This window comes from Cynocephalus volans, chromosome 7, assembly GCF_027409185.1.
Source record: "Cynocephalus volans isolate mCynVol1 chromosome 7, mCynVol1.pri, whole genome shotgun sequence".
Lineage (NCBI taxonomy): Eukaryota > Metazoa > Chordata > Mammalia > Dermoptera > Cynocephalidae > Cynocephalus > Cynocephalus volans.
Genome location: NC_084466.1, coordinates 132,094,723 through 132,370,414, shown reverse-complemented (window position 1 = coordinate 132,370,414; position 275,692 = coordinate 132,094,723). Strand labels below are relative to the sequence as shown.

The window sequence follows — 275,692 nt, the reverse complement described above, 5'->3', positions numbered from 1 at the left end:
GTTAGCCATTTAAGTTTAAATTGGTTTCTGTTGCATGCAGTCAGGGAACTGTAACTGACATGTCAGAAAATAGCTGTCTGGACTCTGCATTTTCTCCCCATACAATAACAACAAGCTAGAGCCTCTGTATTTCATCTTCAAATTCCTGGCAGAAGCAGTCTGATTGGCCAGCCTGAGTTAGATATCCGCTCCTGGCTCAATGATGCTAATAAAGCTGATGGGGAGGCTGGCAGGACATATATTCACACATGGTTATGCAGACTGTGCAGTGTCTAACTCCAAGGGGGCCCATTCTCATTATAGACATTATAAATACCTGTATTCATACAGAAACCATTTTAGCAGATGGCAATAAAGTGTGTTGAGAAAGGGGCACTTTTTTCTAATTCTTTTATAAGCGTTCTGTGAGATAGTGTCGAACCCAGTTAGTGCCCACTCGTCAGCGGAGAGGGGTTTTGTAGGCAGTTCTTAGAGAAGACAGCATGAGCTGGGTATGCCCCAATGTTGTGTTCTACATGTCACGCATAGCGAGGTGGGTCTGATGGCCCTGATGTTTGGAGCACATTTACCATCTCCTCTTAATGTTCGGTAACTGCCTGTGAAGCACCTAATGGTTAGAAAGTAGTTCAAGGCTTTGGAATGCAAGAGAGCAAGGGGGAGAATATCTGGGCTGCAAATGCTGACAAGACAGGCTTCACCCAAGGGACTCAGAGCTGCTGCACAGGCCACTCCCAGCCAAACCCACCAAAAGATTTCTCCTCTCTGTAGCTATCTTGGAAAAGATTCACTCATTTAGCCGATGGCTGTGTGTCAGTTCTGTCTTATGGGCTGGGAGAAGAGCAGGAATAAGAGAGACAAGGTCTAATCTAGCAGAGGAAACAGTCATGGAACAAATATTTATTAAGAGATGGGTGTTCTATGAAAGGGGAAGCTCAGGGAATTGGGAGAATGCTCTTACAAGGAAATCAGACTTATCCAGGACTCAGGAAAATCTGAAGGGGTAAGTAGGATTCAGCCAGATGAAAAGTGAGGTAGGATAGATGAGAGGAGATTTATTTAAGCTATAAGCCAATTTCCTATTAGAAAGAAACTAAAGATGCTATGTGTCAATTAAGATAGTTCTTTCTCTCTCTTATAATAGTCTAGAGGAAGGCAAGGGTCCAAAACCAGTAGGTGGATTGGCTTCACGAAGCCAGACCAAAATAACAGTAGGTTAAACGAGAGAGAAATATACTTCTCACTCTCATGTAAAGGCCCAGGGGTAAAGAGGGCAGGTTTGGTGCAGAAACTCTGCTTGATGAAGTCTTCAGGGACTGTACCTACCAGAGTTGAATCAAAGAAGTGGTTCTTACTGTGAATGTCATGGAATAAATAATTTATTATAGGAATTAGACTTCACACAGTTGTTGTAGGAGATAGAGAAGGAAAGGTCTCGAAAGGGAGTTGAAGGATCATGGAAAAATCACTACTCAGCCCTCTGAAAGCACTGGTTGGTGGGTGGAGGGGAGACAAGCTGGAGCTTGTAGGTAAATCAGGAATCTTGCTTCCTGGAGTGGAGAGAGAAGGGAGGCTACTGTAGAAGTCTATGAAAGATAGTTGCCTCTTCGGAGATACTTCTGTGAGTTTTCACCCAGTGTCTAGTGGTGGTTTCTGCTGTGATCAGGGCTGGCAATGAGGAAGAAGAGCTAGACACAGAGTCAGGAGGAAGAGGAGGCACAATTTGGAATTCTCTGGCACCTTTGCATCTGTCTCTCTCTGCCTCTAACCATGACAAACTGCAGAAGCAAAAAAACCTTCAAAATATTTCCACCTTCCAAATCTTGAGCAAATTTCCTTAGGTCAACTTCAACCCAGATCCATACAGGGAAGGGTATTCTGGGAAATGTATTCCCGGCTTAACCAAAGTGACACAGTACAAAATCACCACAGAGACCCAGGCTCCTTGTAGCTCACTATTAGGCATTCTCTCCTCCTGCTAATCCCTCCACCTTGAACCTCCAGAGGGAGGGGTCAGTTTGGGGAATGCATTCCAGGAGCAGCAGAACCCAGATTAAAGCACACAGGCTCATCCAAAGGCACACATTACCTCTTGCCTAAACAAACTGGGGGTTGGGGAGGGGGTGGGACAGGAAGTTGGGGGGGTGGCAGAATTAAGGACCCAGATACATACCACAAGCCAAGGGAATGATACCCCCAGGGGAATATGAGCTCATAAAAAAATAAGACATCTGGGTAGTGCAATTCCTATAAAAGAAACTCCAAAAATGAACAACCCATATGAGATGAAGCAGAATTAATGGACCAGAGAGAACAAGAATTTAAAATAATCATAATAAAAATCCTTTAAGAGATAATGGAGAATATTATAAATTTGCAATAGGAATGAGAATGTATAAATAAGTTATCAAGTATTGAAAATATAATAGCTGAAATAAAGAACTCAAGATAAGTTCTCTCAAAATAGATTCAGACTAAGAATAAATTCATAAACTAGAAGATAAGGATGGCAAACTCTCCCAGAAAGTATCAGGAAGAAATAGGTAAAAAATATAAGGGTAAGGTTAATAAATATAGAAGATAGATATATCTTTAAAATGGGAGTTCTAGAAGAGAAAAAGGGAAAAAAACTGGCAGAAAGGAAATACTTGAAATATATAAAAGAATTCCCAGACATCCTAGAATTTTTTAGAATTAGAGAGAAGTCTAAGATTTCAGATAGAACACCAACGAGAGATAAGAAAAAAAAAATAACATGAACACATCATAGTAACATTTAATAAAGTGAAAGACAAAAATTCTAAAAGCTTCCAGAGAATTAAGATAAAAAAGCAAGAAAACAAACATAAGAAACAATCCTCACACACTACCCAGTAAATGCACATATCATACTGACAATTGTTTTCTTAATAGCAATACCGGATGCAAGAAAAAATCTTTAGAATTAGAATTTTTATATATAGTTCAACTATAATTCTATTTTTAAAATTTGTTTATTTATTTTTGGTGGCTGGCTGGCAAAGGGAACCAAACCCTTGACTTTGGTGTTGCAAGGCAGTGCTCTAACCAGCTGAGCTAACTGGCTAGCCCTTAACTATAATTTTAGTACAAAACTGAAATAAAGATATTCTCAAGCTTTCAAGATCTCAGAAGATTTACTACCTAAAGATCTGCTTTGAAAGCACTTTTGGAGGAAGTATACTAACAAGAAGAGAATTAAATATCAGAGGACACTAAAAGATATGGGAATGAAGGGTGACTAAAGTACTTAGTAATGTATATGGTATTCTAATAAATAAGGCTAAAAACTTTTTAAAGCCCTAAAACTATGTCATCATTAAGCACGAAAATTCTAGATGATACAACATGACAGGATGTGTGTGTGGAAGAGAGTGGAGTGAGGTCTAGAAAGAGGTGAGCACTCACTTTTTGGAGGGAAAGATATAGCTATCGATAAGCTCAAAATTGATAGGGATAAATACACATAACCATGGGTTATAATAAGCTAGGATGACACCAGAAGAATGAAAATATTATGTATAACTTTCAAACCAACTAAAGATAATTCTATCTATCAAATAAAAGTTATGTAAGGAGAAAATAAAGGAAAAATAGTTTATTTTTCTGGTGACTGGCTAGTACAGGGGTCTGAACCCTTGACCTTGGTGTTATAACACTGCACTCTAACCAACTGAGCTAACGGGCCAATAAATCTGAATATAACAGCAAATAAAATAAATGCGAATGGGTTAAATTTATAAATCAAAAGACAAAGAGTCTCATATTAGATTGAAAATAATGTATTGAATTAAAATATGTTATCATTTTAAAAGGCAATGTAGAAAGGTTGAAAATGAGGAGACAAAAAAAAAAAAAAAAGATAAACCAAAATATTAACCAAAAGAAATCCCCTGTTGCAGTTTTCCTGTCAGACCAAAAAGATTTTAAGGTAAACATATCATAAAGGACAAAAAGAGATGTTATGTATTGGTAAAAGAACAAATCAAGGAGATATAATAACTATGAGCACATATGCACCTAGTGATATAGATTTAAAATATATAAATAACAAATGATAAAATTTGGGAGGTGGGATAGATAATTCAACAATGGTAGTTAGAGATGTTTAACAGACACTTCTCAGAACAGATAGTTCAGGCAGATTAAACAAAGTCATAGGTTGCTTAAATATTAGAATTAATAAGCTTAAATTAATAGAGAGAGAACTTTATACCTTCAGGGCCGGCCTATGGCTCACTCGGGAGAGTGCAGTGCTGATAACACCAAGGCCACAGGTTCAGATCCCATATAGGGATGGCCGGTTAGCTCACCGGGTGAGCGTGGTGCTGACAACACCAAGTCAAGGGTTAAGATCCCCTTACCGGTTGTCTTTAAAAAAAAAAAAAAGAACTTTATACCTTCAAATTGAGTATATTTATGAAACATTAGTAAAATTTGACCATGTCGTAGATCACAAAAGAAGCTTCAATTAATTTCAAAGAATGAGTATCATTAAAAATAGTTCTCAGAACACAGGACAATAAAATTAGAAAATAATAACAAAATGATGGCTTTAAAAATCCCTATGTCTGTAAACAAACAAAAAACACTTCCAAATAATTCTTGGGTTAAAGAGGAAGTTAAAAAATACTTGAAAGTAAACAATAAAAGTATCGCATGTCAAAACTTGTGGGACAAAATTAAAACAGTACTTAGTGGAAAATTTATAGCTTCAAGTATTTTTTCAGAACATAACAAAGAAAAACAAGTGAGCTAAACATTTAATGCAAGAAGCTAAAATAGCAGCAGAAACATACAAAAATGAAGAAAATAATAAAGATAAAGAAAAGTCAATCAAACTGGCAATTACAACAAAAAATTTAAAAGATTGATAAAACCAACACCTGGTTCTTTGACTAGATTGGCAAGACATGGGAATGTCTGAAAGATTGATCAAGAAAAAGAAAGAAGATGCAAATAAACTAGATAAAGAACAAAGTAGGGGAAAATAGGTATAGTCACAACAAAGATTATAAAAATAGTAAAAGCAATTAATACAATGTGGTTCTAGAGATGCACATAATCTAGTGGAACAAAATAAAGAGCACAGAAAAAAGACCTATTTGTAAGTGAATACATACTAAATAACAAAGGTGGTAAAAAAAAAAAAAAAAAGAAAGAAAAGAAAAGAGAAAAAAAAACACTACTCAACTAATTTTATGATGTAAGTATAACCTTGATTTTAAAACTGATAAGGCTTTTCAGTATAAGATAAAGAAAACACAGGCTTATTTCATAAACAGAGATGCAAAAACTGTAATTGCAAACCAAATCCAACATTGCATTTAAAAATACATCATGATTGGGGCTGACCGGTTAGCTCACTTGGTTAGAGCATGGTGTTGTAACAACAAGGTCAACAGTTTGGATCCCTGTACATACCAGCTGCAAAAAAAAAAAAAAAAAAAAAAAAAAAAAAATTATGATCAAATAGGGTTAATCCCACAAATGCAAGGCTGTTTTAACATTAGAAAATCTCTAAATTTAATCTGTTCTATTAATGGAAGGGGGAAAAAAATAACATGATTATATCAGTAGATACAGGAAAAGTATCTGATAAAATTTAAAGTATATTTATGATAAAAACTCTAAGGCAAATAGAAATAGAAGAAAATGTCTTTAAACTGACAAAAGCCATTTGCCAAAACCAATATCAAACACTACATTTACAGAAATAAATTAGACACATTCCTTTTATTTTTTTTATTTTTATTTTTAAGACACATTCCCTTTAAGAATGGAACAAGGCAGCAGTTGTCCATTATCATCATGTTTAACTTAGTATTAGAGGCCATGGCCAACACAATAACACAAGAAAAAGAAATACGTGGTATAAGGATGCACGAGAAGAGACAAACTTTCATTATTTTCAGAAGATGATCATCTACATAAAAATTCAAGAGAATTAACAAACTATTAAAACAGATAAGAAGTCAGCATTTGGCAACCCCTAATGTAATAACTGGTTTAGGCAAAGAACATCAGCGGATGCTCAAAACACTAAGTGAAAATTTGTTGGGGAACAGGACACTCATATGATGCCAAAGTATCATTCCATAGATGACTTATTAAATACAAAGGAAAATTGTACAGTGGAGAGATTTGTGAGTCATTGCTTTAATCATGGGATCAAATTTAGCATGACTGATAGTGGAGTAACCTGACAATAAAGGTCTCCTAACGTGATGCTGATAGGGCTTGGATGTATTGTCCACCCCAAACTCATGGAAATCTGATCCCCAACGTGGCAGTGTTGGGAGCTATTTGAGTCATGGGGACCATCCCTCATGAATGGATTAATGCTCTCCCTGGGAGGTAGGGGTAGTGAGTGAGTTCTCGCTCTATTAGTTCCCATGAGAGCTGGTTGTTTAAAAGACCCTGGCACCTCCCTTCTTTCTCTTTTGCTTCCTCTCACCGTGTGATCTGCTTGTACCCTCAGTCTGCCTGCTGCTTTCTGCCATGAGCAGAAGTAGCCAGGGGCCTGCACCAGATGCAGCTGTCCCAGAATTGTGAGCCAAATAAACCTCTTTTCTTTATAAATTACCCAGTCTCTGGTATTCTGTTATAGCAACACAAAATGGACAAATACAGATGCACTGTGAAGTCCACAACATCACTTATGAAATTTTTATGCCAAAAATGTGTCACCTGAATTTAATTAAGCCTTTATACATAATTTTTAGTTTCTACTACAGGATATACAGAGGATAAAAGAACAAGTTAAACGTCATCATGAGGAAACAATTGTATAAATCTAAATTATAAGAGTTATCAAAAAAAAAAGAAAGAAAGAAAAAAGAAAAGTCTAACCTGGATGGTCAAAAAGTCATTGTTATAGAAAAAAACAATTTCAAGTACAGACTGTTGAGAGTGAAGTCCTAACAAGCAAATACAATGCACAAACTTTGACTGGATCCACTTATGAAAAACAAACTGTAAAAGACATTTTTTGGGACAACTGAAGAAAATAGAAAATGAACTAGATATTAGATAACACTATGGAATTATTGTTAATTTTTTTAGGTGTAATAATGGCATTGTGGCTATGTAAGAGAAGGTCCGTATTCTTAAGAGGTGCATATTGAAGTATTTGGGGGTGAAATGTCATGATTCTAAACTTACTTTATATATGAGTGTGTGTATATGGAGGGAAGAATGCAGCAGAATGTTGTTGGATATAGGTGGAGGCTAAACAGGTGTTTATTGTATTATTCTTTCAATTTTTCTGTATGTTTGAAGTTTTTCAAAATAAGTACTGGGAGGAAAAAAACTAAGAAGCAAAGTCAATAAGGTTGCCAAATTCAAGATTAGCTTACAAAATTAACAGTGGTTGTTACCCCAGTATTCATCAGCCATAAAATAAGATACCTCCATGAAAACAAGAGAAAGTGTAAAGTATTTAGAGTTGATTTAGAAAAGAATGCATAAGTCCTTTATTGAGGAAAAATATTTTAATCTCTTAATGACTTAATGAAAGACTCAAACAAATAGATGTGGATGGGACAACTTAACATTGTAAAGTTGACAATTCTCCTCAAATAAACCAATTTGATTAAGTGCATTTCAATCAAATTCCAGAAGGATTTTTTTTAGGAATTCAGCAAACTTATTCTAAAATGTAAATTGAAGAATAAGTGTTCATGAATAGTTATTTTATTTTATTTTGTGGCTGGCCAGTATGGGGATCTGAACCTGTGACCCTGGGGTGATAAGGCTGTGCTCTAACCAGCCAGCCATGAATAGTTATTTTTAAAGTGAATTTTTTTTTTTTTTTTTTTTTTTAAAGATGACCGGTAAGGGGATCTCAACCCTTGGCTTGGTGTTGTCAGCACCACGCTCAGCCAGTGAGCAAACCGGCCATCCCTATATAGGATCCGAACCCGTGGCCTTGGTGTTATCAGCACCTCACTCTACCGAGTGAGCCACGGGCCGGCCTTAAAGTGAATTTTGAAAAAGAAGAGAAAGAGCAAAAGGGAGGATATGTCCTACCAGAGATGAAGATATACTACAAAGAGTAATAAATAACTGTGTCGTTCCAGTGCAACAAAAGGAAAATAAGCAAATGGAATAAACTAGAAAGCTCAGAAACAAACCTTATATATAGATAGGAATTTTATATACAATAAATGTTGCATCATTAATTAATGGGCTGGCTGGTTAGCTCAGTTGGTTAGAGCACAGCCTTGTAATACCAAGGTCAAGTGTTCAGATCCCCTCACCAGCCAGCCACCGAGAAAAACAAAAAACAAAGATGGTATTTAGAAAATGACTTACTATATGGCAAAAAAAAAAAAAATTAAAAAAATACAGTTGCATCTTTAGTTTTCTCTCCATTGTATGATAAACTGGAGAAGTATTAAAGACTTTAACATTAAAACAAGATATGGGGCTGGCCAATTAGCTCAGTTGGTTAGAGCATGATGCTGATAACACCAAGGTCCAGAGTTTGAGACCTGTACCAGCCAGCTGTCAAAAAAATAAATAAATAAATAAATAAAAACAAGACTATGAATTAAATAGAAGGAAATGTCCAGAAATAACGTTGTGATTCAGGGGGCAGGGAAGGATTTCTAAAATAAGACCCCAGAAGTACAAACATAAATTTTAATGAATGGATGGATTTGACTACATCAAATGTAAGGATTTTGTTCCTGAAGGGAACCATACATAATTAACGGATGGATAATAGATACAGATTGGGAGAAGATATTTGCAATGTCTAAAACTGACAAGGGACTGATATCTAGACTATACAGGAAGCTCCTGCAAATCAACAACAAAAAAAGACAGGAAACACAAAAGAAAAATGTGGAAAGGAAATGAACCAACAACTCACCGAAGGGAAACCCAAAAGACTAACACATGAAGTGATGCTCGAGCTCACCAATCAGAAAAAGTCAAATTTGAACAGTACCATAGCACTCTGCATTCATGAGATTAGCAAAAGTTCTAAGATTGAATAGGGGGCCTGAGCTTTCTCCCTTGTTGACAAGAATGCCCACCCCCTTGGAATGTCCATTAACCTCTCTCTCCAACTCCTTCTTTACATCTGCCCCCACCCTCAAGTATGACTTTTTATTGCAGTTTAAAAGTATTGAGAACCGTTTCACACTGGCAGCCAATAAGATACACACAGCAAGAGGAACAGGAGGTCTCTGAGATCTCCCCCGTTCCCACCCATCCACCCCTATTTCAGTTCAGGACCAAGGGCCCATCCAGCCTTGGTGGCTTCATGGAGAGGGATCTGGCCACAGGGATCCCGGCAAGAGGGATAACCCAGATGTTGCTTGCTGCAGTGTAAGGGCAGCATCTCCAACAGCAGCACGTTCTTGGCACTCGGCAGTGGCAGAGGCCACTCTTAGAGCCCAAGCCTGACCTATCAGCACTCAATCTTCTGGCTCATTGAAAACACCTTACCAGAGAAGATTACTGGCTTCAAGGGTAGAGCAAGTTCTGGCTTCACCTTCCGGTGTACTCCATCCAGAATTTTTGTATACTTTTGTGTACTTAGCACTCTTTTAGTTGCAAGAGAGAGAAAACCAACTCAAACTGGCTTAAATGAAAGTGAGAAGTGATTGGTTCATATGATTCCAAAGTCCAGAGATGGAGCTGGCCTCCGAAACTCCAGGGCCAATTAACCTATGAAAAGCTACTCAATCTTTTTTAAGTAAAAAGGAAGTATGATATAAAGTCATGATCACATACCACTATACACCACCAGTATGGCTAATATTAAAAACCCCAATATGATTAATGTTATACTAATGTATTAAAAAGTATGGTAATACCAAGTGTTGGCAAGGATGTGAAGCAACTGGAACTGTCATTCATTGCTTTGGAAAATAATCTGGCGTCAGCTTAAAGTATCTGAAGATATTCACTTTATGATCCTGCATTACATATCCTAGAGAAAGGTGTGCTTGTGTTTATTAGGACTCATGAACAAGCTGTGTTCATAATAACCCCAAACTGGAAGCCACCCAAATGTTCATCAACAGTGAAATGGACAAATAAATTATGTTCAGTGGAATATTATGCAATTAATGAAAATGAATGAATGACAACTATATACAATTTAGGAGAATATTAAAACACAATGTTGGCCACTTCACACCCATTAGGATGGCTATTATATTTTTAAACAAAACAAGACAGAAAATAACAAGCATTGGTGAGGACAGGCATTGCTGGTGGAAATGTAAAATGGTACAGCTTCTTTGGAAAAGTTAGGCAGTTCCTCAAAAAGTTAAACATAGAATTACCATTTGATCCAGGAATTCCACTTCTGGGTGTATACCCCAAAGAATTGAAAGCAAGAATTCAGACAGATATGTATACTTCAGTGTTCACAGCAGTGTTATTCACATAGCCCAAAGGTAAAAACAGCTCAAATGTTCATCAACAGATGAAAGGACAAATGAAATGTGGTATATACTACAACGGAATATTTATCCAGCCTTGAAAAGGAAGGAATTCTGGGCCAGCCCCGTGGCGCACTTGGGAGAGCGCAGCGCTTGGGAATGCAGTGGCGCTCCTGCCGCGGGTTCGGATCCTGTATAGGAATGGCGGGTGCGCTCACTGGCTGAGCACGGTGCGGATGACACCAGGCCAAGGGTTGCGATCCCCTTACCGGTCAGAAAAAGACAAAAAAAAAAAAAAAAAAAAAAAAAAAGGAAGGAATTCTTATCCATGCTACAACATGGATGAACCTTGAAAACACTATGCTAAATGAAATAAGCCTCCACAAAACCACAAAAGGACAAATATTGTATGATTCCACTTATATGAGGTACCTAGAACAGGCAAATTCATAGAGATGGAAAGTAGAATGGAGGTTACTAGGGGTGAGGGGTGAAGGTGGAGGGGAATGGGGAATTACTGCTTAATTGGTACAGAGCTTCTGTTTGGCATGATGAAAATTTCTGGAAATGGATAGTGGTGATGGTTGCACAACATTGTGAATGTACTTAATTCCACTAGGGTATACAGTTAAAAACGATCCAGATGGGATAAAGAAAATGTGGTGTGTGTATATATATATAATGCAATTGTTATTCAGCTTTTAAAAAGGAGATCTTGTCATTTGTGACAACATGGATGAACCTAGAGGACATATGTTAAGTGAAATAAGCTGGACATAGAAAAAATATTTCATGATCTTATGGATATGTGGAATCTAAAATAATCAAACTCATGGGAGCAGACAGTAGAATGGTGGTTACCAGGGGCTGGGGGTTAAGGGAAATGGGGAGATGTTTGTCAAGAGGCACAAAGTTTCAGTTTTGCAAGATGAATAAGTTCTGGACATCTAATGTGACTATAGTTAACAATATTGTATTGCATACTTGAGATGTGCTAAGAGGGTAGATCTTAAATGTCCTCACCACACACACACACACACACACACACACACACACACACACACACACACACACAAATGGTAACTATGTAAGGTGATGGATGTTAATTAACTTGATTGTGATGATTATTTCACAATGTATACTTATATTAAAGCATTGTATACCTTAAATATATACAATTTTTGCTTGTCCATTATACCTCAATAAAGCTGGGAGACAAAGTTCACATGGTAAGTTTATGTTATGTATAATTTATTACAATTTAAAAAATCTAAAAAACCAGGCCGGCCAGTGGCTCACTCGGTAGAGTGCGGTGCTGATAACACCAAGGCCACGGGTTCGGATCCTATATAGGGATGGCCGGTTTGCTCACTGGCTGAGCGTGGTGCTGACAACACCAAGCCAAGGGTTGAGATCCCCTTACCGGTCATCTTTAAAAAAAAAAAAAAAAAAAAAATCTAAAAAAACCCACAGCATTAAAAGAAAGGAGCAAGTCATAAAAAAATACGTAGTATAATTTCTCTTATATAAATTTCAAAAACATGCAAACCCACAATATTGAAAAGGGATGCATCCATAGACAGTAAAACTAAAGAAAAGCAAGGAAAACTTCGCCATAAGTGAAGATCCTTGTTGTATCTAGGGAGAAAGGAAGGGCTGATTGGGAAAGGATATATAGGGGGATCCTGGGGCACAGAAAATGTTCTATTTCTTGACCTGAATAATAGCACATTCATTTTATAACTAATTGTTAGACAGCACAAATAAATTGTATGGACTTTTCTTTATTGCCCTTTACTTCTCATTTGTATTTATTTATTTAAGTTTATTTATTAATATTATTTTTTTACATTCTATGATGTTGCTGCAGAGCAGTTGGGGGGACGGGGGAAAGGAAAAGGAGGAAGGAAATAGGGTTGGAGAAGGAGGAAGGAGGAGTGGCAGGGTTGAGGCCTATGGCACGCCCCTCATTCCTGCAGAGGAGACCAGGGGGCTTCCAGGGGTGTCTTGGTCATTGCTGGGCTGGGTGCAGATGTCAGGGGGGTGTGGCTGAAGCCCTCACCCACCACCACCCCAGCACAGGAGCCCAGGGTGCTTCTTGTGGGGGGTCAGTGGTTGTCACTGGGCTGGTTGCAGGTGTCAGGGGGGCGTGGCCAAGTCCCTTTGTCCCCACTGCCCCAGCTCAAGTGAGCCTGGGGTGCTTCCTGCGTCAGCTCAGTGGTCATCACTGGACTTCTCATTTTTTAACATGACCTCTTTTGTAGCTTCTCTTGTGAAGTGGAGACAGGGGACTTTCAGCATTTGTTGCCCATATTGTCACCTCCCCCTCCCTACCTCCTTGTCTCTGTGGAGTTTCAAGGAACACACAGTTTCAAAACATTCAATTTGGTCCAACTCTTGTTTCACTGAGGAACTAACTGCAGTTCTTATGGGGCACCTTTGGTATGCCCTGTCACCTTCAAGAGGTGGCTAAATCATCAATTGGGTGCAATGGGTCCTGCTGGAACCAATGCCAAGAGATGAATGCCCGGTCACTCTTGGCCCAGGAGGCTGCCCTCTGTGTGCCAGGTATTGAGGGGCATACGGGGTTGAGATCTCATCCCTGCTGCTGGAGGGGCAGGCAGTAGCTGAGGAACTGACCTGTGACAGCACATTGCTGTCTGCACTTCCTCTACTGGAAATCCTTCCCCTGTCCCTTTTCTGACCTTGTCAGGGTCTGTGCCTGTCAGTTCTCAACCCCAGCCAGACTCCTCTGGGGAGAAAGTTAGGAAGGGAGTGCCTGACTTCCTGCCAGCCCCCGCCTGAACCCAGGTCATATCTTCGCCTTGAAGCCATCTGTCAGGAAACGGCCCTCTCGCCTTTTCGGGAGTTAGCTGTATGTCAGTCTCCATGTGCATTTCAAGATCCTCCATGAGTGAGGGGAGAAAAGGAACAACGTGGCTTATGAGTATTCTTTTTTCCTGGGACACCTGGTTCTTTCAACCATCCCATTAAGTAAGATGTTAGATCTCTATTCTGTGGATGACAATCATGGAGGTGATGTGACTTGCCCCAGACCACCAACAGAGTGAGGACTGGACAACAGGTCTGTCTCACTCTAAAGCACGTGGCCATTAAATCCTCTCTGGGAGCCATTAGAGCAGAGACCCTGGGGTTCAAAACAACAGGAGTACATTCCTACGGTGGGAAGGATATTTGTGGGAGAATACCCCTTTATCCCCTCTTGGGAGGGACTGGGGGCTTGGCTGGGGGGTGGCAAGCACAGAGAAGCGAAGCCCTCCCGACCTACACAGACCAGAGGTGTGAGTGGCCAGAGCTCCACCCCCATAGGTGCTGCTGGGGATGGGCCCTGTGGGTGGGAAGAACCAGGAAGAATGAAAAGGACATAACTGGTGGCTATTTTGGGTAATTGGAGCTATTCTGGGGTGGTGAAAGTTTGGAGGAAAGAATCCTGGGCTTTACAGAAAAACTCTAGGACAAGGCTGTCAGGAGTCACTTAGGCTCTGTCACACACCAGATTTATCAGGGGCTGCAGATGTCTGGGGGCACTTTGTAACAGCTTTGAAAGGTGTAAATAACCAGCTCCTAGTGGAGAGAGCCAGTACGTGGCAGGAGCAGGACAGATGCTGGAACACCCCAAAACAGAGGACGAGCTCCCCCTGTGGCATTTCAGGGTGATGGCAGCCCTGATCTCTGGCATCTGGGAAAATTCCCTCCTGTGCACTGAGGGAGAGCTTACCATGTGTTGGGCCCTGCTCTAAGCCATTTACATCCACTGTCCCACCTTCACAATAGCTGCTGAAAAACTGCTCCTCTTCACGAGCCTTTGCCTTCCACCCTCTGCCCTGAGGTGCCAGCTGAAGCTACTGCCTCCCAGAGGCACTGCTGACCAGCCTCTGGGTCCTCCGGCTGTGTCGCTCACACCTGCTGGGCTTTACTCTGATTATCTAATTGTCTTCACTGATGGACTGTAACTTCCTCAGGCAGCTTGCTCTCCTACCTCCCTGGCAGAGAAGGGACTGAATTAATGTTTGTCGAATGAAGAACTGATGAATGCGAGAGTATTCCTGGCACGCGTAGCTTGGACACAGGGCAGCCGTCACAGCCGACATGAACAGCCTGGAGTTAAGCAGTGCCCCAAGCTGACGTTCACTTTAGGGAGAGTGTTTCCACAGACTGTCAACCTCGAAATCTCGAACACTTCCCCTTGGAAAACCCCAAATGACTGCACATTATATTCCTTAACATATCCACCATTCCCTCACTGGCAGGATATAGGGAGAGAGGAAATAACAGAGGAATTTTATGACATAACTGTCTTGTGCTGGGATACAGTCCCTGTAGGCTTGGTCCTGGTGTGGTGGCTCGAGTAGGACAAGAGGGCCCATCCAGTTACATCACCCAGCAAGTGAACCCCAAGAGGGCATTTAAGCTGGCTCTCTGAACTTGGGGCCAAGACCAGTCAGTCAGAGATCACATCATCAATCTCTCAGCAAATTACCTTTCGTGAGATTTTAATAAGTAACCTGGGCCTCTCCCCGTCAGGGTTTTCCCCTCACTCGTCATCTGTATGTAACTGTGGAAATGGTGACAGTGCTGGCAGACCCCCAGGCTCCCCAAGTGTGCTGCAGAAACACCTTCACACACTGTCAGGGCACTGGGAAGATTTCTAGTAGTCTGTTTTTACAGATGAAGAAATTGAGACTTAGAGAAACTCATAACTTGCTTATGACAGTCCAGGTCTGTGCTTCCAAATGTGTGTTTTAAATTTTTCTGAATGAGTCATATACTCACACAATTCAAAATTCAAACAGTTCAAAACAGCAATAAGTAAGCCTTTCTTCCGCGCTGTGTCTCAGGCACCCTATTGCCCTTCCCGGAGGACCAGTGCTATCGTTTTCCTGTTATCCATCAAGAGATTTTCCACACAAATGCAGACACACACGTTCTCCCCCATTCCAATGCACAAATCTCCTGCCCCTCCCCCCAACAGGCTAATACGCACCCTCTTCTGCATCTCGTCCTTTACTCATAACAACATATCTTAGAGTTTGTTCTGCATCATTGTATTTAGAATCGTGTCGTTCTTGCACACTATTACACTGATGGGTATATCATAATTTACTTTTCCAGTCCTCCACTGATGGACATTTAAGTTGTTTCCAATCTTTAGGGATTACAAGTGATGCTCCGAATGAATATATCTGTACCCACATCATTTCCCACACGTGCATGTACATCTGGACCAAAGTCTCTTAAGTGCTATACCTTGTTCACCTTTTCAGTCATTCATTCGTGCAGGCCCTGAGGACCGAGAGGTGAATAGTACCCAATCTCCTCCCTGGAGGCGTGTGTGCACTAGGGGCATGGAAGCAGCTCCCGGGTGGGTTCTGAGACTCATGTCAACCATGCTCTTTTAAAACCTGCACTGTACCCTTCCCAAGCCTTTCTGCGTGTGGCAGTTTTCTGCTGTATTTGTCAGCCTTCATTTCGGGAGCCTCTAGAAGGCCCCTTTGGGGAGATGCTAGGAACAGGTGCCGCACAGGAGAGCACCCTCTTGTGGATCTCTGCGCCCACAGTGTGGGGAGGCCCAGGACCACCTACCTCTCCTGGCTCTGCTGGTGCTGAGGGCAGCCTCAAGACCTTCCTTTTCCTAAGGTGCTCAAGGCAGAGGTGGAAAGTCCTCCCAAATCCTGCTGCCCCCTACTAGAGAGTGGAAGCCCAATTTGGGGGTATACTGTGCCCTTGGCATTAGGGTGTGAAATCAAGAGTAGAGATATGGAGTCAGAGAAATGGGAATCTGGATACCAAAAACAAAAATGAAGGGAGGATTAGAGATGGAGAAATGGGTGCATCAAAATGTGGTGAGACCACCCATGGAGGGAAGTTACAAAGACCATTCTTTCGGCATTCTCCAGGCTCACAGATGTCTGTATGTTCCCAGACCCCTCCCTGCAACTTTGCAACTAAGACAGTGATGCTCAAATCAGCACCAAGGCAAGTGGGGTTTAAACCCAGCCAAGTTGGGCAGGGTCAGCCCTTGAGTAGAAACAGTCTTACAGCTTCTCTCCACTTGGGAAAGACCAAGAGTTGGACTCATGGCCTGATGTGGCCCTGTGCTTCTGACCAGCCTCAGGACAGACAGTGTCCCCAGGCTCCAGTCTGGCCCCTGGTTCTTCTCCATACTAGCCTTTCTGCTAGCCAATGTCAATGGCCATACCAGATACATCTATCTGTTCCATGAGTGAGGGCTCTTGAGTTCTGGGTCCCTGTCTTCTGAGACCTATGTGCTTCTGAGGCTGTCCTGGATCCTCATTTGGGAAAGGCAGCCAGAGTCATAGGGGAGAGAGTGGGAGTGCAGATGGGGAGAGAAAGGGGTTAGCCCTGGTACTGGGTGCTTTTATAAGTGAGGGGTGTTGTAGGCAGTCTCTGAGATGGCCCCCTGTGACCCCTGCTTCTTGTGTAGTCCCCAACTCATAAGGAATCTCCCCTTGAGTGTAGGCTGTACCTAGGGACTTGCTGCTAATGAATAGAATATGGCAAAAGTGATGGGATGTCACTTCAGAGTCTAGGTTACAAAAAGACATGACTTCTATCTTGCTTGCTCTCTCAGGCTCGCTGAGTACTTGCTCTGGTAATGCCAACTGCCATGTGTGAGCTGCCCAGGGAGAGGCTCATGTGGCAAGGAACCGAGGGAGGCTGTCAGCACACACAGCCAGGGAGAAACTAAAGCCCTCAGTCCAATAACCCACAAGAAACTCAAAAACCACGTAGATGCACTTGGAAGGGACCATTCCCTAGTGAAGCCTCAGATGAGATTGCAGCCCCAGGTGATACCTTGTTTGAATCCTTGTGAGAGATCTTGAGGCAAAGGCACCCAGCTAAGCTACCCCAAGATTCCCAACCCACAGAAATCATGAGAAAATAAATGTTTCTTGTTTTAAGCTGGTACGTTTTAGAATTATTTGCTATGCAGCAGTAGATAATTAACACAAGGGTGTTCCTTTCCTAAATTCTCAGAAGGCTGAGGCAAAATCTTATTCATTACTAATGGCCTTCCCCAGTTGCTTAGGAGAATCCTTATTCTGGCTTCGCTCATGCTTGATACATAGAATTGCTCTTCAAAAGCTGCTAGATAGCAAATCTGCCCCTGCAAAACAGAGCATTTCCCCTTACAAGTTTTGGTTTGGGGGCTGCTTGTTAAGCCACTGTTGTTTTCTCTGCCTACTGCACCTCTGTAGGTGAGACATACATAACATGCTCATTGGTGGTCACACAGACATGCTGTGTATCAGTTTGGGTCGCTCTGGAGGATAATTTCCCATTTCTTTAAGGGATCTCCCCATGGACTCCCAGAAGGAGTTTCATTCATGCCGTATAACCTGTGTTTTCAGTTAGATCATCCCAACATACCCTCCAAATCCATGAAATCCTTCTAGCATCTTCATGTAATATGATGGCTGACAAGTGGACAAAAGTATCATTTTATTAATTTAGGTCATATTTTGGTACTCAGTACAATACCTGGCATATAGTGGGCATTCAGGAAGTATTTATTAAATCATCAGTTTGCTTAAAATATTCTTGACAAGGAAAATCTGAATGCGTGGAAAAGAAAGGGGAAAAGAAGGTTAACTAATTACATGGGAGGCCTGGGAACCTGCTAATCCCACCCCAGGAGCAGGAACTGGGGGAAATCCTGAGAAATTCCCTCACCAGACCCCTCTAAGTCTGTGGCTACCTTGGTAGTTAGAAGCTATGGGTTTTTCTACATGTGACACTAACTTTAACAACAATTGGCATCATTTTATTATGATTAGCTATTTATACTGTTATCTCATTATATTAATATTATTTGTGATCACCATTTTACTGATGGGAAAACTGAGGCTCAGAAAGATAAGTAACTTGCCCAAGGCCAGTCAACCACTAGACAGCAGAAGTAGGAGCTGAACCTAGGCCCATTGATTAAAGTCTGCTGATCTCACCCACCACCCTGGCTCATAGAACTTACCAAAAATACTTCCTTCACAGTTTCCCCAAATGGGCCCAGACCTACAAGGACTGGGCATCCCTCAGCCAAAGAGATCCCAGTGACCAGATGTGCACAGCTTGGAACTTGGCAGTAATGAAGGTGGACATGAAATGCAGGAGCCACAAGGATGGCTGAGCCAGACAAAGCCCAAACTCAGCTTCTCCCACCCTGAGAGGAGAGAACTCTCCACACTCAAGAGCAACAGAAAGAAACCACTGCAGACAAACCTGGAAAACATCCAGTGAATGGGGGTGGAGGTGGCCAAGGAGCTACCCCACATATCAGTTAGGGTTTAATTGCAGACAACAGACACCATCTAGCTAAACAGAAAGAGCTTTGCTAACATGCATTAAGTGATGATTCGTACTCTTCTTCTCTTCCCAGTTAACTGAACTCTGAATCTAAGCTTTGCATGAGTATATCATATTAGTGTAACCTAAAAGTCACATCTGGCACCCTAGCTACAAGGAAGCATGGGAAATGTAGCTTTAAGCTTTCTAGCACCTGTAGCACAGGAATGCACATTAGAAGAAGGTTGGATGAATGTTGAATGGGCTAATTCACAGTACTCACTACACCTCCCTATCCTCCTTCCCAGAAATTCCATGAACTCAACCCGGCTAACCCATACCCACCCCCCACACCCATCTTTCCCATCCCCAGCCTGACTGTGTCAGGGAGGAAGGACCCTCACTAACCCATGCATTGTAGATATGTCTTATCTGTTTTGATCAAATATAGCCTTGTTCTCCAGGTAAAACCAGTGTTCAGTTATACTCACTCTGCCTGCCCCTGAAATGCCAAGGTCAGGCTGGTGGGTCTGGAGTCATTGTTACCCATGTCATCAACTATTCTAATCAAAATTTCTGCCATCACCCAACAGGGCCCAGTTGGGAGGGCCCCAAAAGGGCCCCACAGGGGAGAGTCTTGGCTCAGTTTTTCTCAGAGGACCCCCCTTAATGCCAACCAGCTTTGGAGAATGTCAGTCTTTGGTCTCCTCCAAGTCTTGTCTCCTGCTATCCTGCTGACTAAATGATGTGACAAGGGCCATGTCCTTGCATTTCTATGGCCACAAGATAACCTTGATCTCTGTGGATATGGTAGAAGGAGCCCACTAACAACCATTTATTAAGCACACTCTGACTCAGCCCTGAGACAGGCACTAGGACAAAGTTGGTTATGACTCAGAGGGTGGCCTTAAAAAGCTCAGGGTCTAGTGGGAGAAGAAGACAAGGAAATGAGCACTCATTAAACACCAGGATGAGTGTGATGAGAAGAGAACATCCAGGACATTTTGGGAGCTGGGAAGAAAGCCTAATTCTGCCCTGAGGATGAGTAAGAGTTTATTGGGCCCCATGAAAGAGGAGGAGGCAGACAGAGGAAATGACATGTACATGGCCAAGGAGTTATGAGAGAGCACGGTGCACTCAGGGAACTTCATGCTGTTTGTAGAGATGGAACTCTGGGAGAGAGGGAGAGACAGGGACCACTGAAAGATTTTTATCTTTACTAACATGGGAAGATGTTCAAGATAGGTCATCAAATGAATGAGAGTGTGTATGATGTGATTCCTTTGTATTCTGTGTTAAGGATAGACCTACATATGCACATGCCTGCACGTGAATGTCTGGAAACTGACTAAAAGTAAACACATGAAATCAACGATGGTACTTCCGGGGAGGCAGACTGGACTAGAAAGGAGAAGGGAGAAGGGAAGAGAGAGGGGTAGATGGGGTGCTCATGCCACTCTGACTCCATGCCACTTTGCACTGTTTGCATTTGCATATTTTGCAGTATTGATATATTAAAATAGTTTAATGAAGGATGTCATATAATCATATTTGCCTTCAGCAAGATCTCCTTTACAAGATTTGGGGAATGGTTTGAGTGGATATTAGCTGGGCATTAGATGCTGTTAAAGAATTATTGTTCATTTTAACCAGGTATTAAGAGATTCTTGGTTTTTAGAGGTAAAGTATTATGGTATTCGACATAAAAGGGTTTTTAATCTCTGATGAGATTCAACAAAGTCTGGGCCCCATGAATTGACCTGTCCTGCAGCTGTGCAAGTTTCTCCAGCAATGCTCTGTGGCTTGGTGAAGAGAGAAAGCATGAGGCAGTGATGTAGCTCCAGGCCTAGGGTCTGGGGGTGGGGGGTGTGGGTTAGACAAAAGGACAAGGCTGTGGGTGGTGAGGGGGTCTAGGCTCTATGGAGAAGGAAAGGAAAGCCAGGAAGTTCCCAGCTGTAGTGAACAGCTGTGTGTGTGTGTGTGTGTGTGTGTGTGTGTGTGTGTGTGTGTGTGTGTGTGTGTGTGTGTGTGTGTGTAGCTTCTCAACATCTGAACACTCTTCCTATCTGAGAGGAACCCCCTATTGTGTGTGTGTCGGAGGGAGGCAGAATCTCACCTGCAACTCCAGAAGCAAACAGCCTGTGGGCATATGACTCACGTGGAGCCAATTAATGCTCCTACCCAGGATGACCGAAAGATATAGGGACAGCTGAAACAATTAGTCAAAGTGGGGGAAATGGGGCTGGGGACACAGTGCCAGCAGCATTGAGTGCCTCAGTGGCAGAGACACCAGTGGTGACTCCTGGCCAGAATATTCTTGTGGTTTGACCTTGGCTGCATTAGCCACCTTCCTAGTTCTGCACACTGCTTCTTTGGCATTTATGTGGATTCTATGAGCTACCCAAAACCTTTCAAAAACAAACAAACAAACAAACAAAACTCCCTTTCCTCTTTTATCTTTAGGGCAGCCAATGTTAATTTTTGTGCTTACTGCCAAAAACCCTAACTGGTATATAAATTGTACCAGACAAATGATAGCAGGTGAAAGATTATCAGAGAAATGGGGGAAATTGGGAACAGTTCTTTGGCTTGGTTAGGGCTGTAGGTCTATTGGGACTCAAGAATGAGAATTTGGTAGCCTATGCCATATGATACAAACCAGCTAGTTAAATTATTGCCTGTGGTAAGTGAGAATGATGTGTCCATAGACGACAAGGCTTTGGGAGACCAAATGAGATGCAGTGCCTGCTTCTAAATTACAAGACAGCTTATAGAAATTAGATAACTAGCTCAAGCCCTAAATTCTCATCTCAAAGGAGCAAACTAAACCTGTGGACTTTCTATTATTGCAGAAAATATACTTTATCTCTTGTAGCACAGGGGCCAACATAAATAAAACTGGCCCTGAAATTTGATCCTAATGGTTCTTGAACTATAATGTTAGGCAAATCATAGTCCCATCAAATTAGGACATTTATTGGGAAAAAGCAGAACCCCAAGAATTGGAATAGGGATGTGTAAGGGGCATTCAGAAGATTGAGGCTACCTCTAATCCCCAACTGTCACTGAGCCTCCCTTACAAGCTGAAGCAACTCCTCCCCATTGTCTGATAATGCTCCTCCCTTGTCTGATGATGCTGTGACTTTTTCTGGAGATACTTTGCAGGAGCACACCATTTATCCTCGTGTTTCACACTCCTACCCAACATTTCTCCTAGATTTATCAGATCCCAGCATGCCAATTGAAAAAGCAAACCTAGGAGGAAAAGTCTTCCATCTCAAAACAATTCAGGACTTTAAATCTAGGGAACATGAGAGTGCTCCAGCAAGGAAAGAGTGATAAATTTTAGTTTTGGCTGAATTTTGTATGTAGGAGCACTTACTGAAGATAATGAAGTTAGTGTTTGTAGTGGATTGAATTGACCCCCCAAAACTCACGGAAGCTTGAATTGTGTCCTCCAAGTTTTATGTATTAGAAACTTAGCCTCCACTGTGACTGTAAAGAGGGTGGGAAATCCTATTATGGTAATTGAAAGGTGGAACTTTGAGGAGGTGATTGGATTATAGGACCGTGCCATAGTGAATGGATTAAAAATGGTGGTGAGAGGTGTGGTTTGTAGGGCTTTAAAAAGAGCGTGAATGAGAAGCTCTTTCTCTGCTCTGTCTCTGCTATGTGAGACCTCTGGGTCACTGTCACCACCATCAGATGGACTTTGGACTTCCCAGCCTCAGAAACTGTAAGCAATAAATTTCATTTTCTTTATAAATCACCCAGTTCCAAGTATTTTGTTATAAGCAACCGAAATGGATTAATTCAGTGTTCTAGCTTGAGCATCTGGGGGTGGTTCTGTTTTAAGGAGCAGATAGACAGGAAAATGGACTCCCAGCTGCTCAAACTAGAACACCAACTTCAGAACCTTTGATAAGTGCTCTGACATCATTAAATTCAGCCTGATCTAAAGTTACATCAGAAAGAGCATAACCTGAAGGGGATGTGAAGACTTCTAAAGATAGGAACACTGAAGAGGATTCATCATGTGTCCCTTGACCACCCAGTCATTATATCCTGGGAAGGGTCCCAGAAGATGTTTCCTTCTCAAAAAATTTGAAAAATTCTTTGTCAAGGCAATGACAGAATCACTAGAAAGTGCTTTAGTAGACTGTTCTCTGTAGGCTGGGGATTTGGGGTGAGTAAGTGGAAGGAAAAAGGATAAAGAGGAATCTTTTGAGATAGACAGAGTATGAAAATATTTGTGTTTTATGAAAATGAACATCCAAAGTCTCCATTTAAGAGGTTCTTAATCGTCTGGTGAACAAGATAACCCACTCAGGATCTCAGTCAGTCTCCATCCCAGGCACTGCAGGGCCTGCTCAATGTACTGAACAAATGGCCCCAAGATCAAGATTAAAGCTTAGCATAAACTCAACATCTCACCAAGGCTAACCTATCTGGATACCATTACTGTAAGTGCCCAGTTTGCCAGCAACAGCAATCAACCCCAAGTCTGCTACACTAAACTGTTCTATAACCCCAGGGTGACCAGTGATGTATCTGCTGATAGCTTTGCATATGCTTTTTCTGAGCACCAAGCTTATGCCAATACATTTATCCACAGACTTATTCTATGCCTTTTAATTGTCTGGTTTCCCGTACAACATTGCCATGAATAAGAATTCATTTTGCAGTTTAAAAACCTGGCTAATGTCCTCAAGATTGACCTAGAGACTACATTTCCCAGCCTCCCTTATCACTAGTTCTTCTCAATGAAATGTGAGTGAAATTGATACGTACAACTTTCAAGTCATCTTCTTAAAGTGCTTGCCTTGGAATTGCTGCCCCCTTTCCTTCCTGCTGGCAAGGGCTCACACAAGTTTGGAAGGTACCTTTTGAGGATGTCAGAGATTCTTCCTTAGCCTGGGTCTCCAGGTGTGTTCACAGAGCAGAGCTATCTCTCTTCCCTGGATGTAAGAGAAAAATAAACTTCTATCTTACTTGAGCCACAGCATTTTTAGACTGTTAGAACAGCTTAGTCTGTACTTCATGGTAGTGTGGTGCAGTACTGCTGGATGAGGTATATGCTGTGAGCTAGTGCTTAATGTCAGGTGCTGTGTTTCCCATAAACCAATTATACGGGCCCAGAAAAAGGTGCTGGCATCTCCTACAAGTCCTCAGTGACCCCTCCCCCCAACCACTTTCTGTGACTCTTGTTTCTGCTAGATTTGGGTAACAGTCCCTAAGAGAAGAAAGTTCCCACCAAGAGAAACAATGTTTTTACTAAATTGGAAGCAGAAATTGTTACCTGGTCACTCTGGTTGCTCATGCCAATGGATGAACAGGTTAGAGGGGTTATGGGATTGGCCAGAATGATTAATTCTGAATACCAAGATCAAATAGAATTTTTTTTCTCAACACAGAGGGGCAAAAAGAAGCATTAAAGGCTCCCCTGGGATGTCTTCAAGTACTCTAATGTCCACTGGGAAAAGTTAATGGAAGACCACTACAGTCCTTAGAAGATAGGACCATCAAGTGCTCAGATCCCTCAAGAATAAAGGTTTGTTCTTACCTGGGTTCTTATCTGGGTAGAGTTCAGGCATTGGCTGAAGACAAAAGAAACATCTAATGGAAAAAGGAAGAGGCATGTCATAAATACAAAATAGGGTCTCATATTACAGGAAAAAGAAGTATGGCTTTTACTTCCTGACCTACTGTCAGGCTAGACATTTGCATATTTCAACTTATTTGCATTTTCTTCCAGTTCTTGTTTCCTTACTATTGTATTATGTGTGATGATAATTAACTTGCAGGATCCTGAGACAGGATTCCAACAGAACTGGAGAAGGAATAGAACAAAGACCCTAGACTTAGGGCTTGGAGCCTTTGGATCATCTCTCTTTGAGGCAAGCTGGACATATTTTCTGTCGTATGAGTGACAGTAGCATAACGTTGTGGGGGAAAGGCTGTAAACTTAAGAAGAAAGGCATATGTGGATGTTGGGCAGCCAAAGGTGTGGACCATAGTGAGCATTTAACATTTCCCTTTTTTAAAAAAACCTAATATCTAAACACTCTTCCTGATTGGGGAGACTTTCCCCAAACAGGGTGAATATTGGTGGAACAACTTTAGCTTTAGCATTTACTATATACGTCTAAGGGACGATGTTTTTCTCTCTCGTCTCCAACAGCTAGTGCCTGGACATGTGTCCTAGGCATAGCCAATCAAATAATCCCTCAGGAGTTTTGAATCTTGAGGGTATGAAGGAAAGATGGAGGAAAGGTTGAGAAACTTGTAGTGATGTTGATGCCAAGAGTCTAGTAACTAGGGTGCTAGCAGCAGTGCCCTAACCAGGCTTTCCTGTGGTGTGGCCTTGGCAGTGTTTCCTGAAACTCAATTTCCTTAATTCCTCAGCCTTCCTATTGATCTTGTAAACTACCTAATATCCCTGTAAGCAGTTAATTTTTCTTCTTGGGTTAGCTGAACCCAGACTTACACACTGATGTACATGGAGACAAGCAGGGATTCAAGGAAGAGGAATTCTCTGCAGTCCAGGACTGAGAAGTACTCTCTAAACCTTATGTAGATGAGATGGGCTTCTGTCCCTGAAGAAGGATACTGTTTCCTACAGGTCCCTTTTATGGACTATGGTCACTAAGAAGACCTGTTTGTCAGAACTGGGATGGCTATTGACAGTTGCCAGATCTGTGGCCCAGAGATTCAAAGGACTCAGCACACCTAACCCCTACCCTAAGTCCAAGGACCATAAAGGCAGAGATATAGAGAAGGTTCAGCTCTCTGGGGAGGAGCAGAGAGGTTGGGTTAGCTCTTCTTTTCCTGGAATCCTGGCTGTTCCAAGGAATATGAAGAGGAGACAGCAGGGCTTATTGTGATGGAGCTCACAGCACAGCTACAGGGAGCTAACTGGTGACAAGGAGCCAAGGGTGCTTCCTCTTCAACAGAAAGTAACAGCACCTGAGCAATCTCGCAGCCTTGCCCTTGCCCTGATCCTTCAGGGATGCTGCGGGCTCAGCCAAGTGAGGGGAGAACTCGATGGGGGAGGTCGTGGCGGGAGAGGGGTAGGAGGGGTGGGGGTAAAGCCGGCTGATTCCCTCGGGGGCCTCTTGGGGGCTGTCAAGGCCTCCCTAGGTCCTCCTAGAGCCGCACATGGCCCAGGACGCGGGTAGGGCTAGAGAGAAGGAGGCTCGGGTGGCTTACTTGCGGCGGGAAAGTGTGCGATTCTCCTTCCAGTTTCTCGCCTTGGAAGTTTTCCCCTTGGAACCCTGCGCCCTTCGCCTGGGCGCCACAGGGCGAACCCCGATCCAAAGGGCCCCGCCTCTTCCAGGGGCTTCCAAGCGCTTACCTGGCGGCTGCTGGGCGGGACAGGATCCCGGGGCCGCGCACGGAGGGTCGCAGGGTGGCAGGGTCGGCGCCTGCCCAGCGCTGCACGCCAGTCTCCGCCGCGCAGCCCGCAGGAGCGACTCCACCGCCGCGGCGGACAAGGGTTGAGCCCCGGGAGCCCTAGGGCTGCCTCTGCACAGTCACGCGTCCCCACAATTTATAGAGGCGGGAGAGTCCAAGAGTTCGCAGAAAAAGCGGGGGTGCCCGACACAGACAAACCACATGGCACACCTTGGCGAGGCCCGAAAGGCCTGGCACTTGTGTCCCCGGAGCGCAGGAATAAGCAGGCCGCGCTCGTCTGCCGTGGACGAGGTCGCCACCTCTCAGACCGTCCTCCCCCGCCCGGGAGAGCGCAGCGCGGCCGAGCTGAGCGACTCGCCCTTGCAGCAAGCGCCAGGTTTGGCCAAATTCTCCAGCCTCCGCGGAGACTGTACAGTTAGTGTCGCACCACACCCGGTCCTCCGTGTCCGAGCTCGGTGGAGGTTCGAGTCTGGGGACTGGTCGGATTGAAGCACGCTGCGTTTTCTTCCGACCGACCGCCCCTCGGCATCCCCAGAGGACCAGAACTGGGGAGCGGCGGTGCAAGATGTCCCTTCCCTCCGGAATCGATTTATATTCCGCCTCCCGGATGCCGGCGGGGCGGGGCTTCAAAAATGAGAGCCGGTTTCTCACCCTCTTCGCATTTCTGGTGAATTACAACCTGGCATCCAGTGCTTCTTAGTGTCCCCTGCTGTCTGGGGCCCCAACAGCCCCCGTGGCAGGGTGGGGCGCTTCTGGGTCTTGCACTAACTGTCCCTCCCGAGCTTTCCGCCCTGCTTTTGGGAGGCTCGGGCCCACACGCGGGAAGCAGAACTTTAATCACGCCCTGGGCTGTCTCCAGCGCACCGTGGGGCACCTCCACGCAGGTGTCCCTTTGCAGCTCAGGAGCTCACTGGGGCCCAACGAGCTCCTGTGCTCTGCTCTATCTGGCGGCGATGCCCTGTGGCAAGAGAGGAAGTGGGTTGCTGTGTGGAGAAGACAGTAGAATCCACCCTGGGGGTGGGGATGGGGTGGGGGGAGACTCGGAATTACTGGGAACATCGCCCCAGAACTGGGAGTTCTGTTCAGTTTGTGCAACTAAAGACCCCAGGTCTTCTGAACATCTGCTTCTTCGGCCGACCTCCTACCGAGACACCCACCACTTCCTCCATCTCCACTTTCTCTAGGCTAGACAGGAGCCGCTCCCACGGAGTCTAGGCTGGCTGGTGTCCTACCGCACTGGAAACCTTGAGGACACAGCACTGACATGGGGCTTCTGTGGGGTTGATAAACCGGACCCTACATTTTCTCCTGCCCAACTCCCTGCAGAATTCGCCCCAGGACAGTAACCACACTGCCCCTGCGCTGACCAGGAAGCCCCTAATTTCTGGCCTGAGACGGGAAGGGAGAGAAGTCGAAGCCTGTGGATGCGAAGCTGCCTATTCCCAAAGTGGGTACAAGGATACAGTTGTTTGTAAGCTCGCGTGGCTGGGCTTGTGAGCAGGTGTCAACTTGCAGGAGTTGGTTTTCCATTGGCAGCAAGTAAACGGGGAAAGCATGGGAGCAAAGGTCCCTAAACATTTTCCTATGAACCTGTGACACCGGCCTCTGAGTCTGTGTGCAGTCAGGTGTGGCCTTGTGGCCACCACAGGTGGGTAAATGCATGCGATCCCGCATTTCCCTGGACCGGAGGTAAACATATGGGTGACAGCTGGGGACAGCAGCTCTTACCCACATGTGGAGTGCATAACCAAGGGTTCTTGGAGGGAATAAGGGGGTAAATGTATAGACATATGAGGACTCCAAGAGGCTGGGCGGCTCTTTGCCAAGGCCCCTTCCCTCAGGTCTCCACCGAGCCCCTCTGATCCTACACCAGCTCTCACTCCGCCCGTCCACCCCAAGGACAATTGGGCCCCTGTGAATGCAGCAACTCATTAATCTGCTCCCTGCTCACAGGAGGGGGGAAGCTGGGCACCTAAATACGCAATATCCTACCTTCGTTTTTTGTTTTGTTTTGTTTTGGGGGTATTTTTGTATTCCTCACCCCCCACCCCCGCAATAGCCTACCTTTGAATCCTTGCGGAGGGAAAGCACCCATTGAGGAAAGCAGCCAGGAAATCGGAGGTCAGGAAATCGAGGGTCTGAGAATGAGGTGAGGAAGGTGAAGCCCTTGAGGATTGTAGGATTCTCTCCTCCCGCCCCACCCAGCCCAGAGCGTGGAAAACTCAGGTCACGCTACCCTGGGGCACTCTGTGCCATTCCTGGAGTGCCTGCAAAGAGCCACGCGTTTTCACCTGAGTGATCTCCTTAATCTACTCTATAATCCGGAGAAAGGTTGGCCTTAAAAATTACAGGCTCCTAAGATATAATTAACTTGCCAGAGTTTGGACAGCGGGGAAGCCAGGCTCAACATCTAAGCCAATCTCTGAAGACACTTCAACAGTTACCAGGGAGTGAGAGCTTCAGAAAGAGTGTAGGTGCAGGAGAGGGAACCCCAAATAAGAGGGACCATGCAGGTAACAGGGAAAGTAGTGAACATACTACAACAGGCAGTGGCGAGGCCTGTGGCATGCTGTAGAGCGCATTTTAAAACATTCTATTAGAAGGGGGTATAAAATTGCATCTCTATTTTTCATTTCGTTAGATAAAATGGAAAAAACCTACACTTGAGCAAATAAAACAAGACTGCAGGCCGTATTTGGCAGGCAAGTTTTGAGACCCTAAGGTTAGATATCAGACAAGGGGTGATAGTTTAAGACCTTGATGCCCAAAGGAGCATCAGCGTCACCAGAGGTTTATTTTAAATGTAGAATCTCAGCCCCCCACTCCAATCTAATAAGTGAGAATCTGTGTTCTAACAAGATCTTCAGGTGATTCTTGCACACGTTAAAGTTTAAGAAACTGGCAGGGGCTATTTGTGAATAAGTGAATACACCTTATATTGTATAGAAAAGAGCCTCCTAGGGACCTCTCCTACCTCCACCTCTACCACCTCGGAGAAGAGGAGGGAAGGAGGGAAGATTGTTCTCTTTTCTTTCTATATTTTGACTGACTCTTACTGATGAAAAGGTCACCATAGAAACTTCCAACAACTCCATGATCTTCAAGTCTTACCCTCCTACCCACCCCATCACATGCCCCAGCATCCTCCAGCCCAGACCGGCCCCTCCCCCGCCCCCCCCCCCCCGACCTTGCACAGAGTAGATGGAAAAGGAGAGGAAGGATTTTCCTTCCTGGTTCTCCATTCCTTTGTCTAATAAAGTGTGATTCATGCGCTTCTATTTTTAACTTTCTGCTTGTTTGAGTCCTCCCATCCCACTAACCCAGAGCAGGGAGGGGAAGGGGTAGAAGTACGCAGAACCCCCTTCCAATCCCAAAGGCTCCTGGAAGGAGGCAAGCCTGGCAGGAAAGAGCCAGAAGGTGAGCTTGCAGTAGGTGTGGGGGAGAAGGAGGTGGCCTCAGAGGCCTGGCACAGTGGGTCTGGGAGGCCAGGGGAAGGAAGGGGCTCAGCAGACTGGATTGGACTGGAGGCAGTTTTCCCAGAGCTCTAGAGGGCAAGCACCCAGCCCACATCTGGGCTTCAAGATCTCCCTCCACAAAGTCAAGGCTTCAAAGGAGGTTAGTTGGTCTCACCTCCAATTCCCCCCAAATCCACCCTAAACTCGCCCATCCCTCGCAAAGGCCCTGGCTCCAGCGTTAGACCGCTGGGCTGGAATGCTGGTTCCACCGTTTACCAGCCGCGTGCTCTTAGGCAAGTTGCTTAACTTCTCGGAACTTCAGTTTTCCTTGTCCACAAAGTGGGGATAAAAATACTAACTACCTCACAGGGTGGTTGTTAGGAATGAATTACTACTTTTAAAGCCTGGTGCAGTGCCTGGCACACAGAAAGCTCTCAACACTGTTGCTTAGTTATCTTATCGTTATTATCCCTCACCGCCCCGCAGGTAGCATCCGCCCCTGCGCTCCCAAGGGTGGCTCAGATAATCCAAGCTCCCGGAGCCTTGACTTAAGGCGCCTCTCCCCGCGCGGCCCCTAGAGGGCGCCCGGAACTCACTCGTCCTGAGTGCGGCTCCCACTTCTGGGTGGCTGCTGATCGCCGCCGCCGCCTCCAGCTTTTGGGTCTTGCGTCGCCTCCCGCAGCAACCGAAGAAATGTGGGCTCTGGGACCACAGGGCGGAAAACGGGAGGGGCAGGAGCAGCTCCCACCAAAGGCTTCCCTTCGGGAGGCACAAAGAGGCGGGGCCTTGCACCCCCACCCCCCAAACATCCCTCACGACCTCCTCACACACACAAGGAGGCCGGATTTCCGCAGGCTTCGGGGAGGCAGCGGCTGCCGCTGGATCTTCTGAGCCTTGCTAGGGTCCTCGGCCGGATTCCGGGGCGATCCGCCGTCCCCAAGCCCAGCCTCATGTGCATGGGGTCCAGTCGCTGCCTGAGCTGCAAGTCTGGAAGCCTATGCGCGGGCCCGAGGAAATCCCCACCTTCAGGTTGGCGGAATGGAATTAGACCCTCCCCCGTCTGGGCTGGGGAGGAGAGGAGGGAAATGGGAGGAGGGGTGCCCACAGGGTAACCTCCTACAGGAGCTGGCCGGGCAGTGACAGGCTGAGCTTGAGAGAGCTACAGCAGGCGCCAGCAGGGAAGGTTGTGTGTGTACATGTGTGCCTGGCACCGCACACCTGTAGGTCCTCTAGAGTAACATTGTACACCCAGGTTGTTGCACAGTTGGAGAGGGTAGGAGAGGCTGTACATAGCAATGCAGGCTCTGAGGGGGGGGGATGTGAGTTTGTTCCCACCCTTCAACATAACATGGGCACCCATAGCTCTCTCACACTCCCTTGGCCTTCCCCCACCGCAACCCCATCTTCTGAGTCTGCTCTGAGCTCCTTGAAAAACCCGGCCTGGCTCCAGCCTTTGCTCAGCCTGATCCTATCAGATTCCCCAGGATAAGAAACCCAGGGAAGGGTGCAGGTGAGGGATACTGGGGGCCTCCCTGGGCCAATCATGCCAGGGCTGAATGGGGGGGGGGGGCAGGGAGCACTGGATCGGCTATTTTGAGCCATGCAGGAAGAGAGGTGGCAGCTCCTACCAGATGTCTAGGCAGCAGTGGGGCTGTGAGACTCCAAACCCTGGGCTGCACAGGAGTTGGGAGAGAGCAGGACTGGAGAGCTGTGTAGGAGTGACAAGTGTGGAAGTGGGTATGAGGGGAGCAGGAGGAGCAAAGCATGAAGGAGGGGTCTCCTCCTGCATCTGAGCTGAGGTGCCCTCAGGGCAGCCCTGGGGCCACATTCTCCCAGCTGTCCTGCAGCATGGCTGCTGAGTCCCAGCTGCTTCAGCTTTGCCAAGACCAGAGGGAGTTCCCTGCTTTGTTGTCTCTTGCACCTGGAATCTACCTTGCCCACCTGCAGGTCACTCACACCACAAACAGGGTACCCATCTGAGTCGTGGGCCTGGGACAAATCCCACACCTGCCACTGCAGTGGGGGCGCCACAAGGCATTCAGTGCTCAGGCAATGCCCACACAGACCCCAAGTACAGATCCGGCCACACAAAGCTGCTATTATAGTTAACAGGTTGAGCCAGATTGTGTGTGCCACCCACCTCACAGCACGGGGCCTCTGGGACCCCATCCCCGGCTTGGTTCCTGGGGCCCGCAGGCCACCACTCACTCAGCCACCGCGCTGGGCCGCGCCGGGTCTGAGCAGGCGCTCAGGGCTCGCTGGCCGCGGGAATTTGGTCCGTGCAGCCGGCTCACTCGAGCCAAGGAAGGAAGCGGGCCTTTCTGCTCGGACAGGTTTGTTAATTCCTCTTCTCTCCCAGCACCTCTACACACAATTATTCGGATACGTTCCTTTTCTATTTTTGAGCAGAGACCGGTCTTTTCCGGCAGGCGCGGGGACGGCCGGGAGTGTTGAGCTTTCTGTTGCGAGTCCTAGTTGGCGGTGACCGTGACCCTCGCAGGCCCTGCCCTCCAGCCTCCGCTCCTCTCCGCACCGAGTGTGTCGGTCCAGCCGCTCGGCCTTTCTCCGCTGCCGCGGCGCTCGGCGGACGCGGGATTTGCTGAGATTCGGTCCCAACGAATTCTGGGCGGCCATGGAGGAGTCCCGCACGGCCCCTCAGTGCCAAGGTTCCCAGCGCCTCTGGAAGTCTGGCACCCCGCGGAGGCCTCGCCCAGGGTCTGGGGCATCGAAGGGGCCCCGGGAGAGCGCGCGACCCGGGAAGCCGAGCGAGCGCCGGAGCAGAGCGCGGTATCGGGGCGTCCGGGACCCGGTGCTGGGGAAGATCCCGGCGTGCGGAATGCCCGCTTCTGCGCAAGGCTGGAGAGCAGCGGGGCCGAGGCCCCGGGCCTGCATCTGCCACGCACGGAGGGTGCGAGCGCCAGGCCGTCCAGTGAGGATGGAGAGGTGGAGGTGTCTGAGGGGCGTCATGCCCCACTTGGCTTGCGTTGTCTCTCAACAGGGGGTAGAGAGCGGTGGTGAAGGGCCGGGCTTCGGAGCCGGTGTCGGGCTGTGCTGTTCCGCCGGCAGCCGGCAGCCGCTTCCCACCCCTAATCCTTGATGGGACAGTCTGTGGCCAGAAGACATCCAGGGTCCTCCACGCTCAGCAGCCTGTTAAGGCGGTCTGGGGGATTGGAAGGCGGGAGGAAGGCCCTGGTCTCTCCCGGGGCTCAGCGGCTCGTGTGGCCCGAGGCATCGATGGTGCGTTTAAAAGACTCGAGTGGCGGAGAGAAACCGCACCCCACGAAGAAGGCAAGGGCTCTAGGCAGCTCCCCGCGGCTCCAGTCCCGGAAGGAGCGGAGGGGACAGCCAGACCCGCCCAGGTAGAAGGAGAGGAATTCTGTGGATCTGGGAGGCCGTTTCTGGATTTCTCTCTTCCTGTTGTTGGGCGCTGCGGCCGGTGAATGCGAGGGACCCACTGCAGACCCGGCGCTGCTGCCAGAATCTCTGCCCATGCCCAACACACAGCTCGTCAGGGCTGGGCCTGAACACTCGGTGGGCCTGCGAACCAGGGCAGGGCGGCCGGCCACGTCCTTAGGACCCAGAACCCTCTTCTCTTGCCGAGATCCAAGAGGGCCACGGAAGAAGGGATGAATGAGCAACCCCCCCCCCCCAGCAGAATTTCCCCTTGGGCTTCTGCAGGTGGGAGGTTGCTGTGCTCTTTGTCTATATATCTCAACTCCTGAAGACTGCTGGGGCCAGATGAAGGACAGTAACCCTGCTGGTTTTGGTGGCCCCCCCCCCCCTTGGTCTAGGTGCACACAACTCTGCAGACCTGTGTACAACCACACCCCACTGACTTCTAGTTCTTAGCCTTAAAGTTCTCTCACTCTCCCATTCCCAAGAAAAATCCATCCCTCTACTTCAGCTCACCCCGAGGACAGTGAGTTCCCCAGCTTTTTCCAGAAAAGCAGGTCCAAGTTAGTTCTGTTGTTCTGGGATCAGTCTAGCAGGTGGAGGACTAGGTGTTACGGGGTGTGTGTGTACAGTGACTGCTGTTCTGTCCAGAGCAGTCTGGGCACTCTATGGAGGTCCCTGGAAAGTCACTTCTTTAGATTCCTCCGAGGCCAGGCTAGTGACACTTAGAGCACCAGAAAGGATCATGGCCCTAATTCCTGATTCAATGTGCCCCAACTTGTGCAGTTTGATGGGTAAGAGCCTAAAATCCCAGAACTCCTAGCAGATACTGATCCCCCCATAATGTATCTGCAAATTCCACTTTAGACTTCCACCACCTCATATACCATCAGCCCACAATTACACCTACTCATTTAACCACACACTCACCCACAGAGACAGTTTCTGCAATGATGCATACTCCCAACTACATTCATTCCCCCAAGTACATACTGTCACACACAAATACATACAGCTAAAATACACAGCTCACACAGGATTACATCTCACAATTACACTCATCTGATTAAAGATGATACACAATCACAAACATTCACATATTTAACATAAAAATGGATTCAGAGAGAGAAACTAATATGTACTCTCACAGCATTAACATGATTCATACACAATCACAAAATGGGTGATTACACAATTACCCAAAAAGACACAGTCACACTCACACATGGTTACACACACTGAGAAGCCCGTGCACACAATGATAGTTTCGATTTGCAACTTAAGCAGAAACAAATATTTACACACAAGAATTGCAAACACAATTACACACTGCAACACCATTACATTCACTGTCGGCAACATCCTGATTGCCCACAACATCACAAACACACAATGCACACACACACAACACTCACACACAAAGAAATCTACATCTTCTCAAGCACTAGCAATCCCAGGAGAGCCTGGCTCTCTCTCCTCTCCTTTGCTTTCTATTCATCTGTCCTCGTCCTTCTTTCCTCTCTCTAGAGCCTGAGGGTCCTGCTCTCCCATATGTCCCCCAAGCACAGGTACCAGTGGCTGCCCTTCAAACACCAGCTCACACCAAACCCAAATAGCTGCAAGATACTGGGCTCAGCAAGGAGTGGGCAGCCCTGACTCCGGATCCGGAGGGTTTTATTATTTTTTCCACATAAATTACACAAGCACTTTATAAAATGGTTACACAGAAAACACCTTATAAGTGCATAACTTAAACCCCCCCTACAAACAGGATCTGGAGAAATGGGCTTGAGTTTGTGAAAACCTGTCTGTGCGTACCTGGGTGCAGGTGGGATGTGTGGTGGGGGCCTGGCAGGCCAAGTGAGGCTGTTGTGGCTGGTGTGTGTGGGGTGGTGTGTCACAGTGTGGCTACGGCCTTGTGTTTGGGGGTGGGGGGAAGTGCCATGCTGCTTGGAATGAGTCTGGGTCACCCTTGGCCTGTGCCTGATAATGAGGGTCAAGAGTGTGAAGGTTATGATCCTGTGTGTGCATGATACTCTGCCATAGGTCACCCATGTGTGGCTCTGAGGTGAGACCACGAGGAACAGTGACATCGCCTCTATGTGGGCCTATGAGTCCCCATGTGTGTGATGAGGAGTGGGACACAGAGAGGGAGTTTCCCAGGGCAAGTTCAAGATGGCAGCCCTGGGGATCCCCAAAACTCTTCCTCCCCCCACCTCCCTTGCCTCTCTCTCGGTTCCACGTTAAATATCAGAATAAAACGAAATAGACGCAAACTGAGAGGACTTTAAAAGTTCCGGCGAGTGTGGGACCGCATTGACATCTGGGAGGAGATCGCCGTCCCTGTCCTGCGCGCTCAAACAACGAAGAGAAAACAGTGTCGGCCGGAGTGCGCGGGCCGGTGCAAGGGACACGGCGTCCCCCTCCAGCGTGCAGTCTGTCCGCGGCTGGGAAGGGTGGAGGAGAGTCCTGGCTCTCAGGCCTGGATGACCCCAGACTGAGCCTGGGGTCCTGCAGGGCGGAGCGGACAGGCTCACTCGCAGGCCGACGCCACGGACGTGACGCTAGTGATCTTGGTCGAGTCGTCAGACCACGGCTGCAGGTTCTGCAGAGCGAAGAGCGATGAGTTGTGCACGCACAGTGGGTCTGCAGGCAGCGGCTGAGCCAGGCTCTTCTGGAAGGCTTCCTGCTGCAGCTGCAGGAGGATGCGGTTCGCCTGCTGCCTCTCAGCCTCACGCTCCTCCGCGGTCTGCCGTCTGCATCGGGAACAAGCCGTTACCTGCCAGGGCACTGACCCGGCTCCTGCGCGTGCCCCAGCTCCCGGTAGGCTCCCAGAAGATTACCTGAGCGAGTCAGGACCCTCAAGAGAAGGGAATGCATTAAAGGGGCCCAAACGGGAGGTGGGGGCTCCAAAGAGGAGCACTGCGCTCTCAGGTTATCTGAGCACCGACTGGTTATCTGACTGGGAACCCCAAAAGTGGATAGAACTGAGATATCCCAGAGGAGCATTGGGAAAGTCCGCCAGGCTCAAATAGCTGGGACTCCCCATCTACCCGCAGCGCCCACCCTCCCACTGGCCTTGCACAGTGCAGCCAGGAGCAGGATAGCATCTGGCCTCTCCCCAGCCCCGAGGGAGACCAAGCTTCGGCCCAAGTCCTGGGGGCCCGCCTCACCCTTCCCACTGAAATGCAGGACAGAGAGGCAAGGGCCAGCAGACATGCCAGCCCTGCCGATCTGCCCTGCCGGACCTCTCTTCTTCTCTCTGAGAACGTCTCCCACGCCTCGGGCCTCCTGTGCCGAGCCCTGTGCCCTGCCGGGGGCTCCAGGACAGACCGGCTTCCTCCCAGACGGCCCAGGGACGCGATGACTCACTTATTCCATTTAATGCCGCCCCTCCACCCTGTCAACTGAGATCAAACGTCTGTCTCTAAGGTGGACAGATCTAATGGGAGTCCCCGGGGCCTCCAGAAGCAATTTGTAGGCGATCGATGAAGCCGCGCAAGGCCTGCGAGGGCCTCTTCCAGCGGCGGCCGCCGGCCTTCTCCGCGCCGCCCCTTCTTGACTTTTCACTCGGTGTCTTTCTGTCTCTCATCTGTCCCTTCTTCCCTGCATTTCAAGCTGCCCCAGTGTTTCTCTTCCTTTATGCTTTGTGTCCTCTCTCTCTCTCTCTTTCTCTCTCTCTCCCCCCCTACTCCTACCCACTTCCTTCTTTCTGAATTAAGGGAATTTGTTTGAAACGAAAATGGCTGTGTTAGTCATCCACTGCTTTATTATAAATAAGGCTTCTTCAGGCTGTCTGTCATTCTTTTTTTCTTGGGATGGGGTGTCTCTCTTTGACCTCCCTCCCCTTTGTGTTTCACTTTCTCTTTGCCTGCAGCCGGCTTTCTCTGTGCCTCCCCCAGGCCTGCCGCCTTCCCCCCTCGCCTAGGCCGCGTCCTCAGCAGGCCTCGGGACCACCAGCCCTCCCCTCCCCCTCCAGCTAGCCCCTCTCCCTCTTTAGCTTTCCAGAGGTCTGAAGCCCCGTCCCCCACCCCTTCCCCAGCGACAGGAATGCTGGTAGACTCTCGGGGCCATGGCTTCCTTTGTGGCCCCGAAGGCGGAATCCCGGGCAGATTCCTCGCCCTCATTCAGGAAAAGAGGAAACTCCAATTCCTTCCTCCCGCCCCGAGGCCCGCCCGGCCCGGCGCCGCCGACTTTGCCCAGACTCTTGCGCTCACCCCTGGGGCCTGAACTAAGGAGACACTCCCGGCGTGCGTGGAACCGAGTATGCGGGCCAGATGTGCGGAGGGTTCAGGGGTGCAAGAGGGTGCAGCCGGAGACAGCGTCAGAGTGTGCGGAGAAAAAAGCGACTTAGGAGTGTGTGGGGAGCTTCGTGTCCCTGAGGGTAAGGGAGAGAGTCGGGTAAAAACGACAGAGGGCGAGGTACGTGCGTGTGAAAAAAATAAGTGTGTAGTAACTGTAGTTGTGGCTATGTGACGGGAGAAGGGGCAATGTCTCTCTTTCTCACACACACCCATCTGCTCCTAATTGATCCCCCTTTCAGCGGGACCCGCGAAACCCCACCGCAGCCGGCGCGGATTGATTTTCCCCCTCCAGGGTGGGGGGCCTGCTGCGCCCAAGCCGGGCGTCTGGGGAGGAGGCGGCGAGCGGGAGCCAGCCCACGGTCTGGGGCCCCAGACGCTCTGCCGGGAGCCCGGCGGGGCCGAGACAAGGCGCAGGCCTTTCTGCCTCCAGTCTCCGCGACAGAGGAGGCCCTTCGGTAATTGCGGGTTTGCGCAAACAAAAAGCCCCCCAGACTCACTGAGCCCAGAAGGTCACACTGCACAGAGCGCTCTAACCCTCCTGCTTGTCCAAGCGGCGGCGGAGGCCAGCCGCGTCTGCACGGGCACAGGATGTGCCGGACAGAAAGCCCCGAAGCCTCTGGTAAAACCGAGCCGAGGCTCTCCAGCCCCAGGCCGGCTATCAGCCTCGGTTGCTTCCAGCTCCCCGCGTGCCTAGCAGGAGCCCGCTCCTCCGAACCGATCGGAAACCCGCGAGCGGAGGAGCGTGTGCGCCGCAAGAGAGGACGCGAGCGGGCCGAGAGCTGCCCGACTGCGCCCCGCGTACTCACCTCCACTTCGTCCGTCGGTTCTGGAACCAGGTTTTGACCTGCGCGTCGGTCATTTTGAGCGCCTTGGCCAGGGCGGCGCGCTCGGCCGAGGCCAGGTACTTCTGGCGGTGGAAGCGCTTCTCCAGCTCGCAGATCTGCAGGCGCGTGAAGGACGTGCGCGGCTTCTTCTTCTTGGGGGGCGTCCGGTTCTGATAGGGGTGACCTATACGGCGTGTTACAGTGAAGGGTGAGAGGGCCACTGGAGCGGGAGACAGACAGACGGCAGAGGCAAGCGGCAGAGCGTCAGGAGGCGTCCCAGGCCCGACACCCCGCGAGTCAGCGAGCGCAGCGGCGGGACCCCTACGAGAAGCGCTGTGGTCCTCCCGTCAACCCGCAGCAGGAAACGGCCCCGTCCCGCCCTCCAGGTCAACGCCGCTGCTGCCACCACGGAGGCCTCCCTAGCCCCAGGCTCCCGCGACCCCAATCGCCACCCCGCTCCCCCCACCACCCTTGGGGCAATCTAAGGCGAGCTATAAGTCGCACACTGCCCCCCGCCCCTGCAGCTCCAGGGCTCCAGGTTCAGAAAGACTTCCAACAGTAAGAAGCCAAGCTGTTCAAGGCCCCGACTCTGAGTCCCTCCCGACCTGAGCTCCATCACACAGCCACACATACAGGCACAAACTTCCAAATTTTACACGCAAACAGGCCGACACGCACTTAGACAAGCACAGGCACAAGCACACAGGACACAGGACAACACAAAGCCACAGCCATATACTCCCTCAGGACCTTGCTCATGCCTAAAACAGGATTAGGACCTGGGGTGGCTCCCTGAGGCAGGCCTTCTGTGGAGCACCTTTCTCCAGGGACCCAGGGCCAATAAGCTCCCGCCAGCAGGGCCCTTCAAGACTGGCCCGGCCTGGGTGGTGGAGTAGGATGGGGACCAGGCTCTGCATCCCCAGGCCTGAGAGGACTCTGGTTGGGGCACAGGAGCCCTTTGACTGAGGGTCTTTCCTGGAGGCCTGGAGCCAGCAGCTGTTCTGCCTGTCACTGCCCGCCCCCACTTCTGCCATGGCCCCAGAGTCTGGTGAGAGGTTCCAGGAGCAGTCTCCCTGCCTATGCTGCCTGGAACAGGAGCAGGGGGCCTGGGACACCTTGGGCTATCCTTGCCCAGTGGCTAGCTCTAAGCTGCTTCTCCCACGGTGATTATGCACAAATACCCTCCTTCCACTGTTGAGCCCTGGAGTCCAGGGTGCCCAAGAGTCCCAGTGGCGACCAGTAGTGGCCTGTGCCTCCTGCCTCCCCTCTCTAAGGCCCAGCCAGCGGCGAACCCGGGTTCAATTTGTGGCTGCTTCCCAGTGGGACTTGGGGGTCTGTCACGGCCGGAGGATCGTCGTCTCTGATCCAGAGAACGCTAAAGAGAGCGGGAAGTGAAGACTGCAGGAAAGGGCCAGCAGGAGAGCTGAGTGCCGAGAGGAAGCGGGAGCGGAGGGAGCAGGGACGAGCGGAGGCAGGCGCGGAGCAGGCAGCGGAGAGGGCAGCAGCCAGCCACCACCTAGTGCGGAATCGTTCCGGGAGTCGTCCTCCCGCCACCGATTGATCGCCAGCCGGGCAGTGCATTATTAACGCCGGGCACAACAGGGCTGGGTCCATGGGAGGACGCCAAGCCGAGACAGAACGAAAATGAGGAGCCAACTGTCCCGGGTGGCTCAGCCCTGCGCTGCCACCGATCCGGACGAAGCCCTCGGTCCGGGAAGAGGAAAGAAGGGCCCTTCAGCTCTGGGGCTTTATCCAGACTTGGGGCCTCTGCCACGACGGGCACCGGAGTTTGGAGCAAGAAGTGCGTGCGTGTGTGTAGGGGACGGGAGGTGGGGGAACCTGTTCTTTTCTTGTGTCTGATTCTGGGGCTCGCCGCCTTGGTCTAAGAAAGGCAGCTGGGTCGGAAGAAACAGTTTGTTCACATCTCACCCCTTTATCTGAGATTCCTCAGCCCCAAATGCCGGGGGAAGGTAATTCTGAATCTACAGCCCCCTTCCCTCTGCCTCATCGGGCCCAGGGATCCCAAGAGGGAACCAGGGAGAGCTTCTCCCAGCAGGGGTCCTGCGAGAGAGACAGCAGGGCCCAGGCTGGGAGAATTCTTCAAGCATGGCGATTCTTCGATCATAGAATCTGGCGGGCGGCTGAACTTGGGGGAAGCGCCTAGAGAAGCTGGACGACCTGGTGAGCAGAGGGGGCTGGGGGAGCTCCTGGGCGAGGGAGGGGTAGCGCAGAGCCCGGGCCGCGGCCAGGAGGGGCGCGCGCGGGCCGGACTCACCTGTGAACCTGTCCTTTGTGTATCTGCGGTTACTCTCCATCCAGGGGAAGGTGAGGCCGGTGAGGTTGTTGACGCCCGGCACGGCAGGCACAGAGGGCACGGTGGGCAAGCCAGCGGCCAGGGGCTGGGAGTGGGCCACGGCTCCAGCCAGTGGCCTGTGCGCGGGGACCCGGATCACTCCCGCAGCGCTCAGCGCACCCCCGCCACCGCCGCCACCCCCGCCGCCGCCGCCGCCGCCCGGACCGGGACCGCCTGCCAAGGCCATGTTCACGTTGTAGGAACCGGCAAGCGGACCCATGCTGCAGGCGCCGCCGCCGCCACCCGCCGGGCCACCGGGGCCGCCGGGGCCGCCAGCGCCATAGGCTCCCGCGCCCCCGGACCCCGCTCCGACCGCGGAGCCCCCGCCGTAGGTGTAGGCTCCTCCGACCAAACAGCCAAGGCCATATTCTCCGTCCTGAAGGCGCGAAGCAGGCCCCATGCAGCCACCCTGGTCCGGGCTGTTGAGGATCTGGTCGATGCCGAAGCTGATGGGCTCCGCGTGGCCCGGGTGGAGGTGGTGCGGACCTAGGTGCTCCATGCTGGCCCGGGCCCTGGCCCCACTGTGGGGTAGGGGGCCCCGGGCGGCGACGCTCGCCGCCCTTGGCTCCGGGCGCAGCGAGCAGGGGCGCAGAGGCAACAGCGGCTCCTGGATGCGCTGAGACTTGGAGGCGAAGTGCGCAGAAGGGCTAAAGTAGGGGGGAGGGGAGGGAGAGCGGGCGCCGTACTCTTTCCCTCTCTGGCTTCTCCTTCCCTTCTCCGGCTGCTCGCTGGCTGTTGACTCTGGGACATCAATCACCGGGCGAAAAAGCCCGGTGCGAGCGAGCCTCGCCGTTTCGGCCGGGTCTCTCCATTGGCTGTGCGCGGAGAGGAGCTGGGTGAATGACAGCGCGGGGGAGGGGAGGAGAGGGGGAGAGAGGCCAAGAGCCGAGACAGACGCAGGAGCCTGAGACAGAGGGACGGAGACCAGGGCTCAGAGTAATTCATGAAGATAGAGAAGAGGAGAACGACGAGGAGAGGCTTAAAAGGAAAAAGAAAAAGAACAGGAAGCGGCCATTCACAGAGATGGACAGACAGACGGACCCAAGGAGGGGGAAGTCACAGCCTTCCTTCCCGCCTGGCGAAAACCACCCCCTCACTTTGAATTGGGCAAAAGGAGCTGAACCCACCAGGCCTCTGGGGAAGGGGTGTCCCTGCCCAACTGGAGAATCTCCCCAAGGGCTCAGCTGGGAAACACCTGTCACTCAACCAGGCGATTTATTCCAAACTTCAAGTCCGGCTTGTTAGAAAGTAGAAGACTGTCTATTCCTTAGGTATGGAGCCCAGGCCCTGAGGCAGGACGATTAGTTCAGGCTTGTCCTTCTTTAAAACATGGGCCTATGAACAGCTGGCTATATGTTGTTATAAAAATCAGCAACTATGCCAACTCAGCCTTTTTGGGGAAATTAAGGAAGGGAAGATTTCCTGAAAGACAGGCACAAATCAAGGGAATTGGATTGGGGCCTACTGTCAGGGTTCTCATGCCTCAGATACCCCTTTCTTTTTAAATAAACAGATGCCTCGAGAAGCAACTCCTACAGTTTGAATAAATTCAACCAGATTGCTTTCCACCTAGCACCTCCCCAGGGCTGGCTATTCCAAGCAAGAAGCCTTTGGACTGAGGTGAGGGGAAGGAGTTATTTTCCTACTTTTGGAATCTTAGGATGGAGGGCCTCGAGGCTTAAGGCAGTGGGTGGGCTGGGGCTGGTGGGACGAGGATATGAGAAGTGTATTCAGGATAAATTTAGGCCTTTTCGAAGTTTTGCCTGTGGATGCCTGGCCGAGAGCCCAAGAGAGAAGGAGGAAACTCCCTTTTTCTGCTTCCTCTTTCCCTTCTCCAGTAGAGAACTGTTCTGCTACCTCCTAGGAGTCAAGCTCTGGGAAAGACACAGGTTATATCACTTGGAATCTATTTCTGGTCTATTTCAGGTCACTTTCAGATTCAACCTTCAGGGAGGGCCTGTCTCTATCAGGCAAGATGCTAGACAGCCAGGAAGGCTCACATTCTACTTATCAAGTCTCACTGTAATCTATTTGCTTTGGCCATGTCTGTCACCTCTACTTGAAGAGATGTCCTCAGAGGCAGGGAGTGGCTTGCTCATCTCTGTTCCCCTCTTTGGAAGACAGCCCCAAGCAAATATGCTCATCTTGGGTGAAGAATGAATGAATGAATCTCTTTATTCAACATATGTTTATTGAATACTTACTATGTATCAGGCATTATTTTAAGGTACTGGGGGCACAGCAGTGAACAAAACAAAGTTTCTGACCTCATGCAGCTTACATTCCATAGAGGGGTCAGACAACAAACAAAGAAGTAAATACAATAAGCCAGATGTTGATAGGTATTATAGAGAACAATATGAACTCTACACCAACACTTTGAGATGTATTATCCCTGTTTTATGGACATGAGGAAACCAAATTTCAGAGAGGCTATGGTGGGCATAGATCAAGATGGAGAACCTAGATTTGACTTGCTTTTGTGAGTTAGCCTGGAAATCCGCTGCTGGTTGGAAGCTCACCTGTATGGGGAAAACCTTGTCTGAGCTCCAGCCAGGTGGACAAGGCCCACTCAAGACAAAGCCAGATGTGAAGTTGATAGTTGTTTGTAAACACTAAGCAGAAACATAAGGAGAGGTCTCCACTCCCCACCCACCCAAAACAGATACTACATCCCTACCCAGGAGATTCCATAACTCACTTTGGAAGTTGTTTGAACACGAATAAGTCTCTTTTCTGCTTCTTATCTTGAGGGAACTAAAGCAGAAATAAACATAAGTGTTTACTGAGAAACTGCTATGTGCCAGGTACCACATCACACTTATCTCATTTAAGACTCACAACAACCCTGTGTAACTAATAGGAATGATCCAATTTTTTTATAGTTAGGAAAATTGAATAAGTGTTCATGGCAGTATTATTCGTAATAGCCAAAAAGTGAAAACAATTTAAATGTTCATCTGCTGATGAATGGATAAACAAAATGTGGTATATCTATATGACAGAATATTATTCAGCCATAAAAAGAATAAAGAGGAAGTGCTGGTCCACGGTACAATATGGATGAACCTAGAAAACATGCTAAGTAAAAAAGCCAGATACAAAAGGCCACATATTATATAATTCCATTTATATGAAATGTCCAAAATAGGCAAATCCATCGAGGCAGAACATAGAGATTAGTGGTTGCCAGGGGCTGGGGCGTGGGGAATGGAAATTTACTGCTAAAGGATACAGAGGTTTTTTTGTTTTGTTTTGTTTTGTTTTTGAGTGATGAAAATATTCTGGAATTAGATAGTGGTGATGACTACACAACTTTGTGAAAATACTAAAAATCACTGAATTGTACATTTTAAAGAGCTGAATATCGTGGTGTGTGAACTATATCTCATTTTTAAAAAGAAAAGATGAAAACTGAGATGCAGCGAGGTGATCAAACTTGCCCAAAGTCCCTTAGACAGAAGACGATTGATCTAGGATCCCAAAACCTGGACTATTTTCCCTGTATGAGGCTAAAAACTACAGGGAGGGGCAGTACATCTTCCTTGGAGGCTGGGTCCCAGTGGCCTTGCTCCCTTTAGTCGAACCACAATTCTGACTGCTGCAGTTAAAACACTGTCTTTCTAGGTTATCCTCAGAACAACTTCTCTTTGCCACTCTCTGGCCCACTCAAGAAACCACTCAAGAGCTCCTAACACACTCCTCTTTCCTCTCTTCTTCCCCCTCCAGACACATCTTTCCAGCTCCTTCCAACCTGCCTGTTCCAACCCCTTAGAAATCTGCCTGACCTACCTCTTGAACTCTTCAGATCTGGCACCGGTTGTCCAGGATACCTGGGAGGAGACTTCACCCTTGCTGGCCCAGTCTAAGGTTAGCAAAAGTCACAGCTGCCTAGTGGCTCACTAAGACTGTCGAACTCTTCTCATCAAAATCCAGCAACCCAGGAATATCCTGACTTTCCCCTTCCCTCACAGCTGCTCACCTGACTGATCTCTCCCTTACTTTCCCCTCACCTCTCCTGCTTATCAGAGGCAACTTCTATCCCAATCCAGTTCCAAGGTGCTGGGTTCTGTGAGTCTACTTGGCCTCAGCCTTTGACTTCCCATGGGGTAGTTGCCGAGGGCCAGGGCTGTCCTCTCATTTCCTTCCTTGCCTGGAAAGATTAGACCAGAGGGTCAGGATTTGTTGGGCTCTGGCCCCCACCCGCTCTCCCTGAAGCAGTGTAACCTGCAGGTTGAAAAGTTTTCAGAAACAGGGGAAGAGACTCACACAGTGCAGCTTCTGTGTTTCCACAGCACTTTTGCATGCTTTGCAGAGTAACCCTCTTAGGAAGGAGGAGGGAGGGAAAGAAAGCAGGACTTGCAGAGCACCTGCAATGTCTTAGAAGTCTTCAATCCCAGTAGCTATCTCTTCTCTCAGTTTCCAATAATCCTGTGATGTTGATTTTGTTATCTCCATTTAACAGATAAGAAAACCAAGGCACTGAAAGCTGGGAAGGGCAGAGACTGGACTCAAATACTGCTTTCCTGACTCCACTCATTGCAAGCTGCTTCCTCAACCCTAAACTTGGCTCTTGTATTGCAGGTGTATCTTGCACATGCCTAGGTGAGTTGTAGACCCTTCTCTCCAGTCCTGAGGCCACCTCATAACACCCTCCCCTCCAGCACCATCTTCCCCTTGCCTGCAGAATAAAGAAGTGCCTCCAATTAAAAGAGGAGCAGCTGGGGCTGGGGCTGGGGCTGGGAGGGGAGAAAAGGAAGAGCTTGGCCCCAGGAGGGAGGCCCCATTGGATCCCACACTGCTCTCTCCCCTCTCTGGGAGAGACCCCTGGGCCAGGGGCTGTCCTTTTGCTTAGGGGTATGTGTGGGAACTTAATTACTTTGTGTTTGTGGGACTGTGCATCCACGAACAGAAAGCTGGATGTGAAAGTGCGTGGCAGTGAGGGGTGAGAGGGCTGTGTAGATGTCCCAAGCATGTCTTTAAGGAATAATTTTTAAATTATTCAATGAATATTATTGAGTGTCTAGTATGTATCAGGCACTGTATTAGGCTGTTGTTATACAACTACAAGCAAAACGCATATTGGTAAGAGGGGTAGGAGAGAGGAAGGGAGTCTGGGTTGTTTTTCCAACTGATTTGCGGTGTGAGAATGTGCATGCCAGTGAAGACACAAGTGCATATATGTGTTTTCTGCAACAGGAATTAGAGTGTGTGTCTCTGTAACGTGAAGATAGAACTCCACTCCTTTACCAGTTCTCTCCTCCCCACCCACCCAATCTCTCTGCAAGAAGAGCATGTGATAGAGTGAGGGTGTCCCTCTGCCACTGAGCGAAAGTGAGTGTATGAGTGATGCATGCTGCTGGTGTTGTGTGTATCTGCGGGAGGGGTGTCATATTCCAATGTGGTTGTCAGGGAAATGGATGTATGTGGGCCTGTGGGTGTGAGGAGGGGGAGACTCAGTGTGCCCTTTCCCTGCTAAATACCCAGCATGGGAAAAGGTGGAACTAGCTGAGAAATATGTAAAGGGATGTGTAACATGAAGTGTCCATGGTGGGGCCATTGGGGTGTATATTCCCAATACCAAAGGTGTCCCCTCTGCCTTGCCCACCTGTCTCAGTAAAAGGAGCCAAAAACTTTCCCTTCTGTGGGGGAAGCAGGAGCAGCTGGTGACTTAGGGACTCAAAGACCCAGTAAAGGGCACTCTAACCTGGAAGAGCCCTGGGTGGGGGTGGGGAATCTCTAGCAGCCTAGATTGGAGAAGAAGGGAGTGAGTAGGTCAGACTGCTCCAGCCACAGAATTCAATGATTCTTCAGGACTAGGGGTGGGGGGAGGTTCAGTGCCAGCCCCATGTGCCCCCACCCAATCCTTACAGTAAAAAACCCAGGACCTCTCCAACCCGGAAGGACAGGCACACATTTTCCCACCCATGAAGAGACGCCTAATGCGTAGGGGACAGAGGGACAGGGGACAGACATTTCATTGCTATAGGCCACATCTCAGCTGTCACCTGGTGTAGGGGCCAGGCAACTTTCTCTTTTCCCCACCCCCATGCCCGACCACACTCAGACCTCCTATCAGAGCCCAGTAGGTGGATGCTATAAGGTCCTTCTGTTGGTCCTTCCCTCCAATGTCTCCTGTCCCCCCTTGGCTTCTGATCCTAAAGTAAGTCGTTGGCCCCATCAGCCCTGGGCATGGGGCTAGGTAGGGCCTCAGCCCTCTCTTTGACCAACTCCCCCACCAACGGAGGCCCAAAGACCCTCAGGTCCCAACTTTCAGCACTATCTCTGGACTGTCCTGCCCTTGACTAGGGTACCTTTGATGCTAGGAAAGGGTTGGAAAGGATCGGGCAGGAAGTGGGCTGAGAGAACGCTCAGGGCAGGACAGACCCCATGCCCCTCCCCTCCCCAGACATCTCCTAGAAGGCTCCCAGGCACAGAGTTCTGTTTCCCACCAGTGGGCCCCAGTAGGGCAGCTCAGCCTAGGACCCAGAGCCAAGGGCCAGCCCCACCTCTCCCATCCGTGGGGTCTATCTACCCTGAGCTCTACTCTGCCAGCCAGCCCAGGGCAGATCTGTGCCCGGCAGCAGGATACCCCCAGGAACCAAGCCCTCAGCTGAAGTGTGGGGGAGGGAGAGGAAGCCAGAGCTGAAAGAGGCCAGCCAGCTATCGGCCTCCTAGGGTCACCATCGCTTTCTAGGACCCACCCTACTCCCTGCAGCACTTGGGGGCTGGCAAGCCCCCTTCGTGGTCCGCGGGCTGGATCTCTGCGTGTGTGCAGGCTCCCCCACTTCGCCTGAGCAGTAAAACCTAGCAATGAGGCAAGCTGCTGCGACCTTACAGTGTCCGGATCTACCCAGATTTCTCGTCTCAATTCCTCATCCACTCTGGGAGGTAGATTTGGCTTCAGAGGAAGGGCGGATGGAGACCTCCAAGTCCGGAAACCAAGACTCCTAGGGGCTCAGTCCTAGGATGTGGCCGGGGAGGCCATTGTGGGCGTCTTACGGTCGCTCCTAGGTGCTCAGGCTACATTGGCATAGGTAGGGCCGGTTTTTCAGGATGCTCAGGACTCCGTTTGCACGTCGGAAGCCGCGGGCGCCCCCTGAGCCTGGGCTGGGCTGTGCTGGGAGTGAAAACCAAGATGGCTTGGACCTGCCGCAGGACAAGAGGGCCTGGCCACCCGGGCCTCTGCCTCCGCCGGGAGGCTGGTGTATCCAGGAAGAGTCCTTCGAAGAAATGAGTTGAACTGGCGTTCGGGTATGAAATTAACTCGCCAAGCTCCTCCTCCATCAGAAAAGTGCGGGGCGGGGTGAGGGGTGAACGGACTCAGCCGGGAGACCCAGCTGGTGCTGGTGGTGGCGGCGGGATGGTGGGAGCCCGTGTTGGGGGTAATGTGTTCCACACAGTGGCCTGGCTGCACACCGAAGCACAGCATATACACAAATGGCGACATACAGGCGCATCCGAACACTCCAAGCATTCCAGATGCAGCGCTGGCACGGAGAGGCCCTCTCACACGCAGGCACACAGACCCGCACTCGCCCTTGCACACAAATACGCACACACTCCCTAGTGCGCAATCCCCGCAGATGCTCACAAAGCCTCCTTCACGCATCCATGCCCAAGGGCCTACAGACACACCCGACCGCACGCACAGACTTCAGCACAGATTCAGACCAAACCAAACCCTCACCCTTCATGCACGCAACGCGACGGGTCCCCGGTACCCTGGCGCACGCAGACGCCCCCAGCCGCGCCCCTACAGACCTATAGGTGCACCCGCTTCCGCCCAGAACTTCCTGCTCAGATTTAGAAAACACCCCCTTCCCTCCCGCGCACACACTCCGGTGGCCACATTGGGCCCACAAGCAACCACACAGTTTCCCAACTTTCTGGGGGAGACCAGGGTCGCATTCTTTCTCAGCGGGGGCGGGGCGAGCCGCAGGTGCCAGAAACGTCTGTGTGTGTGGGGGGGGGGGGTGCGGCAAAGCGGGAGGGACTGTATCCATATGCATGGGCTCCGCGCACAAAGAGCAGCTGCCCAGAGCCCCGGCGGGCCCAGAGTTGCGCGGAGGCGGCGGCGGCCCAGATAATTGAATTAGGTCGGCCAGGCCCTGCCACCCGCGCGCCACCCGCGTCCGCTCTGCCCCTCGTCCCGGGCCGCCGCAGGCGCTCCTTGTGGGTGCCGAGGGACAGATTGAGAGAAGGAGGCGCCGCCGCCTGAGCCCCGGCCCGAGGCAGCTTCTCCCCCCGGAAATAATCCCATTGTCCCGCGGGCTGCGCGCGGCACTGGGCACCCGGGATCCCCAACTGGACTGCGACTCTGTGATTAATGGGACGGCGGCGAGGGAGCTGACACGGGGAGGGGCCGCGGCCCTCCTCCACCCACCTTCTCCCTGGTTCTCAGCTGCCCTGGGTTCCGGTGCCCCTTCCTCACCCAAGTCTCGAGAAGTTAGGGCGGGAGGGGTAGGGAGGGGAAGACCGCTGCTGAGAATCAGGCCAGTTGGGTGCCTTTCTGAGTGTGGCGTGTGTGCGTGTGGGGTGAACAGGTGGGTCTGGGTGTGCGGCCGTGTGCATGAGTGTGCAAGAGCATCCAGAGCTGTAAGTCCCTGCACGTTGAGTGGGGGGCTGGGGAGTGTGCGTGTGTGTGTGTGTGTGTGTGTGTGTGAATGTGGTGAGTGTAGAGTGTGCAGAGCAGGAATGCAGGGCTATGTGTAGTGACGCATGAATGGGCTATGTAAGGAGATCAAGCTCCCACCTCTGGGGCCACACGAGCCTCAGGATCAGTGAGCTGCACCTGAGCCCAGACACTGCCCTGGGTCCCACAGGAAGTCCTTGCCTGACCTCTGATCTCCCGTCAGCCCAAATTTCTGCAGCCACCTCACCCTACCACCAACAACTGAAAGTGGGGTTCCTGGCCACTCACTTCTCCCATCTATGCCCCCATCCCCCCACATGGACTCTTCCTTCCTAGACAGAGGTGAAGCACTGGCAGTTTCTGCTCAGCTCTTTTCCTGCTCTTGACATCCTCTGCATCCGGGCTGTTCCAGTACTAATGGCCCTTTGAGGTTGGGCTCATAGAGCCCTAACCCTCAACACACAGGAAGCTCCCATATGGGGCTGTGAAAGAACGCCTCAGTCCTAGGTAGCCTGGGACTCCTGGGGCAGAGAGCATGTCTGTGTGTCTGTCATACTCTTAAACTGCAAGTGCCTGTGGGCAGACCAGAGTCCCAGCTTGTCCCTCAACACTGACATCCACAGGTGATCTGGACACCAGCAAAACGTCCCTGGCTATTGAAGTCCACCCAAGAGCAGTGGAGACCAGGGTATTCAGGCAGGATGGGCACATGGCCATTCTCCCAAACCCCATGCTCCCCAGTCCCAAGTCCCAACATTGCACCACTGCCTCCTCTAAAGAAAGCAAGAGACCTAGTTCTGCCTAGACTGTGCATGTGAGGTGTGCTAGGGACCCAGCCTTGGGGAATCCCAGGAGGGTGGAAGAGAGCTAACACTCCAGGAACCTAGGGCCGCAGTGGGATTTGGGGATCATCCCAGTGGCAGGCACAGCTCCTGAGGCCTGGCTGTCTCCCTCCACCATCCCGTTTCACCAAATCACCCAAGCTATGCAGAGAAGTCAACATCCCCCTTGTTCAGCTCTGGAGTATGTTTGCCTCCTGGCAAAAAGAAATCCCAATTAGGGTGTGGGAGTGAGCCAAAGCCCAGAGCCTGGTGCCCACCGGGAGGATTCTGCATCTGAGATCTTTGCACTGTATCTGCCAGGGATCAGGACCTGGGAGGAGTAATGCCAAAGGGAGAAGTGGCCACTGCCTCTGCCCACACCCCGTCACTGCTGCCCAAGGCTCCCACGGGGTTGAAGGGGGAGCTCTGGGCTGGGGGCCACCAGTGGGGCCACTCAGAGGGCACAAGGCACCAACACTGCCCACTTTGGCAGGCCTGTAGCCTCAGCGGCCTGCACAGTATTTCCCGGGACTTTTACTGCAGCGCTGAGATGAGCAGTGACATTCCCCTCGCTCCTTTCATAAATATTGCATCTTCCCAATGCAATTACAGGAGATGGAACGGCATGAGCATTTACTAAATAAGATTATGGGGTAATGCTAATGCAGTTTATGTCTATGCTCTGACACCAGACAAACTCCCTATTAATAACCTCTCAATGAGGTGCGAGGCGGAATGCAGAGCTGGTGGATGACCGGTGACACACTTGGTAATTGTCACGGTGTGGCCATCTTGCACTCGGTGCCTTGACCCATGACCTCTCCCTAGGTTGCCAGGGTCACCTGCCTCTTGAGACCTTTTGGTTGGGAGCCCCTTCTCCCAGCCCCTTCTCCAGAAGCAGCCTCACACTTTTCCAGAAGCTGGGAGCCTTGTGGACACCCTCATTTCTCCATTTATTGTCTGTTTCTGTGAGTTTAGTCTCAGCTGGTGTGCCACCCCTCCCTTCCAAATCCACACTGCTGGGAGGGGCCCAATTTTCCTTCCCTTAAAGGGCATGCAGGGGACATGCTTGCCTGGCTTAGAAACCTCTCAGGGCTCTGCATTGTCTACAGGTTAAGATCTGAACCCCTGCCCCCCTCCATTTGAGGCCCACACCTTACTTCCCGCCTCATCTGTGCTACCCTCCCCCATGGCTGGCTACCATCGGCCATGTGCCAACTGATGGAAACACTCTCACACCTTCCCCCTTCCTTCATCCCTGGGTGCAAAGCTCTGACAATCCCTACCCCCACCCTCACCCCACAAAAAGCAAAGAAAATTTCTACTCCTCTTTCAAAAACTAGCTCAAACTTCTGCCTCCCCTAACAATTCATGAGTCCCTCCTCAAGTGGCCAATAGCACACAAGTTTTTAAAAATTACTTTTTTGTGTGTGTGTCGTAGATTTGGAGTCACTGTGACATGGATTAAAGTCCTGGTCATGCTGCTTTTATAAGTGTGAATGTGAACAGATCAATTAACTTCTCTGACTCTTACTCTTTGTGTTTATAAAGAGGCATCGTTGGATTCTGCCTTGTCATTCGTCAAGCCGTCGTCAGGATCAACATAAAGATTAAACAATGTAAAAGCTTCCTAATTCACTGGATGTATCTCTGTTTTACTCCCTTTCTTATTATTGTATTGACATTTATGTAAAATATTTGTCATCCCTAGTGGGCTGGGAGTCATTGAAACTGCATGCTGTCCAGCCCTGCTCCGTTTTCCAGATTCAGTTGCTGAGCTTCTGAGACATATGAGGTTCCTGTACCTTCCCTGCCTCCCTAACTCCCTTTTCCTGATGGCTCTTTAGGGTCCAATTGAGAGGGTAGAGCTGAGGCAGTAGAGACAGGATCTGGAAAAATAGGGCATCAGTGCAGCAGAAAAGTACAGACAGGACGTCAAGGTCAAGAGAGCCAGCCCCCTGCCGCAGGACTTGCCCTGGTGCTGGCTGGTCATTAATGCAGCCCTGGATTCTTCTTGGCCTTCAAAGAAAATGATATTTCACACCCAAGGACCTCAGTAATGAGGAACCGGGGCGGGGGGTGCTGGGGAGCGTGCAGTCTCAGCAAAAGCTTCCCCACCTCGGAGGCCTCCCTGCCTTCTTCCCTCCTCCTCCATCCCTCTGAAGTCAGCGAAACCATTGAGCAGCTTCTGGAAGAAGGAGGCTCCTTTGCCTTAGGAGCAGACAGAAGGGTGAGAGGCACTGGTAAGGCCTCTTTACACACCTCCTGGAGCCTCTCTCCAGCTGTGCCCACCTTTCTACTAAGACCAAACTGTCCTGGCCTTAGAGAGGCCATAGGGTCTGTGGGGACAGGCTGGGACCCAGGGCCCATTGGACGGGAGGACAGAGATTGCCTTACCACATTCTCCAATCCCTTGCCCCTTAAAACTGGGGCTACATCTGGTCAGGTCAGCACACACTTACCCCTACTCCTACCTGGTGTTCTTGCCCTGGGCTACAAGTGACTTTGCCGAATGCTGCAAACCTGTCTGAAGCTGTCTGGGGGCATTTCTGACTCACACAACATCCCTTTGCTTATTTGTAAAGCGTTAGACTTGACTCTGTTTTCTGCTTTCCCTTTCACTTCACCCAAACTGTCCTGTCCAGTCTCCCTTCCAAGTTTTTACTTAGTGCTCTGGGTATGGGGAACCTTCCTAACCAGCCCCTTTATACAACTTGTACATTGTGTGTACAAAAACACACTCACACACAAACTTAGATATACAGACATCTCACTTTCAAAAATATACCTACAAACTCCTGAACATAATGCATCAGTCCATCAAAGTCATGGTCCACTCATGCAGACACACACTTGTACCATCTCCCACTGAAAAGCAGGCACTCAGAGATGCACACAGCCAGACAGGTGTGCATGTTTACACAGGAGGACACACAAACACAAATATGCAACCAATCAACATGCCAAACACAGTTCCTGAAGTTGATGCTGCCATCGAATATCCCAGAGTTTGCCAGGGATCAGAAAAGTGGCTTCTCTTATCCTTGGTGGGAATTCTGTGTATATATTATAATGTGTGCTCAGGGTATTTAGAGCTTATACAATTGTTTGACAGGATTGGGAAAAACCACTCCCCGGAAGGTACCTGAGCTATGAGTCATTCCAGAGGACCTGGAGAAGTAGGAAGAGCAAAAATATGAGCTGAGGGGTGTGGTTTGTTCATAGGAATCAGAACCTGCCCATCATCTGCACCCTGTAAACCAACTAACGAGCTTAAGACAGGAAGTGGGAACCTAGTGGGCAGGCTCCAAAGGGCGTGGACTTTGAAACAGGAAAGGAAGGAGCTATTTGGGCCTCTCGCAGGGAGTGCCCCTCAGTTCCGAAAATGGGAAGGTAAAGATGGCACTTTCCTTGGGGATAGCCACTTGGGCCCTGGTGAAGGCCAGGCCTGACTATGGCCAGGAAGAGCAGCTGAGCTACACCAAGTGGGTTTGTATCCACCTCTGTGTACTTCAAGAAAACCAATCAGGGCAAAGAGAAATGGACTAGGGTAAGGCATGGAGCTTTAGGGGACCAGACAGGAGCTAAGTACAATGGAAAGACCAAAGGCATGGATGTTTGACCAACTGGATTCAAATTCTACCTCTGCCATTCCACTAGCTGTGTGGTCTTGAGCAACACACTTAACCCCTCTGATCCTGTTTCGTCCTCCATAAAATGAAGATGTGTACCTACCTCGGATGATTGTGGTGAAAATGAAAGGAGATGAAAAGACATAAAAGTGCTTAGCCCAGTGGTTGACACGTGGCAGGATCCCAGATGGTGGCTGTATATGAGGAAGCAGTAACTAGAAGACGAGTGTAAGAACAGCTGAAAACCGGGACAAGACAGGACAGGAAGACTTAGACCCCTCCTTAGGATTGGGGCTGCTGGGACCGAGGCAGGACCAAGAAAAAGAAGGGCAGCTACAAACTGAAGTGCCTGCTTCTAGTCAAGGGAGTGTGCACCATGGTTAGTAATCTGATGCCAGCCTGCATGAATTTGAGTCCTATTAGCGATGTAACCTACAGTAAATTTCTCTATGACTTGGTTTCCTCACCTGTAAAATGGGGATGATCATGATAATAGGATCTACCTTATGAGCATTATGAGAAGTAAATGAGTTAATATTTGTAAAGTGCTTAGAATAGTAGCTGATATATAATAATAATAATAATAATAATAATAATAATAATAATAATAATAATAATAATAATAAACCCATGCAAGTGTAGGCTAAATAAGCAAGAATAAACCAGGCTCCCACACTGAGATGGGATCGGTTCCGAGAGGGACACAGGGATGGCAGGGCAGCCTCGGGCAGGGAGGGAGGCAGGCTGCCTGCCACTCGGGCTGTGAGGTCCACACTCTTTAGAAGCCTGTGCTCTCAAACTCCCTCTTTTGTCCTCTGGTAGCTGTGGTTTGTTTAACTTAGGAACAAGTTACCCTTTTAAGTCTTCAAGCTGCTCAAGGGTTTGTTAAAGAAAAAGTGGATGTTTCTTCAGATGTTGCTGGTGGCACTGCAAATTGGTCTCACCTTTCCTAGGCTATGTAACAAAAACCATGATACTGTTCATATCCTTTGATCACATAATCCCACTTTTGCAACCATATCCCAAGGAAATAAAAAGCGCAATTTGTACGAAGATGTTTATAGCAGCCCTATTCGTAATAGCTCACCTTTGCAAGCAACCCGCATACACAAAACTAAGGAAATGGTTAAGCACAGAGGAATAGTACAAGCCATGCTGAATACGACACAGAGAAGTGGTGAGACACACCATATTCTTAGGTCAAGATGCCAAGCATTGTAAAACTGTCAATATTCCCCAAGACCATTTATAGACTTAATGCTCTACTAAATCAAGGTCATACGAGAAATTTTCTTTGGACTTAGAAAAAAAATGATTCTAAGTTTCACATGAAAGATTAAAAAGGTGAACATATTAAATAATTTTCTAAAAGAGAGCAAGTTTGGCCAGATGTTAAAACATCTTGTTATAGTACAATTAAAGAAAACCATGTGGTGTAGACATCAAAATCGACATTTAAATCAGGAGAGAGCCTAAATAGACATAATCACACCTAAGAATTTAATATAGGTATTAGAAAACAAGGGAGGAAGGAATATTTCTCAATAAATGGTGTTGAGAAAAGCTTTCCTACTTAAAAATAAATTTAAGTTATTTGATATCATATGAAAATAAATGCGAGGTGGATTAAAGAATTAAAATGATGACTACGAGGATGTGTAGATATAAGCAAGTATAGGTACAAAGCCACGTTACATTTAAAAAATTCAAAGAAGATTGCATATTCTTTCTGACTGCAACTTAGAAAAAGCACAAGTTTTAACCTTGATAACCATCAAGGGATAAAACATTATGATTGAATTGAATAGTTGGCATTTCAAATTGATTGAATTTTTTGCTGTTGAAAAGGTAGGAATTCAATAAAATGGGGAAAGGTGAGGGTTGCAAGTGCTTCCACCTTCCTGTCACCACAGATGAGATATTTGTGCTATTAGTGAAAGGGCTGGGACTATGCCTGCTCTGGGTCAGACAGGGGACCCTGGCAGTAGACCTCCAGGACAGCTAGCTGTGGATACTCACCCACCTTCTTATCTGATTCCTGAACCTGGGCTTTCCTGCCCCCAAACCAGACTTAGACACCTGTCAGCCTCCTAGAAGCCAGACTGGCTGGCTTCCAATTCCAGTCCTCCACTTAAAAGTGGCTGACGTTGGACCAGTAACTTAACCTCTCTGGGTCTCAGTTTTCTCATCTGTAAAATGGGGATAATCATAGCACCTATTCATAGAGTTATTGTGAGGATTAAGTCAGTTAATTCATATAAAGCCCACAGAATAGTGTCTGCTCCAGAGTAACTTCTCAGTAAAATTTGGTTATGATTTGGGTTAAGGTTGAGGGAACACTGAGGAGGCGGAAAAGCAATGTTTGATTTTTGTGATGCCTGTGTCTTCTAGGTCTCTGGCTGGTTTTGAAGCTGAGCCCACCTGCCTTTCTCCCTCATCTCAGCTGATGAAGCAAGAGAAATTTGGCCAAGAGGGGACTTTGGTGCAGACCAACAGGGTTCAGCTGCCTTGGATTCCTCCATCCCCAGGGACAAAGCCCAAGCCAAGTCACCATCAGGGATTCAGGGGGAAATATGCTTTGTGCCTGGGGAATAAAGAGGGACCAGATTCTGGGCACTTGGCTCCAAGCCACGTCTCACTGGACAGAGGCGGTGCCCCAGCTGGGGACTGGCCCCTGCTTGGAGTGTTCTTGTGCTGGGCTTCCTCCAGCAATCACACCCTCCAATTCAATACAGCGGCCCCAGCCTCAAGTCTCCAGGCTTACAGGAAGATAGGGGTGTGTTTCTTGAAGTCTTTCGCTATTCCTCTTCCTAAGCCAGGGACAGATAGGGTGGCAGAGGCAGGAGGTTTTTCTTGTCACCTTCCCCCATGTGTCTGTCATGTATAAACCTGGGAGTCTCCTTATCTTTTGGTAAAAACTTTGTGTTTATTGCTATATTTTATTAGTATGTCACTCTTATTATAACTCGTAAGGTAGGACTTGCCAGGACCTACTTGGTGGCCACCTGGTGGCCTTTGTGAAGAGCAAAGAAAGTGGCTGCTGGGTCCACCGAGAATGGAGAGACACACAGGACAAGGCTCTTTGGGAGCCAGATTGCAAAGAGCTTTCTTCTCCTGGGGACTGGACCAGGTGAACCTTTAAGAGCCCAGATGGCTACAGAATAAAGTGAACTTCAGCCTGGGGGAGAGGGGGCCCAGAGGTCAGCTGCAGAGAGAAGGCGAGAAGGTGAAGGAGGCCTGAGAAGGTCTGAGGATCCTGCCTGACTCCACGGTGAGGCCAGCCCCCATATATGCCCGAAGAAGTTTGAACCCAGACAGAGTAGGGGAATTTGATTACCAAGAACCTTCTTTTGTTCATCCACCCATGCATTTATTCACTTCTTTATCTATGCAGCAACTTTACTGAGCTTTGCTCCAAGCCAAGGACTGTGCCCAGTGCCGAGCTGGACAGATCCCTTAGGAAAGCGGTTCAGGACAGACCCACAGGACATAAGCCCAGCAAGAGTCTCATTTCTGAATCAAAGACAGAATCAACCACTTCTCAGTCTTTCTGGCATTCCTGGTGACTTTGTAGTTTGCCCTGTGTTTGTTATTTTTGCTAACCCCTGTGGTTCCTGGCGATTAGAAAAACAAGCACACCAAGCCTTAAACACAAGGAGGGAGATGTCGGCTTGTCTCAGAGCCCAGGAGCGGAAGAGAGGAGCCCAGGGAGGGGAACCTAGAAGTCAGGCTGTCCTGCTTGTCCCCACCCCTCCCCTGTGACCACCACCTTCTCTCTAATGTTCCCAACCCCCTTCCCACATTCCCTACTCCTTTCTCCACCTCTTACTCTCTTTATATGTCTTCTACCATCATAAAGGGGTTCTCATATCCTCCCTCCCTCCCAGAGTCTAGCCTTGGGCCTCGGCTGCTGGCAAATCTGGGCTGGGCCTGAGCACCCCCTCTCTAATGAGCATTCGTACTGGGATGAGCTCTGGCCTTCAAGGGTCAAAGGTGGCAGCTTTATTTACTCACAACCATGCTCTCCCTGCCCCGGTCCTTTCATCATTTTTTATAATGGAAGCAGCCCAGTGGCCACAGGCACCCTGGGAGACCACCCCCCCACCTCCCCTCTTCCCCAGCCTCCAGACACAGACACTTGTATTCCCCCAATAAGGGCTCAGATTTCTCAACAAAGTACAGCTTTGCTCTCAGGACAGTTTTCAGCTGTCGAGTTTATCACATTCTCCTGTCTGTTCAGAGCCTGAGCCAGAGAAGCTGGGAGGCGGCCAGCATGAGAGAGGGGCACGTGCACGTGAGAAACGGGGCCAGTGTGGACGGCTGAGGTGCGTGGTGGAGAGTGGGCATTTGTGGGTGAAAACCGAGGTACGTATGATGTGTCTATTTTGTGTGAGAACCTGCATGTGTGTATAAGAATGAGTATTTGGATGCAAGTATTTACATATATGTAGATGCAGGTGATCCCCAGCTTATGATGGCCCAAGTTATGGTTTTTCAAATTATGATGGTGCAAAAGTGATCCACACTCAGGAGAAACTGTACTTCGAGTGCCCATTCACCCATCCTGTTTTTCACTTCCACTGCAGTATTCAATAAATTACACGAGACAGTCAACACTTTATTATAAAATAGGTTTTGTGTTAGATATATTAAATGTATTTTTGGCTTAAGACATTTTCAACTTATGGTGGGTTTATCAGATGTACCCCTGTCGTAAGTCAAGGAGCAGCTGTATGTGTAAATCTGTGTGTGTGTGTGATGTACACACATATGAGTGTAATGAGAGTGGGCAAGTGTGTGTGTGCCTGTGTGTGAGCAGGCTGAGCATGCTTGCTTGTGACAGAACCATAGCTACGGAAGCCTGCCTGGTGTGATCTCTTTTAAGTGTGTGTACATCCTGATTTATAAACATTGTTGAAGAAAGCATACCCAAACAACGGCATGAATAGATCTCAGAACTATAATGTTGAGTGACAGAAGCCAGACACAAAAGTTAACATATGTATGATTCCATTTATATGAAGTATTAAAATAGGCAAAACTAATTTATGGTGTAGGAAGTCAGAATAGGGTCACCCTTGGGTGTGCCTGGAAGGGGGCATGAAAGAGTTCCTGGGTCACCATTAATGTTCTATTTTTGTCTGTTTACATGGGTATGTCTACTTTGTGAAAATTCATTAAATGCTATACTCTTATATAGTAACAAATCATAAAGTAAATATATAAGGGTACTTCAAAAAGTTTGTGGAAAAATAAAGTTAAAAGATAATTTAAGGGGCTGGTCTGACAGCTCCGTTGGTTAGAGCGCAGTGTTAGAACACTAAGGTCAAGGGTTCGGATCCCTGCAGCAGCCAGCTGTAAAAAAAGAAAAAAAAAGACAATATATACCTTTCCAGGACTTTCTGAAATATCTTTATACTTTTAATGTACTGTCTGAATACATGTTATAGTTCAATAAAAACATTTACCCGAAGAATAGACCGTGAAGACTGTCCCCTGGGCCTTCCCCCATGCCCTTCGCACGTGCGCACATTGTTCACCACTATGCCCTGCACTCTATTTCTCCTGCTGCTCCTCACACCCCCCGGAGGTGAGTGTGTCTGGCTATGCAAGAGGCTCATGAATCTGGGTCATTGATGCCTGCCCAAATGCAGGTTCTCCTCCCCCCACAGCCCTCCTGCTCGCCTCCATCTCAACTTTCTCGGCGTCCCCCTGGAACTCATTGGCTGCCTTCTAAGGCAGTGTCCCTGGGGCAGAGCTCTGCTGGAGAAAGACTTGGTCCCACCCTCTGGGATCTCCCAAGCTGAGGCCCCAGAAGGGGTCAGACCTCAGGTGTGCACACAAATGTGGCAGTACTTGAAGTCCAGCCACTCTACGGAGGGATGAAACACACACAGAGGGAGAAGGTGGCTGTCAGACATTAGTCAAGGATGGCTTCTTAGGAGAGAGAAACCTCGAGAGAGCCTCTCTTGGAGACCCTCTAAGGGTGGACCTTGGTCACAATAGTTAAGCTTCCATGATCTGGTGTCTTAATCTATAAAGTGAGACAAAGCACTCTGGGTTCTGGCACTGTCCCTGCGTGATTGTCTGTGCCCGTGTGTATCTGCGTGATTGTGTACATGTGCCCGCAGGTGATGTGTGTGCTGGTGCCTGTGTGATCAAATATGCACATGCCCACATGTGAGATTTCATGGGTACATGTGCTCATGCTCCATGGAGGAGGTAGAGTAAGTATATCCCACTTCAAATGACCTCATCCTATGATTCCCGCAAACACTTGCCTAGCCATATGTCCCAGTATGGGGTTCAGAATCTCTGATTTCTGCAGGTTCTCTGAGATATAGGGTCTACACCAGAAGGGGTATACACTTCCGAGGGGTGAGGGTCAGCCTGTCTCAGCTCTCCCATCTCCCTCCAGGCTGGGCTCTGACTCTGAACACAACAATCACTCCCCTTCTCTGGCTGGCACGTGCCTTGGCACCCTGAGGAGCCCAGCTCTGTCAGCTCCATCCCAGGCCCACTTCCCTCCCTCCCACCTTCTCCCAAACCTGCTCAACCTGCCTGGCAACCAACATCTCCCAAACATACCTCCCAGAGGTGGGATGGATGGGAACAGCCATCCCACCAGAATCAGAGGTAGCAAGAGCTGGGTGTGGGGTAGGTGGGGGCAGGCTGGCTCCTTCATAAAGGGAAGGAGAAATTCGGCTGGCTGCTGCCAGAAGTTGCCTTGATACTTCCCTCCCAGCTTCACTTGCAGAGTCCCCTCCCCCCTGCCCCATGGTCTCTCTTTCCTGCAGGGCTGAACTCAGAGTGACCTAATTCTCCCCATCCCCACCCACAATGGATCCCTCCTGGCTCAGCTGATATTTTATCTGACCGACCCAGGGGGATGACGGGAGTATTGCCACCCCGAGGAGGGTTCTGGAAGCATGAAAGGGATGAGAACTAGATGTGAGTCACCCCTCTCCTCCCCAGGAATCCCTGTGAGGATGGGGCCCTGACTCTGGACCATCAACAAAGAGCAACCCCAGTCTCCTCAAGCTCTCTGGATCCCCGCGGGTAGGTGTCTAAAGACAGACCCAGAGGAATGACAGACTGACACAGCCATATCACCCTCCTTTATGGAAGAAAGGCGAAGAGAATGTTACTCCTTTAAAAGGAGTCAGAAACATTAACATGTGTACACAGATACACCAAATAAAAACCATTTGTTGAATACTTAATATGTGCTGCGGGCTGTTCTAAGAGTTTTACATAACTTAGTTCATTTTAACCTCCACAGCAATCCTATGGAGTAGGTACACACATTATCCCCATTTTAAAGAAAGGAAGACTGAGGCACAGAAAGGTTAAGTAATTTGGCCAAGGTCATATCTCCAGCAAATAGCGGATTCAGGATTCAAACCCAGACAACATGGCTACCAAGCTGATGCTCTTAACCACTGCTCTAAACATTTGCATAATTGCCCTTAAGGATATAACACCTACCCATATTTAGGACAAGCCATCTCACATACATAATTGTGCACAGAAATACATCATTACCCAGTTGTTAATCATAACTAACATCTATACAGCAATTTATTTACAAATTACTTTCACACGTAGGTAACGCCAGTGCAGGAGGGATTGGTTACTATCCATTTAACAGGTAACAATTAGGCTACCATTTACTGACTCAGCTGAGGCTCTGCTGTTTGGCTGGGGGTGGTTCATCTTTTCTTCTTTCCTTCCTTTCTTTAAATAAAACCATGCTTAGGAGAAAAATTAAAAGGGTACAAAAGGGAATAAAGTGAAAAGTAAAAGTCTCCTTTCTTCCTCCTGTTATTCCCGCTTCCAGAGGTAACCATTGTTAGCAGTTTCTTTGTATACCCTTCTGAAAACTGCCGCTGCGCACATAAGCAAATAGTGGTAGAGATCATACATGGCTTCTCTGCTTTTTTTTTTTCATGGCTGGCCTGATTGAACCCTGAGCCTTGGTGTTGTCAGCACCACGTTCTCACCAACTGAGCTAACCAACCAGTCCCCATACACGGCGTCTAACCCTTGCAACAAAGTCCTTGTAAAGAAGCTCTTGTTTTCCTCATTTTACAGATTAAGAAACCTCTTTTTTTTTTTTTAAATTTTATTTTGTCGATATACATTGTAGCTGATTATTGCTCCCCATCACCAAAACCTCCCTCCCTTCTCCCTCCCCCCCACCCCCCCAACAATGTCCTTTCTGTTTGCTTGTCGTATCAACTTCAAATAATTGTGGTTGTTAAGAAACCTCTTAAAAGTGGGGTAGCTCTCCAAGGTCACTCAGGTACTAGGTGGGGAAGTCAGGACTCCAGTGTGGGTCTTCCTGACCTAGAACCTGTGTCCCCCACTTCCTCTGCCCCAGGACCTATTGCCTCCTCCATCCCATGTTGGCACCACAATGACCCAAGTAAGGGACTCCATCATCCCCAGAGCCAGGACTCTGCTGCTCTGTGACTTCTAGGGTAAGGTGAAGGCTGTACTGGCTTCGGGGGGTGCTATGGTTTGAATGTGTCCCCAGATTTCATGTGTTGAAAACTTAATGCCCAATATCACATGTTGATTGGAAGTGGGGACTTTGGGAAGTACTTAGGATTAGATAAGGTCATCAGGGTGGGGCACCCATGATGTGACTGGTGGCCTTATAAGAAGAGAAGGAGAGACCTGGGTTGACACACGCTCTTGCTCTCCCACCATGTGATGCTCCCACCATGTTATGACTCAGCAAGAAGGCCCTCACCAGATGCCAGCCCCTTGACCTTGGACTTCCCAGCCTCTAGAACTGTAAGAAACAAATTTCTTTTCTTTACACATTACCCAGTGTGTGGTATTCTGTTATAGCAATGCAAAACGGACTAAGACAAGGATTATTCTGGGAATCCATTTCTTGGCTGATGTGGATCCTGCAGCAGTCTCAGTCAAGTTCCCAGGCCCATCCCTGCCTGCCCTCAGCAGGGCTCAGAGCAACATTCTTCCCCTAGACTCAGTTTCCCAGCTTGGCTTCTAACCCATTGAAGGATCTTGGACACATCATTTCACCACTCCAAGCCTCAGTTTGCCCATCTGTAAAATATGAGAGTTGGCCTCCATGTGGAATTATGGAAATCTGGGAGTGAGCTGGGGTGTGTGGTGTGTTTTGTTTGGTGAGCAGAGCAGGAGCTCTCTCTAGGGGCCTGAGATATCCTCCAAAGGACATTATTGGTCAAGAGGAGAGGATGCATGTGTGCTTGTTGTGTATTTATGAATGTGTATGTGATGAGTGCTATGTACTTGGCACTATGAATGTGTGTGTGTGTGTGTGTTTGTGTCTGTGTGTGTACAGCAGCAGCTAATTGATCCCTCCCTCCCAGTTGGGATGGGGGAAGGGGCCAAGAAGGCAGTCACCCATTAGGAAGCAGCTAATGGACCCAAATGGCCATGTCAGCAAAGGCTGAGCTCAGATGAGCTTCCTCCCGAAGGAGGGAAGGGGAGAGATGAGGAAGAGGAAGAGGAGGGGAGAAGGGAGAAAAGGGGAGGGGAAGAATAGGGCTCCCCTGGGAGAAACCATGAGGCTTGCAGTGTCCTGACATCGTCCCCATTAAGAAATACTCCTATTTGCCAGGAGAAAAAGCTCTGGGACCTGAGGAAGTGGAGGGTGGAAAACTGGGGAGAACAGAAGGAAAGGGCGCCTGTGTTCTTGTGCCACACATGCAGGTACACATGCCCACACCTTCTGAGCCATGAGGACATGGACTGTGTATGCATCTGTGGACACGTGCACTCTCAACACGTGTTAAGCACATGCTCACCCAGAGACCTGCTCCTCACACCCCACCATGAACACACAGAAGTGGGCACATGCCCGCCTGAGAAGGTGCATAGATTCACCCAAGCATGCCGACTCTGTCAGGTGCTGGGGAGACAAAGATGAAGAGAACACAGTCCCTGCCCCCCAGGGACTGTGTACTGTACTGAAAGGATGTCTTATATACCAGGTGGCCTCTCAGGGTCATATGGTGATCACCTGCCATTCTCTTTGACTGAGACTATTTTTCATACTGAGGGGTGGGAAAAGGAGAGCCACAGCCAGCACCCCAGACTTCTGTTCACTCAGCTAAGCCCACCGAAGGATCCCCTTAGGTCACTCCTGTTCCACCCCCACTCTTCCCTCACCTCACTTGATACCTGCTATTGCTCACATGTTCTCTCACTCCTAAATTATAAAAACACTAATGGTGTGCTTTGTTAGTATATCAGAGTCCAGATACCCATGGTGGTGGTGTGGTCTCCAAACTTTACTTTACAAAAGGATTATTTCTATCTCATACCATTTAAAAGGTAGATTCCAGAGGAAATAAAGAGCTGACTTACCACTAGCACCTTGGGGTCTGCCAGGGGGCCTGAGGCATGGAGCCAGAGCCTGGGCCCCCCCCCCCACAACCAGGCACACTGCCAGTGCCAAGGAGCATGCCAAAAACATCACCTCCATGTGGGTGGCCCACCACAGCCACCACAGTAACCACAGATGCCCCCAAAGTGGCTAGACATCACAACCACCATGCAGATGGTCCACCAGCCACTGGAGTACATTGACACAAGGAGAGTCACGAGCAGAGGCCAAAGAAAAGAAGAGGATGTCTCTCTTCACAAAGCCCATTTCAGAGTGACAGAAGAAGCATCTGCTCTATGATAATATTGGGGGACCTGAACAGACCTCTCAGCATTGGACAGATCATCTAGGCAACAAACCAACAGTTAACTATTACTGTTTCAGAGGGAGAGAAGAAATCTAGGGTTATCAGTGGTGGGAGAGGGAAGGGAGAGGGGGATGGGGAGAGATTGGACAAGGGGCATAAAGAATAAGTACAATTTGTAACAATATATATACTAGTAATATTGATTTGATCAACATATGTCAACACTGAACCCCCAAAATAGGTATAATCAATTATGATTCAATAAAAATTTAAAATAAAGAAAAAAATAAAGAGCTGACTCTAAAAATGTTAGAAGAAAATGTAAGTTAAAATTAAATAATTTCAGATTAAAGAAGGCTGTTTCAAATAAGACAGAAACTATAAAAGCCATAAAGAAAAACATTGACAAATAGACTACATCTAAATTTAAAACTGCTGTATGATAAAAGATCATAAATAACATTGAAAGACAAGCAACTAAAATATAACAAATATTGACATCCAGAATTAAGATTTCCAATACACCAATAAAAAAAAAGACTTTTTAAAAACCCAATAGAAAAATGGGCAAAGTATATGACGAGAATTTACAGAAACAGAAATACAAAATGTCCAATGAACTTAGAAAAATATACTAGACATGAGAAAAATGCAATCGTAATTAGAGAAATATAAATTAAAACTAACATGAGATTTGTTTTGCTTGATCCATTAGATTAGCAAAAATTCAAAACGTTGACAGTATTCAATATTGGAAAGAGTATATGTACATAAGTGGGCTGTCGCTCTTGGAAGCAAAATAAATTGGTTGTCTTCTTGGAAGGTATTTTGGCAGTTTCTATTAAAATCAACAATGCCCATCTTTGTCCTAGCAAGTCTATTTCTAGATATTCATTATGTTAACAAAATAGCCATGTCTACCCACAGAACCACAAACCAGAGAGTTCACTAAGCATTGTTTATAACAATGAAAAATTAGAGGGAACCAAACAGTCCATTGGTGGGAACGGCTAAATAAACAATGACACTCCCATGCTATGGAATACTTAATATGCAGTAGTTCAGAATAATGAGGTAGATTTATATGTATTGATACAGGAAAATATCCAAGACATATATATATACACACACACACATACACATGGACACACACACACACACATTTTTTTGAGGGGGGCAACTGGCCATTGCAGGTATCCAAACCCTTGACCTTTGGTGTTACCAACACCACACTCTGACCAATGAGCTAACTGGCCAGACTCCAAGCCATATTTTTATTTCAAGACATTTTTAATTGGAAAAGCAAAATCGCGGAAAAACAAAAATACTCATGTGCAAAGATAAAAACCCACCAAAAAAACGCTGTGTTTCTTTATGTGTAACATATATTTGTATGTTATAATCTAGAAGGAAGTGTAGTAAATTGACCACAGCAGTGACCTCTAGGGAGGATTCTGGAAGTGGCAGAAGGGCTTCAACTGTATTTCTTACAGCAAGAATGCATTCATGGCTTACTTTCGAAATTTAACAAATTTTCATAAATGTATGTGTTGAATGAATTAAAGGCTCAGCAGGTAGAACTGACATGCACAAACACACGGCACCAAGATTTGTATCCATTGCCAGAAGAAAGGGGCCCCTCTTTGGCAGCAATTCTGCTGTGGCAAAGGTCACAAGGACTTGCCTTCCATTCCACGCCTGGAATGTTAAAATCGGGGGGTTGTGACCAAGGCCTATGTCATAGCTGCAGAAAGATCACAAAAGTTTAGTGAAAGGTAGAGAGTGACAAGTTGACTGTACTCTTGTTTGTCTTGTAATGTGTCATCTTAGGGACAAGTTCAAGCCCAGGGCTCTGGGTGCAGCCAGGATTTGGTCCCAGCAATTCATGATAAACATTGAGCGACTGCTGGCACTAGCAGTCACTTGCATCAGGAAGCCCTTTGCAGTTGATAAATCCCTGCCTTGCACACTTCCTCATTTGCTCCTCAGGCAGGGCACTTAACTGAGGCTTCGGGTTGGTGATGAGGACCCTGACAGACAGTACAGTTCAGAAGTGAAGGGCACACGCTGTGGCATCAGATGCACCAGGGCTCTGGTCCCAATTCCTTGCCTAATGACCTTGCACAAGTCAACATCTTCACCTCTGTTTCTTCATCCGAATAATAAGAGAATCTATCTCTTGGAGATGTGGCGAACATAGGCTGAGATTATACATGTAAAGCCCTTAGTTTGGTGCCCAGCATATTATTAGCTGAAGATGATGGTGGCAAATACTGACGATGGAATGGCCCTCCCACCCTGGTAAGCATGACTTGAATCTTGGATTTACTGCACACTGAATGAGCTGTATCGGAGAAGGTTGTGGCAGAGCAGCCTGAGAACTGCAGAAGAGCAACTGGGTTAGGGGATGCTGAGCCAGCATCCAGCTGCAAACAAGGAGAAATGAGGCCCCCGAACAGGAAAACAGGCTGAGTGGCCCTGGAGTGGATGGTGTGGGAGGTAGTCAGAGCTCAATGTGGGGAGGGAGGCTGTGGTCAAGGGCAGGATGGGGCCGGTGTGCCAAGCAGAGAGGCCAGGGGGAATGGCCTGGGGGAAGTTTCTGGGGGGTATTTAGGGTTTACACTGAGACTTAGCCAGATGGGGTCTGTAGTGGATTGAATTATGTCCCCCAAAACCCACTGAAGCTTGAATTGTGTCCCCCAAGTTTTATGTATTAGAAACAGCCCCCACTGTAACTGTTAAGAGGGTGGGAAATCCTATTATGGTAATTGAAAGGTGAAGCCTTGAAGAGGTGATTGGCTTGTAGGACCATGCAGTAGTGAATGGATTAAAAATGGTGGTCAGGGGCATTGTTTTGAAGGCTTTAAAAGAAGAGGAGAGTTTGTCTCTCTCTCTTGCTCTCTGCTTCCACCATCGTGCAATGTGAGACCCCTGGGTCACCATCGCCACCACTGGATGGACTTTGGACTTCCCAGCCTTAGAAACTGTATGCAATAAATTTCATTTTCTTTATAAATACCCAGTTCCACATATTTTGTTATAAGCAACAAAAACTGACTAATACAGGGTCCAAGAGCAAGGGTGCTTTTCCTTTACCTGGGCTTCCTCATCTGGAAGGGAGCCAGAGAGGGATAAAGCACAGAGCCAAGGTGTTCAGAAGACCAACCCCCTAAAGCAGCCTCCAAATGTTGGTGACTGCTGAGAGGGACCTCCAGAGTTACCCAGGTCAAGGAGAGGGGCTCTGTAAGACATCAGTTCCATAACATATTCCAAGTTGCTTCCTGTTTTCCCCCTCTCCCCTCAGTCCCACAGAGCCTAAACCAAACAATTACCAGGTCAAGCGTCCTAACCAGCCAAGGGACCAGCCACTCCTCTTCACCAGTTGCCAAGTCAGCAGCCAACTCAGGGGTCACTCTGGAGCCCCCCTCACCCTACACTACACCTCAGCCCACATCCAACGGATCACTAAGCCTTCTCCAGGATTACTAACTTCTGTCTCCTTTTTCAACTCATAGCTCAGGCCACCACCTTTCACGTGGATGTTGGCAACAGACTGCTGACTGGTGTCTGATCCTCTGATCCACCCCCCACGTGGCCACAGAATAGTCTTTCTAAAGTATTATCTGAACATGCTTCCCTTCTATTTAAAACCCTTCAATGACTTCTCATTGCCCAGGGATCAAGCTCAAGCTCCCTGTCATGGTTTATAAGGTCCCTGCTTTCCTCTCTGGCCTCATCTCTTATCATTTACCATCTCTTAATTTATGGTCCAGCAACTGTAAGAACTTACAGTTCCCCAGCCTCTCACCTCAGAACTACTGCACCAGAATCTGCATTTAGATACCCTGGTGATTCTCACACACATTAAAGTTTGAGGAGCACAGGTATAGGCTAGTATCCCTAAATTCCTTGATATACCAATCATCTGAGATACTTATTAAAAATGCAAATTCCTGGGCCGCATAGTAGACCCACCAAATCAAAACTTCCAGGGGAAGGGAAGGAAAGCTGTATTTAGCAAGCATCCCAGGTGATCCTTATCACCGGGGACGTTTAGGAAATATTGTCAGTGGTTCTCAAGCATGGCTGCACATTAGAATCACCTGGGGGAGTTTTAGACCTATATTAGTGCCTGATTTCCAGCCCAGAGATTCTTGTCTGCAGTGCAACCTGGTCATCAGGATCTTCTCCAGGTGATTCCTGTCTGATGTGCAGCCAGACAGATTAGAGAAGGCTGTTTAAGACAAGAACTAAGTAGATGATTTGTAAATATAGGTGCATGGACTATATTAGGACTATATAGGGCACCAGAATCACACAAGAAGCTCAGGAAGGCTGGGAAAGGGTGGGGAACAGGGACTAGAACCCTGGAATCTTAACAGCAAGTGGTCTTCAGAAGGTCGGAAGGGGAGCCTGGCATGAGAGCCTCCTACCTAGTGGGCCTTCACCTCCTTAGAAGGAGGAGGCAGCAGCATCCAGTGTGCTGGTCTGGGCTGAGGTGGAGGGGAATCCCTCAGATCTGGAGCAGAGCAGTGGGTGCAGATGGGCTGGTGTTGGTGGGGGGTTGGGGAGGTGGAGGAGCAGCCTTGGGTCAGACCTGTGGCCCTGCAGTGGACAGGAGTGGGAACTACACCTGCTTACTTTCTCCCTCCCTCACCAGTCCTCCTGAGCCAGGGACCCTGAGCCTTGCTGTATGGGCTGTGGCTCTGGGAGGCCACCCCATCCCATCCTGGCACCTGGCTGGGGCATGAGTATGTTTGGGGGTGGGAGTGAGGGAGAGTGGCAGGGGAGGGAGAGAATCACTGACTTTCTCAAGGACCTGCACTGCACACCTGCACCTGGTCCTCGTGTAACTCCATGGGGTGGGTTTCTTCCCATTTGCAGGTACGGACACTTACAGAAGTAACAAATCCAAAGCCACAGATCTGGGCAATAGCAGAGCAGAGACTGGGTCTGGATCTTGTGGATTTTTCCTCTAAGATACACAGACAGCAACTGCCTTTCATACTCATGTTTGTGCTCTCACACCCAAGCACAATCACTTACACTCATAAGCACCCATAACCCACATGGTTACACTAGCACACCTGCTTATTCACACTCATTCTTTCAAAAACTCACATGTTCACACTCTCCCACTGGTACACACTCAGCCTGGCTCACACATTGTGGGTACACACCTACACACAGTCACAGACAACACGCTCCCAGTCTCCAGTGGGCATGCTCATTCACATAGGCACAAATGTACCTGTACTCCCCCTCATGAGCCCCTGGTGGTGCTCCCTCCTTCCCAGAGGCTACTCACCCTGCCCCTTCCTGTCTGAAAGTGCACATATGCATGGTGGGGGGGGGGTTGCTGGGGAGCAGATGTCTAACAGCACATATCTCCCATCCCTCAGCCTGCCACATTGTGGTTCCATCCCAGGGCTGAGGCTGCCTGTATTTGGGCAGCAGCCAGTGTTGGACGAGCAAGGGAGGCCAGATCAGAGATCAGAATAGAAACCTCTCCCTCATCTAAATTCTCCTTGAAGGGGGCAGAGACCTGGGGACCTCCATGCCCTGCAGCAGAGTTAGAGCTGAGCTCTGTGAAAGCTTGCACTTAGCTTGTGGAGCAGAAGCTGACTCTCCTGGTCCAGGTTCAATAAGGACATAGTCAGCTTCCCTGGGTGTCCAGTGGGATTCTGGGGCCTGATCCCTGAGTGGCCAAAGGGTCTCCTCAACCCTGACTATCAGAACTAAAGACAGAGAGGCCCCCACAGAAGCCATGACCTTGAACTTTCAAGAGGCTTGTGCAGCAAACACAGAGCAAGCACCACTCTGTACAGGATGCCTGGAGCAAAAAGTCCTGGGCTCAGAAATCAGAACTAATTGGGTTTGAATCCAATTCTACCACTTCCTAGTGGTGTGGGTTTGGACAACTTACCTAGCCTTTCTAAGTCTCAGCTTCCTCATCTAAAGTGGGGTACACACTGCCTGCCTTGCAGGACTGACAGGAAGATTCAATTGCAAAAGCGTCTGGCACAACACATGGGACGTGTTCACCAAATGGGGGCTGTTTGTGGTTATCCTTGCTATTATCATTATTATTAAAGATGTTCCCACGTGTAGCCCATTGCAAAGATCAGTCAATGGGCAGATGGGCTGAGGTGGCCCTTTCAGGACAGCAGAAGGCCAAGGGTGGGGTAGAAGCCGGTATTGGGGTAAGGAACCAGAGAGGGCAGCAGTGAGTGAGGGTCTCCTCCCAGCTGGGGACAAGCGCAGCTGGAGGGGGTACTGAGCATGGCCTCTGCTTGGTTCCTGCCACACAGGCAGATGGGAGCTGGGGCTTCTTCCCCAGTCTTACATGCCTGGCATCCCATTATCTGAAACTCCAGATGGAAATCAGGGCCCACCCATCAGCAGTGCCCCCCATTCTCCTCCTTATCTCTGTCACCAGCACCCCCAGAAGGCACCACATCCTGCTTCCCACTGCTCCCTGAGAAGCTTCATTTCATTCTCCAGGCACCCCATGGTGTTTGGAGGATCAGGATTTTTCTTCCTTCCATATATATGGTCAACTGGGAAGCATTTTCTGCTAATTTTGACCTAGAGATGGGAAATGAAAGCACAGAGTGCACAGAGTGGATCACAATCCAAATCACAGGGATAGTCCATCAGTGCTGGGGCTAGAATCCCTGACTTTTACTTCCATCCCCAGATACTGACCACAAGGTCTGAGAGGGGTTAAAAAGGTCTCTGTCCATGGGCCGGCCTGGGATGAGGAGTCAAGATCTTCATCCTCTGGAGGTGAGGCTAGACTCAGCAGCTGGGGGGAAGCAAGACTTTTCCAGAACACCTCCCCACCACCCCAGGCTTCTGTTAGATGAGACCAAGGAAAGCTGGGAGATGGAAGAGAAAGCACCGAGACTGAGAAAGTGTTCCCTCTGCGGCCCAGGCCTAGCTGAGGAGACCAATTACCCACAATCCCTGCTCCCTGGGGCCCCATCACTAGGAGCAGCTCTCATCACCTCCAGGCCCAAGCGGATCCCCCTTTATCAGGACCTTGGCACCAGCCTGTCTGAACCTCCCCCACCTCTGACGCCCAGGACGTTTGTTTTGGTATCTGTGGTGGCTGTGGTCAGAGCATAATTGGGGTTGAAACACCCACTTGGACCCCCTGAAGGATAAACACACTGGGCTGGGGCAGCCCTGGAACAGAAGCGAAGACAGACATGAAGACAGCGGGTCCGGGGAAGCCAGGCAAGCTGGGTGTGGAAGGGCCAGGGGCTGGAGGGGAAGGGAGGGGACCAGGTGGAAGGACAGTGAGGAGGCCAGTGGTGTGCCCGCTTTCAGGGCAGCTGCTGCAGGGAAGTCAGTACTCTGATGCCAGCGAGGAAAACCTCCCCACTCACCCATCCTGGTCTGCGGCTGCCCTCAGGAAGCTTCAGGTCTAGTGAGGGCTTGAGCCTGGCTGTGAGGAAGTCTCTTGTGCAGTCGTTCTCAGACATGAGGAAGCTTGGTAACAATCCAGTTTCCAATCCATCCCCACAGCCTCCAGCTCAGTAGGTCTGAAGTAGGTGAAGGAGTAGCGTTTGGAGAAACACAGGGCTTCATTGATGGGGACGTCCTGACATTGCCTTCAAGGAGCCTGAGAGCAGGAGATAGAACCCTGCCTGGGGCTGGGAGGTCTCATTAGGACCAAAAAGCCCTGTGGGGATCCAGGAAGGGCATTCCGGAACCCTAGCTAATATCTCCAGAGAGCTTAGGGGCGGGGTTTACAGCAAGGATACCTAGACAAGAACTGCCAAAGAGACATGACATTCTAGATATTTTCCTAGGACTCCAATTATGGCAGCTGGGGCTAAAGGAAGCCTGGCTGCCCTTCAGAGCCTGGTTCAGCCAGCTCCACTCTCAGGGCTCAAGGTATTTAAAGGGCCAGAGCCCTGCATCTTGGGTGGAAGCTGCCTGTTGGCTGGGTGGCCAAGCAGTGCTACGCATCCTCTTTCTGCAGTGCCTGGCCTCAGTGGAGGTGCATGTGGGGGATGAGGGGCTTGGAGAAGTGTCAGGTTGGGGACCCTCTGGAAAGCCCAGTGTTGAAGCCAGAAGCCTCCTGCACCTGAGGACCCATTTGTGTGGCTGGGCAGCTCACCACTCTACGTGTGGGGGAGGGAGGAAGGGTCTGTGAGGGGACAGGGGTCCTTAAGTCTACTGGGTCCAAGCAACTCATAGTATTGCAACAAAACAGCAAAGGCTCCAGATCCTGAGGGCTGTGATGGGCTGGACCCCACTGACCATATTACACCAAACTCCTGTTTTGGCTGCTTCTCAGGGTCTCCCAGCCAAGAAAGAGGAATTGGGAAGCGATGGATTTGAGCCTGGGAAGGAGAGCTCTGACTGGCTGGCTGGTTCTTAGGGGAGTTGGACCAAGGCCAGAGGAGTCCAGCTGGCTGCAGCTTCCCCCTCCCTGGTCCCATTGTCTACATCCCAGAAAGTTCTGCGCCCACAATTCTTCTCCTGAGACGATCCTATTTGACGATGGCACTGTGTGGTTTGATGTGTGAAATGGGTCCTGTCCTCTGGTCCCACCGAGGCTAAGGGCTCCCCCAATCCGCAAGACCCCATCCCATATCCGCCAACTGCCTATCACCCTTCCCTGGCAGAGCCCACCTTTGCAGAGGCATTTCCTCACCTAAGTGCTGCCTCTTGCCTTTCCAAACTGCCGTCCTGGGTTTTAGGTCTGCCATCTGGTGGACATCGCCATAACTACTGCCGCCACCTTCTCCCGAGGCCCGAGAAGGCGTGGCCGGAGAGAGCAGCCCAGGCCCTGGGGCAGGACGGCGCTGGGGGAGGCAGGTCTCCTAACCCCGCGGACCCGCCCACATCCTGCTTCCCGGGACCGGGAACTCCCCGAAGCTGGGCTTGATTGGCCGGAGAGTCAGGTGGTGAGCAGGAACCTCCAGGTTAAGGCTCCCCCAGCTCTACACGCCCAGAGCCTCCGGAAGCTCAGAGGCCACCCAACAGCCTCCCCCACCTTCCGTCCTGTCTCTCCTGTCCCGCCCTGGAACGGCTGCTGGAGCTGAAGAGCTCCTTTACGTGCTCTGGAGCCGGACCCGCTCTCCCTACCATCCCTCAATCCCCTTGCCTGTGGGTCCGTGCCTTGCCCACCCGTGAACACCTGCAGCTGGGTGCACCCGAGGCCTGAGGATCCACCTCGGAGATGGGAGGATGGAAGCCTCATTGCAGGATTCCTGCGCACGACCTGGCAATAGTGAATAATTTATGTACAAGGCGGAGAAGACAATAAATCAGCGGCAATGATTAACATGAGCTATTTTATGTGTAAGAAAGATCTATGGCAGGAGGTTGCCAGGTTGCTGGTGATTAATGCTGCAGTTTGGTCTGGCTTCTGGGCCTTTATATTCAATTATGGGTCTGGAGTGTGTGGGGGGTCCTGGGATGGCATGGGGAAGACTGGGGGTCCAGGAAGGGAATGCTTGATGCCTAGGACCAAGGATGAGTGACAACAGGTGGCAGCCTGGCTTTGTGGGCAGTGTTACTGATGAGGTTAGGCTAGTGGGATGGAGTAGTGGTTATTTCTGTGATGGGAGTCACCTTGCCCCTGGGGTCACCTCTAAAAACTAGCCAAGGGAATGCCTTGGAAGGGGGGGCATGGATGGAAGGAGGCATCCTTGGGAAAATCTGACTCTTCCAGACCAAATGTTAGGCTTCTGAGCTCCCTACCTGCCTGCCCAGTGCTGCCAACTCCACTCTGCTAGGATTGGATGATCAGCCAGCGTGGGGTGGGGGTGAGTGGCTAATGGTGGAAAAAGTTCCCCATTAGCAACAGAGCCAGGGAACCAGGTCCTGTCTCCAGACCTTAGGGAGGGCTGGTGGCAGTGGGGCAGGCTGGAGAAGGAGGCTGCGGGTGCTGTCCTCCCAGCTGACCCAGGAAGCCCTGGGAGGCCCCCTCCCCAGATTCCCACACTGGGGCCTCTTGTCCTCAGCCAGCTCCAGCTGGTCCCCATCAGTGCCCAGGGTTCCAAAGACCAGTGGCGGCTTTGGGGTTAAGTGATTTCCCCCTGCCCCTCCCAGCCCTGGCTCCTGTCAGCTCCTTCCTCCTCTTCCTCCTCCTCCTCCTCTTTGGTGACCTCCGTGCAGTGTGGCCCTGCCTCCCCTCAGAACCCAAGGGTTGTCATGAGGCAGGGGGAGGGGGGTTGTGTTCTTCTGGGAGCTGGGCTGACAGCTGGGCTCAGGGACCCTCTGGGCCAGGCTGGACTGGGGGATGTGAAGGAACAACCCCTCCTTCCCCCAGGCTGGTGGGGAGCCTGCCCTCAGTCACTGTACCCACAGGCAGGCCGAAACTTCAGGATTCCAGTTCTGGGGTGGGAGGAGGTGCTGAAAGAAAAGAAGGGAACAGCATGGACGTGGCCGGATAGGACAGGCACAGGAGGAGGTTGGAAGGGCAGCCAGTTTCTGGCTGGAGAGAGTCTCTGTTTCATCCCCCACAAGTCCCCACTCCTTGCACACCCTGAGGTTTTGTGGGAAGCAGTTCTAAGTCCTCGGGGTGTGTGTCTCTGTGTAGGAGCCTGTGTGCACATGAAATTCCATGTGTGTCTCTGGTGAGTGGGCCCGCGGCTGTGTCTGTGTGTCCAAGCGCCTGTGTGGGTGAGCGTGTGAGCTGACCCCACCTCGGGCCTGGCTCGCAGCCCTGTCTACCCAGCCTTCCCCCACAATGGTCTTCCTCAGCTCCTAATCCCCTGTTTGCCCGGCTCATCCCTTGGACTCCTTGGGACTCCATTAATGAGCCCTGACCACCCCAGGACAAGCCCCAAATTAACCTCACTGCTGACCCCGACATGGACACCTGTAATTAGGCCAGGAGTGGCTGAGGCAGAGAAGCCCCTGGGGCCCAGTAGGGTGAGGGCAAGGCTGGGCTGGGACCAGGAGCCTAATGCCCAGGAATGCTCTAAAAGCTGTGCCTGGCTCCAGGGCCCGCCGCCTGGCTCACCTCTAATACCTCACAAAGCCTCCCAGACGGGGCTCCGGGGAGGATTACCTGTGGAGGGGCCCTGGAGGTAGGCAGGGCTGCAGCAGGCCCACCCTGCCAGCTGGGGCTGGGGAGGCCTTAGGAAGGGGAAAGCTGCCCCCCTACCCTGCCCCGGCCTGGGACAAGGTCCCCAGCAGCCCGGAACCTGTGCCCATGATGCCCGGGGAAGAGCCAAGTCCAGGCTGGCTGGTGCATCCCCCTCCAGCCCCCAGAGGGCTGGCCCCTCCCCTCCCCCAACTTGTTTTGTTTGCTCTGCAGCGTGTTTCAGTAGCTCCATCCGCATTAACCCCTGACCCTGCCTGTACTCTCCCACCCCTCTGACAACTGTGTTTACCCAGTGGCTTTCTCAGGCACAGAAGGGAGGGCTCCTCCTTTCCCCTCCCGCCCAGCCTCTTCCAGGGGAAGCAGCACTCCCTGTCCTGTGCACTCTCCTTGGGACTCTTGTATCCCAGGAGCTGCCAGAAAAATCCACAAGTGTGCCTGGGAGCAACTGACTCGGCTACAGCTAAGCAGCTGGAGGTGGCACCTACAGCGGTTTGCAGTGAGCGTAGACTGGTGCAATCCCCTTGATGTGCGATCTGGCAGTATCTATCACAATTTTCAGTGAACATGTCATTTGACCCAGCAATTCCACTTCTAAGAGTTTGTCTATGTATGTGCTGCACTTGTGTTCAAAGAAATATATCAAGGGTATTTATTGCAGCAAAAATAAATTGTTTCCAGAGCTAAAAACTAGACACAATTGAGGTTTCCATCCAGGGACTAACTAAATAATTAAAACATAAGCATACAACAGAAGACTATGCAGCCATTCAAAAAACAATGTGCATCTCCTAATCTAGAATGATCTTCAAGATATAAGGATAGCAAGGTGCAGAAAAGAGGGTAGAATATGCAAACATTTGGGGAGGAGAAAGAAAAAAGTATGCAAATAAACAGTCATATATCTTTGAAAATATCTTGGAAAAAATCTTCTAGAGGTTATCAATGGTAGCCTGTGAGAAGAGGAACTGAGGGCCTGGAGTGGGAGGGAGACAAAATTTTACTGTTATACTCTTTTGTGTTTTTTGAATATTTAAACTTTGTACATATTTTACCTTTCAAAAACAAACTTATTACACATACAAAAATAAATAAAATGCATATACCCTTGGACCCAACTATTCAATTTCCAGAAATCTAGCTTGCAGAAATACACAAGTACACAAAGATAATACAAACACGGTCTATTGTTTAGATGACAAAATACTGGAAACATCTAAATGCTCATCAGTTGGTAATTGTTTAAATAAACGATGGTACATCCATACTGCAGAATACAAAGAACGAAGCGACCTGTGTGTACTGGCATGAAAAGACCACAAAGATGAAGGTAAGAGAAAAAAGCAAATTGCAAAACAATACAAAAATACCATTCCATTTATGTTAAAAAGAAAAATAACTATGCTTCTCCATGTACATATATATTACATAAATGTATCCCCAAAACTCTGGAAAAACAACCATGAGGGAGAAGTGGGATGGGGGGTCAAGCTACATGCTTCTGTACATACCGGAAGACTTCACCAAGCATTCCGTGTATCATCACACAGTAACATAAATAAAAGCTCATAAGAGCAACAGCACCAGTCACTCACCTAGTTTCCTCCCAGCACATAGCTTCTGGAACCCTCATGACCATGCAATTATTATCCTTATATCACAGAAGGGAAACCAAAGCTGAGAGAGGTTATGTAACTTCCCCAGGGTCACACGGCAAACACAAGCCAGAGTCATGCCCTGAAGCTTATAGCTTGTCCATGGCGGCTCTCCTCAGGGTCGACATTTCTCCTCTGTTCTGAGCCTCTTCGAGGGTGTGGGCATCTGGGCTGGAGTTGATCATTTCCCCCCTGGACTCCTAAGAACAGCACATGGAGACCCCCCCCTTCCTTTCCTGTCCATCTTACCCCATCCACCCCCAGAGGACCGCCAGGGAACCCAGCCAGGGGCGGGCTCCAGAAGCCAGTGCAGCTCCCGGCCTTGGCATGGCTGCCAGCTTCCCTGTCACCTGCTCCTGTCCTGGTGCCTTCTTGCCAGTGAGAGCCCAGTACCCATTTCCTGCTAACACGCCCCTCCTCACCACAGAGCACCCCCTTAATTACACTTAATGGCAAAGACCATAAGAGCTTTATTAACTTTATTATGGACCCAATTAGCAGCTAATGCTCCATGACTACTGTCCCCCCCAATAATCCCATTAGATGTAATGAAGCAGCCTTCCCCTTCCCTACTGGGTAAGGGCCGAGGGGACAGGGAAATCCATCTTCCTGGCCTGATTCTGCCCCCTCAGGCCCATTGGACACCAGCTCAGGCCCTGGAACTTCCTGGGGACCAGGGCTGGGCACGTGGAAGACAAAGATTAATCAGCAAGTATTTCAGTGCCAGCCATTGAGCCCACACACACATGTGTGTGTGCACACTCATGTACACACAGCCTGTCTGATGTCCAAATAGCTCTTTTCTCAAAACAGGAATGTGGAAACACACACATTCCTCAAGCACAACCCCATCCAGCACACCAACATTCTCCAGCCTTGTCCAGGAGTTCTTCAGAGCTGGGGATGTTCCAGTCGAGGGCCTCTGGCTGGGCTTGTTACAGAGCAAGGGATCGAGGGATCGGAGAGCTGGGAAGTGGGGAAGGCTGAGACTGAGGAAGGAGAGTCTCTCCTTTGAAGCCACACTCTCAACACCCCCCAGGTTCTTCCCTGCTTTGGCTGATCGTTTCCAATATTTATTGAACACTCACAATGGGCCAGACACAGTGCTAAGCCCTCTCTGCCATTGCACTTGGGCATCACCACACCTGAGGAAGTGGGTGTTATTTCTCCCACTTCACACATGAAGAAATTGAGGCACAGAGAGATGACAGGTTTTTGAAACAGGTGTTCTATGTGATTTACCTTAAAAGGTTCTCCTCCCTTCTTCCCCAGCAACCCGCCTTCCCCATCCTAAGGCAGAAGAGGCAGAGATCATGGAGAGAATTCTGTTCACTGCCTGTAGATGGAAAACTAAGGCACAGAGAAGGTACAAAGGACAATTGTCGTGATCGTGATAAGACAGCCCTTGGGGTGTGATTCCACATCAACATTGACAGGGTGAGAGGACTAGAAACCAGACAGCACTGTTCCTGCTTCCATAATAGGCCCTGATGCAGGATCCTGTGTGAATGAGCGGCTGGTGGGATGGGGCATGGGCTGAGCAGAAAGCAGCCACAACAGGCTAAATCTCCCAGCCACCCCAGTGATCCAAACCTTAAGACCTGGGGATTCTGGTCCCTGAGGGTATGTTCTTGGGATCTCCGTCCATCCCCACTTTGAGCACAAGAGCTGCCTCAAGATGGGGCAGGGGCAGCACACAAATTCTCCTGGGACTTGGGTCCCTCCACCCGGCTGTGGTCCCGGATAAGGAGTGAACACCAAGACTGACAGGATGGGATCAGTGGCTGCCCTGAGCAAAGGGGCAGGGCTCAGAAAAGGGGACCCTTGAACCTTTGCTTGGAAACAGGCTCCCTCTTCCTGCTCCCCTCCCCCAGGCTGGCCCAGCCTGGAAGCAGCCACTTGAAATGGGTCCCAGGGAGCCTGGGAGAGGGTCTGGCCTGGCTCCAGCCTCCAACTCCTGACGCTCCAGCTGGGCCCACTTCGCCAATGCTCCCTCCAGCCCAGCCCCAGCTGGGGTCAGGGGGTGAGAGGGAGAGTTTTCTCTCTAGGCCCAGCCAAGTCAGGATCCTCCCCCAGCCCCAGCACACACCCAGCATCCCTCCAACATCTCCATCCTGGGGAGGCGGGTGGTGTGGGCAAGCCAGCAACCTCTCCTTTCCCAAGAGGCCATAGGGCCTGGGGAGGGGACAAATCCTACTGCCTGGGGTAACTCTGAGACAGAATACTGGGGAGCCTCCCCAGTTGGGACCCCCATTCTTCCCTTTGCCCTGGATGAGTGTGCTCTGACACCAGCTCCCTCCCCCCGCCTGCTCCCAACCCCCTCACCCCCCCACCCCAAAACAAACGGTTGCACCAACTTCCCCACTCTCCTTACACCTAGAGGGATCTGGTGCCCAGGTAATTTCAGCTGGAGAGATCCATCAGCCAACAGTGGACACTGTGGAACCTTGGTGGAGGATGGGCCAGGGTAGGAGAAGTGAAATTTGGGGTCCTTGGGGAAAAGTTAGCCTCTGCTGAGGCTCTGTCTAGGGAGCAAGTATTGGCTTTACTGTTTTCTGGCTGTGTGAACTTGAGCGAGCCTCCCAACCTCTCTGAACCTCAGTTTATCATCTGTAAAATGGGGCTGAAAATAGAACTTGCTTCATAGGGCTTTTTGTGAATATGAAAGTAGCAATGTATATAAAACCCTCAGCAAATCTCTGGCACTTAGAACACAGTAAATGAGAGTTATAGTATTGCTGTCTGTAGGGGTGGGGTGGTCCCTAGATTGGTAATGATGATTGTAATGATAATGACAATAATAATAGGTAACATTGTTAGTATATACAAGGACCAAAACCCCCTCAACTAACCCTGTGCCTGGCTCTTACTGAGAAAGGAGGAAATGACTCACATCTGCTCACCTCAGCCCTTCAAGGCCTCCACTACCTGTAGCCTACCCTGGCATGATGATTTCAGAGGACTGACCAGGTCCTGGCTCACTCCCAGTACACACTAAAGGTGCCCCAGCACATCTTCTTACCTACCTCCCCTTCCCCCTCATGCACACCCGGGCACATGCACAATGTGCCTTCTCCTCCTTGCATTCCCTGGAGCAAGGAGAGGGACAGAGATATCAGGTTTGAAGGATGTGAAAATTAGCTAAAGCTGAGAGAGGTGTCAATTTCAAGGCAGCGCCCCCACCCCTACCCCTTCTCTGCCCGAAGGATGGTGTTTCCACAAGTCTCTGCAGGGAACACCCCATCACCCCCACCCCAGGTGTGGACTGACATTGTCAGGTGGGGAGGAGGGGGTTGCCAGCAAAAGCAGCTGCCCCAGCCCAGGGGTTGACACCAGGGATAGGGTCCCCAACCAACACCCCAGGGCTCAGGTTTGTGGCCAGGGGGTAAGAGCCCAGAGAAGATCAGTCTGACCTTCTTGATCCCAATTTCCTTGGCAAGAGGTGAATGTGTTGGGGGCTGAGCCAGCTGGTTGGGGGAGCAACTCTTCCTGAGAGGAGAGAGGAATCTAGGACACTGTCCCTTATCTCACAGTATCTTCCCAGCTCCACCTCTGGCCTGTCTAAAGGTCTTGTTGAAGTCTCTGCCTCATTTTCTCCACCTCTCAAAGAGGGCCAAGAGCTGGTACTTTCTCTACCTCCTGGCAGTGATCAAACAGCAGGGGGTGGAGCTCCAGGAGAGGAGGCCCTGGCAGAGGAGCCGGTCCCCTCATCCTGCCTCTGTCATCGTTAACAGCCACAATTATTGTTATTTGGAGAGACGGGCCAGAGGTGGTTGGGGACGTAGTTGGGGTGAATGAAATGAAAAACTCCCTGGTACGTGCCATCTCGCCAGGTTAATACTCCTGCCTGTCGGCCTGACAGCTGCAAGATTGATTACCCAGGCCTCCCGCTCTTTATAACTCGATCAGTCGAATTAATCTCTGGCTGTCGGCCCATCTGATGCCCGAATCACAAATTTAATTTGGAGGTGTGCAGCTCCTCCCCCATCCCTTCTCGTCCCCCTTCCTCCTGGTCCATCCCATCTTCCTCCTTCCTTTTCCTCTCCCCTTTCCTCCTCTTTCTCCTGCCCCCTTGCTCCCAGCTTTCCTATTCCTCCAGTTCTTCCTCCCCTCTGCAGACTCTCAGGCCCCTCAACGAGGCAGCGGGTGGAGGAGGAGGAGGTAGGGGGCGGTGGGCAGCCCTGAGTCAGCAGCAGCCTCTCTGCCTGGGCCAGCGGAGGGGTCGTGTTCACCCACCCACCGGGCAAGGCGCTCACCCCACCATGCTCCACCCCAAATGGAGAAAGAGGCCTAGCTGACACTAAGTAAGACATATTAATGTACTAAAGACTTAATGAAGTTGGGGGGGGTGAGGGGTGGAAAGTGCTTGCTTTATTAGTTTATGGCCGATTAATGGGGACGCCATTACTGTGATGGAGATGGATTGCTGCTGTCAGCAGCCTGGGCTGAGGGCTGGCCGCCGCTCCTTTCCTCGGGTGGTGGGTGCCCCGAACAGAGTCAGAGAGAACTTCATTAGAAGCATCTACAGGATCCCACCTGGGGAGGGCCCGAGGCCAAGCTGGGTGGGTAGGGGCAGAGGCTGAGCTCTGGCTTTGGTGGGGAATTTCAAGGGGTCAGGGGCTGGGAGCTGATATCAGCTGGAACTCACCCAAAGGCAGCCGGCTTATCCAGCTCTGGACCTGCACACAGCAGGGCTCGATAGTCACCTGAGGAAAGGGAGGGAAGAAGATCATAGGACAGAGTAACTGGCACCCACTTGATCTGCCTGAGACCCTTCCCAGGATGACAGGAGTGGAGAGTGAGGGAGCTGTGCCCTGTCCTTCTATCCTCCCTGATAGGGGGACAGTGCACAAAGACTCCAGGTCCACTGGCCCAGAAGACTGTGCAACCCACTGGGCAGCAAATCTGCCCCTAATGCTAGAATCCCCAGCACCAAGGCCAGGGGCTTCACCTCACACTCTCCAAACGAAATGGAGATGAAAGCCACATTACCTCAACTCCCTCTGAGCACGGACCCCCAGACAGCCAGTAGGAAGGGGCAGGGTGGACTTACGGCAGAGTAATGGGGGACAGTGGGGCAGACACTTCCCAGCCTCCAGCCTAGGAGACAGGTGGTCCCAGTCATGAGCGAGCTACCCAGACACACCCCTGGTGGCCTCCCCATCCCCTCAGCTCCTTCTTACTTCCCTGACCCCTTCCATGACCTTTTTTCCAGGAAGAGTGATAAGTAACGGCTAGATCTGACACATCTCTGCTCCAAGGGGCTACTTTCTATTTGGAAGCCTCCAGATGCCCTCAGACCTCGGAGTCTTCTATGAGCTCACATTTCCCAGGAGCATATGACAATTTGGCATGGGCATTTTATTGCAGGAACATTAAAATTTTTCAGTATTTTTTTATCAAGTGATGTCCAAAGCAAATACTCCTCAGCCCTCCCTAACCCCCACTCTATCCTGAGCCCCTCCCAGCCTAAACCCCATCATGAGAGGAATCAGGGATGAAAAGAGATTCTAAGAGAAGCTCAGAATCACAGCCTGCAGACCAAAGTACATGGTACTAAAAATACATTTGTACATTTTGACACGTTAGGCAAAATAGTGGTGGCAAACTGATGGAGCCAAAATACCCTATTTTATCTTCTTGTCTTTTTCCTCACAATGTGCACCCCCCATAAAATGCATGTCCGAGTGCCAGCCCATGGTTCAGGGCCAGCTCCTGGCGCTGTGTGTCTGCTTGTTCCATGAAGGCCTGAGTCTGTGTGTGCTCAGGTGTCATCTGCACCACAGAGTGGGCACTCCCTGCTGGGCACCGAGGTTGCCGCTCCATGCCTGCTCAGGCCAAGGACCACCATCAGTCCAGGGGTCACCACCCAGGCACACTCCCCAAGGTAGGAGCTACCTGCTCAGGCTAACTGGGAAATAAATACCCTGTTTCTGAGAATAATTTAATTATTGGCTCCTGCGGACTAGTGGGTAATTAAATTCCGTAGCTCCCAAAGTAATTAATTGCTATGCAAATAGTAATGCCCTCTGCTTTGGAGAGGAGGATCCTGGCCTGGGTTTGCCCTGCAATTAGAAGCTAATAATTACCCTGTCAGTTCCCAGCTTCTGCCTGGTAATCACCTGCTGAAGCCCACCGGTCACTGAGGGCTGTTCCCATCACCTGCTGCTGTAGCTCTGGTTTGGGTGGTCCCAACAGCCAGGGCAGGGATCCCCAGAGTGCTAGTTAAACTTGAGGTCGTCCTCATCTCACATCATGTCCACAAACCCCAGGAACCCTGCAGAGACATCCTAACTTCTGACCAAGGAGAACTAAGGCCAGGACTTCCCTAGCTCCCTTAGCTCAGGGAAGCGGTGTCCCAGCTTCTCAGTGGCTAGAATTCCTGTCAGGTAGTTTTGACCTACAGTGAGTGAATCCTATGTATCAGGAACTTTCCCCAAAAGAATCTAACTGTTAATTGTCATAAAAATTATTTTCCCCATGTGGCATTTTTTGTGTATGTTTGTCAACTAGGCTAGGCTAAGCTACGAGAAGAACTGAGGGGAGGCTGCATTTTGTACATCGCACATATCTTCTCCCAGTTATTCAAACTAATGCTATCCCAGATCCCGCAATAAAGAGATTTTGAAGATATTATCAAAGGTCCTTAAACAGTTGACTTTAAACTAGGGAGAGTATTCTCCATGGGCCTGACCTAACAAGGTGAGCCCTTAAAAGGGCCTAGACTTTTCCTGATGAAGGAGACTCCAAGCAGCAGCTGGGTCTACAACTGCTCTTCACTTGTTAGATCTTCCCATCCCAGCTGCCTGTGGACAGCAGATTTGCTAGTGCCCAGGGACTCCCAGCTTGTTCTTGATCTTTACTTCCTGACTGTCTGCCCTACAGATTTTAGACTTCCTTGGCCAAAGCTCACAATTGCATAAGCCAATGTCCTTGGTACCAAGCACATATGTACACACACACACACACACACACACACACACACACACACACACACACACACACACACACATTCATATATATAGGCTCTGCCCCTTCTCAGGCCCACCTCCTTAGGAAGGAGTCAGAGCATCAAGAACTCAGGATGCCAAGCCTTGCAATCACCTCAGCCAAACCCTTGTAATAAATCTCTGTTCTGGGTTCTTAGCCTGACTGATCCATTCCTCTTTAGAGATGAGGAAACTGGACTCGGATACAAAACAGTGGCTGATCAAAGATTCCATAGCCATGGGCCGGCCCATGGCTCACTCGGGATGGTGTGGTGCTGATAACAACAAGGCCATGGGTGGATCCTATACAGAGATGGCCAGTTGGCTCACTGGCTGAGCGTGGTGCTGACAGCACCAAGCTGAGGGTTGAGATCCCCTTACCGGTCATCTTAAAAAAAAAAAAAGATTGCATAGCTAGTATGTGGGAAGACAGGTTTGAAGCCAGAGCCTAATTATATTATCACTGTCCATCCAGTGGCATGACCTGGCTCCAGGTCCCAAGTCCAAGGTAGGTTATACCTGTGCTGAAGTGGGAAGGTATTTGTGGCTCTTCCTCACCAACTCATAACTCTCAAGTACCAAGAAATGAAATCTCAGCTGAGTTTTCATTTCTTATCTGGAGCTTGTCCCTTCCATCAGGCTCCCAGCCCTCTCTCCTGCTCTCTCTGATTCCTTCCTAAAGACATGAGCGTGAGAGTGGCAGAGCCTATGTGCCTTCTAGGCACTGGTTGTTCCCCTTGAAGACTATTTAGACCCCACCATCTAGGTCCAAAGTCTTCCAATTGAATCCCTGTGGGATATTGTCTTGGTGTAGTCTCAGAGCTGAGGGATACCTAGGGAAGCTGGATGCTGGGCAGGGTGTGGTTAGAGAGGGAGGACTCATGGAGACTGGACTGAAGGGTGCTAAGCCAAGAATGGATCCCAGGAGTCTGGGAAAGGGGTCTAGGGAGCAGAAGGTGTCACTGAAGGTGAGAATCCTCCCCTGACCATTACTTGGATAACTCCCACCTATCTTTCAGGGCTCAGCTCCAATGTGCTTCCTTCAGGAATCTCTCCTCACCCTCAGGACCATGTCTCTAATTGAAGCCTAGGAACATGGGTGTCAGGAAGCACGCTTAGATTTGAGGCCAAAGTTCGGTTCTGTGAATGCTTTGCCCTTGGTCCAGACATGCCGCAGGATGTCTACCTAAGGAAAGACCTCCACACCACCACTGCCAGACAGGACAAGAGAAAACTGGCAGGCAGAGGGTGGCACCAGGAAAGCCAGAGGTGATAAGCAAACAAGCTTCCCAAACTTCAGCTGGTTATGTGGGCAGAACTACACACAGGGGAATGTTCAAGATTCTCAATACCAGGAGGTGAAAATCACTTGCTATTAGTGATATCTCATCTACTTGGAAAAATCCAACCTTGGAGAGGTCTCTTACCTCCACGCCCTGGCTTCATCTGGCCCAGCTCCCCATGGCAGAAGGGAAGTCATGATGTCCCATGGCCTGAAGTCTTTACCCTGCCTTCTATTCCCAACTTCTCATGATTGGCTGCAGAAACTGGTAGGAGTCATGCTCCTACCTGTCCCTTCATGAGAAGGCAATTTCTCACCTCTTGCCAAGATTCTAGGACAAAGATGTCTGATCACATATAAGTCAGTACTCTTCAGAGAGTTCAGAGAACAGTCTAGATGGTGGGAGCCATGTCTCTCCATCAGGCTGGAGGCTCCCTTAAAGCAGGGGCAGTGTAACTCCCTTCTAAACAGACTCCAAAGACAGTTGATATTTCTTTTCTATGTTTCCCCTCAAAGACTCACTCTGAGGCCTGCAAAGAATGATTCTCAAAAAAAAAAAAAAAAAGTGCCTATGAAGTAGGGGCAGGGGTTTTAGAGCTGCCAGGTGCCCTCACATGGTATGGTTTTCTGCACAGGCTGGTGCAGTTACTACCTCACTGACAGCTCTTTAGAATCCGTTCAGAGTTTTGGCCCCGCTGTAATCTCTGGGTGATGAATACTTCCCATAATGAACTGATGAGAATTGGATTAGGCTGGAATACCCATGTGCTTAGACTCTAGTTGATTAAACCCCCATCTGTGCAGGGTCTGCCTGTGAACAGCTCGTTACATATAATTTTTTAAAGGAGGGAAAATGATGTTGGTATTTGAGTTCTGCAAAGGAGCAGGAGGAAAAGTGAAAGCAAAATGTCTGTCCAGACTTTTGGCAGGGTCTGGTTGCTTTTAATCTGACCAAGCTAGCATTCCCCACCCTAGTGTACTCCCACTTTCCAGCCAACTTATCTCACAAGACAGGACTCTGGCCAACGGTCTTCCAGGGCTCAGGTACCTGCACTCTTCCCCAGGAGCCCTGTACAGATTACCTCTGATCCTACACTTGTCTGCCTCCTGCAAGGAGCATTGACTGAACAGGAAGTTGCTTTGGAGAAAGGCAGAAGAAGGAGATGGCGTAAGAGCAGGAGAAGTTAGACCTGTTCCCATCAGATGTGGTTCTAGCTCTTTGCTCTTCCTCCAAAATCATCCAGTTACCTTAACAGGAAATTGCAGAGAGTTGGGGGCCCCATCCAGGGCAGGCACTCTGGGCTATTTCTGGGCATTGTGTCAATCAGGACCAAGGACAGCACCCCCCCCATGTCAAGGATCTCCAAACTTCCAAGTCCCTCCCTGCACCCATTCCTCTTTCTTCCCTGCCACACATATTTCCCCACTCTTCAACACTTTTTCCTTTTCTTTCTCCTCCCCTTCCTCTTATCCCTCCCTCTCTTCTCCTCCTCCTCTTTTCAATCCTTGTCCTTAATCTCAGAGACAGAGCCTGGCTTCTAGTTCTTCACCACCAGGTATTTCACTGCAGGAATTCCTCAAGAAAAGTTCTATAAGCACCTCAAGAAGCCTATCCTACCTAACCTCTGTTAAAAGCCTTATTCCTGTGACTGACTCCTACCCCACCATACACGAACATACACACATTGAGATCCGGTGTTTAGCAGGAAGGAAGGTCAGGGTGACTGTTTTTGAAAGACTGGCCTACTCTCCCCCTCTTCAGTGAGGCCCAGGATCAGCCCACCAGATTTAAATACTCCCACCCTCAGTATGGCTCTGTCTCCACAGCCCTCCCCTCACCTCCTCTCTCCTCCCACCCTTTCCTTCCTCCCCCCTTCCCCTTCTTTCCTCGCCTCTGTGCCTCTATGAAAAGTGGCAGCAGCTGCTGGAGAAGGCATATCCTTCAATGAGCATCAGCAATTGCAGTGACTGAGTGTCCCAGCCTTCTTTCCCGGTTAATCTAACTTGGGAAGAGTTGAAGTGTGCTCTGGCTCTGCTGCTCATGAAAGGCAGAGAATAAATAACAAGCCAGAGGCATAAACAGATGTGCAGATAAGTGCAGCTGGCACTTCCCTGACAAATTACCATAGATGGAATGCTGGCAGGGGGCCACAATGCCTCCCCCTCTGTTTGGAGTTTGGCCACCAGAACCCATCCAAGCTCACCATCCATTTGGCAACAACTGAGTGACGGGAGGGGATGCCAGAGAAGGGAGTAGAGAGGCTGCAGGTGCCCTTATATTTGGTGAAGAGCTCCAGAGGTTTATCCTAAAGACTCAGGTAGTTGGGGGTATACACGGTGGGAGAAGGATAAGGATTTCTGACCAGGCTCCTCCTGAAGTTTCCCTGGCATAGTCTCCCCCTCCCCCAGGGTGTAGAAGTGGTTTGAGGGTCAATTCTTATGATGCTACCTGGCTCTATGTTACTACCCTCTTTCTCCCTCAAGGATTGGGTGTTCCTTGATCTTTGATCAAATCTGGGATTGCTCAGAGTTGGCATGGAGTGCATGGGGCAGGTGGCAGCTGGATGGGAGCCAATCAGAAACTTCCTAGCATGAAAAGATGTCTCTGGAGACTCCAGACCTGGGACAGTGATGGGGTAAAAATTGACTGGAATTGTTGTAGAATCAGAGTCAAAGCAGTGACAGGAGTGTTGCCTAAGGGGGCCTCTCTCTATGGACACCCCTAGATCTGCATTCAGAGGGACACCAGTCCACCTTCTGGGCTTCATTCACATCACAAAGAGTCTTTTCTCTTCATCAGTTATAATTTATCTTTCTCATGCCTGGCCATCTCATGCAGATTTTGGTGGCATGAAAGAGTTTTTCTAGTTCCTGATTACTGCCACTTCTCCAGATAAGGTGATTCATATTCCTGACCCATGGGGATGGGAGATATCTACTGTGGTGAACCATACATAGCATTATGATGGGTTGGGAATGAACTCAATTCTGTAGGAAATGGGGAGCAAGAGAGTTATATGATAAAAGCAGTCACCCCAAAATACAACGCTGGCGGTGGAGTGGAAGGGGGGGTTGAAGGAATGAGAGATGCAAAATGGGGAGGCTAGTTAAGAGCCTGTTGTTGTCACTCCAGCCTGATGATGGGACCCTGAGACATGCAATGGGGAAGAAACAGAAGGAAGAATGAAGAAAGGATTGGTGGGACTTGGTGATGGATTGAACAGGAATCAGGGATGAAGACAGATAGCATGGCCATGTACTTTAGTGTCCAATCCAGAACAGTTTTGAGCATGAATGGAGTCCTAGCAGTAAGTTTACCAAGGCAAGTGACATAAACTGGACAATCCTGGCAAATGTGGACCCACAGACACCTTGGTCAAAGATGATCCAAAGTATGGTGCTTGGGTGTGAGCATGTATGGGGCCGATGCTGACCAAAGCAAGGAGGCTGGGAGGCAGAGTGGCAGGATAGGAGAAGAGGGAATAATGAATTTGGTATTGGACTTGTTGAGTTTGAAGTGTTTTAGGAAATTCACCTGGAAATAACCAGCAGGCCATCCTCTTCTGAGCATCCCAGGGTGCTTGCTTGGAAATGTGTTTCAAGCTTGAATGAGAAGTCAGGGTTAGATATATGGCGTATATCTTTTGGCCCAGTAATGCTACTTCTAGAAATCTGAATCTCAGAAATATTCATTCTTGTGCAAAACAGCATATGTTTAAGGAGGCTCACCATGGCATTGTTTGTAAAACTTGGAAACAATCTAAAGGTCCATCAGTAAGGAATTTGTTCAATCTAATATGGAGTGCCATGTGAAGTATATCCACATATACTTAGGTATATCCATATGTGGTGACCTGGAAAATAGCTCTAATATTTTTCAATAGGGCTGGCCCGTGGCTCACTCGGTAGAGTGCGGTGCTGATAACACCAAGGCCACGGGTTCGGATCCTATATAGGGATGGCCGGTTTGCTCACTGGGTGAGCGTGGTGCTGACAACACCAAGCCAAGGGTTGAGATCCCCTTACCGGTCATCTTTTAAAAAAAAAAAAAAAATTTTTTTCAATAAAAGAGGCAAATTTCAAAATGAAAGTATGACATGAATCCATATAATAATTGTTTTAAAACTGTGTGTGTGTGGGGCCGAGCCCGTGGCGCACTTGGTAGAGTGCTGCGCTGGCAGCGAGCAGCGCGGCCACGCTCCCGCCGCGGGTTCGGATCCTATATAGGACTGACCAGTGCACTCACTGGCTGAGTGCCGGTCACGAAAAAACGACAAAAAAAAAAAAAAAAAAAAAAAAAAATGCATAAAAAAAAAACAAAAAAAAAAAAAAAAAAAAGAACTGTGTGTGTGTATGTGTGTGTTAAATATGTACATAAGAGACTTAGAAGAATACACACTGAATTGTTATCAGCAGTTACTTATGGAGAAGGGAGTAGGATTAGCGGGAAGGAGGGAAGACTTCCACTTCTTTACACACTTCTGAATTGTTTGAAACTTAAATGTTTATAAGCATGTATTCATATACTACATTTTTAAAGTAAAGGACAATAAAAAGGATTTTTAACAGACAGACTAAGGAATTATCCTGCTGAGGGGATGCGTGAAGCTCTGACAGTGGGTGAAAGCAGAGACTGGGGCTGAAGCTGAGACCTATTCCCATGGAAGGGGAAGCTTAGGAGAAACAAGGCAGGGCCAGAGAAGAAACCCCAGAGAGTGGCCAAAGAGGGCGGAAATCATTTGTGACTCCCAAGGCTAGGGGAGATAGAATCTCCGCCCCACCAATGAAGCCATCTGAACCATTCCCTCCAGACTCCAGCCCTGCCCTCATGAAAGCCCAGCTTTGTTCCAGGGTCCCCAATATGTCCTTGGTGACCCACAACTGTTCCAGTCTCTGTGCTGTTAGAGAAAAGCCTACCTCTACCTTAAGTGCCAGGCTGGCCTAGAAGACCAGCTCGACCCAGACACCACATTACTTCGGGTGACCCAGCACCAGACCAGGCGGCCCCATCCCAGGTAGTCCTGATTTCTTCCTGCTTCTCTCCTCTCCCCTGACTCCATCAAAACTCCAGCACTTCTTCAGGCAAAGAAAATAATAGCCAGAAATCAATTCCATCTTCCAGAGGAGGGTTGTGTGTGTACATGTGCATGAATGTGTGTATGTTGGAGGGGGGATAGGGGGACAGAGAGCAGCGTGACTCACAGGGGCTCCTCCCCTGGGGAGATGGAACCTGACAGACCGGGGTGTGGGATACATCGAGTGACTTCCTGACAGGGCTGTCAACACGTTTCACTCTTCACTCTCAGCAGTGAGTCCCCTGCAGCTGAGCTGAGGCTTCCCGTTCCTTCTCTCTACACCTCTCTAAGCCTGGCTCTCTCCCTTTCCCAGTCCCCCTTCTCCTCATTTGGCAGGCCCCTTCCAGTGCTAACTTCCTGGGTTGGTGTTCACTTTCCAGCTCTGGTAGGCTGTTTTTTTTTAAATAAGATGACTGGTAAGGGGATCTTAACCCTTGACTTGGTGTTGTCAGCACCACGCTCAACCAGTGAGCTAACCGGCCATCCCTATATAGGATCCAAACCCGGGGCCTTGGTGTTCTCAGCACCGCACTCTCCCGAGTGAGCCACGGGCCAGCCCTTCTGGTAGGCTTTTGATTCCTTCTTCTTCTTTTAACAGAAACACACAGAGTCAGCTTTTCTGTTGGGGTGCCCTGGCCCCTGGCTCCTTCCCTACCACAGCAAGTTTTACAGATGATTGGGAGTCCAGGGACACACACAGTACATAGGGCAAGGAGACTGTGTGTGTTTGTGTGTGTGTGTGTGTGTGTGTGTGAGAGAGAGAGAGAGAGAGAGAGAGAGTTCCTCAGGTTTTAGAAGTTATAGGACATCAGTGTCAGCAGTTATCTATAGAGTTTATCTCATAAGCACACCCCCACCCCCATTTATAAATGAATAAGCTTGCACCCAGCAAGGTTAGGTGACTTATCTTCCATCATACAGCTAGCTAGTGGCAGAACCAGGATTAGAACCTAGGGATCCTGACTCACGGGTAACGCTGTGTTCACAACTCTATCAGAGACCTTAGCAAAAAGATCCTGTTTCTCAGACATAATAAAGAAGACAGATTTAACTAATGATTTCTCAAAGTTGTGGAAAAAAGCTAGAATCTCCTGGTGCTCAGGCTGCCCAGAGGACAGGTAGGGCCCTGTGTCTCTGTGTCCCCACCAGCCCCAGCAGTGACAGCAACACCTCTCCTCACCATCATGGCTGCTTCTCTCCTGCTGAGGAGACCCTAGGACCAGCTCCTTTCTGGGCCCACCTCAGGCTCAGGGAGCAGTCTGGCTGGGAATACTCTGTTTCTGAGTACCTCTCCTTGGCTGGGTGTTTCTTACCCGATCCTGAGTCCCACCCGCTTCATCCAAGGACCTAGCACCTTGATCTCCTTATCCAAACTCTGATCACACACACACACACACACACACACACACACACACACACACACACACACACACACACACACACACACACACAACACACACACGGGCTTATTTATTTTTTCAAAGTGTCCTCTGTCTCCCACACTGTGTCCCTTTAATCCACAGTCCCTTGGCACCAGAGTACTTGTCTTCCCCAGGAATATCCCAACCACCCTCCTCCTTCACTGATAGGAAGAAAAACTGGTCCTTAACACATGCTGTAGTCATTAGCCGTCGACAGGGCACTCCAGCAGGGTGCCCCACCCCTCCACACCTGCCGATGTGTGCAGAGCCTCCCTCGCCACCCCTGCCCCCATCAGCTCCCAGGCCTACACGAGGGGCCAGAACGCCTGGGGTATGAGGGGAGAGTGGGGAATTTGGGTGAGCAAGGGGCTTTCTCCGATCCCTCCCATCACCTCTGCTGTCCGCCCGCCCTTCCCAGGAGGAGGAGCGGAAGGAATAACAATGTCAGGCCTCTCTCTCTCCCCACCTCTCGCGCAGACCCTGCAGCTGACGGCAACGGCAACGGCGGCGTTTGGGGATGAGGCGGGAGAGGCTAATTATTGCTCCCCCGCCCTGCCCTTCCCACCCCCCCACAAGATGTATCTGACTGTCAGAAGGGGTGACAGATGAAGACAAAGTACAGGTACAGGCCCGGCCCTCGGTGTACCAGCGGGGGTGGGGTGGGGGGCGCCACCGAGGTTTAACCCCTCCGACGCCGGCGCACACAGCGGGGGAGGGCGGGGAGTCGGGATGCCGGAGTTAGAACCCGGGTCCCAGCCAGGGCCTTCTCCTCCCTGCGCTAGTGATCTGGGCTGCAGGGCTGGTGGGAGGCAGGGAGCGACTCTGTCCCAGAGGCTGCAGAATCAAGGTCGCGAGCAATCCTGCAGGGAACCTAACAGGTACCCAGTGGAGTAGCCCGGATAGATTTGGGGGCTCAGGAACCCCCATGAGAGGGACAGTTCCACCATTCTTCCACCTCCATGACAACGCCGCCCTCAGACAAGTCTGTCCCCAAGGGTGCTTGTCAGGGTGTGCTTGTGTATTTGAGAATAAGCATGTGTAGTTGTGTGCCTGAACCTGTGTGTGCTTCTGATGATGTAACTCAATAGGCTTGAGAGTACTTGAATGTGCCGGGCGTGTGCGCGCGCTGGGAAGCGGGGGTCTGAGGGCACCTGTGAGTGTGCTGCGTCGTGAGCTCAGTGTGCTGGGAGTGTGGGTGCAGGGGCGAGAGCCAGCTCCTGCCTACACGTACGGCTGTGGTAAGGAAGCGCGTCTCCGGGAGAACGCCGTTGCATGCTTGCAAGTACTGAGGTGTCTATATTTGGGGGTGTGTGGGCAAGGTGTATCTTTCTGTGGGCACATGATGCGTGCCAGTGTGAGGGGACGTGGACGTTGGTTCTGTTGTGTGTGTGCGTGCCCCGCGTGTGTGCAGCAGCCAGAGGCTGCAGCCTCTCCCTCTCACTGGCATCCCTCCCTTTCCCTACTCTCCTCGCTCCATAAGCAAACAAGGTAAAACAATTACTTTCCCATTTAAATGCCCCATGTTCAAACCAGAATGAAAACAAAGTGATTTAATACAATTGTCTTTAAAAAGAAAAAGAGGAAAATAAACGTCTGCTGTGCTCCCCTCCCTGGCAGTCAGGGAGGCCCTGAGCCCTTCAAAGTTAATTAAAACAGGAACTAAAATCGCAGAGTTGCATACCAACCTTTTTCCCATCTCTGCCTTAAAGGTAAGGCAGCTCCCTGAACCCCTGCCTCAGGCCTGCATCTTGAGAGTCCCCCCACCCCCCCATCCACCGTTCTAAGTCTCAACTTCTCCCTGGGGCCAATCCTCATTCCTGGCAGGCACCCTGGACTTCCTATACCCACATCTGGGAGGAGGAAAACTCTGCACCTTCCCCCATCATGAAGCGTCATTAAAGGCCTTGTCTAGCCATATGAAGTCCTTGATGGCCACTGGTCCCTATCAGAAGCTTCCGGCCCTGCCTCCTCCCAAGGCACAGCCAGCTCTCAGCCCCTGCTGCCCCTCCCCATAGGTCCCCTGAGCCCCCAGCTGCTCTGAGCTTTATCTGTCTTCACTGACCCTCTGGCCCGGTCCTCAGCTCCAGCTCAGAACAGTTCCGGCTGCTTCCGCCTGGTCTGTATCTGTTCCCCATCAGAGGCCCCATTGGAGCTCCAGCCCTTCAGCAGCCCAGATAAAAGAGATGGATGGAGGTAAGTTTGCAGGACGCCCCTCCCCAAAATCCCAGAGCCAGAGCCCTGGGTTCTGACAGGGGCTCCCTGAGGAGAGCTGGAGGTGGGGGTGAAGACTGCCAACATCCCTGGAAGTCCAGTCTCTGCCCATTCCCATCCTGCCTCAGCCCTTCCCCTCTTCCCAATGCCCAATTTCTAAGGCCTCCTCCAGGCGGGCGCCAAGGCTACGATCACCCCATTCTCAATATGCATACTTTAGCAGGAAGCTCTGCATGGGGCACCCTGGCCCCATCTCCATGCAGTTCATCTGCCCAGAAATAGTAATAGTAAAATTGAACATTTGTTGAACACCTGTTGTGATCCAAACACATTATAAGATCTCTAATATTCCTCAGAATCCCTATGGGGTAAATTTTATCACTATTTTACAGAGGAGGACATAGAAGAAGGGAGATTAAGAAACTTGTCCTCCAAGATATGCACTTAAAAAGCCGTAGCTCAGTTGGTTAGGCATGGTGCTGATAACACCAAGGTCCAGGATTTGATCACAAAAAAAAAAAAAAAAAAAGAAAAGAAAAGAAAAGAAAGAAAAGGCAGTAGAACTGAGATTCACATTCATACTGCAAAACCTTGTGTCCCCTCGCCAGCTTATCCTTGACCTCAGAGCCCCCAGTTCTCCCAAAGAGCCATTATTACCCTTCAGACACCACTGCCTCCAGAGAACCCCACTACTGCCCCCCCAATTTAACCCTTCTGACATCGAAGATTTGAGCCCAGGAGAACTGTGGAGCCTTCTCCAGCCCTGCTCTGATCACCCAGGGTGGGGGTCAGGTGGGAGGCAGGAAGTTACTGTCCCTAGAGTCCTCAACCCTTATCCTGGGAGACTACACCCCTTTCCTCAGGCTCTCACCACTTCTCTCAGGGGACTCCAGACCTCATTTTAGTACCCTCCAATCCAACCTGCCTTCTGAGGTGCTCCCCATCAAGGGGATCGGATGAGATTTGATTGCGGAGCAACTCTTGTCATCAAAACTGTACTTTTTTTGGAGGGTGGTCAGTACAGGGATGCAAACCCTTGACCTTGGTGCCTTGGTGTTATCAGCACCATGCTCTAACCAAGTGAGCTAACCACCAACCCAAAAACTGGACTTTTATAAGTGCTCACCCTGTCCAGAGAGCCTTCAGTTGCCCAGATGGCAGAGAAAATGTCAAAATAAATCCAGGCCAGGAACCAGCCTGTGTCTTCAGCTCCTCCCCTTCCCCCCTCCCTGGCCAGTGAACACAGAGTTCAGGGATGCAAAATCTCAACCCCTGGAAGAAAAGAGGGACTGAAGGAAGGGCAGAGAGGCAATACAGGAACAGAAATGTCAGGGCCAGGAACCCTGGTTTCAGGATGAAGTAGTCCAGCAAGGGAGGGTGAGAAGGAAGGGGATGGTTATGAAGTATTGCTACAGACCAAGAATTAGGATGGAACCTGAAGACTCCTGGCCTTGACTGCATGTGGAAAACATCTAGCAAAAGGAGGGAAAGAAGGAAGAAATGATTCAGAGACACCTTTTCAAATTCAACCTAGGAGTGTGTGTGTGTTGGGGGTGGGGAGTGGATATTCTGTGACTTTTCCAGGTCCATGCCTCACCCTTGTTTTAACCCCTGGGCTGAACCCAAACTGGAAGCTGATAATGGCAATGAGCCATTGGGTAGGCAATGAGCCAGTTGGCTGGGATGAGGCTTCATGGGACACTGGGATTGTGAGCCCTGCCCCACCTCGCCCACCACTTAGATGAGTCACCTAAGCCAGGCCTAACCCTGGAGCCTTAGCTCTCCTCCTGTGCCTGCAGCACAGCTGGGACCCAGCTTGAGCAGAAAGGGCTAGAGAATGTTAGGGGCCCCAGCATGGGGAAGGGAGGGGGTGGGAAAAAGGGAAGGGTGACTCTGTCTGAACTGGCTTCCAGGTTCCACCCAGAGGAACCTGGTGTATCCCTGCCATCAGAGCCTCTATCTCTGCCCCCACCCCCAATCCTGACCTCATTACTCCACTCAGACCCCTTCTCTACACCACCCCATCCCTCCCCAAGTGCCTTAAGCCACCCCTCATTATCTGCAACTGACTCCCAGAGCTCACTATCTCCCAGACCTGATGCCTCCCAGTTTCTAAGTGCCCCCATCACTGCCCTCAGTGAAACTATTCCTACCTCTAGACCCCAGACCCCACCCATTTGCAGACCATTATCCTTCCTCCAGAGATGCTCTGCATTGAGCAAAGGTGAGAGGATCTTCCTTAACATTTTACTACCATAAGTGGACTTACATAGCTGTTCCCTGCTTAGAAAGAATGTAGTCATTCAGAGGGCTGAGGAAATAACCAAAATCTATCCTAGGAAGTAATCAGCCTATGTCTCCAGCCTCTTTCTCTCTGTCCTCTGCTGCCTGCACACTCAGAATAGAGTTCTAGGTGACAGGACCTGCATTTTTGAGTAAAAAAGCAGGGAATCTCTAGGCCCACCAGAATTTAAGCCTTTCTACCCCTCACATACACATATAGACAGTTACATATACATGTGCACATAATCCTGTAAATACAGACATACACAATTAATATAAGTATATGTACATTCACACATACAGACTGTAAGCTCCATGAAGAAAGGGACAATTTTTATCCATGATGTAGCCCCAAGCACTACCATAGTGCTGGTATATAATAAATATTTGTAGAAAGAAAGATACATAATGGAACATATACTTGCAAATAAATGTATATACATACACATATAACAATATGTCCATATACACAATGCCCATGTACACACATGCATATACACACCTACATGTATATCCACATATATGCATTTAATCTCCACACACATTGTGACATTCATATATGCATGTATACATACACCTCACATGCAGTGCATATAAACACATACACAAATTACTATGACTATTATATATTACATATAGATATCACACAGGTGTCACATACAAATATCACATATATACTATACATGTGCATGTTCACATACTCAATACTCAAAGCACCTTTTTACTCAGATTTTTTCAGAGTCCAGTAAACTTGTCTCAAGGCCCATAGCCCAGGTCTGGCTGCCACTACCAGAAACATCCACCAGATGGCACCCCTTCGCCACTTCCTGTACTCCGGAGCGTTGCCAGAGCTGTCGCCTCTTTCCACCAAGGCACAAAACTTGTGGAGCCGGGTGTACCCCTGGCGCTCTTCCCACCACTACCAGCGCGGCGAGCGTGTCCTAGGCCCCAGAATCTGCAATCTCGGTCCTCTCCAAGTCGGGTTCATCTTCTTGGGCCTCCAGGCTAATGCTGGAGGTGCGGTCTCCCCCCTGGGGCTCCAGTTCTGCTCAGTACTCAAATCGACCCCCGTGTACCAGCGAGCCAGCGGTTGGGCTTCGCCCGGACACCCTCGGTTCAGACCAGCGCGGCCGAAGGATCCTTCTTCGAAGGCTTCGCAGTGACGAACAGCCAGACGCAGCGGCCCCACGATCGCCAACCACGGCCCGAGGAGGGAGTCAGAGTCAGGGTTATCTGCACACACGCGGCACCCACACACTTGGGCACACAACTCGCTTTGGCTTACTCCTCACACCCTGCCCGGGATGGTGGCGAGAAGGACACCCAGCTAAAAGCAGGGAGGACAATGGCTCGGCCCTGAGGCCTGGGCCCTTCGGCTTGGGAGGGGCTGGTCTCGATTAACCTTTCCTGCCCCTTCCGGTTCTTGACGCTCTCCGGGTCGGAGCCGGAAGGAAGCACTTTCACTACGTCTTACGCAAACTACTTAAAATCCTGGAGTTGGGGGTAGGGTGGGACAGAGCCTCTCCCGCCTCCCAGGCCGGCGCTGCTCCTGGCCGGCTCTCCTGGAACCTCACATCTCGGTTGTGAGCGACCTAGGACGAAAAACGCGGGGAGGGGCAGGCCTGTGGCTCACTCGGGAGAGTGTGGTGCTTATAACACTAAGGCCACGGGTTCGGATCCCTATATAGGGCTGGCCCGTGGCTCACTCTGGAGAGTGCGGTGCTGATAACACCAAGGCCACGGGTTCGGATCCTATATAGGGATGGCCGGTTAAGCTCACTGGGTGAGCGTGGTGCTGACAACACCAAGTCAGGGGTTAAGATCCTCTTACCGGTCGTCTTAAAAAAAAAAAAAAAAAAAGAAAGTAAGAAAGAAACACGCGGGGAAAGCCTGGAAGGCCGTGGAGAGGCAAAGCCGAAAGTTCCGTCAGCGGCTCCGCGTCCCCTCCCCCTCCCTTCTCCTCCCCCCTCCCCCGGGAGCAGCGGGAAATTATTTATTAAAACGCAGCCCGCGCTCTCTCATTTATTTGCGGTGAATAATCCTCGGCATCCCAGCGCGTTTATTAAACTTTTCCCGTCCCCGCGCCCGCATTACTTTAATAATAAATCGCGTGTCACTTTCTAGCGACGTTATTAAAGCCGGTCCGCTGCAGCAGAGGAAGGGTAAGGGGAGGGTGGGGGGCGGTGGGCAGCGGGGGTTCCTCTCATTCCAGGCTGTGAGGCCTGAACCAGCAGGGCGGCGGACGGGGAAACTGAGGCTGCAAGGAGGCTGCTCCCGAACATCCTACAAAGTCTGCAAACGCGATTAAGGAGTAGGGATTCCCTGGAACCCTGGTGACCCTCTCCGGGTGGGTGGGGCTTTGGGCGTGGAGCCTTTGCTCCTCAGCGGGCATGGTAGCATCGATGCGCTCGCAGGGGGCGCCCTCGACCGGGCTCTCTTTCAGCGCGGATCCGACCTTCCTCTGGTCCCGATGCAGAACAGCACGTCCCCCTCCAGCCCATACCCCTGCTCCTGCTTCCGCAGTCGCTTTGGAGTTTGCTTTGTATCCAACCCGCCAGCGCTGTTGTGCGCGGCTCCGGGGCCACCGGCTCAAGCCAGGCTTCGGCAATGAGAATCGTCCTGTGGCTTAGGGGCCCGGGGCAAGGCGGCAGCAGATGGAGTAGTGCGTGGCCGCGGGAGGGGCGGCCAAGCCCCGGGGTTAGGGTTCAGGACCACGCCCCTCCCAGGAGGCCAGGCTCCGCGCATTGGGCCCCAGAGGACAAACTCAGACGCCGAACCAAGAGCAGTCCCTCCTGCAGTGGCGCCAACCTCCGGGCGGAGCCCAGGCGCGTAGGAAGCCGTCGCCGTCCACACACAGCGTTTTGGCCTCGCTGACTTATGCTTTCATTCTCTCCTTTAATCATTCAAATAAACAGTGCGCCTCACCAGTGTCCCCGGGCTAGGTAAGGAGAATGTGAGGAGAGATTCGGGCAGCCAAAGAGTGAGGTTCTGTGAAGGACCCAAGCCAGATAGAACAGGTCACAATTGGGGCAGACAGGAAACAGGCTTACCATGGCTTTTTTCAGCTGGGAAATGGGTAGATTCCTATGGAAGCTGGGGAAGAGTGTGGCCCACACAGGTAGTCAAACTTCTCTCCTCCTCTATCCAGTTTATGATTTCATATTGAGGTCCTATCCACATAGACCTGGTTTCCCACCCTGCCTGGGGAGGAGACCAGAGCAAGATGAACAGAGGGACAGATAATCTCTCTCTATAGCAGCTCCAATGGAGAGCAGACTAGGAGGACAGTCCCTACAACCAGACAGCTCCAGCCTCCCTCCCTAGAGGGCAGTGTAGGCCAGAGCCAAGGCCTTCTCTCTGTACACATGGCAGGCATGTGCTTGAGAGCAGGACCCGTGGCTTCCGGAAGTCAGAGTCCTATTAGTGCGGGAGGCCTCTCTGGGACATCCAGTCTTCATGTGCACATATGCATAAAATGTCCGTGCATCTGTGTGGCTCAGTTTGTTTATAAATCTTTATTGGTGCCTAGTGTGCCTAGTCCTGTGCTAGGCTTTGTCCAATACAAGGTGGTATAAGACACAGAGCTCGCCTCACCAATCTTACTGCACTGAACTAAGCCATGCTCTACTGTGCCCCCCTGTACAAAAGACAGCAAACAGCAAAGATGACTGCAGTTAATAAGTGCAACTGGGACTTAGGAGAGAGGGAAAACTTCTGGAAGATAAGTTTTGAGGAAGGGTGAACAGGCTAGGCAAAGGTTGGGGACCAGAAAAATAATAGCAGAAACCAGGGTTTGTGGGGAAGGGCAGTTAAGAGAGAGTGGCTGAGCAGGGCCAGAGGGAGGGCTGCCAGAAAGAAGAAGATCCTGGTGTCTGCACATCTTTGTGTATGCTTCAGCCCCCACCCCAGCCCCCATGTTGCCTTCTGCCTGGCTGGTCTAGGTTGCAGATATTACTGGCCAGAGCAGTTCCTGAACAGGCCCCTTTGCATCCTACCTCTCCTAGTCTCTGCCTCTCTCTATGCTCCGCCAACTTTCATCTGTCCCCTACCTCCACCATCATGAGTAGCCCCTAGTGAAAGCATTAAAGTGATCCATGAAGGGACCCTGCTCTCCCTTCCCAGGCTTTCTCAAGAGCAGGGATGAGCACTATACCCATTCACCCACCCACCCACCCCCATGAGCCAGAGCTCTGGACCTAGTAGTAATCACTCTCTTCACTCTCAGTCTCTTCCTCAGGAACCAGGTTCAGTGATTGCAGCTGGGGGATGCCTGTGGAGTTCAGCTGGTCTGCAAACACACATGGGCAAAGGAGAAAGAACAAGAGAGAGGGGCTGTCGGTGCCCACATGTCCCAGTCTGTGGGAAGGCTATGCTTGTGTGTGCACACCCACATGCACATACACATGTGGACTGTTTCTTACACATACACTCAAGGACCTAATCCAATACTATCTTCCCAGCCCCCCAGAGCTCAGGGCTCCTTCTTACCTGGTGTGAGCACAGTCAGACTAGCAGTGGCCTCGACCTGCCCCAGGGCATTGCGGGCAAGGCAGCGGTAGGTGCCCTCATCACTGGGACGCACAGCCTGTATCTGCAGCCAGCCGGTCACCTCAAACCTCTGGGGTCCACCCCTAAACTGGAGCCACATGAGGAGTCAGCAGGGTCCTTCTGGGGGTCCCTGGGCTGCCTGAGGGAAGCCTCTGCTCTGTCTCTACCTGCACAGAGATGTGGGGGTCATCCCCTGGCAGCTGGATGTCCAAACCATCCTTCCTCCACTCAATGGAAGCCATGGGGTAGGCGAACACCTCACAGCCAAAGATCACATCCTGCCCTGTCACATTCCAAATGTCGTATGGGTGCGACACGATCTGGGGCTCTGGGGGTGGAGGTGGAAGGCCTGAGAAAAGGATGGCATATCCAGCCCAGCAAGGACATGATATATACAAATTATCGTAGACATGTTTGTGGCAGAACCCAATATGCTGAGGTAAATACATATACATAAGCAAAACATGACATGTACACAGACACATACAAATGTAGATGCAGGTGCACACGGTACAAACTCGGATACGGGGATGTACATGCACACAGAGCACCGTGCAGACACGATGCACAGACAAGCACACAGACCCAACCTTAGCTTGGCAGTGACACTCTGTCCCTGACTGCTCCCCTGTCCTCATCGCACCCTTCCAGGCCCTTTTCCTGTTGTGCTTGTAACCAACACCTCCCTCCCACCTTCCTTCTTTTCTAAACAGGCCCAGTTCCCAAAGGACCAAAGAGCAGCCCTTCCTCCACCCGACCCCTTGGGGGGTCCAGAGGCAAAGGCGGAGAACCTGAAACCAAACCAGACCTGGGTGGCAGGCAGGAATCCTGGAGAAGTAGGCAAATTGTTGGGACCCCTGCAGGGTGTGTTTTCCTAGCCACCCCAGCCAAGCCAGACCCCGAGCAGGGGGACAGGAAATGAAAGTGACTAAACCTGCCAAAGAAAACTCGAGGCTTGAATGGCCCCAGTCCCCAAGGATGTGGGGAGGGAGAGCTAGAAGAACACTTCGCCCCCCCTCCGCTTTTTTACTAATCCCTAAACGCAGGAGAAAGGAGAGAGGCCAGGAGACTGGGTTAACAGACTGCTCAAAGAATATGCCCAGATGAAACCTGATTGCATTTCACAAGAACCCGTCTCGCTGCCTGGCCTCCAGCGGTTTGGGCAAAGTTTGGGGTTTTCTTGATTCTTTCAATTTTGAGCCAACCATTGGCTATGTGCCTGCTGTCTGAGAGGTCGGTCCCTGCCAGCAGGGTCTGGAGCTTTCACGCGGCTCAGCGCACGCAGTTTACGACAAAGCTCGGGACCCGCATCTTCAGGAGGCGGCCTCTAATGACCAGCAGCGACAGCAGGGTCAGGGTCTTAAACTGGACTCGAGACCTCCCTGGCTTCATCTTTTTTGCTTCGCTGGCCAGAAACCAACGCCCTCGGGGAAGCCCAAGTGCTGGGAGTAGGGGCCCCGGACCGTGCATACCCGCTTCGCAGGGCCCTGGGTGCGCCACAGTGAGGTTGGCGTCGGGCCGAGCGCGGGCTGCCTCCTGCAGGCGGCAGATCTGGGCGTAGGTGCGGCCATTGGAACCGCAGAGCGGGCGCTGCGAGCGGCAGGCACACAGAGGCTCCGGCACCTCTCCCCGGCTCAGGTCACCGCCTGCGTCCAACCTGCATTCAAGCTGCTCGCCGCAGCGCCCGTAGAAATGAGCACTGGGGTCCAGGTCGCAGAGCTGGCCCTCAAGGTTGGCGCATTCCCAGCAGCAGCCGCACGCGTCGTGCACCCAGCCCGCCAGGCAGCCCCGCGGCGCGGCGCACTCTTCTGGCCGGCAGGGAGCGCAGCCTTCGCCCTCCGCTAGCAGCCGCAGCCAGCCGCGCCGCAGGTAGTCGGGACCTGGGGACGGCCTTGCGCTGGTCAGGGGCGGCGTCTGCACCACCAGCAGCAGCACTAGCAGGGGCCGCGCCAGTGCGGTTGAGAGCGGCTGCGGCATGGTTAGCTGGAGGCCCTGCGAGCGCTCGGGGCATCAGCGCGTTCGTGGCACCCTGCCAGGGAGGGAAGCCAGGTCAGCAGGTCAGAACAATGCCTATGCTGAGAGACCAACATCACTGCTCTTTGTACCAAAGCTTGACCCCTAGCATTGCCTTCTCCCTTGCTACCTCGGAGACACGTAGACACCTCCAGCTACACCCAAAGAGGTCTAGTGACCCTCTAGCGGTTATCCAGTCATGCCGGTTAGCAATGATGGAGCTGTTCTTGGGTTGGGGAGTGAGAAGAGGTTAGAGGAAGGGGCGATAAGCTAAAGTGCGCCCCTCACAAACCAACTCCACCAGCAGCCCCTCCACACACCATCCAGCTCTAATGCTCCAACCCGAGATGGATGGGAACGGAAGGCTCCGGAAGAAGTTGTTAATGGGGGGGGCAAGGGTCGGGGGGTCGGGGGGTCGGGGGGTCGGGGGGTCGGGGGGCGGTCAGCGGGGGGCCCCCAGGGCGCTCACCTAGTGTCCGGAACTAGGCCATGAGGAACAGCTGTAGCTCCAGTCCGAAACAGCAGGCAGGGGAAAGCAAGCAGAAGCTCACAGTCGGCTGGGCCCGTCGGCCCCCTCTGCGGCCTGGGGATCTCGTGGAGTGCCCACGGATTTAGATTCAGAGAACAGCTCCTCCGTCCCCTCTCCCCGCCCGTCGACGTTGCACACCCGCCTTCCCCCTAGTTCTGAGGCTGCCAATTTTATGCGGCCGCACGGGACCCTCCCAGGCCATTTCCCCCAAGCCTGGCCCAAAGTCACAATGAGAGCAGAGAGGCCGTAACCAGACACCGAAGCTGGGAGAGGAGGAGGGGTGTGAGGACGGGGAAAGAGAGTGGGGGTAGGGGTGTTTGGAAAGCTCAGTGTTGGCTGAACGGCGAGGCCCTGTGCCATCTGACTTCACAGACCCTGGGGTCGGCTAGAGCAGCTGCTTAATGTAGAGGCGGTAGAAACCGGTGCAAAGTTATTTTATGTCGATGTCTGGATGCTCCTGGAGGGCAGGGCCAACCAACGTCGTCTCCCCGAAGCCTACAGCCGGCTTCCCGGGGGCAACTGCAGGCTTGCCCAGCCGGTGTCCCCACCGAGGCGCGGACCAGAGACTCGGCGCTTACATCTGCCTTCCCACACCTGGCCTCTTTCTCCCTCCCCACATCCGGCAGGTGCTTCAACCCGCGGATGAGCCGGGTGATTAGAGGTCGGAGCCGACTAGCGGCCGCAGGAAGGGGCAGGCGGAGCGCCTCCCGGACGGGCGTCGCTCCAGGTCGGGATTACAGGTTATGCTTGCGAGGCTGGCAGGGCCGGAGGCATTCAGTCTCGCGGCCGCCACCAGCGCCACCGTGGCACTTTGGGCTGGGGGCGGGGACGAGAGCATTCCTGGGGGCCCGCCCGCCAAACCCGGGTCCGCCAGGCCCCACCCCAGCTTGCTCAGAGTGGCTTACCGAAGTGGAAGCATTGTACTCAAGTTTACAGGGAGCGCAAACCGTGGTTTGCAATCAGGGAGGGGGCGGTACTTGGGCTCCGCCCAGAAGGCGTGAACCGCCCAGCGGGGTCGGCTCCGCATGCGCACTGGAGCCCCGGAGACTCAAGCTCCGGGGGGCGGCTGGGGCCGTTCCCGCAGGAGCGCACCTGAACTTGGCCAAGCCCTCTCACCTAGGGGTTCCCGAGCCGTGCAGAAGCCGCTCTCGGCCAGAGAGGTTACGATGAGGTGAGCGAGGGCAGATACACCGTTACCCAGGTCTCGAACTTAAGGGGGACGTGGAGCTAATTTCACGCGAGGTCTCGCAACTGTCGCGAGATTTAGAACAGGAAATCTAGGAATTCAGAACAGGAAAAGCCCGCGGGTTTTAAACTGGAAAAAGAATGGGCGGAGCCAGCTTTGGCTGATACAGTAATTGTGAGCAATCCCTTGTCCTTGGCCTTGAGGGCAACTGAAATGTCGGCCTGGGGCAGAAGTGAACTGTCGGAGAACCGCAAGAAGCCCTGGAAAAGGCTGTCAAGGAGGACTTGGCGGAGCTGATGAATGGAGGCACCCAAGGGGAGGTCCCTGGCTCTGACAAAACACTTTGGGGACGGAGATCGTTGTACGGGATACCGAAAGGAAGCAGGCCCGGATCTCTTAATGAATTGCTACGGGCTTCTAAAACCTGGGGCCGGTATTTCGGTATTTCGACAACAAACTCCACGGAACCAGAAACTTCTCTTATCCCGCTTTATTGTAGCGTGTTGTTTACGTTCAGTCTTTGCTACGCTCTGAGCCTCTGGTGGTAGGACTCGTGCCTAACTCATCACTTTATCTTGTGAACCTAGTTCCGCACCTGGCGGCACAGTAAATTGTTGGTAAATATTGTGGATTGAATGTGAAAGACTTTTTCTGAGTCGCTGATGGAGATTAGATAGACAGGGAACGAGTGCCCTCTGGTGGGCTTGCATCTGGTGACGACAACATGACCGTGCATACAGTAGGCACCAAAGTTGTTGGCTATACTTTTGGGTAGAGATTTTGTTCCAGGAAAACGCCATATATTGTAAAAAAAAAAAAATTTTTTTTTCTAAAAAGGGAGTTGTTTATGTAAGATACAATTTGAAAGTCTAGATATGTTCCCAGATCCTCATCATCTGATGCTCTATCCATTAAGACTGCAAGACACGTTCAGTAACATCTATGTTTATCACAAGTAGTAAAGAAATAGCAAAAGATTTTGCATATTTATTCTTCGAAAATGCTGACTCGGTTTGATCGGATTCGTGCAAAACTGTTGGGCCAAAGGAAAAGAATTCTCCAGTCCATACGGTGTGAATACTGCATGGAGAGAAGCCAGGTGGCAGCATCCTTTGTATCTATAGGAGGGAAACTCGATTCAGATGAAGAAAGTGAAGTTAAATTTGTTGAAGAATAAATGGTTCCACCACTTTTTCCCCCTTTACTGCAGATGCTTATACTGAAGAAGGAATGAGGTACAGAATGTGGTTTGCTTTCCCCTCTGAATCATAGCCTGGAGTTCACAAATTATATTTTCACTTTCTTTCAGTTACTGACCCGTGAAATAACTGTGAAATATAATGACAATGAAAAGGTCCCTATACGAATGAACAACATAAGATGAAACAAGGCATAAAGAGTCAGTCTGTAACTTGGTAAAAAAAATCACACGGGAGGACCCACATATTCTAACCTGTCACCTCATGAAACCTGTTTGACTTAGCTGATGAAAATAGTGGGATTGTAACTTCAAGGAAGAAGCAGAAGTAAAACAGGTGGTCCATATTGGCCTATTAGAGATGGATACACAGAGGCATAGATTCCTGTGCATATTAGAATCAGTTAAATAAAAAAAAGGCTCAACATAGATAATTGAGATGGAATACTTTGCAGCTACCTGCTATGAAAAATAGGTGAACTCAGTCAAAGTGAAAAATATGTATAGGAAACAGTGAAAAATGCATGTAGGAAAATAAGGTTAAAAGAAGAGAAATACGAGGGTACTTTAAAAAGTTCATGGAAAAATGGAATTAAAAGGTAAAACAAATCTTTCCATGAACTTTTTGAAGTACCCTTGAATATGGATACTGATCACAACTGTGTAAATATTTATCATATATATCATGAATAAACACCCTCAGAGAATTTGGAGTGAGACTGTGTAGTGGCTGAGTATAATGATCACTATTTATTTTGTAAAATTATTTTTCATAATTATAAAGTAGAGGCCATTTTTATAGATAAAATATCGAGATAAAGTAGTAAGTTGGGACAGCCAGGTAGGAAGATAAACATTGTAATACAGCTACAAGTAATGTTACAAAACTAAGGAACTGGCTCTCTGGAATAACTAGGCATTAAGGCAAGCCGAATGAGCTTTAAGACGTATATAAAGAAATCAGGTCAAAGATTTCCCCAGTTTACCTGTCTTCCTATATCTCAGGAGAAAACTCCCCCGACCTGCAGTATCCCATCCACCTTTGAGATGGAGACTGAAGCTCCATCTAACCTGATGACTTGGCCAAATTTTGTATAATAGATGTTTACATCACTCTATATGTAGACTTTCTACATTTCTTATTCTTCTTGCTTTTAGCTTTTTTTCATTATGAGGTATAACAGACAAGCAGAAAAGTGCACAAAATAGATATATAGCTCAGTTAATTATTACAAAATGAACACTCATGATCATCATGTAGGTCAAGAAATAGGAAGTTGCTAACACCCCCAGAATCCCCCATCAAGCCCCCCAATCATCATTTCTTCTCTTCTCCTACATAACCACTTTTTTTTCCTACATAACCACTTCTAACTCTATACTTTAATTGTACCTGGTTTTGACATTTATATAAATTGAGACATGCCTAGGAGGGGAATTACTGCTTCTTGTGATATGCATACATTAAATATTGGTAGATATTACCAAATCTTTTTTCCAAAGTGACTGTATCACTTTACGTAGTCACCAGTATTTTATGAGAATTTGCATTATGCCACATTCTTGTCAACACTTGGTATTGTCAGTCTTTAATTTCAGTCATTAGGTAAAAATTTTAGAGTCTAAGATTTTAAGATGGCCAGTTCTGCAAGGGTTTTCTCCTTTAGATTAAAAACACACGGGCCAGCCCATGGCTCACTCGGGAGAGTGTGGTGCTGATAACACCAAGGCCACGGGTTCGGGTCCCATATAGGGATGGCCGGTTAGCTCACTGGGAGAGTGTGGTGCTGACAACACCAAGTCAAGGGTTAAGATCCCCTTACTGGTCATCTTTAAAAAAAAAAAAAACACACACATCTTTTATTTTGAAATAAGGTTAGAGTTTCAGAGTTGCAAAAATAGCACAGAAAGTTCTGACATACTTCACCCAGCCTTCCCCACTGATAACATCATATAAAACCGTAGTATAATTATCAAAACCAGGAAGTTGGCATTATTTCAGTACTATTAACTAAACGGTGGAACTTATTCGTATTTCACAGGCTTTTACATAACTCGTGTGTGTGTGCATAATTGAAATTTTATCACATGTATAGGTTTATATAACCATGAGGTGAGTAAATGGGTTTTCTGGGGTATGACAAACTAGAGCTAGTAGAATCTATAATACTAGACAAAATGTCATTTAATGTATATGTTGCTTTTAAATTAGTATTATTAAAAGTCAGTGATGGGAAAGGCAGCTAATTGTTGTAGCTAAACACTCACACATTTACACACTCCACATCTACCTGTTAGGGAAGCTGTGGGCATGGGTAGCATCCCAGGGTCACTGTTTGAAGTCCACGTTTCATTATAGCACACTCAAAAGGAAAAATTTGGTCTCATCCACATCCACTTTTTACTTGGAGACAATTTTCTGTGAGGCCAATGAGCTAACTTTCTGCTGGCAACTCTACAGTGATTCCTCATTCTTTCCACCAGATTCCCACATTTCTATCTCTGTCTCAGATCTTTCTCCTTAGCCTCACTCCAGCATATCCAAACTGCTTAATCCACTTCTAGTATTTTATTTCAAGCAGCCAGGGGAGAAAGCCATAGACAGCTCCAGCCTGCATCATACTTATGGTTCCCAGAAAAAGCATCAGTATATCCAATCTCAGGGAAATCTTTTACTGATTCTGCTTGGGTGATGTGTTCAACAAGAATTAATCAAATTGCCAAGGAGTGGACACCCTGGGCCATGAATCTCCCCTAGCAGATACAATCAATGCCCCACTCATTTCCCTTCAGCTCACCAAAGGTTACCTACAGACCGTTCCTGTACAATCTCAAGGATCTCTCTGCCTGAAGGAGTTCTCTGGCCCCCAGAGTGAGCTTGGCTGGCCTACAAGGCGGACTAGAAATGCCACGGAGTTAGCAACTCAGGAGCAAAGCACAGCCAATGAGTGACAAAGTTGGAGGAAAAATACCCCTGTTTCCATTCCTTTCAGTGGGATAATTCTGAGGTATATTCTGTACAGTTTTGCAGAAGGTCTCCAGTGAGATTGAGCACCATTGCCCTCATGGTAACCCACCTATTAATGCACACTTTGTTTAGCTTTCCTCCCCTATCTCACTTCCCTTCTCTCTCACGGTATTTTCTGGGATAATCTCCCAAATATACTACTTGTACCCAAATCTTTGCCTCAGGATCTGCTTTCTGAGGAACCAAAACTAAGACAACCCCCGTAAAGAGAAGGCCATCTTCCTGAGAGCCTGTCCAGACCATATGGACCAGGAAGAGATCTTGGGCCCCAAAACCACATTTGTTTGTAACAATATCCTTGCTCACATCCAACTTGCAACTTTTGCTCTTAGGACATAACAGAGTCTACTGCTGGCTTCTGTGGAGAGTAGGAAAATAGGTTGACATTCAAGACTCCCCTGAGCTGACCAATTCGCTGAAACCAAGGAAGAACCTGGTAAAGGTATGCTCAGAACTCCAGCAAAAAACAGTAGATGCTTTCTCAAGGGCTGATAGGAAATAAAGAGGACTAATTAGTCAACCAGGAACTACTTGGCTGTTAGGCAACCAAACCACATGGAGAATCTCAGGTCCCAGTAGAGCATCAGAATATGATTAGTAGAATGCTGAGCATGTTCCAAAGTTCATAAGCCTTACATGTTAACGTACTCAGCCTCGCAAAACCCCAGATTCCTTTGTGCCTTTTCTGTTACTTTCCTCAAGGGTAAGGTACAGAGAGAGAGGTAATGAACTACGCCTGGCAAACCTCCTGCTGGCTCTGTCCCCTTGATTAGGGGGATGCAAGTGGGGAATTTACTGAGTAGAATCACACTGAAGTTGATGAGCTCAAGAAGTGTGTTGAAATATGGGGCTCTAAATTGGGCTTGAGATCTCCTGGGCCTGAGGACTCGACTTGTTGTCAAGCTCCTCTCTACAACATTTTAAAAGAATTTGGATGTGTCACAAGAGACAAGGCTGCTGTGTGACCCAGGTCTTGTGCCTTCTGGAGCCGCCAAGTGCTAACACTGGCCCACCCACCAGGCACTATCTGCAAAGGGGATGGGATCTGCAGTGGGTGGCAGCTAAAGAGGGCCTCCTAGGAGAAGTTTTTATTTGACCTAGAATCCAGGCTTCCAGCTTTGTCAGCACTTATGACCCACCTGAACCTCTTTCTTCTGAGAAATTAGGGTGAATTCAGCCTTCAGACATGTTGTATTTGGCACAGTGTTTTTAATTTTTTACTGAATTGCCAATATTTAAACATTGAGAAATTTTATATAAAAATCTAGAAGTTTGGGACCAGAATTGTCAGGCCAGGATATTCAGAGAGGCCTTCAGGAGAATCCCCAGCTGCTCCTAGTGCTAAGATAGGGAGTGGGAGGTAAGAAAAGTTAAAGCTAATATCTGAGCTGCTGATGCTGCCAGATTGTTGTGAAAACAAACAACAAACAAAAATGAGGAATCTGGTCCACCCAGCAATAATTGAAAGTGAGTGCTGGCTGCTATTTTAGAAAGAGCTGGCTCTCTCCAGCTCACCACAGCCCTGTCCTGGCCTGCTTCCCTCATTTAAGATTCCTGCCTGCCCCTATAGCCTTTGAGTTTATGTTCCTTGAACTAGATGGTTTCTTCAGCTCTAACGTGGAGCAATAATAATGTTGGAGTGAGCAGGACTGAAGCCATGTTGGGACCTAAAACTGCTTGAGCTGCAAAAGGGGGGAGGGGATTTTTAAAAGGACAGTTTTTTTCCCTCTACAGTCTTTCTTCTCATCCCCTGACTTTCTTATCTTGCTTGCTATATAGGAGAACAAGGCTGAGAAGCTAATCAGTACTTTGCAAAGCTAACAGTTCTTTCTTTGAGGCTCAGAGTTTTGAGAAGTGATTAAGGTCAAATGACTGGAAGCTGACCTTGGGCACCAGCCAAGTCAACCAGAGCTCTGCAAAGCAAAACCACACAAAAGACTGCAGAAAAGATGATTCTGCACTGGAGCAAATCAAAATCTTGCAGGGCTCTGAGATAACAGCGAAGATGAGAACAGAAACCAGATGAAGCCTTGGCGAGACCTTGTACCTGACTCATAGACACGGACCCCTTGTAGCTCATGTTTCCTTCTCTCCTGCTTTTCACCTCCCATGTTGCATTCCCTCAACCCTTCCTTTAAAACCCCACAGTAAATCTAAATCTTTGAGATGGGATAGCCTACCATCTCCTTCAGCTGAATACATCTGCTTTTCTAACGCCAACCAATCGACTTCTGGTCTTTTTTTTTCTTCTCAAGGGGATGGGCAGCTGGACCTGAGTTTGGTAACAGTAATAACGATGTCAAATGGTTACAGTGTGCCAGGCAGTGTGTCAAGCAATTTACATACATCAGCTTGTTTCAAACTTACAAAACCTTGTAAGGTAGGATTATTAATCTTATCTTTTAGATGAGAAAGCTGAGGTTCAAACCTGTAGGTAAGCTTGCTCAGTGTCACACTGGCCAGTAAGCAGCAGAGCTAAAACTTGAATCTGGGGCTGCCCAGGTCCAAGGCATGATTCTAACCAACATACTACCCTCACATTGTTACTGTATCTTTTGCCAGCCTGACGTTGTTGCAGCTGGAGCAAGAACTACAGCAGGTGTTTTATAAATGTAAATACCCCTTATTCAGGAGCCAAGCTATAGCAATGCAGGTGAGTTTGTGCCCAGACAGCAGAAGATCAGGAAGTGGGGAAGTGACGGGATACATTACAGGTCACAGCATCTGGGCATCTGAGGCCAAAGTGCTTCAGGGTTGGCATCAAGAAAGACCAGAGAGATAAGCTGAACGGGTGGGAAGGTGAAGGAAGGCTGGTCCCCTGTGAGTCCAGTACGTTTGAGAGGCCTTGGGGAGAACCTCCAGCTGCTCCTAGTGCTTACACAGGCAAGTGGGAGGTGAGAGAAGTTAGAGCTAATGTCTGAGCTGCAGATGTTGGCAGGTACCTTACTGGCTATGGGGCGCGGTGGGGTGGGGTGGGGTGGGGGGTGCTGGTTAGGAATCAGGTGGCCCTCCGAGCTCGGGGGCAGTATGAGTCTCTGAGCCACCGGGCCTAGCCCTCCTCATATTGCTCCCATCCCCACCTTGCCTAAGTGGCCTGCGGTGACCAGCTAGGTTCCTTTGCAAAAAGCAGCCAAGCTACCTCACAAAGAAAAACATGGTCGGAGCCCTCTCTAGGTGCAGAAACACAGCATCTTACCTAAGACATCGGTGCCACCGCCCTGTATAGTGGGAAGGGGAAAAGAGGAAAGGGCTTGTCAAGAGGCGCGGGGTTCCACGGCCGATCGGGTGTTGGCCCCGAGCCCGAAACAGAAGGCTTGGCCAGGATCCCGCATCAAAGGCCTGGAGCGCCCCCCGCTGGGGGCCAAGAGCACCGCAGGCAGGTGGCGGCGCGGAGCAGGGAGGCCCGCGGAGCGAGCTCCATCGCGCCGGCGAGCGCGTGCGTCCCCTTCCCACCTGCGCGAGAGCACCCCGCCCGGGGGAGGAGAGGCGGGAGTCCGGGGCGGTTCGGATTCCCAGCCAGCTCCCTCCTCACAGGAGGCGGCCCATTATCCGGCGTCGTTAAAGAGCAATTAGATGGAAATTAAGCCGAGAACAAGTATTGATTATCTCATTAAGGCCGGGGGAGCCCGCTCTGTCAGGGAGAGTTTACCGCCGCTCACCCCATTATCTGCAAGGTGAAAGTCTGCGGTCATCAAAACCCAGTGACGTATCGATCTTGCCCCCACCCCCAAACCCATTCCGGCCTCCTCCCCCCTAGAGTAAGTGGGTTCTAGAGAGGTGACACCAGGGGTGTGAGGAGGTGGAGGAAGAGCTCAGGCCCCCCACTCTGCCTTAGCACCTTCTCTCTACTTCCCTTCATTCTTCAGTTTCTGGTCCCAAATCAGTATTCTTCCCTAATGCTCGGGTGGGGGGTGGGGGTGTGTGACCAGAGACAGTCAACATCCCTCCAGGGTTGGAGTGAGGGCGCTCCCCTAGTTTTACACTCAAGGAAGAGAAACCAGAGTTGATACTTAATGGAAAGAATTTGCCCCTGTTGACACAGAGTATGTAGCATCCCTGAGCTCCTGTCCCCTTACCCAGGAGAGGGAAAAGGCTTAGTTCCGTGTCATCACCATGGCGAAAGGAAGAGATACCTCCGACCACCCACAAGCTCACCAAAGGAAACTTTAGAAGTCATAAGGGGCTTCCTAGGAGTCCCAAGTGTTGTGACCTTTGGAGAAAAATCAGTGTGTGGGAGAGAACAGTCGTTTTCATCCTGACTTTGCTTCTAGCTGGCTGTGTGACCTCAGACAAGTCACTTTGCCTCTCCAGGCCACAAAGTCTTCAAAAGAATGTGGTTGGAACAGCCCTAAGGCTCCTGGGCCCTCAGACACCATAATCTGTCGGAGTGTCCAGCCCCCTGCTGGCAGGTATTGGGAATGTAGCTTTGCCTGCCCTCCAGGAGCTTATGGTCTTGGAAGGGGGCGGGATTGAATTTATAATCACGAAATAATAAGTTACAATTATGAGTTAGAAGAAAGAATGCAGGTGCTATGAGAGTGTTTAAGAAGGCTTGCACAGGAAGCAGATGTTCAGTGAAAACACAGGGAACAAGCCTGTTGCCCATTCAATTATTCAATACACCATTACTGAACACTCACCAGAGCCCGTGGTGAGCAAAACCATAGTCCCTTTCCCTGGAATCCACAGTCCAGTGGGCGACACAGACGTCAATGATATGATCGCACAAATATAACACATACGCTGAAAAATATGTCGGTGCAATGAGCAGAAATAAGAAAAGGAATTGGCTTGGGGAGGGCGGGAGTCAAAGAAGCCTCTCGGAGAAAGCAATGGTCAGTCCACCGTTTAAGGTTGGAGGTCCCTAAATCGCAGGAAAGCTGGGGGACTTCCCTGGAGAGGGCGCGCCTTCCTTCCCCACGAGCCAAGACCCTGCCTTGCCTTGGGGCTCGCCCAGATCGGAGACGCAGCAGGGAACACTGACACTTGCGACCCCATTGCCGGACTCACCCGAGGTCCTCAGGTGCGCCTAGGGGGCGGCAAAGGAGGCGGAGTGGAGGGGTAGCGGCGGCAGGTTCGCTCGCATCGGGTTGGCCCACGCGGAGCTAGCGGCGCCGCCGTGGTATCTGGGCTCATCTCCCTGCCCCGGAGCCGGGCAACTATTAATCTTGGTTGACGGTTTCTAATGTCCTAATTGGGAGGTGGGGAGAGCGGCCCAGTCCGCCCTAAAGGTGGAAGCGGCTAATGGGCCTCTTCATCACCGCCAGGAGCCGGTCCCTGGCGGAGCGCGAGGGGCGCTGCAGCAGGTGAGACGCGGCGCTGGCGGCGGCCTTTAATGAAGCTGCCCGGCCGGGGCGGAGAGGCGAGCTCAGGGAGGGAGGCGCTTCCAGGGTGAGAGGGAGGTTCGCCCACCCCCGGGCCGGGGCTCACCTGGGCGCCTTTTACCTGGGGAGGGGGCGCGGTGCTGGGGCGGGGAGTGGGGCGGCTGCGGGTTAGGCCTGCGTAGATACGCACCTGCTCAGAGGTGACCGGAGGTAGGCGGGATTTGGGGAGGGGGGTCTGAGAGCCCGAGTCACTCTGCAGTAAGCGAGGACCCGGCACAAAGCGGGCGCTCCGAAATGTCTGCCGGCCTACAAGGCCTTTGGCCAACGTTTGCAGGGGAGAAATGTTAGGAGCAAGTATGAATCCCTGGGCCTCTGACTCCACTGATCCTGCGCGTCCAGGCTTTTCCTAGCCGCACCTCTTCCCCTTCTGTGACTCAGTTTCCCTTCTGAGGCGGGTTTGTGAGCTCCCCAGCCCTTCAGCTTCCAAGCCCTTTCCCTTCTCTCCAGCATATGCTAGCGGTACCTGTCGCTAACCCTGTCCTCTCAATACAGTCACCACCACCTCCGCCCCCGTCCTGGCCCTAACTGCCGGGGATGGGAGGGGGGAAGCTGGGTCCGCCGAGCCGGGTCGGCGCGGCTCCTTTGCTTCCCCTGGGACCGGCTGCTTCCGGGATCCCCAGCTTCTCTGAGGGATTCTCTGTGTCTCGCTGGCTGTCAGCCTCTCTCCCGCCCCCTCCCGCCTCCTGCCTCTAGCCGCTTCAGACATATATTGTATTTTCACCTAATACTGTTCAAGTACAGCATAATAAAACACATAATAAAAACCTAATTCATTTTTTCTCCCGCGCTCCCCATTTCCTGGCATCTTCTCGCTCGTGATAAAAAATTTGTCTTCATGTTTGTTGCACCGCAGTCCCGGCGCCTTCGCATCTTTAATGTATGAGCCAGGGAGCTAGGGACACGCGGGTTCTGCTGTCTTCGCGCCGGGATGGCGCCTGCCAGTCATCTGAGGATGCCGGCTGGGAAGGAGGGAGGGGCGCGGACCTGCATGGAGTCCCAGGGGTGCCCACTCCCTTCCTTCACCGGGCTGGGGACGCTCAAAGGCCCCGAGTTTCCCAGTGGCCAGGAGATAACACGTCCGTCCCGTCCAACAGACAGTGTGGCCTCCAGGGGGCGCAGCGTGCAGCGGGTCTCTGGGGATCGAGTTTGCCAAGAGCAGTCAGGAGGGGAGGGGCCCCTCTATCCTCAGCCGTCTTTCTCTCCTTTGTTTCTGACCTTCTGTTCACGGGGGCCTGGCCAGTGAAGCTCTGATATCCAAGCTTGACCATAACCCCCAACCACCATGCCCAGTCTCTATGGACTCCCCAACACCCTGTGATCACATCGTAAACAACTCTGGATCACTGAAATAAGGTTAGAACTTCCCATAAGGAATTACTAAGAATCCAATAAGAGAAATTTTCCTATAAAGGCATAGTACAGAGGGCAGGTCTGAGACCCAAATACAACCCCAATGATATTCCTTCATTCCCCCATTTCTTCCATTCATTGAGAACAGATGTTCCCAAACTTTCTACATTTGTGGAATCTGTAGTTTTTCAGTATTTTTTTCATAGCACCCTAGGTCCAAAAAAATATATAGCTAACAGTTTCCTTTAAGTGTTTAGGTCCAAACAACTTAAATATTTACCTCCTAATAACTTTGTAGCTATTTGAAAAACTAATACACATAAATTGAAAGAAGAATGAACATTTTTATTTCATTCTTAACTCCAGTTACTTACTAATGGGATGTGTGGGCCTGTTGGGCTTTGCATAACTTCTAAAAACATGGAATCCCCTTGGACACTGCCACACTCATTTCCTATTTCACACTGATTTTTGTGTAGTTCTTGCTTTTATCACAGCAAATATCAAAAACTCAGTTATACAAAGACATCATTAAAGGTGATACAGCACTATCTAATGTTGAAACTCGGAATCACTTCATGCAGTGTCCAACAAATGTCAAGTACTGCTGTATTTCCCTTGAAAATTCAAAATGTCTTTCAGCTGTCCTGTGAGTTCATTGAAATACTCTGGGGCACTTCAGTACACAGTTTAGAAACTGTAGATTTAGGGTGCCTGCCTTTTGGCAACAAGCCTCCTTAAGTGGTCTTGGAAAGTTTGAGACAACTGAACAGTGGTCATCTGATTTAGCTAGAGGAAAAGAACCTAAATTGTACTCACAATTGGGGGATCATATATATGCAGAGCAGTCTACAGCTGAGGGGTTCAGGTGCTGGAAGTCAGGTTGCAGAAATGGTGCCTAAAATCACTAGCAGTGGCGAGCAAGTCTAGCAGTATGGACCAGACTAGCAGAAGGCTTGGGTATTGTAGGAAGCAATGGTTCCAGGCACATTGTAGGTGGTGTTTTATCTTACACCACCACTACCCAGCACCACCACCCCACCCCACTGTGCCTTGGTTCCCTAGAAAGAGAGCCATGAAAATGAAACTACAACACCAAGGCCCAAGCAACTAGGCTGGTGGTGGGACCACACTATATAAACTGGACAAGAACAAAGGGAAGGTGTTTCCCTACCAGCATGCCTTAAGTAACAGCAGCTTGGTGCCAGCCCCAAGAAGCTGCAGAGGTGGAGGGTAGGTAAGTCCCACAGGGAATTGCCAAAGGAAATAGGCATTGGCTTATGCAGGGAAAGATAAACAACAGATTTGGAGAAAGTGGCTCAGATTATATTTGAGGCACTTTCTCCCCCACCCCCTCCCCTGCATTTGGGACTCCTAGAGAGACTCAAGAAGAGGGAGGGCTGAGCTTGGCCTCTTGCTTGCTATCATATCTAGAGACAAGCTTCATTTTGTCCAGGAGACTTTTTAAGCCACACTACCCACCAAATTGTGATATGGCTCCCTGGGAGGACATGTTCCCCCATCCTCCAGGCTGAAAATCACTGAACTGGTGAGCTATTGTTTCTACTGTAAATGTGTTACATTTTTTAGGTTTGTCAAGGTGTAAAACAAATTGAGAACCACTGTGTTTGTGACCTTACCTAGGATCAACAGATGAATGGGATTTAGGGCACTTTTGGATTCCACATTCGTTTATTCAGCAAACAAGTATTAAGTACCTACTGAGGATCAGGCATTACTATAGCTGCTGAGGACATTTAAAGTGAAGATATGAGTTGTTTAATGGGTAGTGAGTTCCATACTTACAACATAAGTCTTGCAATGGAGTCTGTTCCACAACAATGTGAACATACTTAACACTACTGAACTATACACTTAAAAATGGTTAAGATGGTAAATTTTATGTGTTTTTTTACCACCACCACAACAACAACCAAAAAGGGAAGATACGGTGCCTGCCCTCAGGGGATTTTTCATTTTACCTGGAGAGAAACACCTGTATAGTACCAATAATAATACATGTTATAATAAATATTTGCTATGGGTTGAATGTCCCCCCAAAATTCATGAATTGGAAGCTTGATCCCTATTGTCACAGTATGAAGAAGGTGGGAAATCTTACTATGGAATTTGAAAGATGGGGCCTTTAAGAGGTGATTGGATTGTGAGAACTGGAATTAACCCTCATGAATGGGTTAATCCATTTGCGGAGTAATGGGTTAATGGCTTAATGTGTTATTATGAAGTGGTTCTGATGGCTTTATAGGAAGAGCAAGTGAGCAAGTTAGCTCTCTTGCTTATGTAGTTCTCACCATATGATACCCTGCATTGCCATGGGACTATGCACAGAGTCTCCACCAAGAAGAAGGCCTTCACCAAATACACCCCTTGGACTGTGGACTTCCCAACCTCCAAAACTGTAAGAAATACATTTCATTTCTTTGGGTTTTGTTTTAGTTTTTTTTTTTAAAAAAAAAGATGACCGGTAAGGGGATCTCAACCCTTGGCTTGGTGTTGTCAGCACCACGCTCAGCCAGTGAGCAAACCGGCCATCCCTATATAGGATCTGAACCCGTGGCCTTGGTGTTATCAGCACCGCACACTACCGAGTGAGGCACGGGCCGGCCTTAGTTTTGGTTTTTTGGGGGGTTTTTTGTTTGTTTGTTTGTTTGTTTGGGGTTTTTTTTGTTTTGTTTTGTTTTTTGTTTTTTGGTGGCTGGCCAATATGAACACTTGACTTTCGTGTTATAATACCACTCTCTAACCAACTGAACTAACTGGCCAGCCCATTTCTTTATAAATTACCCAAGTTCAGGTATTCTGTTATAAGCAACAGAAAATGGACTAACACAATACCAATAAGGGTGATTCCAGTTCACAATTGCCCTTCTTTGGGAATAGCCCCAACCTCAGAGGTGAACCTGAAGTAATGATGTCCAATGTCCATGCAACTTGACCCTGACAACTGGCCATCTCCTAGGGTAGACAACCGATCTAAGCTAAACCTATTTTTGAAACTTGAATGGAGAGAGCAGAGAGGGGGACCTGTTAAACCTGTTACCTAATGGCAGTGCCCATGAACTCCAGCTGCTGAGGTCCTCAGAGCTGCCCAACTTCTTGCTCTTTCCAAGGCCCTGTTGGGTAGCTCCATCTCTGGTTCTGAGAGCTATGGCAGAATTCTTCCAAAATATCCCCTTATTTATTGAAGCTAGCCACATCATTCTCTGTTGCTTTCCACAAAATAACTTCAATTAAAACCCAAAGCAGAAGTGCCCCTTCTGGGAAACAAAAATTGTCAATTAACTGAGGACTTGCTGGTGATGGCAGGGGGTTGGGGGGAGGTCTTCAGTCAGAAGGAAAACAACAGGTGGTTAATTGGTCAATTTATAGATTAACATAGCAAACTCTGAACCCCATAAGCAAGAACTTTACTCTAAAGGAGCTTCTTGTTGCTTGTTGGAGGCATGGGGTTATTTTTCCACTGGATGTGCTGGGGTTGGGATGGGGTTGTGTGTGTAGCCCAAGCTATGCAGGGGTCCTCCCACATTCTCCTGGTCGTTATTCAAAATTTCTCTGGTCTGAGAAGATTGGAAAGAGGGAGCTAGAGGAGGCTGTAGCCTGGAGCTGGGGCTGCCATTGTCACTCTGGCAGCTTAGGTTGGGACTGCAGCTGAGGGTACCCCAGTGAGGAAAAAGATGTGTATAAAAGAGGGAGTATCCCAAGAAGCTCCCTTTTGGGGAATAATCCAGCTGTGTCAAGATTCCTCCACAATTGCTAGCAAAAGGTTGTCCCCGTATCAGGACCCAAGATCACTGCAAAGTGAGGGGAGATTAACGAAGAAGGGACGAGGAAAGGCGCCTTCATGCCTATCGGGCACGGGCTGTGTCCCTGCAGGTGAGAAGGTAGCTTCTCACCTCAGTAACCGTTTGCTGCACTGTTGGAAGCAAGGGCGGAGAGAGGGAGAGTGAGAGGGAGCGGCCGGGGCGGGACGAAGGGCCGATAGCCCCGGAGGCTGCTCCACAGCTCCGGGCTTGGGACCCAGGAGGAGAGGCCTCGCGTGATTTCCCCCAAATCTCACGGATTTCCGGGCAGGAAGTCAAAGGGCGGGCGCTGAGGAGCCCGTGGGTTTCGAAACTTGGAAGGAGGTAGGGGACTTAGCGGTCCAGGACCGAGATCAGCGGGAAAGAGGATTTGAGACGTAGGTTCCAAGCTCAGACAAGGAAGAGGAGCGGGACTCCTGACCTGAGCCTTTAAAGCCGTCGTCCGGGAAACGGTAAGGAGGCGGAGCCGAGCGTTGACTGACAGGGGCCCCAGGAGGGGCGGGACTCTGCTTCTGATTGGCTATGTCCAGGGGAGCGCGGCTTATCTGTGACTGATAGGCACCAGGCTGGGACTTGAAACCCACAGGCTTGAGTGGGAGGAAATGGGGCTCGGCTTGGTAGGGAACCGGACCCGCCAGGACTAGGCTAGAGGCTGACTGTCATTAACCCCATAGTGTCGGAGCTGAAGCTGGTCCTAACCACCTGTCCTTAGGATGCCGGCCCCGTAAAGAGGGAAAAGAGCAGGATATGCCTACTTGGTCCCCTTCCTGTGGCCAGACTAAGCCAGGGCTCTTGAACCCAAGCCATATTTTTCCCTTAGAACGTGGGCAGGGAGAGAGGGAGGACTGTGGTCATTCTGGTCTTAATAGGCAGGATAGGGGAAGAAGACTGGGGTGGGAAGGCCAAGAACACCAATGCAGGCTCCCAGAGAAGGTTCCTGGAGTCTGAACTCCGGTAGGAACAGGGGAGGCCCACCCAAGAATGGGCTAGAGTACTGTCCCCTCCCAAATGCTGATATCCAAGGAAAATTCCAAGTATGTGGAGGAAGTTTGGAAAGTGTACCTGGCTAGGATTTGTCTGGAGAGAGATTGTGAAGTGCCCTGTAGCTAACTCCTTTGCTGTGTTTGAGAAACTAGTGTGGAATTAGGAAGGAAAAATGATGGGAAAGCACCCCTACCTAATTGGCATGCAGGTGCCCTGGCCAATCTTCTGACATGATTCAGTGTTATCTGCAGGGCACGGATAATTCTGTTATACAGTGTTCTTAATGGTTTTGTTTTGCAGAGATTCCTGCATCTCACTCCCCAGATGTGTTTATCTTACATAGATTATCCAGAAAAGGTACAAGGCCTCTTTTCAAGGGGATTACCAAAGGCCAAAGCTGTAACTGCAAAAAGAGGCTTCAAGAGTTGACCCAGAGCTCCAGTGGGCTTGGTGGGAGGTGCTGGTCTGATTAGCAGGACAGGTTATCAGAAATTGAAACTTGATTATCTAAATGTCTCATATTTATTATTACTATTATTTTTATTTTTTATTTTTTAAATGACCGGTAAGGGGATCTTAACCCTTGACTTGGTGTTGTCAGCACCACGCTCTCCCAAGTGAGCTTACTGGCCATTCCTATATGGGGATCCGAACCCGTGGCCTTGGTGTTATCAGCACCACACTCTCCCAAGTGAGCCATGGGCTGGCCCCTAAATATCTCATATTTAATCAATAATGAGAATCTTTGCTTATACTCCAGCTATAAAACTCCAACTTTGGAAACTCCTCAGTGGCTTTAGTGAAAGGTTTGTGTATACTTGTGGGCCTGTCAGTTTTGCTGGTCTGTAAAAAAAAAACTGGGCCCAGGGAGGAGATGCCCTGGAATGTCAAAGGAACCAAGAAAGTGACCTCAAGTTTGGCCGGTAGCTGTCGGGTTAAGGAAGCATGACACAGTGGCCTTGGAGTCACACAGATCTCAGCTTGAAATCTGGCTCCACCACCTCCTACTTGTGTAGCTGTGGGCAACTTTCTTCATGTCTCTAAGCCTGTGGCTTTGCTAAGAATGGGGATAACACGTCTGGCCTTACAGGGGGTGGTGGTAAAGATCAAAAGAGATAATGGACTTAAAGCCCTTGGCTCCATTGAGCCTGGCATCACAAGCAGGACTCAGTGAACAGTAGCTTCCCAGACAAGTAAACTTTTATTTACCCCAAGAGGAGCGAGGACCCCAGGCCATGGTTCACTTCAGGCTGCTGTGGGACCATTTAGCCCAAAAGATTTCTCCCCACCACCTAGTATCAGAGCCTTAGGCTGAAAAAAGGGAGATGAGGAGTATTTCCTTGAAGGGAGTAGAGAATGGACTTTATCATAGACTCATTCATGTTTATTCTCTTGAATCTACTGAAGCTAAGACAGGGTAAGAGAGGTAACTATAAACTATTTAATAGTAGCTCTTACCAGCCGTCCACAGGCATCAACTTTTGACTGCATTTTTTCCCAAGGATAAAAAAGACCACAATGGGGTTAGATAAGCAGGGAGGGAGTGGAGAGCCCTAGGGTGGTAGGAGGAGGTGTTGACCGGCATGTGGTCCCTGCCAGGCGCGTTCCCGTGGTAAATTGATGGGAGCATGGAGGGGTGTGGAGGGTGTGCTGGTGCCCCAACAGCTTCTCTCTGATGGAGTTGGGCAGTCCCTAGCCTTACTTGACCCCCCCCCCCCACTCTCCAGAGACCTCCCTGGGGATCAGAGGTTACAACCCCATGCCAAATGCCTGAAGGAAAACAAGAAGCCCAGAGCCTGAGTTGGTATGTAGGTATGTTGATCATTCTCCCAGGGAAGAGCAAAATGAAGGCAGGACTCTATCTGCTGAGGGAATAGAAGGTGGAGGCATCCACATCCACCTCTACTTTCGTGCTCAGAGTGCTAATGGGAGGAGGATTTTCTAATCTCAGAGCACCCTCTGCTGGGAGATGAGGCTCCCTACAGAAGGAGAGGGAAGAGACTAAGAAATAAACTTTGTGGGGAGAGAAGGGAAGGCTGCAGGCAGGTACTCAGGACATGGAATCAAGTGAAGACAGGAAGTAGACAGGTTTGCAGTTTATTGAGTAACAATGGCATTATTAGCTGTTATCATGGGGGGCAGTTGATTGGGGGGAGCAGGGAAGTGGTCTCGGAGGATCCCACTGGGGCCCTTGCATCTGTCCCACCCACTGCTTCAACCAGATGTCATGGGAGTTAGAGTCAAGGTCTAACTCTACACTCTGTGAATGTACCACTGCCCAGTCCACGCCCAAGTCCATCTTCCATTTGGACCAGCCATTGATGCCTGGCCCCTTCCTCTTCTTGGAATTGGAGGCGGAGGTAGGGGCAGGACCAAGCCTCAAGAAAGAGAAGGTGTAGGGCTAGCTGGTTAGCTCAGTTGGTTAGAGCGTGGTGTGGATAACACTAAGGTCCAGGGTTCGATCTCTGTACCAGCCAGCCACAAAAAACAAAGCAAAAACAGGGGAACTAAGGTGGGGGTTTTGCTGAACGTCTAATAGGGTCAATGGAACAACCAAATTCCCTGTCTGAAGATTGTACACTCCAGGCCTAGCTGCCCTTCAGGGTGTCCTAGTTACACCCACTGAGATACCTGTGAAGTTTAAGCACCATCCCCACAGCAGTGTCCCTCTGTGAGAGGGTGCGGTGGGAGCTCTTAAAGGGGAATGCTTTGTCTGCCTTTGTGGCTTTTTGGTTGGGGGAGGGGATTGGGATTGTGGGATTTAGTTTGAGGTTGTAAGGTCAGAGTAGACCAAGAACTCCTAAGATGGTGCCTAAAGATGCCCACATTGCAATGTGGGGGAGGTGAGGGAGACGGCAAGGTCAGCACAGGATATTGGCACTCCTTTGCTCTGGTAGACGAGAGGAAATGGAGCTACTCCAGGATGTGCTGGTGGCACTGAGAGATGCATGAGCCCCCTGCCTCCTTTATCCCAACATGTCTTCCTCTGCCAGCCCAGTTCCCGAGTCAGCTTTGGGAGCCAGGTGTCAGAAACCTGAAGGATTCACCCCAGTCTGGCCTGTTAGTGTCTCTCAGTCTCTATCCTGAGATCCTGGGGCTCCTCCTATGTCCAGAAGGGGTGAGGTGCTGTCAGATATGACTAGTGGAATGGTTTAGGGAAGGAAGTCACACCTGTACCCTGGCTAGCTGGCAGGTGGGCGGGAAGCTGGATATCAGAATATCCCAGGACAGCATGTCTGCTCCTAGCTCTCAGGACCAAATGCTCACATACATGCATGTATTATGTATGTATATGTGCAGACACACAAGCACAGGAGGGAGGGGTATGTGACCCTACTCTCTGAAACCAGGGAGGAGAGAAAAAGGCTTATGGGGGTACCTCCCCCAGCCTAATGGATTGCTGGTCTCTATGGCTGCTTTCCCACCAAGCCCCCTGCCCAGTGCCAGGCAAATGGGCAAGTAGCAGGGATGGCAAGGCTCCACCAAAGCAGAAAGGTGAGGGAGGGGACTGGCTGATCTTCCCTCAAAGCCCCTTGTTGTAGTACACCACTTCGATGCTGGGGTTTTGCTCATGGATTTGAGCTCTCAGCTCTGGCTCCAGCCTGCTCACATATATGGAGCTGCAACAGAACAGCACAGAACAGCTGAATGTCCCCTGAACCCAACATCCAACAGGCCCAGGGATCACCATCCCTCCTCCTCCCAGGCTGAAGAATCCTCTCCTTCTACTGCCAGAAGGGCTGGCTCACTGTCATTCCCCCACCTCCAAAATCAATTGAGTGCCTGCCAGGCCTCCTCCCAGAGCACACTGAAGAACCCTAGGGTCAGTTGGTCCAGAGATGTGGAGACCTGTGCAGAGCCCTCAGTGGAGCCCGGGGGCAGCTCTTACCTCCTCTGGGGGAATAGGGCACAGCACAGTGGGGTGGCAAATACCAGGCTGGGGGAGAAGAGCATTGGAAAGGTTTGTGAAGCTTTGGCCTGAGGGTATTCCCTCCCTGCACCCCACCTCATCCCTGGAGATAGTCCGTAGAGATGGAGATTGATTAAAGCCCAAAGGACCTTTTAGGAGCATTAAACCCAACCCTGACATTAGGTTCTGACTGAGGAAAGAGCCTCCAAGGCAGTGATCCAAAAGCCTATAGCCAGTAAGTGGCAGAAGCAGGAATTGAATGGGCGTGAAACTCTTGGTTGATACCAAAAGGTATATTTCCATGGTTTCCCCATGTCTACAAGATGAAGACTGGAACCTCCTCAACTAAACTCTTGACCTTCAAGGACAGGGACCACCCCCTAACACACACAGAATGCTGTACAGGTGACAAAGATATATAACAGCTGAAGTATGTATGAATGATGCATATAAACATCTTAAAGACAGTGAATACCCACCCACATCCGTTACGGAAAAGGTGCTCCCACACCCCCTACCTAACTCCCTGCACACTTACCAGAAACCCACCAGTCCCACCTGCAGGGGTGCCCCCAGCCAGGGGCGGCGCTGTAGGGAGACAGAGAGACAATGGATGGCTTGTGTCCCCTGCCCCCCAATCCCTGTCCCATTTCACCCACCATGGCTCTATCCCATCAGCCCTGCCTTTGAGCCCTTGGATATGTGGCCCTTTTCTTTGTCCCAAGCCTGTGACAGGACAGCCTTCCACTCCAGCCAGGCCTGTTCGCTGACCACCCTCCCTGGCATCCCATCACCCCTGCTTGCCTCTCCAGATTGGTTCCCGTGGCATTCTTCCCTCACTTCCTCCAGGAGCTGCTTTCCTCAGGAAGCCTCCTCTGAACCTCCACTCACTTTCTCCCATCTCAGTAACATGCATCTGTCCCTTTTAAAACACATCTTCTGCTTGGCGCATCCTTCTCAATTTGCTCTGGACACAGGGACCACCATTCTGTTCCTCAGATGTGCAAGCCTGTTCCTACCTTTGCACTGGCTGTTCTCTCCACCCCAAACACTCTTCTCTGTGCTCTTTGCCCATCTGTCTCCTTCTCATCTTTTGGGACTTCAGAGAGCCCTCTCTGGCCACCCTATCTAAACAGCTCTCCCCAATTAGTCTCAGCTACCCCGCCCCACTGGTTTCCTATAAATCACCTATTGCAACTTATGATGATATATTTTTTGGTTGCCTCCTTATTTATTGGTGTTTGCACTATGAACTTCATGAGGACGGGGACTATGACTTTTGTTTAGTGCTGTCTCCTTAGCCCTAAAATATGCCTGGTACATAGTTGGTGCTTAATAAATATTTGTGAATAAATGATTCAGTGAACCAGCCAGAGCTTATATTCCTGTGCCTTGCTTCCCTATCCTTTTTGTGCATGCGTGTTTATGTGTGCTCCTATGAGTGCTTCTGTGTGTTTATGGCTGTTAGGGGGTGACAGCATGAATATGATATCAAGCGTGACTATGATAGTCCATCCCTGTGTGTGTGTCAGAGGCCTCTGTGTTGACACCAGTTTCCTTCAGGACAGAAATCATTTCCTTCCTCCCCTGGTCTTCTCCTCCTGCTCCCTCCATGTTCCTTCACCCCAACCCAATTCATTCTTGCTGAATGAATGAAGGTGGAGGGTATGGCACAGGGGTCAGGAGAACAGGTGGCAAGTGTTAGACTCAGGCCAGGCTGGGGAGAGGGTCAGGGACTGGTCTTCTTCCAGCCACCCCGACTTCCAGGATAGGAGAGGTGAGTGTCGCCTACCTTCAGGAAGTCTTTCTTTTCCAGAATGTCCATGATCACTGGGGGAATGGCTGAGGGGAGAGCAGGGCAGGCAGAGAGGGAGTTAGTGGAGTCAAAGTTGGGAACCCTAAGGAAGGGAACCCCTTCACATCTTCTCCCACTCTCCCCAGAGTCTTACTGTCCCCAGAGTCCTCAAAAGCCCCTGACAACACCACCCTTCTCCCAGAGCCTCCCATACCCCCACCACTCCTGCCTCACCCATGGCAGGAATCGCCATGCAGATTCTTGATATCACCACCTGGAAGATGCCCTGCTTGGCTGCGGTCACCGAGTGGCCAAGCCTCTGACCTGCCTCATCAGTCACTGGGATGCCCACCTTCAGCTCCCTAGGAAGGGAAGGGATTGGGGTCAGATTAGAGCCCCAAATCTCCCATGCAATGCCCTAATGGGCAGCTACTCCCCAGAGTCCCCTCACACATCCTAGATTCAAAGGCTGGTTCTTCCACCCAAGGATCCCAGGGTCAGTCTGAGATGAGTTCCAGCAGCTTATGTTCAGGGAGGGAAAGGAGCATCCCCATTCTGGGCTGGTCCACATGGCTGAATGGCATACCACATGCACACTGGGCGTGCATGTGCTAGCAGCTGGGTCCACTCACCTCTGCCTCATCAGGGGGATGTTGATGCAGTTGGCAGCTGCCACAGCTGCAAAGGGCACGAATCTGCCAACCAAGGGCGGCAGGTGCTAGGGGAGGAAAGGTGTTGTTCAGTGGCCCTGAGGGCCATGGGGTGGTAAGGGACTCGGGAAAGATAAGGGGGAGCATGTAGGTCAGGACTGTAGTGGTGGTAGGAAAGAAGGAGGCAGAGAGAGAATGAATGGGGGCCACTGGAGTGAGGGTCTTTACCTTGGTGAGGGATTTGAGTCCCAAAGCTGTGGCCACAGCCCCGGTGGTGGCACTCACATAGGCTGTTCCCAGTTGTCTGTGGGTGGAAGAGCCTGGTCACAAGGGAACAGTGAAGAGTCCAGCATGTGGCTCTTTCCTTTAGGGACATGCCAAACCCTCAATACATGAAGTGTAGGAGGGTAGCCTCATTGCAGAGAAAGCCTCACCCACTCCCCCGCTCCAGTGTAAACTTGTCTGGAAAACTCAATCCCTCGCTTTGGAGAGGGTGGGTCCCCCAAACCACACAGAGAGGACCTCACACCCTCAGGGGAAGTGGGGTTGGGGGGGGGGCAGGATGAGAGGAGAGAGCCAAGTCCCTGGCCTCACAGGCCCATATGTAACAGGAGCAAAAAGGAGAGGGCAATAGTGGGCTGGGAGAAGAGGGTCCCACAGGGCACTACAGCAATTCCGGGGACGAACTCTCACCCCACAGTGATGGGCGCATCGCCACTGCGGTTGGAGTAGTTAACGACAGCATTGAAGGACTGATTCACCCACTGCCAGAACACCACAGTTGGGGTCTTCCTGAGGGAACAAAGACACTTACTTCTGCCCCTTCTACTGTGTCCCTCATCCTTGGACCCCTAGAATGAAATCCCAAAGATTATTGCCAAATCCTCAGAAGGAACCCAGTTGATGACTCTAGAACCTACTCTGGTAACCCCTGCATGTTCCTTCCATAAACACATCCATTGTCTCTGGGGTGTGAGGACCAGTTCTGACGAGTGGAAGTGATTCTAACAGAAGCACTCACCCACCCACTGTTCTCTGTCCAAATTGGCCCAGAGAGAAAGCACCAAGTCTCCAAGACATGTTCTACCTTAGAGTACTCAGGAAAGGGACATGGGACAAGACCTACTTGTAGAAGGTGAGCATGCAACCGGTGATGGTCATGTTCATGGGCACCTGGGCTGACATGCGGCCAATCAGGACCACCTTCTCTCCGGTGTCTGGATGGAAAGCAGAGTCGTACACATACTTGGCCCTCCACAGCTGGTCCTCAGTGAGCCCTGGGGCCACCACGCCGGCCCTGCAGAAATTGGCAAGGAGCAGACAGGCTATCCTAGAGGCAGATTTGCCTTCCCAGGCCCCACCTGCCCAGGTCCGGGGTACTCTGGACAGAGAATCAGGAACTTTCCCCCAGTCTCAAAATAAAGGAGGTCCTTGTCTGTGGGGGAGAGCCAAAGCTTCCCAGAAGTGGAGGCTGCTATTTCTATTTCCCTTCTAGCCACACAAAGGTGGGGTGCCCTTCTGTTTCTGAGAAAATGCTGTGTGCTGTGGATTGAATGTCCTCCAAAAGCTCACTGAAACTTAATCACCACTGTAACCGTGTTGAGGGTGGGAAATCCTATTATGGTAATTGAAAGGTAGGGCCTTTAAGAGGAGATTAAATTGTGAGGACCATGCCCTAGTGAGTGGATTAATCCATTGATGGTTTAATGGTGGTCATGGGTGTGATTATGATGGCTTTATAAGAAGAGGAAGTGAGGAGTTACTCTCTCTTGGTCAAGCCATTTGCTGTGTGATACTCTACATCTCTGTGGAGCCACCTCCAAGAACAAGGCCCTCACCAGATGCGTTCCCTGGACTTTAGACTTCCCAGCCTCTCAAACTGTAAGCAGTAAATATTGTTTCTTTGCAAATTACCTAGTTTCAGGTATTTCCATTACAAGCAACAGAAATGGACTAATACAGAAAATTGGTACCAAGAAGTGGGGTGTTGCTTATAACAAATACTTGAAAATGTGGAAGTGGCTTTATAACACAGTGTTGGGCAGAGGCTGGAAGAATTTGAAAGAGCAGAAAAAGTCTAGATTCTGGTGGGAATTTAGAAGACAAGAAAGTCAAGGAAAGTTGGGAACATCTTAGAGACTGGTTAAGTGGTGGTGACCAGAATGCCAACAGATATATGGACAACAAAGGCCATGCAGAGGAGGTCACAGATGGAAATGAGGAAGAGTTTATTGGAAACTGGAGCAAGAGTCACCCTTGTTATAAAGTTGCAAGAAACGTGGCTGCATTCTGTTTATGCCCCAAAGTGTTATGGAATGTGGCACTTAAATGTGCTGACCCAGGGTATTTGGCAGGAGAAATTTATAAACAGCAAAGTATTCAGTCATCTGTATGGCTACTTGCAACAGACTATGCTGAATTATCGCAGAAAAGGCATGAAGTAAAGCTGAAATTTATAGGTAAAAAAGAAGCACAGGGTAAAAAATTGTAGAACTCTCAGCTTGGCCACATAAAGAGTGAGAAAGTCTGTTTGAAAGAGGAAATGAGGGTGTAGCCCAGTGACCCTTTGCTAAGGTTAGTATGGAAGGAAGAGATTATCAAGAGAAAGGAAAAAAGACTTTGAAGGCATTTCAGAGATCTTCAGGCTGCTGTTCCCATCACTGGTCCAGGGGCCTAGGGAGAGAGAATGGTCTCAGGGAATAGTCTCAAGGTGCCCTCCATGGGCTTGCTGCTCAGGTTCACCTCAGGATGCTTTTCGCATACCCTGGCTGCTCTGGCTGCTCCAGCTGTGGCTAAATTGGCCCGAGGAGTGGCTGGACCTGAAGCTTTGGAAGATACAAGCCAGAAGCCTTGGCAGTGTCCATGTGGTGTTAAGTCTGCAGGTTCCCAGAATGCCAGAGCTGTGCTACCCAGATTTCAAAGGATATATGGAAAAGCCTAGGGGCCCAGGAAGAGACCTGTTTCAGGGGCAGAGTTACCACATAGGGCCTTCACTATAGCAATGCCAAGCAGGAACGTGGGATCAGAGTTGCAGCAGAGAATCCCATGTCTAGTGGAAACATGACAGCAGGACTTCCATAGACACCCCAGCAATGCCAGCCTGGGAGAGATAAAGCATGGCTGGGAGACCAAGAAAGCCATAGGAGTGGGGCTGCCCAAAGACTTGGAGGCCCAATCCCTGTACCAGTGTGCAGAGAATGCTGAACAAGGAGTCTAGGTATATGATTTGCCAGCTTTAAGATTTGACGCCTGCCCTGCTGTGTTTCAGTCTTTTGTAGGACCTGTTATTCCTTTCTTCTGGCCTATTTCTCCCTTTCTGAATGGGAATATGTGCCCTATGCTTGTTCCCCCATTGTATCTGGGTAATAGATAACTTGTTTTGATTTTACAGATAGGACTTTGAATTAAAACAAGTTAAAACTTCGGGAATGAAGTTATGTATTTGTATGTGAAAAGAACATGAGTTTTGGGGGACCAGGAGCAGAATGCTATGGATTGAATGTCCCCCTAAAGCTCATTGAAACTTAATCACTGCTGTAACAGTGTTGAGGGTAAGAAATCTTTTTATGGCAATTGAAAGGTGAGGCCTTTAAGAGGTGATTAGATTATGAGACTATGCCCTTATGAATGGGTTAATCTATTGATGGTTTAGCAGTGGTCATGGGTGTGGTTATGATGGCTTTATAAGAAGAGGAAGTGAGGAGTTACTCTCTCTTGGTCAAGCCCCTTGCCATGTGATACTCTACATCTCTGTAGAGCCACCTCCAAGAACAAGGCCCTCACCAGATGTGTTCCCTGGACTTGAGACTTCCCAGCCTCTGAAACTGTAAGCTATAAATACTGTTTCTTTACAAATTACCCAGTTTCAGGTATTTCCACTATAAGAAAGAGAAACAGACTAATAGGTTGGGCCATAGGTGATGGTGGTTACCAATGAATCAAAAATGGCTGGGAGCATTTCAAGAGTTTTTCCTCCTGAAGACAAGGGGGGGTGCCCCCTACCTCCTTGGGACTCTACTTTGAGTCTCTTTGTCCTTGCAGAGGGTGGTCCAGCAGTGGGCTAGGATGTAGAGGATCTGTGAGGCACAGAGTAGCTCCCACCCTGGTAAATATCAATGCCTCATCCTCAACCCAAACACCCTAAAATCCTGTGGGTTAAAGCTCTGTACCATAGTTGTCTGTGATGTCAGCAGATGGGGCCAGAGTGAGGGTGTTGAGGAGTGGGACAGGATCACTCTGAAGCTTGAGAAAGCAAGTACAAAACATACTATATTTATGGCAGGGAATGAGACCCTGGGGAACAGATGGGGGGAGGGTCACCTGTAGTTCTGCACGATGTTCCGGGAAGCTTCCAGCTGTACCCCAGACAGCAGCAGATTTCGGGGATCAGTAACAGTGAAGAAGTGCCGAGCTCTGCCCCGGAAAGTGCTTTGGTCCCAGCGAGGTTCTTGGATGTTGATATTTAAGGGCAATTCACCCATTTTCTGCAGGGCAGGGAGAAAGGTCAGACGGCTCCAAGGAGGGGATCAAAGGGCTCTACCTGGGGGAAACATTGGTGGTCCTGATCTCGTCCCTGAGCCTATCACCAGTCCCTTCAGGAGCTCAAGATGACTCCAGGTAGGTAAGCAAGGGTTGGGGGAGATCTGTTTCCTAGGCAATGTCCTAGCCCAGGGACCTGCAGCCACTGGAGGAGGGGGAGGGAAAGACTAGGACCAGGAAAACAGATTTCCTTGTGCTCTAGCCTGATGCAGATTTTCGTGAGTGAGGATTTACGTGTGTGTGGATGATGCATGAGTAGCAACTAACTCCCATGCAGCTACTTATGGCTCTGGAAGCACAAAAATGTAGAATGTACACATTATGCTCCTGTCAGCTTTAGGCCCCAGCTGCCCTGAGACCTAGATGCACACCTCCAACGCTGTTTGGAAAGCTAGCATAAGACATCCCACACTCCACCCCCTGATTAATGGAGAGTCATTGACCACCCAGGGCTTATCTGCTCCAGATCTCAAACAGGGACTGTGATGTAGCCATGTGTGTGCACAAGGCCTTCTCCAGACACATCTTCCCCAACCCACACTGAATGACCCAAGGCTCTTTCTGTTCCTTGGCTGGGCAGGGCTGGCACAGACACCCTCCTCCTCTCTCTGAGCCACCTACCTCTGGAAAAGAGCAGGATTCGGTGGATACCCCCTCCACTCAGCACAGAGAGGAACGCCTGGAGCAGCCATCTGGCTGTATTAGGCAAAATCCTACAGAATGACTAATCTGCTCCAACCACACTTCCTCCCTCACAGGCAGACACACCCTGCTCTCTCTCACACACACTCACATACCCACACACAAAGACACCATCACGCATGCCCTAAGCAGACATACAAACAGGGTGGACACGCCCTGTATGCACCGGCCCACGAAGACCATGACACACACTCTACCCATATCCATCAGTTGTGGACACTTGAATGTGTAACTGCACACAACCCCACCCTGACATTCCTCCCCCAGCCAACCTCCCCCTGCACCCCATGGACCTCTTTAGAGCCGAAGATATTGAATCAGACGGGACAGAGAGCGCATTTCAAGGCAGACCTCCTTCCCTTGCCCCCAGCCCTTAACCCTGGACTCCCCAGACTCTCCCCGAACCTACCCGGACAGCAGAGCGAGCACTCACGCTTTCTGGGCTCCTGGCTTCTGCAGCTCTCAGACCCGCCTTCCTCTCTGCTCGTCGCCGCGGCACCCCCAGCCATCACATGGGACGTCACGTGTTATGCTGACCAGCAGGGAGGGGCGGGGGCTCCCGGGACTGATCCGATCTGTGGGTACGGAGATTGGCAGAGCCTGGGGGCGGTGGGTGTCATTTTGGGGCGATACCCCTGGCTTGGGCCACCGGTACCAGGCCCTACGCTGCCTTCCAGAGCCAGTCGTATCGCGGGCATCAGTTCTGGACCCCTCCCCAGACAGAGAGAGGAGGGGAGGAGCCTCGGGCGCTGTCCGCGTTGCTTGCAGTCCCCTGGCAGGCCTCAGGAGGCACCCGGTCCCTGTAGTAAGGGGTTTAGGTGCCCGGGGAGAAAGCTCACGGTACGCAGGACACAGGTGGGCACCGTGGAGGGGCGGTCCTCTGATGGTGTGCATGAGGGACTCGGGTTACCGCTGGTTTGTTTACTTGATGGCTGCCTTGGCAATGGCCTCGGCCTGCTTGTCCCCCTGGGCTCCTACTCCAGTATCCACAAGCTCTTCTCTCAGTACCTCGGCATTCGCATCCCTTCACAGCCCCGTTTCTATCGTGCCTGTGCCCCTTCTATGTCCCCAGCCCTCTCCTTGCTCCCTCTCTGAAACCCTTAGCTCCACTGTGTCCCCGTCTGCTTGTGCCCGCAACCCCCACAGACCGTAGCCCCAGTCCCTGGGTTGTGAGGGGCAGAAGGCTCAAGGAACTCTGTCTCATCCCACCGAGTGCATCAGAAGGATTCTTCCTCTCCCTAGTGTCCTGGGACCAGATGCCCCGTCCTGCGACCTTTCCAGAACTGGGTGGCCAGTAAGACACCTATTGACACAGAAGGAGGATGCAAGCGAGGACGGCACCCTCGGCCACACGCACTCTCAGCTCACCCAGTCACCACACATAGCCCGCCTGCCGCACGCACAGCGCCAGCCCGCGCTCCCGCTCATCGCAGGCTCACGGCCCGCCCTGGTGACATTCCCCTACTGAGGCTTCAGGGGTGACCTCGAGGGGGTGGCAATTCCAAGAGCCCCCGTTGCTGGCTTGGCCGGGAGAAGACGCGGTTCTAGTGGGAGGGGGCAGGCTGAGACCCAAGCCCTAAGCTGGAGAGGCGGGATGGGCTCCAGAACTGGAACGGGTAGAACCCAGCGGCCCCAGGCCAGGTGACTAGCGGCTGTCCCGGGCGCCCCAGCGAGGTGCCGGAAGGGAGTGACTGGCGGCCCCACCAGCCAATGGGAGGCCGGGGCTGCGCGGGCCCGCCCTCTTCCCGCAGCCCGGCGGGGCGTGGGCGGGGCCCCGGCTGCTGCAGTCGCTGGCGCCCGAGGGCAGGCGAGGCCGGTGAGCGGGGGCCCAGCCCGAGAGGCGGGGGGCCGGGAGGGCCGGGCTGTGGGTGGGTGCTGCGTTCTGGCTCCCAGAGCTGCTCTGGGGGAGTTTGCCCCGGGTTCTGTGCGGGATGTTGCGTGGCCCTCGCCAGTAGATCCTCCCCGCAAACCCGAAAGAGGTTCACGCAACCTCTTTATACCGGGAACCGCAGCCTGGGGGCCGGGGAACCTCCGGGTGCTTCGGCCGCAGCTGTCCCAGGTCCTGAAGCCCTGCCCTCGAGGCGCAGACCGCGGAGGCTGGCCCGTACCGCACACACAGGAGAGTTGGTGAACTGTCCTGATCCCTCATTGCTTCACACCGCTTGGAGCCCCAGGCCCGCAGGAATCCCATCCCCACTCGGAGTGAGGGGTCAGAGAGGTTTCCTCCGCCTTGTATAAACGACTCCAAAAGTCCGCGATGGCGCCTGGACCAGGCAGTTCTCCAGCTGGGGGTGGGAGAGGTGGGGAGACTAAGGCATGCGAGGGCAAGATGCTCAAACCAGTGGGAGGGTGGCAGGAGGTGCAGCATTCACACCCCACCCTCAATCCCTGCTCTCCCTGCCCAGGCCTGGAGCACACACCCCTGAGAGGAAGCGCAAGTGAGGGGCTCCGCGTCACTGAGACCCCAGCCCCGCACAGAAGGCTCATGCAGCTCGGAGCACGCGGGGCTGGCCTCGAGGGCTAGCGGATTCCTCCCGGACCTGTAGGGCGCCCCCGCCCAGCCCAGCTGCCATGGCGCACGGTCGCTCAATGGGCTTCGACCCACTGGGCCTAGGGGATCTAAGCCCCGGCTCTCTGAGCTCCCTCTCCTCCCGAGGCCACCTGGGCAGCGACTCGGGCTCCACCGCAACGCGATACCTGTTGAGGAAGCAGCGGCGGCTGCAGAATGGGCCCCCCCGCGGAATCCGAGCCTCGTCGCCCATGGGCCGCGTCATCCTCATCAACTCCCCCATCGAAGGTGGGGGCGGGGCCCAGCCGCTGGCCTGGAATGGGGAGGCTGGGGGTAGGGGACAGCGGGAACTAAGTGAGAGGAGGCAGAGCAGGTATGGGTGGGGGAACTCAAGAGACCGGAGTCCTGGGGGAGTGGGGTGGTCCTCGGGGAGCCCATACACTCTTCCTCACCTACCCTGCCTCTCCTCCAGGCCAATCCCTCAGAGCTCCAGGGTTATAGAAGCGTCAGAGGTGGGAGATAGGGACATGGTGGCCGGGAAAGTCATTTGTATGCTGTGCTAGCCCCCAAGTCAGCCGGGCAGGCTACCCAACGGGCCCCTCCCTCCCATGGCCTCTGCCTTTCTCCAGATCCGTTTGCGTATGCCCGTGGGGGTGGGGCAGGATGCACGACCACTGCGTGACCAGCTCCATGCTAGGCTGAGAGGAGTCAGCACACCGATGGACAGACAGAATTAAAGCCTTCTGGAGCAGAAGGAGGGGAATGAAGGCAGAGCGCCAATGTTCTGAAGATGGGAGAGAATGAAAGGGTTGAGTGTCAGGGAGGGAGCTCCAGGGCCAGGCCCTGGGGAGAGGGAAGCTTAGGCAGGGGCTTCACCCGCTTCATCGCACACCAGTTCTACACCAGCCCTGCTCACGTCCCGCAGGAGACCTAGAGGAAAGTGAGGCTCGATCTTCACCTTCCAGTGTCGCAGGATTTAGTGACAGAGCAACAAAAACAGCTGGTGGTGGGGTGGGGCCATCACGACAAAGGTTGGAAGTGGAAAGCATGAAGCATAGTGGAGAGAGCACTTAGGAGACAGCCTGGCTGCAGTGACAGATGTGAGGCGACAGAGCTGGAGAGTAAGAGAGGACCTTGAGTGCCAGGGAGGAAGTGGGGTCTCCTGGGCCTGGGCTTTCTGTGGGCAGGACCAGATGAATATCTCCAGCTCCTCTCTTCTTTCTCAGCCAGCAGAGTTCCTCTGGCTGGATCCTAGAATGGGCTTTTCAGGCCCTGCTCCTCCCCTCTGACCCAGTTGGGCATCTCTGTCCCCCTCCCCAGGTTGCTGGGGCAGGGGTGAGGCAAGTTGCTCAAGGAGCAGACTTTCCTCTACTAAGTGGCCCAGCACGCTCATCCTCGTCATCCACCACTTTGTGCCTCACCCTCAGGTGAGCAGCAGGACACTGCTGATGGTCACCACTGTCATTCTGGTCAGGGAGCAGAGGAGCTAGGAGACATGGCGGGGTGGGGGGCACTGCAACTACTGCCTGTGTTAGTCCCATTCTATTAAAAGAGCTATCCTATATGCACTCCCCCCACACACACCATGCCCATCTATGATGCTAGGGCTGTTTATACTGTCCCTCTAAAGATCCTTTTCTAGAAGTTCCATTATTGCTTTCTCCGTCTGACTCACCCTAGTGCCACCATCCAGCCAGGGGACCAGCATCTGCTAGCAATTGAAGGACTTGGGCATTGCTCTGACCACCTGCTCCTACTCTGACTGGGATGGGAGCCTCTGAGCTCAAAATCCTCCCCTCTGCCTGAGGAAAAACATCTCTCAACTCACAGCAACCTGGAACCCGTGTCCCATTAAACCACTCCAGGAGAATAAAGTAGTGGGAAGGGGGACACTGCCACCCATTTCACCCCTATGTGGTCCCACTAGCTCCTGAAACTCAACTGGTCCCAAGAAAATGCATTATCTTTACTCCAAACTAGCCCTTTCTCCTCACTGTCCTACTTCATTCATTCATCCATCCATTTATTCTTTCATTTATTCAAAAATTATCAAATGTCAAGCACTGTGCAACATATTGGGGAAATACTGATGGAAAAGAATTACAAATCCCTACCATGAAAGGGTGTACAGTCTAGTGAAAGGAGATAGATACACACAAATAAGCAAATAATGACAAAGGATGGGAAGAATCTGAAGGAAATAATTGGGATGATAATGATAGAATAGTAGTTTGCAAAATTTGGATGCCTCAGAACTGCCTGGAGGGCTTAAAAGATAGGTTGCTGGGCTCACTACCACGGCTTTTTTTTTTTTTTTCTTTTTTTTAAGATGACTGGTAAGGGGATCTTACCCCTTGACTTGGTGTTGTCAGCACCACGCTCTCCGAAGTGAGCCAACCAGCCATCCCTATATGGTATCAGAACCCGTGGCCTTGGTGTTATCAGCAGCACACTCTCCTGAGTGAGCCACGGGCCGGCCTAACCCCAGCACTTCTGATTCAGCGAGTCTGTGGTAGAGCCCAGGAATTATTAACTTCTTTCTCTCTCTCTCTCTCTCTCTCTCTTTCTCTGTTTCTCTGTTTCTCTGTTTCTCTCTTTCTTGTGTGTGGCTGGCCGGGATGGGAACCTGAAGACTTGACACTGCTCTAACCAAGGAATTCACATTTTTAACAAGTCCTCGAGTGATGCTGCTGCCGGTGTGGGCACCACACTCTGAGCACCACTGCCACAGGGACTGACTGGAGGAGGGGAGGGTAGTCCAGGAAGGCTTCTCTGAGTACACGGTGTCTGAGCCAGGAGGGGAACGAGGAAAGGCGCTGGCCTTATCAAGGTCTGGGCAAGAGCATTGTGGGCAGGGGGGGACACTGAAAGGGCCTGGCCTGTATAAGGAACAGGAAGGAGGGGTGTGGCCAAGGCTCAGTGAGGGAGGGGAGAGTGGCCGGGGTGAGGACAAAGAGGTGGGCAGAGGAGCCCACAGAGGGCCTTGCAGGGCATGGGAGGAGCTTGGAGTTCCTCTAGAAGCAGGGGCAGGTGCTGAAGTTTGTTATAAGGGGAAGGCATGATCTAATATAAAAGTTGACCCTGGCTACTATGTAGAGAGTGGATAAAGGGAGGCAAGAATGGAAGCAGGGAGATAGTTGGGAGGCCACTGTGGAGTCCCTGGAGGGAGAGGCCTATGGCCCGGGCTAAGGCAGTGAAGGTAGAGAAGGTTCCATCCTCAGAAGACCCAAGCTCCCAGGCTCAAAGCCTTGGATTTGACAGCCGCATGGCTCAGGACCCTAGGGAGGCCCCAGAGAGGGACCAAGGAGAAAGAAGGTTGGGGGGCAAGGGAACAAAAGTCTCCTTGGCTGAGAATGAAATGGTCCTGAGATCTGTGTGATATAATTGGCTGGGAATCCCCAGGATCTTCCAAGTCACTGTTCTGCCCCATCCTTGCCCATAGACTGCCCTTGGGGATTTCTTTCTGAACTTCCTTGTCCATGAGCTGTAACCTGATTTCTCTGAGGTCAAGTTGAAGTGTGTGTCTGTGTGTCTGCGTGTGTGTGTGATTTCTCCCTCTCAAACACCTCTAGAGGAAAGCCTTGTCTAAGAAGAAATCTCAATTTCTCACCAAGGACCCAATCTACCCCTACAGTCTTCTCACTTTTCTCTAACCAGAAGGCCACCTCAAAAGCCCACCTGAGCCTTGCTCACTCCATCCCAGTATCAACGCCCTCCCCCTACCCTCCACCCATCCCAATCCCACCCATCTTAGTCCTCTAAGAAATCTTCCCTGACAGCTCCAGCCCTGAGGGACCTCTTGCCTATGATTTCCTCAGCTCTGTTGGAGAGAACCACTCTGGGCTCTGAGCACACACTGCAGCATGCTGGTGTTTTGGGGTTTTCTTTCCATGTAGCCAGGTAGTTCCTGGAGCCCTTACCTGCAGAATCACAGAGCCTAAGAGAGGGAAGGGGCCTCAGGGATCCTTCCATAACATTGCAGGGATCTCAACTTGCATGTCTCCAAAGATGGGAAGCTCACTATCTGTCCCAGAAAACCCATTCCATTGTCTGACAGCTGAATGTTTTAAAACAGTTTTTCCTTATAAAACCTGCCTCTGTCTGACTCCACTATGTGGGCTTGGTTCTGCCCTCTGGGTTACACAGACAAAAACATCTAATGCCTTCCACAGGATAGCTCTACAACTATTTGAAAATAGAGCTAAATACTCATTTCTGCTGCAAGCTGAAGAGCCCACACTCCCTTAACTGTGCCCCATAGAACAGAATCTTAAACTTTCTTTTCTGTCTGCATGACCCTCAGAGTGTCAGGATGTTTATGTTTAGGAATTTGGCCTAGCCCAGGCCCTAGCTTCCTGTGTGGCTGTGCCCCGCAACCCAGTCTTTGCTGCCCCCAAATTGGGAAACCCAGGGCTCCTCTGTGCCCAGAATGAACATGGGGGTCATGCGTATGTCCCCTTTCCTACAGCCAACAGCGATGAAAGTGACATCATCCATGCAGTCCAGGTGGAAAAGAGTCCAGCAGGGAGGCTGGGCTTCAGTGTGCGTGGCGGCTCTGAACACGGCCTGGGCATCTTCGTCAGCAAAGTGGAGGAGGGCAGTAGCGCAGGTGAGTGGGGTCCAGGGCAAGGTACTGGGTCAGATGTGACCCCCACCTCGGGGAGGGCAGGGGATGCTGTTGACATGGATGGGGGAAAGAGTCCTCAACTCTGAGGACCTGATCTGATGGGGAGATGGGGTCTACCCTCGGAGCAGAGTGGATGAGGGGTTAGAGCCTTAGTCTAACAGGGAACACGTAGACCCTACTCTGAAGATCTTCATTCTGATTGAGGAAATTCAGTTTTACTCCCAGGAACCCCATCTGACAGTGGAGGCTCAGCCTCACCCCCGGGGCCCCTTCTCCCAAGTGCCCCACACCAGCCGCCCCCTCCCCTGGTGCAGAGCGAGCTGGCCTGTGCGTGGGGGACAAGATCACAGAGGTGAACGGGCTGAGCCTGGAGAGCACCACGATGGGCAGTGCCGTGAAGGTGCTGACGGGCAGCAGCCACCTGCACATGATGGTGCGGCGCATGGGCCGCGTGCCGGGCATCAAGTTCTCCAAGGAGAAGACCACGTGGTGAGCAGTGCCTGGCCCCCACCTGCCGCAGCACCACCACCACTCAAAACCCATTGGCAGGAGAAGCTTCCACTCCTTCTTCCCCCTGGGCCTTGGAAACATAGGGATCTGAGGGCTTGACCTTGAAATGTGGAAAGGCCATGTCTCTCCCCCAGCCCTCCACATGCCCCCGCTCTGCTATCCCAGGACCCAGTGGCCCTGCCCCCCACATTCCTGCTGCTGTGAAAACGGGATAATAAGAGCACCTTCCCCACAGGGGCCTTGTAAGGAGTAGAAATGGGGCCTGGCACATTGCAGCCGCTCTATAAAGAGAAGATTAGGATGGTTTCCCAGATTGGATGAATCCGGTATCCCACTGAAGAGCCAGGCCTGGGGAGCCCTCCAAAGGCAACCCCTGCGGTGGTCAGGGCTGCTGGGAGGAGACGGGTGGTGAAGGATGGGGACCCAGGTGAGGGCCCTTTGCCGTCGTCTCAGGGTGGATGTGGTCAATCAGCGACTGGTAGTGGAGAAGTGTGGTTCCACGCCGTCCGACAGCAGCTCAGAGGATGGTGTGCGGCGCATTGTCCACCTGTACACCACCTCCGACGACTTCTGCCTGGGCTTCAACATCCGCGGGGGCAAGGAGTTTGGCCTGGGCATCTATGTGTCCAAGTGAGGGCAGGGGCAGGGAATGAAATGGGGCAGGGCTGGGGGCAGGGCTGGCAATGAGGCTTGGAGCGGGTGGGGACGGGTCTGGGACTGGGGGATAGGTCAGCAAGTGAGGTTTGGCCCAGGAAATGTCCACTGAGGGCCTGGGTTAAGGGTAGGACTTGGGGAGGGGCTGGAGTCACCAGGAGGAAGGCCAGGGAGCTTGACTGGGGCATCCTGTATCCAAGTGAAGGGGTTCTGGAATGGGACAAGGGAGGGCAAGCCAGGGCTCTATCGGACTCATGCCTGTCTGACCCCAGGGTGGACCATGGTGGGCTGGCCGAGGAGAACGGCATCAAGGTGGGGGACCAGGTCCTGGCAGCCAACGGTGTCAGGTTCGATGACATCAGCCACAGCCAGGCGGTGGAGGTGCTGAAGGGCCAGACACACATCATGTTGACCATTAAGGTGGGCAGGACAATGGGAATCGGGGAGAGGGAAAGTTAGAGGAAGGGCTTCCAGACCACCCGAGTGCTTAGTGATGCCCATTGCTCTGCAATTTACGACCTTTCCATAGCCACATGAAAGGTAGGGCAGGCATTGTTTGCCTCCCTATTTCGCAGAAGAAACTGAGGTTCAGAGAAGCAAAGTAACTCATAAACCAGTCAGTTACTCAACTGGTCAGTAGCCAGGCCTGGTTCCAGTCCTGTTCCCCAGACTGCTAGGGCACCTTCTTAAGAATGCTGGAGGCCTAGGGACTGGCCCATGGCTCACTCAGGAGAGTGTGGTGCTGATAACACCAAGGCCACGGGTTCGGACCCTATATAGAGATGGCCGGTTCACTCACTGGCTGAGCGTGGTGCTGACAACACCAAGCCAAGGGTTAAGATCTCCTTACTGGTCATCTTTAAAAAAAAAAAAACAGAATGCTGGAGGCCTCGGGTTGAAAGGAGCAAATGTCCTGCGCAGAAGGATGGGTGGTATCTGTGGCTTTGGGCAGGACCTGAGTCTTGGGCATCCTCAGGGCACAGGGCAAGGAGGGCTGGGCTGGGGCCAGAGATTGGGTTGCAGGGGAGGGGCTGGATTCATTATTCATGTGGGTCTCACACTTGCCTGAGGATCAGGTCCTTCCACTCTGGCTCCTGGAGGAGGTGATGCCCTCCTCCCCGCTAGAACACAACCCTGGCCCTGCTCCACCCTTCTCCTTCCCTGAGCCTTCACCCATCTCACTGTTCAGTGCCGCCTCCGCCATCTCACCATCACCACCCCTATCTCCCACATCCCATTTCTCTCTTTCCTTTTTTTCAAAGTATCCCAAACACCCCTGTAACTCCCACTCTTTCCCTCATTCATTCATTCAACAATACTTTTGAGCACCTACGACATGCCGGCCACTATCCAAGTACTGAGGCTACAACAGTGAACAGGAGAGACAAGTTCTCTGCTACTGGGGGGAGACAGACAAGTAAATTAAATACTTGCAAATTGTGACAAATGCTATGAAGAAAGAAACAGAGAGGTGGGATGGAATAGTTTAGGAAGGCCTCTGGAGCCAGGGGGCCAGGGCAGGCCTCTCTGAGGATGTAGCAGTTGAGGAGCAAGAAGGAGCCGGCCACGTGGTGAGCCGAAGGAAGAGAACGCCGCAGCAGGAACAGCAGGTGCAAAGGCCCGGAGGCACAAAGGAACTGGCATGTTCAGAACTAAAGTGGCCCGTGTGGCTAGTGCAAGCTGAACTTGGAGGAGAGAAAGGGGCTGAAAAGTTTCCTCCCGTCCCCTCGCCGCTCCATCCTTACCCTTCCTTCTCGCTCGCTCGCCCGTGCCCTCCCCAGGAGACCGGCCGGTACCCTGCCTACAAGGAGATGGTTTCTGAGTACTGTTGGCTGGACCGCCGTAAGTAGCTCAGGTCCCCAAGGTTGGAGGTAAGGGCTGAGGCCTGAGGGTGGGGCCAGGATCTCTGAAGAAGAAAAGGGCAGGGGACCAAGTTCCCCTCAGGACCTTCATCCAGCCCAGAGCTATTTCTGGGCTCCCCTTTGAGAAGCTGCATATTCACCTCCAGGCTCTCCTAGGGTCTGGAGTCCCAGTGGGTGAACCTAGGAGAAGCAACTTGTCTGAGGTCTCTCAACAAGTCAGTGGCAGGATTATGGAGCCGCTGGTTCTCCAGCCTCTGTGGTTCTAACCTTGGCTGCTGCCTGACATTCATTCCTTCACCCCCAAGCCCAGGGGTGGTCTGCAGACCTGGCAGGGCCTTGAAGCAAACCAACCAGAGCCCTGAGATGCCCCTGCCTTCTCCACTCCCTGCAGTGAACACTGGGGTGTTACAGCAGCTGTCCCTGGCCTCCGAGAGCAGCTCCAGTGTCTCCTCATATGCCTCCAGTGCCCCCTACAGCTCGGGCTCTCTGCCCTCAGACAGCATGGACGTCTGCCTGGGGCCTGAAGAACCAGGCAGTCATGGCCCAGGCTGGGGTCGGGCGGATACAGCCATGCAGACAGAGCCTGATGTGGGGGGCCGTGTGGAGACTTGGTGCAGTGTGCGGCCCACAGTCATTCTCAGAGACACAGCCATCCGCTCCGATGGACCCCCAAGTGCCCGTAGCCTCAACTCTGCACTCTCTGAGTCCCCCAAGACAGCTCTACTGCTGGCTCTCAGCCGACCCCGGCCCCCTATCACCCGCTCCCAGAGCCACCTGACCTTGTGGGGTACGTGGGGGTGGGTCGCTGCTGCTCTCTCCACAGCCCCTAGCCCTAAACCTGCCTGACACCCCTGGGTGGTGGTCCCAAACCTCCCTTTGCCCCTGGTCTTGACCCAGCCCCAACCTCAGCCCCAGAGTGTACTCAAACCCTGCTCTGGGCTCCATTTTAAGCTAGTCTGGGACCCCAAACCCACCCTCAGTACCAGCACCAGCTCTGATTAGCTCTGGGCCCCTAATCAGCCCTAACCCCTGCCCCTCCCCAGGCCTGTTTACACACACACACACACACACATGCACACACACACACACACGCACACACTCCAGTACACACACACACTCCAGTACACACACACACACACACACACACACACACACACTCCAGTCCTCTACAGAGATTCTTTACATAGCTACAACTGTGGGGTGAGGAGGAGGTGGTCAGAAAGTTGGAAGAGAAAACCCCATCCCCCACCCCACCCTGCCCCCCACACGGCTGCAGATCCTGCCTGCTCCCTACTCTCCCTTCTCTCTGCTCCTCCCCACACCCCTGCCCCTTGTCCTTCCCTTCTGCCCACCCCTCCAGCCCCCCGGGTGCTCCCTCGTGTCTGCAGAGGAGAAGAAGCAGCGGAAGAAGAAGTCGGGGTCCCCTGGGGAGAAGGGTGCCCTGCAGCGCTCCAAGACACTGATGAACCTCTTCTTCAAGGGAGGGCGGCAGGGGCGGCTACCAGGGGACGGGCGCAGAGAGGCCTGGACACTGGACGGTGGGAGCCCAGCCAAAGCACGCCCTCTCCTGGACCTGGAGAAAGGTAAGTCCTGGATTGATGGGACAGGGAGGACAGGGTAAAGTCCACCAGCTGTGGCATCCAGCAGTTCTAGGTTGAAATCCCACACTGCCTCTTACCAGTTATGAGTCACCTCTCAACTCCTGGAAGCATCAGTGTCCTCAAGAGTAACATGAGAGAAATAGTATCTATTTCTTTAGGAGTAGTGGGGAATAAGTGAGTTAGCATATGTAAATCACAAAATACATTGGCACACAGAAGGTACTCAGAAAATGTAGTGGTCACTGTTATACTGCCTCATCTCCCCATTTCACAGAAAGGGAAACAGAGTCACAGCACAGCAAGGGAGTGGAAGAGCTCAGGTCAGAGCCTTGTTCTCCTGGTAGTGGTGGTGGTGCCGGTAGGGCACACTCTTCCTAGAGTGTTTGGCTTCACATCCTCTGGCCAGAGCTCCATTGGCTCCACCAGTTCTAGAACCATCGTTCGGCACGACGATTTCTAGTTTAGGGCCAAGGCAGAAGGGCCCAGCCCAGGCTGTACTTATGTCAGAGGCTTCCTGAGGACCCTCACAAGAGTCCCTCTCATCTCTCTGGTGAGTTTCAGAAACTAGACCAAGAGTGGATGAGTTAAGACTTTGGAATTGCATGTGGTGGAAACTCAACTCAAAATAGCTTTATGTAATTTTATCGGAGGTCAGGGGGCAGCTGGCCGGTACAGAGATTGAACCCTGGACCCTGGTGTTATCAGCACGATGCTCTAACCAACTGACCTACTTGTCAGCCCTCAAAACCGCTTTTAAAAAAAGCACTTTTTATTACAATGCAGCCTTATAATACCAAAGTCACAGGTTCGAATCCCCATACTGGCCAGCTGCCAAAAAAGAAAACCAAACATTTCTTACCTCAGCTACTGATTTAAGCTCAGTATAAAGGTCTGAAGAATGTCATCAGAGCGCTACCATCTCCCCCCTCCATCTTTCCCATGGGTTGGCTTCATTATCATGTGGCTTTGCCGACTTGGAGGTAAGATGGCTACTCGTGCTTAGCAACCCCAGAGGAAGAGAGTTTCTCCTTAAATAGTTCCAGCTGAAGTCCCAGGGTGGGCTCTCACTGGCCCAGCTGGGATCACATGCCATGCTGAACAAATCACTGTGATGTGGGAGAGAGACAAGGTGCTTTCATTGGCCAGCCTGGCTCATGTGCCCACCCTGGAGCACATGGGCTGAGTACATGGAGTGGGTCCCCAGGAGAAAATCAGGGTGCTATTTCCAAAAGGCGGAGTGGATGTTGGTTAGGCAAAAACAGCCTGAGGATGAGGCACTGGATCCTGCTCCATCCTGGAGTCAGATGTCCTGGGGTCTCAAGGTGATGGTCCCATGAGAGAGAAGATCCCTTCACATTAGGGCCGGCCAGGGCCCTTCCTTCGACCCATCTTTCTTCCCACAGCTCCCAGGGCCCTGCTCTCCCCTGGTTCTCCTTTCACCTCTCTGGCCACTCCTCTTTCTCCTTCAAAGGCTCCTCTTTTTCTGTCTGTCCCCAGAAGGTAGGTGCTCCCCAAGCTCTGTCCTTCAGATTCTTCCCTTCAAACATTTGCTTCCAAATTAATCTTCATAAGTAGAGCTCAGGCTGCACCCTCTTTTAATCCAAAACCTCCACTGACTCCCCACTGCCTGCGAATGAAGTCCCTTAGCTGATCATGACCTTCAAAGTCCCTCACTGCCAGGCCTCTTTCCCCCACTTCCCACATACTCCCAGCCTGAACTCTCCATTCCAGCCAGTCCTGAGCCCTCCCAACCCTCATTTTTGGATTGGGGGCCAGGCCTGCAGCTGAGCCTGTTTCTTCTTTATAGCAGGGAACGTGGGGCCTGTGCAGAAGTTCGTCACCTGGAGAATGAGACATGGTAACCCATGCACCCCTTTACCTAGTTTGCAATGGACAGCAGATGAGGGTGCATGTTGGGGGCCAGCTAAGTGGCTTTGGACTAAACTCAGCTGGGGTCAAGCATAGGGGATCAGGCAGATAGGTACATATTGGGTCAGCTAAAAAAATTGGATTAAGATTACTAGGAAAGATAGGGTTGAGACAGATATTGGGGTGCATTTTGGGGGCTTGTGTTGAGACTCCCATGGGGAACAGACTAGTTTGACAGTGTACATTTGAGGTGTCCAGGGGGCACTAGGCCTAGACTCCATTAAGGAACAGACTGGTATAGCAGTCGGTGTGGGGGCTGAAGGGCTGGGGTTGGGGCTCCATTGGTGGGCAGGTTGCTATGGGAGACCGTGGCGGGGAAGTGCATGAGCTAGGCTGGGATTCTGTCCTGGTCACCTGGGCCTCTCAGCTGGTCTGTTTTGGGGCTTGGCCCCACTTAGACAAGCCCTTGCCCCTCCCCCGATGGCTCCTGGCTCCTTCATCAGACTCTTCTGCTTCTGCCCTGTAGACCGGGAAAAGGGCCGGGCCCTGCTCTCTGCCAGGTCCAGGAGCCCCTCCAGCCAGCTGCCCAATGTGGATGAGCAGGTGCAGGCCTGGGAGAGCCGGAAGCCCCTCATTCAAGACCTGGCCCAGCGGCTGCTCACCGATGATGAGGTGTTGGCTGTCACCCGCCACTGCTCCCGGGTAATCCTCTGGCCCCAGCATGTGGTCACCCAGCCACCCAGCCCTTCATTCATTCAGACCACTGTCCACTGACCAGTATCTGAGCTCGACGCTGGGAGGTCGGTGGTCACTAAGAGAAGGAAGGGGATACAGGTGATAACCAGAACTTAAACACCCACAGTGACAGGGTAGGCAAGTGCTGTGAAGGGAAAGGACAACCCAGGAGGCACGTTAGATGGCATAGTCCCTGAGAACCTCTCCAAGGAGCTAATATTTAAACTGAGAAGAGGAGCTAGACAGGGGATGAGTGGGGAGAAGTAAATCCCTGTAGTCACCTGCCTCTGCCTTCTCTGAGCCCCTGGACTTCCCCCAACCCCCCTTTGCCCCCTCCGGCTCCTGGGTCAGCCAGCAGGCCCAGCCTCACGCCAGGCCCCTGTCCGTGCTACCCAATAAGTGCACATGCTAGCCCTCCCCGGCACACCTGCGCCGTTGTTCTCTGCTCCTTCCACTTCAAACAGAACCAGAGGACCCAGGTGGGGTGGGGTAGGAGTCAGATTTGAAGTCCCTGGAGCCCGAATGTTGGGGAGGCTGTGGGGGCATGGCTCACCCTCTCCAGGAGGATTGGGAGGTCCTCTCCTACTGCTCTGTCTCTGGAAAACCAAGATGTACTGTGAGAGGCTCCCTGTGAGGAACATGTGTCAGTGCACACCGTATGCGAGGGCAAGCTGAGGGGCTTCAGAAAATTGCCTGTGCATCCCCCCACCCCTCGTCTTGCTCAGGGTGGGGCTGTGCTGTATGTCCATTTGATGTATACATCGATGTTTCTGTGGGGTCCTTGGGTTCGTGTCAACGTGACTGCACGATTATCTCTGTGTGTGTGTATGTGTATGTGTCTGGCTAGTGCATGTGTGCATCTGTTCATTGTCACCTGGAGATGGAGATGTGGTCATTCATGTGTCCCTTTACCAAGGCCTATTCCACAGCAGAACTGCAGATGGAGGTGCACTTTGGAGGGGACAGCTCAGGGCTTTGGGCTAAACTCAGTAGATGTCACCTCGGCTCTGCAGGGCAGGAGGAGCCTGCAACTCTGGGTTCTGGCCACTAGGTGGGGCTCTGTGTCTGTTTCTTTGGCGGACTCCTTTCCCCTCATCCCTCCCCTCCCCTTCTTTACCCAAACGAGGGCCTCTCACTGTGACCCATATCACCTGCGGAGTCTACCTACCATCCAAACCTGACCCAAGCCCCACCCGCACCAAGAGATCAGACACTGGGATGGAGCCCTGGCCTGAGTGATTAGTAAAGTCCCCCTGGTGACTCAGATGTATAGCCTTGACCCCCAGGCCCCCACTCCCGCTCTAAGCCATCTCTCCACAGCCGCCAGTCCAGGAATTCTAAACCACCTCTTTGATCACTTTATACTCCCCAAGCCACCTAGGGACCCCTTATCTTTGGCAGAATAGAGTATAAGCTCCTTACCCTCACATTTGACTCCCTGATTTGACTCCCCAATGCATTAACCTCAGCTTTCCCACAGCCACCACATAGATTTATGCAGGTTATGCACTGCACAACTGTAGGGGGTGCTACTTACATAGTCACAACCTGCACAGCCCTACATGGAGGCTATTCATGGACCCCATGGCCAAGCTGAAGCTCAGTCTACTCATTATTCCACACCATCCTCAGAGCACTTTCCTCCCAGCTTTGATGCTGTTTCCTGCATCTATCATGTAGGTGTCAGTGTAAATGTCACCCCCTCCATGAGGCCCACTCTGATCCTCCCACCTTCGTCTGACACTCCTTGTGCCCCACTGCCAGTGATTTCTAGTTTGCTGGGGTACATGGCTCATCTGCACCTCACGTCACTAGACTGAGTTCCTGAGGATCGGAGACAGGGTCTTTATCGTTGTGCCCCCACTGCCCCATACAGGACCTGGCACTTAATTATTGCTGAGTTAGGGTTTGTGGGCTTGACCTGTGTGCACATATGTGGTTGGTTCTGTGTAACGTGTATCTCTCTCCAAACCAAAGGGAGTGTATTGTTGACATGTGTATGTGTGAGTCCTTGTAACTTTGTGTGTGATTTGGGGCCACACACGTAGTTTATATTTTATTTATTTCCAGATATTTATGAATGACTCACTCTGACCACCAGGGCCTGCTCTAGCTCTGTGTCTACACTTAGGAGATGTTCTATGTCTACATGTTCCTGAATCAGTCTCCCTCTCACCACTAGGGGGCAGTATGCTGTCCAAGTAGGGCGACTCCCAGTGTTCAGTTCTTCAGAGTCCACGGGGTGTGGCTGGAGGCATCCCGGCAGTGCCAGGCTGAAGGGGTACCACCCCCCAGGGTACTGACTGGAGAGGCTTTCTGTAGAGCCAACCCTTCCCCAAGGTCCCCATTCCAGCCCTGAACAAAGCCTAATGTGTAGGTCTGTATGCAGACACATGCTGGGACAGCCAGGCCCACAGCCTCATGTTTGGCTCTAATTCCTTCCTTCTGCCTGGGAGGTGGTGTGGGGAGGAGAGTCCACTCTCTGCACATCCTTTTCTGTTCCAGAGCAGGCAAGAACGAGACTTTGCAGGTTCCAGTACCTCTTCACACTTCCTTCTCTGTGTGGCTTTGAGCAAAATCCTTCTCTCTGAGCCTCAGTTTCCTCATCTGTAAAACAGGAATAATTAATGTCATCTCTCAGAGTGGTTGCTAAATGAGAGACCATATGTAAAAGGCTCGCTGTTTATTACAGGTCTGTTATTATTGGAGGCCTGTACCTAGTCACTAAGATAAGACCATCCTGTGGACAGTCTGGGGGTGGATGAACCTCTCCTAAAGGGTGGAGGGCTGGATGGGTCCCAGGGCCCCTATATTCCCTGGCATTTCCCTTCACCCAGCTCTGGAAGTCCCCACTGCTGTCTGACCTATGGTGCCTCTATCTGCAGTATGTCCACGAGGGTGGCGTGGAGGACCTGGTGAGGCCCCTGTTGGCCATCCTAGACAGGCCTGAGAAGCTGCTGCTGCTAAGGGACATCAGGTGGGGAGGGAGTGAAGAGAAGGGCGTGAGGGCAGTAAGGGAATCCCTGACCTCCCCCAACCTCCTCAGGGCTGAAGCTCCTGCCGGCACCTCCAGAACTGAGCCCCTGCCCACCCTCCATCTCTTGCCCTCTCCCAGGTGTGTGGTGGCTCCCACGGACCTGGGCCGCTTCGACAGCATGGTGATTCCAGTGGAGCTGGAGGCTTTCGAGGCTCTCAAGAGCAGGGCAGGTCAGCAGAGGGGGGAGTGCCGGACTTCTGGATCCTGAGCCTCAGGTGGGGATGGGGGTGGGATCCAATGGTGGGGGCAGTGGCAGAGATTGCCTGAGCCCTGAGCTGTGTCCATCAGGGAGCTTGGCAGCCTTGCCTCTGACCTGTTCTCTTCTCCAACCAGTATGGCCTCCTGCTTTGAGACCAACCCGGCAGGACATGCCACCCAAGCGTCACCTCATCACCCCTGTGCCTGGTCAGTCGGAGCCCCAGAGCCTGGGAGGGGGCACGACCCAGGGGAGATTGGGGCAGGGAGAATAAGTCTTCTGTCCCTGTCTGTACGTGGGGCAGCTGTGGCTTCAGAGGTACACTGTGGTTTCCAGAAGGAAAACCCTTGTCCACTAGGGCCATTTTTATGACATCTGCTCACCATTTGTACTATTATTTACTTAATAGTTGGTTTTAAACCCGCTCACTTTTAAAATCGAGACTCATTCTATGCAATAATCTCCAAGAAATTACCAGTTTGATGTACTAGCCATATTTTTCTTAGACACTTTAAAATAGAACTGTAACTATTACAGCAGAAAGTATTAAAATACTACTGTTATAACGGAATATATTTGTCTGCCGGCCCCTGTGGGTAGTGTCCGTCACTGCGGGACACACTGTGGTGGGGCCCGAGCAAACCCAGGCCTGGTTCTCACAGGCTCTGCACCAAGAAAGGCAGGGACTGGGGTCTGGAAGGTGCTCGGGCTGGGAGGTGAGCAGGGGGCAGCCTGACCTTGACCCTCTTCCCCAGACAGCCGCGGAGGCTTCTACCTGCTGCCTGTGAATGGCGTCTCAGAGAAGGAAGATGACAGGGAGCTGGGGGTGCAGCTGGGGGGCCTCAAGCTCTCCCTGAGTGCCACTGCCACCTGCCACCCTCACAAAGGGGTCCTCCCTCTCCAAGACGTGCCAGTAGATGCCTTTGCCTCACACCGATGCACCTGCACACCCCCTCCCCAGCCACCCCCCGTGGCTCCCCGTCCCCCACGGCCTAACTGGCTGCTGACAGAACCCCCGAGCTACGAGGAGCCTCCACATAGCCAGGGCCAGGGCCTGGCCCAGAGCCGCAGCCGCAGCCACAGCCGGGTTCGAGGCAAGTCCCCTGGACGCAGGCGCTCCCCATCCCCGGCGCCTATCCCCACTCCCGGCGGGGCCAATGGGCGCTGCCACAAGCCTCGGAAGGCCAGGCCCCCTCTGCCTCGACCTCTGGATGGGCAGGCAGCCAAGGTGGGGGCCGGGCAAGGGCCCTTGGAGAATGGAACTGGCAGGACACCTGAGGACACAGACATGAAGGCCCCCAGTGGAGAGCTGAAGACAGTCACGCTGTCCAAGATGAAGCAGTCCTTGGGTGAGTCCAGGTGGGCCTGGGTCTGGCAGGGGGGGTCTCAGGTTTGGGTGTGGTTGGTGGGCTTGGGTTTGGGGTGTGGTTAGGAGACCTGGGCCTAGGAACAGAATCTGGGGTATTGGGGTATAGGTGGGGGGCCTAGATTTGAGGAGGTCGGTAGCTGGTGGATTTTGGAGTGAGACATGAGTAATAACAGAACCTAGTGTTTGGGAAAAGTTGGAAACCCTGGATTTGGGGATGGGGTCCCTGGTTTCTCCTGGGAGATCTGGGTGGGAGTCTGGCTGCACTCTCACCAGTGTCTCTCACCATCACCAGGCATCAGCATTTCTGGAGGCATCGAGTCCAAAGTGCAGCCCATGGTGAAGATAGAAAAGATCTTCCCTGGAGGGGCCGCCTTCCTCAGTGGGGCCCTGCAGGTGGGTGAGGAGCACCCAGGTCCACTCTCTAAGCCCAAAGCTGAGTTCTGGTGTGGGGTGGGGCTGATGCATGTTCATCTTCCAGCCAGACATGTTTAGCCAGGTCGTGGGGGGAGGCTTGGGGACAGTGGGGTCAGGTGAACAGGATGAGCAGGTCTAGGGAAAGATCTGCCCCCTCATGCTAGCCTGAGCCTGAGGCCTGCCCATCCTATTCCACCCCAAGCCCCAAGGGACAAAAGGCCCTTGTCTGTGCCCCACCCTGCCCCCAACTGCTCCAGGCACAAAAGTCCCATTGTCCATCCTCTCCACCCAGACAGGGGAGGAGGAGTGCCCTAGCTGCTGGAAGGTGAGAGGACCTGCTTCAGGCCAGGATGGGGTGGGGGTGACATGAGGAGGAAGGGCTGTGGTTCTCCCACTCCCATCCAGGCTGGCTTTGAGCTTGTGGCAGTGGATGGAGAAAGCCTGGAGCAAGTGACCCACCAGCGAGCAGTAGACACCATCCGTCGAGCTTATCGAAACAAGGCTCGGGAGCCCATGGAGCTTGTGGTCAGGGTCCCAGGGCCCAGCCCACTACCCTCACCCTCGGGTTTGTCAGCCCTCACTGATCCGCACCTTCCTGCTGACCACTGCCCTGCCCAACCCCTCGATGCTGCTTCAGTTACCCCCGACTGGCTCCCAGACCCCTCCCACCAACACCCTGTCCACCAACACCCAGACACTCCCACTGATGCCAGGGCCCTCCAGCTGACTTCCAGCTCAGTCCCCTCTCTGGCACAAAGCCCAGACTCTCCCCGCTTATCCCATGACCCTTCCCGCTAACCGCAGATTCTCCCACTGACCCCCAGAAGCCTCCTGCTATCTCCAGGACTTCGCCTACTAACCTTCTCAGGACTAAGAACCTCCCACTCCTGCTTGTCCTGCCTACTCCACCCAGGTGGCTCTGATCTTACCACTTTCTTCCCTCGCCAGTCGTCACTAGGGCTCTGCCCTTTCTAGATAAACTTAGTGTCCAAGGACGAGGTGCTACTGGGAAGCCTGTGTCACCTGCACTCACTGTTCCCCAACCTTCCAAGACAGGAAGAGGGTTGAGAAAGCCAAGGTCTGAAGCCTGCCTGGAATTGGTGGGCACTTTCTTGTGATGTCCCCCTTTGATTCCCCATGCATTGAGGGACATGGACTCTCAGATAGGGCCCTCAAGGGGTAAACATATCCACTTCTCAGCCCCAAGCAGCATTCTGTACAAGGGACAGGATGGAAGTCTTCTCTAGTCCCTCAAACCCTGAGACCATTTCATGTTGTGTCCACTAGGACCTCAGACTTTCTACTGGATTTGTCCTTCCTCCATCACCCTTTCTCAGGGGAGTGGCCAGCAAATAAAGGGGATGGGGCTAAACAAGTTCCCATAATCTTTATCCAGCACATTCACTTAAAAAAATTTTTTTTTTTAAATTTTTTCTTTGGGTTTGTACAAGAAATTTACAGTGTGAAAAGTATACAAGTGAAAACGAGGCCATAAACCTGGGTGAGGGGAGGAGCTGGTTGGTCACAAACACTAATAAACAAGACATTTCTGAGTTCTTCCTTTGGTCTGACTTCAGCCCTCTCACTCTAAGACAGAGGCTGCAGAGCTGGAATCTGGGGATCAGACCCCCGTCCCAGCCCTGTCCCTCAGAGTGGGGGCAGGCACATCTGGAGCAGCTGGTGCTGTCTGGCTCTCTCTGGCTTTGGGGTGGGGGAGAATGTGGAGCTTATAGGGAGTCCCTTCCTCTTCCCAGCTCCCTGGCTGGAGTGGCCTGGTGAGCATCTGGGGTGAATAGGGATGGCAGAGTGGCACTGGCAGCAATTGCAGAGTGAAGTGGGTAGAGTGAGTAGGAGCCTCTGGGTGACAGTGAACATCGGGACCTTGTAGGGGTCTGATCTTGCTCCTCCAAGTCATAGGGCTACCCCGAATTCTTGGCAGAGGCCTAGAGGCCTGGATCCCAGGGAATGAGTGGCTCTGGGCCCTCAGACTTTGGGATCCGCAGTGTGTCCCAGGGCCTGAGTGGATCTGCGGCTACTGCCCCTCTTCAGCAGAGCTCCCTGCAGAGATGGATGCCAAGGGCCCTAGATTTCAGTAGCGGTGATTTCCTCCAGGCAGATGCAGGGGGCCTGCTCGGCCAGGCCCAGGTCTGCAAGCTCCCGGGCCTCCAGCTCCAGGCTGAGCTGCTGCAGCTCCTGCTCCAGCTGCCGGTTGCGCCGGTACATCTGGATGTAGTTGTGCTGCAGCTGCTTCTGGTAGCGGATCACCTGCTCCTTCTCCGCCTGCCAGGCTAGCCGCTCCCCCTCAAAGCTATCCCGCTGCTCCTCGCCCCGCCGCCGCTCCCGCTGCAGCTCCACCCGCAGCCGCTCCACCTGGGCCCGCAGGCTGCCCCCAACCCCGGCTGCTGCCCGCTGCACCTTGGCCTCATCACTCTCTGCCAGGAGGAATGGGTCAGTGGTGGCAGGTGGCACAGGGGGTTCCCGGAGTCCGGCGGCCTCGGCATCCAATTGCCCAGCTTTCTCCCGCAGCCGCTCAGCCTCCTGGCGGTGCCGCTGCAGCTCCTGAGAACAGGCCTCCAGCTCCAGCTCCCGTGCTCGGGCTGCCTCCTGCAGGCCCCGTGCCCGGCCCTCACTGACCCGTAGCGTAGCCCGGGCCTCCCGCAGCGCCACTCGCAGGGCCACCAGCTCACTGCCCTTCTGCACCAGCTCTGCCTGAGACTCCTTCAGTTGCTGCTTCAGCAGGGAGATCTCGCCTGACTTCTGGCACACCTGGGGGTGGGAGGCAATCAGAAAGGATGGTGATAAGGGTTCTCCCAGAGGGAGGGGGATCAAGCCCTGTGCATTAGGCTGGACATTTGGGGAGAAGAGGTTCAATCATGGTCCCCACTTTACAGATGGAGACACTGAGACAAGTCTAGTGATATGCCCAAGGTATTACGGTTAGTAAGTGGCTACAGGGGAACGCACACCCAGATCTTTTTCCTTCATAGCTGATGTCTTTAAACCATCACAAGACACTGCGGAAGAAATGCCCAGTGCTGGGGATGGGGTGGTGGCAGGTGTCACAGCAATTGAGGGCAGTGCCCACATCTCCAGATGAGAGGCATTTCAGCATTCTGGTTAAGAGCATAGATGTCAGAGCCATACTGCGTGGGTTCCAATCTTATCTCTGCCACTGCCAGGTGTGATTTTGGGCTCCAGCCTTTCTGAGCCTCAGTTTACTTATCTATAAAATGGGCATATTAACAGTATCCACCTGATAGGGTTGTTATAAGGTGTAAAAGACACACTTATGTAACATAAGCCCTACATTCTTACTATTGGTTGGGAGGCAGTGGGATGGGAGAGCCACTGACTATGTGGGCACTAGACCAGACTAATGGGCTGATGAGGAGACCTGACCCGGAGACATAAGGAGACCCCCACACAGAAAGGGACATCAGAGGGGGGCCCTCCTCTCACAGAGGTTAAGAAGGGGAGGCCCTCTGAGGGTGGAAAGCTGAGGGTGTGTGTGGCTGGGCCCATCTTTCCAGGGCTTGTCCCTGTGTGACCCTGCTCCCAGCCCCTCCTGGTCTGGCCCACCTCCCACTTGGTCTCTTCGAGCCGTGGCCCAAGCTCCCGCTGTTCCCGCTCCAAGGTGGCACAGCGCCGTTCTAGCTGCTCCCGCTCCTGCAGCAGTTGCGCAAAGTCATCCTGCAACTGCCGCTTCTCCTGCTGCAGCTGGAACACCTGCAGCTGCAGCAGCTGCTGGGCCCGCTGGGCCCGCTGTGCCGCCTGCTGCACCTGGGCTGCACAGTCCTCTCGCAGGGCGTCACGCTCTCGTGGCCAGTGCCGCTGCCGCTCCTCGTATGCCTGGGGGCGAGAAGGCAGACCTGGTCCTGGGCAGCTCCCCCAAACCTACAGCCCTCACTGTCCCCAGCTCTCCACTCACTGACTGCTACAGTGGCCCACTGCCCTGGCCTCAGGTTGCGTACATGCTACCAAACGATGATTATGACAATAACAGTAACTACTTTTATGATAATACTAGAAACAACAAAAACAAGAGCAAGCACTTATATAGCACTCCCTTGGTGTCAGGCATTATTCTAAGCACTTTATATCCTTTGCCTTATTTATTCTTCATAATAACCCTATGGAGCCAGAAATATCCCCATTTACAGATGAAGAAACCAAGGCTCAGTAAGGTTAAGTACTTGCTCAGGTCCCAAACAATGGCAGTGCTGAGTTGGAATCCATGCACTCCATCTCCTTACTGCTGTACAGGTTAAGCCAGACAGCTGGAGGGGAGTGGGGAGGGTGACAACTGCAACTGCCCAACCCCCCTCCCCCCGAATGGAAATGCTCTTTGGATGCCCAGGTCCTTTGGATGTTCTGCCACGCCACTCCCCTTTGTCACCGCTGACCACACCTGGCACATGGGCGCCTCGTTCTCATCCAGACTGTCTCGCAGCTGCAGAAGCTCTGCCTCACGGTCGCGGAGCTTTCCTTCCAGGACACAGTGTAGCAGGGCCTCATCCGAAGGGGGTGGAGGGGGTGGGGGTGGTGGGGAGCGTTCCCCACAGGAGCTGCTGTCAGGGGAGGCCCGGGGACCATTGCCCAAGAGTCCCCCAGCCATGTGGCCCCCCAGGGAGCCCGTGCTCTTGCTAGAGGAGGATCGGCCACTGTCCGAGTGGGAGGGCCCAGTAGGGGCCCCTCGGGCTGGCCCAGGCAATGCCCCCCGCCCAGGGCCATGGGAGGGCAGGTGCCCACCAGGGGAGCTGGTGGCTGGCTCAGCACCCCCGGTGCTGTAGGTGGGCAGGCTGGACAGTGAGTTTCGGCCAGAGTCGGATAGCGTCCCTGATGGGCAGCCACTGGCCCAGCCACCGAGTGCCAGGGGTTTGTCGGCAGCCGAGGAGGAAGAAGAAGAAGAGGAGGAGGAGGAGGCAGGGCCCCCAAACAGCTGTGTCAGGCTGCCCTGGCTCCCAGACAGCCCGGCAGCCCGAGGACCCAGGAAGCTAGGTAAGGATGGTGCCCCTCGAGGTTTGGGCAGCACTGGCTTGAAGGCTGTTGGGCGGATCAGGATTTTCTCCATGTTCTGAAATAAGGTGCCATGGACACTGGGGATGAGCTGACCAATCTTGCAAAGCCCTTGTCACACTCCCTGCCCTCCCATTTGGGGTCCCCAATCCTATATATTAGTAACAATTGCTACCACTGGCAGAGTGCCTCCTGCACGTCAGCTCTACATCAAGTGATTTGAAAGGTTCATCTCTAATCATTGTAACAGCCATAAAAGCAAAATGTTACCACTATCCCCATATTACAGATGAGGAAATGGAGGCTCAGCAAGGTTCAAGGACTTGCTGAAAGTCAGACACAGCTGTTGTACAGAAACAGTAATTTAAGTAGCTAGCATTTATTTAGTACATGCTATGTGTCAGGCATTATGCTAAGCATTATTTGATTTAATTCTCAAAACAATCCTGGGAGGGCTGACCTATAACCTCCATTTTACAGATACAGAAATTGAGGCTCAGACAGGTTAAGTGACTTCCCTGAGGTCACATGGCCAGAATGAGCAGAGCTGGGATTAGAACTCAGGTGTGGTGAATCTGGAGCCTGCACTTTCTCTTCTATATAGGCTTCCAAATTCTAGCTTCCTGAGGGGGCTCCTGATTCCACCCAGGCCGCCAAGGAAAAGCTGGTGCTCACCTTCTCCAGCTTTCCAGAGACAGGAATGAGCTTGGGTGGGGGTCCACGGAGGTGGGCATTGTGTGCTCGCTGCTCCCGGGCATCCTCAACGTCACTGCTTGGGCTGGGGGGTGACTCTGTCCGGAAGTCCTCATTGATATAGGTGAAGGTTGTGCCAGGGACAGCCTTCCTTGGGGGCACAGCTGGGCACAGTGGCTCCTGTGCCTCATAGCCACCCCGCAGCAGCCCATCCTGCTGGCGGAAGAAGGTGGGCCCAGGGGGGCCGTGGTGGCGGGGAGGAGCTGGCCCCCCGGGGCAGGGCCGGCCTGAGATGAGGCTGCTCACGCTGCCCATGGCTGGAGTTTGTGGGGCAGTGGTGGCCTCAGGAGCGGGCTCCAGTGGCACTGGCAGAGTGTGCACAATAGCCATGGCGGTGGAGGCTCAGGCCTGGCCAGGGGCCTCCAGAGCAACCTGTGAGCAGGGCAGTAGTGTCAAAGTCCCTCCACCTTGAGTCCCCTCCCTACACAAGGCCCTGACCCCTTGAGCCAGGCCAACCCCCTTCCTGCCCACCACCCCAATATCAGTAACAAGCCCTGATCCCACCAAGGCTCTCCCTCTAAGTACTGGCATGAACCTCAATTCTCTCTGGGCCCCAGACCACTGCCCAACTCTGGTCTGGACAGGACTGAGGACTGAACCACTGAGCAGAGATGATGAGGGGCATGAGAGGCCTGGGTGTTTATGCAGGGCCACTTGGCAGCCAGAGGCCCAGGCCCAAGCCCAAACCTGCATCCCCCATAGAGGCCAGGACTCAGGTTAGGGAGAAAGCCCTCTCTACCAGCTCCTGGCACAGGCCCCTGGTCCCCTGAGACAGGTGGCCTCATTACAAAGCAGTTTGGGTAGAGGCATTCAGTAACTCAGATGGTAATTAGGGAACAAAGAGCCAGGGCCAGGCAGTGCCCTGCCTCCTCCTCCTGCGCCTCAGTTTCTCCCAGACAGAGAGGCGGCAAGGGTGGAACTGGCCAAACAAGAAACCTACAGCTCTTAGGGAGCCCACAGGTACCCTCTGGGGTCTCTGCCTTCCAGGGGTGGATGCAGGCTCACACTTATTTCCACGACAATTCCTATCCTCTCCACACCCAATCAGTTGGGCCTAAAGGAGTCTACACAGGCCCTGCCCCACTGTCACCCTCTATAAAAACTTCCCGCTTTGGATAGTTCCCAGAGTAACCCTGAGGGGATGAAGGTAGAAGCTCCATCATCATCACTGGCAGCCGCTCCAAGACCTCAGCTCCCTGAAGCCCAGGCAAGAGGGCTCCACCTCCCCAGGCCCTGCTCCTTCCTGGAATGGGACAGCAAGCCTCCAACCGGAACTCCCTCCCCAGTCCTGAGGCTGCTGATGACCAGGACTTAGGCATCTGCTGAAGTCATCATGCAGAGTGGGGGCCAAGAAGTGGACAGAGAATTGGGAGTAGGAGTGTGTGCATTTACTTATTTGTGTGTGTGACTATTCGCACAGGAGCATGAAAATGAACGCTGTGCGTGTATATGAAAATGTGTGTGAAACATCATGAGTGAGTGAGTACATGTACGTTGGACACATGTATCATACATTCATATGTACATGAGTATATGTGTGAGTTCATATGTGTATATCTTACAAGAATTGTGTGTGTAAATAAGGGGTCACCATTAGGAAGTATGTATACATTATAAATGCACATGTAACTAGCAGATGTGTGATGTATGAATGTGAATATATGAGAAAATAGTTTGGACAGATGCATCAGTACATTCACACATGCATGAGTTTATGTGTGAACTTCTGTGTGTGTACCTCACATGAGTGCGTGAATAAGAAGGTGAGTGTGTCCAAGTGTGTACAGAGGCATCTGTATGAATGCAAGTTGTGTGGGAGCGGGTGGGAGCCTGCATATTATGTAGGGAAAATTGGGTGAGTGGGAGCCTCTTTTTCTTCTCTCTCTGGAATGTGAGGTGAGGTGACACATTACCTGACTCCTTTGCCTGATCTGGTCCCCTTCTTTCTTGCTTGTGCTCCATGAAGCCCACCCCATCCTCCCCACCCAAGTGGAAAGACACCAAGACCAGGAAGCCATCCAGACTGAGAGAGGAGTTGCTAGGAGTTGGGGTTAAGGGCTGAATGGTGTGCAGGAAGCAATCGTAGGCCACTCTGCACAGCTGGGGGCTAAGACCACCCCATAAGTCCCAGCCCTCAGCAAAGCGGATGTAAAATCCCCCTCCCCTCCCCTCTCCAGGACCACTCCAGAGCATAGAGAGAACAGTGGGGAAGGGGCTTCTTAAGGGACCACGAGGGCTGGCACTTCTGACTGCCCCACTTCAGTGAGCACAGAGAAAGTGAAAACTGAAGGGAGGAGATACTCAAAGAAAGACAGAGACCCAAAAGACAAGAAACAAAGACTCAGAGAGGCCTGGAGGGCCAGGCAGGCAAGGAGACAGACAGGCAGACCAGTGAGCCAAGGGCCCCTAAATCCAGAGTGCCATAAAGCTGGGCCCTGAAAGCCAGACACCCAAGGAGCTGGAGCCCGAGCCAGGCGTCTGGAAATCCAGCCCCAGCCAGCCAGGCTCCCGCTCGCGAGAAGGAGGGGCAAGTGGAGGCTCCATTTTGAGAAATGCGTTTGTGGCTATGGGTAAAGGGAGCCCCTTATTCTCCCCAGCACTCCCTGAGTAATCACTCGGGCACAGGACCCCTCTTCTTTAGTGGGCTGGGGGAGCTAAGTAAGGCCTGGGGCTCAGCCAGGGCCAGAGAGGGGTCTGGCCAAGGCCCTTGATCTCACAGCCCTCAGTTTTGGGGGCTGAAGAGTTGGGGAAAGTCTCTCCATCCCCCAAATTCCAAGGACCAGTCAAGAGAAATCAAGTCTGGGATCGCGAGTTCCCATTCCGCGACACGCAGGAAGCCGGGAGCCCCCAACCCACACTTAAAAAGTGGGGACACCGTGGAAAGCCGCCTCCCCACGGGACTCCACCGCTCAGAAGTTGGGGGTGCCCCCAGGTCGCCTCCCAGCCCTGGCCCCCCCTCACCTCCGCCGCGCTGCTCCATGCTCAGCCCCGAGCCGCCCCCAGGCGCTCCACAGGCGCGCCGCCCGACTCCAGCCCGCTCGCAGCCACTTGCCGCGGCCGGACCCGGCCCTGTCTCCACCTCCGCGGCGCCCCCGGCCCGGGCCAGCCCCCGCCGGGCCCGAGTGGGCGGTGCAGCGCGAGGGAGGGGTCCGAGGGGCGTCCCCGCCCCCGGGGCGCGGACACGCGCAAGCACCCCACGTCACGCGTGTCCGCCGGAGCGCATGGAGGGGCTTCACGATGGCAAGCAGGCTCCCTCCCTCCAAGGCCCGGCAACTACGGGTCTAGGGGCTCAGCCGGCTCGGGACTCCCGTTGGCGGGTCACCCTCTACCCCAGCCGGGGCCCCGGGGCCAGCGGCAGCTGGTCATTGTTCAAGCACAAAGGGCCAAGGCGCGGCGGCGGCTGCCCCTCCCCCTCCGCTCCTCTAGTCGAAGCCTCCTCCGGACACTCTCCAGCTTCAGAGTCCAGAGTGGGAGGCCGAGGGTCAGCTGCCTCCCGCCCCTAATCTCCGGCTGCTGGGGCCCTGCGCCCCAGCACAAGTCGGGGGCCGAGGCCGAGGCCGTGCCTGCCCCACCCCCAGCGGGTCGGAGGCTGCACACCAGGATTTGCAGAGGCGGCGCCACCTGCCGGCCGGCTCGGAGAACACACTGTCGCCCCCACCATAGGGACCCTATCCCACTCCCCAACACTGTGCCCTCTCCTCTGCGAGCCCCGGCCTGCCCCTGGCGCGGCTCTGTGCTCCCGAACCTTCCTTCGCTGTCATTTGCTAAGAAAGGTCATTGCTCGGAGACGGGCGGTCTCTGGCCCCCTAACAATCACTGGGTTGAACCGGTCCAAACCTACAGTCCAAGCCTAGGCCAGCCTCACAGCAGTCAACATTCCACTGTCTTTCCCAAGTCACAAGTATTCTCAGCCTCTCGCAAACAACACAATCTTAACACCCACACGACCTTTCCCACATTCAGTCTCATGCAGCCACAATCACAGTCTCATCCGTCACGTGGTTCCATGTTGCTTCTTCCCATAATCTTCCAAGCCAACTCAGAGAGACACACTTGGTGTCACAGGCCTGTTGTGCACAGTCTTTCACTCACAACTCGCAGTCCTTCGCACCCTGTCACAGTCTCCTAATCATCCTTCACAAACTGACAGTCTTATTGACAGTCACTTACACAGACAACTTCTTACGCATCCGCATCATATTCCACAGACATTCTACCACACACTTTCCCGTAGGGGTCTCTGTGGCCTGGTCGGGTTAGCAGATGCCCGTACCCCGGGCAAGGGCAGACTCCCTCCTCCTAACGCACCCCCCCGCAGGGCCAAGGCCTGCCAGAGCTTGCTCCACCCCAGGAAGGAGCATCCCCCCCTTTCCAGGCTACAGCCCTGGCCGGCTCTCAGCTCTATTTTTAGCTCTATGGAAAGGGTTGTTTTTCTTTCTTTTTCCCTGGAAAGGGAAACAGCCCAGCCACCGTCAGGCTCACCCCAGACCCTCGGCCTTAGGAGGACGGATTGAGTCCCTCTCCCTCGTACAGACCCCCTCCTCTGGCCTTGCCCTGATCCCTGCCTCCTGGGGACACCAAAAGCCTCCTCCCCTTTCTGGCACCCTGCCCAGCTCAGGCAGCAGCTGGGCTCAGCTTGTGTGCAGGAGTGGGGGGCAGGGAGTGAGGCATAGGGCTGCTGCCCACTCCCTCATTCCCCGGGGGGAGTGGGCTAGTTCTCCTTTCTACTAGGGGGGTATTGAGGGGGTGTTTATAATCATGCATTCCCTGGGGTAGGGGGACTCCCAGTCTTCCGTGGGTGGGCTTTCTGCTCCTGCATCGGAAGGAGGAGCTCCCGGCTCCGCAAGGGGTGGAGGTGGTGCTAGGGAGGGGACTCACAGGCGCTCAGGCAGCCGCTCCCTGGGCTGGGGGTAAGGGGCGGGGGCAGCTGTCCACTGCCATCAAGGGCCTCTCTCCGATACCTTTAGGGATGGGGACAAGAATGTGCTTGGGAGAAGGAAGGGGAGGAGCCCAAGTGACCCCGCCCCAGCCCAACAGTCTCCCGTCCTCCTGCGCCACCCCGGCTCCAGGGGGCGTTGTGTTCCCATTTCTGGGAGAGGGCTTAACATTGCTGGAGGCGGGGAACGAAATACAGCCCGGCTTTGGGGCAAGCAAGCTCCGGAGGGGAGGGGTGGGGGTGGAGGAAGGGGGCTCCCGCCCCGTGGTGGGGTCAGGGGAGCACAGCCCACTTTCTACGGAACGGTCACGTGCTCGGCGCCTGTTTACGTCTTAGTCTTCACCTGCGGGCGGCCGGGAAGCAGGAACCACCGGATACGTCCCACCCCACCCGCCCCGCGTTGGCGGTCACTGGGCAGCCGCTTTTCCCCACCAAATACGCGTCAGCAGAGCGCCCTGCCCGCTAGGGGTCCACGCGGGCCGGTGGCGCTACCCCTGGAACTGCGAGGGTAACCCACTGGGCGCGCACCTTCCGAGCGCACGTGTGTCCCGACTGCGTGCGTGGGTCTGTGTGCACGCGTGTTTGGGGCCAGTCGGTGTGAGTTTCTGTGTCGCTTCCCTGTTCAGACTCTTCGCCTGCGCCCCACGGAGTGGGGACCCCCCTCCTCACCGCATCCCCCAGCTTCCCTAGAAAGTTCGCTCCGGAGCAGGGATGTGCGGGAGGCGGGAGTTCCTGCATCTCCGCCACCCTACCACTCACCCAGCGCCACCTGCGCCTCTGCTCCGGCTGCGGCCCAGCTGCTGCTCTAACGCGCCCACCTCGCCTCGAGAACGCCGGCTCCCCAGCTCGCTCCGGGCTCCGGACTCCGAGCCCCCGCCTGGCCGGACCTGGTGGAGCTGGGCGGGACAGCTGAGGCCGCGCCCCCCACCCGGGGAGGGGAGTGGTCTGCCTAGCACCCCCTCAACAGCTGACCCAGTACCCGGACCAGCAGTAGCTCCACCGTGGCCCGAGGCTGCTCCTCTGGCCTCTGACTTCACAGTTTACTGGATTTGGCTTTCCACCTGGGGAAAGGGGCGAGCAGCATGTGACTGAGATCTAAGCTACCTGGCAGCTCTAAGCTGGCTATTGGGCTTTATTCTGCTACCCTTCCCTGCTCCGTGGGGAGCCCAACCCGACCCACTCTCATCCCACTCCCCAAACACGGGAAAACCCCTGGGAAGCTGACAAAGGCTCGGGTTTCACCAAAACAACTTCCCCACCCCCACCCCACTATATGCACACCTGGCCTTGGGGCTGCCCAAGCAGAACCAGCACCGCCCCTTTCCCTGGAGTAGGTGTCTGCCTAGGTGAGCAGGCCTGCCAGTTCTGGCCCCCCACAGGGCATGGCTAGGCTTCCTTTAGACTCATTAAGACCCACCCACAGGCACAAACAGGAAGTTGGCCTGTATTGCAGGGAGGCACCAAGAGCTCCCTCCTCCTGTGGCACTCAAGGCAGCACAGGTCTGCAGATATCTGGGCAATATCTGCAGCCTGAGTACTTGGGTGAGGATTTAGTCTCTTCAAGCTCATTCACAGTAGAAAGGAAGCTGCTGGAGGACTGAAGTTCCCTTCTCACAGCCACGTGTGACATACACTGTCAACCTGAGGACAGGGCTGCAGATTCAGCAAGACCTGCTTGGTGAGACCCTTCTAGAGCACTGAGAGAGATTCTTAACATTCCAGTTGGGCACAGGCAGATTACTGGTCCTATGGCCCTACCCCAGGTAATTTGACTCAAGTCACTTTTTTTTTTTTGGTGGCTGGCCTGTTCTGGGGTCTGAACCCTTGACCCTTGGTGTTGTTAACACCGAGCTCTAACTGAGCTATCCAGCTAGCCTTCAGCTACTTTGGCTGGATACATGGACAGTGGCTCCCAGAAACCTTACACCGGCCCTAGGTATCACCCACTGCTTTCTAGGCTCTGGGGACTCCTGAACATATTTTGGGCTGGATCTCCATGTGGGGAGTTTGAGGCAGATACCCAGTGGAATGTCTTTGTGTAGGGGGTGGGGCCAGGGAACATTAGCTTCCCCTCCCCTCATCATTCTGGTTTGTGCTATGTGCGGGTGTCTGCTAGGAGAGCTGGGCAAGACAAACAGGCAAGTATCTATCCCTTTACCCACAGTTCACGTAGAGCCCTCACAAAGGTCCCCTCATGGAAATCTCTAAAAGATTTCCTGAGAACACACCAGGCATTCTAGGGAGACCAGAATGTGGAACCTACATCTTTATAGGAAGGATTGATCTGGTGTTGTGTATCTGGAAGGCATGGCTGACACTCAAAGTTATCCTGGATGAAGCCTAGAGCAGCCAACGGCTGGGAATGATTACTGCAGGATTAGGGAGGCCTGGCTCCAGCCAGTCTGGGAGAGACCCCCAAGAAGAGAGGCCCTGGAGGAGTTACCCCCACCCCAAGGTTTTTCCTCAGAGAACAGCTTTAAAGCAGCTTTGCTCCAGAATTTAAGGAGACATTTGTGGCCAGAGTCCTTACATACTACAGATCAGAGACCGCAGATCCTTCCACAGGGTCCCAGAAGCCCCCCTTAGGATGACAGGAAGACCTTGTCAAGGCAGCCTTGCTCCCAGAGAGCAGGAAACACCCCCACCCCCCCTTACAAAAGGCTTCTTCCCAGCCCCCTCAGGACATTTTGCATTCATACTACTCTTTCAGGCAAATCCAAAGGGAAATTGGGACCTTAGGCTATCAGAGGAAATGAGATAAGAAAATTTCATCATTTAGAAATATTTCTTTTTTTTTTTTTTTAGATGACCGGTAAGGGGATCTTAACCCTTGACTTGGTGTGGTCAGCACCACGCTCACCCAGTGAGCGAACCGGCCATCCGTATATGGGATCCGAACCCGGGGCCTTGGTGTTATCAGCACCGCACTCTCCTGAGTGAGCCACGGGCCGGCCCCTAGAAATATTTCTGATAGGGTCTCTGGATCACCTATTTTATAACCTCCTACTGGGCTTGTTATAAATGAGGATTCCTGGGGGATGGCTGGTTAGCTCACTTGGGAGAGTGTGATGCTGGTAACACCAAGGTCATAGGTCCAGATCCCCATATTAGCCAGCTGCCAAAAAAATAAAGAGGACTTCTGTATCCAACCTCAAACCTCCAGAATTGGGATTTTTAAACAAACCCTCAGGAATTCTGGCACACATTATTGTAAGAGAAATATGGAGAGGGTACTGGAGGAGGAAATGGGGGAATAGAGATAAGAATACGCTGAGTCTGAGTCCACCACATCGAGAGGTGAGTGGCTCACATCACAGAGGGACAGCTGGTCAGGCAGGTCCTGGGCATGTCGCCCAGTGACCCACACCTCTGCCAGGAATCACATGGAAATCTTCAGGGAAGTCAGGCATAAGGACACACCATCCTGTCTTCCCTAAGGCAAGAGATGTAAGGGGAAGGAGGGGCACGAAGGCCCTTAAATGCCCCTGCTTCCATGGGAGCTCACAGTTCAAGGGCTGGAAACGGGGGAGAGGACCCATCCACTCCCAATTTGAGAGAAAGTCCAGTTATAGACTGGGGAGACACCTGGTGGGCAAATAAGAGAAGGCACAGAAACAAAGGCAATGGCAAAAAATTTTTTTCAGCAAAACTGGAAAAGGCTCTACAAGAAGTCCTAGATCCAGCTGTCTGTCTGAGGCAGCATACAATGCGATCAGTGGCCAGGAGGCAGGCACTCTAGGCTCTTTCCACAGCTCTGCCCAAACAATACAGCAGGAGGTAGCTCTCACCTTTTGGGCCCTTATATTACAGGGATGAGCACCTAGGATCCCTCTCTAATAAGGGCCACCTCATACTAGGCTCTACAAAGTGGGGAGCAAAGGGGCTTGGTATCCACCATGTCACCCTTTGGCTCCAAAAGCATAGGTTGGAGTTTTGGCAAGAAGTCCCCTATTCCCCTCCAGGGTCAGGGGGCCTGACCTCGCTGCCTTGAATTCGACTTGCTCATTTCCACCTCAGGGATCTCTGTCTGGGTCCCCCTTCTCCAGATGTTAATATGGCTCACTCCTTGTAGTTGTTGAGGCCAGCATACATACCATCCGCTCAGATACCTTTTCAGATCACTTTTCTAAACTAGCCTGCAAGCACCCTATTGCATTATTTTCTTGATAGCATTTTTCACTGCATAACTGTTCTGTTTATTTGTTCATTGTCTGTTTCGTCTCTTCCACCAGAATGCAGGTTCTGTGGAAGCAGAGACCTTATCTGTCTTTTCAGTGCTGTATATATGAGACCTTGAACAAAGCCTGGCACACAGTAAGTTCTCAAAGATCTGCTAAATTGAATTTTCTAACTATGGAAAACTGCCCTAGGCGAGGTTCCTCAGACCAGAAGGGCCCAAAGCTCAGGACGATAGGACAGAGGAGTCCTAGCAGAGGGCAAAGAAAGAGTATGTTCCAGCCTGTCCCATCAGGCTCATTTCAGTGACCAGCTCTGCACTGCCTTTAACTTGAAGGCCTGGAGGTGTCTGGCTGGTAGGGGTTGGGGGCCTGGTCCAAGCAAGTCTCAAGAGTTCTGGGGCATAGCCCCTTTTTTGCCAGAAGAGGGCTTTTTGGCTACTAGCCCATTGTCATCCTTGATCTTCTTGAGCCGGGCCTTGCTCTTTTGTGGGGTGGAGAAGGTGAGGGAACTCTTGTTGAACTCAAGTGGGAAGACACCTACATCTCCATCAAAACGGTTCTTGGACACCTGCAGATACCGTTTCCCTGGCCCAGTTACCAGCTTCCTGTCCTGAAGGATCAGAACGTTGTCTGCTTCTTGGCTTGCCTGGGGGACAGGGTGCACAAGGAGAAAAGTAAGAGTAAGAAGGCATGAGAGAAGCAGAAAGGAAGGCTGAGGGTGCAGGGAGAAGTGGGAAGAATGGGGAAAGGCACAAAGTACTACCCCCATCACCAAAGCTCTTTGAACTCCTGACCACAATGCTGGGGCCACTCAAGTCTTTCATTTCCCTGACAAGCTAGCTGCTGTGTCAGACCTTGTGCGTGCTATTCCCTCTGCTGGTAATACTTCTCCTCCACAGCTGGCTACTCCACTCAAACCCAGCTTCTTCTCATCATTCAGGTGTCACTCAAATGTCATCCTTCATCAGAGACCATTCTTGATCCCCTCAAATAAAGAAAGCACCACCTTTTCTCCAATTCTGCATTATTCCCTTTTCCAGCTCCATGTCTGTTCCACTGTGGCACATAGTTTGTGCTCCCTGCCCTGAATTCCCTGTGTCGAGCCCAGGCCTGGCATGTAATGGGCACTAAGTGTATACCACTGGAAGCTCCAGGATCGGACTGGTCCTGCTACCCAGGTCTTTCCATTTATTTGATTAACACCTGCTGTCTGCCAAACCTCAATTCAACCTTTGCTGACATCTCCTTTGGGAAGTCTCCCCAGATGTCCCAGGCCGACTCATATGTCTTTTCTCTTTGCTCCGCAAATACCTGTGCCACCTATCACAGCTCTTATCACACTGAGTCGCAACCACTGTCTCATTGTTTCCCCCACTAGAGGATGTGAGCTTCCGGAGGGCAAGGAGGACAAAGGACCAACTATTATCAGCCTTTGTGTCTTAGCACATATGAAGGGTCTTCAAGTTGTTCATGGAAAGATTCATATTATCTTTAATTCCATTTTCCCACAAACTTTTTGAAATACACGTATATTTCTCAGGTTATGGCCCTAGAGGCACTGCCTTCTGCCTCTTCCAGATGGACAGTCAAGATGATTTAAGGCTGAATAAGGGCTGTCCCTTGTCATACCTGCCCCCTCTGCTCTCCAAAATTTGAGCTCTTCTAAAGGCCACTCACTTTGGCTGAGCCAAAAATGGATGCTGTCTGCAGTTCCTTGTCATCATCCTCCTTCCGGGGGTGGATGACCAGTGTCACATGGCAGCTATTGTCTGTTGCAAACTTCCGAAAGGCCCCAACAATGTAGTCTTGAGCTGCAATCCTGCCCCCACCCCAACAATGCAAAGAGGTTATTGGAAACAGACAGAAGGACAAGAACACACACATACTCTTGATTTATTCACATCTCCCCACAAACCACAACCCCACTCTACCTCGCTCTGCCCAAGGACTCACACTTAGGTTCTGTCCATATTTCTTGCTGCTGCACCCCACACCTCTATATAATACATATGGGGTGTTTTGTGCCTGCACATGTATCAGAAAAATAAGAGAGCTCAGTGTGTGTACTGAGAGGCCAGCTGCCTGAGAGGACATGTGTGTTGAAGCAGGTTCAAGACAGACAAAAAAAGAATGTCACCTGTCTGTGGACAGCTGCTCATGACCCATCATGAACTGTAGATTGTCGATGACCACATGACAAATGTCATAGACATAGACTGCATGTTGCATTGTGTCTATTACAGTCCTGGGAAGAGGAAGAGACGATGAATTCAAAAGTCAATTACAAGCAGTCTCCAGATCACCCCAGGCAGAACAGCTAGCAGAATCCTGACAACTCTGTTGGCCATGAGTTCTCCTGCCCTCCAATTCTTTGAAAACCCCAAGCCTGTCTAAGGAGACCTAGAAGAAATGCCCATTGGAGCTGGAAAAGGAACCAAAGGTCCTGAGTGGTGGGATCTGTCTGGGAAAGCAAAGTGGCTGGGGTCTGGGGATCTCACCTGATGTTCTGCTGCCCATGGAAAGTCATGAAATAGAGGGGCAGGTCCTCAAAGCGGTCGGCCCATTCATCGTATTTTTCCAGTTGCTCTTCCAGCCGCCCCACAGCAAACTGTGTCAGCATGACCCGGGCTAGTCTCACGTTGCTGATCTCAAAGCTACCCCATAGTGTGTTCACCCCTTGGGTACACAAATCCAGGGCATACTCACTGATGAATGTTGTCTTTCCACTGCCTGTGGGCCCTGCAGGGGGTTGAACGCAGATCTGGGTGAGGAGGAAAGTGCTACCCTTGAAATCAAGACACAGGTCAGGGCTTCAAAATTGGGAGAGAAAGCTTTCAACACGTTCAGTGACCCAAACCCACATGCTTTTGTCACCTGATCCTCTGCCCCTTTACTCCAAGCAGTGATTTTCCAAAGAGTTACCTGTGAAGACCGTCAGCTCGCCCTTCCGATGCCCCTTCAAGAGGTGATTAAGGTCTGGGAAACGGTTCCAGCGAATGCCAGCTACCTGCTCCACATTTGACAATTCTCCTAGCACCTCTTCCCGAAGCTGCCGAAAAGACACAATAGACTTGTGCCAGGCAGGCAGGGCAGTACGAAGAATACGAGAAAGATTTAAGCCTTGGTTCAGGGCCTCGAGGGGACGGGGCTGCTTGTCCCCAGGCCGCACCAAGGAGCATCGCTTGGGGTTCAATTTTCGGGCAAACAATTTGGCAGCTTCCCAGGACCGAAGGTCATCCCCCAGCCAGAAAACAATACGTCGGAACTGTTCAAGGTAAGGGAGTAAGGCAGGGGGTAAGCAGGCCGTTCCTCGGGGTAGAGTAAGGGTGGGCAACCCCGTGGACTGGCTCAAGGCCAGGCTGTCCAGCTCACGACTTGTCAGTACAACTTCGATGTCTCGACGACTGATCAGTGGTAAACCAAACAGATTGTGGTAGGCACCAGGCCGGGGAATGGTGGTCTCCTCGTAATGCACTCCATCCCCCTGGCCTTCAGCCCCTAGTAGCTTCAGGCCTCGTAATCCCAAGCCCCCAGGGGAGAACCAAGGGAAGACAAGGCTCCGAGCAGGCCGTAGATACCGCACACTGAAACGCTTGAGTGTGTCATCTGTCACCTTGGTAAGGCCAAACATCATACGAGCCAGTTGAACCTCCTCGGGGTCAGGGAGCTCCCAGAGAGGTATCGCTCGGTCCCAGATCCTCCGGATCTCCTCACTGTCCTCAGGTTCTGGGGCCTTACTAAGTAAGAAGTCTGCTCTGGCCCCGTCCCCTTGCCCCTCCACGCTGGCCTGGAAGTCTTCCCAGCTCCCCTCTGCTAGGCTAGTCATGCAGAGAAAGCGGCCTGTGGTCTTGTCAATGAAGAGACTGAAGGAAGTGGTAACACCAGTCTGGTCCTTGAACTGCGAGGACCCCACAAAGGGGCTCGGTATCCGTAGGCAGCTGTGGCCATCCTGGAAAGGTATCCCATGTGCCCGCAAATATTGGCGGATTTCAGTTGCAGTTACAGGCAACACTGGTGCCTCCAAGGCTGGGAGAGCCTCCTTCCTGTAGCGTCTGCGAGGAGGGCCCGGGAGCAAGTTTCGGGGCAGGCCTCTCCGACCCATCCACTCCCCACGTGGAGACAGCAAGATCCGGAGGGGGTACCCACCTCGGAGGAGGACCCACATTCCTAGCCAAATGGGGGAAGTCACTACCTGAAATGCCTTACGTGCCTGGTTTGGGTGCCTTCACTAGGCCAGAACCTAAGGATCCTCCATACAGCACTCTACAGAGTTCACTCTAGGTGGCTTTTTTTCCTCCTCAGATTTTTCCCTCATAAACATCCCTGAATCCTCTTCAGCCCTTCTATATCGCTACTTCGCCCTTTCACGTCTGTATATCTCAATAATGGCTCCCTTACCGCCAAGTCCCTTAGGGTTTCTCTCCGCCACTCTCACCTCTATAACCCTCTAAACAGCCCCACACCGATATAGCTTCCCTATATCATCTCCTCACCTCTACTTCCTCTCCACGGGATGTCCTCGTCCTCGTCTCTACAGTCATCTGCATCCTTTTTTGTAGTCCCTCTGCTCTAGGCCCCACCTAGAGACCCTCTTTGCTGCTCGTTCCCCTCACTGGGGCCCTCAACTCGCTAAGAGCGCCACTACACGACTCCTGCCAATCTCTGAGCCCAAAGGGTTGCCGCCCTCTCTATCCTCCCCCGTGACTTCTTCCCGCTCTACTACTAGGAGCCCCGCGGCTCCTAACCCTGGCTCCCGGTCACCACGTTCATCTTACTCTTCGCCCGCCCCGCGGGCCATTCGCACGCGGAACTCTCTTTGACCTCGGAAGCAAAACTCTCCCGGGAGCGGATGTCCCCGGAACCGGAAGCCTAAGGCTTAGTCCCGCCCCATTCCTCGCTGCTAGGCTCCGAGGCCTCCAAGCTGTAGCCATGACGGCACGTGGGACTCCGAGCCGCTTTTTGACCAGTGTCCTCCACAACGGCCTGGGTCGCTACGTGCAGCAACTGCAGCGTCTCAGCTTCAGCCTCAGCCGCGACGCGCCCTCGTCCCGCTGCGCCAGGTGAGCCGGGGGAAGTGCGCGGGCGGGGGCGGGTGTGAGGGTGGGGGTGGTAACGACTCCCGGCAGAGGTCGCCGCAGGTCAGGGATCACAGTGATCACCCTTCCCCGGTCCCTCAGGGAGTTCGTGGAACGGGAGGTGACCGACTTCGCCCGACGGAACCCAGGGGTCGTAATATACGTGAACTTGCGGCCGTGCTACGTCCCCAGAGTAGTGGCCGAATACCGTGAGTGGGGCCGGGTAGGGCGGCAGGGCAGGATCGGGGACTCGGCCCGCTAGCCTCCGTCTCGTCTGACATGTGACCCGCCCGCTTCCACTCACTCCCACCTCCTTTCTGCCAGTTAACGGAGCTGTGCGCGAGGAGAGCATCCCCTGCAAGTCGGTCGAGGAGATAGCGACGCTGGTGCAGAAGCTGGCAGACCAGTCGGGCTTGGACGTAATCCGCATCCGCAAGCCCTTCCACACGGACAGCCCTAGCATCCAGGGCCAGTGGCACCCCTTCACCAACAAGCCGACAACGTTCTGTGGGCTACGTCCCCGAGAGGTCCAGGATCCTGCCCCAGCCCACATGCAAACACAGTGAAGCGTTGCCCCACCAACTTAAACTCCAGGCGTTGGACCATTATCGCAGTAGAGGTGGTTGTCTTTGGGATTCCAAGCCCAGGCAGACAAATGGAGCCCACCAACGGAGAAATAGACGCCAAAGGTTTTGTTTGGGATAAAAAAGAGCTGCCTCTTTCCAGTGCCCACTGCTAGGGGCACTGACCTTGTGAGTCCCATAATTCTTAGCTGGTTGGCATCCCTGAAACTTGAGGTGAGAGAGCCTTCAGGGGTTTTATAGTGCCCTTGTTTTCTGAAGTCCAAATTGATAGTAGTGATCTCAAAACACAGTGAGGGGTCTCCAAGCTGGCTTCTGAAGAATCCCTGATGTCCTGTTGCTACAACCATTGAATAAGTGAGAGTTGTTCTCTGCTGCAGGCCTGGCATTGGGCTAGACACTATATCTGGGTAAATGTTTGTTTATAGATTAGAAAACTGAACGTAATAAAACCTAGCCAAGGTCACACTTGAAGTCTTACTTCAAAATATGTGAATATTGTAAGTATGAGACCTATTTTTCATTATTCTAAAACCAGAAAATAAAACAACTCTTAAAGGTGGTTAATGTCAAAGGCCATGCGATTAATCTAGGCCTGACCCCTGGGGGAAGTGATTCTCAGAAAAGGTCCCTGGTAACAAGCTTTCCCTGGTCTCAGCTGCAGTCTCCTCTGCTACCCCCTTACCCTGTCCCTCTTTGTGCAGAAATGAATCCATGTGTTCCTTTGCGGGGCAGGGGTTGGGGTTGCTAGAAAGCTTGAAGAACAGGAGGGCTGATAAACAAGGAGTATCTTCTAGAAGGTATTTTTAAGTATATTCTAGGCTTAGTTAAAAAAAAAAAGGGAGGATGGTGAGGAAAAGAGAACGAGGAAGTAAAATTCTAGAAATCCATGTGTGAATTCTTGAACTGTTGTAATTTTCTTGTCATGTCCTCATCACCATAATCAGTGAATAGTGTGAGCCTTAGTAAAAGGGCCTGTGTGCCTGCCCAGGACAGCCATGATGAAAGCTGAGGATCCCAGTTCTCACTGCCAATGGTTTTATGGGGAGCAGAGCCAACCCTGGATGCAGAAATCATTGCAGCACTTTTTCCATAGGCTCTGGAACCTGTGCCCTGGTTATCAGGGGAAAGCCATTGTAGACCAAACAGACCATAGCTGTGGGGAAAGAGGGTATTTATTAACTTACAGGGGGAGGAGCTGCGCCCAGACTCCCCACTCTGTCATGTGCCTGTTCCGCCCACCTGGTTGGTGAGTGGGAGCATTCCTAAAGAATTGTAGCCATTCTCACAATAAATACATTCATTGTGGGGTGGAGGTTGGAGAGGTTGGGTGAAGGGCAGTAAAAACCTGTGGGATTCCACGTTCTCAGCTACAAAAATAACAGTCATCCTCACCCAAGGGGAACGGGGAACTCAGGATTGATTGTCCCTATGGGCCTAGAGACTTGATAGGCCCCTGAACCCTGAAAGTGCCCCGGTGAGGTAGGACAGGGGTGGGAGCCAAGCATTCAAACTCCCAGCTTCTGCCCTTTGCATAGTTCCAAGAACGGGCTTCATGTGCCAGTTGATACATCAGATCTCCCTTCCCCTGTTCTGGTCTAGGGGAAGCAAATGCTTGGTCCCCAAAAGGGAGGCTGGCTCATTGAGTGCAGTGTTGGTCACCTGTCCTAGGGAAGGGTCCATGAGGACAGCTGAATGGGAGGGGAGTCTCCCTCTGAAATGTCCACAAACCACACCTAACGTGTCTGAGGCAGCAAGGGGAGGCTCAGAAGGTGATATGAGTGGAAATGTAAGCACATGGGTGATACAGGTGTGTGTTACTACATGTGCATGGGAAAGGACATGCCTCGAGCTCTGTTACTCTTGAAAGTGACCAAAGGGAGAGGGGAGGCTGACTCACAAGGGCTGCACAAGAAGAAGAGGGGAATGATGTAGCCTTACCTCCCCAGGCTGCCCTGTTCCCAAGCTCTTGCCAAAGAGGTCACCACATGGAGCTGGGTCTGGGGAAGTGGACTAGATAGGGATGTGGCAATTAGGAAGGCACCCCCAAGTCCAGGAGAAGGGATAAAACACAAGAATGCACCAGGATAAGATGGGGGCGGGGGCGCTGCAGCCCAGCTGATAAACATTCTTCCATGTGCTCATGTGAGTGTACACAGGGCTCAGATGGCTGGCAGAGTCTTGTCTGGCTTCAGAACCATCTACACAGGGCCATGCAGAATGTGGTGACGTTGAGGCCATCTGGACCTGCAGAGCCCTGCTAGGAGAAAGAGGAAGGGTTTGGACAGAAGAATGAGACAGGAGGATGCAGTGAGTCCTCCCCTCCCAAGCATTTAGGTTAAGGGTATAGGAACTGGGTTTAGGTCTACAAAGCACCTGGTCCTAAAGGAACACCTACCTCTGAGGAGCACCAGCAGGCCTGGGCTGCTCACATGTGGGTCTGTGGAGACTGAGGAGGGGGCTTTGGCTGGGCCTGACTCTGACCAGCCCTACAGGGACATCAAAAAGTTGGGAGAAGGGCATGGGGAGTGGGCATGTGTGAAGGCAGGGTGGCTGTGTTGGGGAGGCAGAGGCCCTACGGGGCAGACAGGCTGGCTTGGAAGAAGAGCATTTGTCCTGGGAGGCTGGGCTCAGACAGAGCTCTCATCTAGCTGCTCTACAAGCTGCGTGTGCTTCCTCTTCTCCAGGATGCGGCTGAGTTCCTCAGTGAAGGAGCAGGGCCCTGCTGGCACTCCATTGTTGCTCTGCCTCAGGAGCACGTAGCTGTTGCCATTCATCCTTCGCAGCCGGCTGGGCAGTGCCACCAGCCCATTGGTCAACTCTGCCGGTGGCGGTGGTGGTGGGGGGGGCGGGGGGGCTGGGGCTCCCTCCCCGGGGATGATCTGGAGGCTGCTGCCCTCCAGGCCCCCAGGCCCTTCCCCATCATCACCCTCATCGTCCTCTCCGGGACACTGGCCTGAAACTGTCTGCAGCTGCACAGCAGATCCCCCTGCCTGGCCGGCCCGACCCAGTGAATATTTTCGTCGGTGCCCTCGTCTACCTCCCCGCAGACAGGCCACATAAAGGAGGGAGAAGGCCAGGATGAGGCAGAGGCCACCAAGTGCAGCAATGGCTAGCACATAGAACAGCCTCACACTGGGTGCCAGCTGTGCCCCAGCTGTGGCAGGGGCTTGTGGAGCTGGGGCAGGAGTGTCCGACCGGACTGTGAGGCTGTAGGATGCCAGCAGGGTGCGGAGGCCATTCTCCTCAGCATAGCAGCCATAGTTGCCACTGTGCTTTGACTGTGTGTCTGTCACCAGCAGCCCATCCACGCCCACACGATAGCCATCCTGCCCATCACTCAGGCCCATGCTCCCATTGAGTAGCCACAGGGCCCGGGCCAGGTTGGATGGCTGATCACAGGGCAGGAGGACATCATCGCCCCGGAGCACAGAGCGAGTCTTCAGTGGTAGTGGTGGCCCTGGGGGAGAGGGAGAGGTCAATGCCTGCCCATCCCAGGGAGGGCATTTGAGATGGCAAGCCACACTGTTCACTGTTAAGTCCCTAGTACTAAGCACAGCATCTGGAAGCATGGTGATAGCTGACCAAGTCTCTGTGCTCATGCTCCCACATAAGGTTCATATTGCCCCTTCCCAGGAAGTAGGCAGTGCCTTGGGCCCTTTTCCATTCTCTCTCCCTGCTCTCAGTACTCTCCTGTTGTTTCAATTCCTGCCACCTGCCAGTGACTCCTAACCTCTACCTCTAGCACAGACCTCTCTCCTGAGCGCCAGACTTGAATATCTGCCATGTTCTGGGCATCTCCATGTGAAGTCTCTCAGGTACCTCACTAAGGCCAAACCTCTCTCTCAACTATACCAGGTCCTTTCCTTGAATTGCTACCAATGTAAATGGTACCACTAGCTACTCACTTGTCTAAGTCAGAAACCTGAGGGGTCTCACTTGACTCTCTTTCTTCCTCACCTTTTGTGTCCAACCCTCACCAAGATTCTGCTTTCAGATTCTATCTCAGACCTGTTCACTTCTTCCACAACTGCCAGCCCACTCAGGCCCTCGTTTAATCCATTCTCCATGCAACAGTGTGGTGACCTTTTAAAAACACATTTCATCATGCCACTTCCCTGCCTAAAACTCTTCAGAGGTTTCCTGTTGCTTTTCAGATGAAGATCAGAATCCTCAGCATGGTCCATGCCTGCTTCTCCAGCCTTTTCTCCTGTTGCTTGAATACACCTAGCTCCCTCTGCCTGCTGTTCCCTCTGCTGGGCAGTGGTAGCTGGATGACTCCCACTAGGGGCCCCAACTCGAGTCAGACTTCTTGGGATCACATTTGAATCCTGACTCTGCTCCTTTTAGGTAAATAACTTTATACTCCCTGTGCCTCCAAAAGGTTGTCCTTCATGGGGATAATAATAACGGCACCTCTCTCCTAGGAATGCTGTGAGAATAAATAAGATTATGCAATACACTTGTGTTTAGATCAGTGCCTGGCACATAGTATGTACTCAATATATGTTAGCTATGACTATTAACTTTTGTTCTTCAGATATCAGCTCAGTCATCTCATCTTCTTTGGAGAAATACCCATTACCTTCCTGAACCTCTGTCATAGTTGTAATTGTTAATAATTATAATTATTTGTTTGATCATTTGATTGCCTAATGACCCCAGACCCCCCATCACCACTTGGCTATAAGTTCCAGAAGTGACAAGACACTTTGCACCTTGAACCTGTTTCCTCATTTATAATTCATTTGGGCAGTAAATGCTTGTTGAGCACTTACTCTATACCAGGCTTTGTGCTGGGTGGTCCTCACCTAAAGCACACAGACATAACCATTCATATACAAACATGCACATACAAATGACAGTAAGTGGCAGAGGACAGGCTATGCAGCCCCACCTACACACATCCATGAATGTCACTTGCCTGTATCCCTGCTGTTCTCACAGCCTCGATTTCCTCTCTCTATGTCCTGTATCAGTGCTGTCCTGGAGACAGAAGATGAGGATTCATGAATAAGGGAGACTGGGGCTACAATTTCCCCAGTGAAAAGGTCTAAAGGGCTATTACCAATAATTAGCCCCCTCTCCCTATATGTTTGCAGGCCTTTGTCCTCCACTCAGGCCACAAGTGACCCTCACTCCCCACCACCTCCCAGCCACTGCCCTGGGACCTGTTGGCTATGGTGGTGGTTGCCATGCAGGCTTGGGTGCTGGGGTCCCAGCCACAGTAGGGGTCCCGGGCCAGGATGCAGTCATAGCAGGATCGGTAGCGGGAGCAGCTGGACAATGGTAGCTGGATGACACCACTAGGAGCCCCCACGTAGAGGCTGTGCTGGGAGCCAGAGAGGACAGCAGGTTGGCAATGCCCCCCACTCCCACTTACAGCCACATACGTAGCCTCTGCCCAGCTTTCACACTCCCTCCCCCTATTCCAGCAAGGCCATATTGAGGGTTACAAGTCAGGGGCTACCTGCGTTGGAGAGATGACTAGATTCTCCACAGAGTGGGGCTCCCTGAACACTTGTGTCTCTTCAATAATGTGCATCCCAGAGCCTAGGACCACGGCCTTGTGGATCCAGCCATCAGCTGGCATAGAAAGGACAGAGGGTCAGACTCCAACAAGGGGACCTGCTCTAGGCACCCTGCAAGAGGCCTAATGGGAACAGCTCAGGAGTCATGATGAGGTCAGGGACAAGGATTCAGCCAACAGCAGTGGGCCCTCAGGACACTGGGAACTCCAGGCTAGTCACAGCAGGAATCACTGAGTTCAGAAGCATTAATGATCAGGGTCAATAGGGATTAAGGATTTGGGTCAGATGCACCTGTGCCGAGAAAGAGCAGATCATAGATGGGTCCATCAGGCGTGGTGACAGGTGTCCCTGTGAGGTGTGTATAGCGTACGTTGCGCTTGAGCAGCAGGGGCCGTCCACGGGTGGGCACCACAGGCCGAGCCATCAGTGGGTGTAACTTCACAAAGTCCAGGACCATGGACGGCAAATCTCGAGAGGAATTGTAGCCTTGGCTGCGCAATGAGTCTGTGATGCACTGGGGTAGGGGACAGGTGTAGTGAGCCTCAGGACTCCAACACCTGCCTATCCTCTCTGCAAGGCCAGTCCCTCCTGCCCTTCCCAGGGGCTCTGTCTACTCAGCACTGGCCCCAGGCCTGGGTGCTCACCGAGCCAGGCCTGGGCTCAGGCACCCCACCCTCGTAGCGGCCCCAGCGCCGGGTACTGTCCTGGTACTCCATGTAGGGGCCTGCGAAGACAGCCTGTATCTCAGCCAGGTCATAGCGGCAGATAGCTGAGGCCTCCAGGGTCTTCCTAGGAATGGGACATGGGGGAGGGGACGGAGTCACATTGAGTGGAGCCTGCCCCCTGACCCATGCTCAGCCTGGAGCCCACTGTTACCCTGGCCAACTCCATTGCAGGCCCACAGGGCCTCTCCTGTGGGTCAGTGGGCTATTGTGGCCTCTGGCCCTAGGCTAGCTTGATGTGCCTGAAATTCTCACTCTTCAGCCAGCCCTCCCCACAATGGATCCTATCTCATCATCACTGATCTCTGCTCCAGCCCCTATGCTGTCCCCAGTTCCTTGCCTCCCCACTGTCCCTGCACTGACCACTGTGTGGTCAGCGTGAAGGTCGCATAGAAGTGTGTGCGGGCTGAAGTGTCGGCATCCAGGCTGCAGACCCCACGCAGTGTCTCATACTGTGGAATATGACAGATGAGACGAGCCTTCAAGAAGGATGTCCACTTCTTCTGCAAGATCTTCTTCCCTCCCAGGTCTCCCTGGGAAGGTAAGGGCACGTGGTCAGGGATCAGGGGCCAAGATCAGAGGTCTAGCCTCTACACCCATGCCCCATCCTCAACCCTGTTCACCTTGCATACACGGGCCACTCGGGCCACACGATGGCTGCTGCGACTCTGAGCGAAGCTGCTGGAGCCCTCCTCAGCAGCACGCTCCGTGAAGAAGTAGTAAACCTTGTCATCATCACCCTCTGCACTGGCCTTGCTCTCCCGCACCAGGACGGAGAACACAAACTCAGCATCTGTGGGACAGGCAGTTCAGATGGCTTCTGAGATAGGCCAGGCACCTCTCCCCCTGCACCTACCCCTCACTTGGCAACACACAGGAATGGAATGGACAGGCTCACCTGGCGATTTGGGGATGGGATAGTCAGCTGCCCAAGGGAGTAAAAATGAAGAAATAGTCCCTATCCCCCATCATCCTGTGCCTCATTCTCCTAACCATTAAGCCAGTGCATTGGCGCCTCCTCAGTTCTCAGAGAGTGTGGGTGGCGGCTCCGGCGGATGTCAGGAATGCTTCGGAATTCATACCGTGTGGCTGTGTAGAGGCCTCCATCTGGGGCAGGGTCATGCCGAGCATGTCACATATACAACAGGGTACATTTATACACATGGGTGGCACATCCTAGAGATGAGATACAGGTCCTAAAGATAGCATGCTTATGGATCAGAGGCTGGTTAGGAAGGAGGGCCTGCTCACCAATGATGAGGCCTGTGAAGCCGCGGGCTGGGTCATAAGGGCACTTCTCCTTCCCCTCCTCAAAGCTGGTTGGCAAGACGAAGTCCTCAGCATCCTAGAGAATACAGGGCCAGCAGCAAGTGGTCCCAAGGACCGCAGGGGTTGTGGCTCAAGGTCAGACCAGTCTGGGGTCAGGGATCAGCAGTCAGGGCCGGGGGCAGGTATACTTACAATGGCTGCACAGAGGGGCTGGAAGGCATGAGTCCCACAGGCATAGAGGTGAGTGGCATTGAGCCGCTGTAGGAACCGCACATGGTTGAAGCACTCTGTCTGTGGGATGAGATGGAGCGCTGTGAGCCCCCTGTCTAGCTAGAGGCCTCCCCCATTAGTCTAGCTTTGTAGTTTGGCTTTCACTGTCCAGAACACAGCATATTCCCTGAAACTCACTGTCCTTGGCTTCCCAGTGACATGACCTTCTTCTCTCCTTTATCCCGTGGATAATCTGACACCACTCTGCCAGCGTGTGTCTCCTGCGGTCCCCTTCACCCTTGGTTTAGGAGCTCATGGGGCTCCCAGCACCCTGAAAGGTTTCTCCTCTCATTGAGCTCCTTTTCAGCAACACCCCCTGATCCTGGAACTCCTACCTCTCCCCCTGGGTTGATACTACCTGAGGCTGCCTGATGCTTTGGGGGCCCAGATGCCCAATTGTACCCAAGATGCAAGACTTGTAGTCAAAGAACATTGTTTTGGAGCTTTAAGACACGTCTGCCCTGCTGGGTTTCGGACTTGTTTGGGGCCTGTTTATTCTTTCTTCTGGCCCTATTCTTCCCTTTTGGAATGGGAATGTGTACCCAGTGTCTGTTCCACCATTGTGTCTTGGCAGTAGATAAATTTGGTTTTGCTTTTCAGGTTCACAGCTGGAATGACTTTTGCTTTTGGTCTCAGATGAGACTTTGGACTTTGGACTCTTAAGTTGGTGCTGGAGCAAGCTAAGACTTTTGGGACTGTTGGGATAGAATGACTGTATTTTGTATGTGAGAGTGACATGAGTTTTGGGGGGCCAGGGGCGGAATGATGGAGTTTGAATGTGTTGTCCCCTCCAAAACTCATGTGCAAATTTGATCTCCAATGTGGCAGTGTTGGAAACTGATTGAGTCATGGGGGTGGATCCCTCATGAATGGATTAATGCTCTCCCTGAGGGAGGGGAGATTAATGAATGAGTTCTCGCTCTATTAGTTCCCACAAGAGCTCGTTGCTTAAAAAGACCCTGGCACCTTCTCTCTCTCTCTTGCTTCCTCTCACCATGTGATCTGCTTGTACCCGCTGGCTCCCTGCCACTTTCCACCATGAGTAAAAGCAGCCTGAGGCCTGTGCCAGATGCAGCTGTCCCAGAATCGTAAGCCAAATAAACCTCTCTTCTTTATAAATTACCCAGCCTCAGGTAATTCTGTTATTTTAATTTAATTTAATTTATTATTTTTTAAAAGATGACTGGTAAGGGGATCTCAACCCTTGGCTGGGTGGTGTCAGCACCACGCTCTCCCAAGTGAGCTAACCGGCCATTGCTATATAGGATCTGAACCCGTGGCCTTGGTGTTATCAGCACCACACTCTCCCGAGTGAGCCACGGGCCGGCCCTTCTGTTATAGCAACACAAAACGGACTAAAACACTACCAAATCTATCCCCAGGCTCCAGCTCTTTCTCTACCTGATATCCCACAGACACATCAACTCACCTTGTCAGAAGCCAAGCTCATCACCTCCTCCCTAACCTGCATCTTCCCTCCTAAACCTGTTCATCCAGTCTTTCCCACCTCACTCACTCCATCCATCCTATTACTCAGTCCAGAAATCAGGAGTCATCCTTGCTGCTTCCCACTCCCTCACCCCCACATTCAGTGCCTCTTCATGATTAACTCTTTGTCCCAAATGTCTCTTGACTTGGTGCACTTCACTTCCACCACTACCACCCAGTCCAAATTACTGCCATCACCTCTTCCTTAGACAAATGCAGTGGAAACCTGACAGTTTGCCCAACCCTCTGCCATTCTTTTTATAAAAAGTACTTTATTCAGTGAATGATGAATACATGCACATAGTATAAAATTCAAAAGGTACAAAGGTATGTGTTGTAAACAGAGAGGCTCCTCTTTATTTTTGTCTCTGAGGGCCTGCATAGGGGACTGCTATTACCATTGCCTAGAGTTTCCTTCTAGAGATATTCTGCAATCAACACAACTCTTGCTCCCTCCAACCTGCTTTCCAAGGCATATTTTAAAAATGTAAACCAGATCATGTCACTGTAGTGGCTCACCAGTGTCCTGAAAATAGAGTCCCACATGCTCCTGGCCCTGCATGACTGGGCTCTGCTCCTTTCTCTGGCCTCACTCACCTTACTCCAGCCACACTGGCCTTCTCTGTCCATCAATTGTCTCAGCAGCCACTCTCTTGACTTTCCTTGTTAATGGTTCCTCCTCCTGCCTTTACCCAGAGTTTGAATCCTCATAGGCCTTCTAATCATGTGCAGCCCTCTGGCGTCTGCACCAGCCTGCTCAGATCTCCTTCCTCTGACCCATGTAATGCCCTCTTCTCCTGACTTCAGAATCACCTATTTTAATCCACCTAGTGCCTGCGGTCAGATAAGTATTCCTATAGTGATGTTTCCCCAAGATGTTTACATTTATTTTTATTTTTTACTATTTTTTATTTTTTATTTTATTTTTTTCTAAAAAGATGACCGGTAAGGGGATCTTAACCCTTGACTTGGTGTTGTCAGCACCACGCTTTCCCAAGTGAGCTAACCAGCCATCCCTATATAGGGATCCGAACCTGTGGCCTTGGTGTTATCAGCACCACACTCTCCCAAGTGAGCCATGGGCCGGCCCCAAGATGTTTACATTTTTAAAAGGGGGTTAGGGAGGAATTCTGTGGTTAAATAAGTTTGGAGACCAATTAAGTAAAACCTGTCTTTACAGGGGGACTTCTCAGATCCTTAAGGATGCTGCTATGCATTGAGGGATTGAGCATGGAGCATTTCCCAAACTCCTTTGACCATTAAACTCCTCTTTTGAAAATTAATGTTCCTCAGAACATGCTTTGGGAAATGTTCTCCTAAAGCCTACTTACCCAAAGTGTGGTCCAGAGACCAGCAGCATCAACTTCACCTGGGAGTGTGTTAGAACTGCAGACCCTCAGGCCCTTCCCCAGACCTACTGAGTTAGTATCTATATATTTTTTTTTTCTTGACCAGTAAGGGGATCGCAACCCTCAGCACGGTGTTGTCTGCACCACACTCAGCCAGTGAGCGCACTGGCCATCCTTATATAGGATCCGAACCCGCGGCCTCGGCGCCACCAGCGCCACACTCTCCCGAGAGAGCCACGGGGCCGGCCTACCATCTACATTTTTAATATACCCAGGTGATTCATGTGTACATTAAAGTTTGAGAGCCTCTAAAGTGTCAAATTATGTGGGTGCCTACTGTCATAGAATAAAATCCAAACCCCCGGCAGGGCATTTACAGCCCTCCTTGACCTGGGTTCCACATGCCTCACCAACCCCATTTTTTATTCACGCTGCACCAAGAGACAGCCTTTGATAGAATCTTTTGGAGATGCCTCTTTAGACTTAGCTGTCCCAATACCAATACCAATAGTTTACACTTAGCTGTCCCAATACTACTCAATCAGAATGCCTGGGCTGGTAGACCTTGGGAATATACATATCTTAAAAGCTCCCCAGATGGATCTGTTACATTGCCAGACACGGGACCACTGCAGACACCCTGTTCTTTAGCCAGAAAGGGTTGACACTTCACTAATACCCCTCCACAGCATACTAGGTACTTGTGCTATTCCTTGACCAAAGCCTTATTTTTCTTATCTGTAAAATGGGGGATAATACTATTTCATAGGATTATTTGAATTAGGTGAGATAATAACTAAGTAGCACTTACTAGAGGTTATTATTATCATGATTATTATTTGGGAGCCCAGGCGGGATTAAGATGCTGTTGCAGGCCAAGCTAGTAGGCCATCACATGTTTTGATTAGAAGTGCTGTGCCCAAGGCCTGCCACTCCAGCAGTACTTAATGATATTTATTGTGGTTGCTGAGATTGACTGGTTGTTCTGTCCCTCTCCATCTGCGTCCCCACCAACTCTGGCTTCTGAACTGGGGAGAAGGAGGAAAAGAACTGGGGACAGGGCAGACCACATACCTGGTTGTTTTTCCCTTTTTGATGACATTTGCTTTGCATCTCTGGGGAGGCCTCCCAGCGGATCTAGCAGAGGTAAAGGGAATGGGCTGATGCATTGACCCCAAACCTATTACTCATAGGACCAGGCATTAGGACCCAGGGAGCTGGGGAAATTGGGTTGGGATAAATTTGAGGAAGAGCACTGGATGCAAGGGAGACCTGGGCTGGGAAGGGCAGAGCTGTCTGACCAGGGGGTTGTGGAAGGCTGAAAGGGTTTCTAGGAAGTTGAGGTCCCAGGGAGCTGAGTGAGGCTGGAGACACTCTGAGTGGTCCAGGTTCCAGGGACTGACCTCTTTGTGAGCCCCATTTCCTATGTCATGGGCACTGAGAGAGAACAGGGCGCCTCGGGCTCCCACCAGCAGCCTTGCCGAAGCCTCCTCCAGCAGCAGTGTTGAGTAGTTCTGGGCTTGGCCCTTGAAGTGCCTGGTCCCAGAGAGCTCTGGAGAGAGCAGGAGCAGTGGGCCCAGTTCTGGGCTTGCCTCCCTGCCCCCAGCCCTGGTTCCCACCGCCTTTTGAGGTTGAGGATCTCACCTTCATAGGGAATGGTCATCCGAGGGGTGGCATCTAGTTCTCTGGATGGTCTCCGCAGCGAAGGTCCAGGGACTGCAGTTGCTGCAAGGAAGCTCAGGAGGAGGGGCCAGAGCCACCCCCACATCTTCCTGGGGAGGCCCAGACCAACAAGACCCCCAATGGGAGCCAGGGCCAGAATCACAGGGTTTGGGGGGGAGATGGGAAGAACAGTCACAGGGGTCAAAGTCCAGGGAGGTCACTTGGAAGGTCAGGGGTCATAAGGCCATGGGGGCCAAGGAGTCATGGGGCCAGGGGGGGTCCTGGAATTGGGGGGGCATGGAGTCACAGGGTTGTGTGGCCATGGAATCCCACCTAAGAAGTCAGAGGGAGGGATGGTTCACATGCTTTTCTACATTAAATGCAAACTCCATGGTGAGAGGGAGTTGTGGAGACATAGAGGGGTTGTAGGTTATCAATAGGGTCACTCTGCCCTCGACAGCAGGGCTAGTCTTGAATCTCTAAGGTCTGTTTTCTGTAGGAAAAAAAAAAAAAAAAAAACAGGAAAAAAACTCTGATTTGTGTGAGGGTACTGAATGGAGAAGGCCCAGCGTCCACAGAACTGCCACACCACTATCAACTCATTGTCAGTCTGTCCATCTCTGCTCTGATGCAGGAGGCTGGGGTGGAACCTGACCTCTTTATAAGACCCTAGACTCCCCACAACCCAAGCCCAAGGAAATAGCTCTGCTAGGCTTCCATCTCGATGGAACTCAGGTTCTCAGAAAGAATGCCAGCAATAAGACCCAACTTGGACAGCAGCTGCCCTTGCGGCCTGCGGGGGTGCCTTATGCAGAAAGGACTGAGCAGAGATGTTTAATGGGCCTTTGTTTATTTTGTCCTGTTTTCCCTTTGTTTTTTCTTTTTCCTGGCCTGAGAGCTCCCCCTGGAATTTCTCTTTAATTAGACACTTCTTAGCATTCCTCTCTGAGGGGGTGCACATCTCTGCCCTGCTCATGCGAGTCTGTACTGCACCCTCTGGTTAGGCATCCACACTTGTCCCTACCTGCATGCAGACACTCACAGGCATGGGGGGTGGGTATCTGGGTCCTCCTAGCTGCACAAGTGTAATGTCTGTGCAGGAGGTTGTTGTGTGCAATGCCAGTTAACTGTAACATAAACAACATGGAGAAGGTGAACAATGGAATCCCTGAGCTCTTGGCCACCTCCCCTGGCACATCTTGGAGACTATTCCCACACCTGGACCCTCCCTTAAGCCAACCAGTTGGGGAAGGGGTGGGGGTGGGTGGCAGGCCTCTCCCAGCCCCTGTAACAGGTCTCCTAATTTCCAAGGGGGCTCCTGAAGACTTCCTGAGCTGGGCTAGGTGTGGAGGAGGCCTGACCCCATTTCATCAGATACCCATAGGCATGGCCAGAGGGTGCCACTGGTGTCTCCCCTCCCTTCCAGGTCAAATATTAACTATCTGGCCTTGGAGAGAAGGTAGGAATCAGGAACTGGCCAGAGGGATAGCAGGAATTTGGAGTGGTTTATTCAAGAGGTAAAAGTCAACACTGTGGTGGCAGAGCACAGAGGGCAGACCAGAGTGGAATGAGAAGGAAAGAAGAGGGTCCCTGGACCACCAGTTCCTGGTTTGGAGGCTGGGGCAGCAGGAGGCTCCAGGAAAGATGCCCATGCTCCACCCACCCCTTGCTGTGGAGGCACACCTGTTTACCTTTGGGGCCTCCTATTTGCTCAGCACAGAAAGGGGGGAGCCCTACAGGTAGGTGGGATCCGGGTAGGCGGGATCGGTCTCTAGGATTGGGCAGGAGAAACACACCACAAGTTAGAGGAACCAGAGTGTGGTGCACGGCACACTTACACAGGTTTACTCTAAGAGTCACATGGATCCAGAGGAAGGTGTGTGTGTGTGAACACAGGTACACATTCACAAGGAGGGCTGTGAACACATGTATTCACAGGAGGGTCTCACACACACACAGTTAGGTTTGTGCACACACATACTCATATTCACCTGTAACGTTGTATTCACATGCCCATCTATGTGACTTTGACAAGTCACATAGCCTCAGAAATTGACGAGGAGAATTATAAACCCACACTTGTGCGGCCAACCTCCAATAAAATAAAATAAAAATACATGAAGGATTGTACACTTATTCAATATGAGGGTCCTGCACATACACAGGTATGTGTAGAGACATGCACGCAATGCCATTGATTCAGTGGGTCAGGCACAGTCATGTTCACAGAAGGGTCAAGTACATGTGTTTTCACACAGAGTCCTCAAATACATTTACATCCATGCAGAGACAAGCACATGTGCACACAAGATCCAGTCCTCCCTACAGGCTTGGAAGCTGCCAGTGTCCAGTGGGGTGAGTGCAGTGCAGAACCCCGCCTCCATTTTCTAAAGTCCCAATTCTAAGGTCAGATTCCAAGTGTGCGTGCGTGCGTGTGTGTGTGTGTGTGAGAGAGAGAGAGAGAAAGAGAGAGAGAGAGAGAGAGAGAGAGAGAGAGAGAGAGAGAGAGAGAGATGGGGGAGGCTCGGATGTTCAAATGTGATGGGTGCATGGGTCAAAGCGGCTCCGCAAGGGAGGGAAGAGGCCCCCAGCTTTAGCAAAGAGATGGAGTGGAACGCGTAATTTAGCACTCTTCTACTCGCATATATGCTGCAGTTCTAGATATGAGAGTTGGGCTGGAGCTCAGCCCCCAGTTAACCTGTTGGGAGGGAGGGCGGGACTAAATGGGCGGGGCGGAGCATGCCACCCCACCTCCCCCAGTGGCGAAGCGGGTTTAAGGTCTCTGGTCCACACCCCACACTCCGCCAGGAGTTCCATAGTTCAGGTTCCTTCCCAGGGCCTGCCCCCTGAACTCTGATCACTTTCCTTCCATTAGATCCCAGGGTGGAGGGGTTTGGGGGAGGGAGACCCTCAAAACAGTATCAATGGGGGATCAACGGCTCTCGACCTTCATTCCAGATGTCCACCTGCCTACTGTAGGAGGTATCTCCTTCTGCCCAGTAGGATGGTGGTCTCTCCTGGCTTGAGAGAGACCCTCCCCCTCCACCCCCTTCTTCCACCATCCCAGACAGCCCGCGGTTCTCTTTCGTCAGGTCTAACCTCAGTCCCTACTGCTGCAGCTCGAGGACAAGCTCTCCTTCGATCCCGCCGGACACCAGGAGACATGACCCAGATCCCAGGGAACACTGTTCGCCACGCGGGCCCCCTCCCTGCGCCATCCCCGGATCCTCGGTGGCCGGTCGGCGCCCACCGCGGTCCGAGGCCTGGCCCGCGCCCCTTTACAGCCTTTATGCGGGACCGGGGGACTTGGCGGTGAGAAAGGCCTGGCCCATCTTGGAGAGTGGAATGGACGTGGGGAAGGCCTTGCCTGACTCCCGCTCCCCCGGCTCAGGGCCCGCCGCCAGCCGCACTCCCTGCCTCCTCACCTTTGCGCTCGGATCCCGGGCGGTAGAGACAGCGACGCTGGGCTCCGCGGCCCCTCCGCACCAGCTGCGGGAGAAAGGGGCTGCGGCCGAAGGCGGGGCGGGGGTGGAGGCGGAGCCAGGGGTGGGGCGGGGGCCTGGAAGGCGGGGCCGACAGGGTGGGGTGAGGGGAATAGCGCCGCTCTCTTCTTGTGCGCCCCCCACCCTAACACAATAGAAACGGTTTGAAGGCGAGGCTCACCCACAGCCCTCGGGCATCTGGTCTCCCACCTCCTGCGGGCGCTGAGGCCCGGGTATCGCCCCCTGGTGGTGCCCTCACCACCCCATGCGTCCTCCACTGGCTTAACAGCCCGCCTTCCCCTTCCCTCTAACCCTAGGACCCTTCTGAGTTTGTCTTCTGCTGGGGCCGTGCAAACCTGTCCTCTGGAGGTTTCCCTCTTGGAGGGCCCTCTGTCCTATCCTCTAATTTGGGCCTCCTTTCTTGCGCTCCTGCCACCCTCCTGCTCTTGGCCTAGGGTGTGGAGAGCTGCAGTAGATAGAGACCAGGCGTTGGGGCAGCAGTGAACACGAGACAGGGTCTTGATTCCCAGCTCAAGGGCCTCCTGCTGCTTGGCTTTTCAGCTTGAGATGTGAGTGGGTGAGATGGGGTCAGGCCTGGAGAGGATGAACTAACAGCTTGACCTGAAGTGCACACAGAGAATGCTCTTTTTGTGGATAACTAAGCCACAACCATTTGCACCTGTTCACTCACTAAATCTTAGCTCTAACCCAGGTTCATCTCACGGACTGGGTCACTAGGACACCTGCCTTTCCCTCCAGCTCATCTTGAACGTCATCCTACTCCAAAACTCCCGGTGTACCCTCCTAGACAATCAAATATCTTTTCCTTTCCAGGTTCAGGCATCTTACCCGGCAGCAATCTAGGAAACCCCCTCCAAGTCAACCCTCCAACTCCTTTAACTCAACTAAGATGGTTCTTCCTTACAAACTGAGGTCCTGCCTCCTTCCCTCCACCTATTAAAGTGAACCCAGCCAGCCTAGGGTTTGAAACCTGAGCTCTGGCCATGGCCAACCCTGGTCCTCCCTCTCTCATCTATGACAGTATTGATGTGGGCCCAAGAGGGACCAAAATGACAAGGACCACAGGAACATATGTGACTGACTGTTGCATGTGCCTAGGAGTCTGAACAGGATTCAAGTGGCACATTTAACTAAAGGGACCCTAGGAAAGATCTTTCACCCCTCTTTCTGGATTTCCCAAAGCTCACAGTTTGGCACTTAATCATATACAATCTCATAGTTTGGACTGCTGTGTGTGGCTGCAGAATGCTAGACAGCAGGGCCCACATCACACTTCCACCTCTCCCAGCACTCTGCAAATAAGATGTATGTGCGTGTGTGTGTGTCGGCGGTGGGGGGTGGGGGGGAAGTAGCTGGGGAGAAATGCTTACATTAAAAAGTGTACGCATCATACCAGTCAGTTGCCCCCCCCAAAAAGGTGTACACGTGCTTTTATAAAGTGTTCAGCCTTTTTTCTTTTTGTTTTTTATTGTTCCCTCATCCTATCCTGAGGCGGTAATAGCCCCATTTTATAGATGGGAAAAGAGGCTCTAAGAGGTTAAGTAACTTGCCTTGAAATTCATTCTTGTATTTACAGAGAGGACAATCAAGACTGGAAAAGTCTGAGAAGGGGGAAGCAGGGTAAACCTGAAGGGGAAGTACTGTTAGTAAAGGCAGAAATGTGCAAGTTTGTGCACAGACTTACGCTGGGGACATAGAGAAAAGGGAAGGGACATGAAAGAGGACACTGAGTTTGACTTGATGAGATGGGAGGGTTCCTAGTGGGAAACAGAAGGGAAAAGTCAGCTAGTAGTTTGGAAAAGACAAGGGGAAAAAGTCGTGAAAGAGTTGATGGATTGCGTAAGGAAGTCTGAGCTGGGAAGATAGTAAAGACATGACTAAGAAACAGGCTGCCCAATGAGCTCAGTTGGTCAGAGCATGGTTTTATAACACCAAGTCAAAGGTGTCAATCCCTGTAGCGGCCAGCTGCCAAAAAAAAAAAAAAAAAAAGAAAAGAAAAAAAGAAAAAACTCTGCAGTCCTTGTAGGAAGGTGGGTTAGAGGTAATAGTGGGGGCAGGGCAAGAAAACTGTTAGCCCCACAGTACCAGACAAGAGAGAAATTAAATTGCTGGGGCCCAGTGGCCTTAAAGGCACAGCTCCCCAAGTTAAGTGCTGACTTCAGATACCTAATGAAGTGGCAAGTAGGCCAATGTGGTAAGTTCAGCATTTCACTCAACCTCACTCTCTGAGGCAAGACTTTCTTCTCTGAGGCATTCTGATGGCAGACTTAGAACCTCACACATTTTTAAATGAGCAAAATGTGTGATTTCAATACCAAGTTCCAGTATGGCACTTGCTAAACTGTCGTTGGGCAGTTACTTCAGTACTTATGATAATATAGATTCAGACCACAATCCATTTCTCTCTGCAGTCCTACCACTTAAATCTCTGAACCTACTGAAGGTATCAGATGTGAAGACAATTAATGCAACTTTCTATAGGAAACCCCTTTGACTGTTAATACTGTTCTCTGCAAATCGAGCTGATAAAATATGGATGGGAATACTGACAGTGGAAAAGAAGAGACTCAAAATCAAACCAAGAATTAATCCAAACCTAGCCATAAATTTGTTCCCTGTGACACAGGCAGGCCATTCTTTGAGGCTGTTACTCATCCTTAAAGTCACTACCCTGGCTGCTTCACAGGGTGGCTGCGAGAAAGAAGATCCCATTTGGAAACGTGGAGTACTTCATACACACAGAACACAAACATGAGTTCTGTCTTTACTAGGCTATTTTCCCCAACTCCGCTGTAAGAAAGTGGCTGAGGGTAGCGCTGCTTGTCCTCAGCACCAATTCTCACCCACCTACACATCAGGGTTTGACTCTAGGCTTTACACAGAGCAGTTACTGTCACAGAGATCATAGGTGAAGGAGGTGGGTATGAACCCTTGAAACTTGAGCAGAGGTTCCCTGAGGAAGAACTCTGGCTTAGTCAAGTTGTCCTGCTTTCTGTCCACTGTGGCGGCATTTCTGTTCCTGCTTTGTCATCTCCGCCTCTGGTTTGCCCAGCACTTTCCATTTAGGTGCCATATCTTTTATTTTGGCCACGTATACAGCTGAGGTGCTTCTTCAGCAGGGACTGTCACCAGTGCGGCAATACTGTAGTCTTACTGTTCCACTGTGCCTCAGAAGCCTGTTTTGCCTGTTACGTTTTCCTCCCAGCCAGTTGTCTTGGAGTCAGACACAAAGCTAGGCCTTCTGGTTTGCCCTCTCTTGACTCCAGCCTAGGGAACGGTTAGTAAGGAAAAGCAAGTGTCAGGACATGTCCACAAATGCTGGAAAACCACCACCCATCAGTTTTTTTAGTTTTAGCATGCAGGGTTTTAAAAGTAAAAAACCTATTATTATTTTTTTATTGTTTTTTACCAGCAAAAAGAGAGCTGAAGAGAAGCCTCTGAAGCTCTTTGTGTCTGCTGGCATGGTTCTGGTATTCGAGGACTCTAGCAACAATGCCTAGCTCTGGTATGAGCTCCTAAGAAGTTTCTCCTACGAGGAGGTGTCAACCCCCAGGTGGTGTACCCAGACCTGCATCTATCTGGCATGTTGGAGATGGTCCCGAGCCCTGCCTCTGCATTATATGGCTTCCCCTTTCTTGGCCCAAGGCTCTAGAACAAGGTAGCCAGGTGAAGGGTATTCTTTTCCACTCCTCTTGCCCAACAACAAAAAGTATTTTAACCTTGATATTAGCAGGTAAGATTCCATGAGAGTGCTGTTTGTGTTGTTCACCAATGAATCCTCACTGAGTCCTAAAAATGTAGTAGGCACTCAATAATTGTTGAATGAACATAGCAAATGAGGTAAGAATAAGATTACTGAATTCCTGACTGAAAAATACACAGCATATTATTAACTGGGTTACATAAAAGTGAACTATATACAGCGGTGGCTTTATGTCTTCCAGAAATAGGAGACATCAAGCTAAAAACCTAGAGAACCCAAAACAAGAGAAAGGAAGGAAGAAATCAGTTTAAAAAGTAGGGGACGGGGCAGGGGAAGATACAGGGTATTGAAGATACTTGACCACCCCCACTCCCAAACAAATATTACCAAACACAAGTTCAAACTGAGAAAAAGCAGTTTTAATAACACACACACACATTCATAGGACTTTAAACAAGATGTAGTATAAAATCTTAAAAAAAAATAAAAGGAAAGAAAGGAAATCTGCATTTACTTCCTAAGAGCTGATGGATTAACTGGCTGACAGGACTGCCCAGGGAAAACAAATGCACAAATAATGAGGTGCACCAACACTGTTAATGAGTAAGAAACAATCAGAGATCATGCTAACTGCTCTATATGCCCTCCACCTGTACCCTACTCTTGACTTCTTACAAACTAGGATAGTCATCGCCTAATTCTCCAACTCAGTTGCTTGTTAATGGGTCACCTCTTAAATTTTTTATTTTTATTTTTTTAAAGATGACCAGTAAGGGGATCTTAACCCTTGACTTGGTGTTGTCAGCACCATGCTCATGAGCTAACCGGCCATCCCTATTTGGGATCCGAACCCGTGGCCTTGGTGTTATCAGCACCGCACTCTCCCGAGTGAGCCACAGGCCGGCCCTTAAATTTTTTTTTTAATTTAAAAATTACTCTTGGTTTAAAGACTCCACACATTATTACTGGCCAGTCCCCACCAACTGTATTTGTTTTGATAAAAATAAAAATGCAAATGTCCCAACTGAGCCTGGGTGACAACATGCCATTTTCTGTCTTTTACATCTGGGGAGATTTTTGGTAAGTCAAAAGCAAGCTACTAAGCCTTCAAAACAGAAACAAGATGCTAACTTTCCAAAAGGTGGCAAAGGCACCACTGCCATCAGGAGATAGAAAATGTACAAATACTCTTTACTGCGACATAGATGCGTTTTGTGCATGGAGAGTCTCTTCACTTAACATGATATAACTAATAGAATTATATTTTCAGATAACAAGAAAAGCGTTTTAGAAAAGGCAAACAGTTACACACAAAAGCATAAACACTTACAAGTACCTTAATTTTCAGCTTGCAATAAGGGTAATAAGTTTGACATACATATCCAGAAAATTAGACAAAGTGATTTTTGGCACAGTAATATTGCCAAACACACCACCACTCAGTGCAAGCTTTGTTTGCCAAGCCCCAAAAGTGACCCGACATTTTCTGTGCAATGAACATTTTCTCCCTCGCTACCATCCCATTCATTGGGCAACAATAGCAGGAGGGAGACAAAGCATGGGGACTTAAGAGGGAGAAGGAAAATACTTGATTTGGGAGAAAAACCATGGGCTACTTGTGCTAAAAGAGAATCACAACATTTTTATGAGAATGCAAATACTGACTGGACTATGACCTGGAGACTGAAGACCTCTACCAGAGTCATAAATACAAGGGCCTAAACTGACGTCTGGCCATTTATTTTATAGGGACAGATGAAGTATTTTTCTTTAATGGAGAAAGAATTAAAAATAGAGACTTTTCTTATTGGAACTGTTAAATAAAAATGTATCAAAGTGGTTTTAAATTTGATGGGCAGTTATTTGTTGAAACTGTAATACAAAAGGGTCACTTAAAAAAAAACCTGAATAACCCACTTGTCCCCCCGTCAATGTACACAATTAGAAAATATTTACACACTGTAATTACAAGCAATATAAGCAGTATTTTATACTTTGAGATTTTGTACACTTTACACAATGCAAAATGAGAAAAATATGAACACTTATAAAATTACACACAAATAATGTATCTACAAAATGTTAAATTACAGAGTGAGAATCCCCATTATTGGGCAGATAGATGCCAGAGTTTCAAGCTTCTGTCAAATATAACTCTTTGAATCTATCTCTTTAACCATAAGTGGCATTTTGTAACAATACCCTTGAGAGGTAGTATCAAGATAATATTCTTACCAGTAAACTCAACAAAGAATAAAACTTTTGTTGGTCTGACTCTTGGAGCCTCATTCAGACTGGATTCCTGGAAACTGAATTTATTTAGTCTTCCCTATAAAATCTCTAACTGCCCAGTGCTTGATGTGAGCTAAAAAACTGATGCTATTTTAAATGATAAATTTAAGATAAAATGCCTTTACTCCTAAGCCTCAATTTAGAGGTAGAAAGTTATTTTTCAAAATTTATTTTCTCATTTCTCAAACCATAAATATCAAGTTCAGTTCCCTTCCCCTCCATAGTCTTTCCCCCCACAACCGGAGACACTAGAGTGCTCAGGAGAGCAGATTACCCAAGCCAATACTGAAAGAACAAAAAAAGTTGGCATTGTCTTTCAGGAAACAAACCATCCTAAAAAGGACACTCAGTCAACAAAAGAATCTTTCAGTTAGCTATTAAGAGTCTGTTAACCACCAAAGGCTTCAAAGGGCCCTTGTGCTAAAACCAGCATGTGCACTTCTACTATCCTTCCACCATTTAAAGCAAAGGATGGCTTTCCAGTGTTTCAGAATTTAGAGCAGCTGTGGTTTTCAAGTGCAACAACTTCAAGATACAAGCACACGAGTGTGTGCATGTGCACACACGTATGTGTGCACTCATGCATGAGCACACAGTGTCCTAAAGAATAAACACCATCTGGGTCTTGGCCAAAGTTATATATACTTATGGAAACAAAGTTTTTGGAAACTTGTCCAGATCTTTAAGTTTTTACAATATAGACTTCTGTAATATGTTTATTAAGGGCCAGAATTCTACAATTTAGCCAAAATTCTACGATTTAACTAGTATTTTAAAAAATATATGCATTTAAAAGAAATCCAAAACAAACTGCATTTCAACACTTTGGCATAAAAACAGAGCCACTACTTTGCAGCTTAACCTCTTCCCCTTAAGGGGACCTGACAACATACCAAACTTCTGTTTCTCAACTGTTTAAATGTTATTTTAAAAATCTAACAGATTTATAATCTTCAACAGTGAAAGAAAATGCATGGATTGAAACCTCCCTGTGGTTTATAGGAGTCACAGAAGAGATTTATGCTTTTTATTACTAAATTCACTTCTAAGCTTTCCCTTTGCATCCTAAAATAACCAAAAGGGAAAATTAAACACAACTGGAATTTGGTCTTGGTTTCCATGTCCAATTCAAGCTGGTCCAAACTCTTTCCTTACATATTTACTGTGATTATCTAAGTGCCACAAATACTATCTAAAAAAAGATAATTGGCTCACAATTTAATAAGAGGAGTTAATGGGGGCAGGTTAGATGTGTAACTATTAGCGGTTTCTACCCCTCCCCTCTTTCTATAGTACTCTGCTTGTTTAAAAGGTCAATTGTCTTAACAATTAAGCAGATTACATTTCATATCTCCTTCCGAAAAGGCAATTTCTTCATTACCAGCTTCATACTAGACATTCAAGTGGCACATTCACTGTATACTTTTAGTATTCCATTGGCTTTTGTAGTATTCCACTCTTCTAGAAAAGATTCTTATTGAATTTTTCTTGGTTCATATTTTTGCTGCTGCAACTCCTGTTAAGAATCTGGTACCCAGAAGTCATGAATCTGCCCCTAGAAAAGGGAAGAGGAAAAAACAAGATAAACTTAAATTATATTATAAACCAATCTTTATAAAACTACTAACCTAATCAGAAAATGGGCTTTAATAATGAAAGCAATAAAATCTTTATATTGTACATTTCTCTGAAAATTTACGGTGATCAGATTCAAATTTCACAACTTGTGGTCTAACAATAAAAAAAGTATAAAATAAGAACAGGATGTTTTTCTCACCATCACATACACGGAGAGATATATTTAAGGAGATTAAGTAATATATTAAGATAATTAATGTAAAGTTTAGCTTTTAAATTCTTTTCTGTTTTAATGCCATATCAACACAGATGGCCAGACTAAAAAAAAAATCTAATGATGTTAGAAACTACAACAACAACAAAAGATAAGATTTTTCAAAGACTTCTCTAAAAGGGCATGCATATCTTAATGGTCACCAAAAGCAAGAGTCAAAATGTCACAACATAGTGAGATTGCTTTTCCTAGTTAATATTCCACATTCCTGTTATTTTGATATAAAATATAAGCAACTTCTGGGTAATGGCTACTGAAAGTTTAGTTCCTGGACCAGCAGCATTGGCATCAATCTGAGAACTTCTTAGAAATGCAGCATATCTAAGGTCCCACCCCAGACCTAATGAATCATAATCCACATTCTGGCAAGTTCCTACTGGATTCCTATGTATATTAAAATTTGAGACGCATCATTTTAAACAATCCTACATCAGTTAATTTGTAAATAATCAGGATGGCAAACTTATTAGCAGGTGTTAAAAAAAAAAATGCCCCTCTTAAGCAAAGGCTCCTTAGATATGACATCAAAAGTATATGTGACAAAACAAAAAAATAGATAAAACTGGACTCCATTACAATAAAAAATTTGTGTGCTACAAATTATACCATCAAGACAATGAAAAGACAACATACAGGATGGGAAAAAATATTTGCAAATTATATATTTAATAAGGGACTTGTATCTAGAGCATATGGAAAATTCTTACAACTTAATAATAAAAAGATAAATAACCCAATTTAAAAACAGGCAAAGGATCTGAATAGACATTTCTCCAAAGAAGCTATACAAATGGCCAATAAGTGCATGAGAAGATGCTCAACATCATTAGTCACTAGGGAAATGCAAATTAAAACCACAATAAAATTCTACTTCCTACTTCCTACTATGGCTTTAGCCAAAAAGACAGACAATGACAAGCTTTGGCAAGAATGTGGAGAAATCACAAACCGCATACATTCTGGTTGGAATGTAAAACGGTACAGCCACTTTAGAAAATTGTCTGGCAGTTCCTCAAAACATTTAACATAGAATTACCATATGACCCAGCAATTCCACTCCCAGGTATATGCTTGAGATGCTTTCATTTGAAAACATATCATATTCACACAAAAACTTGAATACAAATGTTCATGGAAGCATTATTTGTAATACCCAGAAAGTGGAAATAACCCAAATGTCCATCTAATAAGTGGATAAGTAAAATGTGATATATCCATACAATGCAATATTATTTGGCAACAGAAAGACACAACATGGACTCATTCACTTATTATGTTAAGTGAAAGAAGCCAGTCACAAAGCCCACATAGTGTATCTCATTTATAGGAAATGTCCAGAATAGGCAAATATATATAGACAGAAAGTAGATTAGTGTTTGCCTAGGGCTTGGGGGGAGTGAAGAAGGGAATGAGAGTGGTGGAGGAATCGGGTGTGACTGCTAATGGGTATGGGATCTCTACTCTGTAAATAGACTAAAAACCATTGCATACTGTGAGTGAGTGAAATGTATGGTATGTGAATCGTATCTTGATAGAGCTGTTAAAAAAATGTTCCTCACTGAATAACTTCCATTAGACGCAACGTAACATTTTAAAATGGGCTCAACCACTTCCGGAAATAAATTACTAAATATAAAGCAAATAAAAACTAAAAAACATATACAAACCATGCGTTTTTAGTTTATCTTAAGTTAATTAGAAGCAAATGCTTGGTTATACTTTGTTTCAAACAGTATGAAAAGTACCATTTAGCAAAATTATTAAGAATAAATAACTTTAATAAAATGACACCTGAGTAGGCCGACAGTTTTGGATTATTTCCTGCCATTTTCCATGTATCCTGGCAACCAGGTCTTTCACCTTAAAAATAACAAAAAGAGGAAAAAGAATCAGATCAAAACATCTTCACCTACAATCAATTTAAGACTTGCTAGAAAAGATCTGATAGCTGCAATAGGCTCATGCCCAACAACTCAATTTGATGTTTGTCAAGAAAGAGAAAAACTATTCATCTTTTGGAGGGGTTTTCTTTCTTTCTTTCTTTCTTTTTTTTAAAAGATGACCAGTAAGGGGATCTTAACCCTTGACTTGGTGTTGTCAGCACCACACTCCCCCAAGTGAGCCAACCGGCCATCCCCTATACAGGGATCCGAACCCATGGCCTTGGTGGTATCAGCACCACACTCTCCCAAGTGAGCCATGGGCTGAACCTTGAAGGGGTTTTCAAATCATAGCAGTTAATAAGACTTTCCTTTATCACCAAAATCTAAAATACTAAATGCTTAGAACTCAATTTTCCCGTTAGTTATTAAAGATCATCCAGAAAAACATATTCCTGCCTTCAAAGGAACTTACATTTTTGACTTCTTGTCTTCTGAACAACCAAACAGAAAAGCCAAAGGATAGTTTGTGTTATAGAGTCCAAGGCTTTGGCTGTTCCTAGCCTCCCCATTGTGAATGCTCAATGCAACAAAAAAAAGCTTGTCATTTATTTCTACATTATCAGAAGGTCCAAAGTTCACAGTTACTCCTCTCCATATTTTTCAAAGTACTATGAATCCTCTTTAAATACCTGGCATATTCCTACATTTGTACCATTAGCAACTGTGACATTAAGATATGTATATTCTGGTTTTCATCTATGGCTCCTAGCTTGTTCTAATCTTCCACTGCCTTTCTGTCTAGAAGCTGGCCATAAAGAAATCCTCTGACCTATTATCTATCTAATTGTGGGCAATAAGACCCTCATTCGAGAAGGGGTCCTACCCCATACCCAGGAGGAAGGAATGCTACAGAGAGGCCAAGAAGAAACTGAACAGACAGGCTTTGCTGGGTCTCCCCACCAAGTCTGTTAGTGTTAGATCATCCCTTTCTTGTCCAATCACATTTCCACACGGTTGTCCATCCTTCAATCATGCCTATATAATGAAATTTTCATAAAAACCCAAGGGCACACCACACCAGCCAGCTGCCACCCCCCGACCCCCCACCCTCCCGCCAAACCAAAAACCCAAGAGTACAGAGTTCGGGAAATTTCCAGATAGCTGAACACATGGAGGTTCCTGGAGGGTGGCGCACCCAGAGAGGACATGGAAGCTCTGTGGCCTTTTTCCCATACCTTGCCCTATGCGTCTCTTCATCTGTATCCTTTGTAATATCTTTTATAATAAACTGGTAAATGTAAGTAAATGTTTGTCTGAGTTCTGTGAGCTGCTCAAGCAACACTACTAAACACAAAAGGGGTGGGGGGCTTCTCAGGAACCCCAATTTATAGCCAGTTGGTCAGCAGGACAGATAAAACAATCTAGGGCTTGCATCTGGCATCTCAAGTGGGGGGCAGTCTTGGGGACTTGAGCTATCAACTTGTGGGATCTGACACTGTCTCCAGGTAGATAAGTGTCAGAATTGAATTAGAGTTCATCCAGCTGGTGTTCGCTAATTGCTTGCTTCCTTGCTTGCTGATGGGGAGAAATCCCCACACATTTGGTCACAGAAGTTGGCTTCTGTGATGATTATTGCTGAGTAAGAGTACCGGGAAAAACACATCAGCGTGTTTTTTCCTAAAAGCAAGTCTCCGTGCAAAACTCAAACTTTACCACAAAAACAAAACTCTACCACTCTAGAGAGTCTCAGTTGTTGAACATAACTGCTTGATAAAAATGTCTTAAACAAGTCAGGAATTTTATAGCTACTTTAAGTTTATAAAGTAAACTGTGGGGCTGGCCAGAGCTCAGTTGGTTAGAGGGTGGTGTTTTAACACCAAGGTCAATGGTTCAGATCCCCTTACCAGCCAGCTGCAAAATAAATAAATAAATAAATAAATAAATTAAATGAATGAATGAATTAATTAATGAATAAATAAATAAAGTAGGGCTGGCCGGTAAGCTCAATTGGTTAGAGTGTTGCCTTGTAATGCCAAGCTGCCAAAATAAAAAAGAAAAAAAAAATAAAAACAAAGTAAATTGCAACCTCTTCTTTTTTCTCCATCTATTCAGCAAATTAAGTTTTTCCAAAACAATCAACTTTTCAAACTAGAGGCTTTTGAAGAGACATGAGACTCACCTATTTCAGGAAGACCAGCCCCTGAAGCTATTTCCATAGACCACTCTGTCACTCTCCACCCTAAGTAAGAGAAACCCTGGCACCAATCCATGCCAGGCCCTTGGCTTTAAGGAACATAAACTGTGTGGTCCCCTTTAGCATGTCTGTCAGCAGCAGCCACTACCACCAAGTTCTACAGGCCAGTAACTCTAGTCAATGTTCAAAAGAATGTACTTCTGAATCTAGGGTTTGCACTCTAAGGCACAGAACTATCCCCTATATGTATTTGTAAATCTGAAATCTGATACAACTTCATTAGTTGCTCATTTTTGTATTTAACTTAAATTTACTAAAATAAACACATAGACTAAGTCCAAATGGGCATTGTTCAAATGACTAACCTTTGCAGCTAATTAATGTAAGATATAAAGTTACAAAGCTGAGACTTCACATTCAATGACTATCCAAACACAAGAGGGAAAAAGAATCAGCTTTAGGTTACAAAAGCTAAAAGATGAACTGGGAATTAAAAATCCTTAGAAGAAAGTTTTAAAAGAGTATTGTTTAATTTTATGTTTCAGGAAAAACTGGCAAATTATTCTATTAATACTGAAGTTGCTTTCCTATCCCATACTCACATATTTGGCTTTTCTACTGTCTTTGTTTTTTTTTTTTTTTTTTCTTTTTCAAGATGACTGGTAAGGGGATCTTAACCCTTGACTTGGTGTTGTCAGCACCACGCTCTCCCAAGTGAGCTAACCCGCCATCCCTATATGGGGATCCGAACCGGTGGCCTTGGTGTTATCAGCACCACACTCTCCCAAGTGAGCCACAGGCCGGCCCTTCTACTGTCTTTGAGTATACAAAACCTTTAAAAAAAAAAAAAGCTTAGTAAGCTTACTGTTGAATCATTTCCATCCTTGAGCTCAGACTGGGTGACATAGGACCCAGAGATCTGAAGAGTCCTTCTTTTAACACATTCTTCAATGGAATATTCAAAGAATAACAGCTAAATCTATTTCTTCTCTATGAATAAAACAAGTTTTCAATCATAATAAAATTTCAAAACATATATTTATTTAAACAGTGCTTGAATTCTTAAAGCTAACAAGCATAAAGGCTTTCATCTATACAATGGGAAAATACTAAGATGTTTCATTAGTACCGGAAGTATTTTTTTCCTTTGGTGTCAGGAATTTCAGAACAGAAAGTAAAGTGAAAAATGTATTTGCTTTGAGATTTTTCCTTTCACTTTCAATCTAGCTAGAAGTACTAAGCAGATGTTGATTTCTGTCAGTAAAGGAGAAAGTCATATTTCCAATCTTACGTTTTTTATTTTATTTTATTTTATTATTTTTTTATTTTATTTTTTAAAAGATGACCGGTAAGGGGATCTTAACCCTTGACTTGGTGTTGTCAGCACCACGCTCAGCCAGTGAGTGAACCGGCCATCCGTATATGGGATCCGAACCCGGGGCCTTGGTGTTATCAGCACCGCACTCTCCCGAGTGAGCCACGGGCCGGCCCATTACATGTTTTTTAAAGAGAGCCTTATATGCTTCTCTTCCTTAAATACTAATGTAACCAAGATTAAATAAAAAAACTAATATGTAAGGAAAAAAACACTTACCTTAGTTCTGTAAAAAAGTCTTGCATCTTCCCTGATATCACATTTAACATGCTTTTCCAAAGCCCCACAGAGTAGCACAAAGTGTTTCTGTGCAAAACAAATGTAAAGGATGAAAACACTGAAGCATTACAAATTAACAAAGAAGAGATTATGCAGTTAGAACTAAATCATTTAAAAAATCTACTATTCCCCAATTAGCAATTTCTGATGTTAACCATCTAACATAGTACCAGTCATACCAGTGAAAGTAGTCACTTCCACAACAATAAGATTATTATGGTTTACTGCTAGTTAATTTTAAAAACATTAACAATAAAAGTTTTTTTTTGCTATGTATTAACTCACATTAATGAAAATAACCTCAGACCTCAGACTAGGTGACGTAGTACTCAGACCACATTCTCTAATGGAATATTAAAATAACAGCTAACCTATTTTTATCTCTATGAACAACTAAGCTTTTATTAATAGAGGATTTTATTTCCTTGTTTGAAAAACTGTCTTACATTTTGGAAGCATATAGTCTCAAACAGTCACTCTCATATACAGTTGTCCCATGATATCTGCAGAGGATTTGTTCAGGGACCCCCTCCCCAGATACCCAAATCCACAGATTATCAAATCCCTTTATAAAATGGTAAAGTATTTGCATATAACCTAGGCACATCCTCCCATATGCTTTATTTTTTTCTTTTTAATTTACTTATTATTTAAATTTTTTAAAAAAAATATTCTAAGATGTTGTTGCAGAGCAGTTGCCTCCTATACAATTTGAATCATCTCTAGATTACCTAAAATACCTAATACAATGTAAATGCTATGTAAATAGTCGTTATACTGTATTTTTTTTTTTATAAGATGACTGGTTAGGGTATCTTAACCTTCGACTTAAGTGTTGTCAGCACCACGCTCTCCGAAGTGAGCTAACCGGCCATCCCTATATAGGGATCCAAACCCATGGCCTTGGTGTTATCCGCACCACACTCTCCCAAGTGAGCCATGGGCCAGCCCTGTTATACTGTATTTTAAAACTTGTATTATTTTTAATTGCTGTATCATTATATTTTTATTTTTATTCCCTCAAAATATTTTTGATCCTTATTTTGTTGAATCTGCAGTTACAGAAACTGTGAATACGAAGGGGCAACTGCAGTTGGTCAGAATGTAAATGGACACTTTTTGGTAGAGAAATGTGATAATAGCTATTTTATTTAATTAATTATTTTTTCCCCTTAGTTTATTTTTTCTTTTCTTTTTTTTTTTTTAAAAAGATGACCGGTAAGGGGATCTTAACCCTTGACTTGGTGTTGTCAGCACCACGCTCAGCCAGTGAGCGAACCGGCCATCCGTATATGGGATCCGAACCCGGGGCCTTGGTGTTATCAGCACCGCACTCTCCCGAGTGAGCCAGGGGCCGGCCCTATTTTTTCAATTGTACATTTACGGACTCCAGTTTGTTGTTTCAATATATGCATATATTGTATAGCAATCCATTCAGAATAGTTAGCATATCTACTACCTAACTATTTATCATTTCTTTTTGGTATAATATTCAAGATCCTTTTTTCTGGCTATCTTGAAATATACAGTATGATATTTATTAGCTATTTCACCATAGAGCACCAGTACTCATTCTTCCTATCTAACTGTAACTCTGTACCCATTTACCAACCTTTCCCTGTCTGATAATAGCTATTTTAAAATAATTTAACATATTTATAACCTCTGACCTAGCAATTGTATTTTTAGGAATTTACCCTATAGATATGCTTGCAAAACTGTGCAGAGCTACGCAAAATAAGCATGCTCATGTTAGCACTGTGTATAATCACAAAAAATGAAATGCTCATCAATAAGGGTTTCAAAATACTATAGTTAGAAGTGATAATATTTCAAAGTGAATAAAAAGACAAGTTGCAAATAACACAAATAGCAAGACTCCATTTTTGTTAGCATATGCATAAATTATGGAGAAATTGACGGGAGGGAACTAGATTGTACGAATCTTTCACTTTCTACCTTATACAGTTTCACAATAATCATTGTTTTTTAATCAGAAAAACTAATTTAGAAAATGTCAAGATCATATAAGAACATTACAGAAGATGACTATATTAGTTTCCAATAGGGAGAGCAAACAGTTCTATGTACGACAGCATTTATAAAAACACATGAACTAGTCTTGTGTCCTTTTTATCATGCTTAGGAGATACTAAGTTTTAAAACAGGGATTGGAATAGCTAAGATATGAAACACAAGGAATTAAACAAGAATTTTCCTGGCACATCCAGACCAGCAACAGAGCCAGCCCAAAACCCAAAGGGGTCCTGGGAGATGGGGGCTAGGGGCCTTAGCCCCAACCCCACCGCACATCCAGGCCAGAAATGAAACCAGCTGATGCCAAGGATCCTGAGATGGTGGCTGGGCCAGCCCCACACCCACCTGCAACCAGATCCTAGAATGTACTTATTAACCATGTGTTTCTTTGGGGTGTGTGACTTATTAGCTCATGTCCTTCACCAAATTTGTTTAGATTTTTCTAATTCATTTTTAAGAGTTCTTTTTGCAATAAGGATGGTAATCTTTGTATTTTTTTTTTTTTTTTAAAGTAGAGAGTAGAATAATGGTTATCCAGAGAGGCTGGGAAGGGTAGGGGTAGGAGGGAAGATTATGGGTGAACTAATGGGGACAAAACTATGCTATCTACCACAAGTGAATCATTGTGCAAAATATGCATGAATTAAAACAACATACTGTACCCCACAAAAATAAATATAAAACTGAATTTTATTTTATTTTTTTGACCGGTAAGGGGATCGCAACCCTCAACACGGTGCAGTCCGCACCAGGCTCAACCAGTGAGCGCACCGGCCATCCCTATATAGAATCCGAATACGCGGCCTCGGCGCTATCAGCGCCGCACTCTCCTGAGTGAGCCACAGGGCTGGCCTTAAAACTGAATTTTAAAAAACCTAAATAAATAAGAACTTTCCCCAGGAATCTGAGAACAGAATAATTCAGAATAAAAATCTTAATATGGGGAGATAATTTAGAAACACATTTCTGAAGTAGCCTGACTTACCATCAATTTAATTTTTGAAGGCAAATGTTATTCATACAGAAAACAAAAAAGGTGGGTGGGAGAAAAGATTTGATGAAACCAGCTAAAAGCCGGCCTACTTGGTATTTGGCGACATTGGTATCTTACAAATATATTATACTGTTGCCAAGTTATAATGGTTAAGTTCCACTCCAACAAACAGAACTAACATTTGCTGACAAATAATTCTTGTCAATATGATATGGTTGCAAGGTTTCTATTACTCCCTTCTTTCCACTGTACACTGGGATTTCTGTAGCAAAACCAGTTAATTTTTCTTAAGTTTCTTTCTATATTAAGCATGCTCATTTACTCCATCAATAATGACGTCTATTTAAAGACAACAAAAACACTAGACATTACCTACCCGTTGTGCAGAAGAAAAAGAATAAGAACAACTAACTTCACCGACTAAATGAAGAAGAATGTAGGTCAGGTAATATGCCTGTTAGAGAAATGATTAAAATTAACACCCATGAATTAGCTAGCAAAGATATCATACCAGTTTACCCATTAGGAAAGTTGCCCAGGATGGATAAAGGATTTGCTGAAGTTAACTCAGCAGATAAGTAAGGAAAAACCAAGCATCTACACTATGCTGTCTGATTTTTAACTCAAGTGCATTCTTTTTACCATCTCATGAGTGACCTAGTAAAGGTCTACAAAAAAAACCTCCCAGTATTAAACTACCAACAACCATCCTTTTACCTAAATTTTCAACTGTCAAGTTTCCTGAAGAATTTGGTGACTGCAATAAAAAAAATTCACTTTAAAATTGTTTGCTAGAATGTACCTAGTCTCTAAATCCAAAAATGCCTATGCTATCAGTCTGTGGTTAGGAAACTGGTATCAGTTATGTTCATATGTACTCTTTGAGATTGTCTACCCCTGGATACCTGCTTTTCAAGTTCTAAATGAAGACTGTCATCAATAGCGCCATTTGGCTGTTCAGCCCTTTTCTTCGAGACCATTTTCTTTAACAAATCAGAAGGCTTCATTTGCACAAGATAGCGATGTAGGACTGATATCTATCAAAAGAAAGAGGAGACATTGAGCAATACTAAGCAATAGAGTTGCTTTTTGTAGTGTGTCCTCTGTTCATTTTGCCTTCTCTAATTTTGTCCCTTTAGCTTTCTTTATAGTCCAATGATATCCATTTCCCCTTTACCTAAAAGTCATCAGTTGCTTAAAAAGGGATTTCAAGTTAAAGATTTAGTATTTATAATTTAAGGATAAATGCTTAGGAGGAGACCAAATGATATTAACAATAGAGGTCATAGGGAATGCTTTCTGAAATTATTTAAAAGGCAACAAAGTTGAATCTCACTGTGGACAGATGTCATTGAATTATGAAAAGTAGTATTACAAGAAGTTTGGGGGAAAATCAACTAGATTGTGTAATCTGAATACCAATTAATGAGTCTGAGGGTTAATTACTCATGTAGTTCTATTTTATATAAATAAAAAAAAGGAAAGGAAAAAAAAGGTAACAACAAACAAAAGTTAGGAGGCAGATGTTAGAAATCCTATCCCTAGATCTCTTTTTTTAAAATTTATTTTTAATTAAAAAAAATTTATTTTTAAATTTAAATTTGGGGGGGGGGAGGCTTGAACATTCCCACCTGGATCTCTTTTGATGGCAGCAGTATTGCTGAAAAGATCGAGAGCTTTTTGCTAACTATCCTGGTGACTCAAGAGTAGTCCCCATGTATCTCGAATCAAATTTACCTCATTCCACTAAAGCAGAAATTAGCTCTCCCTATCAATCTCTCCATCCCACAGCACTCTGTTCATACTTTTATCACTGGTTTGTTTATTTTGTTTCAACCACAGATAATGTTTTCAAGAGCAGAGTCTCTAATCTAATTCATCTTTTTTTTTTTAACCCCTAGGACCTGGTGGAGTACCTTGTACTTCAATTGTAATTCAAACAAGAACACAGGGACATCCAGATCAGGTTCTATGGTGAGTTTTCTTTCTTTTTTCTTTTTTTTTAAAAGATGACCGGTAAGGGGATCTTAACCCTCGACTTGGTGTTGTCAGCACCACGCTCAGCCAGTGAGCGAACCGGCCATCCGTATATGGGATCCGAACCCGGGGCCTTGGTGTTATCAGCACCGCACTCTCCCGAGTGAGCCACGGGCCGGCCCATGAGTTTTCTTTCTTTCTTTCTTTTTTTTTAAAAAGATGACCAGTAAGGGGATCTTAACCCGTGGCCTTGGTGTTATCAGCACCACACTCTCCCAAGTGAACCATGGGCCAGCCCTGATGGTGAGTTTTCAAATCCAACTAAGGGTAGCATCATCAGTGCTATCAATGTTTGTAAAAAGCCTTCAGTACTTCTCAGAGTGGGACTTCATAAGATGTTTTTTTTTTGGTGTCTGGCTGGTACAGGGATTAAACTCTGGCTGGATCTTTGTGTTATTAGCACCACACTCTAACAACTGGGCTAACCGGCCAGACCCCACAGGACATATTCATACACACTCATATATAGACATAACATAGTCACTACTGAACAAGTACTGGAGGGCAACCACATTTAAGCTCTATGATCTAAAAAGACTAATACTAAAACAGGTACAAGATGCAATTAACGTAAAATAGTTCTACATTTCTAATCTTGTGATAAAATTGCTAACCTTGATAAGATGAATTTAATAAATAATGTCATATTCATATAATAGCACATTATAATTTTCCCAGTAGTTAGTTTATACATTAATTTTTCTGATTGTCCACACCACCCTATGTGGTAGAACGGTAACACCATCTCAATTTCACAGATGAAGAAACTGGATCTTTTTAGTTAAGTACCATACTAAAGATTACATGAACAGTATCATGCCTGAGAGTTGAGATCTAACCTCAGGACTTTTGACTTAGGATTCATCAATTTTCCCAAACCTCACTACTTCTCTCATTTATTAAAAACAAAAAATGTATTTATACCTGAAGATTACTGGCATTAGGGACATCTTCATGTTTCTCATCCAAAAGCTTTGAAATTATCACTAGACTGAGGTACTGCCTCAGTTGCCTGAAATTAGAATTTAAAGTATTTAGAATATATTTTAATCAATACTGCTTGAGAAGCAAATGAATGAGCCCACAGTTCTTCTTTTTTTTTTTTGTCTTTTTCGTGACCGGCACTCAGCCAGTGAGTGCACGGGCCATTCCTATATAGGATCCGAACCCGCGGTGGGAGCGTCGCTGTGCTCCCAGTGCCGCACTCTCCCGAGTGCATCACGGGCTCGGCCCCAGTTCTCCTAATTCTAATTGAAAACATAGACAATGTTTCAAGAGGCTATACAAGAATGTACAAGATGTCAAAGAACAGTAAAATTTTCATGTAAAATATATGCACAAAAAGTTAGAAAGAGTTCCCTGAAGCTTGGTAAATCATTAAGAGCTTATACCTTTTTTTTTTTTTGGTGGCTGGCTAGTACAGGGATCCAAACCCTTGACCTTTGTGTTATAACAAAGAGCCTTTAACTTTGACCCTGATGATTTAGTGGTAGAAAACCTGTCTTATTGCTAGAATTTATTTTTACTAAAGTAAAAAAAATGTTAATTCATTTATTTTTATATTGTGAATTAAGTTATCAGATAAACTGAAATTAAAAATCAAGAATATTACAGAATGATCTAAACAAGAATCAGGATATCAGTGCCTTTTCCTACGACACAATATGTAATAAAAGACTATGATCTATCATTCAAAGAATAATGAATGGAATTAAAGGACCCCAAAGCATTTCTTTAACATTATAAAATTTCTTAACATTTAATTCTCACTTTCAATACCTTCCACGTGATGTCCAGTTAGGGACAAGCTGTACCAACCACAGAAGGTTGTGGGGATGACTGGAGAGTTCATTTATACCCAGACAGAGTTCAGGAACCTCAAAAAAAAAAAGAACAGACAAGATTTCTTTTCAAACAGGACAGCAGAATCAAACATCCAACACACCACCTACATCCTTTCTTACCCTAATGGAAGCACTATTACAAAACAGAGCACTCATTTTTAGAAATAGCACAGCGTCTAGAACCTGCTAAAACGTACACAATACACAGATTCAATTTTATCTTAAACTATCTTAAACAGACCAAACATACATTTATCAGAATTTCACTTGGCTTTTATGTTTTGTGCTACATCATATCTCTATCTATATTTAAGCAGTCCTTCTTGGAAGAATAAAGTGCTATAAACACAAATGCCAGTTACCAAATGGGTATAATAAGAATTGCACAAGATCATGTGTGTGCCTGATCTGTGATTTCTTGTACTTTAGAGATCTTATTCTAGTATTTTAAAAGCCTAACAATTGCTTCAAAATAATCTGATGAGTAGAGGAAGGAAGTATGGGGTGGGGTTAACAGATTAGACGAGAATGACTAAATCTTGATAATGGTTGAAACTGGGTGATAAGTGCTTAGGGGTTCTTTACACTCTTCTCTCTACTGCTGCACGTTTTAAGTTTCCCACTGAAAAAAGGTAAAAAAATATAATTTTTAAAAAGGACTAACAAAAATTACACATGTTCACCCTCCATATAGCTACAACTGTTCAACTCCAATTCTTGTTGTAAGTATGACTCAGTCTATCATTTCACTTTGGTCTCTGCTCAAACGTCATTTCAGAAAGGCCTTCCCTGATTGCCTCATATGAAATAACATAGCATCCTTGCCTTGCTATCTCCTATACCTATATTCTGCTTTATTTTAATTTGCCTCACTTAATTACAACCTGACATGATATTACAATCTACATTTACTTGTTTATTATCTAACCCTCTGACTGGCACAAAATCCCCATGAGGGCAAAGGCTTTTTATTTTTCAACAGCTGAATTTCCAGCATCTATATTAATGCTTAGTCCACAGGAATTCTCCAATGAACACATTTTTGTCAAATGAATAGCTGCAGTTTGAGAAAAGATTCAATTATCATGAAATAATACAGTTCCAGCAAACAGTACCTTCCTCAGTTTATTTTTAATCTGCCAAAGATCTTAATAGAGCTTAGAAACAGAATTAATCCTGTATGCACTATGAAAGTCAAATTGTGATGCTGTACAAAAAAACAATACTGAAATTTTAAGTAATGTTACCTTTGTGTTCCAATCTCTGATGTTTTTCATCAGGTTTATCAGGAGGCTTTGAAGGTCTACTAGAGGAATCTGTTTCAGCTGTTTTTCCAAACTCATTTTAAACAACATTAAAATCAGCAACATTATTTCACGATCCTGGTAACCTTCTGGATGTATAGATGTACATAAGCCTAGAAACTTTTTGACACAAATGCACAGACAGAACAACTTTAGGAGATATATTTTGCTTGAAGAATTTTAAATATAAAATCTTTTTGACAAAAGATGCAATGGTCATCTAATACCTGGAAAACAAGTATCAGATGTCTATAAAAAGGAAGGCAAGAAATACGTTAAAAGTTGAATCAAGTAATATTTTCTTCATTTTTCATTTCTAAGATTTTCTTGTTTAGTATCATTGATTTGATTCAGCCACTAAAAATGTTTTCACACTATTATTGTCTTGTTTTTTGTTTTTTACTTTGGTTTTTTTTGATGTTTTGTCTTTTGATTTTCTTTTATATTATTAATTCTTGATCACTAAGTTAAAATTGTTAAGTAACACTTTTTTCCTTCATACATTCTAATTCTAAAAAATTATTGGTTTCAAAGCTATTTTAATGACATAACTGAGTAAAGTTCCCTTTTACTCCTAATATTAAAACAAAAATAAAAACAGCAAAAATAACTTTTGATACAGACATTATTGCTAAGAAATTTCAGAATGGTAAAAATCACCTGGTAAGAAACAAGTGATTTTTTAAAAAAACCATTAACCACAAAACTACATGATTCTAGCTCTATGCTAAAGACATACAGAAAAGTTTCTTCCTACCTTAACCACATTTAAAATGTTGGTTTCAGGAAGACTTGAAAAAACTGGCTTATAGGATAAATCTTCACTTCCTTTTCCCCCAGATGTCTGTGTTTCAGAACTATTGAGAAGTGAACAGAACGATGTGAAATTAGGCACAAAATAATTACTTTAAGACATACTGAAGAATAACTTTTTGGCGGCTGGCCGGTAAGGGGATCCAAACCCTCGACTTGGCATTATAACACCACGCTCTAACTAACTGAGCTAACCGGCCAGCCCTCAACAACTACTTTTTAAAAGACATTTTGTTGAGGTATAATTGATATACAATAAAAGGAATGTACCGATTTTAAGTTTTGATAAGCATATATACTAATGTAACCACTATCTGAATCAAGAAATAGAACACTTCCATTACTCCCAAAAGTCCCTCATGCCAGATCTGAGTCAATCCCCTGTCCCTGACTCTATGCATTAGTTTTTCCTTGAACAAGATACTTTTTATAAGGTACAGTCATCACTTGGTATCTGTGGGGATTGGTTCCAGAACCACCGTGGATTTTGGTATCCTAGGATGCTCAAGTCCCTTATATAAAATGGCATTGTATTTGCATATAACCTATGCAATCCTCTAATATAATTTAAATCATCTTTAGATTACTTATAATGCTTTGTACAATGTAAATGCTATGTAAATATTTGTTATACTGTATTTTTTGTTTTATTTTTTATTGTTGTATTGCTACTTTTTTTCCCCTGAATATTTCTGGTCCTCAGTTGGCTGAATCTTCAGATATGTAACCTGCAGATACGAAGGGCCAACTGTACTATCCTCATTGCTTTTGGTGTTAGAAAGTGATGTAGAAGGTGGCTGACTACAAAGAACTCAAAATAGTTAAAAGTCTTCATGAGTGGCTTAATGAAACTGCTGTAGCAGGCTGGCCATTTAGGTCAGTTAGTTAGAGCATGGTGCTCATTAACACCAAGATCCAGGGTTTAATCCCTGTACTGGACAGCCACCAATAACAAAAGAAACTGCTGTAGCAAAATAAAGAAACAATTCCAAGCACTCCAATTCCAGTTGAGGTTACCAGTGAAGGCTCATGGAAGAGAAGATACATGAACTTGGCTTTCAAAAGACAGATGATATTTTTTAGTTTTTTGGAAAAAAAATATTCATATATATTAAAAAAACCCATCAAAACATGTCAAGGTACAGTATGCTGTGTACTGCCCTCCCAGTCTGGCCTTTCAGCCACCCATTTCCTCTCCCCACAGACAATTACTACTAGTCTCAGTCCTTCATTCTACAGGCATTTTATGTATAAACAAACAAATATATGAATATGAGTATACGTTTTCCTGTGGTGTAATAAGAAATATATTTGGTATTTGTCCCTGATTCCTGGCTGAGCTCCTAAAACTTTTGGTGTTTCTGAGTGATAAGGGTAATAAGAACAAACCTCTTTTGTTATTCACAATAAGTCCCTTTCAACCATACTTGAGTTTATGCTAAGGAGATGAGTACAAGGATGGGGGCTGGTTGCCAGAGTAACCAACATGTGATTGGAGGGTTCAAACTTTCAGTACCACCCAGAGGGACTAGAGATTGAGTTAATCATCAAGGCAATGCTTTTATCAATCATTCCTGTATAATGGAACCTCCAAAAAAAGCCATTTGGAGAGTTTCATGGTTTGTGAACACATCAAGATGTTGGGAGGGTGGTGCACCCCAGAGAGGGCATGGGAGACCATGTACTCCCATCCGCACACCTTGCCCTATTTATCTCTTTCAGGTGGCTGTTCCTGAGTTGTATCCTTTACAATAAGCCAGTAATGGTAAGTAAATTTTTCCTGAGTTCTGTGAGCCGTCCTAGCAAATTATCATACCTGAAGAGGAAGTTGTGGGAACTCCCAATTTATAGCTGGTTGATCAGAAGTTTCGGAGGCCTGGACTTGTGACTGGCATATGAAGTGGTGGCAGTCTTGTGGGACTGAACCCTTAATCAGTGAGGTCTGCACCAACTCTGGGTAGTTAGTGACAGAACTAAATTAAATTGTAGGACATCTAGTTGGTATCTACATAGAACTGAAGAATTATAATGTGTGGAAAATCTAGACATTTGGTGTCAAAAGTGTTCTGAGTGTAGCTGGTATTTTAAATGTTTATATTATGCAGAAGTATATGGTAACTTTTAAAATATATATGTCGAAGAGTATTTTAGTAATATTTGGGGAAAATAATTAGGGTTTTGGGATGGCTGGGAAAGCATTATTTCTCCTATTTAAAGTGCTAGAATATAGTCTCTGAGCATTTGCTATCCAACACATTTTCAGACATAAATTACATCTGAGTAACAAAGGATGCTGTATAGGGTGGAAGGAGAATTGGAGAAATGGAGAGTTTGGTTTTGGACATGCCAAGTTATAAGAATTTGCATTTTTCTCAGAAGTGAACTTGAATATATTCTCATAATGTTTAAGAACCGTTTTTACTTCCTTTTCTGTGATCAGTCTACTCATTTCCTTTGCTCATTTTTCTAACGGGTTATTGATCTTTTTCTTATTGACTTGAAAATAAGACTTACACATATGCACATTTTTTGCTCCTCCTCCAATTTGAGGTTTTTCTTTGATTTTGTTTACAATGATTATTTTGCCTTTTTTGGTGGCTAGTTGGTATGGGGATCTGAACTCTTGACCTTGGTGTTTTAACACTTCGCTCTAACCAACTGAGCAAACCAGCCAGCCCGACAATGATTACTGTCACGCAGATTAAAAAAATGTGGTCAAATAAGTTAATATTTCCTTTTATGGCTTCTGGGTGTTACTTTATATATAAAACCATCTTCCCTTCTTTCAGGATTAAAAAAAAAAAACTCTGCCAGTTTCTTCTATTAATGCTTTCTTTCATTGTATAGATTGATTGAAGATATAAATGTGTAAGTTTGAGGTATAAATCCAAAATGTTTTACCAGATGGCTACATGGTTTTCCAGCTACTGGGTAATACCAGATACTGAATAGCTCACTCTTTCCTCATTTTTTGAAATGGCTACCTTTAGCATATATTAAATACCTATATGTATTTGGGTCTATTTTGGACTTCTTTATTTTGTTCCAGTGATGGAGCTTTGGACCATACTGTTTTATTATCTGCTGATTCCAGTCCTACCTCATTACTTCCCTGGATATTCTTTTTTTTTAAAAAAAGACGACCGGTAAGGGGATCTTAACCCTTGACTTGGTGTTGTCATAAACACACTCTCCCGAGTGAGCTAACTGGCTGCCCCTATACGGGATCCAAACCCGTGGCCTTGGTGTTATCAGTACCACACTCTCCCGAGTGAGCCACAGGCTGGCCCTACACACACATTTCTATTCCTAGCGTATTTCTTTCTTTCTTTTTTAACTATTGGAAAGGAAGTCTTTTCTTCTATCTATCTTTTAACTAGTTATAGTTCAGATATCTGAGGGTTACTGATTTATCTTTAAATTTGTACCCTGGAACCCATACCAAATTTTCTTACTTTTTGTCATAGTTTTTCAGTTGACTCTTAGGCTTCTATGTGTAAATTAAATCACTTCTGCAAATAACCAATTTTCACCAACTCCTTTCCAATTTTTATATCTTATTTTTTTCTCTTGTCTAACTGCTTTTGACCAATACCTCCAAAACAATGTTAAATAAGAATGGGCAGTTTTGGTTTTTTTTAGTTGTTATGGAAATGTTTCTATCATTTCCCTGATAAACATGATGATGGCTTTCAGATTAAGACAGATGTTAAGAATGATGTAATTCAAGATTGATCTCAACTTTGAGAAATTAAAAAAAAATCAAGAATGAATACTGAATTTATTAAATTAATATTAACTGTTATTATATGTAAGTTGTCTAAAATGATGTTTTTGGAGTTAATTATGAAAAGAAAACTTACACTAGACTGTCTTCATTAAAGTCCGGCTGAAGATTCTCCAGAGGAAATAAAGATCTAAATTCAATTCCCATATTGAAAAACACAGCTGCTATATCAGACAATGACGGGATCCAGGGCCAAACTGGTGAGTCACTGAAGGTATCTAGTAACATAAAACATTATATTATTCCAAATTGTGGTCTACAAACCTACATTTGCAAGGTGATAGTCTGCATGTGAAACATGATTACAATGATTTTATAGAAATGACAGCTGCTAATGATATGCTAACAATATAGTTAAGTTATAGAATGATCAGAGAAATTATAGATTTCCAAATAAATGTGAAGGAAATGACATTTATGAAGAAAATATCTAAGAGCGATGGATAAAAGGGTATAACTCAGAAGGAGTAATACATTTTGAAACTGGAAATAACAATGGTAAATCCCAGCTACTGATAACACAAAGACTTTATTGTCTTCAGTGTCTTTATAGTCTTAAAACCCTAAAACAGATGAAACAGGTAAACCACAATGCTTCTTTTATTATAAGAGCTGTTAAAGGTGAGAAATCAACCGCCACACTTTTGCAATTAATGCTTTCAATCTGCCTTAGTGCATTATCAGTATAATACTGTTGCTCACAAATAGGCCATATAAAACTAACTGGCTAAATAAATAAACTTGCAACTATTTCCACTTACCCAGCAAAGCCAATGGTAATATTAGGTAAGGATTGCTACTTGCAAGATCTTATACCCTTTTTCTCAATGCAACTAGAAAAATGCAGATACTCACTTTTGATTGGAGTTTCATTTCATTATTGAAGTCTTGATTACAAAAATAATTTTTATTCCATATTTCCAAAAATACTAACATTGAGCAATATGAAAGAGACCATATAAATAGCAACCAATAATACATGCTGTACATCACAGTAAATTTATATACTTACCATTTCTAATTGTTATTTCCATCAATGTACTTAAAATCTGCACTGACACAATACAGTCTGTATGAACTGACATCATCTGTCAAAAGTAGATAAATGGTAGGGTATTTGAAAGAGAGAAAACATGAGTATTTACTATTTGCTAGGCACATATAAAGATGTTTTATGTGCATTTCATTTAATACTTAAAATAAATGTATCAAGTGGTACTATTACACACATGAGCAAACAGACTCAGAGAGATTAAATACCCCACCCAATGTGCTACATGTGATACATTGGAGAAGGTGGAATTTAAATCCAGGTCTGATTCTGAAGTCAGGGCTCTTTCCATTCTAACATTCTGCTTGTTTTTACAACTTGCATTTATAATTAGACAAATATAACATTCGAAACTATCAAAAAAATGCCTTTCTAGTATGTACCATGACATGAAACCAAAAACCAAAAGGAAAAAGCTCCTAGACTCATCACATCAGAAACAAAAATCGAACTACAAACTAGTAAAAAAATTTGAAAAGATAACATACAAATAAATAAACAAATATACAATACACCTTTTAAAAGATGCTCAATATCACTAGTAATCAAAACAATGCAAAGAAAAACAACAAGATATCATTAGTTGACATCAAAACTGGCAAAGAGCAAGAATATTGATCGTACCCAGTATTCACAAAAGTACTAGAAAAGAGGTAAGCAGTATTATGCTTAGTGTAAGTATAATTTGGTAAAAATTTTAAAGTAATTTGGTAATACTTATGCTAAGTTATTATACTTATACTTTGATCTAAACAGCCTTTTCACACACAGGAATTTAGATGCAGAGACAAATGATTAATATTACTTTTACAAGACAATTTTTTGGGAACAAAATCTCAAAAAAATCTTTTTAGAAATCATATAACATATTGAAAGTAATTTTAAAGTGGGTTTGTAAAGAAACACATATTGTATTTCTATTGCTCTTTCTCTTTTCCTTAGGAGCCATAGATTATGATTATAATAAATTTAAATCTAAACTGTAAGGAGGAATAACCCAGACTCTGCTTTCAATTAGGCATATGGCTTGTGTCACTTCAAATACTGTGTGAAAATTTTTTTTTGCTATGATGCCTGTGTTGTGAAGCTCTGCCACTAGGAGGCAGAACCATTCACAGACATGTTGCACACAGAAACAAGGTTTTGATAATAATTTTTCATGGGGGGTGATAAATTCCAGGGTGGGCAATACAGTAATTTCAGATTAATAAATGTTTAAAGAATTATATACAGGGTCAGCTTGTTAGCTCAGTTGGGAAAAGCACAGCCTTATAACACCAAGGTCACGGGTTCAGATCCCCATACCCGCCAGATGCCAAAAAAAAAAAAGAAGGATATACAACAATCTAATGTTTATCAGTTGAGATTGGGTTAAATCATGGTATAGCCTGACCAAAAAATAGTATAAAGCCATTAAAAAGCATTATAATATATCAATAAAAATACTCAATAATTTATCGTTATCTGAAATAAACAAGTTATTAAACATATTCACATGTTCTGTTTATCTTAAGTTACACAGCAACTTTTGTATGCAGAGAACAATCTAGAAAACATTGACCAAAATGGAACAGCTCCTGAAAATTAGGGGTTGGGAGGAGTTTAGCCTTCTTTTTCTAAAAATCTTATCCTTTCTATTTTACTTGAACGTGGCACAATGAAACATGAATTCCCTTTGATAAAGGTTAAAAAAAAGAAAAAGTAGTAAGCTCTTTCTGGTCTACTACATTTAAACACTCATAAAAATCACAAAAATGCAAACACTTCTATTACATTTTAACAATTAAATTTACAAAATACTAGTTGGACTACAGCATTTAAATGGATTCTGACATACTTTCTAAAAAATACTTACAAGTTGGTAAAGCCTCTCCACCATAAAAATGAACTTGGAATTGAAAAGGAGAAATGAGACTGTCTTACACAGACAAAATGCTTAATGAACAATTATTAGTTTGGTTTTCCAAGAATAAATATGAAGAATATAAAAAACTACTTACATGAAGATAGCCTTGTATATTATAATCAGAGTTTTAAAGGCTATAATGATGGGCCCACATCAATAAGAGAAAAATTAATATAGATAAATGCAAAGTATTACTTGTAAGTTTAAGAACAGAAATATACAATTAGAGAATAATGAAGCACTGGCTTGACAGCAAATTTTGAGTTGTAATAAATATAAATGTGTGGGTAGGATAGGTGTCTAAGAGTCTCACCAGAAACTGTTGGTAAGACTGACCTTATCTGGAGCACATGTCCATTTACTGGAGGAAAGGGGGCACTTCAGGAGTAACACTGACAAGCAGTTATTCCTTTACTCAAATCTCATCTTAACAGAAAGGCCTTCATGAACTACCTTACATATAAAAAAAGCAAACCTTCTCTCCCACCCTGGTATTTCCTGTTATCAACCTTAGCCTACTTTAGTTTTCTTCATAGCATGTACCATCTGACATATTATATTTATAAATGTGTACACACACACACACATTTGTTTATTGTCTGTCTCCTCTATACTAGAATGTGGGCTTCATGAGATCAGAGACACTGATTTTTCCATTGCTGTTCTCTCTAGTGCATAGCACAGATGGCACTCAAAAATGCCAGCTATATGAAAAAATGAATAAAAGATTGTACTGGAATATCTTTCCAGTTCTTGCCAAATAAGATTTCTTGAAATACCTTAAAGCCCAGAGTAGAAACTCCCTATATTTTTCCCACTTCTCACTTCCTATATAATAATTACAGTTCTCTGACATTAACACAATATTTTTTCTTTTTTAAATGTGATTTTTGGGGCAAACATGTACCTACTGTAAAGGATTCTTTTATATTATGAATCCTTTCCCCCTAATGTATATTTTTCATACATTTAGGATTTTATTAAAGTGGAATACTCCTGTAACCTGAGAATACCTCTGTCATTCACAATCTTCTTGCTTAAGGAAGGAGGATAATTCCAACCTAACTGGGCATTACTGTAGTACTTGTCAATACAGAACTTAGTGTAGTGGAAAAAACCCTGTTCATAGCCTCCTGGCTCTGCCAGCACACATGGTATTTAATCCTGAATGGTGTCTTCTGGATGATATAAATATTGAGTAATAAACTTCTATGTTGATGATGTTTTCTACCTGAAGGACCAAAGTATAGAGTAACACCAGGACTATATACATAAAATCAATGATACCACTGATATTTAAAAAGTTACCACTTAAATAAAACAAAAGTTAAGAGAATTAAGTGGATTTGTTAAATATGAATCAAAAAAAGAAATAGTTGGATTTGCATTAAAATATATATATACATATGAATAGGGAAATATTAATATGCAATTAAAATCCTGAAAATGTATACAGGTACCCATAAACACAAAAAAACATTAAAAAGAAATTCAGGTATGTAAGCATTAGAAGACCCCTTCTAACACCAACTACGAGTACAATACTGATTTACCGATGTGATGAAATGTCTTAAGCACAACTAACATTTTGACCATCCTGTACACTACCTGCATTATTACTTCCTTTATAATCACTTCACATTGACTCTTGCTTCATTCTAACCCAATGAAATCATAGGTTTGATGTGCTAGATTAATTTTTTCTCCAGTAATGTGTGAATAAAATTATATTTAAAAAGTTTGTTTTGGAGAAATACAGAAGAAGGCAACTATAATCCCCCAAACATTTCTCTTACCCGAAACAGCCACTTTAACACAGGTACAGGACATTGGACATAGTGATAAGCAGAGGTAAGGAAACCTTGTGTTGTCAAAAAAATCTGATCTGTTTTTCCCGATCTGAAAAAATAAAGTAAAATCAATATGACTTTTACCTTGATGGCAAAACACTTCTACCACCACCACCACGACCACATCTGACATAATTAGGGAAATAAGCAAGCAAATCATCCTCAGTCTATAGAGGTGTATTTTACACAAATATGGATGGGCTACTCATAAAAGAAATTCAATTGATGGCCTAAAGCTGATCTAGTCTGTTGGCTTGGTTCCATACTTATCTGGTGGACAAAGCTATATTTGCTGGCAATGTTGAGAGAAAAACTATCTTATAGTAGTACATGCAGAGAAATGCCGAGGTTGTGAGAGAAAAACTATCAAGTCCCAGGACATTATCTGCTTTTGCCAGCTTGAGAATATACTTCCTAAAACTCAGCACCAGAATTAACGTGAAGACCTCAGATATCATGCACCGAGAGAAATAAGAACAGCCTGGGCATTGTGGTAGAGATTATTAGTTGTCCATCCCAACACTTATTTTCCCTTTCTTCTTGGTAACTGAACCCCGATTTTTAGCTGGGCGTACTGGTTGCCCAAATAAAGATCACTTCCCGGCCTCTCTTGTAGCTAGGGGTAGCCATGCTAAGTTCCACCTAACTAACCGTGAGTACAAATACTGTGTGGGATTTCTGGGAATCTGAACATAAAGGCTAGATAGAGCTCCAACAGCATCTGGAACAACAAAGTGCTAAGAATGATGAAGAAAAAAGATTATATGGTGAAACCAAAACATCAGCTCTGAACTTCCTACCTCTGTACTTCTTTCACATGAGAAGAAACATACTTCTTGTTTAAGCCCCTGTTATTTTGACAGTCACTGTTATTATATACCAGTCTTAATTCTAATAAAGGCACATAATGTGCCAAACAATTATCCTACACTGCTTCCTATAATTAAATAAGAAAACCGAAAGAACAATAGTAATAAGAGTAGGAAACTAGATAGGTCATAATAGAAATTAGCCTTCTAGAAGATTACACTGGTCAGAAGTCTTTCAGAGATATTTTTTTATGCTGAAAAAAGTAAAATGTCTATTTTTCTACTTACTTAAGAATAAGCTTTTCTACAGCACTTTGTCCGATAAAACCAGAGTCTCTTAAATCCAAGGTATACTGATTGAAAATTTTTCCAGAATTGAGGAAATTAAATATTTCTTCACCTGGATGATGATCAGGAATCGCATCAATTGTAACTGAAAATTTCTTTAGAAATTCCCTGAAAAACAAAAAAAGTCATTCAATACCAGACAGCCATACTGCATATGGTTTTGTACATAAAAATTGGGTGCACTTTTTTTTATGGCCAACATTAATCCCAGATTAGAAGACAAGTATGAGAAAAAGTACGTTTTGCTCTTCCCACTTTTTGCTAGTTAGTCAAAAGCCACTAAATGTGTCTGTGAGAAAAAGAACAATAACCAGGAGAAAAGACAAAAGATGTAAATTTGGCCCTAACATGTACCTTTCAAATCCATCACAGATGGATTAGAAACGCATCACAGATTATTCACTAAGTAGATAGCCATTAATGGCCTATTTATTTTACAAAAAAACCTAAAAAATGTAAAAACTTAATAGGGCATATATACATTACAAAAAATGCTGTACCTGTGCTCTTCCAAGAGGCCATCCTCATCATCTGTACTGTCTTCATCTCCGATTCTGATTGGGGATTTAATGCCTCGGCCCTGCCTTATGTCTTCTTGTAGCTGCTTCTGCAGTTCATCTAGCCTGAGAATTAATTGAAAGAATGCCATAATAAATAGTTTAGCCTAAAAATAAAAAAATCTTTATATCTAAAAGAAGTACCAAGAAAAACACTTATTAAGTACCCTGTTTATATCTAAAAGCAATACCAAGAAAAACCCTTAAGTATCCTGTTATATGACAGATTTTGTTATACTATAGGTCAAAATCATGTCTCCCAAATACAGCATGATATTCAATACAGTATATATCATTTTCACTAATAACACAGAAAGTCTATTTTAAGTCTTAGGCTTTTACCCTGGTCCTGGTATGGTATCAGAATAGTAGTAGTTCTGTCGCAAAAAATCACTTAAATATTTCTTTACAGCTAGGACTTCAAGAATCATCTTCCCGAATCATTTGAAAAATGGCAAAGAATAAACAACACTAAATTTGATTATCCTTTCTAATCTTTAATGCTCATTTGACTTCTAGTAGACCAGCAACCTGCTAATGTTAATTAGGCTTTCTACCAGCAGTAACTGTCATTGTCATAATCATCCCAACACCTAACACTTACTGAGCACTTAATATGCAACAGGCACAGTATTAAGGGCTTCAGGCATCTTTTAATCCTCATAGCAACTTCATATAGTAGTTTATTATTACTGATTTTACAGATGAAGAAACAGACATCATAAAAGCTAATTTCTTTTTTTTGGCAGCTGGCTGGTATGGGGATCCAGACCTGTGACACCCTGGGATTATAAAGCTGCACTTTAACCAACTGGGTTAACTGGCCAGCCCTCAGAAAAGCTAAGTAACTTGCAAGAGCTTGCAATGCAAGAAGCTGGGATTCAAAGCCAGAGTCTAGTTCCACAGTCCACAACTCCAAAATTAAGTTATTTTAACCCAGGTTCTTATTCCCAGCCACAGCCCCAAACAGTAGATGAGTACAGTAGAACAGTAAATGACCAGTAAATGTACTGCTCTATCACTACAGGAAAGTGTCAATCATCCAATCAAACTAGCACCTCTGCTTTTCTCCTGTGTAATATTCAATTTTAAATAAGCAACTTCGGAATTCACATCAAATCACATGAATTCATAAAACACAAAGAATTTTACAATAGAGACAATTTCTCTAATTAAATTCAGAAAGGAGAAAACTTTTGACCCATGTATTGTCTGAAAAATTCCTACAGTTAACTAGTTGGTTATCAAGTTTGAGATACATATATACCAACTTCCATATAATCAGATCAGCTGAGTTCTTAATGAAGTTCTCTGGGCTAGTTTCAAGGATACTTCTTGATTTAATCAGGAATATATTTTCCCCCTCTCATTAGCAAAAACAGTCTGCAAGAAGTCACATAAATTTCATTAGGATCATTATGATCCTCAACTTTCTGATTGCTGTGAGTATGTGTGTGCTTGCATGTGTGTGTATGTGCTGGGATGTTCATCATAATTCTAAATTTTCCCTCAAAAGAGTAACTTTGATGTAGAAATACCACGTCTGGTTATGCTGGTTTCAAAACTTGGACTTGGTAAACATACAAACATTTTAAAAAGTTCTACCTGTGGAAACAACAAAAAATTCAAACAACTCAATTAAAAATGGGTAAACGATCTGAACAGACATTTCTCCAAAGAAGCTATACAAGTGGCCAATAAGCAAATGAAAAGATACTTAATATCATTAGTCATTAGGGAAATGAAAATCTAAACTATAACGAGATACCACTTCATATCCCACAACCATTAGGATGGTTAATATCAAAAAAAAAAAAAAAAGGGAAGAAAAGAAAATAACAAGTGGTGGTGAGGCTGTGGAAAAACTAGAACCCTAACGCACTGTTGGTACGAATATCCAGTGCTGCAGGTGCTATGGATAACAGTATGGCAGTTCCTCAAAAAATTAAACAGAATTATCACATGATCCAGCAAGTCCACTTATGAGTATATACCCAATAGAAATGAAAGCAGAGTCTCAAAGAGATATTTGTACACTCATGTTCATAACAGCATTATTCACAATAGCCAAAAAGTGGAAGCAAAGTGTCCATCCAAAGAAGAATAATCGAAATGTTTTATACACATAATACAATGGATATTCAGCTTTTAAAAAAAATTCTGACATATGATATGACATGGATGAACCTTGAAGTTATTACGCTAAGTGAAACAAGCTAGCCATAAAGGGGCAAACAGTGTATGATTCCACTCTCATGAGGTACCTAGAACCGTCAGTTTCATAGAGATAGAAGGGAGAATGGTAGTTGCTAAGGATAGGAGGGAAGGGGAGAATGGGGAGTTATTTAATGGGTATGAAGTTTCAGTTTGGGAAGATGAAAAAGTTCTGGAGCTAGATGGTGGTGATGGTTGCATAACATTGTGAATATACTTACTGCCTCTGAACTGCACACTTAAAAATGGTTAAAATGATAAATTTTGTTATATACATTTTACCATAATAAAAAATACACAAAAACATTCTAAAACATGTGCTTTCGATCAAGAATTTCAGCTATCATTTAGATACTAATTGTGATAAGCAGAAAGGAATTTATACTATTAGTTAATGCAGCATATTATAAAAATCTGGATCTTTTGAGCCAGGCTATGAACAAGAAAGCACATATTATCTCTAACACAATTGACAAGAGAAGAACTGTTTTAATGGTATTAGCACAAAATGCATGCTAATTTCCTATAATTTTTTAAAGGTAAATTAAAAGTAAGCAACACAAACAAGCAGTATATTAAGTTTAGCAAACTAATCATGATGTTAACTAACCTTTGTGTATCTTCCATCTCCTTCACTAGACGCTCTAAAGTATTTGTGTAAGTCCCACTGTGAACATGTTCCTAAAACAAAAAAGATTTAGAAATACTTTATAACGTATCTTAGTACAAGAACTGGAATGTTTTAAGTTATTCAAAGTACTAAAGACTATTTTCTACTTCAATACTCTGGGTCAGGATAATACCTTTCTTAAAGGAGAATTTTCACCATCATGCTTTAAATTTAGTATTTTGTACTGCAGGCAATTTGACTTTACCATCTATTAGGAAAGGCACTATTTATAAAATTCTGCTAGACTCAGAATCTAACTGCCAACACCCAAGGGCTCTATGGCTGCCCTGTTTTTACTTTAAAGTTCTATTTTAGTGGAATCACACTACTAATTTTTAGGTGTTACACTGGAATATTAACACCTTCCCCACCAAATTTTACAGGCATGTTAAAATTTAATTCAGCTTATTCCCAAGATAGAATGAAGAATTTTATAAATAAAATTGCACACCACAATTAACAACATTTCTACACTCTACCTTCATTTACAGCAGTGGTCTCCAAAGCAGGGGGTGTGCAAGGTGATCCATTGGGGTGCAGGAAGAAAATAATAGAACTTCTATTTATATGGAACTTCTATAGAAACTCCAGTAGAACTTAGTCTATAGTCACTTCTATATAACTTCTATAGGAAAATACTTTTTTCTTCTTTCTTTAAATTCTGTTTTTGCATATGCTTTAGAAAGTACACAGTTATTATTATAGTGGTAAATGTATATAATCCATAAGTATACACATATATTGGGGTACATGCTCAAAAAGTTTTTGTACTAATAGAAGTGTGTGTGATCAAAAAAGTTTGGAGACCACTGATTTACAGTAATAAAACTAAAGATATGGGAAACTCATTTACCAAACAAGAATTGTACCAGTTTCAGTCCAATTATGAACTGTAATAAATATTAAATTTTAAAATAGTTCTAACAACCCAACCCTCTTTCACTAATCAATCCATCTTTCTCTCTTCAAGTAAAGATAAACATCACAGAACTACTTACAGTATAGCCGGATGACTGAGATCTAAGCCCCTTGGAAAGAGCAGGAGGCTTTCCTGTAGTTGCAGGAGCCTGACTGAAGTTCATAGCCATTATTTCTTCCAGTGATTTTAATGTTTCTTCTTCCTCATCACTGTCTAGGTTGTAACCTAAACTTTCTTCATCACTATCAAAATCACCCCTTAGTTTTCTTTTCAGTGCATTGCTATCTACATTGGAATTTCCTGAACTCTCTTTATCTGAAGGGGCTTTATCTGAAGGTGCTGTAGGGCTTGGGATACATGGCACAACTTCCAAAGCAGCCGGGGGAGACTTTGTAGGAGTGCCATATTCTGAACGCAAAGATCCCCCAGAAATTTTCCCTGAAGATACATTAGAATCAGCCTTATTAGTCTTTGCTTTGTGTTCCTTGTGTTTGGAGGATTCTGTAGAATGCCCAGAACATTCCCTAGATGAAGAACGCTCTTTATCTTTTTTAGGAACTGAAAGAGTGCAATTTTTAGCATTTAATGGTACCCGAGGGGAACCAGCACTTGGAACATGGGAAAGTAAAGGTAGAAGTTTTGTCTCCTTTGATGACACAGGGCTAGCAGTTTTACTTTTCTGAAGGTTGCTAGCTTTTTTAATTGCAGATTTTTCCTGAGGTAAAGGTAAGTGGGGTTTCTGCATCTTAGTCTCTTTGGTACTTGCCACACGGATTTGGTCGCTATTCCTAGAAGAATGGTGGCCAGAATTTGAAGGTGCCAAGCCTGCAGAGGAGCGATCAGTTTCATCATTCGGTTCCTTGGATATATCTTCCAAGCGCAACACATCACCAGGTGTCTTCAGTGCAATATGTTTTATAAATTTTTCTTTCTGATGTGGTCCATCAGGACGCTTCTCAAGGAAGAACTCTTTTGCTTTTGGTAGCATAGATTCTCTTGTGCTTTTCAGATCTGAATCCACAGAGTTCCTTTTTCTTTTGTCAGGGAATTTATTCTGTTTAGAGCCTGCTAAAATTTAATTTTTGTCAGATCAGTAAAAAGTATACTTTCCTACTTTAGTAAAGCTTATTCAGTGAATATCTAGAACACCCTTAGAAAATGTTTAAATTCTAAAAGTTTAGGCTGAGATTATCTACCACATATGGAATGAGGAAAAAGAGTTAATACTATCGTGTGTCAACTGATAAATACTGGTGTCCAAGAAATTTAAAACTAATGACAAGTGCTCATTTTCATTCCAAAGTTATTAAAAGTTTACTATCTTAACAGAATTAAAGGTATCACTCCCTATAACATAAACAATTGTATATTTGTACCAAGGAAAAAATTCTAAAAGCACATCCCCTAAAAGTAGATATTTTTTAGACCTAGGACTACCTGGTTCCAGAAATTAACACTTCTACATCTAAATGTACAGTACCTTAAAACACATATAGGATAGCTAGTTGAAGGCAGATAAATTTTAATTTGTCCCTTAAAAATAAAAAAATTCACCCAAGTCTTCTCCCCCTAGCATTTAATTACTATTTTTTCTTTCCCACACGTCCCTCTAGTCTTTTAGCCATGTTATGGGTAGAACTGTGTTTCCACCAAAATGATATGAAGTCCTATCCCTAGGTACCTCAGAATGTGATCTTAACTGCAAAGAGTCTTTATAGGCATAACTGAATTAAAACGAGGTCATTAAAGTGGGTCCCAACGCAATATGACTGGTGTCCTTATAAAAAGGAGAAATGTGGACACAGAGACAGACATGCACAGAGGGAAGACACACAAAGAAAAGATGTCATGTGACTGGAGAGATGCAGCTACAAGTCAAGAAATGCTAAGAATTGCAGGCAAACACCAGAAGCTACAAGAGGTAAGAAGTATTCTCTATTAGAGCTGTCAGAGAGAGCATGGTCCTGCTGACACCCTGATTTTGAACTTCTAGCTTTCAGAAATGAGACAATAATTTCTGTTTTAAGCCATCCTGGTTTTGGCACTTTGTTGCAGCAGCCCTAAGAAACTAATACAAGCTGTCCATGTTCATCAGTAGCCCCAACCAGAAGCACATTAATAGCCATTTAAGTGAAGTTAACCAGTTTTTAAGTTAGCCAGTTTTAAAAACTTCATATTATATTTAAAGATGTGACACATCCTTAATCCACTCTTTAAAATTAATTATTCATTAAAAATTCACTATTTCTATGAGTTACAATCAGTATTCTCAAAATCAAATTCCCCTAAATCAAATTTTCTTCACATGGACAAATGTTTCCACTCCCCAACAGTTTGATTAAAAACCCCAAAAACCAAACTCAAGTGTTATGCAATTATTATTTGGACAGCTTGATCAACACATAATCTGGAAAATTCAATTTATAAAAATGAAATTAACCAATCAATTAATAAACAAATGTCCTGATCTCTGTTCTTGTACAGATATCTCTCATTACCTGAAGAAATCATTCCATGCCCACTCAGTTTTCTGGGGACAAATGTCTTGTAAAAAAGGACAGGGGTTGGGCTGGCCAGTTTAGCTCAGTTGGTTAGAGCGTGGTGCCGATAACACCAAGGTCCAAGGTTCAATCCCTGTATAGGCCAGCCACCAAAAACAAAACAAATGAACAAACAAAAAAAAAGAACAGGGGTCACTTACATAATGAGAAATCAAATGACGTTTTTTAAAAAAAGACTTGGGGTATAGTTATACTTATTATCTTAAAGAATGGGGAAAAAGCTACAGAGTTGCCAGTTTGAGTTTTGTTCCATTTTCTTAAAGAAGTCAGACAATTTAAATATGCTAGTAAAGAGAAATTCCTGCTTTGCTCAGGAATTATCCAGGACTTATCCAGGAGGAGACAGGACACGTCAGCTTACTAAGAGCTTTTAACATCTGGAATTAGAGGAAAGTGAACTGGTAATGCAGGTAGGCTCCCCTTTTACAACCTCTCTAGGGCAGTGGATTAACTGCAAAATTTTCATGATTCTTTTTGCACCCCTTGTACAGCCTGTAGACTAAATATCTGTTTGATAGTTTTTCAGATATCTATTAATACATAAAATACTCAGATATAAGAGGAACTGAGTTTGTAAAAACAAAACAAAACAAAACAAAAAAAAAAAAAAAGAAAGAAAAATCCAATGTCCATTAATGGAAGATTGGTTATTAATAAATTATGAAATGGAACTGGCCAGTTAGCTCTGTTGGTTAGAGTATGGTGCTGATAACACCAAGGTCCACAGTTGGATCCCTGTACCAGTCAGCAAAAACAAACAAATAAATGAATGAATGTACTAGGGCTGAATTAAATTTGACCTCAGAATTCAGCCAAAGGACAAGGTGCTGGAAGACCAAAGAGCCAAAATGCCTACTACTCTACCAACATTTCTGTAGTCCCTGAACTTGTGTGTAATTAACAATTGTACGATTATGTATATCACCACCACAACTGATAAAAGTAACAGTAATAAGGTTAACTAGATATACCATGTGGATTTTTTTTTTTTTTTAAAAGATGACCGGTAAGGGGATCTCAACCCTTGGCTTGGTGTTGTCAGGACCACGCTCAGCCAGTGAGCTAACTGGCCATCCCTATATAGGATCCGAACCCGTGGCCTTGGTGTTATCAGCACCACACTCTCGAGTGAGCCATGGGCCGGCCCACCATGTGGATTTTTAATGTCTATTTGCCATCAGATACAGTAAGCATTCTTAATATTATCTAGGGTGAAAAATCTCCTTATGTCCTTTATATACTGAAATTCTGTTGACATTAGTCAACTGAAATATAAATGTATATTATTATGAGAATACAATGCTATAATTAGTAATGATCATGAAATACATGAAAAAATATTAGAAATAAAAATATAAGTGAAGACGACCACTGTAAATCTGCCTTTGAACATGGGCAGAAAGCATCTTTTTCAAGCGATGCCCCAAAACTTCACTACATGGGATCATATAAATGAAACTACTTCAGTCATGACTGATGAAATTTGCAAACCCAGGAAATAAAGAGGAGAATCTTTTTTTTAATCTTGAGTCATTATCAGAGAAAAAACAAACGCTGAATAACTTGGTAGTAACACCACCAGCTAGCCCCTACTACTGGCAGAACTAGCTTAATAATATTTTGTTCTTGAATTCACCTCAGTGCAAAGTGATCTGTCTCTCTGTACCTGTTTTTTTTCTAAAAGTAATCACATTATAAGGTTGTGAGGATCAAGTTAATTAAATAAAGGTACATAGAACAGGGCATGGCACACAGTATGTGCTCAATAAATACTGACTATTCTTATCATTATGTCCAATGTATCTTACCGAATGTAGGAATCTGTAAAGTCCATTTTGTTGTTGTTTTTATTTTTAAAATTATGTGTTTTTTTTTTTTTTTATTGGTTGTAAAGCCCATTTTCCAAAGTTTGTAGTCACAGTAGAAAAAAAAAAAGTCTGATATGGCAGATTATGGACAGTTGTTATTTCTGGGGTCTTTTCATTTTACGTGTTATAAATTTCTGTAGTGTTTAAATTTTAATGTTCTATTTTCTAGTTTAAAAAAAAGAAAGATACTTCAAGAATTACTGAACTAACAGTAGCTGTCTGCTATAGGCTGGTATTTTCTCAAAGAATAGATACTAAAAGTACAAGCTAACAGCATGTAGGTGTCCTTGAAATTTGATGTGAAAAAAGGATCTTTGTATTCGAAATATTGGGAAACACTGTTTGAATCATAACAGTTTCAACCTTATAAAAAGCATCTGCCACTTAACACCAAGACCTCAGATAGTAAAATTGCAGGAATGTAAGATTATGCTTCTTGATGTAGTCAAGGATTCAGAAGTAGAACACTGAGACACATTGTTAGGAACTCTTGAAGGAGGCAAAGAAGAGTTTAGAAAAACCACAGATTACATACACTAAATTTAAGAACTATTCTTTTTGAATATAACTTTACCAAACTCTTAATCTAAGACACTAAATTCACTTCTAGGAAGGGAACTATGCATTTAAACAAATTTGTTCACATAAGCAGTGCCGTTAAGATGCAAATTTACTTAGAAATGAATAAATTTTGATTCTACCTGAAGTAGGTTCCCATGAATCAGAAGAGGATCTTTTTCTTGAGAGATGTCCATTTACCTATTAGCAAAATGAGAACAAATTAATTAGGAGTTGGGAGCAGTATAAAGAATATGAACTTTTCTTCATAACACTTAAACATAGATTTCTAGATTGAATAAATCAGGCACCTATATTTGGAGGTAAAGTCTAACTTCTATAACAAAATATTTAAAGATCTTAAGTTTTATCATAAAAATGAAGGGCATTGTATGATAAAAATGTAAAAAGTCATAAAATGAAGTCAGTTTTCATAACGTTAATTTAGAAATTTACACTAATAACTCAAGATTGATATTATATTAGAACACTGTACAGCAGGTTGAGCATCCCTAATCCGAAAATGCAAAATGTACCAATGAGCACTTTCTTTCTGCGTTTTGGATTGTGGAGTTCCAGATTAGGGACACTCAGTCAGTATGTTTTCTGAAAATATTCCAAAATATCAAATCTGAAATACTTCTGGTCCCAAGCACTTTGGATAAGGGATATCCAACCTGTATTATTCTGATAAAGAAATAGCAAACCTAATATTTGCCAATCAAGTGAATACAACTCACTTTTCAACACTTCTGTTTAAAGTCTGATGTACCACCAAACACTGAAATCTTAAAAAAATGAACCAAATATTTCTAACCTCTATTGTTCATTAGCTAATCCCACTGGTTAAGGCACCAAATTCCTTGCAAAGGAGCCTTAGGGTTTACAAACATATCTTCCAGTAACATACAATGCAATAATTTCTATTCACTCCTACAATGTAATAGTTTGGTTTATTTTTGGTCTACCTGGTTTTAAGATTTCATAATACCTTATCAACACCACACTTTTTTCCCCCTGCAGTTGGCCAGTACAGAGATCTGAACCCTTAACCTTGGTTTTATAACAACATGCTCTAGCCAACTGAGCTAACCAGCTAGTCTCTTACATTGCACTTTCTTGACATCTGATCTTCCTCTGTTTGCTCTATATGTAGAGAGGCACTTTGGAATTAACAAATTGATTTTCTAGGGGAGATGGACAGCTTTTATGCTAATATAAATTTGGTCTATTTAAAAAAAAACTTGATGACATTAATGTATTTGGACAGTTTTCTAAGTTGTGACTATCTAAGATTTCTAAGACTCATATTCTATTTAAGACATACAGTACAATCTAAACCAGTGGTTGTCAAACTTTAAAGTACATCAGAATTATCTGGAAGGTCTACTAATTGCAGACGTATGGGCCCTACCTCCAGTTTCTGTTTCAGTGGGTCAGGGGTGGTGCCCAAGAATATGCATTTCTAACACCTTCCCAGGTTGTACTGATGCTGCTGGTCCAGGAACCACATTTTGAGAACCACTGCTCTAAACCACTTCCTGTTCTTTTAGATCTTCCATTCCTCAAGTATCTCCCTTCAGCAGAACCTGATTTCAAAATGACTATTATCTGCCTAAAAAAAAAAAAATGCTTACTTTCCTGATTAGAAAAAGATCTTTGTTACTGGTCTGAAAAAATTAAAGGCAAGAAACACTTTTTTACTGAGCTCAATGAAGGGCAATTGGAAGAAACCTAATGAAACCAGTTTCTACACAAACTGTGTATCAGTATTTCTTTAAAGAAAGATACCAATGTGATGTAACAATTTTAGATATTTTTAGATTTAGTATTCTAAATATGATATAGCAGTAGAAAAGCTAATTCAGTGATTATTGCACATACCAGGTTTGAAAGATTACTCTTTCCAGGTATGACATTGTTCTGTTTACTTTGTTGCTGTCCTGGTGTACATTTTCTTTCTATACTAGTGGATTTTAAGGAAAGACTGCTTGCTTCTGAGAAAGAATTTTCTGAGTTGATTCTCTGCTCCATTTGCTCCTTTCTCAATTTCTTTAGTTCTCGTTCTTTGCAGTAAGAAGCTAGTGACAACTGAAACTTAGCTCCCAAAGGGCTTTCTGCTTGGTGGTGCCTGGATAGGCTGCTCCTGCTGCTAAGACTTCTGGAGCTGATCTTGAAGATGTCAGCATCTGTCACTGCAGCCTGCTTTTTGGAGTCTGCATTGGTCTTTCCTCGATCTCTATCACTCTTCTCCCTGCTATTTTCATGAATGAACAGTGACCTTCTTCTCTCTGGAGATCGATGTTTCTTCTTTAGCGTCTTCATCTCTTTTGACAAGTGGTATGAAGGAACATAGATATTTGTTCCTTTGGATAAATATTTGGAGGCTAGTGAGACACAAGGCTGACGTGACTCATGTACACCATGATCTTTATGGTGCTCTTTAACACCTTTCATGAAAGCTTCTAAAATAGTGCTCTTTTCTGATGGCACCCTTTTGGGTTCAGATTTTTTTGGTAAAGATAGTTTCCTTTCAAACTGCTCTGTCCCAGCGATGGAAAATCCACTTTCTCCATATCTGATGTTTGATTTTTGTGGAGAATCCAACATATGCCTGCCTAAATAGCCAATTAAAACACATACAAATTACATTATTAAAAATAACACAAATGTATATTTTACATATTTATCTTAATTATTGTTTAAAATATTAAACTAAAGCTATCACAAAAAATTTCAAATTGATAATATTTGGATAATGACACACACTTTATTGGGAGGGGAGGAAGAGAAATCAAGATATGGTTTATGTCGACAGCTTTACTTTCATAAAGCTCCCTTTTGCTATACTGTGGTAATGTCCCTATGGCTCTATTTATGAGGTAAGTTACTGTATTAGAGAATCAAAATAGTATGCATTATGAACATTAAATTATTGACTCGAATATTTTAAATAAGAAGGCATAACAGCAAAAAGTCTTTCTTCATAATGCTTAGAACTTAAGTATATCTTTGTAAAAAAAAATACTGCATCTTCATTTTCAATTTTGAACACTATGTTTAATCAAATTAGTTAGAGTTTAGAGTAGGTTTAAAAGTTGAATCCATGTCTCTCCTCACCCCAAAATATCCCACAAAAAATTCATTAACAGTATACATACCTTGTTTTGAAGCTGGTTTGAAGAAATCTATAATTGACTGCTTCCTGAAAATAAAAGCATAACTAATATGGTATCACATAAGCAAATATCAAAACCTCAATAATTCAGATTAAATGGAGAATGTTAGGTTTATTGAATATAGGCTGCATTTCACTATCTGGTTTAATCAATTTCTGACAATGTCAATAATACTTGCTAAGATGACCATAAAAAAAATTGAAAAATATAATTTATCACTTCCTGTAGGAGTTCATTTATAAAAACACAGCTAAAGTTTATATAATCTACAGTACTAAAATAAGACAGGAGTATGGATCCAGGGAATTGGCATAGAGTGCCTCTAAGGACTGACACACTCATTGCTGCATGGAGAATGGAAGTTCTTGGGGACAGACATCTGATCCTGTTTGATGATATCTCCAGTGATTGGTACAAAATAACACTCAGTAGATATTTGTTGAATGAATAATGGAGATTATAAAAATGGAGAAAAACTTGAACAGACTCCATAATACCAGTAGAACAGTAGATGGTAGAATGGCAATATGGCTGATTCGGGCTGACCTCAGGAGGCAGTTGAAGAGGAATGTGCTGGGCAAAGGCAGAAAGGATCAAATACTAAGTTTATGCACTCTCTTTATACACTATAGTAAGATGTTAATCTAAGTAAAAGCACAAATTGGCAAGAGCCTTCACAACTAAATAAGTAGTGTTTCAAATTCTTAATTTTTTATGTAAGAATCCTTAAGATATTTACAAAAATAACACATGCCTGGGAAAACCACAAAACAAGGAGAAAAGGAAGTTAACAAGTAAGTAAAAAATAACAAAAACCAAATTGCTTTAATTTTTAAAGATTTCTGGGCTGGCCAGTTGGTTAGCTCAGTTGGTTAGAGTGCCAACTTATAACCTTGTAAGGGTGTGGATCCCCATACTGCCAGCTGCCAAAAACAAACAAAAATCCAAATAAAGATTTCTGTACCCTAAAGTGGACACAAAATGAAACAGTACCATATTACTAGAATGTGTATTGATCTGTTCATGTATTTAGCATTGTTAGCTTCAAAAAGGGAGATATTATCACATGCACAGGAAATTAACTATCTGGCAACTTTTGCTAAAATGTATTCATTTTACTGAAAGAGAATAAGCTGTAGACTACCCGTTTCCCTAAACATTATTCACTATGAGGTTGGAATGCTCAGTGAAAACTTGAACAATCCAAGTCCCCTGAAGGTTAAGCTTCTTCTACATCTTGTACACTTTACTGATCACGTTAGAAAAGCAATGCACATCTTTACTGGTGTACTGAGAGTCCGCCATGTTTGTCTGAGATGTTGGCAGAAAAACTAAGTGGTTAAGAGATGAATGTGAGTGACAGGCTATGGAAGAATATATGCATTTGTTTACATCTCTTCCCTAAAATATTATATCCCAAGCTTCTTTTCGATTAATACGTCAGAAAGCGAAAAATGGTTTTGAAGAAAACATATAAGAAACCTGTAAAATAACCATGAGTGTAACTTAAGAGGTAATAGTTCCTGAAGTTCATATGCACAGAAATGTCCATTACCTATTTGTAACTCGTTAAAAAAAAACGTGCAAGTTTCTCAAACCCTATCTGAAGCTTCTGGGACAAAATGTGTTTTATAATCCTGAATTTATCAGATTTTAGAGAGGCGATAACTTGAATGTATTATTTAAAGCCCCAGTGGGGTCCAGTGCTGCAATCCATAATCAAAGACATTAATATTTCTCCAGCAAAACTTAAGAATATTCACACTTAATGGGATAAAGCCCTTACATTAGTTCTGGCCAGATTTGGTTGCTAAGATGTGGTGCCAAACGTACTGAAAACTTGGTTTTCATAGCTTTCTGGCCTTCAGAATAAAGATAATGGATTGTGGACCTGCACCACAATATTAGAACATGAATTTACTATTAGAATATTAACAGCTTTTAAACTTAAAATAAAAAAGACAGTACCAAGTTCGCAGAGAATTTAAACATGTTTTATTGTCAGAGGATGTCATTTGATGAAACTTCCCATCTCATTACATAGCTCCCATAAAATCTTTACAAAAAAACTGGCCTCTTGGAGAGGCGTAAAGTTACTGAAAGAGAAAACATATCACATTCCAAATCTGTATGTTCTTTTAAAGTATGAATTATCGAGTACACTGGACTACAAGTCTGGATTTCCTCCATCACATCTTACATAATTTCACCTAGAGTATAGAAAAGGTTTATACCACTAAACCACTAGGATCAGAACTGAGAACGTACAGAAAACAACCTAAATATGCATTAAGCAGTTAGGGCCGAAGTTAAGCTCTTGTAAAGGTCAAAAATCACGTTCTACCTAAGGCGGGTTCTCCGTAGCCATCCAGGCTGGTGGTCCCTAGACCGAGCAGCTTCCCAACTACGGAAAAGGAAACTCCAACTCCCAGAAGCCCCTGCGCGGAGGTGAGGCGGGGGTTTGCCAGGCCCGGGAACGCCAGGCCTGGGCTCGCGGAGGATGGCGGGAACTGGAAAAGCGGCCGCCGCAATCCTCCCCTCATACCCTTGCCCCCGCGACCCGGCCCCTTCTCAAGCCCTCTGCACGGTACCTGTCCCCAGGACTCTCTGTTCTCTTTCCCGCTGCAGCAGGGGCGGTACTACCGGGTCTCAGATGGCAGCGCGGGGGCGACGACCCCGGGGCTGGGGATGAGGGGAAACCTGGCCTAGCGAGCATGCAGCGCCTTGTCATGTCGGTGCCGCTGGCGATGGCGGCATGAGCTGTGGCTGGAAAAGTTGCGTGCGTGGTTGCCGTCTTGCTGCTGGGACCCCAGGAGGCTGTCGGAGCAGAGGTGGGCGGCACCCCCTTCTCTCTTCATGGCGGTTCTCTCTCTTCGGAAGTGACTCCGGTGTGAGCGGGAAGGAACCTGAGAACCAACAGGGGGTGGGCCTTACTTGAGGCATCGCGTCCTGATTGGCTGGCACGGCAGTCATTCTGCAGGTGGCGCAATAGAAAGCCGCAGCCCCTCGGGAGAAGGCGGGGTTTGGGAAGGGGGAGGGGAGGAAGAAAACTGTCCCCTCACCCCGTCACGTGCGCCGAGGGCGCGCGCCCCGCGTCGGGGCCGCGTCGGCCTTGGCGGGCGCGCGGGGGCGGGAAGGCGAGCAGTCGCGGTTGCTGCTGCAGCTGGCGATACCCGTCTGGTGGAGGTTGAGGAGTGAGATTTGCTGAAGTAAACCCGAGCCCGGCAGCTGCCCTTCGTGAGGATGGCGAACAGTTGGGCTTTATGTGTCATACAATTGTGCCTCAGAAATCCCCAGCTGTTCATTACATCGCCTCTTTAACATCTCAGGCCAAAGTGCCATAATGCTGTTACCATTTCCTCGTTAGTGTGCACAGCCCAATCTGAAGACTTGTCCGTTCTGTGAGAGTTCTTGTTAAGTGTTAGTGGTAGATTCCTTTTTTTTTTTTAAGAAGAAAAAACCCCATTGAGATAAATAGAGTTTGTATCACATAAAAGCATTTTGTTTCTTATGAGTTATCCACGAAGTCTCTGCAGCCGGCTTCCTTAGAGATTTTTGAAAGGAACGTAGGATCAGCTTTCAGTTACCCATGTTAGGTGTGGACAGCACAGATTAGTAAAAGCTGCCAGCAGTCACCAGTCGTTCTTTATAAAGGGCTTGTTCTTTGGAGGCTGTTAGCCGAGGTTTTCCATACAGACTGGGAGACTGGCCAGAGTATCTCTAAGCCTCAGTTTCCACATCTATAAAATGGGTATATTACTCACTTTCGTGGGTATTTGTAAACCATGAGATAAGTAATGTAAACTGCACAGTTCAGATTCTTTCATGTAATAGATACTGAACAAATTATAGTTCCCTGTCCTTTGTTCTCCAGACAGACTCTTACAGTGAATTTAGCTTCGTACAGAATCTTCCAGAGACAGATCAAATACTGTTAAAATAACTATTAACAATCAAAATATCAATCTCAAGGATATCCAAGCTTTAATTGACAGGACTGTTCAACCAATTGGATGGAACAAAATCTTAAGTGACATAAAATAATTTGAACGGGTCTTTCAACTTTATCGTACTGAAGTCAAAAGACTTGGGTCGCTAAGCATGCCTGACTGACCTGAAGTTCACCTCCTTTCGCTTCCCCATTTGCCCTCAGGAGGAAGAATTAATGAGGAATAAAGTGGCCAACAGGCTGGCAAAATAGAAGGTAGAAGATAAACAGTGAACATACAGGTCCCTCACTCATCCAAAAAGCATATATGCACAGCTCTATACTAGACAGTGGTGGTGCAAGAAAGGAAATACCAAAATAAAGGAAACTTTTCTGCTCCTAATAATTGAGAATTTACTGTATCTAGCATTGTTCCTTACATAAAAAAGAACGTAATCGTTGCTCAAGATGTGTTGAATGAATAATGACTTATACATTTGTTTATTAAGGGCTTTTTAAATGTATTATTTCCTATTTCTTCACTTAGTGCTTTCTCTTGGATGTTTCTACACTAGGAAGTTCCTGCTACTGTAACAGAGCACATCTACAAAACATTTTTTTCTTTCTTTCTTTTTTTTTTTTGCGACCGGTAAGGGGATTGCAACCCTTGGCTTGGTGTCGTCCGCACCGCGCTCAGCCAGTAAGGGCACCGGCCATCCCTATACGGCATCCGAACCCGTGGCCTCGGAGCTCCCAGTGCTGCACTCTCCCGAGTGAGCCACGGGGTCGGTCCTCTACAAAACATTTAATACGATTTGTTTCATTGCATGCTCAGTCCATAGATAGTAATGCATAAAAACACGTTCTGCATGATCAATTAGTTGCTTTTCTTGGATTATAGCATTTGAGTCATACAGCCTCCAAGGTATCACTTTAAAGTCTGTATTCATGCTACCAAACAATAGTTTTCACATTTTCTTAATCTGAGCAACAGATTATGGAGGTAAGTGAGGCAAGAAATCCCTTGATCAATAAATGGTGATGGAGTCATAATGAAAACACAATTTTAAAAATCTCTTCTTAACAGGGAAGTAGTTATCTAAATCCTCAATAAGCATCAAGGCTCTTTGTTTAAGCCATGTTTGAAAATGATACAGATTTGTGTTGCAGGGTGATATATGTTCAACATACTAACAAGAATGGCTGCGAGCCTCTAAGGCTCTTCTTTCCCCCAAGTAGTGTTGGACATTCTATTTTGTGTTTATACCCCTTCTCCCACTTTAAATGTGTACTTGTACACCACACACAAATACCCACACTAACACTGTTATTGTAAGGGCTTTTTATGCTTTAATTTGTAGCGAGTCAGAAATAGATGGCAGAAAACCGTGCACTGGGTAAAAGATGTTAAAGAGCTCAGATGTGTGCACATGAGACGAGGGGAGAAAAATTGAGGTGGGGCTGGAGGAAAAGGACAATGAATACTGTAAGCAAGACTGAATTAAAGACCTAAAATGAAACCCCAGCCAAGACTGGAAAAATAATTGGGAGAAATTAAGGCTGGATAACCATAAAAGGCTAGTTTGGGAAGATTTCTGAGCATGGAGGTGAGGAAGAAAAGACCACAGGAATGGAGTGGCTTCTATGCATGAAACTCCTATGGGGTATAAAGCTCAGCACTTTAGCACTCTGAGTTGTTAAAGACGATAGGAAAAGGGTGGGCTCTGGCCTTGACTAAAGGGATGGGACAGCAGCAGAAACAGTGTTACATGAACAACAGATCAAGTTTGCTGGGAAAGTCAAGCCCAACGTGGGAGTTCTGAGAGGAGTGAGGTATAACTGATACCAGAGATCCTGAGCAGTCACATAGAGAAAAACACAGCTTGGGCAGATTGGCTCACACAGTATCTTAACAGGCAGGGACTAAGAGAACAAAAGGTCAGTTAAGTTACAAAGAATGCTACTAGAAAGCAGGGAACTCTAAAACTAACTTCAAATTCTACAGTATCAACAAATTTTTGCTCTGAGGTTGCTGTGCCATGGAATAAATTCCAAGGCTCTTGTTGGAGGGTGCTTTAGGGCAGGCCAAGAGACAAAGACTGGTTCGATGCAGAGCAGCCAGTGGCCTGCTGTGTGTGTGGAGGTGAGGGTAGACAGTGGCCTGGGAAGGGGGTTAAGGAACAGATTCAGAGAAACAGGAAATAATTAACTTGAAAACCTGGCGGAGAATGAAAGACCACGTGACGATCTCAAGAAGGGAAGGTGAGCTCACAAGGGCTCAAGATCCACATAAATCACTCTTCAAACAGATGACTCATTCAAAACTGCCCAAAAAGTGCTTGGAAGAAGCGCCAGCTTGGTTTTAAGGGGTTGCTGGGGAAAAGCCAAATATAATATGGGGTAATGTCATATAACCTAAATTTCCTGAGAGTAATTAGTAAAACTGTGAAAGCAGATCTGATGTCAAGGAAACCGAGTTTCTTGTTATTGTATTATGGAATGGTGCAAGGTAGTTTCCCACACTTTAGGTGCATGGGAAACATTTGTGATTTTTGACATATCTGAATATTTCCTATACTATTATTTACTTAATATTTTTCTTTAAATCACTTTTAAAACTTAAATACATTTATTTTAGAGGAAAACTTTACATCATTTCTGTAAGTGGAAAATCAGTATCACTTTCCTAAAATGGAAGATAACTGTAAAACCAAATAGCTAAATAATAAATAATTAGTTAAAAATATTTAAATATACCCAAGTTTCTTCTAGAGTCATCTGTCTCCCAGTGCTGTTAGGCATAGACTGTACTCATACATCTGAAACATAAGAAACTTAGGAAATACTGGTTTTAGGGATTCCAGCAGCCTGTAGTCAGGTGTTTTTCACACCTGGTTAGCAACCCATTGGAGGGTTTTGAAATTGACCAAAAAAAAAAAAAAAAAAAAAAAGACAATGGAATAAGAGAATTCATTGCACACAGTATATGGGTATGTATTGTTTTGCAATATGTTTACTTCTTTGGTTGTATATATTTTTTCTATGGTGGTGATGTAAAAGGTATTTCTGTGGCCCTGCTGTGGGGTGTGGTCAAAATGTTCAAAAGTTGTTGCTGTAGGGCCGGCCCGTGGCTCACTCGGGAGAGTGCGGTGCTGATAACACCAAGGCCCCGGGTTCGGATCCCATATACGGATGGCCGGTTCGCTCACTGGCTGAGCGTGGTGCTGACAACACCAAGTTAGGGGTTGAGATCCCCTTCCTTACCGGTCATCTTTTAAAAAAAAAAAAAAAAAAAAAAAAAAAGTTGTTGCTGTAACCTGTATTCATGTATCACACTTCCGTGTGTTGGTGGTATTGAACAGCAGAAGCTGTTTGGGGGGAAGGAGATGGTCTTCCTTTGGTCACTCCAGCTGGTGGGGTGGGGGGTGGATAGGGGGCAAAACTTGTCTCTCTTTTTGCCTTTTTGTGGCCATACTCTCCAGATATCCCTAGGTATTTACATCTATCTATCTCATTTTAAAAAGGACCAATGGTTTTAGATGAAAAGTTATGCTGGCTGTTATGCTCAGTGCTTTCAGCGAAGACCTTGCCAGCTAGCCTCCCCTATCTGTTAGCCTCTGCTCACTTCTCTGTCTGCCTTTCTCAGGACCTCAGCACTGACACCCCTGCTCCTGCATGCTTCTTGTGGGCAATGTGGCAGCCATTATGTTGCCTGATAGGGAATTTGTTAGCATAAAAGTTTGTTGCTGGGTTCTCAGACTCAATGTGTCTGAAATATAAACTCATTATGTTAACTCCCCAAACCCCAAAATTTGGTGTTCTCTCTTCCCCTCTTATCTCAGTGAATGGTTTCATCATCTCCCCCCACCTGTCATTCAAGCCCAAAACATGGGAGTCCTGCTAGCCCCTTCCTCCATTACCCTCAGCCCCTGTGTGTTATTAGTCACCAAGTTTTATTGATTTTACATTCTAGCACTTCTATCCTTTCTTCTCTCTCTCTCTCTCACACATACCCTTATTTGATTCTTTTTAGAAATGTAAAAGGTATAAACAAATACAAAGAATAATATTACATACATATATTTATGACTTCAAACTCACAACTATTAACACTTTATCCAGTTACTTCTCTTCTGTTCTGTTCTTTTTGTTTTTATAATAAAACATTACACATCCTTTTTCACTGTACCTTCAGTTTAATTCCCCTCTCCCCCATTATGGTGGTTTTCAAGTCACTAAATATTTTTACATGCATATGTATTTAGTCATCGAGAATATATAGGATTATTTTGTATTTGTTTTTTAAAATATGCATACATGTACATTTTATTTATGTATGCAGTTAATATGCCACATTTTATTTGTCCATTACAAATAAAAATGCTGTCATGGACATCTCTGCACGTGTTTCTTTGTGCCCGTGTGCAAAAATTTCTATGGTTTATATAATCAGAAGGGAAATTACTGGGTCATAGGGTATTTGCATTATCAAGTTTATTGTATGCTGCCAAATTGCTTTCCATAAGTGGCTGAATTAATTTACAGTTTCACCAGCTATGTATGAGAGCACTGTTTTCTTCATGTCTGCTCCAATATTTGATATCATCATCTTTCTTTTTTTTTTTTTTTTTTTTGGTCAATCTGGAGGGTGAAAATGGTTTCTCATTGTTTTATTTTGCATACCCTTAATTATTAGGTTGAATATCTCTTCATATATTTTGGGGGGGCCTATTAGGATTCTTCTTTTGTTAATTGCTTACTTACGTATTTCGCCCATTTTCTAAGTTGTTTATATTTTTCTTATTGGTTTGTAGAATTTAAAAAAATACATATTTTGAGTACTCAAAAATCCTTTCCATCCCTCCTGCTGCAACCTGATACAGGTCCTGGTTAACTCTTTTGCAACAACTTCCAAATTGGTCTCCTTGCCTTCAGTTTTGCCCTTCTTCAATTCATCTTCCAACACTGCAGCCAGAACTATTTTTCTAATAAGCAAATCAGAGTACGCCACTCCCAAACTCATTACTGACAGGGAAATAAAATAAGACAAAAACATCATCATCGACAACAACAGCATCATACAAAACCCCCAAACAAAATTTAAAATTTGCCATACTAGGTACTCCACAAGCCCATCCCTCTCTACATATGCTGTGCAATCAGGCTGTTCTCCTGGTACATCTCACGTTGAGCCAGAAAAATGGTATTGGCCATTCTTTGAAAACGTCAGCCTCACTCATTCTTCTGGGCTTTTGTACAAGTCATTTGTCGTGCTACTTGTCCTCCAGTAAAAATTTCCCTGAAATCTCTAAAGGGACCTGGTTGCTCCTTGCTCAATACTTATATACACTATGGCTCCGCTATTATATTTATGACCTTACATTGAAATGATTTATTGTACATATGTCTTCTCTCTAGGTTGAAAGCTTCAATCGGACAGGGCTCTGTCTGTTTGTCTCAAGGGGCAGAGTGGTGAGGAGTGTGGGCTCTGAAGCCTGAGTGCCTGGGTTTGAATCTTAGCTGTGTTACTGTTTGGGATGTTACTTAGCCTCTCCACGTCTCAGATTCCTCATTTGTAAAATGGAGATAGTACCTATCTCACTGGCTTGTATTAAATCAATTAATATACATAAAGTGCTTATAATCATATCTGGTGTCTAGTAGTTGTTCAATAAAAGTAATTCTGATTACCCCTATTTATTAACCAGTTGTTAATAACTATTATTGATTCATAATAGGCACTTGGCATACTTGCACGAATGCCTCATTTCCCCACCCTGGATGTCTTAATGCCATTTTCAGAATCAGAACTGAGGGTGTTGAAACATCTGTTTGCTGTCCTTGGGATGGTACATCCTCCATAGGGGCTAGCTCCTATAGCTGGATCAGTTCCCCCAGCCTGTCTCCTGCTGAGTCCTGACTTCCTCTGATTTCTTGACACAAGGACCATTTCTTAAAATGAGGTTCCTAGGGCAAGAGGATGTACTTGGTGCAGGAGCAGTGCTAGCTTAGGTGACACTTGGACATTTCCAACTAAAGTGTCAGGAGTAATCCCTACTGTTTACTTAGTCCTGGCTTGGGTCATAGTCAGTAGTGCCCCCACTTCTTCCTTCCTTCTTTCTCCAGCCCCTCCATCCCAGCCAATTAGCTTCCTTAGCAGAAACAAATGGAGGCATTAGAGAAATGCATTACATTAAATGAACCTGAGGACATTCTTTGCATTTTAAAAACTTTGGCTAGCCACTCTGTGCTACTTCTATCCCGGTCCTCTCCAGGCCACTCACCAAATCTGCCTTTTCCCTCTTCTCTTCACTTTTGAAGCAGCAGGCTTCAGTCTGAAATCTCAATGTGGTAAACCCAAACCATTCGTTCCAAGATTTCCCCAGAATCCATAGTTTCCTATGTTGGGGACTCACATGCTCTTTACCATAATGTTCTCTCTCTAAACTCTTCCAAGCGCAATATTCTCACTTTGTGTTCTTATGACCAGAATAGAAATAAACATTTCCTGGGTAGTTGGGAACAGGAAAATGTGCTTTGTTTTTGTTTTGTAGAGCACAGCCTAGAAATGCCATGCCTGATTTTTCTAGAGGCCCTTAGAGTGCTGCTGGCTTAGATCACAAATGAAAAATTCAGATGTGGACAGGTGTGAAAGTCAAGGGATCAGCCTGGGGGATTCTGAGTGTCTCTAACTCAGCAGAACAAATGGCAAAACAACAGGTGTCTACAGATGTACCGACCCATGAGGCACTTATACACAAAGCTTGCTTTGGAATTGAATTCTCTCATGAAATATGCCACCTCTTTGTGTGGTCCCCACTACCCAATCTCTGCAGGGCTCAAGAAATTATGCATTCTGCTGACCTTATGTTACAGGTACCAGGAGGTTGTGTGTGACTCATCCAAGATTAACTGGCTTTAGGACTCAAAGTTCTGACATTTTCAGGCTGTTTGTTAGTCTTAGATGGTTGCAGCTTATCCACAGAGGTTGCATAATAATTAAAAAGTATGTGTTGGGTTAAGCAAATGCTCAGGGGCAACCACAACTGACAGGACAAAGACCTGTTGAATTGGGAGCCCAGCCTGGGTCCTCAGAGTCATAAAGTTCTCTCTTAAAATGAGAAGACACTTTCAGCTGGGGAAGAAGGTATAAGAAGGGTCTTCAAAAAGTTCATGGAAAGATTCGCACTATCTTTTAATTCTATTTTTCCACAAACTTTTTGAAGTACCCTCATATTATGGAGAAAAGAATCAATATGATTTTCTGTAATGTTGGGAAATGGGCTTGGTGAGCTTTGGAAAGTATGTATTTCATTTTTTTCATACGGTAGACAGAAACCAGAGTCATGGACTACTAAAGACAAAACTTTGTAAGCTTTGTACCATCCTACATTTGTTCTTATTGCTATTCCCTGTTTGCTTTTTGGAGTGATGACGGAAAACACTTAAAACCAAAAAGGACTGTATGCTGATCATCAGGAGTATTAACAAAGTAGGAAGCTGAGGGAGTTACATGCTGTTTCTTAGCCAGGCTTAGAAGCAGAGGACCCCAGAGGATGATGGCAACCTCCAAAGGAGAAGAAGCAGGTTGAGTAACTTGCTCTGCAGCAAAGAAGGAAGAGGAGAGCTGTGGGTGAGGTACCCTGTGAAGGTAGCAGCTGGTCCTGAGAAGCCAGCCCTCTCTTGAGTGGAGGATGCTCACCAGTTTCCTGACAGTCTAAGGCGGAAGACTAAACCACTGGAATACAGAGCAAGACAGAAGGTGGACAGTTGGCAGTGAGGAGCAAAGTAGCAGCAAAGTGCATGTGTGAGTGAAGGTTGTTCATAGCAGCATTGTCTGTAATAGCTAAACTGGAAACAGCCCAAATGTCCATCAAAGGGCATTGTTAAATAAATTACAGAACAGCTTTATCGTGGAATGCCACACAACCATTAAGAAGACTGGAGAAGATGTAAATGTGCTGATATGAAAAGATAGCTGAGATATTTTAAGCAGAAAAAGCAAAATGCACAATAGCATGCTTATAGTGAAGCACCATTTGTATGTGGGTTTTCTTTTTAAGAATAGGCATATAATATCTTCTTGCACATTCTTGTATGTACATGGACAATATCTGGAAGGAAATACACAAAACTGTTATAGTGCCTTACTCCACATAGCCCTCTAGGATTGGGACTTAAGGGAGGTATTAGGGAATTATTACTTTAAGATTTATAACCTTTTGTTCTGTTTGAAAGTTTTAAAAACCACTTAAAATTCAAAAAAAAAATCTTTTTTGTAAAAGCCTTTAAGGACTTCAGCAAGGTGAATTTCATGGTTTATAATATTTGAAAGCTTTTCTCTTAATGCTAATTTCAAATAGGAATATGGACTTTTATTCCTTTGATTTCTTCCTTCACCCAGATGGTGGACAAAATTGCAGCATTAATATACATTCTTTTTCCTATTCATGCCTTCTTATATATAGAAAATAGAAATAAAAAAGAAAAAAACACCTTCTTTTCATGCACATGCAGAATATTTACAAAGAATGACCATGTCTAAGCCATAGCAGGATCCAGCAAGCTGCCAATAAACAAATAGCATACAAACACGAGTAACATTCTCTGTCCACAAGGCAATAAAATTAGAAGTCAGTGACAAAAGTGCTATATTTAAGTAATAATTAACTAACCAATTAAGACAACCCAATCCTAAATTCTCTGTAACAGAGAAAACATAAAGGAAAAACTTGTACTAATGAAATTTCTCTGCTTTTTACTGTCACCCCTAATTATGACAAGAACATTCACTGCTCCTGAGTTGAACTACCTGTGAATAAATGAACAAGTTAATTTATATCTCACCTCTTTTCAAAAAGGTTTGAAAACAGTTCAGTTGCTTGTGAACTCAGTTCTGAATCTAGAGACACTCTCCTTGCCAGTGTTGTAACGCTAATTTATTAAAGCCATGAAAATTCCTTTAAAACCCTAACACTTGGCTATAGGCACCAGCATTTAGAGGACCCTAGTTTTCTCTGGAGAGGAGCCCACACCTGCCAGTCACAATAATGCTTAGATATTGACATGGACAGATGTCCAAGATATATCTTATGTGAAAGAAAAAAGTTGCAAGATAACGTGTGTTGTACACATTGTTAGATCATCTAATTTGCAAACCAGGCATATGCTTGGGGCACCAAGAAAGCCAAAAAACCCAAAAACCAAAAAACAAAACCTTTTTGAAATAATGTATTTTTTTAAAAAAGCACTGAAATAATTATTAAAGGAAAAAAATCAAAGCTTTGACTTTTTGCTTATTTTATTATTATTATTTTTTATTTTGAATTACACATGGGTGTGTCAAGGGGACACAGTAATCATTTTCAGGCTTAAGTTGCTTAAGTTCCAAGTCTGGCCATGATTTATGGTTCTAATTTTATAAAACTTTACATGTGTATTAAATGTTCATAAGTGCGGAGAAAGCAATCTGGATAAATGCACCTCAACCTAAAAGTGGTTATATTGCTAAGGCACAGAATTTTAATTTCTACCTTATATATTTCTGTAACTTTTGACATTTGTACAATGAGTATGAGTTACTTTTGTAATCAGGAGAACGAAGATTAAAACAAAATAAAACATAAAGTGCCTACAGTGGGCAGTAAGGTCTTGTCTGGGAGTATCACTCATCAGTTGCGTGGTTGTATGTGTGGTCTCATCTCCATATTAGGCTACTGAGATATTGCCGCCAAATGCTCAAATGAAATCTTTCCCAGGGTTCAACCTGAAAGCTCACCCTTGATTCACTGCAGTTTCCTCTGATTCCTCTGTGCCATTCTGCTGCCACCTGTCGCCTCTGGCCACATTCTACCTGTTCCCCTCATCTAGCTAGGCTCTAGATGTTCATCTGACTATTGAGATTTCAAACTCTTAAGGTTTTTTTCTTTTCCAGTTTGCCTTGACCCCCTGAAATTGACATTACTTCAGACCCTCTAATAACCTCCCACCTGTTTTTCCTATGTGAACAGGCCTTCTGGCCTTTTTTGTGTGTGGTTCAGAACTTTATGTAAATGTTCTGATATGCTGGATAAATGTAACACACGGATGTGACCAATTAAAGAGACTGAGCACAGTGAGTCCTCCAAAAGCTGTGATCAAATGGGAGATGGCAGTGACACCAGCAAAAGCCAGCCCTCTCTTGAGTGGAGGATGCTCACCAGTTTCCTGACAGTCTAAGGCGGAAGACTAAACCACTGGAATACAGAGCAAGACAGAAGGTGGACAGTTGGCAGTGAGGAGACTACAATGTATGGAGAGGTGGGGCATCAGGGAGTGATGCAGGACTTTGACGGGCTGAGCAACTTCTCTGGGTGGAGAATTCATCAGGGACTGGAGCTTCCTGAAGATGAAGGCTGCTGGGGCCAGCTGGGATTTACTGGCTTTAGTTAATACTTGGCTTGGAGGCACACAGATTACCTGTCTGGCCAGGGAGAGTAGAACTCCTGTGAGGTGAAAGAACCCTTCTCCAAAGTAAAGCTGATGACAACTCAGAGCAGGTCTTGCTTAATGAATGGTTGGCCGCTCAAGGGGGGGGGGGTGAGAGAGAGAGAGAGAGAGAGAGAGAGAGAGACTGAGGACTGAGAGAGGCAACAATGGGGGGGGGGCCGAGCACCCAGTGAGGGCTTCCAGTAATCGTATTAGAAAGAAGTCAAGACCCAGGCCTGGGAACCAAACCTTGTGACACCTGTAAGATTCTTGACCACGTGTGTCTTCCTCAGTTGTGTTGTTTATATTTTCCATGTCTGTTTCCGTGGTGATTAGAAATAAATCAATAGCAGTAAAACAATGAAAGCTTTAAAATAAAACGTGTTTGTCTTTAGGGGCAACAAGGAATGAGGAGGTGGAGAGGCTGGCAAAGGCACCTCCCCAAGGAGATGAAAGCAGGCTGGGGCAGAGGCCCACTGCGAGAAGGTGAAGGAGATCTGGACCTGGCAGCAAGCTTGGGCCAAGGAGGCCTTGGGAGCTTAGTTAAAAAAAGAGAAAGCCCTCCCCTCATTTTACTTGTCTCTCTATTGTGACACTTATTTCACAACTACTCGGAGATAATAAATTGGCTTGTGGCTATTTGCTTTTACATTTCCAGCTAGATGTAAGAATGAAAACATGTCTCATGTGTTCCTATATTCTCAAAGGCCTGGTATAGAATAGCCTGGTACAGAACTGAGCATGTATCAGGGGCTCAACATACAGTTGTCCCTCTGTATATGTCGGGGATTGGTTGCAGGACCCCTGGGGATACCAAATTCCACAGATGCTCAAGTCCCTGATATAAAATGGTGTAGTATTTGCATATAACCTACACACATCCTTCTATATACTTTAAATCATCACTAGATGACTTATAATAACTATGACAATGTAAACGGTGTGTAAATAGTTGTTATACTGTATTGTTTCGGGAATAATGGCAAGAAAATAAAGTGTGTACATGTTCAGCGCAGACTCAACCATCTTTTTTTTTTTCCTGAATATTTTCGATCTGTGGTTGGTTGAATCCACGGATGCGGAACCCTGAGACAGGGAAGGCAGACTGTATTTTTCTTTCTTTTTTTTAATTAGAAAGAATTTTACTTCTATAAAACATTTATGATGCATGTGTGCCCTTTTTTTTACTCTTTTTCCTTGGCTCTCTCCTCCCCTGTTCTCATATTCATGTAATCATGTGTAAATAGAATGCACACACACACACAAATATAGAATTTTTTTGTCAAAACGTATTTTACAAAAATATTATTATGTCATCTTATACACTTTTCTACTTCTTGCTTTTTTTCTTTAAAAATACCTCTTAGCAATTCACCTAGTAAACATCTACAGGGCCATTTCATTCTTTTTAATGACTGCATAATAGTCTGAGGTGTCGCTGTGTTATAATTTATTAAGGTGTGGCTATGCTGGAGCCCCCGGCTTTCTAGAGCTGATCGTTCATATCTCTTCCTGATCTGGCATTCAGTGACATCAGACTGGTAGCTTAAAATTGGGCATTGTGGGGGTACTTTCCACCATAAAAATCTGCAAATGCTGCAAGCCAGGACTTTTTCTGGTTTTAACTAGCACACCACTTGGTCCCTATTAATGGGTTTTAATTAGCTCCTATTTTTTTTTTCTGGGATTGGTGAGGGAGAATGACCAGTACAAGCTAACAATGTTGAGACATATGTATATACATACATGTATATGTACACAGACACACATGTATTTATGTATCCTTATGGACTGGTGTTTTCCATTTCTATGAGATATGAGTGGGATTGATGGGTTAAAGGGAATACATATTTTCAGTTTCTAAAGATGTTGCCAGATTATAAAAGGTGGTAGAAATTTACATTTCTACCAATAATATAAAAACTGTTTTCCCTGCATCCCTGCCAGCAATGAAAGTACCCTAGTTTTAATTTTTGCTAGTGTGAAAGGTATAAAATAATATCTCATTGTACTTTAAATTACATCTCTCTGAATATTAATAATTTTGGGCTTTTCATATGCATATTGACCATTTAAATAGGCTCTTTTGTGAGGCACCTTCTGATATCCTTTGGCCATTTCTTTTTTTTTTTTTTTTGAATCATAATTGATTATACATATTTTTGGGATTCAATGTTGACATTTGTTGATCAAATCGATATTACTAGTATATATATAGTTACAAATTGTACTTATTCTTTATGTCCCTTGTCTAATCTCTCTCCGCCCCCCTCTCCCTCCCCTCTCCCACCACTGATAACCCTAGATTTCTTCTCTCCCTCTGAAACAGTAATGGTTACTCTGTTGATTTGTTGCCTAGATGATCTGTCCAATGCTGAGAGGTGTGTTCAGGTCCCCCAATGTTATCATAGAGCAGATGCTTCTTCTGTCACTCTGGAATGGGCTTTGTGGAGAGAGACATCCTCTTCTTTTCTTTGGTCTCTGCCAGTGACTCTCCTGTGTCAATGCACTCCAGTGGCTGGTGGACCATCTGCATGGTGGTTGGGATGTCTAACCACTTTCACGGCAGCTGTGGTTATTGTAGTGGCTGTGGTGGGCCACCCACATGGAGGTGATATTTTTGGAATGCTCCTTGGCATGGTGGTGTGCCTGGTTGTGGGTGGGGGTCTGGTCCCCGGCTCCATACCCTGGGCCCCCAGGCAGGGCTCTGAGGTGCTGGCAGTGTGCCTGGTTGTGCTTTGCCCATTTTTCTATTATTTGTCTTCCTTTTATCCATTTATAAAACCTTCTGTTTATTATTGCTTCTAATTATCTGTCCTGTGCATTACGAATATTTCCCCCCAAATCTATTATTTGTCTATTGACTTTATTTTACATTTTGCCACATAAAAATTTAAAAAAATTGTTACAAAGTAAAATATGTCTATATTTTCTTTTATAGCTTTTGGATTTTCAGTCTTGGTTTACAAAGGTCCCCTACCTCTTCCTGATTCTATATTGAACATGTAGCCCCTAAATTTTCAAGATTGTTACTGTCTTATTTTTACATTTGTCTTTAATCTATATGGAGTTTATATTTGTATGTGGTATAAAATAGGAGTCCAGTTTTATTTTCTTCCACATGGAAGTTGTCTTGGCACCATTTATTAAATAATCCATTTTTTTTCATGGAATTGAAATACCAACTATGTCATATAGTAAATTCTCATACATATACTTGTTCTGTTTTTGGGTTCTCTGTATTATTCCACTGATTCATTTATCTATTCCCATGTCAATAACCAAACTGATTTAATTACAGTAGTTTTATAGTGCATTCTGATATCTGGGAAGACGAGTCTCACCCTTGATTTTTCTTTTTCACATTTTTATTTGCCATTCTAAACCATTTATTCTTCTATATAACTTTAAGATGATTTTATTCAGTTTTCCCTCCAAATCAAAACTTTCTTATTATCTAATTAGAATCGCATCACATGTGTACATTAATCTTGGAAGAACTGACATTTTTATCAATATTCTTTCATTCTTTCCAAAGATATTTACTGAGTACCTAGTTTGCGACGAGCTCTGGAGATAGAGACAGTCTCTGCCCTCTTTGAATTCAAGTTATTTTGTTTACAAATATATAGCCCAGCAATTCCACTCTTGGGTATATTCCCAACAGAAATGAGTGCTAACATCCGCCACAAGACATGTACGTGAATACTCATAACAGCTTTCTGCATAATAGACAAAAACTGGAAGTAACACAAATGTCCCAATTGTAGAGTAGATAAATAAATTGTGGTATATTTATGAAAAAAATTTAAAAAAAAATTTTTAAAAAAAGATGACCAGTAAGGGGATCTCAACCCTTGGCTTGGTGTTGTCAGCACCACACTCAAGTCAGTGAGCAAACCGGTCATCCCTATATAGGATCCGAACCCATGGCCTTGGTGTTATCAGCACCACACTCACCCGAGTGAGCCACGGGCCGGCCCCAAAAATGAAATATTGATACCCACAACGATGTAGATGAATCTCACACATATTATGTTGAGCATAAGAAGGTGGACACATTCAGATCCCCGTGCTGGCCAGCTGCCAAAAATAAATAAATAAAAAGAAGGGAGACACCAAAGAGTACATACTAAGTGATTTTATTTATATGAAGTTCAAAAACAGGCAAAAGTTATTTAGATATAGAGTAGATTAGTGGCTACTTTTGGGAGGTGGACGCATATTGATCATGAAGTTTCACAAGGGAAACTTCTGGGGTAGTGGTCATGCTTTATGTTTGATCTGGCTAATGATTACACAAATACATATATACATTCCTCAAGCCATACATTTGTGAACCGGCCATTTTACCGTTGGTAAGTTATACATCAACTAAATTACAAAAAGATAAAATGGAAATACATCCTCACAGAACTGACCCCCTTTCCTTTAGGGTGGCTAGGCATGAGCAGTCTACGTACCTCTGCCTTCTGCCTTCTCCATCTCTGAAAAACTGAGTTTTCTAGTGCTTTCTAGGCCAGGCTATTGCAATCTTGAAGCTGCTGCAGCTGCTGCTCAAATCATGATTTCCCAGCTCCCTCCCACCCTAAGAAAAACAAAACAAACATTAAAAAAAAAAAAAAAAATCTCTTGATGGACCACGGTACAGTATTGTGGAGAAGCAACAGACCTGGATCAGCCAGCTGAGACTCCCCGACTGGTCAATAAGAAACCGTGGGTTTTTGTGCTTTACCCCCAAAAGAGTTATAAAGTTCAGTAAGTGCCTGGAAAGCAGGCAAGACTCTGCGATGCAATCTGGATCACCCATTACCAATTTGCTTTGCTCACCCACCGTAGTGGCTGGGCCTTATGCTTCCTAGGGGAAAATGAGCAGTTTCAATGCCTGCCCCCTCCTTCTCCCTTTTCCCATCTCATCCACTCTCCTCCCTTTGTTCTCCATAAATGTGTTCCCTAATGTGGGGGTGCTCATATTTGTGGCTTTTTGGGGAGACAAACTTGGGGCTTCACATGTAACCCCAAGATTGTAAGCAAAGGAAATAGCCTGCAGTGATTACAAAAGGCCGATTACCATCTAGCGCTGCTGTGTTGCAGTTATTTCATGCCATTTTGTATTTCCGCTCTCTAGGGTAGTGACTCACTGCTTTCCAGTTCAATGTGAGGACATGTCCCACGGTGCTGACTGTCTGATGCTCCTGGAGGACATTCCTAACCCACCACTCACCAAGTTATTAGAAATCTAACTCCGAAATCACTGATCCCCAAATAGCCTCTATTCTCACAACTGCTGGCTTCCTTGCTTTGATTTTATGCACAGTAGTTCTAAACTCAAGGCCAAAAATTCTACCCCATGCCGAGCCACTTTCAAAGGAGAACCAATATGCTAAGACTAGAGGGGGATTTGAATAGCGGCTAATTGTCAGTTTGTCTAGTGAAAAAAGCTTCCTCTTTCCTCTGAGCAGGCTGGTTATTTGTTAAAGTTTGCTGGCGTTTTGGAGCACCTCACTGTTAGGGGCAGCTCGAACTCAGCAGTTTTAATTATTAATCAGGTCAAAGGCTGATGACAATTTCTCTTCTCTTCAGGGGAGGGTCTTAAGAGTTCACAGGAGGGGATGTCCAAGACCTTGTCCTGTGATGGGTGAAAAGGAGTAAAGGAGGGAAACGATTCAAACTAGACCAGTCCTAAGTTCTAAATAGTTTCTTGCCCTAGACAGATTGTGTTGGAAAGTTGCTTAATCTGCCTCTGGATCCATTTTAAGTGAATGTAGGTCTTTTTCCGTTCTAAGAGGTTATGGCTTTTGGAGTTGATCAAATATCAGACTCGACAGCACATGTTAAAGTGTATCCTGTTGTAGTCTTGCAAATTGGAGTACAGAAATGGTGGTTTACTCTTCAAATTTGTCCACTCTGGGGCATCGGCTCACTCGGGGTTGGGGTGGGGAGGGCTCCTCTTTGCTTTAGCACACTTTTGGAAAAGGCACAAGGCTTTTTGTAGTTTGGGATTGTTACGTTTCCAAATATGCTGACTCTATTCCTGCCCTGTCTCCCACACTTCTTTCCTGATCCCTATGGGTTGCTTTTCTCTTTTTGGCCTGAGACCCCAGCCTGACAAGATCCAGAAAGGTCTCTTTTCCGTCTGCTTATTTGTCAGCCATTCTAAATGATTCCAGCAGGCTCTGCCTCCCACCCTTGTTGCTAGGCAGATTCTCTCGTTGCTAGGCCACCACTGCTTCTTCCCTGCCTCAAAGAGATACAAATTTCTGGTGACCCACTCAATTGTCCTCCCACCCACCTACACATACACCGTCAAAACAAGTAAGTCAACACCTATTATATGTGAAACCCTGTGCCCAGTGTAGAACAATTCCAAATGGGAAAAGAGGCAGAAAATCCAGGGGTGTCAGACATAGAGGTGACCAGTTGTCATAGGAATGATGAGCATGCTGTCTCCTGGGTGGTTAATCCTGCAGGCATCACCTTTGCTCTGTGGAGGCAGACTTCTCTGGAAACGATGGTGTCACTGAAGGATATCGGAGAGTTGGTATGGAGCACCGGTTTGCATAGGAAAAGGAGTATATCTGTATATCTATATCTATTTTTAACATTCTTACCATATGCCAGGCAATATGGTAGATGGTTTACAGATGTAAGTTTATTAATTCCTCACATCATCCATGAGAGAAGCTACAAAACACTCATCCCCATTTCATAGAAAAAGCAGTTCAGGTTAAATGACTTAACTTAGGTCATCTATCTAACAGGTGACTGAACCAGAATTTGAACCCAAAGCCCATGGTTGGACTAATGGATCCTAACTACCTGGCAATGGTAAGATGACACATTAGATTGGGGGGAACTTGGATAATGGACACTGAAGTGCTGATGAATCAGTCAGATGGAAATTTCCTATAAACGATGGGACATGTGGAACTTGGCTGAGCCTAGATCTAGAGATGGAAATTGCAGGCATCACCCAGCAAATGCCTCACCTCTTCTAAAGGTGCTCCGAGAGACCAGCTTCTGAATTCTTATTGGTAGTGGATAAATATTTGTGCTTATTGGCCCCCATGTAGTGATAGAATACAGGAAGGTCACTTGGGCTGATTAGGCATCTGAATGGGGTAGGACGAGGCACCTGAGAGGATTACCAGGGTTGGGAGCTCAGAAACAAAGGCTCCTGAGATAATGGCATCACCACTGTCTTGCCAGGCAGCCACCAACCCAAGAGGCTCAGCACCTAAGCAGACTAAGAGACCAAGATCTTAGCTTTAAGGAGAGGTAGTAGTAGACTTGGGAAGAAGTCTGTGGGTGGAGCGAGGTCATTGAGCTCTTTGGAAGGGGCAGCCAGGAGCCTGTGTAAGAAGGTAAATGGAGGAGTGCCTTCCTCATCCAGGGGCCTGGTCAGGAGCCCCAGCCAGGCGGCAGAGCAGACACACAGCACAGTCTAGATCTGGGAGCCAGATCCGTACAGGGGCCTGGGTGGCAGGTTCTGAAAACCACCAAGAGCTCAATCAGGCCTGGAAATGGCATTAACCTCAGGCTAATGTGTGAGCATCTTTGTTCTATATCTAAGTCCGAAAGAACTGAGGGAGAGTAGGCAGCAAGGAGGTCTGGGTGTCCAACAACTGCACCTTCCCTTCCCTTCCTTCTTATTGTCTTATTCTTGCAACAAACTTTTCTGGGACTAGACTTGAATTTTTCTGGGGAAGGAGTCTGTGCTCTGTAAGTTGTCTCTCTGCTTTTGTAATTTACTTTTTTGGCTTTCCCCCCAATTTCCTAGTGAAGAGCATTTTGAACAATCTCAGCCTTGTCTGGACGCCTAAGATTTGCCTACATTTGGACCAAGACAGCCAAAGGGTTCCAGGGCCCCTGGAAATTTAGCATGGTGGGGCCAGCAGCTGTCTCAGCTGGATTTGCAGGAAACAGCTGGTGGAGCCAGGGCAGAGAAGGGTGAAATCTCAGGAGAGGAAGAGATTGAGAAAGAGAGAGAGAGACGGGAGCAGCTGCAGTTGCTAAGCTCTTCCCGCCTGGGCTCTTCCATCACAGAGGCCTGCCCTGGCTCCAGCTCTCCCTACCCTGGCTTTCCTCAGAAAGAAACAAACAAGTTAAAGTGCTGCCCCAGGGACTATAAACCGTGGGCATGGACAGTATCTGATGGGGAATCAGACCTAGGGCTTCTACCATAAAGCCCAGGTTGTGTTCACCTGCAAAGCTTAACAGCACCTGGGGTGTGATTCAGCTGGAGGGGGATTATTCCTTAGACACTAGATCATGACTGTTTGGGGATGAGATCCAATCAGGGTACATGGCATTCAATTGGAATAGCAGAGAATTGGAGGAATCTGGGCTTCTTCTGTTAGTTTAGTAAACTGAGATTCTCTTAGAGATTTGTGCATGGCTCTTGCCTATGCCTGATTGGAGGCCCGCCCCTACCCCTATCTCCCTTGCTCCAGTGAACAGGGTTTTTTTTTTTTCTTAAAGACTTGGAATTACAGAATAACCAGGGCAATGCAATAATTCCTTGACTTATTGCTATCTGGCCATTTGGAAGGAATCGTTGAGGTTGGGAAGGTGTCCAGAGTTCCTCAGAAAGTTTTTAGGAGTGCTTTCTCCTAACCCACTAATATTTTGCAGACTCAGGCTTGATTCCTGAGCAGCAGTGGTTAAATTGAAATCTTGATTCTCTTGGTAATGTGATGGCTTAGTTTAGGCTTCAGGTTGCTGTTCCATGACCTGCCTTGAAATTTAATCACCCAAATTTATTTCCTAGAGTGTTTTTCACCGTCTCCTCCTCTAGGCCCATTAGTCACCATCCTGTGACCTGACAGAGTGATTATTAAAGATTCTGTGGTTCTCTTTCACTAGATTTAGGGGTGTTGGTAACTCCAGAGGCAAGTTCTAACTTGGGTCACAGTTGGGTGGATGTTCCCTCAATTGGTTGTGAATCTTCCCTGGGGCATCCTGGAGGCCTAGGAGAAGAACACTACGCACCTCCTGTTCTTTCTTCAAAACTAGAGAGGCGGTTCCTGGGTTCTTCTGGGGCTGGTGTTCTCAGGCTGGGGGTTATTTTATCCTTTGCCCCAGGGCACATCTCTAACATCTCCCAGCTTTAATTTTCCTTTTGGTAAAATGGGGGTAATGCACATAAAAAAAAGGGGTGCTGAGCCTGGTACATCAGCATGAAACAAATTTTAGCTCCCTTCCCTTCCAGCTGGGAGAAGACCCAGGCCTTCCTTCAGGGATCTTGGAAGAGAAATTTTATTAGTCTGATTTGGAAGGATTCTTACCAATTTTGTTTCAAGAGTAGTTCCTCAAATTAAATATTTAGCTGTCTCCCCTTCCAACTTAGTCCTTCTCTTCTAAATTAGGGGCTGCAAACTTATATGGTTACAGGTGCCAGGTGGGTAATATAAATATATAGCAAGCTGATTGGGCACTGTGGAGACAGGAGGGCACAAACCTTGCTGAGGGGAAGACACTGTCTCTCTGCTAGAAACAGTTGTTTCCAGGTGAGAATGAGGCCCGGTGTGATCTTCTCATTTTTAAATAGAAGCCGGATATCAGCACGTTTTGATGAAAATTCTCAAATCTAAATGCTTTCAACTAATTAAAAAATGTAAAATGTGGGGTAGGTGAAACACAGTATGGCTGACACTGCTTTAAGTCACAACCTATGCTCTTGGCAGGTCTGCCCCCCAGTGCGCCACGGGCCCGGCCCTTGGCAGGTCTGGATGGAGTGTTCTTGTCTCTGTGGCTGTCCCTCTCTTCGCCCCAGGACTGGACATTCCTACTCTCTGCTTGGTTGGCCTCTGGAGGTAACTACATGGGCCCGCTCCTCTTAGGCAGACATGTTGGACCAGTTAAAGGTTATTCTGTAGTAATCTCAACCAAGTCAAAAGATGAGTTTCCTGATCTTAATAGATAATTTTTATTGGTTTTGCAATAAACGTATGAAATAGAAACAATAGCAATAAACTAGCTCAACAAGAAATCGAAAGGCACAGGCCCCCAAAGCCCTTCCCGCCTCTTCTTAATGAGTCTCTAATTTATAGACTGACTGTCAGGCCCACTTTTCTTTTTCCAAGCTTTGCAAACTTTTCCATCTCAGATGCCAGGGTGCTCTGGGGGCTTGTGTGCTCATTTCTACATAGTTGCTGTAATGGAAGCCAGGACACAGCTGTGCCAGACAGGAGAAGGGGGCACTGCCTTGGGGTTCGGGGGTCTGGACACGTCCCTGTTTCCTCTAACTTTGAGGGTCTGCCCCCTTTGATTTCATATTTATCAATGGAGGGCAGAAAGGGAGAATGACCAGGACGAAAACTCGTGCTGAAATGACCAAAGGCCACAGTTTAACTTTTGGAGAGCAAAGCGACCAGGGGATAGTCACAAAATGCATCCAGAGGCTGGGGGAAGGGGTTTTCACCTTTTAAACCCCTGACCTTCATCTTTTTGAATGTGCAGAATATTTTTAGTCAATGGTGTGGGCCTTTTCCCAGGACCCAGATCAGCATGCCCCATGTCTGCTAAGCAGTACCGGGGGGGGGGGGGGGCGGGAAGCAGTGATCTTGGTGTCTTTGTAGACACTGATGAGATCTCCTTGCTGCTGTTCTCAGTGGCAAATCAAGCCAGCTGGAGATCCTGGGTCCCTGCCAGCGGGTATTTACTTGCTGGGTTACTGGCAGTATCAGATGAGTGATAGCTAAAGTCGGAGGGACTCAGTGCTCCCTCTGAACATTTCCCCTGAGGCCTGCAGCCCAAAGAACAGCTTCCCTGTGTTCCTGATCACGCCTCAAAAAAAGTGTGGCCATCCTCAGGGCTCATGCCCCAACAGAGGGGACAAGACCAAATGGGGTTTCTATACCTACCCCTCCAGGGACTAGATGAGCCAGGGTGTGAATGGGTGGCAAAGACTGCAGCAGCCCATGGCAAGAGGGCACAGAGGGCTTTCACTTGGGATGCTGATGTTCTCATTCCCGTGGCCAGCTTGGCACTCCCCCCTGCTACCCTCTCTGGCCACACTGCTGTGAGGCCAGAGCTATGAGGGACCTCTTCTAGGACTCTCAGCAGTGCCTCGGTTCTCTGCTGCTCTCCTCCTCCTCACCACATCCCCCCCCCCCTTGGTGGGCTTGGGGGGAAAGACCGCTGACTTGGCAACCCACAGCCCCTGAAAGTCCCCAGCTATGGCATGCTTTTATGCTTTGAGGACACAGCACTGTGAACTTGAAATTGTCTTGCCTTTGTCACCTCCTGGCAGGTCTTTAGAGCTCGGGGAAACTCCCGAGCAGTACAAATCGCAGCGGTGTGGTAAAGCCCCCCTTTCTCTTGATGGGCTGCCTGACTCATATCCGTTTCCCTGGCAAAAAATAAGTTTTTGTTATTGCTGGCTTGGCAGAAGCACGGAAGAGTGCGCGAGGATCTACTGCCCCATGCATCACTGGCCAAATTGCCTGAGAAATCCCAGCTCTAGAACTTTTCATCGTTGGCTGTGATGTACGGAGCAGAACGGCAGCTCCATTTCCCTGCGTGGGGCTCAGCGATGCTGGCACTTAGCAGACCTGCTCTGCTTGCAACTCCCAGCAAATGTGGCCTCTCCTTTCCCTTCCCCTCCTCTTTGCCCCTTATCCCCTCTCGTCCTTTATCTTTCTCATCCCCCTGTCTGCTTATCAGCCCCCTCCCTGCCTCTACCCAGCAGAGCCATAGCTGGAGAATCAGGAGGAGGCCCAAAGTGTCATTTCCCCATCACTCTGCAGACGATTCCACACTAATGTTCTTTTAATGCTGTGATGCTGCACTAATTAATAAGCATCCTGCACAGAGGCCTCGCCTCGCCTCTCCTCCCTGCTCCCCTGCTTTCCTTCCTTCCCCTCCCCACCAGCCCTCCAGAAGGCCTCATGACATCCTGGCATCTGGCAGCAGAGAAAGGATTTCACTCCTCTACCTGGGCTGCCTGATATTGCTATGAGAGATAACTGTATACGAACCAATAATCTAGCCTGACAATCCAATTTACTGACCAATAGCGCACAATCCACCATGTCATCGGCTGTGGGGAGGCCCATAAATTAGTTCCTAGTAATTTATTCTGATCAATAGAATGGGCAAAGTCACTTGTCTCTTTAATCAAAAGCCCTCTCAGAGATGTCAGTGCAGGCGGCTGTGTGGGAGGGAGCCCTGCGAGGTGGTGGGTGATCAGGCCACACCCCAAGCCCTGGTTTCCAGAACCCACCAGAAAGCTCCCTGAAATGGGGCTGCCTATGCTTCTGTTGGTCACCCCAATCATAAAACATTAGCCTTCAAACAAAGTAAGGGCAGAGGTGGCCAGGTTGGAGGTTAATAAGGTAGATTCAGGGGAACACTGTTCTGGACTCCAAGGATGTCTTATTTCTTCTGAATGTTAAGAATTTTCCTTCTTCCCAGGTCACAGGAGTCCCATTGGCCTTTGTGCTGGTGCTTCTGTAAAGAGAAGGGTCCTAGCACGGTAAATAAGAGCCAGATTGCCTGACTTTGAATGGTTACTCTGCTACTTCCCACCTGTGAGGCTTGGGCAAGCTGCTCACCTCTCTGTGACTCAGTTTTCTCATCTGTAAAGTAAAGCTAATAACAGTACCTACACCACAGGTTATTAAGAGAATTCAGTGAGTTAATCATATGATATGTAATAAATAACAGGAAATTAAACTAATAAATTAATATGTAAAGTGCTTAGAACAGTGCCTGACATATAGTAAGCACTGTATTGAGTGTTTGTTAATGCAAACAAATACAAAGAGATCAAGGACAAATGTTGAGGGCTTCTCTCTGAAGACATGCCAAGCCCTTGAGATGCTCTGCTTTCTGAAAACTTTTGTTGTTTCCTGTCTGCCTTCCCCTTTTGCCCTCCTTGTCCAAAATAAACAGATAAAGGAAGAGTCAACTGGTGGTCTCTCTTTGAAATGACAGAGAAACTCCAAAGGCCTCCGTGCAAGGTTTTTTCTTTCCTCTGAGTCCTCAGCAGAGCCAGTGCTTTGGCCTTGGGGAGAGAGACTGATCTTGCTTTAGAGAAAATGAGCCTGTTATTAGAGTAAAGAGGGAAAGGATGGTCTGTTACCTGTGTTGGCTGTGGGGACTGACTCTGAGGAAGAGGCAGAGCTCTCTGACGTGAGCAAGACAAAGGAAAACAGAGCAGGGTAATGTAAACAGTAATGGTTTAAGGGTCAGTCACCTTGGGTTCTGGTCCCAGCCCTGTCACCCACTGGCTGTGGGAGTTTGGCCAACTCACTTCAGGTCTCTGACCCTGATTCTGTATCTAAGAGGAAGGGATTGGACAGAATGATCTCAGAAGTCCTTCCAGGCTCTGACACTCTGAAATTCTGTATGATTTAGTGAATAAGTCTATTGGCTTTTCCCTGACCCCCCTCAACCCTGTACTCTATACAAGTATCATCCAAAAGGCTCTGAAACCAAGCTCCAGAGTGCAAGGAAATCTGTGATGTCTCAGGAATATTATAATCACTAAATGGAACTGATGTTATTTGTGGAACAGGGATGGAGGTAAGAGAACTCACATGGGATAGGGGTTCCTGGGCCTCTGACCCCGATTGAGACTAGGTTCCCAGATGTACAAGGGGCCAGGGGCCTCTGTTCTGTCATCAAGGTCAAAGCCAGGACTTCTGATTTTAGGGAAACTCTGGGCCTCTCTGCTTGATCCACCCAGCTCTTGAGACTACTTCAGGGTAGGGAACCCCATGCTAAATGCAGACTCACTGAGACACAGAGAGAAAACTGAGCTAAAATCTCAACTGAAATTCCAGGCTCCAGTGACTGTCCTTGGATCCCATCCTGGCCTCCCATCCCCCATAACTGAACCCTGGTATGTCCATCAGAGGTGAGCTGGAGGGCTGGGGTACAGCAGTCATTGGGGTGATGGGGCCAGGTTGGAGGCCTGAGGCCAGCCCAAGGTGGCTGCATGGCAGGTGGACACAATTTCTGGTGAGCAAGATTCTGGCACCCTCTGCTGACCCCGCGGCGGGAGACAGCTGGTCAACCAGGCTAGGGCCGCAGCCATAGGAGGGGGAGGGGTGGGGTCTAAGACCAAGCAGCAGCTTACTAGTCAAAAGAGCAGCTCCCCTCTCTGAATAGATCATTTTTATTGGTTTTGCAATAAGCTTATGAGACAGGAACAATCGCAATAAACAAACCGAACAAGAAATCGAAAAGATGGGCCCCGAAAGCTGTTACTGAGCCCTTCTCACCTTCTCTTAACGAGTCTCTAATTTATAACAAACTCACGAGACCAGCACCTCCAGGATTCCCTTGCTTCAGGCTGGGACCTCATGGCCTCTGCCTTGTGTGTCATCTGTCATCTCCAGGTGCCTGGCTCGAGAGGTGGCAGGAGGATCTAACTAGTAGCAGGAAGAACTGGTCCAGGGGAGTCCTGGGACAGGTCCAGGACTTCAGTCATGGCTCCCTCTCAGAGGAGCTGGAAGGTGTGATCCTCCCTCCTCACCCCTAATAGATCTCTTGAGAATGAACTGGGCTTGCTCCGGATGGCCCACCTCCCTCAAACCTCTGCCTCAACCTTCTGCCCAGCCCTAGGCTACTGATGCAGACACAGAAATCATGTTCCTCTCAGACTTCCAGACTGGGGCTTGGCATGGGAGGCTGGGATGACTGGAGGCTTGCAACCCCCAAGTTGCATGTTCCTCAGATAGGACTGAGGTCCCTGATGGAGGCTGAGGTTTTCCCTCCTCAAGATTAGAGGCTCCCTTAGGGCAGAGCTGTGTTTTCTCCCCCTCTCCATCCCCCCATGCTAAGGCTGTCTGTGAGGAGGGCCAAATACTTTCCATCAGACTGGCTTCCATGAGGCTTCCTTCAGGCTGGGGGGCTAGGGATCCCTGGGGAAAGGTTGTGTCTCATCCCTCAGACTGCAGTCCCCTGGGTCAGGGTCATATTTCCTTACATCAGGCTGAGGCCATAGGAGTGCAAGGCTGCATTTCTGCCACAGACTGGAGCTCCCTTAAGCATTCATTTTCTCCAGTCCCTTTTGTCACCAAGTGACCCTGAAGCCTCTTCCCGAGGCAGCCTCCTGTCCTTCCACCTGTCCCTGCTGGAAGTACATGCCAGCCCCCTGGTGCCTTTCCTGGCAGCTGAGCATGGGGCAGGGCATCCGGGGATCAGACCCACTCTCCTGCCCAGGACCCTCTGGGGTGTAGGTGGGACGGTGCTTCCCCATAGGGATCAAGAGCCTCCTTGCCATGCCTGCAACCTTAGAGATGGCCACAAGATGTCAGTGTGAGGCCATGGAAATGGCTCCAGTCCTGGGGCTGAGCTCAAAAGGAAGAAAATCAGACAGCAGTGGGTGGGGAGCAGAGTGTGGGGGTGAGGTTGGGGGGGGGGGTGTCAAGACTTGGCAGCCCGAGTTTCTCTCTGTCCCCTCCTCAAACTCACAACGATACCCCATCTCTCTGCTCTGCTCCCAGTTCTTTGCTCCCAGAAGTGTAGATTCTGAGACTCCCTGGCATCCGGCTCTGAGAAGGACAGGGAGTTCCGCCCCCGCTGCGGGCACCCTTGCTGGGAACAACAGCATGTGCCTGTGTTCCTGCGTATGTCAGTGGGAATGGCTTCAGGCCACCGTAGACTGGACACTCAAAAGCTGAAGTGTGCTTGCTCGGGGCTGCCTGTGTTGTGTATGACTCTTTGCAAGGATTTGTGTCTGCTACTGACAAATTCAGACCTGGAAGCAAACCTCTAGAAATTTTCCAGCCCAACCTCTTGTTTTATAGATGAGGAAATAGAGGCCCGGAGAGAGGAAGTGGCTTGCCCAAGGCCATACAGCAAGTCCACAGTCGAGCTGTCCCTGGAACCCAGTTCTCCTGCCTTCCAGCCCAAGGTATGAGTGTGTTCCTACCTGGGTGTGTGTCCAGGACTGTGTGTCCGGATGTACTTCTGTCTTAGTGATTTACTTCCAACAGGTCCTGGAAAGTTCCCCAACTGATCATCAGCCAGCAATGTTCTGAATAGAATCAGAAGGTAACGGGAAGAAGGATTTTGATGGAAAGGAAGAACAGAAAGGCAGGGATGTTTATATGTGGGTGTGTGTATCTTTATGTTTCACTGGGGCAGAGTGTGGATGCCAATGGGTGGGGGTGCATGTGTCCGAGACATTGATTCTGGTGTGTAGGCTTGAGTCTGTGTAAGTGTATGTGTACATGTGCATACTAGGACCCCGGTGAATGGTTGCTCGGAGTCAAGGCCTCTTTAGGGAGGTGCTGGTGCTCTGGGCTGGGTAGTGTGAGTGATGGTGTGTGCCAGTAGCTGGCGTATGTGTCAGTGGCTCTGGAGTGAGCATCCGTCAGTGGTTGCATGAGTGACGGCAAGTGTCAGTGAGCATGGGAGAGAGGCTGCTCCCTCTGCCCACCCCCTGGTCCCCCCACCAGACCGTCTCCTCGTGGCCCCTGGGGTTTCTGTGTCCCTGCCCCAGCAGCAGCAAAATCCTTTATCGGTTGAGGCACCAGTCCCTGTGTCGGGATTTCAAGGTTCCTGTCGGTTCCATCCATCTTCCGGGGCCTCCTGGTATTAGCATTGATCTACAGGGGAAATGGAGAGCGTGGCTGGGTTATTACGCACCCGCCCGCCTTCCCTGGGCTGTGATTGAGTGCACACAGAGAATTTTTGAAACATGGCCACCCTAACTTATTCTGTCTTCCTGCCAATAGCGTGGCATGGGTCCAAATTACGGGTCGATACCAGCTGATCTTTTTATGTTAAACTGTGATGAAGTTGCCTCTGTGTGGAGACGGGATTAGACCCTCGGCCCTCTTTGAATGGAGAACTTTTGCAATGGAAAAGGGGGAGTCAGGAGCAGACAAGGGGAGTGGGCAGTAGGCATAATGGAGGGTGGGGAGGCTGAGGGCAGGCAGTATGTGTGGGGTTGGCTAGGGGTTGGGAGTGTAGCATGCTGGCAGGGGAGCAGAGCTAGCTGCACAGGCCTTTGGGCTCCACGCTCCTGCCTGGTTTCTCCCCTTGTGACCCTCACCACTCTGGGGACCCTCAGTGGGGGTGGCCATCAGACCTTTCCATCGGTCAGCCAGTCTGCCCCTGGCAAGCCCCTCCCTGCTCCCTTCCAAGGATAGAATTCCATTTCCCTCCAGCCCCTTCCACCCTTCTCTCCCACTCCCCCCTCTACACACCTGCACCATCAAACGGGTTTGTCTTTAACCTCCAAACAGGGAACTTTAATTAAAGAGACAGTGACCCCTTTTATGAGTTTGGTCGAGTTGGGTTTCAGGGCCCTTGTCACTAGCGGCTCACATAACGCTCACAAAAGCTTGCAGGCCTCAAGAGGAGCCGGTCTCCCTCGTAGACATTGTGGCGGGGGCATGAGGCGGGGATGGGAGGGCACGGGGAAGGGGGAGACATCCTTGGGTCAGGAATCCCAGTGACTGCATTGGTGAGGTTGGAGGTTGGGAGAGGGGGCAGGCAAGGGGTCTAGGGAGGGGGCAGTACCTTTGGGGCAAGACCCCCACCCATAGGACAACCATCTGGACCCCAGCAGTGTGGTGGCTGCTCTCTGTGTGAAATGCTTAGGCTTCCAACAGGGGCTTATGTAAATATCCAGGGCTCTCACCCTGTTTTTTGCCCATTGGCTTGCCTGGTAAAACTAGAAGTAATCCAAGAGGAATAGACTGGCTAGAACTCGCTCTAGGAATAGCTGAATTTTTTTACTCACATATTTAAAGGAAAAGTGATTTTATGATAAAACATAATTGCTAATAACTATAATAACACTAGTCAACATATGGCACGAAACACAAACTCTGTCCTGAATCTGGAGGGGCATACGCTGCACAACACACATGCTGCTTGTAAGGGAGCTGTCCCTCCACCTGCAAGAGCTAAATTCAGGCCTCCTCCTGCCTCCCACTTGCCACCTCCCCCACCCCCATCTCCTTAAGGACCCCGAATGTAGACAACTATTGGGTTAGTGGTATGAGTTTGATGGGCCTTTATCTTATGTTTCATCACCTCTTAACTGTTGATTTTTAACCAAGAGCTTCTCTAGGTCCTGTAAGGGATGTTTGCTTGCCCTTTGATCTGGTTCTTTGATATCCTTTGTGAATTCTTTAAACTGGAGAGGGCCGCCCAATCTGCCACACTTATTCATTCAACAAACATCAGGGGCTGTTAAAAGGAACCCGTCTGTAATTGATTATTTCCGAAAGGGTAGGTTTTCCTGAAGTGGGGTACACTCCCATTAACCAGAGACTGATAAGTTGCCAGTTATCTGCATGGGAACTAGCCACCTAAATGATAATTCAAGGTTGCTCTGATCAGAAATGAGGTTCCAAACTAGCAAATTCATAGTGGTTAGGCTCAAGACCATATTGAATGAAGAGGATTATTAGTAACCCTCCACTTCTGCTGTCACCAGGGGCCCCTGGCTCTTCCTGGTGTAGCATGTGCTTGCTAGGCAGGGACATTTACATGGGACATAGGGACATCTATAAGGAGTCAAATGACCCCCACACAAGGCGGAGAGCATACAGACCAATGCTTACCATGTCATCACATCCTGGGTCTGCACATTCCCATGCGTGGGGCTTCCCCTGTGCACATACAGTGTTACCTACCCCTGTGAGTGGCCTGTCTGTGTGTGCCCGGCAGTGCGCATACCCGCAGAGAGAGGTCACAGCCCCTTCCCTCCTCTCTGGGGGAGGGATCTGGAGGCCGAAGGGGTTGGGTAGTAATTGGTTTTGGCATTTCCTACCTCCGCTGTCCGGGAAGCTTTCTCTGTTTCATCTTCAGCCCGATCAATCCCCAGTCATGTGCCTTTCCACATGGACGCCCCCGACCCCCCAACTCACTATGCTCTTGGAAACTTCGTTAGTGCCATTAATCTGCTGACCCAGGCAAATCACCAACTCTTCCTGCGACTCAGCCTCTCAACCCCTCCCCCAGGCCACCCCCCAGGATCTGCTAAGTGCACCCCCAAGGCTGGCTCAGTCTCTCCTTCCTCCTCATGTTCCCACTGACCCCTTTCTGTTTGGTGGCCTCCCCCACCCCATCACTCCCAACGTGGGATCCTTCTTCCTCCTCCTTCATGTCTGCACACTCACTGCTTTCCAAGTCTTTTCCCACATGTGTGTCCAGCACTGTGTGTGTCAGGAGGTTAGGCCATGTCTGCCACCAGCACCACCAGAGCAGAGAGGGTCCTATGTGCCTGTTCCTTAGTAGTAGTGAGAGTGGGGTCAGGCTCTGGCTGTAGGAGCTGTACAAGGAAGAAACTAACACGCAATGAGTGCTTATGGTGTGCCAGGCACTGTGCTAGACACTTTTACACAGTTAGGCCATTTAGTCCTCACAACCCAAGAGGCAGGCATTATTTCTCCCATTTTAAAGGTGAGAGAAATTGAGGCTTTAGAGATTAACTGCTCATTAATGAGTAGGAGAGCCAAGATTGGCACCCAGATCTGCCTGACTATGAAGCCATTCTTTCTGCAGTATAGAAACGAAGAGGACTCCATCCTTGAGCCAGGTCCTAGGGATCCCTCCTAGAAACTTCCCACGTAAAGGAGACCCTGACATGAGATTTGCCCCTCCTTTTTTCTCTGCTAGAGCTAGGTCTTGAGGTTGAGGTGTGTGTGTGTGTGTCCATGGTGCCCAGCCCCTGCCTGGAGCCCCAGGCCACACCCTGGTGCCAGGATTGTACCCCTCTCAGTGGCTCCAGGCCTCACAGGAGAAGTGAGGCCATTTCTTCCATGGCCTCCATAGCTGGTGTGCTGGGCCCATTGTCCAGGCGGGAACAAAGACTGCGGATTTAAGCCCAGTGACCAGGCGGCTCCGCCAAGCAGAAAAGACCGCCCCCCTCGAAGCTGGGCCCAGCCGGGGGTTAGGAGGGGGACCTGAGAGAAAGGAGACAGGGAATCTTTGAAAGTAACTAATTAAAGGGCTTTTGCCTGCCCCCTCCCCCTGGGCGCCTAATCTCTCTGGGGCAGCAGTCAGACAATGTGCCCCCTCCACCCTGCCCCCCTCACCCGAGTTTTAAAACAAGAGACAACTTGAAGTTAATGAGCGCCACCTGACGGGGGTCCCCTAATGAGAGGGGGCTGCTGGGCGGCTCACACATTCTCTGCTTCCATGAATAGCTCCCCCCCACCCCCTCTGAGTTTTATTCATCTAGGGCCAGGGGCAGGGGGCAGAAAGGAATGGGGCCCTGCTCAGCTTGGAGCACGTGGACTGTGGTTTAGTGTGTGAGGGGGCCCACACCTCCCTCCCCTTGCCCATGCCCAGCTCCAAGGCTGAGCCTCACCAGCCTTCAGCCTGAGGTCTGGGCTGTGGGCTCAGGGCCAGCCTGGCTCCATGGTCCCTCAGCCACTGGCATTGGCTGCTGGCCTTTCCCAACAGGGCACGGAGGAGGAGGAGAGAAACTTTGGTGGCAGGGGCCGCGGTTGGGAGTCTCTGGGAAGTGGAACTGAAAGCTTCTCTTGCATATTTGGACAGTTTCCACCATCTCTGCCTTGTCAATATAGCTCACTAGTCTTGGCTCTTCTCTGATTCCTCCATCTCTGATCCCTGCCCGGCTCCTATCCCCGAAGCCCCCATTTCTCCTTCCCCAGATCTGATCCTCATCCTTGTCACCAACAGTGGTTCCTCTCTTAGGCTCAGCGTCTTCCGTTCCTAGACTGGGGGTGCAGCTCATCAGCTTAGGAGACAGGCCTAGCCCCCTTGAGTAGGTGCGTGGGGCCTGCCTCTGTGAGTGTGTAACAGCACATGGGTGTGTAACGGCCTGGGGAGTGAGCAAGTGTGGGAGCATTTTTGGGAAGCTGAGGGAAATGGCCCATGACCCAAACTCTACCACCACCCCTGCCCCAAATAATTATTCCTGCGCCCACTGTCCATCCCCGAACCCCACCCCGTCCTGCACTGGAGCCCACAGTGGCACTTAGAGAACGACGGACCCTGACCTCAGATGAGGAGTCTGGGAGACAGGCTCCAGGGCAGCCTGATCTCTGCTCTCAGACCACAGCTGATCAGCAGGGGCTCCTCAGAGCCAGGTTGTTGAATCCCCCAATACTCAAAAAAAGCAAGAGCCGAGGGGATAGCATTAGAAGGGCCCAGGCTAGCCTGAGGTGGAGGGGAAGGAGAGACCAGACATCAGAGGGTCTCCAGCCAGCGGAGAGCCATGGACAAAGGTGACTAATTCCCCAGCTACTCATGGTGAAAATATCACATTTCATGCTTTGTTGCCGATTCACAGAAAAATCCTATTAAAACCAGGTGGATTATTTATACAGTTTAAACAAATGATGATCAAAGATTTTATATGGTTTGAAAAGAGCCCAGAGTTATGCAGCCCGGCTGGGGGCTTATCCAGACTATAGTGGACAAGTGGGTGGTGTGCATGGGTGTCTTGGTTGAGGTGGGGTAGGGGTAAGATTAGGGGGCAGGCTTGGGTGGCCTGGGGGAGGGCAGTTACAGCTGCTCTTTCCAGCAGGGGGCGCCCTTGCCCCAGTGTTGATACCCCCTCCCTCCACCTAATCAAAGCCCCACAGATGGGCAAACGATTTCATGTCCCTTTTTGTCTCATTATCCTTCCTCATAGCTCCTGGACCTGATTCAAACTCCCCCACAAAGTGTAGTTGTGTGACATTGGCATTTGCGGGACTGTGGTTGTGTGGGGGTGGGGCTTTGCCACCGGATGTGCATAACACAAGCACTGCATGTGGCTGTGAGGCCAAGTGCAGTATCTGGGTGTGGATCAGTGTTGCATTTGTGAATGTGGTAGAGCATGCAGGTGACTCTCGTGGTTTCCCCTGTTATATATGGTCCTCTTGGTCCCATGCTGAAGGTCTCTCCATCCTACAACGAGCCTGGCCTGTTGCTCCTCTTGCACACCCACTGGCTCATGTACGCACATACGTGCAGGTCACACCTGTGCAGAGGGATGCTTTTTTTGTTTGTTTTTGGTGGCTGGCTAGTATGGGGATCTGAACCCTTGACCTTGGTGTTATAACCAACTGAGCTAACTGGCCAGCCCAGGGGGATGGTTTTTGAGAGGCAGTTCCCTGTGGCTTAGCCCAGGTGGTGGGCAGTAGGTGGGTAGAAGAAGCACAGGCCCACTTTCTGAAAGACCCTGAGGGGACCCCAGCCTGGGATGCATGGTTCCTCCACCCAACTCTAAAGGACACATAGGAACCCCCTGAATCTGCCCAATCCCAGCTCCCTTGGGGGTGTAACCCCCACCATGGCCCCCACCCTGAAGAAGGATGTGCTGAGTGGTGGAGATCCCTAGTTGGAGGTCAGGCCAGAGTTTTCTTGTGAGAACTTGGAGCTTAGCACAGCTCCAGGGGTTGGGGGAGGGGGGTCAGAGGGAGGAGTGGATGGTGCCTGGGGCAGGGACAGAATGGCCCTGCATCCCATGCCCCCTGCCCATTGCCTGTCCCTGCCTACCAGGCCGTCCTGCCTCAGCAGTTTTATTACCCACGGGGAGATAACACCCTGGGGGGAGGCAGCCTGTTCTGAAGGGGAATGTACCCCCCACCCCCACCACACACATTCTCCAGCCTCAGGGGCCAGGCTGGGGCTTAGCTCAATTTCTGATCAGATGGATCCTGAGGGAGGTAAACTAGGGCCCCTGGGAGGGCCCATGGGTGGTGCTGGAGGTTGGTTCCTGCATAGGAGGGTTGGAGGGGGATGGCAGAGGGAGAAAAGTTGGGGTCAAGGGGGCGAGGGCCACTTCCCAGGAAGGGAGGGAGGAAGGAGGAAGCTTTGCCTGGGCAGGATTGGAAACAGGAGATGGGGGCATCTACCTCCCTGGAGATCCCCCAGCTGGGGCAAGGAGAGTGGGAGTAGCTGAGAGTGCCCAGCCTAGTGTGAGCACTCAGTGCTGCTGATGGGCCTGGGGGACATGAAATTTCTTCATCGCTTCGTTTGCTTACGTATTTATTGCTCCTTCCTGGAAGCTGTTCCACAATGACAGGAGTGCCCAGGGCCTATGCAGCTAGCTAAGTAGCAAGACCCGGCCTAGGGAAATTTAATCATCTCATCATGGAGACCCTGGCCTATTTGTTTTGTTCCCCAATTCTCTCTTTTCTTTCTTCCTTCTTTTTTTATTTTTATTTTTTAGGAAGAAGACAGGTCACATTTGGGAGCCTGGAACAGCAGCAAGTAGAACAATCGCTGTGACTGCTGCATCCATCGCCGGCCGAGGTCCTCCAGCAGCCCGGCCTGGAGCGGCCACCACCACCCCGCTGCCTTCGCCACAGCCTGCACTTGATTAGAATTTATACATTGCCCCGATTGAGGGGGAAAATAATTAACACCCCTACAAATATATCGTAAACAAAATATTTATTAGAAATAAATAACTCATTTATTTTACATATTTCATTTCAACAATAACATTACCCAATTTATCATTTAACATTTTTGCAAGACAATTTAACGACTACTTATTAGCATTTCCATTTTTCACCCGCGCACCATAAAGCACGGGAGCTCCCCAAATGGCCTGACACAGGACGAGCCAGGAGCTCGGAAGACCCTGGGGAGGGCTGTGGACCCCGCATCTCCCTCTCTCTTATATACTTGAACATACACAGGACAGACAACCCACAATAAATATGAGTATGTGTGGTCACCTCCAGACATAGACATCCTCTTCTTACATAAACCTACAGAGCGGTTCCCCCCAGAGCACACACCCCCAGAAGAGACACACGCAGCATACAGATCGATACCCTGCCTGCTTCCAAGTATTCATACTCACATGACTCTAACCACCGCGCGCACACACACGCAGAAACACTCACACGCCCTGATGTGCATGCACACACGTGCACACACATGCAGATTCCCCATGGCCCCCGCCCAGTTGCACACAGACACAGTCACTGGCCATGCACTTATGCCAACCTCAGATCTCACATATACGAGTAATGGAGCGGAACAGCCACCTTTACCCTCCTCTTCCACTGGGAAGGCCAGGGGGAGCATGTGTGGAAGCCCTTCTGTGGGTTCTAAGGCACCTTCAGTCCTTGCCTGTGCCCCTCTTCTTTTTCCCCCCTAGCTCAGCAAGAATTTTCTAGGATCATGTACCCATTTCACTTCAAACTTCTGCCTTCAGGGGGATCACCCTGAACAGAGCCCCTAACTCCAAATGTGTTCTCTAGGAAGGAAGTGCGTGAGGACCACGAGTCAGCTGCTTGGGTTCTGAGCTGTGAATTCAGGGCTGGGCTCTGGGCTACAAAGGAGGGATGTGGATCTGGGTGAAGTGAGGTTAAACCACCTGCTGATATTCAGTGCATTTGAGAGTCTCCTCCCCACCCAGGGTCAAGGCCCAGCCTAGTCCCTTTCCTTTCATGGGCAAACATTCTCCCCTGTCTGCAGGAGGAGAGAAGGGAGCAGGAAGCCAGCATCCAGGTGACAGTCTGAGCTGGGAGACACTTCTCTATTCTCCCACCCCCTAGCACTTACCTGGTGCCTGGTGGGGGGTGGAGTGTATCCCCAAATACTTATGGAATCGAACTGTAGCCCCCTCACCCTCTTAGTCTCTAAACAGTACACATTCCTAGGGTGTCTGTGTGTAGACACGGGTAGAGGGAACAGATGGTTGCACACGCCTCAAGGACACACATGGTTGCACATATATGTGCACATGTGTGTACCACTCTGTGTGAATTCTGCCCAGGCTGACTCACTGCCCCACGCCCAGCACCAGTCACAACATCTGGGAGACTAGGGTCTGTTTGGGGTGCTGAGGACCAAGGCTGAGAGGTTCCCTCTGAGAACATAGCCTCTCTGCTCTTTTGGTGGGAGGTGGAGGTGGGAGGCTGGTGGCTGGGGGTGCCTGGGGCCCAGGAGACGGGGCAGGGGGGCCCTTCAGAGTCAGCCTAGCCAGGGGCTGGGGGCAGGGCCCAGGGGGAGCACACACAATGACTGGAGGTTGGAGGGTCTGAAACCGGAGACTTTAATAAAAGCCACTGACAGCAAATAAAGCTGCCAGGGGAGTCCCATTACCCACAACAAGGACCCTTTGTGAGCTAAGCAGGGCTGAACTGACCCTTCTTCACTGGCCTGGCCCTATCCCCACCCACCCTGGGCCCCATCTCCCTGCTTGCAGGCTCCATAGCCCCCCTCTCCAGCCCAGCTCAATCCAGCTCAGGGTCTCTCCAGTGCTTAGGGAGCCCAGCCTGATGCTCCCACAGACGGAAAGTCCTTCCTCATGTCTCCGCTTAACCTCCCTAGTTTCTGATGGCACTAGCCTTCAGTTGTTTTGTCCTCTTACCTAGTGTTCAGTAACTCCACTGCAGGAGCACATCCCATTAAATGAGTGGGGAAACTGAGACATGGTGTGGGCTTTACCTACCCCAGACCAGTGGTGGGGCAGGAGATGGATATCCGTGGCTGGCCTAATTCTGATACAGAACCTGGTGTGGGGCCTAAGACTGCCCTGTTCCTCTCTGGACCCCAGTGCTGACCCTAGCACTGTGGTATATAAGAAAGGCTGCTGTACTTGGGGTCAGAAAGATCTGGATTGAGACCTGGAGCTGTCATTTCCCAGTTGATTGACCTTGGGCAAGTCATTTCTCCTTACTGAGCCTCAGTTTCCTCATCTTTAAAGTGGGGCTGATTTAAAAGGATTCCTCTGAGGATTAATGACCTTTAAAGTGCCCTATAATGAGGATTGTTATAACCACTCACCTCAGCTTCAATTTTAAACCAAATTGTGACTTAAACAATGATCTCCATGAAGGTTCTGAGTCCTTCTGATTCCCATCCTGGCAACGATATTGTTAAAGGCATAGGAAACTCAATAAATAGCTTTTAAATGAAAAATTGAAGAAAGGAAGGAACACATTTTAACCCCTGACCTCAGCTAAGAAGCCCATTGATTAGTGGAGGGTTTTAGGGATCTATAAGGGGAATAGAGAAAGTTGAGGGTCAGAGCATTGACCTGGAGTTTTGGGAGCCTTTGGCAGAATGGCAAGAAGTGGGTTCAGGGCAGTTGGGGGGCTCTGAAGCAGAGTTGAGGATGGAGAGAGGGGAAGTTCTCTGAGGCTGGGTATTGAGGCAAGAGGTGGAAAGGGGGGCAACCCTTGTGGTGTGGGGTTGCCACTTTGAGGGTGAGGTAGGGCCTGAGTTGGGGACACCACAGTGGGTGGCAAGGTGGGGGTCCGGCCATCACAACTCCCTCCCTGTCCAGCAGGAGGGGATTCTGGTGCAGGGCGGGGAGGAGATTAGGAGGCGCTCTCAATTGCCTTAATGGGCTCTAAGAGGCGGGATCCTATTACAGCTCGGGGTGCCCCGGGGTGCCTTGCTGGGAAGACAAGCTAATCTGCCATGCAAATTAAATCCTGCCTCAAGACGCAAGGCCTGCTTAATGTGATCCATTACACAGTTTACTTGTTTATATCTAATATTGGAACAGGCAGCCCGGGCGGGCGGCAGCGGCAGGCAGAGTGGCCCAAAAGCAGGAGAGTAAATTACCAGCAAAATGAGCTTTTCCAGACTCAGCCGCTGCCACCACCCGCGCCTTCCCGGCTTCCCGCGTCCTGGGCACCCCTCCCGCCCGCCCGCCTGCAGTGTCCCCTAGCTCTCTTGCTGTCCCGCTTTCTCCCTGTGGGCCTTCAAGTCTCTTCCTTCTCTTTGTCTTTCTCATTCTCTTTCTGTCCTCTGACTGTGTCTCTGTCTCTCTCTGTTTATTCGCCCCTTTCTTGGTCTTCTCTTGAGTTGTTCTGGCTATTTCTTCCTCCCTGCACTTGGGTTTCTGTCGCTCACTTTTGGCTCTTCTCTGTTTTGCTCAGTCTCTTCCTGCAACAGAGATGGAGACACGTGTCTCTGATGATGCCAGGTGGCTGCATGATGCTGGGTGTGGAAGTGGAGGGCAGGCCCAGCCTGGGGCGCAGCCTTGTGCGCACACTCCTGCAGGAGCCCTGCAGGGGGCTGGGTGCAGGGAAGCCTGGGCTGGGCTCAGTGAGCTGGGAGCTACTGTTTAGCTACCAACACTGTCCCTAATGGTGGTGGGGTGACCTTGAGATGTTTATATGGACAGCGTAACTGTGACCCTGTGTATGTGAGAGTGTGTCCACGTATGTTGGTGTGAATAGGCATGGATGTGCACCTGGGACCTGCCTCTCTGTGTGTGTGTGTGTGTGTGTGTGTGTGTGTGTGTGTGTGTGTTTGGGGCAGTGTCTTAATAAACCCTGGGAGAGGTCACCCACAATCTTCCCAGCACACCCTTCTGCTGGGACTTCCTGCCTCTCACACCTTTGTGTTAGCCTTGTCGCAGGCACAAGGTTTCCCTCACTTCCTCACACTTCTTGACACACAGACCACTCTCCTTCCAGCTCCTGGAACAGCCTCAAGGCTTTCAATGCCCCAGGGTCACCTGGCTGTCCACCCTCTGAGTCCCTGGTATGTAATGTTTTGCTGGGCTCTGTCCCTGGCTCTGCTCCTAACACTGGCTCTGGCTTGTACGCTCTGGTGTAGCCACCACCTCTCCTCCAGGAGAGTCAGAGGCTGAAACAGAGCCAGAGGCAGACAGGAAGAGACTGAGAGAGAGAGAAAGACAAAAACTAACACGGAGGTGAGAAAGACACAGAGACACTCACCATGGCAGAGGTGGCAGACAAGGGAGGGCGAGGCAGAGAAACCCACAGACATGGAAAGACACAGAGAGGCAGGAGGGTGTGGGATGGCTGAGCATGTGAGACTGGGAGTTTGTACTTAGCTCACAGAGGCAATGGGCTGAGTATTAAGGGGTTATTCCAGACTTGAAGCTGTTTGGGGCTGGTGGGTAATGAGGAGGGGGGCTCCCAGCCTCTGTGCTTGATGGGGGACCTGCCTTGTGCCTCATCCTGAGGAGGAAACATGAGTATCTCTACCCTATGCCTCTGGACCCCAAACTGTGCCTGTGGTCCTAAGAAGAGCCAGCCCTCCCTACAAGGCTCCGAGAGCCTCAGGCCCGCAGGACAGACAGGGGGCAGAGGGAGGGAAGCTCCCACAGCCACTGAGGTGCACAGCTGCTGCTGTCGTGCCGGCCCCTACACACACACGCACATACACATGCCACGTGCCAGGCTGGAGGCTTGCCAAGGAGGCTCCCTGGCCCAGGTCCATGGCCCCATGCCGGGCCCTAGCCACAGTCTATGCCCAGGACTCCTGACTTCCTAACCTCCTGCTCCCCATGACCTTGCCCCCTTCTGGGCCAGTGAGCAATCCTCACCCCTACTCTGTCATCCATCAGCCCTCTGGGACTCCTGGCCGCCCAATTCCTTCCAATTCCCGAGAACCTCGGAGCCCCCCAGTTCTTCAACTTCTAAGCACGTGTCTTCTTGTCTCTGACCTCTGGCCCTCGTTGGGGGTGGGGGGACCGTGACGGGTGGAGGGTAGGAGCGAAGGTGTGAGTCTGTATGTCTGTGTGGAATGGGGGCTGTTTAGATAAACAGATGGCAACAAATGGCATAAAATTATATACCCATAATGTCAGTTCATAACATTTTGTTCGACATACTTGATTTAATCGCTTAGCTGACGATTTGGCTTTTGGGCCCATATGGTAGGGAATGAAGCTGCGTGGCACCCGCTCCAATCTGGCTCTTTTATCACCGAGGCTGGGGGGGCAGGGATGGGGGGGTCGGTGGGGGGAGGAGAAGGGATGCAGATGGAAAGAGAATGAGCTGACAGGAGGGGGCCCAGGGAGGAGGTGACTGTAGGGACTGAAGGGGACTGGGCCCTGGAGAAAGTGTGGGCGGGGCCCGAGTCAGCCAGGACGGACAGGACTGTCCTCAAGAGACCTGGACCCTATGGCTGACCCACTGGACACTG

The 275,692-nt window shown here is 48.1% G+C and overlaps 9 protein-coding genes and 1 long non-coding RNA gene across 18 annotated transcripts; 2 read left to right on the top strand and 8 right to left on the bottom strand.

Moving 5' to 3' along the window:
• Positions 1-35,537: 35,537 nt before the first annotated feature.
• TLX1 (T cell leukemia homeobox 1) lies at positions 35,538-40,984 on the bottom strand. Its single transcript, XM_063103442.1, has 3 exons — positions 40,408-40,984; positions 38,115-38,316; positions 35,538-35,760 (listed from the first exon to the last, which is right to left on the bottom strand). Exons 1-3 carry the CDS (start codon positions 40,982-40,984, stop codon positions 35,538-35,540), a joined length of 1,002 nt encoding a protein of 333 aa, XP_062959512.1.
• Positions 40,985-100,450: 59,466 nt separating this feature from the next.
• Positions 100,451-102,813, bottom strand: KAZALD1 (Kazal type serine peptidase inhibitor domain 1). The gene is given in 5 exon segments (XM_063103280.1): positions 100,451-100,542; positions 100,743-100,890; positions 100,970-101,130; positions 102,275-102,770; positions 102,772-102,813. Coding segments are annotated over 5 exon segments (939 nt in total).
• A 19,626-nt stretch (positions 102,814-122,439) lies between these two features.
• Positions 122,440-132,386, bottom strand: SFXN3 (sideroflexin 3). Of its 2 annotated transcripts, none has more exons than XM_063102542.1 (11): positions 132,325-132,386; positions 130,971-131,134; positions 127,777-127,947; positions 127,344-127,442; positions 126,879-126,954; positions 126,633-126,718; positions 126,235-126,362; positions 125,998-126,047; positions 124,744-124,793; positions 124,185-124,232; positions 122,440-123,915 (listed from the first exon to the last, which is right to left on the bottom strand). In XM_063102542.1, the coding sequence occupies exons 2-11, from the start codon at positions 131,129-131,131 to the stop codon at positions 123,819-123,821; spliced, it is 966 nt and encodes a 321-aa protein (XP_062958612.1). In that variant the 5' UTR covers positions 131,132-131,134; positions 132,325-132,386; the 3' UTR covers positions 122,440-123,818. The 2 variants fall into 2 exon arrangements, with proteins under 2 accessions (XP_062958612.1, XP_062958611.1); XM_063102541.1 differs by having other exon boundaries at positions 132,301-132,348.
• A 2,076-nt stretch (positions 132,387-134,462) lies between these two features.
• PDZD7 (PDZ domain containing 7) lies at positions 134,463-152,072 on the top strand. Its single transcript, XM_063101602.1, has 16 exons — positions 134,463-134,688; positions 138,869-139,009; positions 139,342-139,516; positions 139,991-140,167; positions 140,464-140,611; positions 141,973-142,033; positions 142,445-142,840; positions 143,442-143,636; positions 145,462-145,512; positions 146,050-146,225; positions 149,144-149,235; positions 149,374-149,465; positions 149,629-149,700; positions 150,247-150,840; positions 151,153-151,253; positions 151,680-152,072. The coding sequence occupies exons 1-16, from the start codon at positions 134,463-134,465 to the stop codon at positions 152,070-152,072; spliced, it is 3,090 nt and encodes a 1,029-aa protein (XP_062957672.1).
• Positions 152,073-152,696: 624 nt separating this feature from the next.
• LZTS2 (leucine zipper tumor suppressor 2) lies at positions 152,697-161,984 on the bottom strand. 3 transcript variants are annotated; one of them, XM_063102514.1, is made up of 5 exons: positions 161,922-161,984; positions 156,966-157,415; positions 155,683-156,348; positions 154,854-155,123; positions 152,697-154,040 (listed from the first exon to the last, which is right to left on the bottom strand). In XM_063102514.1, the coding sequence occupies exons 2-5, from the start codon at positions 157,371-157,373 to the stop codon at positions 153,357-153,359; spliced, it is 2,028 nt and encodes a 675-aa protein (XP_062958584.1). In that variant the 5' UTR covers positions 157,374-157,415; positions 161,922-161,984; the 3' UTR covers positions 152,697-153,356. The 3 variants fall into 3 exon arrangements, with proteins under 3 accessions (XP_062958584.1, XP_062958583.1, XP_062958582.1); XM_063102513.1 differs by lacking the exon at positions 161,922-161,984 and adding an exon at positions 161,214-161,305; XM_063102512.1 differs by lacking the exon at positions 161,922-161,984 and adding an exon at positions 160,005-160,573.
• Positions 161,985-165,600: 3,616 nt separating this feature from the next.
• Positions 165,601-170,972, bottom strand: TWNK (twinkle mtDNA helicase). Of its 2 annotated transcripts, XM_063103337.1 has the most exons (5): positions 169,080-170,972; positions 168,656-168,896; positions 168,295-168,402; positions 167,835-167,976; positions 165,601-166,803 (listed from the first exon to the last, which is right to left on the bottom strand). In XM_063103337.1, exons 1-5 carry the CDS (start codon positions 170,320-170,322, stop codon positions 166,543-166,545), a joined length of 1,995 nt encoding a protein of 664 aa, XP_062959407.1. In that variant the 5' UTR covers positions 170,323-170,972; the 3' UTR covers positions 165,601-166,542. The 2 variants fall into 2 exon arrangements, with proteins under 2 accessions (XP_062959407.1, XP_062959408.1); XM_063103338.1 differs by lacking the exon at positions 168,295-168,402.
• A 59-nt stretch (positions 170,973-171,031) lies between these two features.
• MRPL43 (mitochondrial ribosomal protein L43) lies at positions 171,032-172,375 on the top strand. Its single transcript, XM_063103036.1, has 3 exons — positions 171,032-171,217; positions 171,335-171,441; positions 171,557-172,375. Exons 1-3 carry the CDS (start codon positions 171,087-171,089, stop codon positions 171,796-171,798), a joined length of 480 nt encoding a protein of 159 aa, XP_062959106.1. The 5' UTR covers positions 171,032-171,086; the 3' UTR covers positions 171,799-172,375.
• Positions 172,376-172,990: 615 nt separating this feature from the next.
• On the bottom strand, positions 172,991-184,210 carry SEMA4G (semaphorin 4G). 2 transcript variants are annotated; one of them, XM_063102008.1, is made up of 15 exons: positions 184,087-184,210; positions 183,846-183,994; positions 183,517-183,579; positions 179,528-179,626; positions 179,318-179,411; positions 179,060-179,173; positions 178,690-178,859; positions 178,430-178,599; positions 177,989-178,133; positions 177,636-177,858; positions 177,284-177,399; positions 176,985-177,145; positions 176,738-176,799; positions 174,212-175,273; positions 172,991-174,073 (listed from the first exon to the last, which is right to left on the bottom strand). In XM_063102008.1, exons 1-14 carry the CDS (start codon positions 184,208-184,210, stop codon positions 174,444-174,446), a joined length of 2,520 nt encoding a protein of 839 aa, XP_062958078.1. In that variant the 3' UTR covers positions 172,991-174,073; positions 174,212-174,443. The 2 variants fall into 2 exon arrangements, with proteins under 2 accessions (XP_062958078.1, XP_062958077.1); XM_063102007.1 differs by having other exon boundaries at positions 172,991-174,070.
• A 35-nt stretch (positions 184,211-184,245) lies between these two features.
• On the bottom strand, positions 184,246-187,591 carry LOC134381575 (uncharacterized). 2 transcript variants are annotated; one of them, XR_010024021.1, is made up of 4 exons: positions 187,530-187,586; positions 185,796-185,875; positions 185,147-185,231; positions 184,246-184,597 (listed from the first exon to the last, which is right to left on the bottom strand). It is a non-coding gene; the product is annotated as an uncharacterized LOC134381575 (long non-coding RNA). The 2 variants fall into 2 exon arrangements; XR_010024022.1 differs by lacking the exon at positions 185,796-185,875 and having other exon boundaries at positions 187,530-187,591.
• A 3,204-nt stretch (positions 187,592-190,795) lies between these two features.
• On the bottom strand, positions 190,796-235,355 carry SLF2 (SMC5-SMC6 complex localization factor 2). 3 transcript variants are annotated; one of them, XR_010024057.1, is made up of 21 exons: positions 235,083-235,355; positions 232,474-232,517; positions 231,197-231,930; positions 229,456-229,513; positions 224,405-225,393; positions 223,347-223,417; positions 220,466-220,588; positions 219,906-220,073; positions 218,755-218,857; positions 215,014-215,089; positions 214,078-214,219; positions 210,159-210,258; positions 209,345-209,521; positions 208,033-208,130; positions 207,178-207,265; positions 205,122-205,253; positions 204,593-204,670; positions 201,126-201,212; positions 197,246-197,314; positions 194,945-195,157; positions 190,796-190,874 (listed from the first exon to the last, which is right to left on the bottom strand). XR_010024057.1 is itself a non-coding variant. In XM_063102597.1 (20 exons), the coding sequence occupies exons 1-20, from the start codon at positions 235,220-235,222 to the stop codon at positions 195,122-195,124; spliced, it is 3,513 nt and encodes a 1,170-aa protein (XP_062958667.1). In that variant the 5' UTR covers positions 235,223-235,355; the 3' UTR covers positions 191,743-195,121. The 3 variants fall into 3 exon arrangements, 2 of the variants coding, with proteins under 2 accessions (XP_062958667.1, XP_062958669.1); XM_063102597.1 differs by lacking the exon at positions 190,796-190,874 and having other exon boundaries at positions 191,743-195,157; XM_063102599.1 differs by lacking the exon at positions 190,796-190,874 and having other exon boundaries at positions 191,743-195,157; positions 224,405-225,390.
• Between the last annotated feature and the right edge of the window lie 40,337 nt (positions 235,356-275,692).

What these genes read in the sequence shown, in the direction of transcription:
- TLX1 (XM_063103442.1), bottom strand. Translation starts at nt 40,984, where the DNA reads ATGGAGCACCTAGGTCCGCACCACCTCCACCCGGGCCACGCGGAGCCC. An exon ending in CACAAAGGACAGGTTCACAG is followed by an intron (nt 38,317 to 40,407) that starts GTGAGTCCGGCC and finishes CACGCCGTATAG; the next exon opens with GTCACCCCTATCAGAACCGG. An exon ending in AACCGACGGACGAAGTGGAG is followed by an intron (nt 35,761 to 38,114) that starts GTGAGTACGCGG and finishes TTCCCGATGCAG; the next exon opens with ACGGCAGACCGCGGAGGAGC.
- PDZD7 (XM_063101602.1), top strand. Translation starts at nt 134,463, where the DNA reads ATGGCGCACGGTCGCTCAATGGGCTTCGACCCACTGGGCCTAGGGGAT. An exon ending in CACCTGGAGAATGAGACATG is followed by an intron (nt 145,513 to 146,049) that starts GTAACCCATGCA and finishes TCTGCCCTGTAG; the next exon opens with ACCGGGAAAAGGGCCGGGCC. An exon ending in CAAGATGAAGCAGTCCTTGG is followed by an intron (nt 150,841 to 151,152) that starts GTGAGTCCAGGT and finishes CACCATCACCAG; the next exon opens with GCATCAGCATTTCTGGAGGC.
- LZTS2 (XM_063102514.1), bottom strand. Translation starts at nt 157,373, where the DNA reads ATGGCTATTGTGCACACTCTGCCAGTGCCACTGGAGCCCGCTCCTGAG. An exon ending in TCTCTGGAAAGCTGGAGAAG is followed by an intron (nt 156,349 to 156,965) that starts GTGAGCACCAGC and finishes ACCTTATTTCAG; the next exon opens with AACATGGAGAAAATCCTGAT. An exon ending in TCGAAGAGACCAAGTGGGAG is followed by an intron (nt 154,041 to 154,853) that starts GTGGGCCAGACC and finishes TCCCACCCCCAG; the next exon opens with GTGTGCCAGAAGTCAGGCGA.
- TWNK (XM_063103337.1), bottom strand. Translation starts at nt 170,322, where the DNA reads ATGTGGGTCCTCCTCCGAGGTGGGTACCCCCTCCGGATCTTGCTGTCT. An exon ending in CGAGCTGACGGTCTTCACAG is followed by an intron (nt 168,897 to 169,079) that starts GTAACTCTTTGG and finishes AACCCCCTGCAG; the next exon opens with GGCCCACAGGCAGTGGAAAG. An exon ending in GAGCAGCTGTCCACAGACAG is followed by an intron (nt 167,977 to 168,294) that starts GTGACATTCTTT and finishes GGGTGGGGGCAG; the next exon opens with GATTGCAGCTCAAGACTACA.
- SLF2 (XM_063102597.1), bottom strand. Translation starts at nt 235,222, where the DNA reads ATGACAAGGCGCTGCATGCTCGCTAGGCCAGGTTTCCCCTCATCCCCA. An exon ending in CAAACCAGCTTCAAAACAAG is followed by an intron (nt 231,931 to 232,473) that starts GTATGTATACTG and finishes TTGGCTATTTAG; the next exon opens with GCAGGCATATGTTGGATTCT. An exon ending in GTAGAAAAGCTTATTCTTAA is followed by an intron (nt 218,858 to 219,905) that starts GTAAGTAGAAAA and finishes TTATTTTTTCAG; the next exon opens with ATCGGGAAAAACAGATCAGA.
- MRPL43 (XM_063103036.1), top strand. Translation starts at nt 171,087, where the DNA reads ATGACGGCACGTGGGACTCCGAGCCGCTTTTTGACCAGTGTCCTCCAC. An exon ending in CCCTCGTCCCGCTGCGCCAG is followed by an intron (nt 171,218 to 171,334) that starts GTGAGCCGGGGG and finishes CCGGTCCCTCAG; the next exon opens with GGAGTTCGTGGAACGGGAGG. An exon ending in CAGAGTAGTGGCCGAATACC is followed by an intron (nt 171,442 to 171,556) that starts GTGAGTGGGGCC and finishes CCTTTCTGCCAG; the next exon opens with TTAACGGAGCTGTGCGCGAG.
- SFXN3 (XM_063102542.1), bottom strand. Translation starts at nt 131,131, where the DNA reads ATGGGTGAATTGCCCTTAAATATCAACATCCAAGAACCTCGCTGGGAC. An exon ending in GATGCGCCCATCACTGTGGG is followed by an intron (nt 126,955 to 127,343) that starts GTGAGAGTTCGT and finishes TTCCACCCACAG; the next exon opens with ACAACTGGGAACAGCCTATG. An exon ending in GTGGGACTGGTGGGTTTCTG is followed by an intron (nt 124,233 to 124,743) that starts GTAAGTGTGCAG and finishes CTTCTCCCCCAG; the next exon opens with CCTGGTATTTGCCACCCCAC.
- SEMA4G (XM_063102008.1), bottom strand. Translation starts at nt 184,210, where the DNA reads ATGTGGGGGTGGCTCTGGCCCCTCCTCCTGAGCTTCCTTGCAGCAACT. An exon ending in TTCACGCTGACCACACAGTG is followed by an intron (nt 178,134 to 178,429) that starts GTCAGTGCAGGG and finishes TCCCATTCCTAG; the next exon opens with GAAGACCCTGGAGGCCTCAG. An exon ending in TAGTCATCTCTCCAACGCAG is followed by an intron (nt 177,146 to 177,283) that starts GTAGCCCCTGAC and finishes TCTGGCTCCCAG; the next exon opens with CACAGCCTCTACGTGGGGGC.